General features: G+C 39.9%; 3 protein-coding genes and 1 long non-coding RNA gene across 5 annotated transcripts; 1 reads left to right on the top strand and 3 right to left on the bottom strand.

The window, feature by feature from the left end:
• Positions 1 to 3,352: 3,352 nt before the first annotated feature.
• LOC114649212 (MOB kinase activator 1A) lies at positions 3,353 to 48,404 on the bottom strand. 2 transcript variants are annotated; one of them, XM_028798698.2, is made up of 6 exons: positions 48,148 to 48,402; positions 30,446 to 30,612; positions 20,608 to 20,701; positions 16,752 to 16,885; positions 16,457 to 16,620; positions 3,353 to 6,979 (listed from the first exon to the last, which is right to left on the bottom strand). In XM_028798698.2, the coding sequence occupies exons 1-6, from the start codon at positions 48,159 to 48,161 to the stop codon at positions 6,902 to 6,904; spliced, it is 651 nt and encodes a 216-aa protein (XP_028654531.1). In that variant the 5' UTR covers positions 48,162 to 48,402; the 3' UTR covers positions 3,353 to 6,901. The 2 variants fall into 2 exon arrangements, with proteins under 2 accessions (XP_028654531.1, XP_051785539.1); XM_051929579.1 differs by lacking the exon at positions 16,457 to 16,620 and having other exon boundaries at positions 48,148 to 48,404.
• Positions 48,405 to 93,411: 45,007 nt separating this feature from the next.
• Positions 93,412 to 107,241, top strand: LOC114649205 (bifunctional methylenetetrahydrofolate dehydrogenase/cyclohydrolase, mitochondrial). Its single transcript, XM_028798683.2, is given in 9 exon segments — positions 93,412 to 93,613; positions 97,314 to 97,498; positions 99,117 to 99,239; positions 100,411 to 100,563; positions 100,705 to 100,719; positions 100,722 to 100,811; positions 101,597 to 101,689; positions 103,820 to 103,945; positions 106,316 to 107,241. Coding segments are annotated over 9 exon segments (1,011 nt in total). The 5' UTR covers positions 93,412 to 93,530; the 3' UTR covers positions 106,459 to 107,241.
• On the bottom strand, positions 107,088 to 108,215 carry LOC127528810 (uncharacterized). Its single transcript, XR_007935453.1, has 2 exons — positions 108,009 to 108,215; positions 107,088 to 107,343 (listed from the first exon to the last, which is right to left on the bottom strand). It is a non-coding gene; the product is annotated as an uncharacterized LOC127528810 (long non-coding RNA).
• A 7,084-nt stretch (positions 108,216 to 115,299) lies between these two features.
• On the bottom strand, positions 115,300 to 269,857 carry slc4a5a (solute carrier family 4 member 5a). Its single transcript, XM_051928758.1, is given in 28 exon segments — positions 115,300 to 116,628; positions 119,316 to 119,371; positions 126,175 to 126,345; positions 128,711 to 128,884; positions 130,223 to 130,291; positions 130,764 to 130,836; positions 131,071 to 131,249; positions 135,383 to 135,544; positions 139,047 to 139,160; positions 145,128 to 145,328; positions 159,304 to 159,368; positions 177,172 to 177,443; positions 177,755 to 177,888; positions 182,479 to 182,653; positions 185,833 to 185,961; positions 188,733 to 188,887; positions 188,983 to 189,070; positions 189,251 to 189,285; positions 189,287 to 189,409; positions 207,219 to 207,274; positions 212,971 to 213,066; positions 213,266 to 213,421; positions 217,647 to 217,807; positions 218,443 to 218,572; positions 242,647 to 242,853; positions 252,390 to 252,457; positions 268,505 to 268,581; positions 269,531 to 269,857. Coding segments are annotated over 26 exon segments (3,414 nt in total). The 5' UTR covers position 252,457; positions 268,505 to 268,581; positions 269,531 to 269,857; the 3' UTR covers positions 115,300 to 116,462.
• Positions 269,858 to 288,358: the final 18,501 nt, after the last annotated feature.

Raw genomic sequence — 288,358 nt, 5'->3', positions numbered from 1 at the left:
CCACAGTCATCATGCTCAACAATGACAATGTGCACTGTAAAGAGATTAATAATCTGTCTAAATGGTGTCATATCAACAACCTCTCTTTGAACATAAACAAAAATAAAAGATTCTGTTTTCCAAACTGAGGTCAGGCTGTAGCTAGTATCAAAGCTAGCACATCTCACTTCAAGAAAGGCTTTCAATCAATGGATTACAAGTGACATCAAGGGCCTTTTGAACCAGAAAAAAAGGGCTTTTAAAGACGGTGATCAGCATGAACTCAAGCGCGTGCAGAAGGAACTCCGAGTCCAGCTCAGGGCGGCGAAGGAGCAGTACAGGAGAAAGCTGGAGCAGAAGTTGCAGAACAACAGCATGAAGGAAGTGTGGGATGGGATGAAGATCATCACTGGCTGCAGCTCGAAGCGGGGTACCACCATCGAGAGAGACGTGAAGAGAGCAAACCAAATGAACATCTTCTTTAACAGGTTTGACCACCCTAACCCACTCTCACCTCGGAGTACTGCACTCTCTACACACCCTTCTGCTGATACCAACATAGGAGAGACATCCCCACCCACAATTACAGCAGCGCAAGTGAGCAGAGAGCTGAGGAAACTTCGTGCCAGCAAAGCAGCAGGTCCAGATGGAGTATCGCCACGACTGCTGAAGGTCTGTGCATCAGAGCTGGGGGGTCCTCTACAGCGCATCTTCAACCTGAGCCTGGAACAGGGGAAAGTCCCGAGGCTTTGGAAAACATCTTGCATCACCCCAGTCCCAAAGGTATCACGTCCTGGTGAGCTGAATGACTTCCGGCCTGTCGCTCTAACATCACATGTGATGAAGACCATGGAGCGGCTGCTGCTTCACCACCTGAGGCCACAGGTCCAACACACCCTCGACCCTCTGCAGTTCGCATACCAGGAGAAGGTGGGAGCGGAAGATGCCATCATCTATATGCTACATCGATCCCTCTCCCACTTGGACAGAGGCAGTGGCGCTGTAAGAATTATGTTTCTAGACTTCTCTAGCGCCTTCAACACCATCAAACCTCTGCTCCTTAGGGACAAGCTGACAGAGATGGGAGTAGATTCATACCTGGTGGCATGGATCGTGGACTATCTTACAAACAGACCTCAGTATGTGCGTCTCGGGAATTGCAGATCTGACATTGTGGTCAGCAACACAGGAGCGCCGCAGGGGACTGTACTTTCTCCGGTCCTGTTCAGCCTATATACATCGGACTTCCAATATAACTCGGAGTCCTGCCACGTGCAAAAGTTTGCTGACGACACTGCTATCGTGGGCTGCATCAGGAGTGGGCAGGAGGAGGAGTATAGAAACCTCATCAAGGACTTTGTTAAATGGTGCGACTTAAACCACCTACAACTGAACACCAGCAAAACCAAGGAACTGGTGGTGGATTTTAGGAGACCCAGGCCCCTCATGGATCCCGTAATCATCAGAGGTGACTGTGTGCAGAGGGTGCAGACCTATAAATACCTGGGAGTGCAGCTGGACGATAAATTGGACTGGACTGCCAATACTGATTTTCTGTGCAAGAAAGGACAGAGCCGCCTGTACTTCCTTAGAAGACTGGCATCCTTCAACATCTGCAGTAAGATGCTGCAGATGTTCTATCGAATGGTTGTGGCGAGTGCCCTCTTCTACGCAGTGGTATGCTGGGGAGGCAGCATTAAGAAGAAGGATGCCTCACGCCTGGACAATCTGGTGAGGAAGGCAGGCTCTATTGTTGGCATAGAGCTGGACGGTTTGACATCCGTAGCAGAGCAACGGGCACTCAGCAGGCTCCTATCAATTATGGAGAATCCACTACATCCATTAAACAGTGTCATCTCCAGACAGAGGAGCAGTTTCAGCGACAGACTGCTGTCACTGTCCTGCTCCACTGACAGACTGAGAAGATCATTCCTCCCCCAAACTATGCGACTCTTCAATTCCACCAGAGGGGGTAAACGTTGAACATTATTCAAGTTATTGTCTGTTTTTTACCTGCATTTTTTATTACTCTTTAATTTAATATTTTTTGCTGCTGGAGTATGTGAATTTCCCCTTGGGATTAATAAAGTATCTATCTATCAATCCTTTGCAGTTTACCTTCTCAATATTGTGCATCATAGTTGGAATAAGTAAATTGTTCAATAACAAACATGCAACATTCAAACAACATGGTACCAAGTAATGGAAGTGTTCTGCTCTGGGTTTGTACTGTTTTGCCACGTTGTATGTGGGTGACCTGTGCTATGTTTCATATACCTGACTGGACAGACTGAGAAAGACTTCCTATGAACTGTGTACAAAAGAAAAATGAATCTTAACACAGACATTATTTGTTTAAGTTCCATAGTCTTAACTCTTTGAGGGGTGAATATTTTCTCCATAAACTCTGTTTTCTGAAAAACACACTAAGCAATGGCTTCACACATAAACCAATGTAGAAAGTCTGTTGCTGTGTGCTGTGGCTGCTGTCGGTGCCTGTTCAGTGCCTCTGGCAGCAGCCTCTGCATGGGGACTATTCGATGGCCAGCATGAATGTATGCTGGGTTGGCTGTCTTTGTGCGGAAGGTCGGTGGCGGTGGCAGTCAATGTGACACAATCTGATTTGTCCTTCTTGTCATCATAAATTGCGGTCCTCCCAGGTGAACGTTGATGTAGACGCATCAGCTATACAAACGTGTTCAGCACCATGATCAGCTGGGGAACGATCAGCTTTTCAATCTCCACCTCCAGATCACTTGCTTCACAATCGCAGTCCGACAAGTCAGTCTGATTCAGTGATAATACGCAAAATATTGTCCAAGGTGTATCTGTCAAAATTCTGGGTCAAAGGACGGTAATCAGCTGTAAACTGTGACAAAACTCGCCATTACGCTTTATTATGGCTTACTTTGCCACTTTGAATTTTGACAAAAGTTGACATCTGCCCCGAGTTAACACTGCCCTATCTGTCCCTTGCACTAAAACTCAAAAGCAGCCACATGCTGAGCTTGCTTCAACCATTTGAGCACCTGCCTATCTCCTACTCAGGACAATGTGCTCAACTGTCTTACACACAAACCTGGCTGTAATTCGTCCCAAGTGTGATACAGCAGGTCTGTGGCTCGCGTTTTTGGGTGGGGTGTGGGTAGCATGGTGGTGCGGTTCCGGAGTCGGACGTGGGAGTAGGCAATGTCCTGATCTCCAGTGACAAGTTCAAATCTGCAGCACAAATATGTGATACACATGAAGATAAATTGAACACCCGTCACAAGTACTGTATTAAGATTCTATATTCATCTGGTTACACGATACCGTTAAAAGATTAATTATAGGGAAGGGAAAAAAAAACACACACATATGCAGACTCCTCATATGTGGGTAGAAACATGCTATATCTTTTATTTTAAAAATATGTAAAAAGACCATGAACAACTAATACAGAACAAATGTTTTCAGCATTGACAGAATTTAAGTCAATTAAAAAAATAAGAAAATCTATTTATAAATCAAACTCTTAAAGTGACTAGGAAAAAACCCAATGTAAAAATGTGTTCACCTTGTTTTAAAAACAGCAAAATTTAAAGTTCCAAAAAGATGCTACAAAAATATTTTTTATAGATCTTTTACAAAGTATTTTTAGCGTAAAACTATTTTAGGCCAGCCTAACAACAGCTCAGCTGGTAGAAGACAACTTTTCAAAATTTGCTCACACGTGCCTTTATGGAGGAATGGTGGTGCACACAAATGCACTATCAAGCTTTTTTTAATGCAAGTCTGGCAATGATCAAATTACTTAGAAAATGACTCCAGTACAAAACTTCATGTTCTGTAACTGTCCTGTTTAGATCGCCTCAGTTATAGGAACCAATCTGTAATTAATGCAGAATATTGGTCACTGTGAAAACATAATGCTGGTCAGAACCAATGAGCTCATCATCACTGTCATCATCCCAGATATTAAAGTAGACTGTCTAAGTCCAGTGGTGCAATGGAACAGGACTATCAGGTATGAATCAAGAATGTTTTGATATTTTACTCAATGTTATAATGTCACGTTACATGTTTGTTTGCAAACAGAAATGGCACCAGTCAGAAATACAGTTTGCTTTTTGTTTTTACCCTTTAAGTGTGGCAACTAGCCTCCAGTGTGAGGCTTTTAAACTTGCATGTTTCCTCACGTGCTTGACATGCTATTCATCTTTACATATAGGATTTAAAGTCACAGTCAATATGAGAAGCAATATGCTTTAGGATCATATTTAGCTTAACTAGTTTTCATAAAAAGTCTTTGTTGTGAATATTAGTCAAAAGCACATGACTGTTATATGACTACTCCATGGTAAAGAGGAAGTGGGAATGATGAGCTAATAGATCACAAAACATCCGTGAAATCATGGATCGCTCCATTTCACTTATAAAAAGTAATAATATTTTTCACCTTAATAGCTAGGGTAAATATGCAAGATATGTCTTTTATAATCACAAAGATTCTTTTATGTTGTAAAAAGTAAGAGTTGGTTGACCTGCTATGGTATTTTTTATTTTAAATACCCTAAATAAAGTACTTACATATTTTGTTAAAGTATCCCATAACCTGAGTTTAAGACAGTTAAAACATTTTTCAAAAAATATGTTTTACTAAAAATCTAATAGCATACATATTTCAAAAGGCAGACTAAACTGAACATTCAGTTGACACTTTAAAGGCATTGCTGAAAAAAATTCAAACTTATTTTAGTGACTTATCAACTAAAACTGAAAAATATTTAAAATACTGTAGAAAAACACTGCAGTTTCAGTAAACTCATTAAAAATAAGGTCCAGAGCATTCATGAAAGCCAATGCTGACATAAAAACTTAAGCATATGCATTTTAAAAACAAAAAATAAATAAAAAAGGCATTAATCATAATGTGTATAAAAATACCATTTGTGATATTTTAGAGAATTTCTACACCACTTAACAACAAAGCAAGTCTGAGAGAGAAAAACCGACAGAAAAGGTACGTTTCTAGGCACTTGCTGAACTTTGCACTGCAGACAATTTGCTCTCTTTAATTGCATGCCCCTACTATGGAATTTAGAGGACAAATACATACAAGCAGTAAAATATTTAATTTGTAATAATGTCAAAGGATGTTTTAAAAGTGTATGATTTGTTTTTTTTTTTTTTTTTTTTTTAAACACTAACTTAAAGATGAGGCAACTGAACTTACCCTAAAGATAAGTGCTTTTCGCTCTATTGTAAGAATCTGTTAAATAGATTTCTACATACCTCTTACTGGTGTGGTTGACATCTAAATAAATGCAGAAATGAAAGGGCTACTGCAACCTGTGCATGAGCCACACCAAAAACCAATCCCATGCTTTTTTTTAATAAAACAATTCCATACTCCATCTCCTATGCTTTTGGTTTAGAAAATGATCAGCTAATAATGTGCAATACTATACAGTGCAGGAGTCCTGTTGGGCTTGAACATTACAGCTGCTTTTATATTTATGCACTATATTAGTCTTGTAAGAAAGAATATAAAAGGAACTATTAGTTGCTATTTAAGGCTCAAACCAAATGAAGGGTGCAGGGGGTTTAGAGTGGGTAGGAACTTGAGTCCTTCAACAGTTTGGGCACTTCTAATCTGAAATGTATATTCTGAAGCATTTCCCAATGAACACATCCCAAAAACCATACAATCTTATTCAACAACCACTTTAAACACAAGTTATTCTATCTGTTCATCTTCAGTATATAGAACTTCCCTTTAGTAATGAATAACATGGCCCCAGTACTACAAAGGCTTCCAGTGGTTTAGTAATTGAGCACATTATAAATGCAAAGACACTTTTAATGAAATTTAAAAGAGCTACAGACTGACATAATGGTTATATTTTCCACTCAGAAACGGCAAGTATTACTGAAGATACCAGATTTAAGCTAATTGAGCAAGACATTGGAAAAGAACATCTTGAAAGGTTGAGTAGAAGATGCTTTTTCAGGGTTTTTTTTTTTTTTTTTTTTTTTTTTTAAAACACTGCTGAAAAGCTTTTGCTCTTAAAATTCTAAACCACTGTATATTAAGACATTCCGTTTACCTTGCAACTGTTACAGAACAGGGACCAAGACGTAACTACAAAACAATTAAATGGGGGGAAATTAGTTTACAGAACCAGGTTTCTGGTTATCACTATGGAACAAATCTGATCAAAACAGTTGTTTTTTTTCCCCGTCTATTAAGGCAATATTTTTAATGTGTTTCAGCTTTATCCGATTTTTTTTCCTAAAGCATATAGTCCTCAGTCTGCTGTTGAAAACTTAGTATGGTACAGAAGTAAACATTAAGGTTTGGAGTGCTTTGCTGATTAGGAGATCAGAATGCCTTTCCCTATGTATATTAAAAGTAAGCTACCAAGACTAATTCAGACAGGCATTCCCCACTTATGCTAGGGCTAGGGTTTGTTAGTGCAAGCAATGGCAGCCTTTACTACTACAACAACAACATTTTAGCCAACTTGTCAGAAGACTTACATATGGAGCCATCATACAAATTGCTCCAAAATCTGTAAAAATTCAGCACCCCAGGTATAATTGAATTTTTACATGATTTGAGCAGACTTTTACACATAGTACATACTCTTCAAATTATAAGAAGTCTATTTTAAAAAAAAAAAGGAATCTTCTATTATGAAAGATAAAAAGCATTAAAAATATCTGTAGGAAATCCAGTTACAAAAGCTTAAAGAAATATGCTGTTCCCATCCTTCCCAGTATTTGCCTATTTGATCATACTTGAACTTCTGCTATGTGCACATTCGCTAAAAGCTTTGTAATTATAAAAAAAAAAAAAAAAAGTTAAACCAAAGAAAGATCTACAACAAAGAACCATGCTGTCATGTTGAAAGTTGGTTGGGCACAGGAAAGTCACAGTCTACCGATCCTTAGAACCAAGCTTCTCAATCAAATCTTGAAGGGGTGCCAGCTCCCTACGATCAATCAAGTTGAATTCCTGTTTAAAAACAAAATGAAAAATGGAACACATAAACTGAAAGTCAGAAGCACTTATTCCCTAGTTGCTCCTTCCTACAATTAAATATGGGGTAGAGATTAACAAAAAACAACTGGGAAGCACACAGCTACCATCATTTGTGTTCAGCATCATTAACACCAGAGATACTTAGCAGGCACAGTTCAGTGATAAATATCTGAATATGGTTATAAAAGAAAAAAAAGTTTTCAACCTGCATAATCAAATTCAGGGTTATTATGAGGGCTTGAAGCCTATTACTGGCAGCATCTGGCACAAGACAGAATTCAGCACTGGACAGGATGCCATTACAAACCCCTAATTTCAGAGGGCTAATTTAGAGTCACCAAATAGGTAGGCTGGTCTTCTTTTGTCATTGGAAACATTACATACTCATATTTGAAAGGCTAGAATAATAGGTTCATAGTGCAAAGCAGTGAAGAGATGAATTCAAGTGCCTAGAGGGAAGTATTAAGACTGCAAATCTGTTTATATGGTGTAACACTGCCACAAATATCAAAACAATACTTAATTTAAAATGTCTGAAAAGCATACGTTCAGACACATGGTACTTGTGAGGAATCCATAAAGTTAGTGAAACTGGGCTGATTCATGCACCGCATGTCTACCGCATGACTGAATTTAATTTCCATTATAATAAATATGAACAAATGCTCATTATTCCTAACACCATGATGTCATTACCTCTACATTTTGTTTACACCAGACTACATTTTCTGGAATCATTATTGATAAGGAATGAGTGGTTCACGAATATCCTACTTTAAAAATAAAGATGATTTGTATTTCATACTCAACCACTTTGTCCATTCCTTTGTATTCTAACAGACTTGTGACTTCAATATAACTCAATCGTGTCCATCAGATGAGAAATCAAGAAGGAATGCCATGTCAGTTTTTTTTTTTTTTTATATAAAAATCGATAATGTACAGTTTGCTCATACTACATATAGGTACATCAAACAGTGCAAAAGAAACCTGCTGAAGATCCAAAGAGAATGGGAACAGTGTACGAGAAAATCAAAATCTACTTGCACAGAGATTTGCTTATTAAGTCCTAAAGGCATGAGAAGTGGTATGGGAGCCTTACAACTATAAATGATTGACTGAGAAAACCACTAAACCTCGAGCAAGTAAAATATGTTTTAAGAAAGAAATTTGTACAAACCCACAAGTATACACAGTGACACGTGTGTGAAATGAGTCATTAGGTCCATAAAAAATACTAACTAGTTACATTATGACCTTACTAATTAAGAAATACAGTCAACCCACAATATTCATACGTTTAACTTTCGCAACTTATGCCATTCATGCAACTGTGTTAGTAACCTTTGTGATGGGCGCCCACAGCCATTACCTGGCTGGGACACCAAGTGTATGGAAGGACCGTGGGAAGAGAGCATCAGCAAGGTAATACCTTCCCTAGGACACAAGAGGGCAGCTCTCCTGGGTGGCTGTGGCACCATGGATTCCCGCAGGGTATGCTGGGAGTTGGAGTTTAGCACAGCCCTGTTAGGTTCCAAGGGGGCCACTAGGGAGAGCTGCAGAGCCCTTCATTGGGCTCTCACCACACCTGGGAGTGATTCCAGGTCTGATTCCAGGCCTGTGAGGAGCTGCCTCACTCCATTCCGAGAGCCAGAGTCGGGAGTAAGAAGGATAAAGGAGAAGGCTGAAGAGGTGGCCTTGGAATAATTCACTGTGACAAAATGTAAATCTCTTCTAAAAATTTGGGGGAATTCACATCCTTTGAGGCACTCATTTTAAATATTAAAACAGCAGTACAACTGTAGTGCTAGCATACAGACCACCAGGGCCACATTTATTGTTCATGACTGAATTTGACAACCTTGTATCTGATTTGGATATAAATTATGATTGTGTAGTGTTGATGGGGGATTTTATTGTACACAAGGATGTGGAAATTGATGATTTAGCAAATGCTTTACTTATGTGCTAAATTTAGTAGAATTTTGTCAGATTGTCAAATGTCCAACTCAATTATAATCACACATTAGATTTAATTATAACTCGGAGTAATTTAAATATTACTCCATTAAATTAAGTTATTTCTGATTACTACTTAATTACATTTGATTTGAATCTGCCCTTACCAATACATTCATAGACTAAAACAATGACAGTACGACATCTAGATTGTAATTCTGCTTTAAAATGTAAAGATATTTTGAGTAAGTCAAGTGTAATCGTGGAAAACAATTTAGATCAGCCAACATCAAATTATAATATGACCTTGAGAGAGGCTTTGGACTCGATGCTCCCCTTAAAACAACAGTGATCAAAGCACATAGAAATTTTCCCAGGTTTAATGAGAGCTCTTAAATTAAAGTGTTGAAAACTGGGGCATAGATCAAGAACAATAAAGCTGCAGGTCTTTCAAATTGCATTGACAGAGAGTGTTAAAAATATAAAAGAGCACTCTTTAAAGCCCTCTCTGACTACAATTCTAAAATAAAAGATAAAAACAATAATAATAATCATTGTGTACTGTTTAGAACGGTGGCTAATTTCATAAATGGGAATTCAGAACTACAGTACAAAATACCAAGAGACATTAGCAGTACAGATTTTATGAACTTCTTCAATGAGAAAATTAAAAATATAAGATCCCAGATCAGATCTCAGCATCACAGTGCAAATCTCATACTAGCTTGGCAAACCCCGTCTTGCCTTGCATTTAACACTTCAGAAACTGTAATCCTGTAACAGAAAAAGATTTTTTTATATATTTTATTTTATTAAAATCAAAAAATATTCCATACATGTAAGTCAAGTTTAGCAAAACTGGTTTGAAACAAATCGACCCCCACCCATGAGAAAGAGAGCTATGTCAGCAGAGTAGCACTTTAATAATAGTAAAATTATGTAAATAAATAAATAAAGACAGACAGAATAGAAAAAGGGGAGAGAATCCACTTCCTCAATTTAAAAGCTTATTCTAAAATGTTATTTATTAGATCCTGCCAGGTTTTGAAAAAGTTTTGTACAGATCCTCTAAGTGAGAATATGATTTTTTCCAATTTAAGATAATATATAACATCAGTTATCCACCGACTTAAAACAGGTGAGTTAGAATTCTTCCAGTTGAGCAAGATAAGTCGGTATCCGTCAATAAGGGCACGCACAAAAAGGCGACCTTCAAAAGGGCGACCTCAATTGGGCGCGGCGAATAAAAGCGCACATAAATAAAAGCGATCTTCAAAAGGGCGACCTCAATTGAGCGCCGAATAAAGGCGCACATAAATAAAGGCGAGCTTCAAAAGGGCGACCTCAATTGAGCGCCGAATAACTGCGCGCATAAATAAAGGAGTGCTTCAAAAGGGTGACGTCAATTGGGCGCAGCGAATAAAGGCAAACACAACAAAATTATTACAGAAAATTTTTTAGATAAAGGCAATGATTGAACGTATAAAAAGGTGAAAGCAAGAATATTAAAACATCCAATTAATTAATGCATGAACTTCTAACGAACTATTTCTAAAGCTCTCTATATTTCGTTGTTTTCAAAATTACAGAAAATTAGATTAAGGCAATGACTGAACATATTTCGTTGTTTTCAAAATTACAGAAAATTAGATTAAGGCAATGACTGAATGTCATTTTTGGTATGACAGCGAGACGAACATTTTCCAATCCTATATTCAGTGCATTTCCAGATGTGTTTCCCGTTGATAGTTTTCTCCTTTCTGAATGTATAGCCTTCGACTACGAGTAGATCTGCACCTTTGTTGCTCTTCACATATTCCAGAGCCATTTTCAACTAAATTATCTACGAACGCCTTTATTTGCCGTGCTCAATTGAGGTCACCTTTTTGAAGCGCTCCATTATTTACGCGCATTTATTTGGCGCTCAATTGAGGTCATCCTTTTGAAGCGCTCCTTTATTTGCGCGTGCATTTATTCGGCGCTCAATTGAGGTCGCCCTTTTGAAGCTCGCCTATATTTACGGGCGCCTTTATTCGGCACTCAATTGAGGTCACCCTTTTGAAGGTCGCCTTTATTTACGTGCGCCTTCATTCGCAGCGCCCATTTGAGGTCGCCTTTTTGTGCGCGCCCTCATTGAATAGAACCAGATAAGTCTACGTGTCAATAGTAGTCCACTTGTGACACCCAGGCTGCCTGAGAGGCATTTAAAATTTTTGTCCAAAATGATGTTATTTTGGTGCAGGCCCAAAACATATATGGCCCAGTGAGGCTGGAACTTGATTGCAACTTTCGCAGGTTGGATCTTGCCCGGGAAACATTTTGGACAATTTTAAACTAGAGATATGCGCTCAATATATAAATTTTAAGTTGAATAATTGTATGCTTTGTGCATATGGAGCTCGAGTGAATTCTGTGCATTGCTACCTTCCATTCCTTTTCTGAGATGTTGAGTGAGAGATCCTTTTCCCACTGTACTCTGGGATCTTTGAAATGGAGGGACTTTAAAATGTTTTTATATATTACAGAAATGCTGTTTGTGTCCTCAAGACTGATCAAAATTTCTTCCGGTATAAAGGTAGGTGGGAGGTGTGGCAAATTGGGTAGGTTTTGTTTAATAAAGTTTCTAATTTGAAGGTAGTGAAAGAAATGTGTTGCTGGAAAGTTAAATTTGGAGTTGTCCATAGGATGCGAAGACATTGTCTATGTACAGATCTCTAAGTGATTTAATCCCGGATGTTTTCCAGACATTAAAAACTGCGTACGTTTAAGAGGGTGGAAAAAGGTGGTTATCGTGCAGAGGTGCCACAGATAAAAGTGAGTGAAGCACTATTAGGTTGTTAGTATATTGGCGATGACTTGTACTTATTGGGGTACACAGCAAGGAATATAAAGTACCGCAGGATTTTATTTCTATTGCGGATCAAGCCTGTGTCCGCTCACCTCTTTGTGTCAATGTCCATGTTTTTATAGCTTGTATATTCGCCACCCAGTAATAAAACTGAAAGTTAGGTAAAGCCATGCCACCTTCTTCCTTAGTTCTTTGTAGGGTCGCCTTTTGGATACGTGGATGTTTTGAACTTCAAATAAATTAGGTTATGATTGAATCTAATTTCTTAAAAAATGATTTATTGATGTATACTAGAATGTTTTGAAATAGAAAAAGAAGCTTAGGAAGGATATTCATCTTGAAAATGTTAATTTTTCCAACTAAAGTGAGATAAAGGGTTGACCATCTATGCAAATCTTGCTTAATTTTTTCCATGCAGACAGCAACATTTTTTTGATAAAGATCTTTATGTTTACTGGTGATGTTTATCTCTATGTATTTAAACTGATCTGCAATGATAAAATGGAAGGTGTACAATCTAATTTTGTATGCTTGAGAATTCAATGGAAAGAACACACTTTCGTTCAAATTAATTCTGAGATCAGAAATCTTTTGAAATTTTGTAAATGCTGTTTCAAATAGCAGTGGTGACAAGGGACAGCCTTGTCTAGTACCCGTTCTAGTCTGAAGTAGTATAAATTAATGTTGTTGATACAGACTGAAGCTTCTGGACAGTTATACAGGGTGGGCCAGATCTAATTATGCAATTATTGCATTGCATTAAAAGTTGCATAGTTAGATCTGGACCACCCTATACAGTATAGATATTATAAAATCTCTGGGGTGTTTGACTTTGTGGGTGAATATATCATATTAAACAGGCATCGAAGACTGGAAGCTAAATGTCTGCCTTTAATAAATTCAGTTTGGTCTTCTGAAATTACTGAAGGAAGCACTTTCTCAATCCTTCTAGCTAGGACTTTAGAAAGCATCTTTACATCGTTATTCAAAAGTGAGATTGGTCTGTATGATGCACATTGTAATAAGTCCTTATTTTGCTTAGGAAAGATGGTAATTAGAGCTTGACGAAAAGTTTGAGGTAGAATTTTATTTTTCTCTAGCTTCTGTAAATGTTGCTAATAAAAGAGGAGCTAGCTTAATTGAGAATTTTTTATAAAATTCGTCAGTGCAGCCCATCAGGAACTGCTGCTTTTCTATTCTGAAGAGAGTTTATAGCATCTAGCAATTCTGATAGTGCTAGAGGTTTATCCAATTCTTCTGCACCAAGAGTATCTAGTTGTGGTATCTGTAATGCTTCCAGAAATGCATTAGGTTGTGTCTTGTCTTCTTTAAGCGGAGTATAATATTCTACTGAGCTTAAAGAACAGGAATTCTTTAACTTCTAAAATGAAACGTACTACTTGTTCCCTAGATTCAGTGCCAACAAAACTAGTAAAAAGCTCAATAAACGTTCTGGCAGTACAATTCTTAGCATTATCAATAGCTCACTACTGCATGGCGCAGTACCAGATTCACTAAAAGTGTCAGTCATCAAACCTTTACTTAAAAAGTCAGACCCATATACTTAATAACTATAGACCGATTTCAAGCATAAACTTTCTCTCTAAAATACTTGAAAAAGTAGTCGCCAATCAGCTTCAGTCTTACACATCATGATTTATTTGAGAAATTCCTCTCTCTCTTCTGCACCGGTCATAGTACAGAAACAGCACTAACGTGTGTTGGAAACGACATTCTGATATCCTTTGATAAAGTAAATTCCATTGTAATTATGTTGATAGACTTAAGCACGGTGTTTGACACCGATACAGGGAATGTCCTTGCCCGGTTTAGTTCTTATTTATCAAACTGACTAGATCACGTATAGAAATGTGCTGACAGTATTCCATCATTATACACAGAAGTGAAATATGGGACCCCTTACCATTTTCATTTCACATGCTTTTTCTGGGGTCTATCATTTTAAAATATATAATTAATTTTCACTTATATGCAAAAAAACACCCAATTACACCTTTCTTTTAGACCACCAGGGGCTCCGCCCCCTGCTTGCTTTGCTTACCCACCCTCGGGTTTGGTTTACCGAACATACAATTTAAAGAGATTGTTATTTTCATGGGAATCGTTACATATGCATTACTTTCACTTTTACTTTAAAACTTTGTAAAAACAATACTTGTCCTTTATTTCCGGCCCCGGGCGTGGTTAAATCTCTCTCACAGGACGTATAACGCTGCTCGTGTTGTGAAGGGGGGGTCGGCTGAACGCATGCTAAGGAGATGCCGTCGGATCAGCTGCTGTCTTTCTGCTGCTGGTGTGCCGCATGCTTTGTTTGTCGTGCTACGTGTCGATCATTTAAAAGACTGTACAGCAGCTGTCCTTTGCCACTCGCATTGTGAAGGGGGGGGGTTGGAGCTGAACGCATGCTAAGGAGAAGCCGTCGGATCATCTACTGGCTTGCTGCTGCTGGCGAGCTGCGTGTTCTGCTTGTCGTTGTTTTAAGAGATGGTAGCACATGAAGTGTGTATGCCAAAAGCATTCCAACAACTGCTAGGTTAAATGTCAGTGAACTTTTTTTAAAATGTTGTCTCACTGCCTTGTCTCGCGGGACGTTCAAGTCTCTCTCGCGGGACATCAAATTGTCTTCCAAGAAGATCACGTCTCATCTCCCTCCCAAGATTTTTTTTTTAATAATAAGAGAGAAATGACGTTTCTCTATTTTGTCCTTAATTAGATGTGTTTGTGAGTTAAAGGAGTGGATTGCGGTCACTGTACACAGATAAAACAGATGTTAATTATTGCAGGAAATGATGCCGACTTCAGTAATATTTTGTCACTATTTAACTTAGCCCACAATCTAGGCATTATTTTGACACTAGCCCGTCATTTAAAGTGCACATTACAAAATTGTCCAAAATATGTTTTTCCCATTTTAAAAATGTTGGGAAACTAAGATGTTTTCTAAATATATAGGATACTGAGAAATTATTTCATGCATTTATTTCCAGTAGGACTGACTACTGTGATGTGGTGTTCACTGGCTGTTAAAATTGTTCTTTATACAGATTTCAGTTAATACAAAACCCTTCTGCAAGAATTATTACAGGAACAAGAAAATATAAACACATAACTTCAGTTCTAAAATTCTTACACTGGCTCCCAGTTAGGTTTTATGACAAATTTCAGAATCCTCATTTTACCATATAGTGTTAAATGGCCAAGGTCATGCTTACTTATCTGAACTTATCATTACTTACAAACGAGAGTGCACATTAAGATCTCAAGATGCCAGCATGCTTATGATTGAAAAGATTAATAAACCAACATTTGAATGTCAAGCTTTTAGTTACAGGGCCCTGAATGTGTGGAATGCTCTGCATGCTACTATAAGATGTGCTCCTTCAGTCTCAGCTTTTAAATTTCAGCTGGAGACTCAATACTTCAGTTTAGCATACCCTGAGTAGTGCTGCTAATCAGCTGTGCATACTGCATGTCTGTTGTTAGTCATTAGTACTAAAGCATAAGTAAATATGCCTGTCTATGGAAAAGTTATACTTGATAAAGGAGCCCTGGAATCATGGGGTAGTGCCGACCCAGCACTGACTCAACTGTGGAAGGGCCAGTAAGGGGGTAGGCAGCTTGTTGGTCGAGGACTCTAGGACTCTGAACAATACTGTTGAATGAATATGAAGGATGAATATCCTTCCTAAGCTTCTATATCCTCATATATGATATCTACTCTTGACGAAATAATACATTATTATACAGATTGGCCATCTAGCTCTGTGAAAAGGATTACTTGTGTTCTGTTTTGTGTGCTGTATTTACCCCATTTTTTGACAGCTATTGCACGACCAGCCTACCTGGAAAGGGGTTTTTCTTGTCTTCTAAATGAGTCAAGGTTGGGGGACTCAAAAAAGCAGGACCTGTTAAAGTCCATTGTGGCACTCAGTGTGTAATTTTGGGCTATACAAGAAATAAATTGTTGTTGATTGACTGTACACAATTTTAAAGTGAACAGTACTTAAACTGTAAGGGCTAAGGGGTTGTACCCGTAAACCATGACAGACTGTTCACTCTGTACTCTTAGCAAGTCACTGAACTTGCAAGTGCTATGGCTGCAGAAAAATAGAAATGTTACTTGCTCTGGGCAACAGTACAGCTATTAATGAAAACAATACACCCTTATAGCATTTCTTTACCACTGTAACTTTTGTACTGTCCTATTAGGAGCCCTTAATACTCTACCATACTGTCATAAGCCTCTTCTGGATTCTTATATGCCTACTTCACCAGCACTCCATTCTTATAGGTGCCTCTAACTGCTCTGGCTGAATATCTCAGCTATTACTGATGCTCCTTCTTACCACCACCCCATTTGTGCACAATAAAACATTGTAAGTCTTTACTAAAGAACACTGCATCAATTGGTCCAATTTAAATCTAAATGATACTACAGCAGCCTGTTCTGTGGGCATCTGAAGAATATTTGTCTTTTCAGAAGGTTCTCTTTTTTTTAATATAAGGTACCACAAGAGATGTTAGCAATCAAAGTAAAAGTAGGAGGAATTCAAGACACAGTGTGTTTCCAATTCAATCAATGTCTGGTTCTCTAACATTACAAGCTTTGTGAATATTTTTACCTGTACAAAGAAGATGAAGTGTTTGAAAGAAGTGTTCAAATGGGCCTCCTCCTGAAGTTGCATAACAGAGTCGAAATGCTGATGGTAGATGTGGGCATACACACGAAACAAACGCTTTAAAATGGTCTTTGCAACCGACATGAAGTTTTTTGGGAATGGAACACCTAATTAAAAAAAAAAAATAAACAGAAGATGTTGAAGCATGTTTCAGCATGTGGATATCCATATTCAGGAAGGAGTCCAGAGTATACAATAAGCAAATGCTGAAGCTGACCCGTTACAAATTTATACTTACCTATTTTGGATGGAAAAAGTGTTTCATCATCAAGCTGGTCCTGAACCCAGGTCATCAAGTAGTCAATATACTTTGGAGCAGAGCACTTTATAGGCTTCTTAATATTAGTGCCATCTGCCCAATGATACTCGTACCTAAAGGGAAGAAAACCATCAACAAAGAAATCAAAGTACGATCATTATTAGCTGCATTGAAGCATATATGGATAGGTAAGAGAATGAATACAGTTAAATGCCCATTGTGACCATTAACTAAAATACTACTTGCCTATTTAATACAATACTTCATTACAATTGCTCTGCTAGACTACACTAACAAAACAATATCATTCAGGAGTACTGCGAAATAGAGAGAGAATACAGGTCTGGAAAACAAGCGCTGAGTTGTGCCCATTTAAAAGAGAATGTGGCACAGAAGAAGCAAAATGTCAAAAACCAAGAGTGGCAAATTAAACATGAAAGCAGCAACCACTAGAACACAAAATGGTTTTAATTTGGAAAACTACTAAAAATGTCTGAACTGTGGTGTGCTGCTCTGAACAGGGGGCTTCTATTGAATAAGACAACTACTGTAGACCTACTGGCTGACCCTGACACTTTGGCTTAAAATTTGCTGCTCACATCAGTTCCTTCCATTCAGGAAAAGCCAAAAATAGATAATGGAGCCAGAGTGAGAGGGGAAGTGGAAAGTGGGGGAGGGGGTGTGTGTTAGTTCTCAAACAATACAGTCTGCTCCCATAAAACGACTCAATTTCCTTGTAAAATAAAATACACACGTTTTAAGAAAATGCTGTAACCAGCTGTACCATACTGTCTTGGTTATGAAGGACTCCTATGTTCAGTGTACAGACAATGTATACAATGAAAGAGGATATTTTTGTAAGCTGTAGCCCTTATGGTCACAGCTCATCCAATCTTACTAAAGAGTGCCTTTGTTTTAAACACTGTTTGCAAGACTGATAACTTCTGTGTGTCTCAAGTTGCACTTCCAAAGAAAAAAAATCAGGCTCTGTGTTTGCTTGACAATCAAAACTTTGAGGGCAGATGCATGAATCAAGCAACCATTAAATGATGCATCACAAAGTTGTAATTTTACACCACTGAAGACTGTTTTATTCAGAGCAAATCAGATTCTATTTTACAAGTACAGAATATGGTAACAGCTGTACTATTAAGGATGTTAACAAGAAAAAAAAATGAAATGATACACTTGACACACCAGGCTAAAGCTGCAACAAACAATTCATAGGATGATTACTTCTTTGGTTAATCAATTCGTTGCATTTCCTTAAAAAGCACAAAATTATTTTCAATTGTAAATGCAACAGTTTTATTCAAAACATGAAAAACACCAATGACGTCTGTCTTTTGGCCAGCCAATAAAGTTTGATTTACACTTCCTTATGCCTGAGGAAAGTCAGCACTTCATACATATACCGATATGACACTTCAGTTTATCCAGTTTTTATGGAAATGCACAGAGTTGACTGTCTTAATGAAATCAAGGCGCAGAACAAATAGATAATGGCAAATAAAAAACAAGTCAAGGAATCACTACATATATGAAATTATATTCAACTTTTTGATTCATCAAAGTAGCCACCTTTCGTTGATATAACAGCCATATTGTGGCAACCCTTTTGATTCAGAATGCCAGTCACTCTGTGCAAGTCACCAACTCTGCCTCAAACAAAAAAATCCAGACCACAAACACTTTTCTCCTCCATGTTTGACAGCTGGTTTCACACAATGAGGAACCATCTTTTCACCAACTTGACAGCGTACAAACACCCAGCATGATGAACAGAAGATTTCCAATTTTCATATTTTCATTGGCCCATAAGACTTTCTTCCAGCCTGCAGTAGTCCACAGCTGGTACTTCAACGTCCTATTTTGTCTTTTAAGGAATGGCTTTCTTACTGCCATGTGCCCTCTTAAACCAAAATCTCTTTACAGTAGAAACTGAGACTTGCTTTTTTTGATCACTGTTAAGCTGTGCTTGACCCTGTTGTGCTAGCATTAATAGCTGACCACACTATACTTTACACAACATAGTATCTAGCACAGCTCAGCCTGACTTTTAGGACTAAAAGTCAGTTTTAGCAAAATGTCAGTTGTCAATTGTTGTCATTCATTTTGCAAGACACTGAACTATTTCACACTTTTCATCGTCAGAAAGATCTTTCTTCCTCCCGACATTGTATAGAAACTGTGACTTGCTCAATAATGTGGAACAATTAATTTAAACAGCTGGCAAGCTAATTAACAAACCTCTCTGACCTTGAGACCATTTATCTAAAAAGATAAGAGAAATCAGACAAGCGAACACTTTCACTGATAAGCATTTAGTTTTTAGTTTATATTACTGAAATTCTATTCATATATCACTTGCACAATAATTAGAATCAGTATACATCACTGCAATTTGCCTTTGACTTATACCTTTTTTTTTTTTTTTTTTTTAAACAAACCAGTGATTGTGCAGTTTTCCCTACAACATCTACATTCAAGCAAAAGTCACAAAGAATTTTTGTGTTTCTATTTGTCATACCTATGCCTGGCAAATTCCTATAGCTATTACATTCAGTATTATTAACAGATGGCCGTTTTGGTGTATCTTCAATCTGACACTACTACTATCTGTGGACCCAACAAGGTGTGATTAAGTCTCATACTGCATATTTTGCCATTATAATGAGTTTATGCACCTGCTGCACTAAATCATCTTTTTTGCATTGATTAAACTGTTTAAAAGTCATTACTGAGTGATGCAGCGAAGGAAGGGAGGCATAACTCCTGGTTACAGATAGCAGTGCAAATAAAAAATACTATACTCATTTTAGAGAATATCAAATTTATGACCATTTTACTTGCAGTCTTAACACCTGTACTTCTTAAAATGATCATGATGAAATCGGAGATATTTGCTGATGACCACATAAATAATCAAATGCTTTTGTTTCACATTTCTTATTTGTAACACTAACATCAATGTGTGCCAAATACAAGACAAGAAAAACAGCTACCAAATACAACTTGTCTTGTGTTTACTTTTTGTTTAGTATAATAATCATAATTTGTGGTCCTCCTAGATGAACGCTGCTGTAAGCATATCAGCTACATGAACATGTTCAACACCATGATCAGCTGGGGACCAACAGGCTGATGCTGGTACCTCACTTTTGTTTTCAATATCCATCTCTAGAGTGAAATTCAGCGATAATTCGTAAAACATCCATTGAGTATTTTGCTCTGCACATTTGCTTTAGTCTCGCCAGATGTTGATGCCATTTCAGAGGATGTTTGCTCTTCACTACTCACACACACACAGGGTATCGAGGTCAAATCAACAAAGCTTCATAACTTTCCTTTAAGCAAAGAGAGTCGAACTAAAAAGTAAGGGCGAGTTTTGTCACAGTTTACAGCCAATTACCGTCCTCTACCCCTGATTTTCGACAAAAGTCAACATCAGCCCTGAACGAGTTAAGTAGGATCACATACGTAAAACCACATTATTAAATGTTCAGATTCTAGTATTCTAGGTATGCAAATCTTGACAAGTCTCAAAGTTAAATGAGAATTGGGAGGAGGATTTGTGGCACTGTTTATGTAAAGCACATCAGGATTATATTAAGTAGACCTGATTCACATGTACCCATAAGCAGGATTCTCACAACTGAACACTTCTGCAAAATGGCATCACTTAATAATACCTTAAGAATGTAAATCTTCAGACAGGCAAAAATGGGGAAAAAGCATGAAGAAAAAAAAAAAAAAGCTGTCTTTGCTACGTATGTGATTGTCACTATCATATTAACATAGAGTGGCTTGGTATTTTCAACGTAAATGTGCTCACCTTGGCCCTGCAGACATCACTGAGCAACTGGTCTCTGTGCAGAACTCTGTTATTGTGCCATACAACATGTTGATTTGGTTGAAGAAATCTACAGCTGAACAGAAACAGATACAAATTAAATCAGTAAAAACTCAAAAGATCTAGCAGTCAGTTCAAAACAAGGCCTTAAAATGTAATTCTCCATAAATTACCCTAAGTTCTTGTCTATAAGCCGGACTCATGTATTAGCCGGAGACCAAAAATCATACGAATTTTTAAAATAAAATCGTATCATAGATAAGCCGGACTCATGGATAAGCCGAACGTACTATAACCTATAACTAATAGAAGGGAGGGAGGTCAGTGGTCTCACTCGCGCCCATTTAATTTCTTTAAGGGGGGAGAGAGTGTGAGATATTGGCGTCTCTCTCACTCCCCGCATGGCGCGGTTGGAGCGGCCGGAGCGCGTTCTTTCTGCTCTGGGCGTCGCCGAGTCAACACGAGCGCGTAGCGGTCATTTAAATTGTGATTTTATATGTAAGCATATTTAAATATATATCGCGGATTTCTGCGGACAATGGGTCTTTTAATTTCTGGTACATGCTTCCTCAGTTGGTTTGCCCAGTTGATTTCATACAAGGGACGCTATTGGCAGATGGCTGAGAAGCTACCCGGCTTACTTTTCTGTCTCTCTTGCGCTGACTATCTGTGATCCTGACGTATGGGGATTGAGCAGGGGGGCTGTTTGCACACCTAGACGATACGGACGCTCGTCTAAAAATGCTGAAAGATTATCTTCACGTTGCTATCTTTTGTAAAGCTGATTCCTGAAAAGACATGCTGCACAGTACTTCGCATACTTAAAAGCTCGAAGGGCACGTATTGATTTTTGACTGAAAAACAAACTCTCCCTCTCTCTCTCTTTGTCTGCTCCTGACGGAGGGGGTGTGAGCTGCCGCCTTCAACAGCTTTGTGCCACGGTGCTTCGCATACTTAAAAGCCAAACAGACATATTGATTTGTTTGCTTCACTCCTTTGAAGAGGAAGATATGTTTGCATTCTTTTAATTGTGAGACGGAACTGTCATCTCTGTCTTGTCATGGAGCACAGTTTAAACTTTTGAAAAAGAGACAAATGTTTGTTTGCAGTGTTTGAATAACGTTCCTGTCTCTCTACAACCTCCTGTGTTTCTGCGCAAATCTGTGACCCAAGCATGACAATATAAAAATAACCATATAAACATATGGTTTCTACTTCGCGGATATTCTTATTTCGCGGGTGGCTCTGGAACGCAACCCCCGCGATGGATGTATAAGCCGGACTTATGTATAAGCCGATATTCTATTTTTTCATTTTCACAACTTTTTTCCTTAGATAAGCCGCGGCTTATAGACAAGAACTTAGGGTAATAGGAGAATCAAAAATCTCAAGATTCATTTCTTACAAACTGGTTAGGATTTATAGTAAACTTTTAAGCCACAAGAAAACTCTCCAATAGAAAAGAAAGTATAAATAAATCATTGGAAAATAGGCATGTTTAAATGAAATGCTGATTTCTTAAAGTTCATAATAGGTACAGTACGTCTACACCAATAACAAGTAGATACAAAAAAGCAGAGAGCTGCCTTTATGTTACAGATGAAGTAATTAGAGAGTTGTATCCAAACTACTTTTGGCAGAACTATAGTGATCTCCAGGAATATTATAATATTGTCCATATTGCGATTTTCCTATAAACAGTACTTCAGCAACTCGGGTGCAACATGAAGAAAAAATGGTTAAGAAAATTAAATGGGTGTTGTCTCAAGAGTTAAAAAAAAAAAAAAAACTTTTTTTGCTCAACTCTAGAAATAGTATAACCAAAAGGACAAATTCAACTGATTAAAATAAAAAATCATAAATCATTGTATTTCCTTGCAATGATTTTAACAAATCTGAATTTTACTAAAAAAAATAAAAATAAAAATAACACCACCCTATGCTTGGCTATACACTGGCTGTGTTCATTCTCAGTTTTTACTTTTCTTCTAATTTCATTCATCTTTTTTTAAGCAAAACACATGCCTACATTTCTGAATCGGCCTGTAATACTGTACTCCACTTTTTCCCTTCGTCAGACGGTTTAAGTAACTTTTCCTTAATGATAAAGACTGACTAAAGAGACTGGAGGCTTTTTTCTTTTATCAAGGCAGGTAAGTTTTTGCTCACTTTTAAAACCCTTATACTATCTGAATAATCAATTCCAGTGGTAGCTTTGGATTGTCTACTGTTTGCTACTTTCTCCACAATTTCAACATGCCACTATTTTGTTAGAGGTTGATCTTAGCCTGATTTGTGCATAATTCCATAAAAATCTTAAACAAGATTTGTGCATAATTCCATAAAAATCTTAAATAAGAAATTCAGAAATGAGCCAGTGATCCGTTTGCATCTTGTGGTGTGGTCTTCATAATACTGTGGCCAATGTTTCTGCAGACTATAGATTTTGACACTTTCACCTCTTGACTGTTATAATGATTTCAGTGACAAATTAAAAGCTCTATTAATTTTACTATAATCAGCTACCATTATTTGTCCTAGCCAACCTAATTTTTCCCAGCTCATCACTGAACCTCATATTAAGGATGTTACAAACTGGTAATTGCAACTACACAGTGTTGCTACTGATCCCTGAAGTACAATTCTGCAGTGTTTTAGTTATTTAAGGTTTACCAACTCCAAATGCAGGCACCAAAGGGAATTATAAATGTAAATGTGCGTAAAACTAATATGCATAAAAATACCCAAAATTCAGGATCTCTACTTCACATTAGAATAACAGCGACAAGAACAGGTCATTCAGCCCAACAAGCTCATCTCTCCTGTTCATCTAGATTCTCCAAAATTTAAATGTCCTTAAAGTATTTCATTCCATCACACAATTTGCTGATTTATTCCACGAGTCTTTGGTTCTTTGTATGAAGAAAAACTTTTCAACTTTTATAAGAAACTTGCCCTTATCAAGTTTCCCATCTTTCCTTGTATTAATTCCCTACAGAATTTTAAACTTTAAATCTCCATCTGCTTAAACTGGAAAGGTTCAACTCCTTCAGTCTCTCCTCATTACTCATACCTCTCAGTCCCAGAATCAGCCTTGTTGCTCTTTTCTGGACTCTCTCTAGCAATGCTATGTATTTTTTGTAATGTGGAGACCAAAACTGAAAACAGTACTTTATATTACAAACATTGGGCTATATAACCTAACATCCTATTAGTCTGTCTGGATGTAGATAGTAATGAGTCCACTATGGCACCAAAGTCCTTCTCATAACCTGTGCTTTCAAGTTTCAAACTTCCCATTATATTAAAATGTAACAATTCTACTTTCTAATTATGCCTTTCATTTACTTACATTAAAATTTCATCTGCCCCAAATCATCCTAAACTTATTTGCTGTCCATTTCTCTCTGCCCTTCTACCTATTTTAGTATCATCAGAAAATTTTGTTGTTTAGTATATTAAAAAGTCCAGTGGCCCCAGCACCGATTCCCACACAACACTACTTTTAACATCCTCCAATTATGAAAACATTCCCCGACATAACCCTTTGCTTCCCATGTTTAAACCAACTGTGTACCCACCTACTTACCATGCCTTTAATTCCCACTTAAAGAAGTGGGAAATCCTACTAAAGTAAGTTTGGATCTATTTGATACCCTCAGGGTTATGTGGCAGAATTTGTCCCAGAAACAAGAAGCTGACTTTGGATAGGGCATGGAGACAATTTAGAGTCCTCAATTAATCTAAAATGCATGTCTTTGGGATGTGGGAGAAAACACCTGTGCCAGCATTCGACAAACATTTGAAACCTAGAATCACGGAACTGCCTGTCCCACCCATCTTGTCATGTTAAAACTAAAATGCGTTTATGTATTAATAAATATCCCCGTTTTGATTTTCCATTCCCAAGATTTAGGGAGCACAGTATACTTGAGAAGTAGCCAAAGGGGCAATACTACAGTATTGATCATTACTTTAAGTCTTCAATAAAAGATAATCTCTCAAGGAATTACATTCAACAAAGTCTTTTGTTAGCCTTCAGTCTAGAAAGTAACTGTAAAAAAATAACCATATTTCTGTTTGTCAATTTGTTATTTTGATGTGTTCATAGTTGGAAATTGAGTGTGTTTTCAATGTTGAGGGGTCTTTTTTTAGCTGCCTCAAAAGTCATACAAGCCAAGATTGTAACCTAGTGGACCACAGGGCATATTTGGCCCACATGCAAGTTTCCTCTGGCCTAAATTTATCCTCCTCTAACATGTTTTTTTCTCAGTTACATTAAAATTAATGTATAATCTGCAAATATCAGGAATCTATAAAATTAGGCTTGTGCAGAATGCATGAAAGTAGCAAGTGCTTATTTCATGCTAACAAGACATGCATGGTGCAGGAGAGAATCTGAAAGTAATTAAATAATTCACTGCAGGTTTGCTGATTCCTTTATACAGGGCTTGAACTGCAGCATGGAATTGCCTGTATCATGCCTATTATTTAACAATCCCACACAGTTTAACTATATTTAAAGCTTAAATCATGCTATCCTATCAATACAAAAAAATGGCTTTCATTATTGGTCCATTTATCCCAGTATGAAATTCGTTCAGAAATGAAAATTCATGATTTCTACTTGCTTTGAGAATACAATGATGCAATCATAAATCTGCGAGTGGTAAACGTTTATCTTGCGTCACATTTGAATGAATGACTCAGAAATTGTAACAAAATTAATCAACTGTTAGTCCAGCACTCTATATAACCAATAATAAAGGAATGAAGGCTTTGTATTTATCCTCTAATTATAATGGATATGGCTACACATGTCTGTCCAACATCATTCCATTTACTAACAAGCTAATCTGTACCTAATACTAGCCCTAAAAAATGAGGAAAAGAGCTGCATCATGTGTTGATTCCAAAAAAATAGCTATTGTTTCAAGACATCCACATTAGCCAGAAATTCAAGTAACTTAGTTCATTGTGCTTTGAAGCATTAGGAAACTCTGATGATATGCTTCTGAATGTATTAATGGAAACACACAATTGCTGAGACAAGTAGATTAGTGGGACTATTAAAACAGCATACTCTATTGCTGAAAATGAATCCGTAAACACTACATTGTTGAAGTTTCTCTTATTCAAGCCAAATCAATGTTTATTTGTATAACAACTAAAACAACTAATGTAATGAAAGCACAAGGAACACATATTATATCCACTTGTGAGTAATTATTGTATTCTGACTTATTACCCAAGCTAAGCAATATCAAAATCTTCAAATGACAATTCTGATTTCACCAAAGTAGCGCTAAAGTTGGAACAAATGGAAAAGAAGTAGGGAAATATTAGTAATATAAAAGCATCAGGAGTTTGTGACATTTGAAATTTGAATTAAGCCGACTTGTCAGTTATATACTACCTTTTAGTAGTTGTTAATATCCAGTTAATATTTCTTACAAATACTGAATTTCTGACAAACCTGATTTGAAACATTTGTAGTTAAAAAAGCATTTTTAAAAAGTCTGTGTAAATGAAAACATTCAAATTAATTTTGGTATTCATTTATTCATATGTCACTGATATTATAATGTTTGAAATTTTATATTTAACTATTATTATTTTTGGTAACAGAAAATGTCAATGAATAAATTTAGTACGTGCACATAGTAAAATAAATAAGGTATTCAATGTCATATTGTCTTTAAATGCTATGCTGAAATTCCACCATGCCAATAAAATCCTCCTATTTGTTGTTACATTGGGGTTAAATGCCCCGTTCTGCCACAAGTGAAATTCTGCTCATGAAGTCATTGCCTAGAAACAGGGCAATTAGTAGGTCTCCAAGTAAGACTCAAAAGCAGCACCCAAAATCTACATCCTCTTCGCTTGTGACTGTTATTCCATTCTGAATTCTGCTCCATCAAAATACTGGATGACATTATAAAGACATGTTTTTTGATCTGTTCTTTATTGGAGTGGCAAATCTCAACATGTGTTTTCTTCTTAAGACACTAGGGGGCTCCGCCATGTTTGGTTTACCGGATATAGAATTTAAAGAGATTGTTATTTTCATGGGAATTGTTACATATGCATTATTTTCACTTTTACTTTAAAAACTTTTGTAAAAACAATACTTGTCCTTTATTTCCGGCCCCGTGCATGGTTACATCTCTTTCTCGCAAGACGTATAACACTGCTCGCGTTGTGATGGGGGGTCGGGGGTTTGGGGCAGCTGAACACATGCTAAGGATATGCCGTCGGATCATCTGCTGTCTTTCTGCTGCTGGCGAGCTGCCTGTTCTGCTTGTTGCATGTCGTTGTTTTTAGAACTGCGAGCACATGATGCATGTCTGCCAAAAGCAATCCAACAACTGCCAGGTTAGATGTCTGTGGACTTGTTTTAAATGATGGCTCACTGCCTCGTCTCGCGGAAAGTTGTAAAAACAATAATTGTCCTTTATTTCCGGACTTGGGCGTGGTTAAATCTTTTTCTTGCAGGACGTATAAGGGCTCATTTATACTTCACGCTCAGCGTTCATTCGATGCATCCTCTGAACAGGTCCTCAGAAATTAACGCGACGCGTATGCGAGTTGCAGTACCAGCAAAAAGTCGGGGGGCGCAGTGTGCTAAAAGTTGGAATGTGACGTCAGGGTCTCTGGTTACTATCTACATGTGACAGAAAGCCACTTTACGGATCCTATGAGATTGGTGTGCGCACTTCAATGTTTGATGAATGGTTCGAAGTGGTGAAGCAAAATGCTGACATACAGATGCATTTGTGGTGCTTTTATATTCAAGTGTTGCATATTCCAGATTGTAATGACACGATACATTTTAAAAAAGTCTCACATACCGTCTTCTGTGCCGTCTTTTTTTTTTTAGGGCTTCCTCCGGTACTGACAGCAGTGGCAAACAGCAATACAGTAGATCGCCACACTGAGCACATTAAAATGTATGATATTCCAATTCTCTGCACATTTAGAATCCTCAGATTTATACTTGATATCACTTTCATGATGAAATGCACTGAAGTATGTACTGTATGTTACATTTTACAGATAAATCGGTAATTTCGTTTAAATAATGAATACTGTTAATTACACACAAGGGGGTGACATGGTGGTGGAGCGTTAGCGCTGCTGTCTTGCAGGGAGTCACGTCGCTGATATTCCCTGCCTGGAGTTTACATGTTTTCCTGTGGGTTTCCACAGTGTGCTCCGGTTTCCTTCCAAATGACGCCAGTTACACTAGTTACGCTAAAATGACGCCAGCATGTATGTGTGTGCTTGTATTAACCTTGTGATGAGCTGATGCCTCATCCAGGGATTGTTTCAGCCTTGTGCCCAATGCTAGCTGAAATGGACAAATCCCTGGACTGACATTAAACACCCTTTTCAGACATATTGCGGTAAGGGGTCATAGGAATTTACTGGGTGTTACAGGCAATTCACAACACAGCGAAGCCGAACCTGTTCTCACTGTGATAATATCTCACACTGCCACTTGGTGGATTCCTCCAGATGTACGTAAAGTACGCACGCAATTATAAACAGTATAACACTTGCGTAGCAGGATCGTCCCCTGCAGCATGTGTCGCGTCGTGTGAAGTATCGCGTTGCCCGTCGATCATTTTAAAGCTAAAGCCTGTACAGCTGCTGTCTTTTTTGCCACTTCGTGTCTCTGCTGCTCACATTGTGATTGCTTCTCCGTTATCATAAATAATCACCTGACCGAATTGTGTTTTTTTTTTAAATTAAACTTGTCGTTGCTTTAACTGTTGAGGGACCACAGATTCTCATAGCGTATGGTCCATTATTGTGTAAATCTATGTTTTGTGCATTGAATAATGCGAAGGCGAAAATACTTTGTTTTCTGCTCTTTGCCTTTTATTTCTGACCTCACTTTGTCCTGCTATTTTTTCAATTACACCTGGTCCTGATGATCAATTTCCTTTTGTTTGCGCGAATGCGATCTTTTAGTTGTCAACGTTTCATTTATAACATATTGTCCTTTATATGCACTGAGACCCCTGGATCTGTGTGTGCTGCATGTCTTTACACTACTGATTTTTTTGCTGACCGCGCTCTGATATTGCTTGTAAGTAGGGAGTGTATTGCAAGAATCTCATGTTCTATATCCCCGCGAGACGCTCCGTGGCCATTCTCTTTCATCTCGCGGGTCTTTTATTTGTCTTCCGTGATCTTAACGTGAAGATCACGCATCGTCTCCTAGTCATTCCCTCCCACAAGATTTTTTTTTTTTATAATAGAGAGAGATATTAGAGGAGACATTTTTGCTACCTCACACATTTTAGTAACTAACTTGCAGCGTGAATTTTGAATGTTACTTCTAATAATGTATAAAAGGTATGTGGGTTAGAACCACTGGATTTCATAAGAAAAAGAATGAATTTAAAATGACTGAACATGCTCATTTGGAATCACAACACTAGAATGCATTCAGTACAACATATTGTTGATGATTCCTTATTTTTCACATAGTAGATGTAAATTTAACAGGTCTAAACAGACTTAACTTGCATGTGTGATTGGACAAGGAATATCCAGGAGTGAATGAGGGAGAATGTCTGTGAGAGAAGATGTGTGCACTTGTATGTATTCAGGGTGGGGGTTTGGGGCTGTCTTTGTTACAGCAGGGTCTGGTCACAAAAGTATTTGTTCTGTAAGAATTTGATCACTGCTTGACCCCTGGCATAGAGCACCTCAGTAATCTGACTAAAGGTTCCAGCCCTCTGACTAAGAGAGGAAGTTGTAGCTTAAAATGAATCAGAGTTCAGAGTAGTTAAAAAAAAATAAATAAATAAAATAAATAAAACAAATAATATATATATATATATATATATATATATATATATATATAAGTGTCAGATTATTTTAATACCACATCTCATTCTTTGATTACCCACAGCACTGAAATTATATCCCTCAGCAAAAAGAATTAATCCGGGTTCCATGGAAATACAGCTTTCTATTTCAGTCCTGTTACACATACAGCCAGAACTCGCCAACATTTCTTGTCATTTCAGGATTGTACACTCCTTGTCTGAACCAACTCACAGCCAAACACCTGAAGGGCTAATACTTTGTACATGCTTTTATTAAATGAATAGAGAACAAGTGAGCATTACGTGTTTTAGCTTATTGGGTAATTAAGCAAACAAGCTAACTCATATTCTTGCATGCTGAGGCAGCAGGAGAATAAAAGCAATGAAAAAGCAATGTAAGGAGAAGAAATTATTAATAATAAAATTGCACACATTTGTCCTGACACTAAAGTTAGTAACAGTTGATAAGCTAATATTTCTTACCAAAAGATACTTTTACCAGTTCTGATCAAGTGGTCATGACAAGTTTAATTTATATTATAATACGAACTCATAATACACATAATTATTTTTATTTTGGCACAAACAGGAAATTAAGGAACTGAACTGAAAAGGATAATGATAATTTTATGAAAATTGCAGCATTTTGTTTTCAATTTTATGTATCCATACTGTGTTCTTAATTTCATTTACTTGTTTAAAATTAAATTGAAACTTTTTTGGAAACTTCCAATATTTTAACATTTTCTGATATTTTAACTGAAATCATCTTTCTAGTGTACAGAATGAATCACTTATTGCAGATTGTGAAATTTGCTGTACTGTTCAAAATCATTTTTAAGGCTGTGATTATTTTTGGCAGTAGTGTCCACTTTCACCTCTCAGCCAAACATGCAGAAAAAAATGAAGCATTTAAAACTTGCAAAGTTTAAAAAGACCTTTATTCTACTATTAGGAGCAAAAGAAAGATGCCTCACTGTTCACAGCAATCCATTCATTGAGATCTTCTCCCTCGGGAAGCATCACTGCTTGACGCAAGTTTCCACTGCCGAGAGTCGCCTCTGCATGCTTTAACAGCTCATATTGGTGTGAACCCTCCGGGATGTTCTTTTTGGGTTTGAAAGTCTTTGAAGATCGATTGCCACTAGGAATAAAAGAAAACAAAGTTACCACTTCTCTCTCTTGCTCATTCCCTCCTCCCCACCAAAGCAGCTTCATAAAGAACAACAAACAGCTCCACAAGTCTTTGTTACAGGGATGTCGCTTTGTTATCCCACCTGACAAATTCTATTCCATTAACCCCTGACAGACTTAATTGTTTCGTTCAAATCAGCAAATTTATTGAGTTGTTAGTGAAATTATACTCTGAGAAACTGAAATTGCAGTCAATCTGTTGGAATATTTTTCTAAAACTGCTGTAGAGATTACTTACACATGCCACAAAAAAAAACTGATTCTTGGCTGAATTTCAACCATGTGTATCTCAATGATTTTACAAATGTCAGTTGCCACATGTGAGTAGATTTTCATTTTCTTGTACTACTTCAATAACACAGATTTCTATAAAGCTGCATGCCAATTTCATTTAACAAGCAGCCCATCTACAGAATGAATGACTCAGTTTCACACAAGTCTGTAGTATAACATATCATGGCATTTTACTAAATTAAACTTTTTTTGTATACTACACAATTAATAAAAGAGGTGGAACAAAAGACATACGGAGAAAAATCTATGAAGTACAGATCTCATATGGGAGACAATTGCATCATACAGGATATAGGTCTGTCTTTTTCAGAGTTGCATCTCATAATTTAAGGAATGAAATGGATCAGGTTCAGCAAAAGTGTGGTTAATGTTACACGAGCTGCAAAAGAAAAGCATTGTACAGCTCTTGTAAAAAAGGGAACTGGCAGAATATTCCTCCCCCATAGAATCTGCTCCATAAAATCAAACCAACAGTTTATGTGTTATAAGCACTGTGATACAATGGATAGCATTGCCTTCACATTTACAGGTATATTTAATAAATAAATGTCCTTAAAAATTCATATGCATAGCATGAGGTCTTGTGGCCTCATTTTCTGATAATTACTCCTTTAACATAAGATCTAGCTGTTCCACCCATCTAAGGCAGGTTGACATCTAAGACCTCAGCATTACTGTTTGCAGTGCACCATTTATTGGAATGTTTTTTTTGTAATGCATGTAGTACTAAAATATTGCATTTATGATTCCAACAGATGGCACATCACAAATGCAAACACATTAACAAAATGTATTACTACAAATGTTAGTGAAGCTCTATCTTTTGGAATGACAAGAAATGTAGCAATCAGACGGACACACAGACAGACGCCCAAACACACATCCTTTTATTATGGTGGATTTTTTTTTAAATTGTTCTCTGAGCTTTGTTATTGTATTTTTACAACATAGATCTACAATAGTGTTACTTAAATAAACAGATGTAACAACCTTTTCGTGTAAGAACAACTCAGAAGCAGAAAACAGACAATTTAAAATGCAATCATAATATAAGTCAAAAAATCCTGAAAATGTATATTTTTCAACAGTAACTTTAGGCTGTCAGTCATACTACAAACTTGGCTGTTGAGTTTTGGCAGTCTACTTATGACTCCCATTTTAGTAAATACCAAGTCTCTAACCATAGTTTTTATAGAAGACATCACTTTTCTGATTGGTTGATAATTATTAATTTATAGCATTGTAGATTATGATGCTAATCTTAATCTTATATGACTAATGAAGAGCTGCTTCAAAGGTCTGCATCAGCATGTTGGCAAGACAGTCAGCTCTGAGTAATGAACAAAATCCATTTCATTATAAAAGCATTAGAAATCCAAACGGTGTTATTTTTTAATATTATTTTCGAAAACCAGATACAGTGGAACTTTGGTTCACGAACGTCTCTGAACACGTACAAATCAGGTTACAACCAAAAAGTTCGCCAAACTTTTGCATCTGTTCACGACCACACACTCAGTATATGAACAAGCCAGTTTCCCTTTCGGTTTGTGCGTGCCGATGATTTCCGCAAGTGTTCAGTCTCTCCCTGTGCATTCCCTGTGCAGCGAGTGAGAGAGAGTGCACGTGAGCGAGCGAGAGAGAGAGTGAGGGATGGCCGCATTAGGACAAGAAGGCAGTTAAAGAATGCACCAGGCTTGTTTTTAAAGAGACTGATTCAAGCATTGTTTTAACCTCATTGTATTTAATGAAGACTTTTTTCCATTGGATTTTAACCTCCACTTCACTTCTGTTTACAGCGATCGGTTTGTAGCATGATTTGTTGCAATGTTAATTTAATAAACCACCAAGAAAAGTAAGGATTTTTCAAATGTTCATTTTTTCCCTGTGCTTGAAACTCATTAAAAAAAATGTTTTTAGCGAGCGGTTCGTAGCGCTATAGCGCAAACTCTTGCAATGTTAGTTTTCTCAGTGTTATTAAATGTTTTTACATTTAGTTTACTATTATGCTGTGCATTCTATGGTATAATCTATATATATAATTCACTAAGTCCATGGCAAGCAAGACGCACGCAAGACCGAGCCCCACCCACCAACAATTCACTAAGCAGCCGACCATGGCACACGCACTACAGAGCCAACAATTCGCGAGAGAGCGAAAGCATTTGCCAAGAATGTTTTCAATAATCAAGAATGAAAGTCGGAGGTTCGAAGAAGATCACATACCGTCGTAGTTCCGACCATAAACGATGCCGACTGGCGATCCGGCTGTGTTATTCCCATGACCCGCCAGGCAGCCATTACTCACACTGGCATGCCTCCGCATAAAGTCAAAATTGGTTCAGTCGTCATGCTTCTCAGAAACCTCATGCCAGCAAGAAGTCTCTGTAAAGGCACTAGACTGACTGTTCTCAGCATTCACCGCAATGTACTGGAGTGTAAAACAATCGCAGCTGCTACCTCACAAACTGTCCTTATTCTCCAGATTTCCCTGACCCCATCAGATTCAAATTTGCCTTTTACTTTTACACACAGACAATTTCCTGTTACACTGGTCTTTACAATGACAATTAATAAGGCGCAGGGACAAACTTTCAAAAAGAAATGCCTGTATCTGCCAAAACCAGTTTTCAGTCACGGACAATTGTATGTTGCTCACTCCAGAGTTCCATCTTTTCATTCACTTACAGCACACAGGCGCGTGAGTGAGAGAGAGAGAGAGAGAGACACACACACACAGGCACGTGCGAGAGAGAGACACATACATACACACACACAGAAGCGTGCGCAAGAGGGAGAGAGACACACACACAGGCACACGTGCGAGAGAGACACACACACACAGGCGAGAGACAGAGAAAGAATCCCTGACCCCATCAGATGCAAATTTGCCTTTTACGTTTACACGCAGACAATTTCCTGTTAGATTGGCCTTTGCAATGACAATTAATAAGGCACAGGGACACACTTTCAAAACGATATGCCTGTATCTGCCAAACCCAGTTTTCAGTCACTGACAATTGTATGTTGCTCTCTCCAGAGTTCCATCTTTTCATTCAATTACAGTCATATCCTCAAACCCACCCCATTTGGACAACTGTGTCTTTCAGGAAGTGTTCACCCATCAATACATAATTATGCGGCGTATGCTACGCCGCGGGTTGGCTAGTTAACTATATTTGTGCTTAAAAATCTTTAAAAAAATATTTACTTACAGTTTGTACAGTCTGGAATGGATTAATTGTATTTACATACAATCCTATGGGGGAAATTACTTCAGTTCACGACCAAATTGGGTTACGACCAGAGTTTTGGAACGAATTATGGTTGTGAACCGAGGTTCCACTGTACACATATTATGCATTTTAAAATGTACATTATGGCTGCTTGATGGTGCCATTGTCAATGTAACATTACATGTAATACTTTAAAGTAACAACGATCTACACTAATCAAAATGAAACTAAATATGAATTACACAAAGTAATTGTTTAGCTAGTTAAACTCTTCTTCTGAACTGCTGTCTTTGGAGTGAATTACGGTCGTGACCTGAGGTTCCACTGTATTAAAACACTGGAGAAAATTCATGTGCAAAGGTCTGAACTTGTCAGTATAGAACAAAAAAAAAATACAAGGAAGTCAGGAAGGGTTTCACCATTTTTTAACAGAAACTAATCAAATGCTTTTCTCTAACACAGTTGGGGTTGGAGCAGATGCTCCCTGTTATGTTAAGCAAGAAAAAAAAAAAACTGGTGCAGCTTTCTTAATATCTCACTGACACTTCTGTGGAATACTTAAGATTTGTCTTACTTGAAATCAAAATCCTCTGTTAACAGATTTCAAATTACTTTTGTTTACTTGGGGGACTGAACAGGGTATATTTGAAATGGAAACATTCAGAGTACTTGTGAGAACAAAATTAAAAATTCAGTCCCACATACAGCTCTAATATGCCTGTAACATATGTACACACTGAGTGTTATTTACATATCTTGTTAGCTCAAATTACATGACATTTCCTGCACAACTTCTGTAGCCACTTCCACCTGGCCAGGTGCAAGTGTCAACATTCTTGAAAAGGAATTAGGTTTAAACCAAATTACCGTACATTTGCAGACAATGATTTTATTATTGTGTTAGTCACTAGAAAACTAACAAAAGTCAGAGTTGCAGTTGTAGTTCTAGTCCTGCTTGTTAAAGCACTTGAATCTCAGTGTTAGAGCAGGAGTCCGGTAAGAATTTTACTACCCAGACAAAAACAGCAGACTATCATTCTGACTCTGAAGCCTTGATTACAAACACTGAGGGCAAAGCACATAAGACATTCACATATCTTGTAAAAGAATATAAAGCCTGTATTGTATTTACTGAAATTTTCCCACCGGTATAAAAAAATACACATTTACAATTAAGGGAATACTATAATATGGTATAGTACCCCAACTTCACCAAACACCACAACTTCAAAATACATAAATGAAAAACTTTGAACACCCATTAACTCTTTGTTTAATCTAAAATGAAAACAAAAAAAAACAAACAAAAAACAGGAACTCTCAGATTTTTTCATACATGACTCTGTGTGAGGCTAATAGAGGCTAATGCACTGCACAATTGAACACTGAGCACATCTATTTCAACATGAATCCCTTTTATGCTTATGCAGGGACATGCTGAACAACCCAATAATAACTATTAAATACTTGAAAAAGAAGAATGAAAAAAGTGATTTACTGTAAGTAATACTGTTTGATACACTCATTAACTTTGGACTGCCACAGTTACAATTTGGGCTTCTTTCAGCTGAGAACAGCGGAGACAATTTTACATTATTCACTTTATTTTACATAAACAAAGAGTGGCACCATTATTATATATACAAGAATTAAGTTGGGGAGAAAAGAGCAACAGGGTCTAGTACATTTGGTACAAGGCCCCTAAAACATTTTAAAAAAAAAAAGATTTTATTTTTCAACTGAACAATTACAGTTCTATTAAATACTAACTGCAGTACTACCTCTAATCTGAGGTAAGTGTCCCCCACATCTAGCCTTGTAAAAAATTCCTGTGGTTTTTTTTTTAAGAATTTTGATTATGACAAAATTGAATATGCAAGTGTCATAAAAAGGTTTTTGCGTGTTTAAAGTTCTGTAAAAATATCTTCAAATAGGTATGTGTCATGAAATAAGCTGGATGGTGTACTGCTTTCTGCAGTTTTAAGAAAGTTTCAGAAAGGCAAATCACCAAGGATAAGACAAGCACAAGATATTAATATTCGAAACTATAAAGAACATATCTTCCTTTTTACAATTAACGGTCTTTTACAAGCACTAACTAAATAGAGAATATTCAAAAAAATAGCTCAAAAACTCTCCATGGAATTAATACAAATGAAAAAAAGAAAATCTAATCAAGCACTCCATTTTTACATTTCCAACCTCTTCTGTTACAACAAAAACTTCGTTGTGCTGGACAATAAATGTTTAGTACTAAAAGTGTTCACCAATGCAAACCTATCAGCTGCCAATCTCAAGAACAATGCTGAAGGCCGTAAAAGATAAGAGGCAAACAAAAAACATGCAAGTCAAAGAAAAAAATATTATATACAATTAAGTCAAACCGCCTATTTGTTTTTTTTTTTGTTTTGTTTTTTTTAAACTTTAGTCAAACACATAAACAAGAATTCAATTTTGCCATGCTAAAAAAATGGCAGAAAAAAATTGTTCCTTAGGAATTATGACCATTCTTAAACATGATGTACCTACGGATCAATGGTGGTTACAATTGTTACACACATGAAGAAACTAAAAACATGGCATGACTACACAAGCAGGATAGCCAATATAGTCATGTACATCTCTATTCATTATTATGAATACAGAAAATATTTTGGATGGACAGATGAAGTTTCCTTCTTTCAGTGTTAAAAAAAGGGATTCTAAATACTTAATTTCTTAAACCATATGAAAAACTAAAATTTCAAATGGCAAGGGCACATGGAAAATATTATAAATTTATATTAACAAATGTACTTCAAACAATTCTTGAACACAGCTGTACATCACTTTCTTTCAAACTAAAAGTTGCACAAAAGTGCAGTCAATATGATAGATCAACAGTTCTAAAATTATTCACTATGAAAAGATTTACATAAAATAAGGAGTGAGGACACTAATAATACAGTATGTCATTGTGCACTGTCAATGTTTCATAAAAAGTACTTATCTCTGTCAGAAGAAAAACCTGTATGCAGATACATTCTCAGCTTACTGTTGCACATTAACAAGGCAAATGAGTAGAAAGTATTTAGGCATTTATTATCTCCATCTATTCATCTTTTGAATCCATTTAGTCTAATACTGGGTCATGGGGACTGAGTGGCTATTACCACAGCACTAGATGCAGAGCAGAAGACAACCCTGCGTGGGCTCCCAAGTCAACTGTTAGATACATTCACACAGCTCCAATTCACAGTCACAAATTACCTTAAACAGTACGACATTTGGGTGAGGGAGGAAACAGGAATACCTGTAGAAAATCCAGGCAGACATGTGGATAATGTGCAAATTCCATATATGTGAGGCTGCAGGTCCTATCTGGCACTAACTTTAATTTTACTCTTTCTTTTAATAAAAGAAAATTAGCCTTTAAAAAAACTAACAAAGAAGAAAAAAAACACAAAAGCATTTTGTTATATGAAAATATTCACAATTAGCAAAGGCTGCAATAGCCATTACTGCAAATCTGGAAATAAGTAAATGTAAATAACACAAATCTTCTAAATCCAATTTAGGGTTGTTGGTGGGCTGATGTCTAACCCAGCATCAATTACCTTGAAAACTTTCATCATATCTGTTATATTAGAGCATTTGCCTAACAATGTGCACATAAATAAAATGAAGAAAAAAAAAAGGTTTCTGCATTCAATATTGTAAATCCATCCATCTAATCAACGTAATGTATATTTATACATTGTCCTTTACTGCAGACAGGTTGTTATACATATTTTTAAATCAGGTCAGGTCAGGGAGCATGCACTGGTACAGCACATTCCTGCATGATAAAACAACTCAGGATCCCGGTTGGCAACCCCCCACACAGACACATGGTCCACTCCCACACTCTGGAAATGACCATCTATTTGCCACAGCCAGGTGTTACATAGGCATCTTCTTTTACTGGTCCAGCCACTTGGGTCCTCATCAATGCAGATCCAGCGAGCCAGATCACCCTCGAGGAATCACGCCACATGGACATAGTGTCGAAACTGATGCTCCCTCACAATGCAGGTAATGTGCCTACTTTGGGACTCCGTTAGCAACCGCTCGTTCCACATAAAGTTAAACCAGCGGTATCCAAGGATTTTCCTAAGAGACACAGTACCAAAGGAGTCCATTCTTTGTCTCAGGTCGCTGGATTGCATCCAAGTCTCGCAATTATATAGCAAAACAGGAAGCTCCAGGACTCTTAAAGAGTTGGACCTTCGTCATTTTGCAGAGATATCGGAAGTGCCACACATCCCTTTTCCATGCAACCTTATGACCTTCTATGCTCTCCCAATCAGTCTACGGACTTCTTAGGAAGAATCACCAGAGACATGAATGTCACTGCCAAGGTAAGTAAACCTCTCAATGGAATTGAGACTCTCTCTGCAGACAGACACACATTGCAAATGGCTGTGCCCAAGAGGTCATTAAAGGCCCACGCGGCACCACATATTTATAATTATTATGTTACAGCAGAAAACTGCTAAACCATATGCAACATTTAAATACATAAATATACCAATTACCTTAACAAAGTAAAAAAAATATATTACAGTTCATTTTGTAACTTGCTTATCAAGTTGTACAAGGCAGGGTGATGTACTTATTCTTACACTACTGAGTACAAGGTGGAAACCAACATTGGATACTGCTGGGAACATTTACACAAACATGAACACTCACCCCAAACATGGCATGTCATTATTCAAACGCTAGATTCAATACTTGAGAAGCAGCAACCGCCAACGCCTACATTACCAAAATACAAGTATTTCAAAAAAAACAACTGTTTGTAAAGGTAATCATAAAGTGCACCATGTCATGGGATGACATCATTACATGGTGACTCTAATTTAATCGGTTATGCATCATTGCTTTTAGAAAACGCTAATACAAATTATGTGCAGTGTACTGGTGAGATCATGTTTAACTGATGTTTGATTCTGTAAATATGAACTGTTCTAATTTACAAATTTGGAGTGCTCAGCATATAGTGCTATGTTTCAAACCTGGTCCTGGTCAGTCCTTATTAACAATGGTTTGGAAAAACAAATAAATGTATTAATTAGATGATGGCAATGCTACTTAACTCTTGCTTAACAGAGGCATGGTTCCAGCTGAGTAACTAAAGGTTTCACAGCAGTGTGATTCATACTAAAAAAAACTGTATCATCATTGGATATATGAAATAGGAACATGACATTTTGCTTCATCAGCTTTGCGTCTTTATTGTTTTATAGTAACTTAAGTCATGGCTGCAAGTAGCAACATATTCTTCAGAATTTCTAAGTCTGTGTCATCAGCACCTGTAGAGACTCATTGGCAATAAGAAGACTTTTAAATTAGATAAACAGAGCAATGACATTGCTTTAAATCCTAAATACAGTACTAGACTTTGTTAGATTGAAGGCTAAAAACAGGCTGAAGTATATTTTTGCATGCCAGTAATACAGAAATTCAGGAATCTGTTTCCGATTTGTTCTTTTTTATTTGACGAACGGACACCTGCCAATTCGTGGCTGTGTTGAGAAATTTAAAGAAACACAAAATCATGAGTTTTTTTAAAATGTTTATAGTGGGCTGACTGCCTTTAAACCTGAATCGGAATAGCAAGAATCAATGAAAAAATACAAACAGATTACAAAAATGTTCAAGGATAATTTGAGGATTATGAAAATCAGCTGTAGAAGACTACCACCTCTCTAACCCTTAAAAAAGGATATTTCAGCAGAAAAATTAGGACTTTCCCTAGGACACCATAATTCACTTTTACATTCTCTTATGGTCTTTTGGAAAATGGTTACTTGGAGAAGCAAATATGTTCACAAGCAAACTAACAATAGTCTTAGTTATTCTTGAACCCACTCCAATTCAAAGGAGAAGGGAGCAAGCACCTGTCCTTGCAGTACTGGGCAAAAAGCAGAAAAATAGTCTAGTAAAAGGTACCAGTCCATCACAGGGTCCACTCATGCACACACCCACAAACTCACATTCACACTGGGACCATTTAATCAAACTGGAGTAAACAAAAGAAAAACAGATAAAGGGAGAACATGAAAACTTCACACAAATAAGCAGGTGCTTATACTTGAGCCTGTTAACTATATTTTAACAAATATTTCAAAATTTTTAAATTACTGTAACAACATTCACATTTACATTCAAGAAATTTACATAAAGCTGTCGTAATGCTGCAAAAATGTACTTTGACATGAAAAACATAGAATAGATAAAAATGTATTTTCATAGCATATTTTATTATTCTCAAAATTTTCAGTATTATTCTATTGGTGCAATTTTTCCATGGCAATTTGGTCAATTATGTATGCAAATTGCTACATTCAAAATGCATGTAAAGATACAATTGCTGAAATAAATTATTTGAAAGACTGGCTGACAGGTTTATCTACTCAAAACTGTATAAATAACTGCAAACATAAGACAGAATAAGTTGTCACATTTAAAAAAAATGCTTGAAATATTAATATCAAAGTGCTTTTTAAAATGTGGGTAATTAACTTCTCCAAACACAATTTCAGCCCCTCCAGTTTGAAATCCCCTTTTTTATTAAATTTAAGGGGGACCTACCATTTCAAAAATATATGTATGTATTAGTAATTATTATACAGTATTGGAAATGCACTTAACAATTCCATGTTTGATTTAGTAAGTGACGTATTCCAGAAACAAGTTTGAAAAGCTGATGGGTTCAGCATTTTTTTTTTTCATACCTCTTGTAATGAAGTGGGAGCAAACTTGAAAGACTGTGGGTCCTGAGACTTCAGTCACATATCAATCAACATGGGCTTCACAAAAGAGATGTCATGATCAGCAAAAGGAGTACTGATTAGCAGCAGCACAACTTTTACTTCAATTTGTACTTCCTACAAAATGTCTAAAAAATATAAAGTAAGGACTTGTGTTTCAAAGTTCCACCCTGAAGACCTACATCGTCAGTTACTTCTCGATGTAAAAAAAAAAAAAAAAAATGCTTTTAGAAAATTTAGTCAAATTAGGCTCTTAACCGGATGTCTGCCTGTGTCCATATCTCATGGAGAATCCACTACATCCATTAAACAGTGTCATCTCCAGACAGAGGAGCAGTTTCAGCGACAGACTGCTGTCACTGTCCTGCTCCACTGACAGACTGAGAAGATCATTCCTCCCCCAAACTATGCGTCTCTTCAATTCCACCAGAGAGGGTAAACGTTGAACATTATTCAAGTTATTGTCTGTTTTTTACCTGCATTTTTTTTTTTTATTACTCTTTAATTTAATATTTTTTGCTGCTGGAGTATGTGAATTTCCCCTTGGGATTAATAAAGTATCTATCTATCTATCTATTAAATGCTGGAGGCTTTTTCGGAATTTTGTATCTATTTCTGGAACAGACAATTTGCATTTTTCACTGGATACCATACTTTGTCATCAAGGAAATGGACAGTCCAGTCAAAGAGAAAGAGCAGACCTTCCCTGCAATTTCTGAAATAGCAAAGTTCATATCCCTCATCTCCCCATGTCTCTGAATAGAACAGCCAATCAGAGAGGGTTTTCTGATCTCGTTCTTCCAGTTGATAGGGAGGATTGGCACTTTACATTACGTATACATTGATTATCGATGCAAACTATGGATACTCCTTGAAAACAACTAATGCAATGGAATATTTTACCCATTTTTTTCCATCTGTAACTGCCACACGTTACTTGTAGCCAAGAAAAAAAAAAATTTAATCTCATGTTTTCATGGAGACACGTTTCTGACACTACTAGCATCAATGGGGCCAACACTTAACACCAGCAAACAATATCAAAACATCCATGAAAAAAATCGCAAGTTTCTTAATTCCCATAATCGACATGTCAAATATCTAGTGGTATTCTAATGTTCCAAGTACATGTATTTTGGCTAAAATACTATTAAATAAGCAACTTCCAAAAAAATCTCCATGCACACAAAATTAGGCTTTCCAACTGAAGTCTACCTCTCCCCTTATTCATTAGTCATCAAAGCACAATGTTGTATTTCCCGGTTTTTCATCGACAGTTGTGAAATTGCACCAGTGAATTAACCTTCTGCTTGTTGATATGCACAAATACAATGCACACTTTCCATCCGAAAATGTTTTCACTTGTTTTTCTTTAGCTTTTAATCCCTAACTTTATTCCTCTCCCAGACTATACTCTGCAAAGTTAATAAGGCATGAAGCACCATGGTAGCCAATGAATGAGCCATTACTGGGTTGGGCAAATGAATGGGTGAGGTAGGTCTTCAATTGAAAGGCTCGTTCTCCTTGGAGCGTGCTCCATTTGTGTTTACAAGAAGATTTTCCAGAAGTGGTTTATTCAACAACATTTCATCAAAAATACATTGTGAGCTCGGGTCCGAACACCATCAGGCTAACACCAGCACTTTGTCCAAACACAAGTTTATTGTACATTAATTAAGTCACAACACACAGAGCCCTCAGCACCAATTACCCTCTCCATGGGTCTCTCCTCCAAATGTTCGTGGGCCACCTTTCCTCTCCTCCCGGGAGCTTTGTACTGCTCCCGCTGCCATCTCAAGCTCTCTGATTGTAGGGAGGCGGCCCCTTTTCTTCTCACCCAGATGTGCTCCAGGTGCCTGATGACACTCTTCGGGCAGCACTTCCTGGTGTGGCGGAAGTGCTGCCCTTGCACCTGGAAGCACTCCGGGTGTCCCTGGAAGGATCTTCCTCCACCTTCCCAGGTGTGGCGGAAGTGCCTGTTTCCCGGGCTCCATGAGGCTCGGGGCGCCCCCTGGCGGTGGCCACAGGCCCCAATGGGCTTGAGCCTCCTTGCTCCTTTCCCGTGGTCTCCTCAAGCTCCAGGGCAGTTTCCACCGTGTGGCCCGGGGAACGTATAAGCCTCCCGGTCCTTCCAGGCGTCCCGGCTGGGTCTGTCCCCCAGCCTCTTGTGACAATACGTACAGTGGTACCTCTGGTCACGACCGTAATTCGTTCCAAAACTGTGGACGCGACCTGATTTGGTCGCAATCTGAACGTAATTTCCCCATAAGATTGTATATAAATACAATTAATCTGTTCCAGCCCATAAGAACTGTATGTAAATATTTTTTTTTTTTTTAAGATTTTTAAGCACATAGTTAATTATGCCATAGAATGCACAGTGCAATAGCAAACTAAATGTAAAAACATTGAATAACACTGAGAAAACCTTGAACAACAGAGAAAACTAACATTGCAAGAGTTTGCGCTACACCCTTATGGATCGCTGTAAACACTTTTTTTATGAGTTTTACGCACAGGGGAAATAATTAAAGTTCAAAAAATCCTTAATTTATACAAAAACTAGCCATAAACAACCAAGAAAACTAACCTTGCATGAGTCGAGTTCTGGCGTGAAGGAAGTGAGGAGGAAGCTGAGTGGAAAGGAGGTTACATTTTTGAGGGAGAGTCTGGCTCCGCGAGGGAAGATTTTGATTTAGAAATCGAGAGATTTCTAGTAGATTTCAACTTCTTGTACTCGTGGTGAGATCGGTAACATAAACACCACGCTCATACTTTTCAATGATTTCTTTCTTTAATTGGATTTCAATTTTCTTTGAACCTTTCTTCTCACCAACACTACCACTCTTCACTTGCTTAGAGGCCATGGTTAATTGCAAAATTAATGCAAATGCACATGAAATAGAGCACAAAGAGTTCACAGCAAATGCACGCCCGTCTGAGAACGATGTACAGGGAGAGACTGAACACGTGCGGCAATTATTGGTGCGTACAAACCAGAAAGGAAACTGGCCACCAGTGTTTTTGTTCACCACCAGAGCGTGTGGTCGTGAACAGATGCAAAAGTCTGGCCAACTTTTTGATCGTAACTAGATTTGTACGTGTTCGGAAACGTTCGTGACCAGAGGTTCTACTGTATGTGGGACTTTGTAAGCCTTGTGAACTGCACAACTTGATTATGCAAACACAAATAATTTCAGATTTTTCAATGAACATTTACAATTGTTTGCTGTTGTTCAGTGTTGGGACTAATTAAAGTCATTGTATCAGGAATTTTGTTGTCTCCAATCTCCATTAAAATATGAAATTAGGGCCAAACAATTGTATATTCATTGCAATTACTATTACAGCTGGTGCAATATACTAATCACGAAAAGTGGCCATTGCTGCATTCCATTTAGCATGCTCTATCTATCAGTGATTGAGCTTTCCTAGTTACAAAGTGCTCTAAACATGAAATGAGTGGTGTAACCAATCACAAATACATTTTAAGTGCGAGTGCATTGGGAAATTAAAGGTAATCACATCATATGTCTAATTACAGGCAATCGTGCTCAATGCATTTTTGGGAGTCCAATTCCTAACAACATCTTTTAAAAAGAAGGATTTTTTTTCTGTTTGTTTCTGCAGCAACCTGATAAGTAAAAATAAGATTGAATCTAAATCATGTGACACCTTTCAGATGTTTTAATAAAAATACAGTACAATGAAAATCATCCATAATTTAGTGTTAATATGTTTTCAATAGTGATTTTGATCAAAAACAAACTATAAAACCATCTAAAAATCAGCTGCATGGTCCAGTGTGTGAATGAAAGTTAAGCAAGCAGGTCAGTGACATGGATAATAATTACCCATTTACTCAATAACACACATCCATATTAAATATGCTATCAAAACCGGTAACAGTCATCATCACGTATTATTCATCAAAAGACAATACTCCGATTAAAACTGGGCACGACAGAGGATAAAAAAAAAGATCTAACACCCAGGGTAAGAGAAACATCATATCCCCTCCCTCCCCAATTATTTTTCATAAGTTGGGCTGCCTTTACTTTACTCTAATTGTCAGACCAAAACTAAAACAAACCTGAAATAAGTGGCGCTGTATGCAACCAGATTTGAATTGTGATTAATTCATTATAGTTCATTATACCAATGAGAAGTTTACATTGAAAAGCAGATGCTTACAAACAACAGATTTTACTCAAGAACAGACAGTCACACTGTCTGTTCAGTGCTGCGCCTGTTAGCATGGAAGCTGCCAGAGTCTGGAGCATATGACCATACCATTCTCTTTTATATATAACTGAGACACTAAGTATTTGTGAGATCTAATCTATTTCATTAAAATGATCAGCGAGAGATTAAGTACTTTAGTAAGTTCTCTAGTAAGTTCTTTAAATTTCAAAAGGTCTATTCTTATATGTTCTTATCTCTGTACATAAAATAACCAAGCAGGTACTAGATAATGCAATTTAGAGAACAAAACATGAAGCTTTGTGCTGCTGTTAGTCCCAGGGCTAGGTGACAGTCTTCAGGGATAGTAGAGAAAGCTATCCCAAGACATTGCAAAGATGTTTATTTTCAAGTGCCACTAGTCAATTTTCTGCATTCATCAAGTGACAATGGCCACCATGTTCAGCTTCACCCATTCTAGGCAAAACTTGCCACTGCCCATGACAAATTTATGAACGTTTAACAAAATACTACAAAAACAGTATGTTAATGGTCTCTTTCCTTTTGTTGTCTACCTCATATGAGAATTCTACATATAGTATTTTGAATTTTTATCCCTTGTTAGAATAAACACCAGCAACAGGCTGGACAAGCAGGGTTAGCTTCTATTTGGTATAGGTGATAGATGCCTACAAAACCATGACAAGTTTAAGCAGTTTTAATAATGTATAAATAGACTGAATAGATTAAAAACATTAATATTTAAATATTTTTGCTTCATTTGATAGCCCCACCCCTCAATATAGTCCAATTAATACACTAATGAGCAATGTGCAATTTTTCATCACTTGTTTGATTAAAGGAATACTTCACCCACAAATTGTTATTAAATTATTTTTTAATACATTACTTACCCCATGTACTTTACTTTCATGAAGAATGGACAGAAAACAGTTTATGATATAACAAAAGCCAGTAGTGACCAAAGGCATACAATGTCAAATGATGCAAAAAAATATACACATCCATGGAAAAAGAAAAAAAAAATCTTGTGTTATTCATGTTGCATAATCCACGTGTCTGTTATCCAGTTGTATGCTCAAAACATGCAAAATGCATGCTTTTGCTGCTAAAAGTGTTAAATATATAGCTACCGGATAATTGTAAAATAAATTCTGGAAAATTACTTTTTGAATTGAAGATAGTCAATGAATGAGGGATGAGAGGCAGGTCTTCAATTAAAAAAAGTCATTCCCATTAGACTTTAGTTTCCAACTTATGAGGTGCATAGATTTGTTCCAAGTATTTATTTAATATTCCTCTAACAAAAAAAAGCATACATTTTGAAAGTTTTGAGCATAAAAGACTAAATAACCGATATGTGGATTATACAACAAGGGTAATACAGGATTTTATTTTATTTTATTTTTAGTTGTTGTGCAGCATCAGTCACTACTGGCTTCTAATACATCATAGACTTTTTGCTTTGGGCACAACTGTATGACATTAAAAGTCTCCTCAGTCACCATTACAAAGTACATGGGGTTAGCATTAGTAACATATAAAAAGTATTATATGTATCATTTTGGGTGGAGTAAACCTTTACGAATGCAGGCAGAGGAAAGAAAGCACATTTTTTCAATATCTTCCTGCAGAGCTTGAGCTGCAGCTCAACAAAAACAGTAATCCACTGAGGCTACAGGAGTTCCATTTTGTCAGTATTAACAATCAGACAGACTGTTTCTTTGTAGCACTAATAAACGTTCTCTGAAAATCCCTGTGCTGTTTGGGAATTCCCCTTAGTGAATCAATTCCATACATATCTGTAATGGAGAAAAGAAAAATCTTTAACTGGATAACTAACACAAATAAAGCTGAGAGAAATATGTAGTACTTGGTTCTTGTAAAGTGCCATGGAGTGGTATTTACTGTGGAGTGGTCTATGCAAAATTAAACATTGGTCCTGACCTTTAATAATTCGGTAATGGACATTTTTGCATCATAAATACAAGTGATTAGCATCTGTGTAGTCACTCATTTTCGAACCTGCTTAGTCCTGAACAGAGTCGCGGGGTCTGCTGGAGCCTACCCCAGCCAGCACAGTGCGCAAGGCAGGAACAAACCCTGGACAGGGCGAACGAACACGAACACACACACACACACACACACAAGGGTCAATTTTAGTTAGCCAATGTACCTACCCTGCTGTCTACTAACTGTTACTATTACATAATACATTTAGAATATCTTGGAATAATGTGGCTTCGGTGTGCATCTACAAAATAAATCGCTGCACGTCAATTCCACGCCCGGTCTGCCAGAGTTAGGGGTGTAAGCGTCAGGATGCACTGCCGAGGACCGGTTTCTAAACCGGATCGATTTCTTCATTCAGTTTATTACCGCCAAGACTGGCTCTAACTGCTTTGCTGAAAGGAAAAGTTAAATAAATAAAAAAAAAATGATTATTATACCGAGTGGAAACTTTTCCGCAGTGGACGGAAAAACACTCAGAAATTCGCTGTCATTGAAAGTGTGTTAAACTGCAGTGATAGATGACTGTCAGACTCGTGACCCCGGCGTTCTGTCGTTCCCTTTAAATGAAATCACTTTCCCGTAAGTATGGGTGCTACTCACTCTTTTTGCTCTTCTTTGCACTTTTTATTAATAACCTAAATCTAAATGTAAATCTGAAACCCCCGAGAGTGTCTTTGTATACTAAACGGGGAAAAACCTAGAATCTTTCTTGTTCTGCGCACGAACAGTTCCTGTTTCCTGTTTGATAAGTTCGGCGAAAGAAGAACCAGCCTAAAATGGACCCGGCCCTCTTTCCTTCCCAGTTTTTGACACGAACACCCTTTAATAACCTGCCGGCAACACTGAGCGGAAACCTCGCAAAACGTAATGTAGCCTAGAGGTAAAACGACCTCGAGCCTCATTTGAAACAGGAAGCGCGGATCGCTAGGTTTGTATACTTACAAAAGGAAACTCATCTCCAAGTCCGAGCAGAACTTGAGCTGTCACTTGTGAAGACGACAAAAACAGGCTGAAAAATAACACCCTTCGCTTGTGGTGCAAGGGACTTTTCCGCAGATGCTGCACTAGAATCACATCCGCCACATTCACTATTTATTAACATACGTTAAAAATGCTAGACTCAAAAAATAAAACCCTCTGAACTCGCAGCAGATCTTCTCTGGTCCCGAAGTAGACGAGCGAGTAAAGCAGAAGTATCGCGAGATCAGAAACAACGCAGGTAGTTACGTAGTAAGGACCCCTGCTGGCTCTATAGGGTACAACGATGCCTGTCTAAGGAAACTGAGATGGGGAAACTGGACGGATGGGAGAAAGGGATGATCCATTTAGCCAGAAATGTAGCCAGAAAATCCTTGATCATTTTGCGGTTTATAATCTAACAACAGCAATTATGTGTATAACACGTTTTCATACATGAAAAAGAAGAAACCAGAGAGAATCGTTGAGTCTGAAATCATTTCACTTCATTAAGAATTGCTCTGATTTTTAATGATACATATTAAAAAGTGCATTTTGATGACGTCAGTCGAGCAATTTATACAATTAATCTTTCAACAAGTTGGAAAATGTGTGTATGGCGGAAGATTAAAATGCATTCGTGGACTTCGTGAACTGATCTGAAAGTTGGAGCATTTAAATGTTTTTAGTTAATTTATCAAGGAGTCAGTTGTCAAAATTTTCTTTATTAAATATTTTTGGAACAATTAACCCTATTAAAAAATAACAGCGCTGGGCTCCTGTCGTTCCAGTTTCTCTAGTGTCATTTTTCTAATCCTCTTCTTTTTACTTTTATTTACAAATTTGTTCATAGAAAAAATAAGCGGTATCTCTCTTTTCTCTGCTCTGCCTGTTCATCCTCTTGACTCCCTGTCTTGCTCTTTCTTCACCTCCACTTTCCAGCCTTAATATTGTATCGTGTATATCATCTTAAATATCTTTCCCCTTAACTTTAGTTTGGCTTGGAGACCTCTCTCCTCGCTCTATTCATCATGTCTACACTCTTAGAAATGAAAGTGTCGGAGTAGTTCTTCAGTGCAAAGCCATAGGCGAACCATTTTTGGTTCCCAAAAGACCCATCCAGATGAAGGTTCTAGAAAGAACCTTTTATTTATTTAGATCTCCTTGTTTATGCTCCATTCAGTAAATAACCATGAATAGAAGGTAACAGATCTGTACAATAGCAATGACTCTTGATTTTTAAAGGACTCACTTTAAAAAACTGCTAAAAACAAATTACTTTAACATGGCTTTCTCATAACTTCATTTTAATTTAATCCTGATGCTCTGCATATTCAATTAATTATCATTACTATTCATGGTGGCTCCAAAATCCATACTAACCCCTACTCTCTCTTCTGTTCTTTTTCCAGTTTTCTGTGGTGGCGACCTGTTCCACCACCACCTAATCAAAGCACCATGATGTCCCTACATTGATGGCTTAAAAGCGAGAAGTCCATGTGACTGTCATCATCAAATCCTTCCATGTGAACCCTGAATACAATGAGGACTAATTGAGGTCATTTATGTTAGGTAGAATGCCTAGGGGGGCTGGGCGGTCTCATGGCCTGGAACCCCGGCAAATTTTATTTTTTTGTTTTTTCTGTCCTTCCTGGCCATCGGACCTTACTTTTATTCTAGGTTAATTAGTGTTCTCTTATTTTAATTCTTACTTTGTCTTTTTTCTCTTTCTTCATCATGTAAAGCACTTTGAGCTACATTATTTGTATGAAAATGTGCTATATAAATAAATGTTGTTGTTGTTGTTGTTGACTCTTGCTGCATTTGTATGTAACACAGGGTAAGTCCAGGTTTTCTTAATTTGTTATTGTTCTATAGGTATCCTACCAAACATTAAAGATTGCATTTTTTCTAGATATCAGGAGACTTTTCAAAACACAAAGAACCAACTTCATATACTGTATAAAGAACCTGTCTCAGAATGAAATGGTACCTTGTTAAGCAATAGTTCCACGAGGAACCACACAATTCACTAAAGAACCATAAAATGCCATTAAAGAACCATTATTTTGAAGAGTGTAGGTGACATTACTTCATAATGTAAAATGTTGTTTCCGAAATTCTAATTCTCTATAAACCCAATTAAAGTTTTTTCACAGACATTACTCTACTCTCCATGAGCACATTCTGATGGGTCTTGAATCTGATCCTCTTTGTCACATTTGCACATTCAGTGTCCGTGGCACTTTTCTCCACCTGTTCAGGTTCTACCACCCTGTTTTTTTTCCCTTTGATATTCCATCATTACCTGACACTGTAAGGCTTTTAGATCTGTGCTCCCTGCATCTTACCTGTTACCAGCAAAACATTGTTTGTTTGCACGAACTTGCTGCTAAGTGTTCTACTTCCTTCATAGTGGAAATCCTCTGAGTTGGTCACTAATGATAGTTTAGTATCTAAATGATATAATTTATTACATAAAGAGTTTTCTGCATCTCATAGTAACAAGGTTTCCATGAAAAGTATTGAAGACTGGTCTACTGCTGCTACTATTAATTTAATGCTTTACGACTCACAACGGGGTGAGGGGAGCTGGGTGCACATTTAGGCATCATTTCTATCATAAATATTCAGTATCATTTTTGCTTAGTTTACTGTATTGGAGATATTCATTAACTAATTGATCACACAAAAAAATAGCACTGATAATAACATACAACTACACGTGTTAGTAGGCTGTTTTTAATGGAACTTTACAACGTCATTTAGTTAAGAATGTAGTCCAGATTGGCTTGTGGTGACTCAATAGCTTCCATAGACAGGACAGACCAGCTGAAGTGATGTAAAACTGGCATTGATTGATGTGTTATTGTCAGTTGTTGTTTGTTTTGGATCTGTGGCAAATTGTGGTTCAAATATCTTAAATTTATAATTTTTCAGAGGAAGTACATTTACATTTATTTGCTTGGCAGACATTTTTATCCAAAGTGACCTACTAAAAAAGTCAACAACATCAGTCTGCGAGACTGTTTAGGAATAAATGTTACAGGACAAGCTTAAAAAAATTGACCACCAGAAGTGAAGAGCTCAGAAGAAATATACAAGTGAGTTACAATTCCTAGGTTACAAAAGCCTGATAACTAATATCACCTAGACAGAAAGTCACCGAAAAAGAGGGTCTTCATAAACTTCTTCAACACATTGAGGGAGTCAGCTTTTCAAATGGAGGTGGGTAGCTCGATTAACCAGTTAGGAGCGCCACATGAAAAGAGACTGGATTGAAATTTGATGCCACAGACTTTGTTCATCATCAGGCCCAGGTTGTGAAGGAGCATAGGACCTGAGATGTGTCTCCATATAGATAGCTGCTGACCCGTTGACTACTCTGTAGGCAAGCATCAAGCATCTGGACTTAATATGTGCAGCTAAACAGAGCCAATGTAGTATTCTGAAAAGAGGAGTGACATGTGCCCTCCTTGGCTGGTTAAACACCAGACATGTCACTGCATTTTGAACCATCTGTAGTGGCCTGGTGACACAATCCAGTACATTTTGGAGAGTTAAAATTTCTGTTGAAGTTCTGTTGTAAAGGAAATCTACTTGTATAAGCAAATTATGTAGCACAAGCTAGCTAACTATCTTTGTCTACAATTAAACAATATTTTCTATTAATGAATAATTATTTTGTTATCTAAAACAGGTTGAAAGATTTGTCTTGATAAACAGACCTGGTAAAGAAAAAACTCAGTAAATGTATTCTTTAATGATATTAAAGTTTAATTAACTTACTGTATATAAATCTCTTATAGGAAACACATTTGTAAACACGTAAGTACAACGTCATGTGCTCTGATAAAGAATGGCTTGATTTTAAAATGGAATAACTGTTTAGTTCATAAATATTATGTAATCTCAGTTTCATCACATGCCAAAAATGCAAAAGTAATAATTTAAATAATAAGGACACTACCTATAAACTTTGGTACTGTGCTCTACTTACTGGTGAAAATCTGCTGGTAGCTTGATGCTTGGGAAGCTATCATAAGCATTGGGGATTTCTACCCATTTATGCACATCAAGCATTTGAAAATGGGGAATGTATAGAAACCTTTTTTTGTAGATCAAAATGCAATCTATGAAAAAAATTTCCCTTGTTTTTAAGAAATTCTACATTTTATATATTTTCATTTTTTTTTTTCAATCCTCTTCGTCCCTTATGGGACATAAGGCTTCAATGAGCTCCCTCTATCACCTGCGGTCCTTTGCAGCATGTTGTGCTTCTCTCCATGACAGGTTCATCTTTTGAAGCTCTTGTACCACCGTTCTACGCCAGGTGTTTTTGGGTCTTCCAGTTTTTCTTTTTCCAGGTGGTGTCCATCTTAAGGCAACTCTTGGGATGCGGTTTTGCTCTATCCTTAACACATGTCCAGGCCATCATAAGCGTCTTAATGTAATGTCCTTGGTGATGCATTGACTGTTTGTTTTCTTGTATAATTGTTGGTTTGATATTTTGTTGGGCCAAAAGATCTGGCAGATTCGTCTGAGACATCTGTTGTGGAAGACCTCAAGTCTCCTCATGTCTGTACTGACCACATGCCAACACTCTGAACCATACAGGAGGACAGACTTTACGTTGCTGTTGAACAAGAGCATCTTTGTTTTTAAGCTATATTGTTTAGACCTCCAGATGGAACGGAGTTGGGAAAAGGCACCCTGAGCCTTTCCCAGCCTTGCTCTAATGTCTTTATGGACAGCGCTGTCCTTGCTGATAAGGCTGCCAAGGTAGGTAAAGTCCTCCACAAACTCGAGTGGTGCTCCGTTTACCTGGATGGGTGCTGTGGGGATGGAGTTTATGCACATCACTTGGGTTTTGGAGGTGTTGATGTTAAGTCCGGCCTGTCTGGCATATTTGTGAAGCCTGTCAGTTTTCGATTGCATGTTGGAGTGGTTTGTTGAAAGGAGAGCAACGTCGTCTGCAAAGTCCAGGTCTTCCAATTGAGAGGACAGGGTCCATTGGATGCCTCTGGATTTGTCTGCTATTGTATTGGTTGTGATCCAGTCTATTGCAAGTAGGAAGACGATGGGAGAGATGATGCCCCCTTGTCTCACTCCAGACTGTACAGGGAACCATTCAGTAAGAGTGTTGCCCATAAGGACACTACACTCAAATTTTTCATAAAAAATTTTTATGATTGTAATTATCTTATTTGGGATTCTGTAGTACTGGAGTATCTTCCAAAGAGTGTTACGATGGACACTATCAAATGCTTTCTTGAAATCAACAAAGTTGATGTACATGGGTGTGTTCCATTCTAAGCACTGCTCCAGGATGTTTCGCAGTGCAAAGATCTGGTCTATACATCCTCTTCTTTTCCTAAAGCCTGCTTGTTCTTGTCTAAGCTTGGAGGCAATGGCTGGCTCCATTATGTTAAGGAGGACTCTGCAGAACACTTTGCTTGGGATAAACAGAAGGCTGATTCCTCTCCAGTTGTCACAGTTTTTGGTGTCGCCTTTCTTTGGGATTTTGTCAATGAGGCCCTTAGACCAGTCTTCAGGGATGGTATCGCTGTTCCAGATGTTTTGGAAGGAATGTAGTTGATGTTAAAATATCGGCCTTCAGCATTTCCGCATGGATTGCATCCAGGCCACATGCCTTGCCGCTCTTTAGGGATAGAATGACAGTTTTAACCTCAGAAAGGTCAGGGGGATTGATGTTGATATCCAGGATGTAGTCTGTTGTTGTGATGTTGGCAGGTTGTTCTGGCTCAGGGTGATTGAACACTTCCTGGAAATGCTGTACCCATCTGGCTGCTTGCGCTCGCTCTGATGAGCAAATATTGCCATTCTTATCCCTAATGTGGGTACTTTGGCTTGTGTGATTTCCACAGAGACGTTTGGTGATCCTATATACAGACCCCAGATTCCCCAAGGCTGCGGCCTCCTCTGCTTCCTTTGCCAGGCTTCTGTCTCTTATCTCTCCTTGCACTCCTCTTCACTTCTTTGTCCTTGTTTTTGTAGGACAGCTTGGCTTTTTCAATGAGTTGTTGGGACTTAAGACTCAATAGCTTTGCTTTTATCTGTTTTCTCTTCTCAATTTTCTGCCATGTCTTAGCGGATATCCATTCTTTGACTCCTCTCTGTTTATAGCCTAAGACTTTTTCTGCTGTTTCAAAGTATATGTTTTTAATGATGTTCCATTTGTGATTTACAGAGGACTCTTCTGTTGCAAGGGTAGCATCTAATGTGCTAAAATGGTTCCTCAGTTCCAGCATGAATTCCTTATTTTCCTTTGGATAATAGAGCTTTACAATATCTAACACCTTCTGCCGTTGGCCTTGTGGTGTCGGCCTCTTCAGCTTGAGCTTGATGGTGGCAACAAGCAGGTAGTGATCACTGTAGGCATCTGCACCTCGATATGCTCTCATGTCTTGTAATGACCTGTGCCACTTTCCATTGATTATAATGTGGTCAATCTGGTTGGTAGTTCTTTCATCAGGTGACTTCCAAGTGAGTTTATGGGTGTTCTTGTGTGGAAAAATAGTTCCACCAATAACAAGGTTGTTGTTCAAACAGAAATCAACAAGGCATTCGCCATTGTTGTTTCTAGTGCCATGCCTAAGTTTCCCCATTGCCCTCTCATAGTTGGAATTGTCGGTTCCCACTTTGGCATTCATGTCGCCAGTTATCAAGAGTATGTCGTGTTGGGGTACCTCAGAGACTACCATTAGGAGCTGTTCATACCAGTCCTCTTTGGCCTCCTCCTCCGCCTCATTTGTTGGTGCGTAGCACTGCAAGATGGTGAATTTGCAGAACTTGGATTTGAGGCGCACTCTGATCAGCCTTTCACTTACTGGTTCCCACTCCAGTAGTGTTTTAGCTTTCTCTTTGGAGATTATGATGGCTACTCCAGGTGTGTGGGCACTCTCATGGCCTGAGTGGAGAATGACAGATCCATCTTGTAGAACTTGGCAATTGGAGCCCTTCCAGTGACTTTCACTAATCCCCAGGATGTCCAGGTGGTATCTCTTCATTTCATTGAGGACTTGTGCTGTCTTGGAGGTCTCGAACATGGTTTGGACAGTCCATGCTTCCAGGCGGATCTTGGTTTTTGGCCCAAGCAGTCCCCCCATTGCACCCCAGACTTCCTTTCAGCTTTCATCAGGGGTGGTCATACTGCCATAGTGGCGGAGAACTGTTATGGGCCTGCTGTCAATGCATTTGCTCATTGTAGTTTCTGTAACGGTAACTATTTTACAGGGTGGCGTTGTTAGCGTCCATGCACGCCCAACCCCCAACCTGGAGGGCCAGTGTGCTGTCTTTCGTCTGGCTACTCGCCTAAGACCTATCTGGTAAGGCACCTCCCAGCATAGCTCGTAGGGTCTTTGAAGCACGCAAGCCTCTCCACCACGACAAGGTTACAGCACAAGGAGAAGATTTTATAAATTAGTCCTCCCATATTACTTTTCATAAAAATAATTTTTTACCCATCATGGACTTGATCCAGCCTCAAATGGAAGGGATTCCCCCTGACGTGGCAATCCTGGTTGACAAATACGAGAGTTTTCAGCTAAACTGGGTTTAGAAGTAAAAAGCTCCTTGGGTAAAAAAAATTAGTTAGGTGGAGTGCATTTTTTTATTGGGCTCTTAAAATATATATACAACAACCACAAAACAAATCTATAAACTTAAAAAGAAAACTTGCTTATTGCTTTGATGAAAGCTTCATCCTACAATAAGCAACATGGTGCACATTACAACAACCACCTGCTCTGCCCACTTGTCTCGAAGCTCATGCATAATTGGTTAGGGGTTAGAGTGGTTTAGGGTTGGCAGACTACTTGATTGGAGTATTCTTATTCCACCCCTGCTTGTGCCCTCCTGTTAATTTTTTTTCCTTTATTACTAGTATTCTTTAATACTAAATATTCTAAAAAGATGTATAAAGTGAAGTACATAGCCATGCCAAAAGAAAAACAAAAAATTAGAAGCAAATGGCTTGAACTGAAGAGCTCAGTGACTTTAAGCATGGCACTGTCATAGAATGCCACCATTGCCACAAATGACTACGTGAAATTTCTACTCTGCTAGATTTGGCCAGGTCAGCTGAAAGTTCTATTTTTCTGAAACAGATGCACGTAGGAGCAACAGCTCAACCACGAAATGGTAGACCACGCAAACTCACAGAATGGGGCCACCAAGTTCCAAAGCACATAACATTGCAAAACTGCCTATCCTCTGTTGCATCACTCTTAGCATAAGGGTAATGTTAATGCATCAGCATGCAAAGACATTTTAGACAGCTGATTATTTATACTTCAACCCATTTTAGACGGGCACCACAGCTAGTAAAAGATAATGTGTGCACTGGTTAACTTACTAGAGTGCACGGTGAGGGAGTCCTTTGAAGAAGAAGCACATCCTTGCCTCCTCTTTAATCCATTGCATTATTTAACATAGACACTGTGAAAGTATTATTATCTTTTGAAAACATGTGGAATCAAGAACATTATAGGAAGAATGCGAAAACTCAAGGCAGAGAACAATAATGTCATATAATGAAGACGAATATCCAATGTAGAGTTTAATAATGCTTTTGTTAATGTCTTACAATATCATATTGTAAAATGCAGCACAGCTTTCTAAGTCACTCCTTACTCAGGCAGGGAACATTTACAACTTACTAAATCAGATAAGACCTTTTGTTAGGTTCTGTGCTCTGGCCATCTGTGACAGGGAGAGTTGATAAGAGTAGGCCAGGTGTGCAGGAAACCTTTAGATTCTATGAGTCTTCCTGGGCTGAAAGGGACAAGTACATTCATGACTCTGATAGAGATGCAGGTTTCTTCTTTTCTTTCTGGTTTGTCCGAAACTACATTTTGTGCATTCTTTGAAACTAGAAAAAATGATTGTCAGGACATCAACAGGCCACAACTGGACTGCAATGAGGGTTCAGTCTGCCTGACCAGGAGGTATGTCAAGGACAAAAAAACTTAAACAAAGGGCTGAGAGAAAGGCAAAATTTTCTATTTCATCCATGTAGAGGTCCACGCGCTCACTATCATTTTCCATCGCAAGGATCTTCCATTTCTGCTGCCTTGTGCAGACAATATGCTGGATCACTGGCCATGCTGAACAAAACCAGACCAGAACATAAGATGGAGAGCCACCTGGTAGCAATCATCTACTCAGGTCATATTAGAATTATAGTCAAACTTACGTTTTTTACTTTTGCTTATATCTGGGCCCAATTTGGAAATTTTAATTTTTGTATGAATAAATATATAACGTTTTCTTCTGTCTGTTCTGGCAATCCATCTTGTTGTTTCAGGTCATAGATATAAAAGGTAGTGTAACACATCAGGGCTATTGCAGGGATTTGGGGCCATTGTGTTCAGGTCATTACAATAAAGAGTATAAAGAGGTGAATAGAGTCCCCCTTGGATCATACCACAGGACTGAAATGAAGCACTATAGGATTACCATGGCAACAGCATGTGGAATGAAGTAAATAGTAATCTTCAGTATTAATTTATATTAATATTAGTACTAATTTTGAGTGTGCATGTGTATATGAGTGGGTCCTGTGATGGAGTGACACACTTGCTGGTGTGGTCACTAGATAGATAGATAGATAGATAGATAGATAGATAGATAGATAGATAGATAGATAGATAGATAGATAGATAGATAGATAGATAGATAGATAGATAGATAGGAAATGCACTATATGAGAGATAGATAGATAGATAGATAGATAGATAGATAGATAGATAGATAGATAGATAGATAGATAGATAGATAGATAGATAGATAGATAGATAGATGCCCGTTTCGCTCGCCAACACCCTGGCCAGCACTATGCTCTCGCCTCTTTGCGGTTCTGCCGTTCACGTATGGGAATGTGGATGTACAATTTAAACAGATTTTAATTTTCATTTGAAGTGTTATATTTGCATCAACGCAACGTATAACTGACCGTGATTGAATTTTGTTTCTTTCTCTGTATTAAATAAATCAACTTTATCGAATGTTTGGCTCTGAGATTAGTTAATTGTCTTTGCAAAAGCTATTCTAACGGGAAACTGTTAACGTTTTAATATGAATGGCATATCAAGATCTCCTTTGTTGTCTAATGTCAGTCAGTCAGTCAGTTAGTCATTGTCCAACCCGCTATATCCTAACACAGGGTCATGGGGGTCTGCTGGAGCCAATCCCAGCCAGCACAGGGTGCAAGGCAGGAACAAATTCCGGGCAGGGTGCCAGCCCACTGCAGTTGTCTAATGTTATCCCCTGAAGATGTACTACATTACCTTTCTTGGATACATCATTCTTTCTACAGTAATTTGTACGGTGGAAGCTACTTTGCATACTTGTGCCAAGTCCCAAAAATACCTTCTAGTGGGCACTTCCCTGAGAAAGTGCAGGTTTAGTCACTAAATAAAATTTGCCATGGAGAACAATTTCACAATGAAACATATCTGATCTTACCCAGTGGAAATGGGGAATCTGTGGAAAATTTGGCAGTTTTAGGTTAAACGGTGTGGATTTGCATACTGGAAATATACACACACACACAGATTCAGCTTTATTTGTATAATATTGCTATCTCAAATTCAAATTCTTTCTACGTGATTCAGATGTCGACCTCAGAGTTTATTGTCCCAATTCCTAGGAAAATCATTTTACTTGATAACTTCTTTATGCTCAATTGTGTGGAGAACCAGAAACTTTACAGAATGGTCATTTGAAAGACATGGCTCAGTGCCTAAGGCACCAGACTATAAGTACAGGGTTGTAGCATTCAGTTCAGACCGCTAACTACCTGTGTGTTGCTAAGTTAGTCAATGTACCTGATAAGGCTTCATATGCTGAAAACAGCACAAATTTGGATAAAAAAGTAAGCAAAATCAATACATGTACTGTATGGTATAAATAAATTTTAATTGTTGAAAATGCATTGAATGACCAAACTGCATTTTCATCATGGGTGAGGTATTCTTTTAGAACAGCATTTAAACATTCATTCTGAAGCCTGTTTAAACCAATTCATGGTCATAGGAGGACTGCAGCCTGTCCTGGCAACACCAGTCACAAGTCAGGAAATAACCCCTGGCGGGCCACCTTTCTATCGCAGAACATACTCATACACACACCCACAGTCACACACACTGGAGCCAAATTAGAGTCCCCACTTAACTTAATCTGGAAATATTTGGAAGAAACCCCACAAAGACAGTAAGACAATGTGCATCTATTATGCAAAAATGATTGAGCATAGGATGCAAATCCACAAAACATCTCCAACTACTGTGCCACCCTATCAGAGAAACAGATTTAGCAAATTATCACCCATCCATTCATTTTTTGTTTCTGCTTATCCAAACGAGGGTCACAGGGAGTCCAAACCTATCCCATCAGCTTTGGGCACAAGACAGGAACCAGCCTGTGAATGATGCCAGTCCATTGCAGGGCACACACTCAGACAGAACTAATTTTTAGTCACCTAATACATCTTTGGAATGCAGAAGGAAAATGGGGGTAATGGAAAAAAAAACAAGCAGAAACAGAAAAACTTGCAAACTTCATGCAGTCTGCCGCCAGGTTGAAATCTGAGCCCAAGACTCTAAGGCTGTGAGCAGCACTAAATATATAAAATACACTGAAAGTTAGGTGTAGACTTAGTAACTAAGTGGTAGCTAGTGCTGCCAATTAGAAAGTCAGTCAAATTTATAGACTAAAAATAACTTGAGACCACTAGAGGGAGCATTTCATTAGTACAGTTAAAGGCCTACTGTTCACTTTCTAAATATCTTTACTACATTTATCCATATATCTGTTTTCTGATTCATAATATTTTCTGATTTTTAAGATGTGATGTCAAGAAATGTCATCATGTACAGATAATCAGTTTGTATTTGATAAGGACTGTGTTTCTGATATGGATGTGAGCAGCACTGGAGCAGTTCTGTCACCTTTTCTCTTCACCCTGTACATTATAAATATAACACCAGGCCATGTAACTTTCAAAAATTCTCAGATGATTCTACGCTTATGGGGTGTATTGATAAAGGGGATTGAGATGGAGTACAGTAGAGGAGTCAGGTGGAGAACTTTGTTTCTTGGTGCAAAGAGAATTCTCTGCATCTTAACATTAGCAAAACCAAGGAATTGTTTCTTGACTTTTGCCCCACCAAAGAGCCTCTATGTCCAGTCACTATTCAGGTAGGGGATGTAGATGTGGTTTACTCCTACAAGTACTTGGTGGTCCACATCAATGACAGGTTGGACTGGTCTTGGAACACAGAAGAACTGCGTTTGAAAGAGCAGAACTGCTCTTCTTCCTTTGGAGACTGCGTTCCTTTAATGGGGGAAGTGACAGCCATCCCATCTTCTACTGTACAACTCTTTGATGGCCAGTGCAGTTTTATATACTGTGGTGTGCAAGGCTGGTAACATCATTTCAAGAGAGGCCCACTGAATCAAGTAACTAATTTAAAGGGCAGGCTCAGTTATGGGGCACGCTCTGGACCCCCAAACAAAACGATTACTGCGCCAACAAATTAAGTAGCATGAAAACAAAAAAAACAGTGCATGACCCAAATCAAAGCGAAAAAAAACAGGGGAACCTAGACGTTCGTCATGTTTCAATCACAACTTTTCAACAAGTGGTGTGGTGGAATAAGAACGCTGAAAAGTAGAATCATTCTTTTATATTTTTTTAGGTATATTTATAAACTTTGGCAGACAAGATGACATTTGCTTAATGTACCATTAGTGTTTTCTGATTTGCTTTTGCATTTCCAGCTTGCTATTGCATTTCCTGCATTCCATTTGTTTTTGCATTTCCAATATTGTTTCCATTTTCTAATTTGTTTTTGTGTTTTGTGTTTTCTGATTTGCTTTTGAATATTTGCACAGCACTACAGGGCCACCATATCTTAATCATGTATAGTACGGTATATATCCATCCATTATCCAACCCGCTATATCCTAACTACATGGTCACGGGGGTCTGCTGGAGCCAATCCCAGCCAACACAGGGCAGAAGGCAGGAAACAAAACCCGGGCAGGGCAGCAGCCCACCTCAGGGCACACACACACACCAAGCACACACTAGGGACAATTTAGGATCACCAATGCACCTAACCTGCATGTCTTTGGACTGTGGGAGGAAACCCACACAGACACGGGGAGAACATGCAAACTCCACGCAGGGAGGACCCGGGAAGTGAACCCAGGTCTCCTAACTGCGAGGCAACAGCGCCACTGTGCTGCCCCAAGTACTGTGTATATAAATAATAATTTTACATTGTACTTCAGGGTTCTGGATTAAAATAAGTTTACTTATCCTTTCTGAATGTCTAATGTACAAAACCGAATGGCAATCTATGATACCAGATAATCAATTCTAGTGGCTTCCTTAATGTTTGACCCACAATAGGCACTTTATGGAGGGAAAAAAAGTTTTGATTTGATGTGTTATGTTGTGGACTCTTGCTGTTAAGATCTGTTTGGCATTTTATATAACTAGATGCAAATTCTTTAAATCATCTTGTTGCTACTATTACAAAAAAGTAAATATGTAGCAGGAAAATGTACTGTCCTTACTGATAATATAATCAGCAATCACAGGCAAACATGCCCCTAAAGTTACGTCCAAATTTCACATGAATTTAACAAATGCAGAACTAAAAATGGGCTCTAATTTGTGTCTAGGAGTGAAATGTAACAAAGTCTGTCCCCTAAATTGCCCGTTCCTCCATGAGCCACTACCCAACAAAAGTGTGCTTATGCTATCACTATATAATTTAAAGTATTCTTTTTCTAAAATAAACTGTTTTGAAACCTGCCTAATACAAATCAGGAACACAGGAAATTGAAGATTTGCCAGTCCATTTGAATGCCTACTCATGCCTACCCACCCACACGGGGCTAATGTGATAACTGCACACAGGTTTAAACCCAGGATGCAGGATCCATGAAGCGGCAGCACTAACAGCTGTCCCACCCTGCCATCCCACCCTGCCATCTCACTATCTCTCTGTCATGTATAACACTGCCCTTCATTGTTTATTCATTAATATGCTTTTCATATGCACAGGGGTAGAGATTTCAAAGGAGATAAGAAGAGGTTCGACCCTACAAAGCTTCATTGTCTTGATCTCTGAGGTAATTTAATAAGAAAATGTTCACTGTATAGACAAGAATAGAAAATGAAAGGCATGCATTAAAGACCTAGTGCAGTGATAACAATGGGAATACAGCCAGTGCACACAAGAAGGCCAAATAAACACTGCAAGTTAACATGTAATAATTAGTTAATAATAGAAAAGGGATGTATAAAATTTAGAAAGTTCTCAATGAGTTCATTCTTTCAATCCTTTCATTTGTTACCACAACTTGATAAGTGTTCACAGGAGGTCAAGACTGGTAGTATTAAAAGTGAAGTTTACATATAGAAACAAATGAACAAAAAACTAATAAATCACACTCTTATTTAGAACATATGCTGTGTAGTAGATCATTGACAGTGTACTGGATGGCATACATGAACTAGCATCCTGGCTGGGACTGAATATATGGATCCTTACCTGTCTGGGAGGCCAGTGCAATGGAATGTGATTCCCTTACAGGGCATGCTGGGATCTGTATTCGTGTGGAGCAGTTCTGTTGGGTTCCATGGGGACCGCCAGGGGGAGCTGCTGGGATTCATAGTCTCTTCCATTTAAACCGGAAGTGCTTCCAACAGGCCGTGCCCTAGCACCAGAAGTCCTCCCGGGTCATAGATAAAAGAAGTTGCTTGACCTCATCCAGGTGAGTCAGAGTCGTGTGAAAAAGGACAAAGCTTGCCCGGAGGAATGGAAGGAGAAGAAAACAAATGTGATTTGTAAAGCCCCAATAAGGTATCTGGTATAAATAACCCTTTTATTAAACTGGGATTTCTCACATGGCAGTTACATTCATAGTGAGGCATGTATTGTTTTTGGCTTATTTAAGGTATTGAAACTAATTTTTATGTTGTTCGCATAACCATTTTGTTTTCTATTTAAATGATGCCATTTTGTGAACCCATTCTCTAGGGCATGGGTCCCAATCAGGTGCATGATGTGATCACATATTTTACAACATCTGAAGTCAGTAGTGTGACAGCTTAAAACGTTGCAACTGACGTTCAGTTCCTATCTGAGTTTGCAGATATTCCATTCAAAGATTATAAAGTGAGATTTTGTTTGTTTTCTCATTGATTCTCTATAATTTTGCTACAGATTTTTGGACTAAGATCTTAAAATTTGGAGTTGGGTTTGGTAATAGTGCTGTCTGAACTCTGGCTACATACCTTATTCTACTGATCCTTCTCACTTAAATAGTCTCTCTTTTATTGAGTCAGAATGAAGGTTTTATTTTAGACATCAAGTCATTGATGAAATTAGAAAATGTTAGTTAAAAGAATAGACAGGACAGGAAAGTGAAAGAATAATATAAAGACATGTGGAGGGCTAGGACTGACAGAGCTATACGGTTGTTAGTACAGCTTTACAGATCCAGCATCCCGATTTTGAAACCCATGCCTGGTTATGGGTGTGCATGCACTCCTCATGTGTATGTTTGCTTTCCTGTACATCAACAAATATGTGCATTTCAGATTAAATGGCGATTATAAATTGGTCCAGGCACAAGTCTGTGCAAGTGTGCATTATGATGGACTGGAATCCTGCCTAGTGTTATTTCCTGCCTTGCTCCCTTGTACTGTGATTATGAATTTGATTATGTATGGTATTTTAAAAAGTGAAGGACTCACAGTTTGCACTGTAAGAATTGGCAAAATAATACGGAGAGTCTGCAAAGGCTTTTTAACCAAAGAGGATGAGCTCCTCGGGTTCCCATGGCTGCTGTCAGTCATATAATTATATATAAATTACTCACCAAGATTTAATTAGCTTTGAACTGTGGTAAAAATTAAACTTTGAAAATATTTTAAAGAAAGAAATTTATCCTCAACTATGACCACTTTGAGTCAGGAACCAGGCAAGAGGAAACTTGTTCAACGAGTCTTTAATTTCTCTTTATGAAGAGGGAGCACCGCATCACAGCTGTCTGCCAAAGGATGGGCATGAGCAGAGGTTGCCATAGAATGGTCACAGAGCAAAGATAGAGAGAGACACATTTACTGACAATTGAATTTGAATAGCAGATCTGAATCAATGCTTACACGACATCTGACATTTACTCTGATTGGCCCAATAACTTACACATCCAAATATGTTCCCAAAATAAAATTCTCATTTCACTACATTCTTGTCTTTCCCAATACTTTCCGAATACTTTTGAATTCAACTCTTATTTCTGTGTACGTGACACTGCCAAATCTTACTGGGTACATGACAGTCAGACACTTTTTAAACCATCACCCAGAACCGTCTAGTTTCTTGTTATTCACTTGATCTTTATCTGTTTTTTCTCATATGCTTGAATAAGTTTCTGATATTTATTAACCCATTATGCTACTTCTATAAAATACTTTCTGACTTTAATTACCGTATATATTCGCGGATAAGTCGGGACTTGATTTTACAGTATCATTTCTGGTATTTTATAATGTTGGTCGTATAAGTCGAATGCGGAAAACTCATGCTATTAGTAAAAGGGATGATGACATGCTAACGCCCACCTGAAGAGTAAACACGGAGCACACTACCTTTTTTTTCTATGTGGGTGCGGCAACGTGGTGTATCAGCTCGTGCTCCTAACCTCTCTGTTTCTCTCTATTGTGCCCGAATACCCAAATGATTTTGAAGTGGCGTTTGCACTGATTTGTGTTTTTTGAATCTCACACCATCATACAGCTTTATCGTAACAGCATCCCTTGTATATGATGGAGTATTCGATCAGAAGAAAATATGAAACTGGTTTTAAATTAAACGTCGTTGGTTTAATTTAGAAGTTCGTAACTACACTGCTGCAACAAAATTCAATGCATTTGAGAAACTGATGTGAGATTGAAGGAGGCAAGAAGATGTAAAAACAAAACAAATTAAGTGATGCATTTTTGAACGGGCGTATAAGTTGGGGTCTGATTTTATGATCGATTTTTCAGGTTCCAAGACCTGACTTATACGTGAGTATATACGGTACTTGCATCAATGGTTTTAAATAGAGGGTCTCAATTTGGGTATTCATTGTTGGTTCAGAAACCAGGGAAGGCAACCTGAAAGAGTGAATAAGGACCTGGAGTGTTACTTATGCTTTCATGGATATGTTTGTCAAGAATAATTTGTGTAACTTTCTTCATTTAATGAAATATTCTAGCAACCCTCTGAAGTCCACTTCAGAAGAAACATCTGTGCGGAGATAAGCTTGTTTATAAAGTGCTTTTTTTTGTTTCTGTTCCTATTGCAAATAGTTCTGGGTATATATCTGTTGATAAGTGATTTGAAAAAAGTTCAATGAAAAAGTTTACAGAGAGCTGAAGAGAGTCTTACAGTGACACAATAAATGCGCCTAACTTACCTTAAAGATTTCAAGGTAATTTTCCTTAATTTTACTGAGCATTATGTTAATTTTAACATATATCACCATGCATGCATTTTATTAAACAAATATTAGCGGGTCACTTTATTACGTATGCCTGCTAGTTAATGCCATCCCAGTGTTAATGAGTGTGGGTAGACTGGCACCACATACAGGCTTTTTTTCCTGGCTCCTTCTTAATCCTAAAGTTTTCACGCATGGTTTCAGAAAATGGATGGAGAGATACTGTATATGCCCTGAGGCACTTCAATGCTCACAAACTCTAAGTGCCATTTCTAAAATGTGATTTGAATTAGCTGCTCATGAAGCATATAACAGTGTGGAATATAGTGTTTTATGCAGTCCTGTGCCTTACCCAGAAGGCCACATTTGCTGAAAATGCTTAATAATTGTAGTTTCAGCAAAAACATGAAGTCAATACATATGTCTTTTTAACTTTAACATTAAAAAGTATAAGAGAGAAGTTTCACTCTAGCATTTTGAACTATTTTGAAATGAAATCAAGCTCTAGGTGTCATTCTCACTGTTTTTCTTTTTTGCCTTCATGCAGTCCCTTACCTTTGACTAGTTTTCATTTTATTTGTTATTTTTTCATTTGTCCAGGCCTCGTTTAGGATTAGGACTCTCACATGCTGTGGTCATTAGGGCTGCAGTTGCTCGAGAGGACTATTCAAGGCCTTCACTTGCCTCACAACATTGCTGTGGCATTATCTGGCTATGGCTGCTGTGTTCTTGACTTGTTTTCTGCTCTCACTGTTTTCAGATCTTTTTGAGACAACAGTTTTGGCTTGCTTTGAAGAATTTTTTTAATTGTTTGGATATTTAATTGTCTGTTAAGTTTTTGTTTTTGGATTGCCCTTTGGTTTTGTTTTCTACTTTTAATTATTTGTTTCATTTTGTATTATTCTCAGTGAATATATTATTTTTATTTTTTGGTTATTTACTTTTTTATTTCTATCATTGTGTTTTTTTTTAATTCTTTAGTCTTCTTTTATTCTTTTTAGTTGAGTTAGTTTACTTTCTAATTTGTCATTTAATTTTTCTTTGGTATGTTGTATTCATTGATTTTGCCATCTGTTTGGGGGAATAATCATACCACCGGGAGACTTGAGATATACAAGATGGCAAAGTTCTGCTTGTAGTCATGTGAATAGTCCAAAATTAGCAATAGCACACCATACAGCAGGGGTGGCAAGCTCCGATCCTGGAAGGCTGCAAAGGCTGCCAGATTTCATGCTAACCTTTTCTTAATTAGTGGCCAGTTTTTTTCTGCTAAGTAACTTCTTTTTCCTCAGTTTAATTGACATGCTATGTGGTGGGTGCTGCAACGTGCCATCAGCACATGCAATTAATTACTGCTGTGTTTTCTAAATTAGCAGCCAGACAATAATGAGATACAAAACGAATGAATATATGACCAGCTAATCTGTGTCCATTACACAAAATCGGAAGATAAAAAAGGTGGCAGCCTCAGTAATGTTGATCTGCTCAGGTGCAGAAAATATTTTGATGGAGATCTTAGGAAAAAGAAAATCAACAGTTTTGGAAATGTCTGCTGTGGCAGAATGAGAGAGTCAACAATCCAAGGAATTTAAAAATGGGTTTAATTAACAACAAGAATCATCTCCTAATTAGGAAACTGGTTGGAGTTTGAGGACCTGACTTAGCTGGTGAACCGTTGACTTCACATCTCATTTTTGTTTGGCTGCCATTTAAGTAAAAATGAAACAATTCAGAGGACTCAGTCTTAAAAAAACACGACAATTAAAATGAGGTCAAATAACATCGTAAATTGATCACTGATTAAGAAAGTGGGAGGAAAGAAAACCTGCAGCCATTGCAGCAGCCCCTTCTATACACTGTCTGGCATATGTAGTGTTACAAGTTATCCAAAAACGAACTTAGCATTGGGGACCAACAGGTAAGTAACACATAGAGCACCCACCAGTTGTTTAGGGCCATCCAACTTCTTTAAAAAAATACATTTTAGGGGGCTTGCGCATGAACGTATTGATTATTTATGCCCAAATTTACTGAAGCCGTTAAAGTCACAGTGATTAAGATTTGTAACATCATGCCTTCCTAGTACATCCTGTGAAGGGTCAAGCTTTCAGAGTGATATGTGGACGTGTGCTATAGATAAAAACTGGCGTTACTGATAGCCCCCAAGCAGCTGCTTCTTAGCTCCCAATTTCTAAAAATACCCCTGATTCTAAATGCTTCTAACATTTGGTGATGAAGGACAGTCAAAGTTTCAGAAACATTTACTTTTCAGGGTTTTTTTTTTTCTTTTTAGATAATCTTAAATCAATAATAATCTGTTTGTCTTCCAATTGCCAGATTTGTCTAGCTGCTCACCAGTATATTATATGTCATCTTTTAAATCAGCACTGAATTAGTGTGGTAAAAAATGTCTAGAGCTGCTGCTGATATTTTCTTAATTCAATTCAGGGTCCCAGGGAACTGAACCTTAACCTGGCAACAGTATAATCAAGCCAGAAAGCAGCAATGAACAGGATGCCATTGCCTCATATCTCGTAGTACTCTCTTATGTGGTTTTTATTTTATTAAACTGTTGGAATTGTTAATGTTTTATCATTAGTAAATCATTTCCATTTTTTTTCTTCTCAGCAGAGGCATCTCTGCCTCAGGGTGTGATAGTGCTACTAGGCAAAAAAAGTAATGAGCTTCCCTCAATAATTTAAAATTTTATGCAACTCACCTTTGCCTTTTTAATAATTGTTTTTCAAATTTCATTATATGCTCAAAGCAATTTTGTATTTAGAAATATATTGCTTTTTGCAGTAGGCAAAATGATCTTTGTGCCTAGTGCTGCTAGCCTTTTTTGGGGTGGGACTGGCTCAGTTGGCCCTGCAGTGTTCTAGGCATACCCTTACTTGTGTGTGCATGTGCAGTCTAAACAAACAGTTTACCAGGGAAGTCTGGAGGCTATAGCCATTATCTACCTTATTGTTGGTTGGAAAATGAGCACCTCCAGTGAGATGTGAGCAGGCTATTCATCCCAATAAAGTTCTCCAGACCTATCTGCTTAATTCCTCTAAAATAACATTAAATCGAGTTTTGAAAGTTCCTAAAGTACTGCTGTCTGCCATACTACTTGGTAGCTTATTCCAAGTGTTTATGATTCTCTGTGTGAAGAAAAACTTCCTAATGTTTGTGTGAAATTTACCCTTAATAAGTTTCCAACTATGTCCCCGTGTTCTTGATGAACTCATTTTAACATAAAAGTCTTGATGCATCTCAATCCTCTGTACTCATTCCCTTCATAATTTTAAACACTTCAATCATGTCAACTCTTAATCTTCCTTGGCTTAAACTGAAAAGGCTCAGCTCTTTTAATATTTCCTCATAATTCAACCCCTGTAGCCCTGGAATCAGCCTAGTTGCTCTTCTCTGGACTTTTTCTAGCTCTGCTATGTCCTTTTTGTAATCTGGAGACCAAAACTACACACAGTACTCCAGACGAGGCCTCACCAGTGTGTTATAAAGCTTGAGCAGATCCTCCTTGGACTTGTACTCCACACATCAAGGCACTATACAACCTGACATTCTGTTAGCCTTCTTAATGGTTTCTGAACTCTGTCTGGTAGTTGATAGTGTCGAGTCCACTATGACTCCTAAATCCTTCTCCTATGGTGTACTTTCGATTTTCAGACCTCCCATTGTGTATTCAAATCTAACATTTTTACTTCCTACATGTAATACTTTACATTTACTGACATTAAATTTCATCTACTATAAATCTTCCCAAGCCTGTATGCTGTCCAAGTCCCTCTGAAATGATTTAACAGATTTGAGATTATCTGACAATCCACCTAGCTTGGTGTCATTTGCAAATTCAACCAGCTTCTTGTTTATATTACTATTCAAATCATTTAGATATAATGAAAATATCAGTGGCCCCTATGGGACACCACTCTTAACATCAGCCAGTTCTATGAGCTTTGATGAGCTATGAAAAGTCCATTACTACCTTGTCCATTAAGAGGTGCCACAATAATTTGGAAAAAAAAAATCAGATCTAGTACCAGCATAAGACATTACACAAATCACAATGTGGCTGGGGGGCGTCTTTTACTTTTCCCCAACCATCAAGCCTCTGACCCAAATGAATATAGCCTTAAATTAAATAAAATAAAAAATACAAAGAATTTCAAAAGACAAAACAATAAATCATGGCATAGAAAAGATCACGTTGCCCAGGGCGCAATATATAAATGAAGAAAAAAAAAAAAAAAAAAAAGTAGGCAGTAGATTCAGAAAGCATTCTGACTGCCTCACTTTCTGCCCACTATGTGGTGTTGTAGATTTAATTTTAAATGGATACATTTACCATTTTTGTTTATCAATATACACTCAATAACCCATTATGACAAAAGTGAAAACATGCTTTCAGAAACATTTGCACATTTATTAATGATTAAAAACTGAAATCTCTCATTCATATAAGTATTCAGACCCTTAATGCAATACTTTGCAGAAACCCCTTTGTCAGTAATTACAGATTTGAGTTTTCTTAGTTAAGTCCATATAAACTTTGCATGCCTGAATTTGGCCAATTTATTCCGTTAACCCAGGCAATTCCTGACAAACTCCATTGGGTTGGATTGGAAGAGTCTGTAAACTGCCATCAGTTCCACAGATGGACTATGGAAGTTACTGTAAGTCTGGGCTTTGGCTAGGCCACTCAATGATATTCCAAGACTTGTCCCAAAGTCACTTCAGCATTGTCTTGTGTAAGAGACAGCTGGCAGCTCAACCCGGCCGGGACGCCTCTGATATGGAAGGATGGGGAAAGCAGCTTTTTTAGAATACTGCCTCCCCCAAGATGCTAGATGGCAGCTCCCCTGGAGAGTAGTGGTGCCCTGGATTCTCACAGGACATCCTGGGACTTGGAGTTCGGTATCTTAGCCCTGTTGGGTGCTGTGGGTGCTGCCAGGGGGTGGAAGGACCTGGAGAGTCATATTGCTCTCATAGCCTGGAAGTTCTAGTGAGTCATGAGGATAGAAATCCAGAAGTACTTCCAGGCTGAAGAAAACTTGATTTCTCTATCTGACCTGGAAGTACAAAAAAGTGACGTGGATGGAAGAGCAGAAGCACTTCCGGGTCGAATCATATATAAAGGACTGCTGTGAACCCAGCAAGCAAGCCACAGTTGGGTGGAGGTGGACAACGCTTGCTGGGAGGTGTGGAGGAGAAAATAGAAAGAGAGTGTTATTGTGGCTGTGGTGCTTGGAGGGCACTGTTAAAAGAAGAAAAAGAAATAAAAAATCTTCATAGTGCTTATACCCTGTGTCCTGCGTGTCTGTCTGTTGGGTTTAAGGGGCAACAGTGACCCTTAGCGTCCACACTTGGCTGAATGTTTCTGGTCATCGTTACACTAAAAGGTGAACTGTCACCACAGTCTGAGATCATGTGTACTCTACTCAAACTAATGTTTGACTGAAAGATTTCATTAAAGTTTAAAACAAAATGATTATGCTTTTTGTTCATGAGAATCTGAAAACCAGGGTCACTTTGTAACTTAAACAAGTGAATGAAGCTAACTGGGGAGGTTGTCATGCATGCACCTGTAAAGAAAACACACTTTCTTTAAAACATAAATCAAAAAGATGTGGGATCCACTGCATGTCAACTGCATTAACACGGAACTCTCCTATCTTCTTCTGTATATATAAAAGTCAATGTGTGTGTGTGTGTGTGTGTGTATGTATGAATGTTCCAGCATCACTTCCAAATGGCTGGAGCAATTTTTATGAAACTTCGTACACATATTTCTCATTGGTCAACTAAAAATACTGTAGGGCGACATCAACCCTAACCCACCCCCTTCTGGGTAGGGTGGGGGGTGATTTTATGGTCTTTTATGCATGTTATCATCCAGTTGACACTCGGAACGACCACCAGAGGGAGAACTGGAGGTGACTGCCAGCACTCTTAATGTTTGTGCAGCACTGCGTGCCTGTTGCTTTTGAAATTAAATAGATTTGGCCGGTTCCAAGTGTCATCTGGATGATAACATACATACAAGACCACAAGACAAGCACATTACTGTAGTGAGTCTTCATTGTTTATTAATTTATTTTTATTTTTAAAGTTGTTTTTTTAAAATTATATTTTTCTCAAACAATTAAAAAAACAATGGTTTATTTTCTTCCTGGGCAACGCCAGGTATTTCAGCTAGTATGATAATAAAAGTCTTTATAAGTACTTGTTTCTGTAATGCAAGTAGTCTTTCCCTGGCTGGAGTGCTTCTGAATTTCAGGTCCCTGTGAAACACAGCCTTCCTGAGTCCTCCAGGGGAGCAGCTCTAAAGAAGATGCATTTGAATTTTATTAAAGAAAAAAAGGACAAAAACTGAGATGAGTTTTATTGAGGATTATTTAACTTTTTTTATTGTTGACTCTAAACCTGCTCCTGCAACTACAAGAATAAAGTGTCCATAAGAAAAAATGTATAAAAATGCTTACTAATTTCATTGGTGCAACTCAGAAGCCAGAAAGTCACAATGTATGTAGTATAAACTACCTGGCCACAATATTAGGTACATCTGTTCAACTGCTTATTAATACAAACATCTAATCGACCAATCAGATGGCATGTAGACTTTATAAAGACAACCTGCTGAAGTTCAAACCAAGCATCAGAATGGGGAAGAAAGGTGATTTCATTGACTTTGAACGTGGCATGGTTGTTGGTGCCAGACGGGCTGGTCTGAGTATTTCAGAAACTGATGATCTACTGGGATTTTTAAACACAACCATCTCTAGTGTTCAGAGAGAATTTTCCAAAAAAGGGAAAACATCCAGTGAGTCCTCTGGGCAAAAATGCCTTGTTGTGTGCCAGAGGTCAGAGGAGAATGGCCAGACTGGTTTGAGCTGATAGAAAGGCAACAGTAACTCAAATAAGCACTCATAACTATTGAGGTATGCAGAAGACTATCTCTGAACGCACATGTCGAACCTTGAAGCAGATGGCAACCTCTTCTGCTTGTACACAAAGAGTTAATGCTGATGCCCTGCCCCTGCAGCTGCATGTGACAGGAATTAGGAAGAGTAAGGGCTCGTTTATACTTCACGCTCAGAACACGTATGCGCCCGCATCATGGCTGCCACGCGTTCCCAGCGTTCATTTGATGGGCCTCAGTGTGCTAAAAGTTGGAATGTGACGTCAGAGTCTCTGGTTACTATCTACATGTGACAGAAAGCCGCTTTGCGGATCCTACGAGATCAGTGTGCGCGCTTCGATGTTTGATGAATGGTTCAATGTGGTGAAGCAAAATGCCGACATACAAATGTATTCGTGGTGCTTTTATATTCAAGCGTCGCATATTCCCGATTGTAATGACACGATACATTTTAAAAGTCTCACATACTGTCTTCTGTGCTGTCTTTTTTTCTAGTGCTTCCTCCGGTCCTGACAGCAGCGGATCGCCAGCAATAGATCGCCACACTGAGCACATTAAATGTATGATATTCCAACTCACTGCACATTTACAATCCTTAGATTTATACTTGATATCACTTTCATGATGAAATGCATTAAAGTATGTATGTTCCATTTTACAGATGAATCGGTAATTTCATTTAAATAATGAATACTGATAATAATTACACACAAGGGAGTGACACGGTGGCGGAGCCTTAGCGCTGCTGTCTTGCAGGGAGTCACGTTGCTGATATTCCCTGCCTGGAGTTTACATGTTTTCCTGCTGGGTTTCCTTTCAAAGATATGCAGATTTGGTTACACTAAAATGACACCAGAGTGTATGTGTGTGCTTGTATTCACCTTGCGATGAGCTGATGCCTCATCCAGGGATTGTTTCAGCCTTGTGCCCAATGCTAGCTGAAATGGACAAAGCCCTGGACTGATGGATTCAATCATTAAACATCCTTTTCAGAGATATTACGGTAAGGTGTCATCGGAGTTTAATGGGTGTTCCAGGCAATTTACAACACAGCGAAGCTGAACCTGTTCTCACCGTGATAATATCTTGCACTGCCACCTGGTGGATTCCTCCAGATTTATGTAAAGTACGCACACATGTATATACAGTACAACGCTTGCATAGCAGGAGCGTCCTCTGCAGCACGCGTCGTGTCACGTGAAGTATAACCCCGGCCTATAAGTAGGGAGTGCAGCAGCTAGCAGCATGGTGTGTTTATTCTCTCGGACTATCCTTCAGCATCCTTTTTTAGTAAGCCCTTGTGAAGGCACTCCCTGTAAGTTATTATATTTTCTTGTTAAATATCTTTGATTTGAGTAACTTTGAGTCAGGGAAATGTTAAAGCCAATTTTATATTTTCTCTTAGGGCAGGGATATGCCTATGCCTACGGACGCTGCTGCTACACAAATAGTACTCTAACTATTCTTGTGTGTGTACTTTATGTAAATCTGGAGGATTCCACCAGGATGTAGTGCAAGAAATCATCGTGATGACAAAACAACGTCTGGTTTCACTGTGTTGTGAGTTGAGGGAAGAAAGATTTTAAAGATAAATATTCTTTGCATTCTAATGTTGTTGTGAAGGTGCAAAAAAAATAAATAGCAGCAGAGACACAGAAGATGGTATGTGAGATATTGATGATGAAAAGCCACATGAATACTTTCAAATGTTAGCATTTTTGATTTTGATGATTTGATTCTCTGCTTTGAACCATTCATCAAGCATCGAAGCACATACATTTCTCCTGTTGGAGCTGCAATGCAGATTTTTGTCACATGTTGACAGTAAGCAACAATGCTGGCATCACAAACCAGAACTTGCACACACACAGCACCCAAATTTCAACTCAATGATGATGCGCTCAGACAATGCATCAAAACAATGCTGGGAATGCATGGCATCCGTGATTCATGCTTGAAGTGTTGTGAGCGTGAAGTATAACCCAGTCCTTAGTCATGGAAGTTATGATTTTGCACCGACCACAGCAGGCAATTTTTTGTGAAATAACGCAGTGATTTTTTTTTTATTCACACGTGACATGCTTACATGCTTATCGACACCTGTATGTAATCCTGGGATTTCCCAGGATGCTGCCTGCTCCATAGTGAGTCCAGAATTGAATCCCTTTGTTGCGGAGAAGGGTAACTCTGATAATGTGTGATTATGACACTAATAGCGCCTGCTCTTCAGTACTGTGATCACTAGTATTAAAAGCACTAAAGAATCACCTCACAACCTACAAAATGGAAAAGATATCAGTCATATTTTCCTTGCAAAATGCTGGAAAAATGTTTGAAAACAAACGTCATAGAAGCCAAACTGGAAATGGAACACTCACCTCACAACATGACAACACCTCAGAAGCTACAAAATGGAAAAGATGTCAGTCATATTTTCCTTGCAAAACGCTGGAAGGTTATTTGAAAAGCACTGGAAAAAAAGCTGAAAAGTGTCTGAAAAACACTTAGAACACATTAAAAAGCTTGAAAAACTGAATCTTTACAACACTCAAATGTGAACAGGCCTTTAAAGGTACAGTGGAAGATCACTGGGGGGAACCAAATTGTATTGAGGAGTCTGATACTATCACATAACCTGACACATTTGGCTCTGATGCTTTTGTATCTTTTTCCAGATAGCTAAAGAATGAAGAATCCATGAGATGGGGGGGAAAGGTCCTGCACAATGCAGCAGGCTTGCCATCACAGCATTGGAGAAGGTGCCTTCCAGAGAAGAGAGATATACCCTAATGTTTCACTCTGCTGATCTCACAATCCTCTGTAATCTCTTCCAAGTCATCCATGTTGCAATTGCCATTCCAGAATGTAATGTAGCTGTTCAGAACACTATCGATGGTGCCTCTGTAAAGTGTGGCGAGAATGGGAGGAGGCGGCTCGCTTGGTTTGGTCGCTTCAAAAACTGCACTCTCTGCTGGGCCTTTTTTAGTTAAAGAAGTGGTATCGTTAGTCCATGTGAGGTCTTTAGTTATGGGCACATCGAGAAACAAAGCATTCTTTACAATCTCCATGGTGGAGCCACTGATGCAGACCAGGATGTGGTCATGGTGACTTTTTTATCCTTCAAGTCCACAATTGACTCTTTACTCTTGCCAGTGCTGAAGGGTAGATTGTTGTCTCTGCAGCACAATTGACTCTTTACTCTTGCCAGTGCTGAAGGGTAGATTGTTGTCTCTGCACCAAATCACCAAGCTGGTTCACCACCTCTTTATATGCTGACTCGTCATCCCTACTTGTAAAACCCAGCACAGTTGTGTCATTGGCAAACTTGATGATGTAATTTGAGCTCTGTGTGTGGCTGTGCAGTCATGAGTCACCAGAGTAGAGTTGGAACTGAGGGAGGAGTGGGCCTCATGTTTAAGACCTCTGCATGGACTTCAGATGCTCTAGTTGCCAATTAATCTAACAAGCCTTTGGGGACCTGGTGATAGACTGACACCCTGGACATGGCTGTTTCCTGCCTTGTATTTTATTTTGTTCATCTACCCTTCCTATTTGCCTGATTGCCAGTGACAGCATCTTATGTACAACCTATTATTTAAATCATGTGTCCATATACCAGCAGATCATGTTTGCGTGTGTGTAGTTCAGCGGGAGAATAAGCAAATCTAAAACACTAATATGGTTTGAGAGTAGCATGGTGATGGGCACCAGGAGTTCCAAATCGGGAAGGAACAGTAGCTTTCCTGGGCTTCTCATGTACAATAGTGTCATAAGTGTATCAAGATGACTGATGAAAAGGGCCGACTGGCAGTATGTGGATGAACAGATGTTGTGCAGTCAAGTAACTAAAAGCTGAGAACAACCACCGTATGGGAAGCGGCTAATCTGAGCACAGGACTGTATGTTATCACAGATGGATTATGTCAGCCAATAAACCAACCAGCTCCAATCCTGTCAGTGATAAAACAAGAAGCTACAGTTGAAATGGGCCAAATAACACAAACACTGGAAATCAGTGAGGGGTGGAAAATGTCATGTCCTCTGAAGAATCCCAGCATCTATGTATTCTTGTTGATGGGAAGACCAGAATGTAATGAAGCCTCCATTTGTTCATTATTTCATCCTGACGAATGTCTACAAGGGTGAAGGCAATTGTGTAATTGTATTTAGTGTGTTTTAATGGCTCAGGATGGATCAAATAATGTGAGGAAAGAAACACCCGAATGTCACACAATATCTGAATATCACTAAACATCAGGTACAGTCTTTAATGGCAAAGTGTACCAATCTGTGAATAAGTCATGCCATAAGGGTAGGAGAGTCCTTAAACAAGAGACATGACAGTGAATTCAGCTGATTGTAGTCACCAGATCTGTGTGATAAGATTGTTGTTGAAGGAGGCATCTGCCACCTGCTAACCTGCTATAACTATGAGACACATTGGAGCAGGCAGCAGTCAGCATCCTATTGCTATCCTGTTCAATATCTTGTTGAGTCCATCATTTGACTTTTTCCAACTAATATAGAAGAAATGAGTTTCAGTATTTGTTTTATTAAGAGAGACAGAGATCTTTACTAAACTGACAATGAACAAAACAAAACTATTTGGCGGAAAGGAGTGAATATTTCCAGGAAGTGAATATTAAATTCAGTCCTGGTTGTAACTCTATCAATTGTTTTTACAGCCATTGAATATATTAAATCTATAAATTGAATAGTTACGATCTGAAGGCTTGCAAAACTCAGTAGCAGTCTTCAAAACGCAAAAAAGCAGGCCTGCACTCCAAATAAAATCGGGTAGGCTTGGTGGGCTAAGGAGGCTTGGTCCAGAAAATTGAAGAAACAGGCTCTATGGCCTGCACAGCTGAAAAAGCAGGCTCAAAAAGGGAGTGGAAAACCATAAAGCTCTGGACCTATTAAATAAAAACAATGATTCTTAACAATTAAAGAGTTTGATAAAGATAAAAGAGAAATAAAAAAACAAAGCAAGAGCAAAGAAAGTAACAAAAGGTTGTCTAAAAAGCAATTAAAATAGAACAAAGCCAAATTTGTAGTGAAAAATGTGAAAACGACAAACTCAACTAGAATAACCAAAAGAAGGCCATTTACAAAACCAGGAAATCTAAAAATGAGCTGAACAAAAATATGAGAAACGTAATGGTGCTGAGACATTTCTGGTAGAGAGCTAGTGAGAACTTTTTGAAAAGTAACCAGAAGAAAAGATGTAATCAAAAGCCAAAAAGAGTCAAAAACCAGGATGTTGGATGCACTGTTATCAAAGCCATATTGGAAGACAAAACAAACTCAATGATACTAGCATGAGTCAAGACTAGAAAAATCTCTCAGGAAAAAGATTTGTTTTGACAAAAGAACGATTGACAAAATGGGTTTTGGAATCCACCAAATGATCTTTTAAAACTGTCGCATCAATTACAAGGGTTACGACCTTCAAGGGGCGGCACGGTGGCACAGTGGGCAGCACTGCTGCCTCGCAGTAAGGAGACCTGGGTTTGTTTCCCGGGTCCTCCCTGCGTGTTCTCCCCGTGTCTGTGTGGGTTTCCTCCGGGTACTCCAGTTTCCTGCCTTGCGCCCTGTGTTGGCTGGGATTGGCTCCAGCAGACCCCCGTGACCCTGTAGTTAGGATATAGCGGGTTGGATAATGGATGGATGGATGGACAACCTTCAAGGATACACCCCTAAAAACACTGGAACATTCCAAATAACATGAGCACCAATGACAATGATCATGAAACAACAAAAATGAGAATGAAAACATCCCAAATACACTTATAGAATTGAAACTAAGCCACTAATTTACAAACTAATGGTAATATCTGATTCTAGGGTATATTTATATGTATATACTCACTGGATACTTTATTAGGTATACCTTGCTAGTACTGGGTCGGACAGCCTATTCCCTTCAGAAGTGCCATTTGTGGCATAGATTCAACAAGGTGCTAGAAACATTCTTCAATGATTTTGGTCCATATTGACATTATATCATCACACATTGGCTGCAGATTTGTCAGCTGCACAACCATGATGCGAATCTCCCATTCCACCACATCTCAAAGGTGCTCTATTGAATTGAGATCTGGTGACTGTGGAGGCCATTTGAGTACAGTAAACTCACTGTCATGTTTATAAAACCAGTTTGAGATGATCTTGTGATGTGGCGTGCTATCTTGCTGGAAGTGGACATCAGAAGATGGGTACACTGTGGTCATAAAAGGATGGAAATGGTCAGCAGCAATACTCAGGTAAACTGTGGCATTTAAACGATGCTCAATTGGCACTAAGGGGTCCAAAGTGTGCAAAGAAAATATCCCCCACACCATTATAGCACCACCACCAGCCTGAGCCTCTGATACAAGGCAGGATGGATCTATACTTGTTGTTGATGCCAAATTCTGACCCTACTATCCACATTTCGTAGCAGAAATCAAGACTCATCAGACCAGGCAACATTTGTTCAATGTTTTATTGATCAATTTTGGTGAGCCTGTGTGAATTGTAGCCTCAACTGCCTGCTCTTAGCTGACAAGTGTGGTCTCCTGCTGTTGTAGCACATTTGTTTCAAGGTTTGATGTGTTGTGCTTTTAAAGATGCTCTTCTGCATACCTTAGTGGTAACGAGTGCTTATTTGAGTTGCTGTTGTCTTTCTATCTGCTCAAACCAGTCTGGCCATTCTTCTCTGACCTCTGACATTAACAAGGCATTTTCACCCAGAGAACTGTGGCTCACTGGATATTTTCCCTTTTTCAGTCCATTTACTGTAAACCCTACAGATGGTTGTGTGTGAAAATCCAAGTAGATCAGCAAGTTCTGAACTACTCAGACCGGCCTGTCTGGCATTAACATCCATGCCACTTTCAAAGACACTTAAATTATCTTTCTTCCCCATTCTGATGCTTGGTTTGAACTTCAGCAGGTTGTCTTGATAATGTATACATCCTGAAATGCCTTGAGTTGCTGCTACGTGATTGTCTGATTAGATATTTGTGTTAACATGCAGTTGAACAGGTCTATCTAATAAAGTGGCTGTTGAGTGTGTGTGTGCATATGTGAGATTTTTGACAACCTGACAACCCCACAACTGCGTTGTGCGCTGACGCTTGGTTAACTCAGGCAGGGACTAGCTGTCCTCTGCCGGTTCAACTGCAAGTTTCCAGGCTTCCTGTGTAACGTGTCTGTCGCCTGCTGGTTGATGCGGGGAACATTTAAAACCGGACGCTGACCTGGCTGTGAACTCACTTTCTGTCTCCTCGCTTGTGCATGAAGGCTATCTGTTCTTTAGATCTGAGAAGGGAGCGGATGCAGGATGATGTCATTGTCCCTGTTTGCATGCTGCGCGTGTTTGAGTGACAACTCCCATTTGGATAAATGCTTTGATAACGTTCCTGTCTTGACAACAATAAAGCTGCTTTTTTTGGAAACCTGGACTTGCTGCTTCCTCTCTTGAGCAAGTCTGTGACCCACACATCTCAAGTTGTACAAGTAGTGGGGTCCTGCACAGATATATTTCTAAAAGGTGCAAAATGTTTCTCTTCCACTGGAGCCTGATGAGGCCCCTGATGGCACTCCTGCCCTTGTTCAGCCCAGAGATATGCTCGTAAAGATGGCTCCTGCAGATGACCTGGAGTGTTTCCTATTCTGTTTTGAATGCATGGCCATGCTGATGCACTGGGACAGGAGAGGCTGGGTGGCTATCTGGCTCCTTTTATGCCTGGGGAGGCCCTGCAAGTCATGTGAAATCTTCCTCTCAGGACAATTGATGATTATGATTTCCTGAAATGGCAAATCCTCCTCCTTATGGCTCTGAGCCCCTTGGTGAACAGGTGTAATTTTTGGCTATGGCAAATCGATCCGGACCGCCCTATAAGGGAACAGGTGAAGGACTTAGTTAACCTTATTCAAAGCTGCTTCCTTGGAGACACCTTTGGGGGCATTGTGGAAAAGTCTTGTTTGGGATATGTGTTGACCTCTGTGATGAAATGCTCCAAAGTGACATCCACTCGCTTCTCTATTTGACCCTCGGATTGGTAGGGGACCAAGCCACGAGGAGGCAGAGGGCCTACCCTAGTCTGGCTCCTACTCCTGTACAACTGGTGCATCTCCTCACTGCTGTTGAGGACCCTCCAACCAATGCCTCACACTGAAGACGCCATTGGGTAATTGCCACAGCCGGGACCAACCGCAGATACTTTCACTGCGACCAGTCTGGACATCTTGCTAGGGAGTGTTGTCTCCCACCTGCTCAGTCCCTGGAGAGGAGCTTGGCCGAAGCCTGCTGTTCTAAAGCCAAATTCTTGGAAAAGGGTAACTTTAAAGTCTCAGTTGGCTTAGCTGGGCATGAGGTCCTGGCTATTTTGGACTCTTTTAGTGATCCCGGCATCATCTGATGCATTATGCTCCAGCAGATACCCTGAACAACCATAGAGTGGGTAAACATTCACCTTTTTAATGGAGATGTTAAAGAGTATGAGACTATACTACTCCCACTGAAATATAAGGGAAGGAGCTTTAACGTTTGGACTCTTCACTCTTGTTTTCTTAGTTGGGGTGAGGAATGCCATATTTCTGTTGGTCTTGGCCCCCTGTAAAGTGCCTCTTTCTTTAGTAGAAAGAGAGGGGCTTGCTGCTGACAAAGTTGCCCAGGAAGCCAGCTTGGAGATTGAACCTGATTTTGCCAGTAAGGAGGGGGATGATCCCTCACCTGAGTTTCTGGAACAGTTGGAAGGCACTGCACAGCAGGTGCTTACACCTTCAGCCTCCCCAGACGGTACCTATTGTTTCGGGCTCTGGAGACCCATTGGCTAGGGAGGCAGGGGCTGAAACCCAGACAGGGTCAAGGGCTGTCCCCAGAGCCTGACACCCAGTTCAAGTTTGCGGACTTGAAACGAGCTGACTGCAGCTTAGATTTTGCAATTGAACAAGCACATGTTGCAGATCCTTGTTACTATGAGGAACAGAAATGCCCTAGTTTCAAAACTCTGCACTTCTGAATTAAGAGTGGCTTCTTGTATAGGGCAATGTCCGATCACATTGGGGGAGGACAGATTGAGCAGCTGGTGGTCCTGAGTGTTCACATAGAGACAGTGTTGAAAACTGCACACACTCATGTCTTTGGGGGATCTACCAGGTTAAATCCATTTGAACTGTTATTTGGCAGGAGGTGATGAGGGGTGTTACACATTTTTCAAGAAGAATGGATGGGGGTTTGCCCTGACACTCATAGGGTGATATTTGTCGATGAGGTCGCTCCCCCTTCATGGACATATTTCTAAATTGTCCTCTATCGCTGTGGAGCATCAGCAACATGATCAGGAGGCTCAGAAACATAATCAAGGTAGAAGAAGAAAACTTTGTGAATTCAAATGGGTTGATCAGGTTTTGCTTTGATCCCGTCCGATCCACATAAGTTTCTGGCAAAATGGCTGGGCTCTGCGGTAGTGGAAGAATGCATGAGTCCTGTGAACTATAAAGTTAGGATTCCCAACTGGCGCAATCCAGTGCAAATCCTACATGTTTATCTTTTGAAGGAGATGCACAACCCTAATGAGGTGTTGGCCACAACTGCAGCAGTCTCTTAGACTGAGGTTGCTATTGGTGATGATTTGACAGACACTCAGAAGACTGAGTTACTGTCCCTGATTTTAAGGAACTCTGATGTCTTTTCTTCAATACCTGGCCAGACTGAAATTGCTTAACACAAAATTGTGACTGAACCTGGTGTTAAGGTACAGCTGCTCATATTCCAGAAGCAACGAAGGCTGTGATACTTGAGGAGGTGAAGCACATGCTTGATTTGGGTGTGATTTGTGAGAGTAAAAGCTACTGACACATTCCAATCATTCTGGTCCCAAAACTGAACAACACCATTCAGGTTTGTATGTTTTGATACTTGAATAAGATTTCCAAATTTGATGTGTATCTGGTGCATATTGATGATTTACTGGAGAGGCTTGTGCAACCTTCGTATATTTCCACCCTAGATCTTACAAAGGGGTACTGGCAGGTACCGCTGGAGGAATCCAGCTGTGAGAAGAATGCGTTCGCCACCACTGATGGGTTGTTCAAATTCACCAGACACATATTTGATCAATTTGGTGCACCACTGAGTTTTCAGTGGATGATGGATCAGATACTTTGACCCCATTCTGCATATGCTGGAGCATATCTCGATGATGTAATCACTTTTAGTAATGATTGACGTCAGTTCTCAACAGCCTATAGGCAGTGCTTGACAGTTTGAGGCTGACTGGATTGACAGCTAACCGTAAGAAGTGTAAACTGGGGATGTTGGAAATGCATTACTTGGGGAACTTTGTGTGTAACAGTTTGAATAAACCTCAGTTGGTCAAGGTGGATGAGGTGCTTGCTATCCACGTCTAGAAACACAGAGACAGTTTATATAACAATATATAAAGCACAAGTCCAAGAACTCACAAAATGGTGATGCATTTCATACAAAAAAAAATAATGGAGACTACAAATTACAACAGAGGCATCTCGGGCTTTATGCAGGCTGACAGCAGTTCCTCAGCAGCAGCATCAGGGGGCCCTACCCATTTGGACTCATGATAAAGAAGACAATAATAGAACAAACACAAAGTAAATTAATATGCTAAAAAATCATTACAAAATCCCAAAAAATACAACACGAATAACAAAATATCAAATTACAGAACGCAACAAGAACATAGAGAAATAACAAGACATCTGTAAAAACAAACGGAAAACAAAATAAACAGGCAAGGAGTACAGAGACCAGAACTGAAGCCTTGGAACACCAGACCCTTTACTTATTGAAACTCATAATACAGATTTGTTTACACTTGGAAATACAGTAAGCACTGCCTGGAAATGTGGTTATAACAAGCAGAAGTAACTAGAGGGGGAAACATAAAGATTATAAGGAATGTTTATATGAAGAGCTCTCATCTCTTCTAGGCTCTAAATCCTTACTCCCCTATTTCTTGGCATAACACCAAGCAAACCAGAAACAATCAGACTTTATAAAACACTTAACAGAGGTCATATCAAAAGGACAAAGCACCACTGCAACTATATTAAGATAAAACGTCAACTCTGGATAAGATATAGTGTCTTGTATAATGGCAATTATTAACAAAACAAAGTATTTCAACTTCCAAGCTTCATAAGATGACTATTTCCAACCTCCAACTCACTGGGTGACCCTGAATAAGGTGTTTAAGCTGCCTATGCTTTACGGGCTGTAACAAAGGTGCTATACTCGCGCCTGACCCGGCACAAAGAGACAGAGAGGCACGTATGAACCACAAAGACTTTTTATTATTCTTCACCCGTGGGTGCACGTCTTCCCTGTGACCCACAGGCAATACACAGTCCCAAAGCACTTCTACAACACAACACTCTTTTCTCCTTTACCACCACTCCTCCTCCTCCTCAGGCTTAGTCCTCCTCCTCCCGACTTGCTCTCAAGTGGTGGTGGCTGGCCCTTTTTATATCCCACCCGGAAGTGTTCCAGGTGCTTGACCACCTGGTCCTAATTGCCCATCCGGGTGGGGCTGAAGATACATCCAGCTGGGCTGCTGACTCCATGCAGCTCCCCCTAGCGGCCAACCGAGCCCCCAACCAGGCTGTGGAGGACTCCATCTCCCATGGAGCCATGTGGCAGGTTGGGGGATCACTGTCCGCCAGGGAGGCTGCCACCAAGCGTCCCGGGGGAGGTATTGAGCTGCCCATGGTTGCTCCCCCGGAACAGATGCAGAAGGGGCATCCCTGCCGGGCATGGGACCCGGCTGTCTGCCACAGGGCATTTCTGCTATATGAAGGCAGATATATAAAAATAACGTTGTGTGTTATCTATTGAATATACTGGGAACATTATTCTAGAATTCAGTGTTCAGGAGAACATCCTGCATACATGACTGTAAACAGTTAAAGATGATATGAAATATAAGAGGGTCAATTTCAGATTTTAAGTATAGGGAGATACAATATGGAAAACACAAAGAAACCAAAGTCTGCCAGGTGACAGCCTACACGGGACAAAGACAATATCAGACAGAAAGAAGAGGTCATTGACAATGCAAAGTAAAATGAAGACAAGCAGGTGCCTACTGTATAGGTGAATTGAAAGTGTAATTGCTTTCTTAAAGTCCTGCCACTTTAAAGTTAACAGCATTTCTAACCTGAATGCTAAGCAATCAATGGACCTGTGTTTAATTTAAAATTGCTAATCAACCTAACAATGCTTCTTTAAACTGAAGGAGAAAACCAATATGAACAGATGGGAACTTTTAAACTCTATATGGGAGACACCCAGGTAGGAATTGAGCCACGATCCAAATGTTACTCCTGTCATTATTAAACAAGTACCCATAAAGAAGGTGCCCAAGTTCCCGTTGCCTCCATTACCAAAAAGAATTTTCCCTCAGGTGTTAAAATACTGAGCTGACCACATCTCGGGTAGATCTGACGTTCATCTCTTAAAAGCCAATAGTTTCCCTGTTTATTTTCCTCTCCTCTTACTTCATGTGGGACAGCTGTAACACCTTTGAGACTATTTGCTCATTCATATCAGTTAAGTAAAAGAAAGAAAAAAGAAAAACCTTTTCACTGGAGTATCAAATTTCCAGGAAGAGACTTTCCTAAGTGAGCACAGACATGCAACATTTTCTGCTGTTTTGCTTATTCATGGTGATAATATACACGGGAAAGCACAGTCATTGATGACAAACTTAGGAAACAATTTTTATTAATAATTCAACCATTATCAAGCTTTCTTAATGCAAATTATGAGGTTATGGGGGGTGGAGCTTATGATCAGCAGCGTCAAACACAAGGCAGGGAGCAGACCTGGATGGAGCACCAGCCCGTCATAGCACACACTTACGTACACACCCATACTAACTCTCACAGTGACAGTATAGTGTCAACTGTCAACATCACCTGAGCATCTCTGGTCTATGGAAGAAGAATCTGAATAGATAGTGCCCTCCATGATGTTTATGACAAAGACACATTTGTCTCTGATGTCCCCATCTTTTCCACTATTCAAAATTACAAATCAAACAATTCAGATGTGATTAAAGTGCACACTGCAGACTTTAAGGGTGTTTTCTTACATTTCAGTCACATCATGTAGAAATGACAACAGTTTTTACACATGGGCCTCCATTTCAGGACACCATAATCAGTCAGTTTGTTATTTTCTAACCCCCTTAGTCCTGAAGAGGCTCATGGCATTCTGGAGCCTATCATAGGGCACAAGGCAGGATCAAACCCTGGACAGGGCACTGGGCACCATAATGTTTGGGACAATTGGCATCGCAGGTGTCTGCGATTACTCAGATGTGTTTCATTGCTTCATAAGTGCAGGCATAAGTCACCTTGGCTTGCTTCTACCCTTAGGAGTCTGTAATGGACACTTGTTCAAAACGAGGACAACAGCTCTGCCAATGAAAGTCAAACAAGCCATTAGGAGGCTGAAAAACAAGAATAAATCCAATAAAGACATTGGTAATATTTTAGGATTACCAACATCAACTGTCAGCAGAACCTGGGAGCTGCTTGGTTCAAGATTGTAAAAAATTGCAGAAGTGGTGAAGGCAGCACAGAATATTACTGGCACCCAGCTGCCTGCCATTCATATACAGCATTTTTAACATTTGCTACCTTAGAAACGAGAAGAAGATATTCAAAGATGTCAACCATCTTGCACTGTCCGTTCTTTCACTACTGCCTTCTGGCAGAATGCACCGAGCCATTGGCACTCGCAGCCGTAGATTTAATGACAGTCTCTAAGGTTTAGATTACTGAACAGCTAATCATAAAAATAATACTGTAACAAATATAGTAACATGACAAACTTTGTATACTGTATGTAAATATCGTATGTCTGTGCATGTGTGTATGTGAGTGTGTGTACACAGTGGATTCCGAAAATATTCAGACCTCTTTACTTTCTGCAAACTTTTTGTGTTCTAGATTTAATTTTAAATGGATAAATTTGTCTTTTTTGTCCATCAGTTTACACTCAATAACCCATAATGACAGTTTGAAAATATGTTTTTGGAAAGGTTCGCAAATTTATTAAAAATCAAAAACTGAAATATCTTCTTATATATAAACGCCTACGTGTGGAAGTGTGTGTGTCTGTCCGGCCCAGACGTGAGAGGTGGAGTCGGGGTAAGGGCTCCAACTCCGAGGGAACAGAAAACTCACTCAGCCGCTAATAACATAAGTGAGGCCAGCACGTCAGCAAAACGAAACCTCAGAAGAAAGACAAAGTCGCTTAGCTGCTAACATTGACAAAACACTATCCCTTTTACTTTTCCTCCCGCTGATAATGCACACGCGATGCAAGCACATTGGCAAAACAAAACCTCCTAGGAGAGGGATGTCCAGAGTAGTTCCTTTCAATTACCTGACATCTCTACATTTCAATTATTTTTCTGACAATTTCAATAGTTTCTAGGACCCTGGGCTTTTTACAGCGTGGGCTTACATGGCTAGTGTTTTTATAAACATTCAACCCCTTTGTTGTGGCACTCGAAACGATGGTTGGGTGCATCCTGTTTACTTTAATTTTCCTTAAGATGTGTCTAGAACTTGGAGTCCACCTGTGGCAAACCGAACTGTAGACCTCCTCGAGCAAATTGTGATGAGGCATAATTCAGGGCAAGGGTATAAAACCATTTCTAAAGCTATGAGTGTTCCCAGGAGCACAGTGGCCTTAGTAATTGTGAAACATAGGAAGTTTGGAAAGTTTCTAAAGTTGGCCGTTTGGCTAAACTGAGTAACTGGACAAGGGAGGTGACCAAGAACTCAATGATCACTCTAACAGAGACTCAGAAGTCTTCTGTGGAGATGGGAGAACCTGTCAGAAAAACAACCATATCAGCAGCACTTCATCAATTTGGTGTTTATAGTAGAGCTGGCTAGGCAGAAGCCACTCTTGAGTAAAAGGCATATGACAACATTTAAAGGACTATCAATAGAAAGATTCCCTTATCTGATGAGACAAACATTGAACTGTTTGAGCAGAACTTCGAGCACTGTGTCTGACTAAGACCAGGCACTGCTCATCACCTGCTTAATACCATCCCTATGGTGAAGTATAGTGGTGGCAGCATCATGCTAGGGGGGTTCAGGCACAGAGAGACTGGTTAGAATTGAGGGAAGGATGTATGCATCCAATACAGAGAGGTCCATGAAGAAAGCCTGTTCCAGAGTGCTTGTGACCTCAAACTGGAGGGACAGTTCACCTCTCACCACAACAGTGGTCAGAAGAATACGATCAAGTCAATGTTGGAGTGGTTTCAGGACAAGTCTCTAACTGTCATTGAGTGACCAAGCCAGAGAATAGACTTAAACCCCATAGAACATCTGTGGAGAGACCTGACGATGGCAGTTTACAGACACTTCTCATCAAATCTAATGGTGCTTGAGAGGATCTGACAGGAAGAATGGGATAAACTGCCCAAATCCAGGTGTACAAAACTTGTAGAGACTAGAAGACTCAAAGTTGTGAGTACTGCCAAATGGACTTCTAGAAAGTACTGAATTAAGGGTCTGAGTACTTATATGAATGAGAGGTTTCGGTTTTCAATAAATTTGCAAACCTTCCTGGACACGTTTTCACTTTGTCATTATAGGTTATTGAGCGTATATTGATGGGCAAAAAAGGCAAATTTGTTCATTTAAAATTGAATTTACAACACAATAAAGAATGCAGAAAGTGAAGGGGTCTGAATACTTTCTGAATCCACTGCATGCATGATATATGTCTGTTGCATGCTACATGTACTTTTGTTGTATCTGTTGGTATTGTATTATTTTCAACTGTTCTAAGGTGAAATGAAAGGAAGACGTGTACACATGACAAAAAAACTTCAACTAATGGATAAAGTGAAGTCAGTAAACATATTGAAAATAACAACATCAGTAATAACAGTTAATAACAATCTCTTTGGTGGTGTAGTGTTTAGCAGTTCTGCTTCAAAGCTACATGTTAATGGACCCAAACTGCAACCTTGTAACTGACTTTGTGGAGTTCATACATTCCCTTTATGTCCACATGTGTTTCCTCTGGGTGCTTCATTTTGTTTTTGAAGATGTGCAGGTTAGGTTGATTGGTGATTCCAGATTGTCCTTGCATTAGTGAGTATGTGTGTGAGAGGTGAGATCTGCAGTAGACTTTAATCCCAATCGAGACTGGTTCCTTCCTTGGACATTTTTCTACTGGAAAGGGTCAAATGATCTGCCGCTCTGTTTTGAAATAAGTGTGTCTAAAAACAAACAGTTGAATCTATCCATCCATTATGCAACCCACTATATCCTAACTACAGGGTCACGGGGGTCTGCTAGAGCCAATCCCAGCCAACACTTAAGTGCCTTCAGCATGGGAAAGACGCTATATAAATAAAATGTATTATTATTAACACAGGGCGCAAGGCAGGAAACAAACCCTGGGCAGGGTGCCAGCCCACCACAGGGCACACACACACACACACACCAAGCACACACTAGGGACAATTTTTACAATTGCCAATGCACCTAACCTGCATGTCTTTGGACTGTGGGAGGAAACCCATGCAGACACAGGGAGAACATGCAAACTCCACACAGGGAGGACCCGGGTCTCCTAACTGCGAGGCAGCAGCGCTACCCACTGCGCCACCGTGCCTTCCAACAGTTGAATCAAATAATAATAATAATAATAATAATAATAATAATGTCTTGTATCTTACAGGGGTCCACATGCTCCACCCAGTGTTGATTCATTCATTATTTCTAATGGTGCTGGATTAAGCTACAGGGGGCCTCATGTACCAAGATTCCATACTAAAATTTAGCTTATGTTAAAAATACAAAAACACTGGACGCACACACAAAAAACCCTACTTACACTAGGTCCCACGCCACGTTCCTTTATAAATCTCAAATGAATTTACAACTGTGCGTTCCTGTACGCCCTTTTAGCCACTCCTCGTCACCACCAGCAAGCAGTAACCATGTATGGCCTAACAAACGCCTTTTTTAAATATTCATGACATAATCAGCATATAAATTTGGCCCTGTTCCGGAGTGACATCTTTACTTTCAAACCATGGAAGAACACAGGAGATTAAATGTGATTGTGAACTCAAGGTATTACTGACATTTGCTGGAGCTTAAGGAGTGGGCAGGGGGTCTTCTCCAGTCCCACTGTTGTATTTATTAATCAGGCAGCCATGGGGGCGACCTACGCAGCAGGGCTGCTAGTGGTCACTGGTGAGGTGCACAAAAAGAGGTCCAGCCGACTCAGGATTTGAAGTGTTATTCTGTGTAGCGCTTGTTGTTCCAATACAGTTGGAAATTTTTCTGATAGGCCATTGGAACGTTATACTCACCAAATGCACTATGTTACTAAAATAAGTCTCAAAGGTAGTTTTTCAATTTTGAAAGCCACAGTTAATGTAAATACATTAAGCAACAGGTACACTATAGCGCAGTGGTACGCTGTTACCTTGAAGTAAAAAGTCTGTGAGTCGCGTAGCAGGTGCTCCCTGCACCTGCTACGAGTTTGCATGTTTGCATGCAAGTTTGCATGGGTTTGCCTCCACAGTCCAAAGACATGCAGGTTAGATAAATTGGCGATGATAAATCGACCTCGATGCCGGTGTGTGTGTTCTCCCTGCAATGGTCAGGCGCCCTGTCCAGATATTCTTTCTGCCTGTGCTCGTTGAGTTTCAGAGATAGGCTCCAGGTGCCCCCTGCCCAGGATACGCAGGTTTTGAAGATGGAAGGATCAACGAATACTATCATCGGTCCTGCCCAAAGCAACTTTTACTGGTATGTTGATAAACGACTTGAGAAATACTGTTCAATTACAGGAGAGTTCGCTGTCTTTAATTTAGTTTGATATGAGGATGTTTCAGCATGAATATGTTGTATTCAGAACTTTCCTCTTCTAGTCTCTCGAAACACATTCCTGTCGGCAAAAAGGTTGTCAGTAGTTGGTACAAGTGATTCAAAGGACAGTGCGTGTGGCTGCAGCTTATGTCTGGTCCATGCAAACATCTGCATCACATCACACATACCCCTGTGGTGAAACTAAATTGTTACATCTGTCTCATTGATGAAGGAAACAAATGGCAGAAAACGCACAACTTTCACATCAGTTAACTATGTGAGAAAGTTGCACCCGAATGTTGCGCTATGCGTGCATTTCTTAACCTTGTTGAATTAAGAAAGTGCTTGCTTTACCAGAATTAAAATACGCAGACAAACAAACTTCAAAACCGAACGCTTTCTTTTATTTAAATATCCGTAATGGCATCTTTATCTTTCTCCGTGATGATGTCTGACTTAGAAGATGATTAGACGTCCTAGGGCCAGCTTTGTGGAGTTTTGCGCTGAATTGGCACTTACATTATAGACACCATCACGTAAAAATCATGCAATCCCTGTTCAGTTACAGATCTGAAAAGTGAATGGATGGATGGACAGGCGTCAAAATGTGACTAACGCGTCATTGAAATGTGAAATTAAACAAGATTTCCTGCCCACTTCATTGTCATAGAGCCAGGAAATCGATAAAATGCCAACACCAAAATCGTCATCGTAGGAGTTACAGATGGTCAAAACTTTTCGTAACTTCACGGCAGTTCCACGACATGTTCATGTTTTATAAATCCCGACTTTTGTGTAAGAAGTGGCTTGCAAGAGTAAACAGGTTTTCTGCACGATAGCCCTGGTGCCTCATTTATAAAGCTTGCTTACGCACAAAAAGGCTGAAATTTGTGAGTGTGCAACTTCTTACGCAAACGGGAACATGCGTATGGTTTATTTACGGCAATTCTGACCCATGCCTACGCAACAGTTCAGAACAACAGGGAAAGGACAACACCATTGATCGAGTAGGGAAATGCAGCCAAACCAACTAAATGACTAGTTCCATGCATAATAATTCATATCGCCAAGCAGTTATTATAATGTGTGTTGACGTGACAAACATATTCAAAAATGATGAATACAATACACAAAAAGAAGGCCAGTACTGTACTACATATTTGCACTGAAGAACGTTTTTGGTAATTCATCAGTTTATATAAGCTATTTGTTGTCACTTCTCAGGGAACTAGCCACAGGTCAGGAATATCTCAGTTAAACTTCCCTTTGACATGCACACTGTGCCGGAAGTCATTATATGACCAGCAAAGCACTACATCATAACATGTTTTTGCCAACACAAAAAAATGATTTGCAGCAGTGTCCGGTTCTCCTAACATAATCAGAGCAATTTACTGCACTCATGTTGCAATAAGGGCATCTAGCAGGATTGAATTGGCTTTTGTTAACAGTAAACAGTGACATTCCACAAACATCCTAGCTCCTAGCTGAGTGATCTGAGTCAACCCGTGATTCTCTTATTTTTAGGCAAAGTAGCTTTGACAGATATGATGGTGCTGCATGTGGTGAATGGCTAGTTGGTAAGATTGCTGGCTGAACCCTTAGTGTTTCATATGGCCTGTACTATTCATTGTAACAGCAATCACGTCACTACATGTGCCAGGTGACAGTGACTACCTGTTCAGATTCTGGCACCTTGTGCCTTTCCCTGGATCGCAGAACACAGAGGAGAGGCACTGCCACATTTGATCTCTCTCTATAGGTTGTGGAGCACAGTCCACTCTTGAATGCAGGTGGCAATGTCTCGATGTGTCAGGTGGGAGGCTGCTCTACCAGCCAATGAGGTCCTGCAGCATTGTGAATGCATATGTATGAGGCTGATTAGCATGCTTCAATATGGATGTTTCCAGGCGTCATCGTTCGAGATGCGATCATGTATGCACATTGATAAGGTGTTTGTGATTTTTAAAGGGTAAATTGTGTAGAAATGTGTACAGCAGGTTTTATAAACCTAACTTGAGGTTTCCTCAATTATGTTGACCTCTTTTGTAAGCCAATTTGGATAAGAATGCTTGCCAAACAAAAATATGTAAATGTAATGCTGTTTTATTGTTGGTCTCCTTTATTATAATATGAAGTTTTAAAAAAAAAGACAGTTAACGTTCTCTTTTTGTTTCATTTCTTGCCCAATAGCAATTTAACACTGTCATCCATTTGTTCACTGAGCCACTGCAATCCATACTCTTCTTTATATTGGAACTATTCTTTTTCTGGTACTTTATTCTGAATGGGTAGCACATAGGGTTGGTAGCCAGTGATGCTGCAATAGAGCAGGTTTCCATCATGGTATTCTACTCAGGGCCGTTGTATTTCTATCTCTTTGTGCTTACATGACCCATGACCCATAACTAGATTAAATATGAAAATGGATGGATGAATAGGTGGAGAAGAAATTTGCTATAAAACAACAATCTAAAATAATTTTGCAATATGCTTTCATTTGATATTACCTTGTTCATTGTATTGCTTTTTTTTGGTAGTTGATTATTACATTTGTTTTCTATTGATCATGAGTATTTATTTTGACATTTACCCTGCGTTGACTGTGCTTTCTGTAAAATCAATTAACTTCAGATATATATTTCCACTGCTAGACCAGCTTTCTGACACAGAAAATAACAAGGTCAAATTCTTCAGACAATGAGCAGCAGCCTAACAGATGACCTGCACTCACAACCTTCACCACCGATTAAGCCCCGCGGAGCCTCCAGAGCACATTGTATGGGCGGGGCGTTTACGCCAACAAATGGAAAGCACAGTAGGCGGTATTTGATGACGCAGGAGGTGTGTCTCCACCGGCGATCTGGTTTCATTGACGTCACTGACGGGTAAAATCTCTCTGCGCCGAGCCTTTTCCTCTCCGATCGGCGTAAGTGAGGTGCGGTGTACTGCTGGCTTCTGGTGCCTAACGCTGTTCAGCTACAAGAACTCGCGCACATAATAGTAAAAAAATATTAGCGCAATGGCAGCAACTTTTCGTCACATCAGATCACTTTGTCAGCTCAGCCACCTGCAGGTGTGCAGCCTGCACCTCTCCGCTGCCAGGTAAGTGTGCCTCTCGGGAGAAGGGATCAGCCACTGGTCATGTCTGGGGGATTGTGTGCGTGAGAGTGGTTGGAATTATCTGGAACATGTGCTATAAAAGAGCATCCCGATCAATCGCTGATTTCTTCGGAACAACTAAAGGTTCCAGTGGTTTTATAAACGAGAGGGCACAGAGAACGTGGCCATACAAATGTAATAATCGGGCGACTTGAGGCGTGTCATTTGTTTCTCTGGAAATGAATAGATGCTGGCCATCTAATCGCCACTGCTGGTTAACAGACCACGCACCTGTGGATCAAGAACAGCCTTGATGTTCTGCCGCCTTCATAATGTGTCTTAAAAAGGTTGTGTTACAAATTGAGTCGTTCTTCCTGTTTTAACACCTCGTGTGCCCGCGTTCCAAATACCTCGTATTATTATCTACAGAAAGTGACCCGTTTTTGGCAACAGATGGTCGTGTCCAATATTTATAATCATTTCATTTTTTATTCCAAATGCAGTGAAGTATTTGTTGTAGTGTAAATTTTATACATTGGGGACCTGTTTAAACAACAGTGTGAATGCGCCCCTAGTGGCCCGCTTGTGGAACTGCACACTGGATGATGAAATCTTAGAGGTGGTTTGCGTCGGCAACTCGAGCTTCTCGTTTCGTGGCGAATGGCCACCTCGTAAATCAAACAGCCTTTGGAGGGGTGGTAACTTGCACTGTAAACCCATACCCAACTCCTCTCCCATAATGTCAATAATCTGCAAATCAATATATTGATGATGCATTGTTTTCATTCCCATTTTTTTTTGCTTTCCAGTATTTCTGTGCGATTATCGATTTAAAACGGCATTTCTAAGGGTTTTAAATGCTTTTCTTTTTAAAGAGGTTTTGATTTTTTTTCATTTAACTTTTTGTGATCATACTATTTAATATGAAAAATGCATTGAATATTGATAAACACTATCTGTAGCTACATACACATGCATAACTCGTGGGTGTGGTGTAAGTTATTAATAGTTAAACAAGTACTTAATTTTAATACTATGTCAGGATCAAATGCACAATATATACCTTTTGGGTATTAGCTGGAGCTTTTATTTTCAATAATAATGTTGAATTTTAATTATATATCGCTTTTCCCATGATCGAAGCACTTCATAGAAATTCACAATAAAAAGCCTTGCATATACAACATTGGGAACAAATAATATCCACATAAAACACTAAATAATGGTAAATGCAGGGAACACAAAGCTTTGAATTGGAAACAGGCAATAAACCAGAATAAAAATACCAAATACTACTAGGAATGTTTAATATCTCACTCTTTTGGTAGTTTACATCTTATTAATAATTATATTTTCTTTAGAAAATTCTCCTTATTTTCTTGTAGGTTTTCTAGTTTTCCTTCCACTGCCAAAATACATACGGGTTAAGTTATTTGGTGTATGAAAACTGACCCAATCTCCAGGCTTGGTTCTTTCCTTGTGGCTTAATGGAACATTTCCAATAACCACTATGCTGTCATACCACTTGTGTTAATTTCTAGTGTATTTATATGTTTAGACAAAAAACAAAGCATTCTTGTGTACTTGTGATAGGAAATGCACTTCTTGTTTTTTTTTTTTTTGTTTTAAATATGTACTTCCCTCTTCCTTTCTGTAATTGCTCTTCCTTGTGTGTGTTTTGTTTTTCCTTCTTGTACATTTTAGTTTGACATGAAAACCTCGCAACATTTTGGAATTCTGTTACAGTGAGAAAACAATGGTTGCCAATTGTGGCCGTCTAGAATGTCCCGAAGTCTCTTTAAAATGCTGTAATTTCCAGATCTTTCCTCTGAATTGTTTTTGCATGGGTTGGTGTGTAAGCAGCAGTTCAGGGAGAATAACACACATAGTCATTTGGACAAATGCCTTCTGCATGGCACCCTGTTGCTCTGACTTTGCTGTCTTCACCTGATTGCCTCACGGTGTGAACTGGGGAGCATTCGAGGGATTTCGCCTTTCAGTGTAGTGTGAACAGGGTTGGGTTGGGAAGCTTAAATGGAACGGTGCTGCTCCTTATCTAACAGCATTATATGAAGAAACTGCTAAACGTGCCCAGTGTTTAAATCTGAGAAATCTCGTTTTCTTTCTAGCACTATGTTGGTTAGGTAGACGACACAATTAGTGAGTGTGCCTGATAATGGACTGCTTTTTCATTTATGTCATAAGTTGCATTTCCTTCTTTGATGATGGATTTGGTTCCTTTCAACACTTAATTGGAACTAGTTGGTTTAGTAAACTTGTGAATTTCCCCTTGGGATATAAAAAGTATCTATCTATCTATCTATCTATCTATCTATCTATCTATCTATCTATCTATCTATCTATCTATCTATCTATCTATCTATCTATCTATCTATCTATCTATCTATCTATCTATCTATCTATCTATCAATCAAAAATGATGGGTGGAAGTATGCTGTTGTGCAGATGAGATTGCTGAATAACATGATACATTAATCTGTGTTTTATATCACACCATTAATGCTACACCTAATTTCAAAAAATAAAAAAAAATAGATTGCCATCCAAGCTACATAAGCGATTTGGGAGGTGAACATGAAAAATGACCATTAACCCAGTTGTTAGAAGTATGCATGGTGAGTGGCTGAAGAGCAGGACTTGCCCTGGAAACCATAACTCTAGCAGTGTGTCAGCTCTTCACACGCCTCTGTGCTTCTCCTTATGTAACTTTATAAAAACAGTGGTGGAAGACATTTTGGGTTGGCAGTTGCAACAGGAAAAGCTTTATAGTGTGTAAAGCACTTATTAAATGTCTCCCCCAGTTTATGAACTCATTCAAGTGATAATCTGGGATCTCAGTGTTTGAATTTTTTCTACCACTTGAAGGTTTAAGCTACATATCTGTAAAGTAGAGGCTTTAGATGAGTGTGTCTGGTAGAGCCTTTGGTAGCTGTCTCTTACAGTGAGTGTCGTTCCTGTCTGACTGTCGCGTACAGGGCACTGACTGCTTCTACACCTGAATGTTTTGATTGCTGTGACCAAGCTGGTATTGCTCTGCACTAGGGACTGACATTAACCCTCATTTGGGAACAAACAGGTTAAATGCAGGAATGTCCGCCATCAATGTTTGGATTCCTTTTTCGTGCTTGGCAGGGTTTCCAGTTACAGTGTGGGACCACCCCCTTTCCACGAAAAGCTAAGTGAGAGGTGGCAGTCATCCAGTTTCAAAGTTTACAAGTCTGGTTGGTTGCTGGGGACTTAAATAACTATGGCATCGCTGGGACAGTTGGTGGCTGTCTAATTAAGTATGGTAAAGCATTTTTGTCACAACGTCTTACACCATATGTTTATTACATTATAATTGACCTGCTGCTGCTTTTAGCCATATGCAGAGTGGAAGTTTACCAGTACAGATCATCCTCATAGTTTATGGGGGATTTTTTCGTGTCCCTGAAGCACTGGGAGTGTTGACGGTTTGATATCTCGTTTCAGCAAAAGTCGCCCATAAGCACTTTTGACCATGAATGTTCAACGTGGAATGGAATGACTATAAAGAATTTAAATGATTTAATTACACAAGAACGAGGCCATGGTTTGTGATAGCAAATCATTTAATGTAGTAGAATATGTTGGGATGTGCTGTCACTGTCACAGAATGTTAAACAGAGATTACCTCAATATATACGTTGTGTTTATTTTCCAGACATGAAGCTGTTGTCATCTCGGGAAGAAAACTGGCACGTCAGATCCGACAGGAAGCCAAGAGTGAGGTGGAGCAGTGGGTTAGTTCTGGCAACCGGCGTCCACACCTAAGTGTCATCCTCGTAGGGGACAATCCGGCAAGTCACTCCTACGTGCTGAACAAAACCAAAGCAGCCGCCGATGTAGGTAAGTCTGTGCTATGGCATTTGTTATGGTAAATCAAGGACTAGTAAAGAACATTCGTGTGCTGCCTGCCAGATGTGCCCATTATGTAACCCGCTGATCCCAGTTATAAATGCAGGTTGAACGGTACTTTCAAAAAGAACAGACTGTCTGAAAATATAAAGACTGACATAGCCGAGGAGTGGCAAGTAAACACCATGCATCTTGTTTTTTATGATGCATTAGTTTGGGAGTATATTTTCTAACAATTCAGAATGTAACTTAGAATGGAGGCAAGTACAAGCCCTCCAGATGACATTAAGTGTCTGTCTTTGGTGGAGAAGTGAGCCTGCATTGGGGTATTGAGACTGGAGCAGTCAAACCAGCTAAGTGGTCCTGAGTGGAGCAGCTTACCAAGCTTTCTTGTATGAAGAACATTTTGGAGAGAAGTGCAGTTTGACCAGTGAGAAAAGAAGTGGCAGAGATGGGAAGACACATTTGAGGGACAGCCTGAAGAAAGTCAATGGCTGCTGTTGTCTTAAATATCCATTTATCTTGTTAATTACTCATTGATTGATCATTAATTTTACAGAGCTGTCCTTACACTGTGACCTGCACATAAAGGAAAGTCGCAGTTGCTCTTGCATATCGTGAATGACAACTAACGGAAGGGCATCCAGCTGTAAAAAAATGTATGGTCCAAAACCCTATTTGAGGGCGGAAACCTGAGTGAACTCAGAAAATGGTCATTAAGCCAGTAGAGAGAATAATAAATCCAGCTAGTGATATTGATCCCATTAGAAAGAGGTGTCTGTATTGCTTGTCTGCTAGCATTAAGGGAGAGCTCCTGTGGTGGCAGGTCCTGATCTTGGGTTTTGTATACATCAGTACAATGTGATTTAAAAAAAAAACAAAACAAAAAAAAAAACAACAGTTTATACCGTCTTGTTCTTATAAAGCTGTCTAGGATTATGAGTCTAGATGTGACCAGAAGGTAGATTCTTATTTTCTACTGCACTGTTTGCTAGATATGGGATCAGTGTAAGCCACTCCTGTTTGTTTTGGCCATTGCCAGGACACGGATACGTATTCACTAATCACACTCTTTGAAATCTTACCTGGATCTTCTGGAATTGTACTGACAGCAGTGTGGAGTGGTGTTTAAGGATGCTGGCTTTAAACCGCCATTTCTCCCTGTAGTTCTGAGCAGTTCTGTAGTTCTTGTGGGTCACAAAATATCTAATTATAATTATGTAATCTGTCTCAAGGGTAGAACTGTTTAGGCGTTCTCTTGGTGCCCTTCATTATTATGTATTTGTTTTTCCTGTCACTTGATTATAGTATTTCCAAGTAGTTGTTAAAAGCCTAATACATAATAATAATAAAACAATGCCAACAAAAGCCAGTGCACATAAGCTAGGAGCTGTGAGCCTGGCATCAGCTTGGAGGAGCTGCTCAGCCCAGTGTGCTCTCTGCTGATAACAGTTGGCTGTCAGTCTGCCGGTATGTGAACACCCTGAGCAAACATCATGTTGTAGTGTTTATCAGTTGGGAGCACTGGTGGAATTGTGGGAAGGGCGGTGACTGGTTTGTATATATTTATTTATTTTATTTATTTCTCTGCTTCCTTTCTTTATGGCAGGAATTAGTAGCGAAACCATTCTGAAACCTTCCACCTGCTGTGAGGAAGAACTTATGGAGCTCATCCACAAGCTAAACAATGACTGTAACGTAGACGGCCTGTTGGTGCAGCTCCCTCTTCCAGGTATGCCTGGCTCACTTTCATGGACACGTTACATTTTACATTTCAATAAAGTTGTGAGTAGGAATTAATAGAAGTATACAAAGTCTTCCTGCTGTTTGATGCCTTTCTGCCACCATGGTAGACATCTGAGGACCCCTGTTATGGTTGAACTCACATCTTGCTGAAGCATTTTCACAGGTGATTACTACAGGCTGAATTGACATTGCCCACGTTCTTCTCTTTTTAAAGAGCCATCATCTATCATTAGGTGCGTTATTCACAGAAACTTGGTTTCAAAAATTCTATGCACTGCATACCCTTTTTTCAGAGAAACTGGGATACTGGTCTTTGAGAAGCCGGGTTAACACTGATAATGCGAGCATGTAACCCTTGACCAGGTTACGTGGTCTGCGCATCAAGCAGTCACAGTAGCAGTAAAGTTACAGTAATGTGCGTTTCAATATTAAAATGAAATGCTCAAATATGCTCATTAATTTTGGACAGTGGTGGAGGTATCCAGCAGAATAAAATTTCCTGAGGCCAATGATTGGGCGATCATATTAATCTTTCTCCTGGTTGAAATAATCTGTATCAATATTTCACAAATTACTAAATTTATGTAGATGAGCTGAACGTACAATGCAGTGCTCAGCAGCACAATCTCTGGAGACACAGGCTCCATGCTTGTTTTCGGCCTAACGGCAGCTGTTGATGTTTAATCTTTTTTTACCACATGTTTGTGATATCGGAGTGTTTTGCCAAATGAGCCCTCCATTAAGTGGACACGCGCAAGATCCAGTTTACTTGCCTCATCCCAGTATGGTGTGTGCGTATAAACACACCTCATGTTAGTGCTTATGCTGGAGTCTCCACATGCATGAATACGAGTCCCTGGGGATTTTCATTTTGTCATGAAGTTTAATCACTTCACATTGTTAAAATAACACATCCTTTTCAGACATGTTTTCAGAATTCACTGTGAACACATAATTGAGACCAAGTGATGTCACTTTTCATTCAATTGCAAGATAAATGGGACTACTAGATACAATAATGTGCATTTCAGTATTAACAGTACGAGCAGGTGCTGTTAACCTATTTCTCTTGTGCAGTTAAGCCAGGCTGCTGCTGTTACTTAAAAAGGAGGACCACACTGACTAATACACCTTTGTCCTGATTTTTGTGTTTTCAGAGCACATTGATGAGCGCAAAGTATGCAATGCTGTTACACCAGGGAAGGATGTGGATGGCTTTCATGTAGTCAACGTTGGAAAAATGTGCCTCGATCAGACCACCATGTTGCCTGCCACGCCGTGGGGGGTATGGGAGATCATCAAACGCACAGGTAGGCTTACTCTGCTTGTGTGCTGGGGTTATAAGAGGAGCAGTGAAAAGACTGCTGACCATTCTCCACATTGGAAACGCTTGTTTACAATCTTAAGTAGACATGAAACTATAAAAAAGACTGTGTTTTTCTTGGACACAGGGATCCCAACTTTAGGAAGAATGTGGTTGTTGCTGGTCGCTCTAAGAACGTCGGTATGCCAATCGCCATGTTGCTTCACACTGATGGACGTCATGAAAGACCAGGAGGTACGTTTCTCTTTATTTGTTTGCATTCAATATGACAGTTTTTCCTTAATCCCAATTCACTCTGATGGACAATTTTCATCATTATTTTTTTATACATCTTAAGAATCCAACAAATTCACATATATCTAAAGTGTTTTTGACAGTGATAGAATGATATATATTTAACAAAATATTTGAGATATTGAGGAAGTTAATAATTTGTCAGGCTGAGATGCAAGTTGGTCCAGCATTGCATATGACTTGCAGTGAGGCCTACCATGGAAGTTGGTTAGTCACATACACTATCATGGCTTTAAAAAATTACAAGTATTCTAGCTTTGAGGGTTGAACATGTAGAATGAAGCATGAAGTAGGAACAATCCCCAGGCAGGATGAGTACACAGACACAAACATGGGCCACTTTATTAGCATCACCAGTCCACCTAATCTCCATTGCTCTTTGGATTGTGGGAGGAAATCCATGCAGACAAATCCGAGAACATGCAAACTCCACGCAAGAAAGACCTGGGATATGAATCCTTACATCACAGAATACCTCAGTATTTACATATTGCAAATTATGGGGAGAAAAACCTCTTTTTGATCATTGCCTCTTGGTTTGATACCCATATTACACCACTAGCACAGTTTTACCCATTGTAGGGTATGTCCAGACCCAGTATTGGGTGTGTTTTTTGAGTGCCAAAACCAAGCCCCATTTGAAGTAAATGTTTAGTGTTCCTGAGAGAAATATTTTGTGAATTCAGAGACTTGAATCATTCTAACATTTCTTCTGTTTCTTTTAGGGGATGCTACAGTAACAATTTCCCACCGGTACACTCCAAAGGAACAGCTGAGACAGCACACAAAAATTGCAGACATCGTTGTGGCAGCAGCAGGTAATAATAATAATAATAATAATAATTCTTTGCATTTATGTAGCACTTTTCTCACTACTCACAGCGCTCAGCAATTGCAGGTTAAGGGTCTTGCTCAAGGGACCAACAGAGCAGAGTCTCTTTTGGAATTTACGGGAATCGAGCTGGCAACTTTCTAATTGCCAGTGCAGATCCCCTAGCCTCAGAGCCACCCCTCCGCATTAAAATAGTTCCTGCCCCCCCCCCCCCCCAAAGAACAGCCTTTATTTTATATGTTGCTTTTCTTTATTGAGCATAACCCCAAGGAGTATTAAAATAACTGTTTCCTTCTACTTTTATGTAATTGAAACAAGACAGGAAAAGTGGTTTGTGCAGAGTGTAGGTGAGCCAGAAGGATTAAATCGGCAGCCTTGTGTTTTAAGCCCAGTGCCTTAGCCATTTGTTCTTGCTGCCTACACTGCAGTAATCTCCCAAAGTGAGATCTAGTGGATGGTAATATATAATAGTTTCTGGTTCTACTAAGCTGTACAATTCAATCTGAGAGTAGAGCAGGGCCAGTCACTGTAATGAACATTGCATCAGAAGCACCACAATTAAAGGGCTTCTAGCATGCATATTGAACGTGATCACAGAAGGGGTCAGGGCCCCATCAGTACGCAGTCATAACTGCACTCAAGTAGACATAAGCATTTACTTCATTAATGTCTGGCCTTTTTTTTTTTTTTTTTTTGTTGTTAAAGTTGTACTGAACAGAACATCTTTTGTGCACAGAACATTTCCTTAGTTGAGACCAGAATGGAAAGCCATTGTAGTGTCCTGGCTTTATTATGTGCCTCAGTGTTTAAGGACCTATGGTAAAATACACTTGACAATCCCAAGGAAGTAAAATTTAAGATGATAACCTTAAAATCGTAAAAAAGATGTACAAAATATTGATACTTGTATGATAAATTCACATATATGAAATTTGACAAAACAAGAGAACACCACCCCTGTCTCTGCAAATGGTTAAAAGCAGATTCTTTTATTAGTTGGTTTTATATTACCGCATATACTCGCGGATAAATTGGGACTTGATTTTACAATATATATTCTGGTATTTTATAATGTCGGTCTTACAAGTCAAATGCGGAAAACTCATGTTATTGGTACAAGGGATTATGATATGCTACCTGAGAGGGTAACCACGGAGCACACAGCCTTTGTTTTCTATGTGAGAGCGGTAATGTGCTGTATCAGCACGTGCTCCTAACCTCTCTCTCTCGCTCGCGCTGTCTCTCTCTATTGTGCCTACTTGACCGCACGGTAATACCCAAACTATTCCGAAGCAACGCTTGCACTGTTTTGTGTTTTTTTTGTATCTCACACCCTCATACACCTTTATCGTAAGAGCATCCCTTATCGACGATGGAGCGTTTGATCAGAAGGAAATGTGAAGCTGATTTTAAATTAAATGATGTTGAAATAGCGAAAGAAATTGGTAACTGCACTGCTGTAACAAAATTCGATGCGTCTGAGAAGCTGATGCGAGATTGCAGGAGGCAAGAAGATGTAAAAAAAAAAAAAATAAATAAAAAATAAGTGTCTCATTTTTGAATGGGCGTATAAGTCGGGGTCTGATTTCATGATCGATTTTTCACGAACATATATGGTAGTTGACATTCAGGATTTTAATGTTCTAGTCCAGAACTAAAATATATGTTTATAGTAAACAAAATACTCATTCTAGATGATTGAATATATTTTTACATTTAGTATAACATTCATGTCTTTTCAAATGTGGGAATATGTGGTTAGCACTACTGGTTTACATCACAAGGAGAGTGGGTTAAAAATTTAGCTTGGTTGTTCTCAGGGTGTGCAGTCATCCCTGTGTCAATGTGGGCTCTTCTCCAGTTTTTCTGGTTTTACTCCCACTAGCCAAAGCCATGTAGCTAAGGCAGTTTGGTGACTCTAGAACGGCCCACACCGTAAAGGACTAGTCACAATGCTTGGAGTTTCACTTACAGCTGATACTGCTGGTGTAGGCTCCAGCCCATTGCAACCCTGATTTGTTTAAGTGGGATCAGAAAATGAATGGATTCTTTATCAAAAAGCATGACTGTTGTAAAATGTAATAATTTAATTATTTTTTTATATTTCTTCTTCCAGGAATCCCAAACCTGATCACTGCAGATATGATTAAAGAGGGTGCAGCTGTGATTGATGTTGGGATTAACAGGGTACAGGACCCAGTCACTGGGAAGCCTAAACTCGTAGGGGATGTTGACTTTGAAGGTAAGTTTATTTTCCTTTTGGACAGTATATTAAACAATAATGTAAGATGTGTCACAATTGTTATAATTTGTTTCCTATGTTAAATGTACTTGTAATGTAGTGAAGTGATTTGTGCAGCACTTCACACATAGAAAAAAAATCTGCTAGTTTAATACCTGGAAAGAAAGCAGTAGGACTTGACATTGAAATCTTAATATTAAACAGTAATGGTCTTGTCTAGCTGAACAGATGTAACAAATCCATTTAATAAAAATAATTCATGTACACTTACCTTTGAAAGAGCACATTTTTCTGGAGTTAAACCCTCCTGCATGTTTCAGATTGTTCTGAAAAGCTGTTGCAGCATTGCTTGTCATATATACAGGAGTATTTTGGTGAGGCTAGCATGACATTCAAGTTTAGCTCATAATTTATCAGAGCTGCAGGCAGCTGAATCAGACTCAAAGTTGACATCCTACATGTTGGACCACTAAACACAATGATAGGCACTGATATACAAGGGCAGCTCCAAAGATATCCAACAGCAGCTCCAAAGATATCCAACAGCAGTCACTGTCTGCTTGCTGAGCAGCCAAATACTTTGCTACAAACATCAAAGAAGGGAACTAAAATATACAAGTAGGGACTTTCAGGTTTTCGGTGTACTTTTGTGAGTTCACTTCATAAATTTTCAAAACTATTTATTGATGAGGCATTTTTCTGTACTGTCCGGGATAGGCACGTACACATTAAGTACTGTTGTGTCAGGTTTTTAATTTAACCACTATGTGTAGCAGGTAAGAACTGCTCTGTGATGTGCTACAGTGCCTAGAGAAACTCATCGAATCCTTACCTTTTGTCACTTTAAACCCTAGAAATGAAAATAAATGAAATGTAACTACTTTCAACTGTATTTATACATCATTTATATTTCAAAGTGAAAATTAGTATTTTTTAAAAAAACTTCCAACAATTATTAAAATTTTAATTGGTGAAATACCTAGTTTGGATAAGTGATCAGCCCCTTTGAGTAGCCACTTGCACAGATACAACCAATGTCTCTCCAGATCGCACACAGCAGGCTACTAAAGTCCATGGCAATGCAAAGAATTTATCATGGATAGAAAAATTGGTTATAAAAGGGCTCTAGGATAAAGTTGTGGAAAGGCACAAGTCAGGAGAATTATACAAAAAAGATTTCTAAGATTTTAATTCTCTCTGAGTTCCGTTCAGAGCAAGTGGACAGTGAATGACACAACCAACACCTTGCTCAGGTTGGGCTGTCCATTCAAACTGGATGAGAAAGCCAGGAGGATATTGACCAGGGAAGGTCCCAAGAGGTCTGCACCAACTTTGAAGGACTTAAAAGTGTTCATGGTGGAAATTGGTTGGTCTGTGCATGAGACAAAGATCTCGCAAGCTTTACACAAAGCTGGCCTTACATGACGTTGTGGCAAGAAAGAAGCCTCTTCTGAAGAAGTGCCACACTGAGTCTTGTTTATGCTTGGAAGATTGTGGTGGTATGCAGCAGACGGACTGACAAAGATTGAACATTTCGGACTAAATTCTAAGTGAAATAATTCGTGAAAGTCAAACACAGCACGTTATCCAAAATGCACCAGCATAGTGGTGGCAACAATGTTTTTTGGGGTGGGTGTTTTTCTTCAGTGGGGACTGGGCAGTTAGTCAGTGTTGGTGGGAAAATGGATGTTGCCTGTTATACCCAAATTCTTAAGATAAACCTGCAACCGTTTGATAGACTGCTGAAGATGGGCAGATGGTTCATCTTCCAGCACAACAACGACTCTAAACACACCACCAAAAAACACAACACAGTGGCTTAAAGATTGGAAGGTGAATGCACTTTAGTGGCCAACCCAAACCTTTGACTGAAATCTGAAGGAAAATTTGTGGAAAGACTTGGAGAGCAGTCCATTGTTGCTCACCAGAAAATCTGTCTGATCTTGAACAGTTCTGCAAGGAGGAATGGGCAAGCATCATTCAATCTGGGTGAACAGAGCTGATCGAGATACATCCATACAGACTGGTGTCTGTCATTAAAGCAAAAAATGCAGGGGACGGATCACTTTTCCAACCTTGTTGTTCTAGTTTTTTATTGCTTGAAGGTTAAAGCTGGAAAAAGATATTTTTATGGGTTTTGAGATCAAGCTGTAAGATGAAAGTGACTATTTCAAAGGTGTAGGATTTTCTATGGGCTCTATATGTACAGTAGGAAATGGTAAAATCAAGGAGAATGAAATCTGCTTTAGGACAGGGCCAGAGCTTGGCCCTTCATAATTGACAAAAGTGGTAGAGAGCTCTTCAAGGTTTAATTCAGTTGTTGACACGCTCAGAGTATTTATAATGCCATGACCCTTCCTTCTTTTTCAGGTGTGAAGCAGAAGGCAAGTTACATCACACCAGTCCCTGGAGGAGTGGGGCCCATGACTGTGGCCATGCTGATGAAGAACACCATCATTGCTGCTAAAAAACTGCTCCCAAAATCGGCAGCCCTCCATCCTGTCACATCTTAACAAGACTTTGCTTGATACAAAAGCCTGAACATTCCAAAATAAATCACTCCTCCAGAGAAATGCCAAAGGCCGATATTTGCAATAACTTATTTAAATATTTTAATTTTTTTTTTTTACTTTAATTTTTTTTGGCAAGATCATATTTATATTTGGAGGTTTAGAGGCTACATTAGCATTTGTAGTCCTGAGTTACTGGACTGGCATGGTGCTCAGCACCACCTTGTCCTGCTGCTCCATAATGTGGCCTTTCTGCGAGATAATAATTTGCGCAGAAGGCAAGAGGTGCTACATACTCGACAGACCGAACGGAGGTAGCTGTATGTATGTTGGGAGGAGGGGGCTTAAATGATTCAGCATTTTCTGCCACTGCTTCTCTCTGCCCTGTCATCTTGCTTAGGGGTACATGAGTTCTTAGAGAATGTCTGCCTGGGTTTGCTTTCAGCTTAATGCCCTTTGCAAAAAAAAAAAAAATCTTCACACTAATATTTATTTGCTGTTACAGTGGCAGCTAAATTTTTCCACTCATGAAAAGAATTAATTCCCACATGATGGTAATGTTTGGAAAAAGAAGTGAGTCTAGTCGGGAAATGAGTGCTGCAGATTCAGAGGGAAAAAAAATCACATTTGTGTTGCTGTGAATGTGAAGACAGCAGTATGGGAGACACTAGAAAATGGCAGGTCTCAGGAATAACTTGAATGGTGCATTTGAGTATTACATGGATCAGAGTTTTATACTTTGTAAGAGAGCCTGTCCTTCAATAAATTTGAATGGAACAAGAACAAGACGGTCTGATAATTGTGTTTTGTGCTTTCTGCTTGTGGTACTTTATGCTGAACAGTGAGATTTTAATACTTTAGAAATGTCAAAATTCTTCTTCATAAACACTTGGAATTAGATAGAATACAGTAGATACTTTATTAATCCCAAGGGGAAATTCACATACTCCAGCAGCAGCATACTGATAAAGAAAATATTAAATTAAAGAGTGATAACAATGCAAGTGTACAGACAGACAATAACTTTGAATAATGTTAACGTTTACCCCCCCGGGTGGAATTGAAGAGTCGCATAGTGTGGGGGGAGGAACGATCTCCTCAGTCTGTCAGTGGAGCAGGACATTGACAGCAGTCTGTCGCTTAAGCTGCTCCTCTGTCTAGAGATGACACTGTTTAGTGGATGCAGTGGATTCTCCATGATTGACAGAAGCCTGCTCAGTGCCCGTCACTCCGCTACAGATGTCAAACTGCCCAGCTCCATGCCTACAATATAGCCTGCTTTCCTCACCAGTTTGTCCAGGCGTGAGGCGTCCCTCTTCTTTATGCAGCCTCCCCAGCACACCACTGCGTAGAAGAGGGCGCTCGCCACAACCGTCTGATAGAAGAACATCTGCAGCATCTTATTGCAGATGTTGAAGGATGCCAGCCTTCTAAGGAAGTACAGCCCGCTCTGTCCTTTCTTACACAGAGCATCAGTATTGGCAGCCCAGTCCAATTTATCATCCAGCTGCACTCCCAGGTATTTATAGTTCTGTACCCTCTTTACACATTACACATTACAATTACACATACAGACACCTCTAAAATGTATCTAAAGCCCATGTCCCATTAAACGACTTCACCAGCAGTTTTCCGTCATAGCCTTCATTTACCTGATCGTGGGGAATCGGAGGAAGTCACTGGCAGTACACTCCTGTCAAGAGCATTTGTCTAGTCTGACATACCCAGCAACTCCCAACTAGTCTACGACTTGCTCTGACTAACTCTTTAGGCGTAGGGGTCAGCTGTATGTGCCTGACAGCTGACGGCCAATGAATGCTCATCCAGCGAAGGTTAGCGACAAGGAATAAGGTGAAATAAGACAAGCTAGTCTGTCTGATGCCTTTTGTTTTACATACCTTGACAGAATCGGGGAAAGAAAAAAGGGATTGCAGGTGAAGTTGATGTAGCTGTTAACTCTTCATATAGTGCCAGTTCCATCAGACACCACATTTGTTAACCCTTCATATAGGGCCAGTTCCATCAGACAGCACATTATTGGCTGTCACAAATACAGGTGGGCACGATGGTACTGGAAGGGTGTACAACAGTCACTAAATGTGACATGGGTAGTGACTTTCGATCTTGTAATTTGGTGAAGAGCTCTCCAACTGCAGTTGGCAAGTCTGACATGCCCAGTGACTACAAGTCACATAATGTGGCATTGGCTTTAATGATTTGTGGAGCAAATTCAATTACTAATTGTCAGTCCTTCACTTGATTTCTCTTCCAAGAGAGTTTTAATAAGTGGCTCCCATGCAGTAGTTAATGTAACAAAGGGAGCTTTCCTTTACCTCCATTAACTGAAAGGCTGTTCTGCAATCCAGAGGTCCCAAATTCAAGTCTGGCTGCTACTGTTTCAGGAAGGATGAGTGTCTGAGAGTAAGGTGGTGTCCTGAATGAATTCCTGAGCAGAGATAAATGGTGTCATGCCATTAATTTGCTTGGTTGTGTTTGGTAGCAACAGGATTTAATGGGAATATTGAATGTAGCAAGGCTCAGAGAAAGACCGCCTGCTATGTATGTCACACCCTTGTAGTTTGAAGCCTGAAAGGTCAACGGGGCACAAAGGTATTTTCCCTTGGCTGAAGTCCTACTGCTGACATCTCATGCAGAGAAGGGACAAATGTCATCTTATTTAATCAAGTTACATTATCAAATCCTATTAATCCATATCAGAGCCATGGGGTCCAGAACCGATTCTGGCAGCATCAGCCATTGCAAGGCCTACACAGCCACACTTGAAAGAACAGGCACCTGCTAATAATCCTGATGTGCGAGTCTTTGGAGGTGTGAGCAAACCCATAAGAGTCATGGGAAGAACATGCAGCCTACACACAGACAATAACCGGGTGCTAGATTTAAACACAGGGTGCAGGTCACTGTGCCACATCACTGCACAGACAGAATTGTATGTGGTAATATCTTTATTGAACCATATTGCTTAGTTATAGTTTTTAAAGATGGAAACAGTATGCAAACCTGTAAGGCAGAAGAGAATGGGAGTCTGGTGTAACAAACACATTGAAGTAACACTCAGGTGTGGATTTGAGATGCCCAGTATTACCAAAAAAATACATATTGCCCAATTCTTGTTTTCAGGGGCCTTATTTATAAAGCTTGTGAACACACAAAATGAACTTGAAATATGTGTACGCAACTTCTCACACAAACATCAGGATTTAGAAAAGAAAACTTGACGGAAGGAATGTGCATATTCATGACAAATCTGACACATGCATACACAACATTTTGGAGAAACTGGGAAATGATGCCACCCTTGATCAAGTAGGGAAATGCAGGCAAACCAGCTAAATGATGACTCATATGTATTATTATCATATTATAATAACAGCTGAATTATCCATCCATCCATCCATCCATTTTCCAACCCGCTGAATCCGAACACAGGGACACGGGGGTCTGCCGGAGCCAATCCCAGCCAACACAGGGCACAAGGCAGGGAACCAATCCCGGGCAGGGTGCCAACCCACCGCAGGACACACACAAACACACCCACACACCAAGCACACACTAGGGCCAATTTAGAATCACCAATCCACCTAACCTGCATGTCTTTGACTGTGGGAGGAAACCGGAGCGCCCGGAGGAAACCCACGCAGACACGGGGAGAACATGCAAACTCCACGCAGGGTGGACCCGGGAAGCGAACCCGGGTCTCCTAACTGCGAGGCAGCAGCGTTACCACTGCGCCACCGTGCCGCCCCAGCTGAATTATAATAATTATAATTCATATCACCGACTCATTATTATAATGCGTGTTAATGTGACAAACATATTAAACCTCAAACGTGTTGAATATGATGCATTTCAGTTTTCGTTTAAGAAGGCTAATTCTGTGTATTTGCACTAAAGAATTTTTTACGTTTTTGTTAGTTTATTTCGGCTACCAGTCACTCTATGGGAACTGGCCAACAGGTTTGGAATATCTCAGCCAAGCTTCACTCCATCATTCAAGCTGTACTGGAAGCCATCAGCTAACTGTAGAGGTGCTACATTCAGTTTTTATATGGGATGGGTGTACATTAAAAACAAATTTTGCCAACATCAAAAGGCAATTTGCAACAGTGTCCGGTTCCCCAAACGTAATCAGAGTACTTTAATGTATTGATATTGAAAAAAGGGCATATAGCAAGAACGAAGCTGCTGTTGTTAACTGTAATTTGTTATATTCTATTAATGCAGAATTCATATGTGATGCCAAGTTGAGGCTGACAAAGATCACATCTCCGTACCCTCGGTCAACTACTGATTAATTTATTAAGAGGCAAACTAGTGTAACAGCTGCCACCAATGTAACTGATCTGTGTGTTGGTTTGCATGTTAGTCGTTAATAAAGTAACAAAGCAGAGCAGACTGGTATGAAGAGTACTCTGTGTTTATTGCCACTTAGTATAACACATACTAGTGATATGCAATGATTGAACAAACTAGTTCTTTCGGACTTGTCTTACTCTCTGAACAAATGTAAAATGACAATGACAGCAGTATAATGACATGAAAGAATGAATCTTATCGAGGTATGCACAGTGCGTGCTACGTTTTATGCTGCATTCCGTGACAGTCAGGAGCTATCATCTTAATTTTATTTTGATGGCTGCTGTCTTCGGGAAATAGCCTATCAGTAAACTGTTTCAGCAAAACAGTCATGATGACAACTAGCCAATGACTGACATGGTAGATGACACCAAGCACCTCCTATTTATTGGTCACTCTGACTGAATGACTATGACCGTTGTACTACACATACTGACTGACTGAATGAACCAGTATGCCCCCTACTGGAGAACCACTGCAAGTTCATTCACAAACTGTAGACAAGACAAGAGACTTGCAGTACTGTACTCTGTACAAGTTCACCGAAAGAATCAGTTTGTGTACTGAACTGAAGAATGAACTGCAGACAAGAGACTCACAGTACACTGAATCTCAGTTCAGTTCACTGATGATATATGTATGGGAGATTGCATCAGAAAGTTTTATGGTGATGTGCGCACTATTCTAAGGTTCTAATTGTACAATTGTTTTTTTCTATTTATTGATGAAAGTTTATTTTACTTAATTCAACAAAGAGGATTATTATTATTATGGGATTGTACAATGTTTTCCTATTGTTGAAATTTTATTTATTGTCAGAATTCAATAAAGAGGATTTACTATTATTATTACTATCATGTGCAAATTACTTATTTTATTGCTTGCCTTTTATATTGTTTGGTTGTTAAAGTTGTTACACTGTTATAAACAACATTCTACATTTTAAACTAGAATATAGCTTTCATAAAGTGAACGAATAAGAGTTTTAAAGATTCAAACCATTTTGGTGAACTGAAGGAAATGAATCCAATCATTAAAATAAACCATTTTGCACACAACTAACGCATACATTAAAACACATTTAAAATGCGTACACTGTTCCAGGGTTGTGGTGGGCTGGCGCCCTGCCCAGGGTTTGTTTCCTACCTTGTGCCCTGTGTTGGCTGGGATTGGCTCTAGCAGATCCCCGTGACCTTGTAGTTAGGATACAGTGGGTTGGATAATGGATAGGTGAATGGATGGATGTTCCAGGGTGGTGCTGTGATGTCTTCCGTTGCACGGCTGCACTAGGGTCCCAATCCGGGTGGTCTGTCATGTGGTGTGTGCGGCAACGCTGATGCTGCCAACCTAACACATACAAACTCTGTTGGAGTTGTGCGCGCCCCTGGAACAAACAGATCTCGCCCCATTTTCTATGGAGTCCCCGAAGAGACAAAGTAGTCATAGTCGGCAGCTTCATAAGGTAAACCCTTGCCTGAAAAAGGGGCCTGAGTTGCCTCGAAAGCTTGCATATTGTAATCTTTTTAGTTAGCCAATAAAAGGTGTCATTTTGCTTGGCTTTTCTCTACATTCATAATGGCTAACACGGTACAACACCCTAGTAATAAAGGTAAACCCATTAATGAAAAGTACACTGCTTGCGGCTCTGTTAGACTAGCTCTGGCAGACCTCAGTTTTTCATATGTTCCATACTATTCGTTGTAATAGCAATCGTGTCATTACATGTGACAGGTATTACCGGTTACCCGCTCAGACGCTGGCGCCTTTCCCAGAAACTCGAGAGCGCCAAGGATTGGCGCTATAAAGCCACGCGTCATCTTGCGCGCTCAAGTGTGTACTGCAGGCGGATGCTCGTGAACGCCGGTGGCGCGGTCTCAAAGCGCGTCATGATGAAGGCTGCTGTGCCAGCCAATGAACGTCTGCAGCATAGTGAGATTCATTAGCATCGAGGCGTGTCCACGAACGCACATTTACAAGGTGATTGTGATTTATAAAGGATAAATTGTGTAGAAATGTTTGTAAAAATCTGTTTTTTTTTGGAGTACGCATTTTCCTGATTTTGGCATGCTCATATTTTCACACTCCAACCAACGCCACGTTTTATAAATGAGTCCCCGCTCTTTAAACGAATCGTCCACCGAAAAGTTGTATTCTTTTTATGTGCTACTTTTTAGCGATGGCCTTGAAACATATTTAATGTCGTGTCATGTGTGGTGGACCAACGCTGGACAGTAGCAAGCAATATCCAAATGTTCGTAAACAAATCTCGTGTTGTATAGTCCACGTCAATTCATACTGAAAACGTGCAGGATACAGTTTGTGAATATGTTGTTGTATCGATTCCTCCAGTAAAACGGGTTGTAGCCCTCAACCCAGAAGCCCTCTGAGACAGGGTCTCACTTTTAAATTAACGAAAGGGCTCTTGGCCATTGTATTGGGGTGAATGACAATCGCACAAAATGCATATGAAATATTTTTTTAGGAACAGCAGGAACCAACTTTATTTCTTTTCCTAAATTCTATTCTCACTACTGTCATGTCTCTTAATTTCTGTCCGCTTTTTCAGTCTCTCTGTATAGCCGGTTATCAATTTTCCCTGATAACTCCTGTTGTGTAACTCACAGTATCGCTCACGTGGTCTCACAAGATGATACACAACATAACCATAACCTCTTTTGACTTGTAAGCACCTCAGCACACCATTTCAGCTTGTTACCAGAATTTTCGGCTTTCTAAATGTTGGTCAAGATTTGCACTTTTGGTGGATTTCTGGCTGCTAGTTATTGTTGCACTAGAATTTTTGTCGTCCAGAGATTAAGATTGTAGCTTTTGGTTCTCTGAAATGAAAAGTAGGGCTAAACCCCAACCTGCCATCTGTGCCTGTCCACACTGCCTCGGGGGTTGAATTTGTGAGGACCCCCGACACACACAATATTTCACCCTGCACCCATTCCCGGTAAAATAACACACAGTTTCAAGTTGGAGACCATTTGCAAATCTTTAGTAGTGATATACTTTGATCTCAAGCCTTGTAAAATCTAATAAACAATATATATATATTTATATATAATTTACAGTTACACATGTCTAACATTTCCAGTTTCTTATCAATAGTGAAAGAGTATACAAAACAACTCGTGTTCAAGTTTTGACAGAAAAAAAAATACAAAAATAAAGACACTTAATGCTAACATGCATGTTTTTGTATTACAGCCTGTTTAGTCTGAGTGGGGCTTGTTGGGGATCTAATGGTGGAGGTGAATGAATGGTGGATCTAGAAGAAGGCAGTTGCAATACACTTACAGTCAGTCAGCCTAGAGCACTATGGGAAGAATGGCGTTTATACTGTATGTCTTTTTGTGTAGAATTAAGGGATTAAAGATAGAGGGGTCCTTGAGTTCAGTCCTGGAGAGCCACTGTGGCTGCAGGTTTTGTTTATCGACCAGTCTCTTCATTCTTTGCTTATAATAGAACTTGCTATATTGTTTTATGGCTTGTTAGTACTTCCACTCTGCTACATCTTTTATGAAAATATCACCTAAGGGCCATGCCACATTTGGTGACTTTTGCAGCGATTTTCAGTCATTGCTTTGACTTACATAATCTTAGAACAAAGTATTTTTATGAATCTTAAGATCTGTCAAGAGCGATTGTCTCCTACACAAACTGAAAATGTTGAGGGTCTTGTGGCAACCGAAGAATATAAGACAACCTAGAGACTGAGCCTGATTTAAATAGCGAAAAGGAAGTGAATTCTTCTCCAGGAAACTAAAGCAACTATTTATCAATCATTGAGGGCACACCAGACCTTTAGCTTCTTTTGACAATTCTTGTGGTCAAAGCACACATCATTCCATTAAACCTGCACTTGTTCAATTACAGAAGGAAGACACAAGTCTAGGATTTGTTTTTATACAGGCCTGACACACGTGATATCAAATTGCATCACAGCTGACTACTTAGAAGTGTTGGTTGGTCTATATTCCTGCAGGGAGACTGTCTAACACCTCTAACACCTACTCACATATCTTAAGGCAATTCCACATTATGCGACTTTTCCAGTGATTTTCAGTCATTGCCTTTATTTATGTAAGCTTAGTGAGTCGAAGACAGTCCATGGCACAATCCTGTGAAATTGTTAGTCATTGTTAGCAGTCTAGTTGTCAAGTCTGACATACCGGAGGCAATCAGTGGCATGGTCCAGTGGAAATCTGTTGTTTAGTCTGACAAACCCAGCAACTCACTTCAACTAGTTGGTGGTTATCCCCGACAAAATCAGACAGGTTTGATTTTGTTTTTAGAAGTATTGGCGTGCTCTGCATGCATGAGAGCTGACAACCGATGAATGCTTACTTTGGAAGTACAATGCACAGAATAAAGTTATGAGGAATAACGAACGTGGGTGTTTCGTACCTCAAAAACAAAAGAGAAGCTTATCTGTCTGTTGTTTCGTGTTTTACGTACCACAATGCATGGTATTGGCTGTCTGAAAAAGGGGCAAGCACGACTGTGCTGGAAAGTTGTCACACAATTGCTAAATGTGCCAGGCTATCACTTGTGTAATTAACACGGTCCAGTGACAAGATCAGGAATAGTAGTTGGCAGATCTGACATACCCAACTACTAGAAGTCACGTAATGTGGCATCGGTTTAAATGATTTGTGGGAAAGAGTGGGTTACTACTTCTCAGTCCTTCACTTTTTCACTTCCATTTCTTTTCAAATATGCTTTTATCACACATACTTCCTGACGAACATAGACAGGTGTAAACGAGATGATGCTGGCTGCCCTGTCATTTGTGTCTCCTTGTTAATTCACTGCTGGTTTAGAAACAACTAAAAAGAGAATGCATCTGTTAAATACTAAAAGAGGCAACTAAGGGTTGTTAATCACTAAAATGAAGCAGAAAAATGTTGTTGGAGCCGTAATTGGTTTCTAAATAAGAAATTGGGTTGAAACAAAAAACTGCAGCCACCCTGGCCGTGCATAACCAAACCATAGTTTAAGAAACATGAAGTAAATTCTTTTTTGTCACTCCAGTTCTTCATTTTGTTAAACATTATGACAACCTACTCTCCCTCCACAGAGGACCTTGTTTAACATATCAAAGTAAGGCACACAGTGAGTCCTAATATGTATCCCTCACTCTGTGCCTATCTGACATAAGGAAAAGTGGAAAAGGGGTTGAGCCAAACAGGAAGCTTAAAGTGGTGAGGGGGACAATGTTTGACTTATTATACCCACTGCAAAATTGTTGAATGCTAAAGCATTTTATCAATATATCAGCAAAGTGTATAAAGGAAAACTGTGAAGTAGTATAAAAACAGTGGAAACAAATGAACTGTTCTTTAGGTTAAACTGACGTTTACCCACAAATGGGTTTCTAGATAATGAAAGAGTTCATCAAAACCAGTTTGGTGCATGTTTAGTCCATGTCTTGCTTCCTCTCATACCAGGACATACAGCACCGGAAATCCATGAAAGCATCTTTTCCGTCTCTTTAGAGGTGCTTGCCCCACTGCCATTCTGATCCAATTTCCTTTTAAAGAGAACACAGTTTCTTTTTTATCAGTTAATCATTACTTCTAGAGGGTTAGTGGGTGTAGTAGAGTTTGACTAAACTTCTCCAGCTATAAGGTGGTCTCGCTGCCCATGTCTCGAGGGTGTCTGTCAGTATCGCTGTCATTGTAATCCGATTCCATTTCGATCTTCACTTGTGGCACGGTGCACATGGAGTTCCTAGAGAAGTTGACTGCAGGCGATGATGGGCAGGAAATCTTGAGGTGAAGGGTTATGCTACGATGCAGAACAACTTCATTAGTGAAGGAACGCCTTCTGTGGGTTTGGTGCATTGTCTTTAAAAAATATTATTTCATTTGTCAAATTCTTTTTTTTGTCTTTGGTTTATTAGACAAGATGAGTAGGTAGTAGCAGGCAGCCATGGAGTGAGCTAAGTCAAGAGGTGTGGGTGTCAAACTCTGGTCCAAGATATTGGCAATTCCAGTTCCAACCATTCCCTACAAAAAGAGTTTTTATATTTAAATATTCACATACAGCCTGACAGTAAATCCTGCCTGTATCTAGGGCTGGGAAAGGTGATGAAAACGGGCATCATGTGTTACTCTTCATGTGAATTAGGACCTGGTTGGAACGACTAGAACGGCCCACCAAAAGACCTGAGATTGAAACCTTATACAGCAAAAAGGCAGCATCCCAGAATGTACAGCCAAACGTCAACAAAGTGTGTGAAACACAATTCACTGGTAAGAGGGGCATTATTACAGAAATATCTGAGTAAATTTATGTTACTCAGAAAAGACAACCATTATGCTTAGTATCCCAAAGAATTGCATTGAAAAGGCACAAATTGCACATACTATATTCAATTATTCTAAAATTAAGATAGGTTGAAATCTAAATAATCCATTTAGACCTCAGCGTTAATGTTTGCAGTGCACCATACAATGCACATGTTTCTGTTAAAGACCATTTCGTATGGGATTTGTAAAAGCAGGGTTAATGTTTTTCTCAATTGGTGGAGCACAGTATCTGAAACATAGTTCACATTCTCAAAACAGGTAACTCATTTCTCAGAATCTGATTGTATGATACAAAGCAGTAAATTCATTTTGATTCCTTTCCCACAAAAATCAGAAGTGAAAAGTTTGCCAAACTATAAATACACATCTTTACATTTAAACACAAAATTCAGCCATTCGAGTCTCAATAAGCAAAAAACAAAAAATGATTCTCAATAGAAAGAGATCATCCCTAAAATTTGTCACCTAACTGTAAACGATTACAGCTAATTTGTTCACCAACCCTTCGGACCTACATCAGATATAAGAATGGACACCAGTTACTCAGTTTAAGTGAACATAGAACAAGAAAGTGTGAGAAGAAGTCAAGCTATAGGTGTCCGTAGAGGTTTGCATTTATTTTGAATGAGATCCCTGCAACATTGGTGGACCATGTGATAAACTACGGCCACACAATGAGAGAGGCAGGCCAAAGGGTACAACCCAACCTCAGTAGATCTTCTGTTGTGTCAGTCATAAGGACTTGCAGGAATCAATTTTTCTTTAGCAATCACTCAGTTTAGTCCATCATGAAAGCAGTTGGTCTATAGCTTAACTGTTGTCTATGCATTCATCAATAGAGTGCAACAAAGACCTCCACTGGGTGGCAGAGGAGATGTCTTTACTGAAGAACAGGATATTGTTGAGTTGGTGATTGCAAACAAACTATATGTTTACAGGAAATGCAGTCACACATCTTTGAAGACAATGGCAAATTTACCACCATAAAGAGCGTGAGAATTTCTACAATTGATTGTGTTCTGCGTAAGCATCAACTCAGAATGAAACAGCTGTACAAGGTACCATTTGAAAGAAACACTGAGTGAGTGAAGGAACTGAGGTACCCATATGTACAGGGGGGGTATTCTTCTCAATACTTGTACTGTAATTGTGTTTCTACTTGATGGTGCTTTGCATGATTTGGTCTGTTGTCATCTTTGTTTCTTTTAGAGAATAATGGGAGTTGAAGGCAGTAACACACCACAGTTATTTGTTTATGTTGATGAAGCTGGATTCAGCTTGTACTATTTTGTAAACTTAAATGGTGTTGTGTGATTTGTGTTAACTGTTTTGGGAATATGAACTTTGTTCCAAGAATTGTACTAAATCGATTGATAAAAACTGTAATGTTTGTGATGCACCATCTGTTAGAATGACAGTGACATAGCAACTGGATGGACACATAAAGAGATACATAGACACTTATCCTTTTATTAAGGTGGATAACATGCAACTCTCTTGCGTAATGGTGCAAAATATACTTCAGTGCAAAAGAGACTTTGTGAGTTGGGTAAATGCAAGTTAATGAACATTCCCATAATTAGCATATTTATTTGAAGAATCTAAAAATACAAGCTTATACTTCCTTCCCAGTGAAATATGAATCACAACACCTAGAAGTGCCCAGTCACGTGGGAGCTCGCTGCATTGGACATTTTGCATACTCTTAACAGTTACTGTAAAAGATAGAGTACCAGCAGGACAAGTCATCCTTAGCTGAACAACAAGTTATTGACAAATATGAATGATTAACTTTATGATTTAAAATTTGGAGAAAATATGAAAAAGATATATATACTGATTATATATTTTACTGCTTCCTTTTACAAAATTGTGTAATCAGTATATACACTATAAAAATTACCCAGACTGCTTTGTAAATTTAGATAAAGCCCAATCAACAAGCTTAAACTGTCCAGTTTCTATTTGGGTTCATAAACATTTATTAAGGTTACAAAATCTTTATTCAAGCTAAAATAATCATAAAAAGGTGGGGACTTTCTAAAGGCTGGGATTTAAGGAGTAAGTTCTCTATTTCTTGTCTTGCACTTTAGGCTATGGCAGACTACTGTTACCACTGGAGATTGGCTACAATCTTTGTAAAGGAAAATGAAGAGTGAATACCTGCGGTCCAGATCTGAACTGCTTGGGGAGAAGTTAGGATGCATCTGTGTCTTGCCCTGGTGAAAAAATATGAACACATTAGTGACTATTTCAATGACAGTACCAAGAAGGGCCTTAGTGTCTACGACATTGGCATTATAATGGACCAAACACAGAGGACAGCAGTTTGGGCTATAAGAGGGAGACAAATCCTGACATAAACAGAAGAGCAACAAAATAGGATATGCATTGTTCACTAATAAATTGATTTGAGTACAAGCAGGCTGATCCATGGATTGACACAGATTGATAAGTTTGAATGTTGCAAAGCATAAGCAGTATATGTAATATAATAAAAATCTGAAAATTACCTGGTAATTCGAACATAACAACAATCAGTGTATCAGTCAGGATTTGAAGAATCTCAAAGTGCTTTTTTTCAACCATAATTCTCAGTGTGATGCATTGTTTTGTAACATTTGTTCAAATGTTAACCACCAAATATCCATACCTGTGTCTGTGTTTTTTACTGAAAACGCTAAAGGTATCAATCTCTCAAGGCTGCATGTAAGCAGGAAACATTTGAATGTTTTCTCAATCTGTCATTGGCAGGGAGAATTAAAAAGTTTGAAGATGACTTCCAAAACTAAACAGACAGGACTAGATCTACCATTTAGGAGAACTAGACAGCTGCTTAGGGGGGCAAAATCTGGAGGGTGCCTTTGTTTTTTTTTTTTTAAACAGTATAGGCACTAACTTGTAAACACTTGGAATTAATACTACTGTCCTTAAGATTCTTATAATTCTAGCAATCCTCTCAGTAGACACGAACATTAGATTCAAAAGAAACCGTTTCTAAATTTCAAAGATGAAGTCAAGAGAAAAGTAATATTGAATTTCAAGGGTTTGTATTTTTACAATTGTAAAGAACTTGAATTAAAATATTATTATTACTATTTACTTTTTAAAACTGGTATTTTACTTGTGAAGTGAAACTACTTTTAAGCAAATAACCTGTTTATTATTATGTTATACTGTTGCATTTATATATTAATATATTTGTAAATTAATTACACTCAGCTCTAAAATGCTAAGCCATATATATAGTCATTTGCTTAATATCTATAGCTAATATGAAATTTCAAAACCTCAATATCAAATTTTAAAAGCGTGACATCAAATTTTATAAGCATGATATCAAAATGACAAAATATGATGTGAGAGTTTAAAATGCACACATTTAAGCGTTCATATGAAATTTCAAAAGTGCAATATCAAATTTTAAAATGTGATATCAAATTTCAGAAGCTCATCATCCAAGTTTAAAAGCCTGATATCAAATTTAAAATGGACAATATCAGCATTGTAACTGCTGATATCAAGGAAAATGGATTAAAAGTTAAAAAAGGCCATAACTTTCATAACATGATGAGTATGTCATGTTATGTTTTGCATTTTTGCCTGAATGACAGCCATCCTACACGCCCAATGTGAAAGCATGAATCCATTAGTATGTTTTCTGATGCATGTGAAGGTGAATTTGTTTTAAGAGATGCCAGGTGGAATGAGTGTGGGATGAACAATCTGACTTGGCACTACATCCATAAATATTACGATAGCAATAAAGAATTGACTTCAATGTGAAGAATGGTGAGTTTACTAAAATAAATTCAAAACTTTTAGAAATGCAGATGTAAAAAAGCTACTTCATGTTAAAATCATTATGTTTTAATAATAATTAAAATAGTAATAATAGTAATTATTTACATTTATTTTAATATTAAATTATGTTATTTTAAATTAAAGTTAAGTCATCACATTTAAATACAGTGCATCCGGAAAGTATTTACAGTGCATCACTTTTTCCACATTTTGTTATGTTACAGCCTTATTCCAAAATGGATTAAATTCATTTTTTTCCTCAGAATGCTACACACAACACCCCATAATGACAACGTGAAAAAAGTTTACTTGAGGTTTTTGCAAATTTATTAAAAATAAAAAAACTGAGAAATCACATGTACATAAGTATTCACAGCCTTTGCTCAATACTTTGTCGATGCACCTTTGGCAGCAATTACAGCATCAAGTCTTTTTGAATAAGATGCCACAAGCTTGACACACCTATCCTTGGCCAGTTTCGCCCATTCCTCTTTGCAGCACCTCTCAAGCTGAATCAGGTTGGATGGGAAGCGTCGGTGCACAGCCATTGTAAGATCTCTCCAGAAATGTTCAATCGGATTCAAGTCTGGGTTCTGGCTGGGCCACTCAAGGACATTCACAGAGTTGGCCTGAAGCCACTCCTTTGATATCTTCGCTGTGTGCTTAGGGTCGTTGTCCTGCTGAAAGATGAACCGTCGCCCCAGTCTGAGGTCAAGAGCGCTCTGGAGCAGGTCTTCATCCAGGATGTCTCTGTACATTGCTGCAGTCATCTTTCCCTTTATCCTGACTAGTCTCTCAGTCCCTGCCGCTGAAAAACATCCTCACAGCATGATGCTGCCACCACCATGCTTCACTGTAGGGATAGTATTGGCCTGGTGATGAGCAGTGCCTGGTTTCCTCCAAACGTGACGCCTGGCATTCACACCAAAGAGTTCAATCTTTGTCTCATCAGACCAGAGAATTTTCTTTCTCATGGTCTGAGAGTCCTTCAGGTGCCTTTTGGCAAACTCCAGGCGGGCTGCCATGTGCCTTTTACTAAGGAGTGGCTTCCGTCTGGCCACTCTACCATACAGGTCTGATTGGTGGATTGCTGCAGAGATGGTTGTCCTTCTGGAAGGTTTTCCTCTCTCCACAGAGGACCTCTGGAGCTCTGACAGAGTGACCATCGGGTTCTTGGTCACCTCCCTGACTAAGGCCCTTCTCCCCATATCGCTCAGTTTAGATGGCCGGCCAGCTCTAGGAAGAGTCCTGGTGGTTTTGAACTTCTTCCACTTACGGATGATGGAGGCCACTGTGCTCATTGGGACCTTCAAAGCAGCAGAAATGTTTCTGTAACCTTTCCCAGATTTGTGCCTCGAGACAATTCTGTCTCGGAGGTCTACAGACAATTCCTTTGACTTCATGCTTGGTTTGTGCTCTGACATGAACTGTCAACTGTGGGACCTTATATAGACAGGTGTGTGCCTTTCCAAATCATGTCCAATCAACTGAATTTACCACAGGTGGACTCCAATTAAGCTGCAGAAACATCTCAATGATGATCAGGGGAAACAGGATGCACCTGAGCTCAATTTTGAGCTTCATGGCAAAGGCTGTGAATACTTACAGTATGTCCATGTGCTTTCACAATTTTTTTATTTTTAATAAATTTGCAAAAATCTCAAGTAAACTTTTTTCACATTGTCATTATGGGGTGTTGTGTGTAGAATTCTTAGGAAAAAAATGAATTTAATCCATTTTGGAATAAGGCTGTAACATAACAAAATGTGGAAAAAAGTGATGCGCTGTGAATACGTTCCGGATGCACTGTAGATCTAGCGATCTTTTTAAAGCTGGCTGAAGTAAATGCAGGCTTACTATGAATGTGATTAGAATCCTTAAAGTTCGGTAATGAAATTTAACAAACATAATATAAAATCTTCCATTACTATAAAATATGGAAATACTCTTCTAAATGTTCTTAATTTGCAAATCCAGATGGAAATGTGCTTGAGATCCATAACCCTCATGATGAAGATAATAAAAAAATATGTAATATAATCAAATGAGAGTGACCTTTCAAACGCCGACTAGGTTGTGAGGTTTTATCAGCTGTAATCATACTACATTTCTTCTCTTTTTCATTCACACATTTCCAACAGAATTTTAGATTTAGTTATTAAACTCTTTAAAACAGTGCAATCTGTTTAATAAAAAGAAACGACAATCTCAGTACAATGAACCGGGGGTACTTACTATCAGGAATGGGGTGAGTGAGAGGGTCAGACAAAATGACTTCCATGGATATCCTTACAGGTGAGGGATCTGGGGGTTTAAACTGGGAGAAACAGCATTGAAAGACTTGGGGCAGGGTAGACAGGATAGTGTAAGGAGAGACAGGACAATCACTGTGAGAGCATCACTGACAGATGAAACAGTGCAATAACAACAGGAAACTAAAAATATATGTGTCATAAATACATTTACTTATATACTATATATATATTCTACACACATACAGTATATATATCTTGTAAATTTGCTTATGACGAGGCCTCTGTTTGTTGAACCGTCGGCAGAATTCACGTTGCACTTGAACAATGGACTTAATCTTCACAAATTGCAGCATGAAAAATGATTTCTCTTGTGGTATTGTCGCCATTTTACTATAAACGAGGAACAGCGCTCGGTGGCATTCACTGGTACATTTAGGCGGGCTTTTAAAATTCTAACTTTCCTCTATCCAATGATGTGCAGTATGTGTTTCTGTCTTATACAGTTTGTTTGAAATACATTATCCACAAGTTTATCCAGCCATTATCAAACCTCCTTCATCCAGTTTAGTGTTATTGCAACTGCTATCCATCTTGGCAGAGCTGGACACAAGGTGGTAAACTGCCGTAGTTGGGTGCCAGTCTCAAGCAGGCCACACTCACACACAAACACTCACAGCCACTCATATTGTTACAAGTTTATATTTCTCAAAGGTCCTTTTGATATGGAAGAAAATCGAAGAACATGGTGAAAAATTCACACAGACATGACCCTTTTGTGCTATGATTTAAACTCAGGACTCTGGAATTTCTGAGTGCTAACCCAGTTGGGTAAAGGTGTCTGACAAATGTAAAACTTTTCCTGGACACACTTAATTCAGACAGACCCCAACCCTGTGGATGACTCCGGATGGGGCAGCAGTCCACTGCAGGGCTCTCACTCCCTCACTCACTTGTACAGGCCAGTTATCCTAAGAATGAAATCTTTATGGATGTGGGAGGAAAACACTTGTAGACCCAAGCAGAATGTGCAAAGCCCATTCACCCGCTCGCTACTGTGCCATTGTCCTGTCCCAAAAATAAAAAAAAGTCTGACTTAGTGTAAGCTGCCCTAATTCAGGATGTTCAGAAGAAATGTAATGATTTACTTCATGAGGTAGAGGCACATAATAAACAAGAATAGTTGAGTTAAAATATTCAAAATATTAAAATGTGGGCTTCAATTTAAAAGTCTAAGTATTCTCGATTGGAATATACAGTAAATTTGTCATTTTTCACCTTCTGACAGACATCCACAGAGGGCTAGATCCCCGGTAAAGGATTAAAAATCAAATTGTTGTAATTTATTTCTACTCCACCCCTGAGAGGTGTGTAGGATGAGCAAAACATTCAATTTACATTTCACATTCAAGTTTGCAATCCAAAACTCAATAAAAATATGCATTTTTTAGGTGGGGGTGTTACATAGAAGAGATTTCAGATTTATTTATTTTTTGCTTTTAATCAAAATGTTGTGTTTTATTGTCCTAAAACTAACCCTTTTACATAATTTGATTTATTTGTTTGTTGTTTTGAGGATGTACTGTACCACAATATATAATTAGGACAAAATGTTTCCTCTCATGCCTAGTAAGGATATATTGGGTGTAATAGACAACATGCATTGGGCTGATCTCCTGCCGATACAGTTTCTAGTCCTTGCCTGGCTGGGTGGCCTGGGGAAGGAAAAAGCAGGAAGAATGGAAGGATATTTCCTGCCTGACAACTACTTATGCTACCTGCCAGGACAGGTTCAGGTTCCTTACCTGCCTCGGAGGCCAAAATAATAGTATGGGGGAGTTAACCTGCTCAAACCTTTTGCTCTAACCATACGTCAGATGGCAGTTAGGATTCTTACATGGACACCCACAGGGCATGCTGGGACTTGTAGTCCCATGGGGTAGCTTTGTGGGATTCTGTGCGGGCCGCCAGGGAGCGCTGCAGGGATTTGTTATCCATGGACTTCTGTTTGACCTGAAAGTGCTTCCAGCTGGCTGTGCCGTAGCACCGGAGATGCTTCAGGGGGTCATAGATAAAACAAGCATCTCAACCTCATCCAGGGGAGTTGAAATCGGGTTTGGTCGAGGACAGACAAAGTTTGCCTGGGCAGAGAGAGAGAGAGAGAGAGAGAACGAGAATTGTGTTGTGCTTGTGTCATTATTACAAGGAAGCCTTTGTAAGGTATTATAATTATAATAATCCTTGCATTTGCACCTGGGCTTGGTGTCTTTGTGGTTTTGTCTGGGGTGCTGTTACGCCTCATATTGGTCACATGGGGAAAGTTTGAAGGGAGTGAGTAGAAAAATGTGCTTTGCTTAAGATGGTATTATTTAACACACCGCTCTACTTAGCAGCTCCTAGTCTCCCTTACGGAAGTCCATGGCGTGTGTCACGAAAAGTGGCTGCTCTGGATGATGCCTGTAAGAAGTATGAGGTGGCATGGCATTTGCATGCAGATAATGTATTCATGTATAATGCGACTTGTCTATTTAAGACACACAATATTTTCCACACTAGCAAAGTAAGATTTCAGCAAACAATGGAGCACTAACAGGACCCCCAATTACCATGGGTTGTTACACATACTGTCTCACTGTGTTATAAAGATAACATTTTACCCATGAACTGCTATTAGATAAATTAATAATATTATTAATCAAATTAGTCTTTATATTCAAGGTAACTAAGAAGAAACCTGTTAATTTTACTTTCAGAATAAAGGAATTTCTGTATACAGACACCATCAGCGTCTGTTTTGCATTAGGCCATCATTATCATGATGGTTCATCACATTATACAAATTCTGTCCCAATGTTCTAATGTTCTCTCCCAATTCTGTCCCCTTTTAAAGCTCCTCCTCATACCATATTCGATCTTCATGACATTGTCAACCTTTTAATGACATCAGTAAACCTCTTCAGTCTAACCTCATCGTCACTGTCCTCTCTCCCGCCACCTGATCTAGATTTCTTTTTCTTCTTTTTGTCATCTTCTTTCTTCTTTTTCTCTTTCTCTGGGAGAATGTCATCCAGCCAGGCTAGATCATGCTGCGAGAATACCCAGTCTAACATCTTTCGTACAAGTATGAGGGCTAAAATCTAGAAGAAAGAACAGGGAAAAAACAGACAAAGAATATCCTTAAAATGTTAATGATAATTTGACACCAATCAAGTCTGCTACACTTTTGCTAAGAAAACGTTCACTGAAATGTTACTGTGTAAGAGAAATCCTACTCTTTTACTGCGCACAAACCAGTATCTACTTCCGGGTACCAGAACACGGGGAACATGGTGGCTGCTGGTGTTTGTTTTCCTTATCCAAGGTGGTTTGACTTTAAATTGTTACGTAATGACATGCATTTTTACAACCAGGTAAAACGGTTAGTGTTGCTGCCCCGTGGCTCCAAAGTTCTGGATTCAAACCCCGATCAAGTCAGTGTCTGTCTGCATGTTCTCTTCAAGTCTGCAAGTATCGAGGTCTCCACAAAAGATTTTAAGCATAATGAAGTGGGTTAACAGGCATAATGGATTGATACATGCTCACCTAAAGGGATATGATGTCAAATTTAAAGTCTATGTCGCATTAGTTGTAGGGTATGTCAGACTTGCTGGTCACGGTTACTGATTAAGTCACCAGAGTATGTCAATTTAAACAAGTGAAAATTGCTGACTATGTCAAATTATGTGACTGCATGACGGCTTTCAGCACAGTTGTGCTTGCCCCTTTTTCAGCCAATAGCATGCTGCCTGATAGAGCTGGTTCTGTGTAAAGGGTTATTAACAGCTATTGCAAGTTCAGCCACAATCTCTGTCCTTTTTTTATTTTAATTTTGTCATGGTATATAAAACATCACAAGCTTCTGTTTTGTTTGTGGGGTCCAAAGCACTCACACTCCTTTTTCTGCATCTCACTATTATATGCTTTGTACTTCCAGATGAGCATTCATAGGTTGTCAGCTTTCGTGCGCACATAGGGCCCACTTCTACGAATAAAGACAAAATCAAACAGGTGTGATTTTGTCGGGGTGAGTCATGGACTAGTTGGAGTGAGTCACTGGGACTGTCAGACTTCAGGATAGCGAGCTGCCGACTGCATCAGACTTACAAAGATTATGTAAGATTATGTAATGAAGACTACAACTGGAAATCAATTAAGGAAAAGTCATCTAAAGTGACATGATGTTTAATGGGACATCGGCTTAATGTGACTTGGCTAGAACTTTGGACAAATAAAAATGTAATAATAAATTGCAATATATTGCCAAAGTCAAATATTTTAAAACATAAAAATAATCACAATGTTATGGTATTCCAACTGATCTATTAGGATAACATCGTAGTGTGAGGGGGTCCCTCCTCTAAATATGCTTTATTTTGTGAGGAAGGATCTGCTCTGAACTTGGGCCTCAAGTTGTTTCACTCTGTCCCAGGCAAAAGCTGGCTGTAACATGTAATGGCACATTTAGCATTGGTATTAGCAGGTTTTGCTGCTGTGCCAGTGGGACTGGGCTACCTCTGTAAGACTGTGTTATGGAACATACTTGTGTACGAGAACTCTTGAAGTAGTAAGATACTGGAAGGATATTGAAGGATGCTGATTTTTCAGGTAGGTGTCAGCAGGGAAGCCCTACATGTTATGTGTGAACCCTTGCTACTTGCTCTAATGGGCATTCAAACTAGGCTTTGCCTGCTTGTGCCTTCAGTAGAGTTCAGGATTGTAGGGATGAGAATCAGAAGAAAGGCCCAAGGAATTCCCATGATCATTAATGACGTCCAACTCCTGATTTAAAAGCCCTCCAGGGCAGTCTGTGGTTGATCTTAGAGGGGTAATGGCTCAAATGGTGAGAGGAAGAGAGCCTGAAAGTGGTATTAAAGAGGTACAGGGTGCAAGGCAGAGGGATGTTTGTGTGTGTTTGAGTGTTGATCTCTCACAAAAGATAGAATCACATTTAAAAGATACTCAGTTTTAGTCTAAGGTTCAAACAAACCCCATAAGCACCTTGAGCATGGTAAAGGCGCTATATAAATAAAATGTATTATTATCCAACCCACTATATCCTAACTACAGGATCACAGGAGCCAATCCCAGCCAACATTGGGAACAAGGCAAGGAACAAATCCCAGGCAGGGCGCCAGCCCACCACAGGACACACACACATTAGGGACAATTTAGGATCGCCAGTGCACCCAACCTGCATGTCTTTGGACTGTGGGAGGAAACCGGAGCTCCTGGAGGAAACCCACGCAGATACAGAGAGAACATGCAAACTCCATGCAGGGAGGACCCGGGAAGCGAACCCAGGTCTCCTAACTGCGAGGCAGCAGCACTACCCACTGCGCCACCGTGCTGCCCTAATGTATTATTAATCTTCTTATTATTATAAGCAGAATCATTTTTCAGATTTATGTTAATATTATTTTAATCTTTGATAGTAGAAGCTGTCTGTGTTTTAAAAGGTCTTACCATAACTGGAAATATAATGGCTGCCACAGTGGATTTAAGAACCCACAGTACGGTGAGACACACAATCTGCACCACAGTAAAAAGATGCACTCGGCGCAGAGGAACATGGCGTAGGTAGATGTAGTCTGGCTGGTGTTTTGCAGGCATGAAAAAGAGTTTGCATCGGTCCCAGAACTGCAGAAAGCAAAGAGAGAAAAATCCTTAATAAAAATCTGAGAATAGGTCACATATTTAATCTTTTTTTGGTACCCAAAATGGTCTGCTCCTTGGGTTAAATCTTTACTGTTGCATTCCTCTGGAGAGAAGAACTACAATGTAAATTGGATTAAGGAATTTTTCCACCTGGATGAGTGTAGTGGACCAAAGCACTGTGTGCATCTCCATTCTGTGTTTGCTAAATAGAACACTATTTATGGACCCCTCTTGATTGGCTTGCCATTACTTGATCTTGGATTAACTTGACCTAATTTTGTAAAAAAACTAACATTGCCAAGTTGAATTAGTCAATAAATTGAAATTCAATTTATGTTGATAGAATATTCTCATCCTCTAGGCCATGGAAGGCCTTTAAAGCTGTCTGCCTCATCATTATTCAAAACCAGTTACGTAACAGTAGGTTCTGAAGGTACTGAGATCCCTGAACAATCTGCACATTTTATTGTGTTATGGATTTTAAAAAGATCAATATACACTCAATAACCCACAATGATGAAGTGAAAACATGCTTTCAGAAAGGTTTGCAAATTTATTAAACATCAAAAACTGAAATCTCCTATTCATCTATGTATTCAGGCCCTTTGTTGTGGCCCTCCAAATTGTGGTCAGGTGCATCCTGTTGGCTTTATTCTCCTTGAGATGTTGCTAGAACTTGATGGGTATCCATCTGTGGTAAACTGAGTTGATTAGACATTTTTTTGAAAGGCACTTGTATACCTGTGTATGTAATGTGCCATAATTCACACTACAAAAACCAAGCCATCAAGTCCAAGGAACTCTGTGTAGACCTCCGTAGTCAAACTGTGGTGAGGCATAGATCAGAAGAAGGGAATAAAGTCATTTCTAAAGCATTGAGTGTCCCCAGGACTACAGTGACCCCGATAATTGTGAAATGGAAGAAGTTTGGAACCACTGGCACTCTTCCTGAAGTTGATTGTCTGGCCAAACTGAGTAATTGGGCAAGAAGGGCCTTGGTCAAGGAGGTGAGCCAGAACCCAATGGTCATTCTAAAAGAGCTTTCTTTTGAAGTCCTTCACTGAGATGGGAGAACCTGTCAGGAGGTCAACTGTCTTAGCAGCACTCTAGCAATCAGGCCATTATGGTAGAGTGGCTAACTCCCACTTGGAGTTTAATGAGTGGTATTTAAAGGACACTGAGAGCCTAAGGAAAAAGATTGTCTGGTCTGATGAGACAAAAACTAGATTCTTTGGGGAAAGCTCCAAGCACTATACTGTATTTGGTAAAGATTTAAATATATATATTTAATTTAGTCCCTACCTGCAACCAGAGTCATACCTGAATTCCTTTGAGTGAGGCCACACCCATGTAGAGAAAAACTCCATAAAGCACCGCCATTGGTATGAACTGCAAATCATAAAATGAGAAGAGTATTAATGGCCGATGTCCATAAAACAAATGCAGGTAAGCTTCACTAGTCAAGCGCTGGAATCATTAAATTGTAAATCATTCATTCTCAGATCTGCTTTTATGTGGGGGCCATAGCCTATCCTGGCATGGGGCACAAGGCAGAAAACAGCCCTGGCCAGGACATCAGTCCATCTCAGCCCACTCACACTCATAGTGGGACTAATTTGGAATCACTAATCAAGCTAACCAATATGTCTTTGGGTATATGGCAAGAAAGCCCATGCAGACAACGTACAAGCCTCATACAGACAAACATATGTGCACATCACTTGAACCCAGGATGGTGATGCAGCAGAGCTAACTACTGTGCCGCCATGCCACCCCAGATTGTAAGTAAGTGCTACACATCTCAACTGTAATGTTCAAATCACTAGCATGATAAAAAGAATCAGCAAAATGAAAGCCTTGCCTTAAGAATGGGAGCCAGAAAAACAGAGATACCCGTGAGAATAAAAACCATTATCCCTGTCAGTCTCTGCTCTCTAAAGGAAAACAGTGAAGACAACAAGTACAGTTACTTAATTTAAAATTGTGCCTAGGAGGCATTTAAAAGATTCATAAAATTGCAGAGCATCTTAGAAAAGAAAAAAATTTTTCATTACAGATAGATCATTCTTTTACATGTCGAAAATTAGACATTCAGTTGGCTAGGTTCTTTAGATATTCATTGTTAATTTAAAGTACACATTTAACCAGCCACATGGGTGGGTTCTCACCTAACCCCCAAGAACTGGGGCTGCTCTCCAGGTGCGCTGGATTCGGTCTCCATCTTTAAGCTGTCAATGTGTGCAATAGAAATGACCGTGGCAGCCACATACCAGGGCAAGCACATGAAGGAGCACACTGCCATTAGAATGCCCACCCAGAAGAGATCCAGGTGATAGCCTGCTCCTTTCTGCAAAAAAAGAACAAGCAAAAGACTCAGTCATAAAATCAATGTTCATTTCATGTAGGACCCCTGTGTCCATCTGAGGGGCTTCATGAGTACTGAACTTTGGTGCAATAGCTTTATTTTTTTTTATGATGGAAGCAATGGCAGGTGAAGGGACATGGCTTGATCCATGCTGGGGATGGAAAGATCCTCAAAAATCCAAAGTGACATACAGCAGGTTGAAAAAATTGAAGAGAAAACATGAAGACACAAGGAAGGGTGGCAGGTGTTAGAAATAATAACAGAAAATCCAGTGTTTTGGCCACTCTATACTACCTACAAGATAAAGAACAGGGGTCTCAAACTCAGATCCTGGAGGACCACAGTTATTGCAGGTTTTCATTTCAGCTACTTTCTTAATAAGTAATGAATGGCTGCTGCAAATGGAACACACCTCATTTATCTTGACTTTAGCAGGCATGCGTTTTTGGGAAATATGAGGGATCTTGTGGGATCTAGGACCTCTTTATTAACCCTTTTGACTGCCTGAATACCTGAACATCAAAATTTGTTTGGGGCAGTGGACTATGCAAATAAGTTGTGATGTTATAAATCACTTATGGCAGATTACTGAGTTTGTGAGAAAATATTGCAGCAGCCGGAGACAGCTCTTCACAGGGCAGGTAGGAAGGCACTTTAGCTGTCTTTGTTTTCCTAAGGGGGTGGGGTCACCTAATGATGCAGCTGGGGAAGCTAGGGGTGGAGTGGTGGCTCTGAGGCTAAGGGTCCGTGCTGGTATCCCGAAGGTTGCCGGTTCGAATCCCGTTCACTGCCAAAAGAGATCCTACTCTGCTGGGCCCTTGAGCAAGACCCTTAACCCGTAATTGCGCCAGGGGCACTGTACAATGGCTGACCCTGTGCTCTTACTCCAAGCGAAAACTAACAAATTCCTAATACAAGAAATCATATAAGGCAAAATAAAGAACAAACATGGCAGCTTTGGCACTGAGGTTTGATTCTTGCCTTTATGAATTGTGTGTTCTTTCTGATTATGGATTTCCTAGTTTTCGCCCTCTGTCCTGATGTAAGACACAGTTTCTGGTTTTTGATTCTTATTTTTTTTTGTTCGCTACGACAAACTTATTTTTGCTCCCTTTCTATTTCTGCCATTGTTTTTTGAGCATTCCCTTTTACATGTTTTAATCTATAACAAATATTAAAAGAACACTGTTTTGATTTTGAGTCAGAATTTTTAATGTTTTCCTCTTTTCCTTATAGGGATGCTTTTAAAATTTGAGACTTAATATACCTTGCTCCATTTTTCAGCCTGTCCAGGATTGTAAACCTGCAATTTTAGCTTGGCCCAGGCTGAGGTGGTGAGGTGTACTGGTTTGGAAGAGCTCAGGTCTGACTTCTGTTTTTTGAGGTCTGCCTACATTGTGAGTTTAGAAACAGGAAGGAGCATCACAACACAAACCATTTTTTGCTTAATTAGAAACCAGTTCTCGCTTTTAATTATTCTCATTATTTAATTTTATGGCTTGTTGCTGTTGAAACAGTGTTGTGTAATGCTGAAACACCTCACATTACTGTCCTGTCTCCCTTCTTGTTTACCATCTACACAAAAGACTTCCAGTACGATATCAACGTTTGCACCTAGATATTTTCAGAAGACTCCTCCATCATAGGCTGCATTAATAATGGAGATGAGTATAAGAGTACAGGAAAGTCATGTAGGACTTTGCCTTGTAGTGTAGGGGCAATAACCTGCAACTCAACATCCAAAACAAGACAAAAGAGTTGGTGGTGGACTTCCAGAGTGCCAAGAAACCTCTGAGACCAGTCACCATTCAGATGGGGGTTGTGGAAGTGGTACAGAGCTAAAAGTACCTGGGGGTCCATATAAACAACAAACTGGAATGGTCTGATAACACAGTGATACTGTACAAGAAGGGCCAGAATAGACTGGGCTTTTTTAAGGTGACTCCGGTCTTTTGATGTGTGCAGCAAGCTGCTGGAAATGTTCTGCCAGTCCATAGTACCCAGTGTGGTACACTATGCTGCAGTCTCTTGGGGATGCAACTTGAGTTGAAAAGAAGCACATTGCCTGAACAAACTCATCAGGATAGGCTGCTCCATCACAGAGTGAACCCTGGACACAATGGAAGCTGTTGTGGAAAACAGGATGGTGGCAAAATTAGATGCCATCATGAAAAATCCCCTACATCCTCCCCAAATTTCCCTGTCTTGGAACTCCTTTAGTCACAGGCTCATTCACCCATGGTGTCCTAAGAAGATCCTCTGAGGGTCTTTTCTGCCCGCTTTTATCAAGAAATTTGTGAGAAAATAATTTAGAGGTAAAAACAGTTAAGTGATTTGGTTTGCAGTACACATTTAAATATATAAGTATTTGCTGTAGGTTCGCTGCCACTGTACTAGGAGGAAGGTGATGTAATACATAAAATATACCAGAAGATGATTAAGAGATCAGCAGATGTTCTGTAAACAACAAGACTGGACAGTTGTCACATACACAGAGATTTCAAGGGTAACAGCTGAACCCAAAGGATATTAGAAGAACAAGAGTGTAATAGAATAGACTTTTATTTTAATGAGTCATTGGAGTATAAACCAACTATGTATACATTAATCAGCACTGTTATGTAAATTCACCTGTTTATACAATGGACCTTTGGTCTTACTTTTTTGACCTGTAACAGTCTGTTATGATGAATGCTCCCTCTTCAGCATTTCCTGTAGATTAATTAAAGACACAATAGACAAGCTTCCTCCTGCCCGATTACTGACTCAAAGAGGTTTTGTCAAACTTGTCCTTTTCGAGGGTAAGTTTCTTTGTTTAATCAATATGTTGAATTTCTTTTACAAATTCAAAGCTTTCTTCCAATTCATTCATTAAGTTCATTTTGAAATACAGTATCTGCACAATATACATCTAAAAGACTCACAACACGTGCACAGGAACATCACAATGCTGTCAGAAGGAAAGACCCACGGTCTCTGATTTACACACATACAAGTTCCACCAGACACATGTTTTACTTGGGACTCTGTAAAAGTAAAATTCAGGGCCAGTACTAAGAGTGCCAGAGAGCTGGCTGAATCGTGACTCTCTAATGAAAATGCCATCAACTGACACTTGGGCTTGAACCCAGCATATGCAGGCTTAAAAAGAAGAACATCTAAATAATAAAAAAAGACTTTAAAGACTTTATGACCAACACCTTCTGAACTCCACCTTACTAATCCACCCCTTTACAACCACCCACCTCCATCCCCACCCTTCACCAGCTGTATATTGCCTTTGATCCCGGTATGTCTAACCATTTTCCTCTGATGATGACACCTGGCAGGTTGTTGAAAGCTTAGGAATAAAAAACTATTTTAAGATACGAGACTCATTTACTCCCTTTGTGGACCTCTAACTACAAATATGCAAACCGTATTATAGACCTTCACTTCCATATATATATATTTTTTATCTGGCACCTAATGAAATAAATCAGGGTGTACTTGTCAACTTGACTTGTGGGTTTGAGACTTCCCATAGCAGCACAATGATGAAGAACTATAGCTTGGGTAGACTCTGGTCCTGGTGCCATGTCCACACTTAGGTATCTCTAGGGGTTAAGCTTTACACTCCTCCTGCGTCACACTGTGTGAAATTGATAGATTTGTTTCCTTTTCTAGGATCTCAGTCAGATGATTTGTGGCCTGAAGTGAATGAGTAATTCTCAGTCCTTCGCTTTTTTTTTCTCTTCAGTTTACTTCCCAAAATTTTGTTAAATCAAATTAAGTCAGTGAGTCAACCACAGGTTTAAATGTAAACAAATTATATGAAGAAATGTTGGTTCCTTTGTCATTTGCATATTATTGCTAATAAGGAGACATTAAAATGGTGAATTCAGCAGTATAAGACTAAAATAAGTAATTAAGTATTCAAAATCTTAACAAGCGATAATGAAGCATAAAAATGTTGCTTGAGCAATAAATACTTCAACAGCAGTAATAGACTTCTCATTAAGAAACTGGATTTTAACAAAAACCTGAGGCCCTCTGAGGTTGAAACCCATGATCAAGGCCATTGTGTCCCAACAGATGAATGGTGCATCACATTGCCCTGCTTCTAAAAATCTTACCTTCAGTTTGTTTTCCTTCCGGTTGACAATAACCGCGGTGATCTGTTGGTCCATGAAAATGAGGATGGTCACAAGCATAGCTGGAAGGATACTGGCCAGGTACACCCACCATGGATTTTTCCCAAAAAGTGGGACAAACCATCCTCGGTCAGAACGAGTTGGCTGGTGAGTGAAGAGTAGAAAAAAGTGAAACAATTTAATGAAAATTAGAAAACTTCTACCATTACTAAAAACTATCATGGACAAGTAGTACAAAGCACTTTCTCTTTAAGGACGGAAAGCGGGACACGTGCAGGAGTATAAGAGCAGGCAAGACGAGACCATTACCTTGAAATCTGTGGGCACAGTCAATTTTGCAGTACCGAGTCCCACCAGCATGTCCAAGCCGACAAACACCATTATGGACATGAAGATTGAGAAATCACTGATTAGCTTGCGCATCTGGAGATTTGGATAAATCCAGAGAAAGAGGAAAAGGAAAAAATACAGAGAAGCAGAAAGATAATTAAAGGGGGAGATACTGAAACAAAGGCGAGCAGGCAAAAAGTGATAGAAAATAAATGTGCTTTAGGAGTAATAGATGAGGAACCGGGGGGGGTGGGGGGTGGGGGGGGGGGGGGGGTCTCTGAATTAGGGCCATAAAAGAAAAATATAGATGACAATGAAAGGAGATGGTAGCAGACAAAAAGAAACCAGGTGGAAAACCTCAAAAATCCAAAGTAACAATAGATTGAATACAGTGAAGAGAAAACATGAAGACACAAGGAAGGGTGGCAGGTGATAGAAATAATAACAGAAGCAGAGGGCGGAGAAAGTTAAAAAGTAAAATCCATTAGGTACCATGGAAAATAAGAGCAAAGTGAAAAGGGGATTTACAACAAAACAGAGCAAGAAACAATGAGAACTTGAGAATCAAAACAGGCGTATATAATGGCGGCAGCACTTGAACATAATTCATGTGTTGCAGAACTTGGCCTCTAGAGGTCCTCAGTTGTCAGCACTTATATAACTGTCCCCGAGTGATTCAGAGCCAGGATGGCAGTGCACAGAAACTCTACACAAAGGTCATGCTGCTGAGTTATTTTAAGCATGAAATCTCAATGAATGATAACACACAACAAGATAAAGCCCTTACAGTTTAGATTAGAAAACAAAGCATCAGGATTAACATGGAAGTGTATTCCTGAGAGCAGAAGAATCAGGTTTCTTATGGAACCTGCAAACGAAGCTGAGAAAATGAAAAAGGCTCTGGTGTGATAATTGGCTAAACAAGTAATTGAACAAAATGATAGCAGTTTGTGTAACAAAAAACTTTTTATTCAAAACAGATTCTAAGAATGGTTGTGGAGGTCAAGTCTAAATGGGTTTATGTGATTAATCTGTAAAGTAAAACTGAATGAGATGAAAGTTTAAACCTGCGGTAACCTGAGATTGTAAAGCAGAGGGACTGCCACACGTCAAAAGCAGGACCTCAGGGGACCCTGATAATAAGAATTGGGTACACTCTGTGACCTGTAGGGGGCATTGAAACACCCCAAAACTCAGCCACAACTCTAGACTCAAATTAATATCCAATGCCTTACAAAAGGCTTCTCAACACCATTTGCACAGCCACAATTCTCTCTTTCTTTCTTCTCCTCCTTCACTCCTCCCAGGTGAGCTAGGTCTGTCCTCTACACCTGATTCCAACTCACCTGGATCAGATTGAGAGGCTTCTATTATCTTAAACCTGGGAGTACTTCCAGTGCTAGAGGATAGCCTGTTGGAAGAACTTATGGGTCAAGCAGAAGTCCCTGAAAGTAGGGATCATATATCTCCAGAGAACCCACTGGTGACACCCCTCAAACATAACAGGGCTGTCCCATGGGACTAAAGTTCCCAGCATGCCTTGTGGATGTCCATACTGGTAGTGTCACCTAGGGATGCTGCCATCTATTGTATTGCAGTGCCAGGTTGACTCCCTCTGCCTTTCTAACACACTGGCCTCCCTGTGAGGAATTGTTCTTTGGTCCAGTCCTGCTAAGACACCAGCATGCCCACTTCTACTACCCTCCTGACTAAGGCAGGGAAAACCCTGCCACTCTGACACTGAGCAGTTAACTTTTCTGGTCTTCTTGTCCTGGATCAATGATTCTGTATTCAGACTGACCACTTGCTTTGTCCCACCATCTCATTGTTTCTTGGTCTTCATTAGTGAAACAGCTCCTGCCTTTGGCTTGACACCAAGCTGAAGTTGCAAGCTGTGTTTATCACGACTTAAAGGTATGTAGGGCATCTGACTGGCCTGTGTAACAGGCCTCATTGTCAGCAGATGTCACTGATGTTCATTTCCTGTGAGTCGTAGCGCATGCCCACATAGGTATGTTGTTCCTGTCAGGCTTTGCATGTTACTGTGCCTGAAAAGGCTCTGAAGTGTGCTTACATGGCTGAGGTAGCCTGCACGTCCAGTTCATGGGTTGTGTTATGCGTACTGCAGCATAAGCTCTCAATTAAGACCAAGATCAAGGTTCAAGGCCTAGTGGTTTGTGAGTTTTTGCATGACAGACTGCTCTTAGCATTTTATATATAAAGACTAGCTGTGCAACCCAGACAAGTTGAAATCTATGTAATCAACGTAGACCTCAGCATTAACATCTGCAGTGCACCATCTATTGGAATGTATTTTGTCATGTATGAAGTAATAAAATGCATTGCACTTGTCATTCGAACAGATGGTGCATCAAAACATTTGTAATAATAAAATGCATTACTGTAAATGTATGTGCTACACCCTTTGTTGGAATGACAAATACAATGCATATGTCACTGTTGTATGCTGTTTGGTATGGGATTTGTAAAATCAGTGTTAATGTTTGTGATGCACCAACTGTTGGAATGACAGAGACATAGCAACTGGATGGACATACAGATATACAGACACACAGACACTTATCCTTTTATTAAGGTGGATTATTTATTACTCCTGGTGTTTGCCCTCAATTTTGTTATTTTTAAGAAGTCATTTCTTTGCATATATTTGTCCTCCTTGTACTTATTTTGTATTCAAGGACAGACTGAGAACAACCTGTGTCTTCTACAAAGTATCCAGAATAACATTAGAAATATGTTAAACAGATCTGAGGTCAGCAGTTACTATTAAAAATGTAGGATATAAAACAGAACAGGAGCTAGTTAGAACTAAAAGTCAGACAAATGCTAGAAAACTCTTCCATATATGAGGCCAGATCCCAAGCTGCATTGTTAATTGTAAAACCTTGGAATGTGGTAAATCTCAACTGAGGTGAATGTGAATTAATAAGTTGTTATGGGTGGAATGGACTGTTCTCATGGGTGAAAATATTTTCTTATTTTGTAGTTAGGAAAAGAAAATATTAATTTGGAAAAGCAGACCTGATGCTATCTTTAATAAAACAAGAGAATGATGGTGGAAATGAAATGTTGGTGAGTTATAGACATGTGGCTTGTTATGTTTTACAGTTAAGGATTTATTACACTAATTAGATGAAGCTGACCCATTTCAAAAATATTAAAGCCTGAAATGACAAACCTCCTCAATGGTCAGAGCAGTCAAACTCCCTATCTGCCGGACACTGGCGCAAGACCCCCTTTAGCTAGGAAGAAAATAAAAAAAAAAAACGAAACAGAAGGGAAAGTGCCAACAAACCTTGATCTGTGTAGGGACATGCAGTTTGGGAGTTTCCAGATCCACGATTGCATCCAGGCCACAGAACAACAGGATGGAAAGGATAATGGCAAAGTCACTGACCAGGGAGCGGAACTGGGAAAGACAAAGAAGGTGAGGGTTTTGGGGGAGATACAGAGGGCACTTTGTAATAAGGCAGGTTTGGAGGAGAAGAGAAAGTATGTGGAGTAGAGGTGACAAACATGAGGAACTTACAGGGCCAATAAAACTAATAAAATGGCAATGAAGAAATGAGTAAAGGACAGGAAATCAGAGCCTGTAAAAAGTATTTACCATCATGGAAGCTTTCACATTATTTTATTGTACAACACTGAGCCATAGTGGATTTAAATGGGCCTTTCACGCTGATCTTGCCTCCAGCAGACATTAGGCACAAGGCAGAAACAACCACCAGACAGGGCGGCAGTCCATCGCTATTGAACACACACACCCACACACGCATGCACACACACACACACACACACACACACACACACTAGAGACAGTTTAGCAATGCCAACCCACCTAACCGTCATGTCTTTGGAGTGTGGGAAGAAAACGGAACACTCAAAGGTAACCCACGCAGAATTAGGAAGAACATGCAACCTCTACACAGAGGCCACCTGGGGCAAAAACCACCATACTGCCCAACATTGATCCTCATATTTGTAATTAATTTAGCTCACTTTGCAGAGATTTGTTTTCCCTTTAACATTAAAGAATAAGTTTGGTATTTTTCAAGTCAAAGTTTTTTTTCACAAACGTGGTATACTGTACAGAATATTCATTTGCCATGCAAAATTATATTCTAAAGTTTCTGTAAATTAAAAAAATATCTTACCTGTACTGGTGCTTTACATTGTAGACTATGGGGCATGACAGAAAAGCTTAAAAACTTACCAAATGCAGCCATTTTTCAAGCCAAGACAGTTGTTGAATATTGATATGCATCTTGTAATTGTGTATGCATTGTATAATAGCTTAAAATGTAAATATTGTGAGATTCAGGCATTTTAAAAGAAGACCAGCCATTTGTGATAGGTCAGCACTTAAGCCTGGTTTATACTTACCACGAGAAGCCGGTGCACACACCGTACCACAAAACACTGTGGCCTGCAGGGGGCGCTAAGCTCCCCAACACCAGACGCAAACAGACGCGGACACAAGTTCCACAAGTACCACACAGGCTTTATTCAGTGGGAAACACTTTCCCACAGCACAGTCACAGGGCAAAGCACAAGAATAACACAGCACACAATACTTTGTCTTCTTATCTTTGTCTTTCTCTCTTGCTCTCCTTCTCTCCGCCTTCTCTCCTCTTCCAGCAAGCTTCGTCCTCTACCTCCCAACTTTGGCCCCAGCAAAGAAGGCAGCGGGCTTCTTTTATGATGCATCTGGGGCACTTCCAGTGGCCCGTTAGCATGAGGTGGAAGCCCAATGAGATATGGCTCCACAGTCCCCACAGCACCCCCTGGTGGCATCCACGGAACCCAACAGTGCTGTACTGAACTCCATCTCCCATGAAGCCCTGTAGGAATCTGAGGCACCGCTGTAACCCGGGGGGAGGGCTGCCTTCTAGTGCTCCAGGGGATATAATGCACTGAGCATGTTCTCTCCCCTGGTCCTTCCGGCCAGGCAAAGGCCCTGGCTTTCTGCCACAACATATTTCTACTTGTTGCTGTCCATTTGATTGGCACATTGATATTCTCCTAGAGCAGGGGTGGGCAGATTCAGTCCTGGAGGGCCGCAGTGGCTGCAGGTTTTTGTTCCAACCCAATTGCTTAATAAGAAGCACTTCTGCATCACTTTAGTTGTCTCGCTCGTTAACATTTTGAACCCTTATTACTTACTTTAGTATTAAACAGCTGTATTCTTGGTTTTTAATTGCTCCTTATTAGCAATAAGATGCAAATGACAAAAGAAACCAGCATTTCTCCATTTAGCTTGTTTCCATTTACACCTGTGTGTATTTATCATGCACTATTTGGTTTAATTAAATACTTGGAAGGAAAGTGAAGAGAAAAAAGTGAAGCACTGAGAATAAGTCGTCTGTTTTAGACTTCAAATCATTTGGATGATATCCTTAGAAAGGAAACAAAAATCTAGGATATGAGAATGACTTGACATGGCAGAGTTAAAGCACTAGCAAGCCATGTGATTAAATAATTGACAAGGATTTTAATTAAGCAACTGGGTTGGAACAAAAACCTGCAACCACTGCAGCCCTCCAGAACTGACTTTGCCCACCCATGCCCTAAACTTTGATCCATGTCACATAAATAACAATGTCAAGGTAGAGGATGTGAGGCTTTGCAGATGTAAGAGGACAGTGAGGACAAGGTGGAGTGTTAGGCCTATTGACCAAAAGTGGTGAAGGAAGGCTGAGTGTAATACTCTCACGAGCAGACAACCTACATGATGAGCAGATGCATGTTTCCAAATCTGATGTCATTTTCGTTTATTGCAGATTGGTCAAGTATAAAATAGGATTTAATCTTCCAATAACACTGCACAACAACTGTTGGGTGTTTCTTATAGATTTTTGGGTGCTGATGATGAATTTCACATCAAAATTTACCCATCACGTATTGTTTCAGAGAAATATTCAGTTTTGTCATGATTTTTTCTTATATTTGTATCCAAACATTTTCGCTCCCGTAAGTGACTTACCAACAACGGTTTGTGCAGCCTTGGCATGTCCAGGAATAGAATCAGGCCAGGTTGGAAGCTGTTCTGTAGAAGTTGACATCCTGGCCATGCCTGGGCAGGTCTGAACGAGCTTGACGCTGTCTCAGCATGCTATAAAGGTGGCTAGCATACACCGTTCCTGCTCATTTGGTAAATATAGATAGTCAGTGTGTATGTATAGTATCAGTATAGTAAAGTATAGTATCTGTAGCAATTTAACAGTAAGTAAGCTTGATGCTATAGAGGTTTTGGTGTTGGGCGATATGTCTCGTCAATGTCGTAGCAGCCGCGATACATTCTGCTATATCTATGGCGAATATACACTTGGGACGTTAGATGACTGCTCTTATGAAGAAAGCTTATCATCTGTATTTCGGCTGCAAAATTGGTGATCAAGACAAGGAATGTGCGCCTCACATTTGCTGTGTGACATGTGCTGTCAGTCTGAGAGCCTGGCTCAGAGGCACTCGAAAGACGATGCCGCTTGCTGTTCCGATGATACGTCGAGAACAGAAAGACCATGTGATGGACTGTTACTTCTGTTTGACTAATGTGTCTGGTTTCTCTGCCAAAAACAAGAAGTCAAATGAATATCCTAATCTGCCTTCAGCAATGAGACCCATGCTACATGACGACAGTCTTCCAATACCGAAACCACCAGAGGATTGGACCTTAGACGAACCAGATGAAGAATCTGCAATGCAGGGTGCTGACAGTGACATTGACCTGGATTTTGAACTGTGCTCATCTGGCGATCCACATCTGATAACACAGTCCGAATTGAACGATTTGCTCAGAGATTTGGGTCTGTCAAAAGCAAAAGCCGAGCTGCTGGGTTTGAGACTGTAGGAATGGTGTTTGCTGTCACCAGGTATGGAAATTTCTGTGTTTCGAGGCCGACATCATGATATAACCACATTTTTTGCACAAATCGACAGTCTCTGTTTCTGTTGTGACACTGAAGGATTGTTCTCGGCCTTGGGTTGTGATCACAACCCGGAAGAGTGGCGTCTCTTCATTGATTCGTCAATGTTAAGCCGGAAAGCTGTTCTGCTACACAATGGCAACATTTATCCTTCAGTACCTGTTGGCTATGCAGCACACATGAAAGAAACGTATGAGAATATGGTACTGTTGCTGTAGCAGGTCCAGTATAGCAGGTACAACTGGAATATCTGTGGAGATCTTAAAGTCGGTGCTCGGCTTTACAAAGTACTGTTGTTTCATCTGTGAATGGGACAACCATGCCAAAGAGTCGCACTATTCTCGACAGAACTGGCCACTCCATAAAAAGTTAGTTCCAGGAGAGAAAAATGTGGCACATGAATCGCTTGTCGACCTGGCAAAGATATTTTTGCCTCCTCTTCACATAAAACTGAGACTCATGAAGAATTTTGTGAAAGCATTGAACAAGGACGGTGAAGGTTTTCGTTGTTTAAGACAGATGTTTCCAAGAATAACTGACGTCAAGATCAAAGAGGGCATTTTTGTTGGCCCCCAAATCAGACATGTTATGAGTGACAAATGGTTTGAAGATCTGTTAGTTGGGCCGGAAAAAAATTGCCTGGAAAGCAATTGCCTGTTGACAATTTTCTGGGCAATTACAGAGCCCCAAACTCCATTCAGCTGGTGGTAGACAAACTTCTCAAAGCATACAAGACAATGAAGTGCAACATGTCACTCGAGATTCATTTCCTCCACTCACACTTGGACTTCTTCCCTGCAAATCTCAGTGCTGTCAGTGACGAACAGTGAAAGGTTTCACCAGGACATTGCTACGATGGAGAAACGATACCAGGGCAACTGGAATCCGTCAATGCTTGCTGACTACTGTTGGACACTGCAACGTGATGCACCAGACATTGAATACAAAAGAAAATCAGGAGCAAAACACTTTTAATTCTGTTGAATTTAATAGCTTATGCGAAACATAAACGTGACTAAATACGTTATTGTCAGTAAACATATAAATGTCTATTTCTCAGAGTTCCTACGTGATGCAGTAAAACCAAAACTATATTTGTGCATACCCAGTAGGTACCTGTCACAATCAGCAAAAGGAAGCAAGACTTTTGAAAAAAATGTGCAGTGTAACCTTTCGCCCCCTGGTGTTATTTTCTTTTCAAAAGACCAAATCACTGTGCCACGTGGTTAGTTCTGTTTGGATGTTCTTCAGTATTTATGTGAGAACTCACACAAGCACCATCAGAACTAGTGTGGTGCTGAGGTGTCACCCATTGCATGGATGCACTCAGGTCCTAATCTGGGATCCTGAGTTGGTTTGTCATGTGGTGGGTGCAGCAATGCGCTGTATTAGCGTGTGCTCCTAACCTCTCTCTCTCTCACACAAGCAAATAGAAGATGTACCCTCACCATGAGAAAAACGGTACCTAAAATATGCAATCAAATGATTACTTCCAGATCCCTTTTCTTGTTACAAACATGTCAGATACATGGAAAGCGCAGATCAATGCTTGAGAACTGTCTTTGCCTGAGAAATGGACGCCCTTGGTACGTTTGTAAGCTTTTCCTCTGTGCTCCATACCCTCATACCCTCCATTGGAAAGCACCAGTGCATTTTTTTTTAGTTTATAGAAAGTGCTTAACTTTAGAACATAATTTCACATGGCAAATGCATATACACAACATTTGTCAAGAAATAACTTTGACTTGTAAAATATCAAGCTTATTTAAAGAATCTTTTTCTGTTGTCAATAAAAATCCAAATTAAACCCACTGTGATAAAAAGCTGTACAATAAAATGTGAAAACTTCCAATGGGGAGAAGATTTGCTATAGGTGGAAAACAGAAAGTGAGCAGGAGATGTGGTAGTGAATGAAGAAAGATGTGTAAGAGATATGAAATTTGATAAAAGAGTAGTTTAGAAAAGAGGCAAAGGAAATGGGAGATTAACAAATGAATAGAAAGTGACTGAACTGAACAGTTAAGTCAATGCAATAGGTGATACTAACATTACTAAACAGGAGCAGAGGTAAAGACTAAAAAGACAGAATATATGTTGAAGACATTAGGTAGATGATAAGTCAGCAAAGGGCAATTACAGGGACATGCAATGAATAAAAAAGGAGCACAATGTGCTTCTCTGGACAAGCCTGACACGACAGATCAGGCAGTGTGATAAGGAAGCTCAGATTCTCACTCTGAAAAACATCAAGAACGAGGCCCACCATGCAAGCAAAAAGCTGCACAAGATGGCAGCAGGAGCACCACAAAGCTGTTCTCCCCACCCAAGATACCTAGTTGATGCCTAGTTGATTAGAACAGAACTGATTCCCTTTGTTCTGAGAATGAATCAAGAGCATTGAATTGTCACAAACAGAAGGAGCATCAGGCCATGTTTGAAACACCACTTACCTTGGTTGGGAAGTAGCGACTGAACTTAAACTTCTTGAGGGTGATGGTCATGGTGTATGTCCCAAAGAAGAGGATGAAAGACATAAGTGCCAAGTCAGGAACGTATTTGCAGGACTTGCCCACGAGGCTGCCACCATATTTCAGGCACTCCTTCTTGCTGAGTTGGCTCCAATCTAGAGCTGTGACATTGACAGGAGCATACTGACAGAGACAGAGACAGAAGAGGGCCAACTCTGTGATTCACTTTATACTAATATTCTAATGCTTTTAGTCTTTTATTATCAAATTTAATCTTCTTTAAATGTAATGAGGTGCAGGTTGAGAAATGACACTTAAATTGCATCAAGCAGAAAAAGACAAAACACGGGCACATGGAGCACATCCAGATACTTGTAGCCAACGCTTATGTACAGCACATTATTAAACAATCCATCCATTTTCCAAACTGCTGAATCTGAACACAGGGGTCTGCTGGAGCCAATCCCAGCCAACACAGGGCACCAATCCCGGGCAGGGTGCCAACCCACCGCAGGACACACACTAGGGCCAATTTAGAATCGCCAATCCACCTAACCTGCATGTCTTTGGACTGTGGGAGGAAACCCACGTAGACACGGGGAGAACATGCAAACTCCACGCAGGGAGGACCCGGGTCTCCTAACTGTGAGGCAGCAGTGCTACCACTGTGCCACCGTGCCACCTTTATTAAACAATGCTGTTGGAAAACTGAACTTTTACAGTATGCTAAATAGGACTCATAATATTTAATCTGTGTGCTTTATTTCAGTCTGTTTTTATTTTACAATTATTTAGATAATTACTCTTAAGTTGTAGGCTTAGTGCTTATGTGGGAAATGTTCTGTAACTGAAAGAGTAAGCAGGTAAAATGACCTCATCATCTCATTAATATTCATGAGGCAGTTCCACAAGACTGTCAAATTTTGGAAGTAGATAAAATTCTGGGGTGTATGTAAAACAGACATAGACAGGAATTCTGGTAAAATAAGCATACATTGTTAAAGAGTGTCATAGTTTATTAGAATGTTTAAGCTTAGATAAAGTGACCAGAGTGTTTATTCTTGTAGGAATATGTGAAATGGAGGCTTGGGACTTTAAGGTGAACATGTTTCATGTCCAGCCAAAAGTATCTTAATTAACAATCAACCAGACCACGGGAGCTTATCAGTTGTCCCACACTTTCACTGATGCAATATCTTATATAAGGGAGGGTTTTGTTGTGAAAAGGGGCAGTTAGCAAGACCCTATAAATTCAAAGGATTTTAAAAAGGCACAGCCAGAGAGACATCATAACTGCCAAGACTAGGAGGAGTGAGAGAAACAACTGCCAAAGAGAAGACCACTCGGTGTGACTTTACCATCTACAGACTGCCTCTTCGCTCCCAATCATCACAACTTGTTTAAGAAACCGAAGACTGCAACAACCAAAGCCATAGCCACCTGAAATGAAGCTTGCTGTTTTGAATCGCTCAGGTTGTAAGTTTTCATATCTAATATTTACACCTGGTTTCTCCTTCAGATAAACATAATGACTGAAATAGTTTGAGCATCGCTTTGCTAAAGTTGTCATATTGCTTACAGGCATTTAATAATGACTGATGATTATAAATGAAATAAACTGTGTCCATTTAGCTATTGTACTGTCAGGAATAGTGATCAGCTCTTGGGTTCTCCTAGACTGTGTGAACAGTCCAACAGGAGTAGCCATTCCTGGCTTTTGCTGGGACATTCTGAAGTGTAGCCCTTTCAGGGGTAGCAATCTGAAGACCGATTGACATGTAAGTGAATCCTGGCAGGGACACCTCGTGAGTGGAATGGCTTCTAGCCCCTGGTAAGGTATCGAAGTAGATACTCTTGCTTTGTATTCGAGTTTATCTGTGCCAAGTGAATGTTGAATTATGCAGGGCGCATGTGTGAATCAAGGTTAACAGTTTAGGCATTTCCAGTATTGACTTGTCCACCAATACAAAAAGAACCCTTAGAGATTAAAGTGTCTTTCCTGGACACTTTTACACCACAAAACACACACATATCCCAATCAGTTTTCTGCTCACAATAAATGTCTCCAACATGCCAGCTGGCTAGAAAAGAAACATTCCACTCCACACCACTGACTGCTACTTCATCCTTCAGCTTAAGAGATCTGGAATGCAGCCCAGCAGCATATGGCACCCGTTCACTCCACACTCCCATTCGTATTCACACAAAGATGGCCATTTAGAACAGCCAATTAACGTCATAAATGGAAGAAAACTAGGCTAACCCAGAAAAAAATAGAAACAGTATATGGGGAAAACAGGCAAACTCCTCAGGCACTCCAAATGGGATTTGAACCCAGACTTGTGGAGCTAGGAGGCAGAAGAACTAGGAGATGCTCCATCATACAGTATATATCAAGAGACATCTGTGTTCTTTTCTTTATTTCAGAGCAGAGTTAAGATAAATGAAATGTTACTAGCAAACATTGGGATTAAGGTGAGTGTGTGCCGTGAATCAATTTGCTCCGATGCCATCTGACCCAGCACTGCAGCTCTAATTGTTTAAGAGCACAGAAGGCACTTGTTATAATTTGTTAGTTGGTAGTCATTTTGTTTTTGGGCTGATTACATTTTTTCAGACTCTTACTTAACCTTTTCCAAGGTTTTGAACATCTCATGGGATTTTTGTTTGTATGTTATGTTTTCATTTAAAGAGTTTTAATTTTATTTAATGTCGTGATTTGAATTTCTCTGTGTTTTTTGTGGGGAATGCCATTATGTGGGCACCTGTTACTATGACATGATAATATCTCCCTGGGGGGAAATGTCTCAGAAGTTGCATTGAATGACATCTTGGCGCAATGTGTTATAAGTCACCAGAACAAGCTCTACAATGTCCAAGACTGTGGATTTCATTTACAAACTTTTCTAGTCTGATTGTGTTGTGACAAATGACCGGGGTCCTTGCCTGGTCGGGACACACTTCTGAGAAGAGGACCGGGGGAGAGGACATGTCAACAGCCATACCTCCCCCAGGACATGAGAGGGCAGCCCCCCTGGTTTGTATCGTGGCCACCGACAGGGAGTGCCTGGACACCTCTGGAGCCTTGGTATGCATCACTTCTGCTACACCCGGAAGTGCTGCCAGAAGATGATCAGGGAGCACATGGAGCACTTCTGGGTGCAGTATAACAGAGGCCACCTCACTCCATTCGTGGAAGCCAGAGTCGGGAGGCAAACGAGCTTGCAAGGAGAGGAGTAGAGGCAGCGATAAAGAGAGAAGAAGAGAAAGGACTGAGCATTGTGGGTTTGTGCATTGTGTTGTGCTAAAGATTGGGAAGAAAATAAACATGTGTGATTTTTGGACATTTGGTGTCTGTCTGTGTTGGGGCTGATCATTCACAGCATGTATTTCACATATCTTGTTTGATATCCTGCTTATGCTGAATTTGTTCACTGTGGGTGTCAGACTCCATCAAAGCTGTGTCTTGTCACCACTCCTGTTTGTGGTTTTCATGAATAGGATATAATGGCACAGCCATGGATGTGAGCGTGTCCCATTGGGAGGCTAAGGAATAGCATCATTGCTTTATGCAGGTAATCTTGTCCTGTTTGCCTCATCTGACTGTGGCCTTCGCCATGTACTCGAGCACTCACTGAAGAGTGTGAAGCAGTTATGGTAAGGATCAGCATATTCATGTCTGAGGTCGTGGTTCTCTCTCGCTCACAGAGTTGTGAAACAGGAGCTGAATCTAAAGACAAACTTCTTAGTTTCCCAGTCTATCTACATCCCTGTCCTTACCTCTGGTCATGAGCTGCGGGTAATGACAGAAAGAATGAGATTGCAAGTACAAGTGGCAGAAAGGAGGTTTCTTCTTAGGGTGGCTGGGCTGACACTCTCAGATAGGGCGAGTGTTTTGGGAGAGCCTCAGAGTAGAGTTTCTGCTCCTCTGGATCAAGAAGAGTCAATTGAGGTGGTGTGGGAATGTTGTAAGGATGCCCCCTGGGCAACTTCTGCTCCAGATATATCCACTGGGTGGAGACCCTGTGGTAGACCCAGGACATAGTGGTGTAACTACATCTCTCAGCTGACTTTGGAAAGAGCCATGCTACATGTTACAGACAGGTGATAGTATAATTAAAGAAAATGTACTATCTCTTGCCCTACGTGTGCCTTCAGCGCCTTTCTCCTGTATTTGCGTGTGTGTGAACTCCTCTTCACCGGCGTCGCCACTTTTTGAGTGTGGTCCACTAAGGCCTTCATCTCAGACTCTGTCCTTATTTTCTCGCCTCCTATCTGGTTTTATACTTGCTGTCTTTGGACACGACTCCCTCAGATTGCCTCATAACTCCTTTACTTGTCTTTGTGCGCCTCACATTCACACTTCCTCTTTCATTGCATCACCAAAGCCAAAGTGACCAATCACACCAAAGCTAAACTAACCAATCAGATTATTCAGACAGACTGGGCACACGGACCTTAGCATTGCATTATATAGTAGATAATGTATTGTTAAAATTTACTTTCAGGGAGCCCCACAATTTTTTGTTTTGATGCTTTCAAGTTGTTAAATATGGGTTGCACATTCCTTGGGACCACCCTATTTTGTTCCTTCTTCACTGGCTACATACCCACTTTTCTTTAAGTCAAACGTATCCCTAAAATGTGTGCCCTTTTCTTTTTGTGATCTGCCCACCTACTAGATTTGCAAACAGCTCCAAGAATTGACCTTCCTAATGATTAATCTGTAACATATCCGAGTTACATTTTTGGCTGTTGTTTCATGCACATTTCCCCTCGGGACAAATAAAAATCTTATGCCTGCACTAATGAAGCAAAGAAACACCTCTGAGTAATCACAGACACATATGATGCCAATTGTCCCAAAAATTACACTGCCCAGTGTCCTGTCTAGGCTTTGTTCCTGTCTTGTGCCCTAAGCTAGCTGGGATAGGCTCAAGCAGACCCCCGTGACAGACTGACTGATTACGCTGCCCTGAAATGAGGGACCATGTATAAAAAAGTGTTGTCATTTTTACATGGTGTGACTGAAGTGTATGAAAGCATCCTTCAAGTCTACAATGTGCACTTTAATCACATCTGAACTGTCTGAGTTGTAATTTAAAACTGTGAAGCAGAGCGGGACATCAGACACAAATATGTCTTTGTTATAAACATTATGGAGGTCACTCTATCTATCTATCTATCTATCTATCTATCTATCTATCTATCTATCTATCTATCTATCTATCTATCTATCTATCTATCTATCTATCTATCTATCTATCTATCTATCCATCTATCTATCTATCTATCTATCTATCTATCTATCTATCTATCTATCTATCTATCTATCTATCTATCTATCTATCTATCTATGCTAATTGTATACTCTATAACAGCAGAGTAAAGATTTCACTGTTCAGCCAACAATGGTGCATAGTAAGAGTATACTGGGGTAGATCATTGCAGGGCAAAAACAAAAAAGTGGCTTACATTTACACAAGGGCAGTCTATGAGTGGCAAAGAGCGCGCCAGCTTGTATTTAGCTCATAAAAACAAATGGGTATCTTATACAGAAATCCACTGAAGTCTGAATCAAACACAACACAGATAGCTCCTCAATCTGGAAATGCTGAAAGCATGTTGGTATACAAGAAGTAATAGCATCTTTGAAGCCCTACTACTGTCATTAATACAATCAAGACATTATTTTGTCCTGTTCTAATAACATGTAAGGCTGGCAAGTGATCTGAGTTGAGTCAATGAAACTCATTTAGCTGAACTACAAGAAATTCCTCAGGGTGTAGTACAACGAAATGACCAGCAGAGGGCACAGTGAAGCCATGTCTAGGACAGATTTTTGAAATAATTTAATTTTCATTATCTTTCTAACATAATTAAATCTGCTTAATCCAATCCAGGGTCATGGGTGTCATTAATTTTCTTATTTCAGTGAAAGATCCCAGATGCACTTGGCACAAGGATGGAAGAAATTCTTGGAGGGACAAACAGTCCCTTGCAAGACACCCTAACTATAACGTCACTAAATAGCTCAGCTTGTCCACCTGAAAGGTGACAGAAACAGAATACTGTTATGATTCACCTTATTTTCAAAATTTATTTCTGTAATTTTTGCTCAGACTTTTATAGATGGACATGGGTTTTTTAACTATGGAGACTACAGTTCTAATGTCAAAATCTCTCCTTGTTGAATATTTCAGACCGTTTAAAATTATATACAGTAATCCCTCCTCCATCGCGGGGGTTGCGTTCCAGAGCCACCCGCGAAATAAGAAAATCCGCGAAGTAGAAACCATATGTTTAAATGGTTATTTTTATATTGTCATGCTTGGGTTACAGATTTGCGCAGAAACACAGGAGGTTGTAGAGAGACAGGAACGTTATTCAAACACTGCAAACAAACATTTGTCTCTTTTTCAAAAGTTTAAACTGTGCTCAATGACAAGACAGAGATGACAGTTCAGTCTCACAATTAAAAGAATGCAAACATATCTTCCTCTTCAAAGGAGCAAACAAATCAATAGGGCTGTTTGGCTTGTAAGTATGCGAAGCACCGCGGCACACAGCTGTTGAAGGCGGCAGCTCACACCCCCTCCGTCAGGAGCAGACAGAGAGAGAGAGACAGATAAAAAAATCAATATGTGCCCTTTGAGCTTTTAAGTATGCGAAGCACCATGCAGCATAGTTAAAAGCTGCACACAGAAGGTAGCAACGTGAAGATAATCTTTCAGCATTTTCAGACAAGCGTCCGTATCGTCTAGGTGTGCGAACAGCCCCCCTGCTCAATCCTCTTACGTCAGGATCACAGATAGCGCAAGAGAGAGAGAGAGAAAGAAAAGTAAGTTGGGTAGCTTCTCAGCCATCTGCCAATAGCGTCCCTTGTATGAAATCAACTGGGCAAACCAACTGAGGAAGCATGTACCAGAAATTAAAAGACCCATTGTCCTCAGAAACCCGCGAAGCAGCGAAAAATCCGCGATATATATTTAAATATGCTTACATATAAAATCCGCGATGGAGTGAAGCCGCGAAAGGCGAAGCGCGATATAGCGAGGGATTACTGTATACTTTATTTTGGCATGATCTCGTTTTGGTACGGGTACTGCTATATTATATTTCTGTTGTTATGGTAGTTGCTAGGGGCGTGGCTTGTTGAGTCGCATCACTAGCATGACATTATAAAAACCAACGTGAAAATACTAGCAACATTCTAGATTGTTTGAATTCATGCAAAGACTTTGTCTCTGAATTTTGCTATCGATTTCTTGTTTTATGATCTCTTGCCCCTGTTTTTCATCATCGTACTTGACTAAAGTTTTGGTTTTGGATGTCTCTATAATGGTTTTCCATGTTTTGCTCTGTTTTGTGTCCAGCTTGAAACTATCTATCATAATCACCAAAACTTTTCAGGAAGCAAAACTTTTGAAAAAAATTGTTGTCCAGTATGTTCATTCATTCATGCTCTAACGTGCTTCACCCAGTTTATGGTCGCAGCAGGCTGGAGTCCACATCAGTAGTGCCAAATACAAAGCAAGAAACACCCCAGGGCAGGTTGCCAGTTCTTCAGAGAGCCCCCTAACACACAGGTAAACACTGAGGTAAACTTACAGTCTCCAGAGCACCTCTTTGGGGTGTAGGAGGAAACTCGCAGTACGTCACAAACACACAGGGACATCTAGACAATGACTAGGCATGGGAATCAAACCCAAGATGCTGGAGTCGTGAAGCAGCAGCACTAAACACTGCGCCACTCTGTCTGTTTGACAAAGTTAACAAAGTAAAAAAAACATTGGAGAGAGAAAGACATCTCATTAATGAAGCTTTATTACACTGTGGAGCTGTAAGAAACGCTTATGAAAGCCCAAAGCACATCTGAGGAATCTTATCAAAGTCATGCTCATAATCACAGTTGGCACTTGTCTGAAAGATCTCAGCAAAAAGAAAAAATAAATAAATTACGATAAGAAAACGTTCAATTAACATTTAAAGAGCTTTCCTGAGATGTGCAAATTAAAAAAAAAAACATTCAAGAATTACTAAAAGAGATAATGAGACAATTAGAATTCATAAGCATTCTGAAATATGTCCTGCGCGCTTTTAGACATTTCATCAGTATCAAAGGGTATCAGAGGGGCAAAATCCAACAGAAGAAGAATTGAAATAAGTGGCCCAAATTTAGCTCATCATTTTAATATGGCCGACAGCACTGGCAACTGCACACCCGAAGAAGTAATGTAACAAGTCCGGCGGCTGCTTTTTTGTGTGAGATAATTAGAAAATGCCTCCTAAATGTGGTGCAAGTCAAACAAAAGGACACTGAAAAGATGTCAGCTGGGCATATTCATTAACGCGTTCTCTCCTTGTGAGCCAGTTTAGAGTCGCCAGTCAGTACAGCATACACATCTTCAGGCTATGTGAGGAGACCAAATGTGAACACAGGGGGCTACTATGCAAATACTGTACAGCCATTGGCCAAACTGGGAAAACAAGCAAATACTGCACAGCCATTGGTCAAACAGGGAAAATAAGCAAACACTGCTGAGCCATTGGCCAGGCAGCAATTCAAACCCAGGTTCCTAAGTGGTGTGGCAGCAGCCCCAGCCTGCCACCACGTAATCCTGTTTATGCATCAAGACTTAGGACTTTTGAAATACATTATGACCACCTTTACAATATTGTCAAGTCATGTCATATCAGGGTCGTGAGATGGCTGGATCCTATCCCAGCTAGCACAGGGGGCAAGGAAGGAACAAACTCTGGGCAGGGTGTAAGGGCCATCGTAGGACAAACAGACACACACAAGCAGACATCAGGGTCAATTTTGTGTCTAACCTGCATGTGTTTAGACAGTGGGGGGAAACCCACTCAGACATGAGGAGAACATGCGGACTCCATGCAGGGATGACCCAGACGACAAACCTTGCTCACCTTACTGTGAGGCAGCAGCATTACCACTGTGCCACTATGCCATCCACATTTACAATTCTGAATGATTGTTATTCAGAAACACATTCAATATTTGTCTTTCCAGCAAGCCTTCTTAGCAGGGACAGGGTGCTCTTTGGGGGAAAGTGCGAAGCTGCTTCATACCCTGAAAAATGACGTGCATTTATTGCAACCAAGGATCAGACTGAAAGGTATGGCTTAGGTCCGGACTTGACCATTTTAGAGAGAGACCCTCACACAGAATCAAAATTGGAAGTGGCCTAGAATCTTCATAAAAGTCAGGTCTTGGCAATAGCTTGATACAGAAGTCAGTAACCTCCACAAAATGTTTAATTAGCTTTGGCCATGACTGCAGTACCTCCCTGGAAAGGTGGAGCAGATCTGAGCCATCTGAGGATCTGAGCTTTTCTGTTTGAAAATCTGAAGCTTCTTGGCCTCCATTTCCTAAACATTATTAATCACCCTTTATAAAAATTCCATACGCATGGACAAACATCAGGTCTTTCATGCAACTCATTGTAACTCTGTCATCACTAGGACTGCCCTCAGGTGGCCCAAGTCCTTACCTCTTGGGCAGACCCTACTATGTGTCTTGGTGATGAGAGATGTGAAGAATGCACCAAACAAGCACGGGGGGTACCCCAAGGATCATTGCTGCTCTTTTCTCTATGTACCTCCTCACTAGGCCCCTATCATCCAGTCGGACAGTTTCTCTTATCAGTGCCTTGCCGATGATATGCAGCTGTACCTGTCGTTCTCTACAGAAGATCACGTGGCATCAGCTGGAATCTCTGCATGTCTCACTGATATCTGGATGAACGAGTTGCAAAACCAGCTCACCTTGGCAAAGATGGACCTGATTGTTATCCCATCTTGTTCATCAGTTACTACTAACACCTGCCAACTCACTGCACCTTACGGTAGTGATCCTTCACTGACCATGTTGCAACGGTCTCTCTGTCTTGCAGATTCACTCTGTACAGCATTCCTATCTGATGGAATATTCAATACAACTCCTAGTCAAGGCTTTGGTCTTGTCAACACACTGCTACCTGCATGTGCTGCACAAGCCTCTGCAGATGATCCAAAATGCAGCGGTACATCTGGTATTTAACCTGCCGAGGCAGGCACACGTCACTTCTCTTTTCAGATCACTACATTAGCTCCCTGTAACAGCACACATTAAGCTAAACACCTTGATGTTTGTCTACAGAGTAGTCAACAGGTCCACACCTACATAAATGGAGACACTTGTGAGGTCCTGTACTTCTTCTATATGGAGTAACTTGTAATAATTTAAGTCAAATTTACATTTCACACGTGTCAATTATGGAGCTGGAGCCTAACCAGCCACCATAGGGCGCCAGTCCATCGCAGGGCAAACACACATACACACACACACAAAATTTAGTACCGCCAAAGCACTTAACCTGCATGTCATTGGACTGCAGACCACAGACACGGGGAGAACTTGCCTACACCTATATTTAATGTAGTTATGTATTTATTGTCATATTTCACAGTTTTTGATTTATTTTGCTAATTTATTTTTGTCCTAAATATTCCTGCATTATGACAGCGTAACATTCTCCACACTCAGTCGTTAATCTAACTCGGTGCCTCCACAGCAAAATCGCGAACGTTTAAAAAAAATAAAACACTTAAAAGCAGTGTCATCATGAGGGGGCTGCTTCAGAAGTTTATATTGTGCAAAGCCCCTGATCTTTACATCTGTTTTGTAGTTTTGTATATATTCATGTCCTCCTTAGGGGTTTGCTTGGTCATAATTCCATGCCTCCCACCCCAACCCCAAATCTATGACCAAGAATGCTGAAATCCGAAGGTTGGGAGTTTTCCTTAACATTTCACTCTCCTATACACGTATAACAAACATCTGGACATTCGGCTAAGATGTTATATAAAGTTTAATCCTCTGTAGATGATTGTCGGGAAATCGCTTCAAACCGCTTCCGGCCTGAATGCAGCCAAGATGGCGTATGTATCCTGCCAATGCTGGGTGATGCGTATTCAATACGTACCAAGGATCATATTGAAAGCACTGGTCATGCCATCTAGCAGTTGTAGTGGAAACTACATTTGCCTGATGGAAGCGAAGTGTTGGCGTGGCTGTGCACGTGGATTTTGGCTGCTAATTTCGAGAAGTTGTCCAAATTTGAAGTTAAGTTGTGCTAAGATACAAATACGTACCAGCTTACTATTTGCTTGTGTGCTATATAACAATCTCCACTTAATTTGGCATCTGTTTGACAGCAAAAACACAAATAAATTTATTTTTTTATATGATTGTAAAAACAATTTAGGCAACAAGGGGTTAAAACGCACCAACATTAATTTGTTAATTTCATGCTCTCGCTTTTTATTTTTAATTACATGTTGTCATAGTTTAATTAATTTCATTGTGTCTGTTTTATTTTGTTTTTTGTGTTTTGTCCTTTTGAGCCACTGTAAGGGGGCTAAGTATGGAGTACAATCGCTGTCACAAATAACTCCATCTTTCCACCTTTGTGGCACATGCGTAGTAACAAAAATCGATTGTTTCTTTTTCGATAGCGAATGCCTTGTGCGTCCAGTGACGTATTTTTGATAGTTTGTTCACGCTTGAGAATTGTACTTGTAATTTTCAGAAGCAAGCATAATTTTCAGAAGTGCAAGTGTAATTGAGACGTGTGAAATGTAAATTTGACTTAAATTATTAAGAGTTATTTTTGACAGCGATCTTACTCCGTACTTCTGACTCTTTCAGGTCTGCTGATGAAAGGCGTCTAATGATACCACCTCTGTGTGGCATCAAATCACAATCCAGACTATTTTCATGTACTAGTCCTGATTGGTGGAAAGAGCTGCCCACCTGCATTCAAACTTCAGATTCCCTCGATGTGTTTGCATTTTGCTTTGATCTCTTCACTGGTGATAATCAATTTTATATCCTTGATCTAATGAAACGTCAAGCAAAATGACACCTTTTATTGGGCAACTAAAAAGATTACAATATGCAAGCTTTTGAGGCAACTTAGGCCCCTTCTTCAGGCAAGATGTAATACAGAAACTGAAGTTCCCTGTGATTATATAGACACTAGGACAAATAACAACATTGGAAAACCTTTAAGTGAGACACCTTACATCTAAGTGTGTATGGTTGGATTCCTTATCAAGGTATCTTTTGGGATAAGATTTTCCTTTTTGCATTTTGTTAAGAAGAAGATGTCGCTATCCATGTGTGCCAGTTTCTTCCACTGGGTCTTCAATTCCATGTAGGAGTGGTGCATTTCGGTGTCTTATATGTCTGTAGTACTATTATTTTTTTTTTTGTTCTTTATTTCGTCTTATACAATTTCTTGTATTAGGAATTTGTTAGTTTTCGCATACCCCTGGGGTCAGAGCGCAGGGTCAGCCATTGTACAGCGCCCCTGGAGCAATTGCAGGTTAAGGGCCTTGCTCAAGGGCCCAGCAGAGTAGGATCTCTTTTGGCAGTGATGGGGATTCGAACCTGCAACCTTCTGGATACCAGCGCAGATCCTTAGCCACAGAGGCTCATTATGGATGTAGTGAGAAGTCAAGTAAAATGACACCTTTTATTGGCTAATGAAAAAGATTACAATAGGCAAGCTTTCGAGGCAACTCAGTCCCCTTCTTCAGGTAAGATGTAATACTGTAATCTTATAATCTTTTTAGTTACCCAATAAAAGGTGTCATTTTGCTTGACTTCTCACTACATCCATAATGGCTAACACAGTACAACACCCTAGTACTTATCCTTGATCTATAACTGTGGTTCCCAGACACTCCCCCAGACTGATGTCTACTCAGTTATGTTAGCCTCTTTTGTATGCTTTGGATGAAAACGTCTGCCTAGTAAATAAATCCAGCCAAGGCCTTTTTATGATGTACAAATCATCTCCGTTCAGCAATGTCTTCTAATATTTTTCTTTAGTAGGAATTAATACCATATAAATGGCCATAATCTTGCATAACAAACTTATAATGTTGGTGTTTCTCTCATCACCTAAGGGTGTGCATTCACTGAAGGAGCTCACACACCAATATTATTGCAGTCCATTGGCGTCTGCCCATTAGTGACTGGGGATAACAAACTGGTCACATTTCATCTACTAAACAATATTTGAAAAGATGAGCCACAAATGGCGAGTGTTATGTTATAATTCTCCATAAAGTCTATGCAATGCATGTTAGAACTACACATACTTCTACTTAAATGGAATTACTCCCAGCAGTCCTTCTGTTGACTTGTATTGATATGTTAATGTTTTCTCAGTTTGATTGTTCCATTCTGGTTGTCCTTTCAACACTTGATGTTAGCTGAACCTCATGCATTCTCATAAGAACATTTTCCCGTGAAGTTCAGGCTTATGCATTCAGAATTTTACGTCTGATCAAATCTGTGTTAATCAATGAGGTCCCTGGTGTAAATGCTCCTGTGACGGGATTACTGAGGCTACATTCGAAGGTGGTTAGAAATGGGCAGCCATCATATTTAACAAAAGTGTAAATGCAAATGTGGATTAAATCTAAATACAAGGACAACTTTAGCTGCAAAAAAAAGGTTGGGAGCATGCTCTGACACAACGTGTCGCTGAACCTGCCATGTGACAAACCACCTCAGGATCCCAGATGAGGACACGAGCAACAGGTGGACACCTCAGCTCAGCACCACACTTGTTCAAAAGGAGTAAAACAGTTTGAGGTTTTTGTTACAGTGGCTGGAGTGCCAGTCCTGCCACCAGGCCCCGAGTTTTCCTTGTAAGTTGGAGGACCTGCTTGCAGGTTAATGTCATACCCAGGATGGAGCAATTGCAGGTAAAGGGTTTTGCTTAGGGGCCCAGTGGGGTGGAATCATTCGAACTGGCAAACTTCTAATGGCCGGTGCAGATCCCTAGCCTCACAGCCTCCACTCCGCCTATTAGCTCAAGGTGATTCTTAATTTTGCCCAGGGAAGTTGACCTCTGTTCTTTATTTGGGTACAATGTGGATATGGGTTATGCATTTTAATGTTAGGTCTATAGGAGACCATAGATTGTCCTTCTCAAAGTCAAAAGCATTAAGAAACAGTTTTGCATTTTTGTGAGAACTCACAATGTTCTTTTATCTTTGAAGCATTCAACTAAAGAGAACACATTTCTGGGATGCTTGTAGTGCCTAATTTATTATAAAATAAAAATAAGCAACTTACCATAGAGCTGTTAGTGCTGTTTGGAGCCAGAGGCACTGAAGCGTTGAAGATTGCCACAGTATCCACTGTTGAGACCAATAAGACCAAAAAAATAAGAAAAAGACAAAAATAATTCAGCTGGAAAATTGCCTGGAACATTCACACAAGTGCGTTTGTCTTCCTTTGCACAGTCTCTGAGCAACAATCGTAGGCTGGGCTCACAGGCAGACAGTGACGGTGCAACAGCTATAAAGATCACGCAGCCTTTTGTTACAGTAACTGTACTTTGAAGAAGGAGCTGACCCTGCTCAGGGCCAAGAAACGATCAGCCCTTCAAGTAAAAGTGCAATGACATTGTCTTGGCTTTTTGAATTTCTCCTTAAATCTAGATTTGAATACATTAACTAATGCAAGTGCATGTGTGTGTACATGGACTGGTATGAATCTGGAGTGCTAGACTTAGATAGATAGCCTCAAAAAGGTTGGGGAACATCTCTGCTTAGTGTCACACTTGTTAAATTAAGAACTACTATTTCTGTTTTCTGTATACATATTTTGCAGAATATATTTGAATATATTGTAAGAGCCAGACTGGATGGAATGGCATCCTGACTGCAGTTGGGAATGATTACCTGCCTGGCCGGGAATCTGTAATGTATGGAGCACAAGAATGGAGACACAACCTGGCCAGGATGGTCTTCTGTTTCTGCCCCACTTGGAACGATCAGATAATGGATGGACCAGGGATGAGTGAGTGGACATTTTGAACAATTAGTCCACCAGCAAGAAAGGTGGCAGTGTTCCCATGGCAGGAGTCCAGTATTGCCAGGGAATTGTACTATAGAAGGGCTGAAGAATGGACTTGGGGAGCTTCTGTATGACTCAGAAGTGTTTCTGCCATGCAATGCCATGACGCTGGAAGTGCTCCTGGGACCAACTTAAAAGGAATTGCTCTCATGCAGCAAAGTCGGAGTCAGGATGCACAGGGCAAAAGCTCACATGGAGCTGTGGAAACAGACGGAGGAAAAGAAGTAGCTTTATTAACAATAAACACATTGCAGAAATGTAAAAAAGCCTGTGAAAGTGTCTGTTGAGTAATAAATACCTTTTACTTTATCCCTAAATTGTGTTTGGTTGAGTCGTGTCTGGTGTTTGGGGCTTAGTTGCAGCCCCCTTATGGTCACTCTCTCTCTCTCTCTCTCTCTCTCTCTTTCTCTATATATATACATGGAAGAGAAGGTCTGTGATACGGTTTGCATATTTGCAGTTGGAGATCCACAAAGGGAGAAAAAACGAATCACGTATCATAAAATAGTTTTATTCCTGAGCTTTCAACCCCTATCAGGGGTCTTCATCAGAAGATAATGCTTAGACTTACAAGAATCAAAGGCAATATATAGCAACACATTCAGTATTGGGGGGGGGGGGTCTTTGGCGGTGACTAAGTCAGTATGATTGGGGGGGGGGGGGGGTGTATCGTTTAATTAAAGTGCATATGTCCTTCTTAAGTTGGCATATACTGGGTTTATGTCCAAGTGTCTGTTGATGGCATTTTCATCTGATAGCCAAGACTCGGCCAACTCTCTGGCGCTTTTTGTACTGGCCTTAAATTTTACTTTCACGTTGTCACAGTTGAATGTGTGTCCTGTCAATTTAGTATGTGCATATATCAAAGATAGTGCGTCCTTTCTTCTGACAGCGTTGCGATGTTCCTGTACACGTGTTGAAATTCTTTTTGACGTTTGTCCTATGTATACAGCTGAGCAAGAATTGCATGGAATACTATAAACTGCGTTTCGTGTTTCGGCTGTCGATTTCTTGTTTTTAGCATTAAACAGGACCATGCGCAGATTGTTGGTGGGTTTATGTGCTATTTTAATGCCCCACTTGGTCAGGGTGCGTGCCGTGCCTTCTGACACATTATGGTGATACGGGAGTGAATGCCAGGTGGGGTGGGGGTTCTGATTTACGTCGATTGTACGCTGATTCCTTTGGCGTCTGCTGTGTAGACTCCGATTAATGAATGATTTTGAGTATCCGTTCGAGGTGAAAAGTTGAAACAGATAGCGTCTCTCATTAATTTTTGTTTCCTTGGTATTACAATGCGTGTGGACTCGTTTAAATAGGGTTTTCACGCAGCTCCGTTTATGAGATACCGGGTGATTGCTGGCGAAGTGTAGAATCTTGTCTGCGTAGCATTGTTTGCGGTAAACACTTGTGGTCAGGGTGGCGTCACTATTTCTTTTGATGTAAATGTCCAGGAAATTGATGTGTCGATTATTTTCTTTTTCCATTGTGAACTGGATTGCAGGGAATATTGTGTTAATATGATTGAAGAACTCATTCAGCTGGTTCTTTCTTAATATGACGAATGTGTCGTCTACATAGCGTATCCAAATTTTGGGTGTAATCTGGGATAAAGCTATGTTTTCAAATCATTGCATTACCAGTTCAGCTAGGAGTCCAGATAACGGTGATCCCATCGGCATGCCTTTTTTCTGTGTGTAATACTTGCGGTTGAAATGAAAGTGCGTTTTTTGGCAAAGTGATATTAGGTGCATTATGTCTTTGATGGACAGTTTGGTTCTTGTCTCTATGGTAGGGTCACTATCCAGTTTCATTAATAATGTTTCTGTGGCCAGTTGGATCGGGATCATGGTGTATAGCGATATAACATCAAACGAGACCATGATCTCGTCCTCGGCGATGGATACGTCATTCAGGCGCTGTAATGCCGACTCCGCGCTGTTGACGGAATAATCTGAGTCGTCCGTTAAATGTTTAAGTAGTTGGAAAAGTCTTTTTGACAAGTTGTATGATGGTCCGCCTATTAGGCTAACCACTGGTCTGTATTTTAGTGGTGTTTTGTGTATTTTTGGGAGTCCATAAAATTCCGGGCAGTTAGCATCATTGGATTTAATTTTGTGAAAGTTCTGTACATCCAGGTGGTTACCATTTCGGAGTTTGGTCAGAGTATAGTTTATTTTATTCTGTGTGGTTTTTGTTGGGTCGTTATTTAGCTGTTGATAAGTATTAGTGTCCGAAAGCATTTCTTCCATAGCTGTGGAGTATTGTTCTCTGTCTAGGATAACAGTTGCGCCTCCTTTGTCAGCTGGTGTAATAATAATGCTGTTGTCATTCCGTAAAGATCTTAGAGCTTTCTGTTAACTTGCCAGAATACGTGTGGTTGGTTGCCTTGTGTGTAGCTGGCTGGCGACGTTGCATCTTATTTCTTGTGCCTGTTCTGTTGGTATTTTTTCAGTTGCTAAGATATGTTCTAACGAACCGAGGAAGTTCATGTTAGATGCGTCCTTATAATTGAATTTTAATCCTCTGGAGAGAATATTGTGTTCTGTGGTGGAGAGCCGTCTTTTGGATAGGTTGTGTACTCCGGATTGGGGGTTGTTCATATATTGATTTCCAGTGAGTTTACCCCATTTTTTGTTGAGTGTATTTCGTTTAGAAATACGGTTTTTGGAAGCGGTGTCCTGGATCCTTTTAGTCCATTCCTCCGTAACCGTTTGTCCACATGTTGTGATTAGTTTAGCGTGTTGCTCCATAATTACAGATCGGTAAAAGTTTCGTTGGCGGTGTGTTTCCGTGATAAGTTCATACAAAACTCGTTTAGTAAACTGTTGTATGATGGTTGACATTTTCGGGGTGTTCGTTGGTGGCTTCAATCGTAGGCATCTCGGAGTTACATTGTGCCTGATGCAACTGTGGAGGAAGAAGAGTTTTTCATAGCTGTGCGCTTCACGGATTGCCGAAGTTTCCCATCGTCTAATGCATTGGAGGGCTTCATGCCCGAAGGTTGTACGAATGGAAGAGAAGGTCTGTGATACGGTCGGCATTACAGCGCTTGAATGACGTATCCATCGCCGAGGACGAGATCATGGTCTCGTTTGATGTTATATCGCTATACACCAAGATCCCGATCCAACTGGCCACAGAAACATTATTAATGAAACTGGATAGTGACCCCACCATAGAGACAAGAACCAAACTGTCCATCAAAGACATAATGCACCTAATATCACTTTGCCAAAAAACGCACTTTCATTTCAACGGCAAGTATTACACACAGAAAGAAGGCATGCCGATGGGATCACCGTTATCTGGACTCCTAGCTGAACTGGTAATGCAACGATTTGAAAACATAGCTTTATCCCAGATTACACCCAAAATTTGGATACGCTATGTAGACGACACATTCGTCATATTAAGAAAGAACCAGCTGAATGAGTTCTTCAATCATATTAACACAATATTCCCTGCAATCCAGTTCACAATGGAAAAAAAAAAAATAATCGACACATCAATTTCCTGGACATTTACATCAAAAGAAATAGTGACGCCACCCTGACCACAAGTGTTTACTGCAAACAATGCTACGCAGACAAGATTCTACACTTCGCCAGCAATCACCCGGTATCTCATAAACGGAGCTGCGTGAAAACCCTATTTAAACGAGTCCACACGCATTGTAATACCAAGGAAACAAAAATTAATGAGAGACGCTATCTGTTTCAACTTTTCACCTTGAACGGATACTCAAAATCATTCATTAATCGGAGTCTACACAGCAGACGCCAAAGGAATCATCATACAATCGACGTAAATCAGAACCCCCACCCCACCTGGCATTCACTCCCATATCACCATAATGTGTCAGAAGGCACGGCACGCACCCTGACCAAGTGGGGCATCAAAATAGCACATAAACCCACCAACAATCTGCGCACGGTCCTGTTTAATGCTAAAAACAAGAAATCGACAGCCGAAACACGAAACGCAGTTTATAGTATTTCATGCAATTCTTGCTCAGCTGTATACATAGGACAAACGTCAAAAAAAATCTCAACACGTGTACAGGAACATCGCAACGTCGTCAGAAGAAAGGACGCACTATCTTTGATATATGCACATACTAAATCGACAGGACACACATTCAACTGGGACAACGTAAAAGTAAAATTTAAGGCCAGTACAAAAAGCGCCAGAGAGTTGGCCGAGTCTTGGCTATCAGATGAAAACACCATCAACAGACACTTGGACATAAACCCAGCATATGCCAACTTAAGAAGGACATATGCACTTTAATTAAACGATACACCCCCCCCCCTTGATCATACTGACTTAGTCACCGCCAGTCACCCCCCAAATACTGAATGTGTTGCTATATATTGCCTTTGATTCTTGTAAGTCTAAGCATTATCCTCTGATGAAGACCCCTGATTGGGGTTGAAAGCTCAGGAATAAAACTATTTTATGATACGTGATTCGTTTTTTTTCTCCCTAAGTGGATCTCCAACTGCAAATATATATATATATATATATATATATATATATATATATATATATATATATATATATATATATATATATATATATATTGTGATATATGGCTGGCAGTTTATCCCGGCCAATAACCCCAAGCCGCCAGATGGAGCCCTTCCTGCAACATGGAAGGGCCCCGAATTCCAGCAGGGCATCATGGACCTTGGAGTTTTAATTCACAGCCCTGCTGGATACCATGGGGGCCGCCAGGGGCCGCTGCAGGGAGGCTCAGGGACTTATATATTCCATATAACCTGGAAGTACTTCCCAGTCATGGGGACAGAGGAAATGACGTACTTCCAGGATGAAGAATAGGAGTTTTCATCTGACCCGGAAGTGCTGGGAAATCATGTGGACTGAGAGAAAGAAGCACTTCTGGGTCAGGGAATATAAAGGACTCTGGGAAAACCCAGCAAGTTGAGCCAAGTTGGGAGGAAGGGTGACTGAGATTCTGGGAGTGGAGGATTGTGTATTGTAATTAGTATTGTAGTTATTATTAGAGTATTGTGGAGTGGAGGGTGCTTTGTGTACATTATTATTATAATAAATAACATTATTGGACTTTAACCTGGTGTCTGACGAGTGGTCTGAAGGTTCAAGGGAACGACAGTGCCCCCCCCTATCTGTCACAATATATATATGTACACAATACCTTCCCCGGACCATGAGAGGGCAGCCACCCTGGTTCACCCCTGGGCCACGGGAGTAGAGCTTGGAAGCTCAACCCTGTTGGAGCCCGTGGCCACCACCAGGGGGTGTCCAGAAGGTGGCTACAGAGCCTTGGATTGCAGCACTTCCGCCACAAGAGGAAGTGATGCCAGAATAGAAACTAAGTACGCCACACAAGGAAGTGCTGCCGGAAGATCGTCATGGAGCACCTGAAGCACATCCGGGGCATTATATAAAGGGACACCTCACTCCAATGCAGGAGCCGGGGTTGGGAGGAAGAAGACAGCTTGTAAGAGGAGGAGAAGGGTCTGAGCATTGTGAGGTGTTGTACAGTGAAGAAAAGTATTAAACGAGTGTGCTTTTGGACATTCTGTGCCTCTCTGTCTATATAAGGGGGCTGTACTTCCACAATACAAACAGACAGACAGACAGACAGACAGACAGACAGACAGACAGACAGACAGACAGATAGATAGATAGATAGATAGATAGATAGATAGATAGATAGATAGATAGATAGATAGATAGATAGATAGATAGATAGATAGATCTGTTGTATGTACATATAAGGGGCAGTCAGAAAGTTCCCAGAATTGTGATATAGTGGGAGAGTGTGTGATCAGAATACGCACACATCATTGTGAAGGGGAGCGCAGCACGTCTGTAGACCAGTTACAACAGGTCTAGACTGGTTTGGCGTGTAGTATTGTTTTAATTACCACTTCAGATACGCAGATAAGCAAGGGCTGCAGTGCCACTAGCATACAAGCCCCCAATTGGCACATGAATTTGATGTTAGCACATTGTTCAAACTACGACATTACGCCCAATGACTATACACACGTCTAACTCAAATAGTAATTAACACAATACTACACACTGAAACCAATCCAGTGTGTGCGTAATCTGATCTCTCACTCTCCCGCTATATCGCAGTTCTGGGAACATTTTGACTGCCCCTCGTATTTTTCTGCCTGTTTATGTGTCTTTGTTGCAGTTGTATTGTTGTTAACTGCTAAGAGAAGACATGCAATTAACAAGTTCATTATACTCATGTCAATAAGCTTGAAAGTGAACTTAAGAAGTTATTGCAGACAGTAAAACATTTGTGTCCTTGTTGCCAAGAAGATAAAGAGTTATACTGCAAAGCAGGGGGATGTGAAAGGTATAAGTGAAGGTATAAGAATGAATATGATAAGCAATTGAGGGACTCTGATGGGGCTTGCTAATATTTATATACAGTGCATTCAGAAAGTATTCGCACCCCTTTACTTTCTGCACACTTTATTGTGTTGTAGATTTAATTTTAAATGGACATCAATCAGAAACATTTGCATAACTATTAGAAATTAAACCCCTAAATCTCTCTTCTCTGTATGTATTCAGACCCTTTGGTATTGCACTCCAAATTGTGGTCCAGTGCATCCTGTTTCTTTAATTCATCCTGAGATGTCTCTGGAGGGCACCTGTGGCAAACTAAATTGACTGGACATCATTTAGAAAGGCACGCATGTGTGCATAGAAGGTCCCACAATTCAAACTGCATTTGAACACAAAAACCAAGCCATGAAGTCCAAGGAACTGTCTGTAGACCTCCACAATCAACATGTGGTGAGGCAAAGATCAGGGCAAGGCTTTTAAACCATCTCTAAAGGTTTTGAATGTTCCCAGTGTCATAGTGGTCTGAACTGTGAAATGTAAGAAGTTTAGAACCACCGGGACTCTTCCTAGAGTTGACTGTCTGGCTAAACTGAGTAACTGGGCAAGAAAGGCCTTGGACAGGGAAGTGACACAGAACTCAGGAGTTGGTCTAACAGAACTGCAGAAGGCCTCTGCTGAGATGGAAGAACACGTTGGCAGCACTCCTTCAACCAGGTGTTATGGTATGGTGTCTAGACAGAAACCGCTCTTGAGTAAAAGGTATGTGATACTGTCAATGACTGCGAGTGCAGGAGGATCAAGATTCTCTGCTCTGATGAGGCAAAAATGTAACTCTTTTGGGCCAAACTCTAAGCACGATGTATGGCAAAGATCATGGTGGTGGAAACATCACGTCATGGGGGTGCAGGGAGAGGGAGACTGGTTATAACTGAAGGATAGATGAAGGCATCCAAACACAGAAGTGAGATCCTTAAAGAAAACTTAGTTCTATAATGCATGCAAAGGTTCACCTTTCAGCATGACAGACCCAAAGCATACAGCCAAGACAACACCAAGTGCCCTCGAGACAAGTCTCTGACTACACTTGAGAGGCCCGGCCAAAGCCTCTGAACGTCTGTGAAGAGTCCTGAAGATGGCAACTTCAGATGCGTCCCATCCAATCTAAAGGAGCTTGAACATTTCTGCCAGGAAAAGAGGGATTAACTCCCCAAATCGAGTGTGCAAAGCTTGTAGAGACTTACCTAAGAAGGCTTGAAGTTGTAATTAGTGCAAAGGGGCTTCTATAAAGTCTGAATATTTAAATGAATGAGAGATTTCAATTTTTGATGTTTAAACCTTTCTGAAAACATGTTTTTACTTTGACAATATGGATTATTCTGTGCAGTTTGATGGGCTGACATAGCAAATGTATCCATTTAAACATAAATCTACAGCACAATAAAGAAAGTGAAGGAGTGTAAATATTTTTTGGTGGAGGAGGCTTTATGTAGAAGACTGTTTGTTTCTAAGTATAGTCTCTTTTTGTGGACTATATTTGTTCCCAAATCACCTAAAGGACTAAACTTCATGAGACTTCAAATTAGCCGGCTAATCTGTAATATATAAGTGCGCCAAGCTTGCTGTCAAACCTCCAAAACCCCTGCACTTCACTCCTTGACCCTCTAACTAACATTATATGATTACATAATGTCTGCAAATCAGTAGTTTGTATCATTCTGGGTGTGGGGTGTAGGTTGATATGGTATGCAAGTAAGAATTTCACTGGACTCTGCACACTTGACAATAAACCTGAATTTGAAATGCATGATAAAAAGAAAAGTGTAACATCTGTCCATCTGGAACAACACCATTGTAGGGTCACTGGGACCTAAGGGTCTACTGTAGCAGCAGGAAACACAATGCTGAGACCAGCCAAGGGAAGAACACACTCACACAGAAATGTTTGTTGGCTATTGACTTGGGTCTTAAAAGCTTGGGATGTTGGGTAAACCCCACAAAGTCAAAGCGAGAACTTTCACAGTCCACTTAGACAATGAACAAGCCCACAATCAAACCCAGTGACCTGGAGGTACCACCCAGACCAAAATTCAGGCAACAAAGTCGCACTTCTGCAATGCAATACATTTTAGACAAACTCATTATGAGAGAAATGCCATTAATAATGACAAAAAATAAAACCAAGAGAAAAACGCCAGACGAGAGAGAAGGAGGTGGTGGTAGAGGATTGAAAAGTCAAAGGTGCAAATGAAGCTGAAGGGTAATGGAAAAAGCTAAATAAAAGGAAACCTAAAAGTGGGAAGGAAAAGAAGAAAAGCTGAATGGTAATGAAAAGATAAAGGAGAGATGACAACGGCATCAGGGGCAGGCACAAACACAACCGCATTCCTAGTAACACCACCAGCACAGGAGCTGAATGAAAACGAAGCCGTGCAGCGTGGAAGCAGGGCCAGAATTACTCACATTCAAATACAGTCCAGATGTCCTACTAATGAAACACATGTGCCTCATTTTGGATGATTTGCATCTCTATTGTTTAGCAGATGTTCCTGCCAGACTCAATTTTGACACATTAAGTAAACATTTTATAGGTAATGGAACAACAGCAGCACAGCAGGACTGATTATTACAGATTCTAACTCGAACAACATGAAACTAAAATGCAGTCATTAGAAGCCGGGCTTCGCGAAAGTAACATCTTTTAGTACAAAGACTGTCATGCTGACTCTCTCATTGCAAGTGATCTCTGACTCCCTGAGAAGCTTGTTATACAGAAGGCGTATGCTTGACATGTTCAGTTTCTTGTCTTTGTTTTGTCCTCTGTCTACCCAGCCATTATTGACACGAGTCTCTGTGTTGCAGCTTCCCTGGAGCCTTTTAATTATATTGTATTACAGCTGTATTTATTTTCTGTTTTATTGTGTTTTTTGTTACTTTTGAATTATTTTTTTTACTAGTTATGGTACCTGTTGCAGACAGGTAATAGAAAAATTAAAAAATATTTGCTATCTCTTGTTCCACGTGTACCTTCAGCGCCTTTCCTCTGTATTTATGTGTGTGTGAGCGTCTGTTCACTGGCTCCGTAAAGCCTGCTTCTAGTACACTGTCATTATTTTGGAGGCACCTTTCTCGCCTCTATCTGGTTTGATACTTACTGTCTTTGAAGGCGACTCTATCAGGATGCATCTTACTCCATTGCTCACGTCTCTTCACTGGAGCTTCCTCTCTATAGCGCATTCCTATTAAGCCTGCTTCTCAGGCCCTATCATTATTTTTGAGGCACCTTTTTCACCTACTGTCTGGTTTTATACTTGCAACAATATCAGCGTGCCTCCTATGCCTTCACTCCTCCTTCTGTGTCTCACACTCACACTTCCTCTTTCGATTGCGTCACCAAAGCAAAACTGACCAGGGACTGTTTCATTATATAGTAAATATGTTTATGTAGTTCCTATTATGTTGGGTTATTATTTAATTTTCTTGTAATGTGTCTTTAAAGGGTAGAGCCCTTAGGAGGCGGAGCCACCAGGCTGTCACTGCTGCTGGTCCCGCCTCCTGTTTTTATATTCAGTCAGAGAGTAGAACTCAGCAGTTGATCATTGGGTCTGTGTAGGATTTTCAGACTACTACCTTTCTTGTTATTTTTCTTCTGTTTTTTTGGATTTGCTTCTTTTGTTTTGGGATTCCGATTTACTGGATTACATATTAGGTTGACAATGGATTGCCTTCATTTTTGCCTCCTTTTTTGTCAGTGTGTCATTTCTCATTAAATATTTTTGTGTGTTTTGAACTTTTAATGCCAGCTCTCCATTTTTAGGCCTATGCATGCCACAGCCTGCAGGTAGCATTTGTGGGTTGGCTGACTTGGAGTGAGCCTTTTCTGGACAGGCTAATGAAGTCCCTGGCCTGCTTTGGGAGTTTTTATGATTATATAAATTGAAATGTTCTAATGGTGACATCACCACAACTGCTTTTTGAATGCCTATAATCACAGCTATTTTGTAATATTTTTACATGGCTGTGATGGTTCTCATGCCAGATGCCATTCATGTGACATGCTTTGCCATAATGCTCCACCTATATAAGATGGCGTCATATAGTATTCAGTATCAAGTTAGTGTCAGGAGTTTTTGTTTTTTCATCTATTTGTTTTTGAATATATGCTTACTTTGCAGTTCTGCTTTTGTCACTTGTTTTTTTTGTCTTTTTCTATTGTTTTTGCTTGTCACCTGAGTATATTTTGCCTCTCCCTCAATGGTGCTTTTCCATTCCCAGGGACAATTCCTAAAATTTAAAATTCCATTCTCCTTTGATCTCTTGGCATGTTTTGTCTCTTTCAATTCAATAAATCTTCTACCCTTGTAGTCCTCAAGCGAGTTGTAATTGTTTATTGTTTATAACATTTTTTCTTTTACTGCCTAGTCATCTTGTATTGATTCCATTTAACTTGGTTGACAACATGTCCCAGGTTTCTTTTCTGTATCAAAATGCTTATTTGTCTCCAGTTGTTCAATAGTAATATTACTTAGCGGACGATTGGGATAAATGATTAGTATTAATTTTGTGATAAAGTTTTTGGTTAACTGTTAATTTTGTTTTATGACTATTTTGAGGAACTTTTTTTTTCCAAGAAAGCAATTTTGTGGTAGATAACATTTTCCCATTTTTGCCATGTGATGTCGAGAGGTTGCATGTCATGACACCCTGACCTGGTAGTATTTAAAGCAGCATAACACTAATCTTGGTGTCCAAGATTGTGGATTCTCTAAAAAACAAATTTGTGGCCTGAAGAGTTTGTTTTCTTTAAGACTGTGGAACCCCTGCAGATTTTATATTTTTTCTTGAGCCTACCTGCCGTTTTTGTTTTTTACTGTCCTCCCAGCCATCTGACTTTATCTTTTGCCTTTGTCTCTTATTCTTTAATATTATTGCCTAATCTTGTGTTTTTCATTTTATATAACTTTCATTTTTTTCATCTTGTAAAACACTTTGAGCCACGTTGGCTGTATGTAAATGTGCTCTATAAATAAATGTCGTTGTTGTTTGTTGACTTTGATTTTTCTGTATGACTTTCTAGTGTGACATTTTGGTTTCGTTTGACTTCCCTACATTTCTGACTTTTGCTTTATTCTTTGACCATGAATTTTGAACCATTATGATTGATGGCAATTGTGAAAGTGAAGATGTGAGTCCATGGGCATGATGACATATACTATAAATAAATCATTGAATCTGAACATAACTTTGCACAATTAATTGCATTATAAAATGCAAGTGGTCTGAGGTTTTAAGCAGAACTGCTCCTGGAAATTTTCCTCTTCAAAGGAACTTATTACAAATTCCCAGGAGTTTCCTCTGCCTTTTCCTGACCTCATAAGTGACATGTGGGCTTCACCCAAAAGCAGTTCCAGGCAGAGACTCAAAAAGTCCACCTGACCATACAGAAGGAGAGTGGACAAGCGTTGAGCTGCCAGGAGGAAGAGAGTCTTAAGAAAGTAGGAGGCTGAAAGGAGTAGATGGGGAAAAGGACATGAGAGGTTTATCCTTATTTATTCTCTTGTTTTTGTACCTTTACCGCCAAGGTCCTGTGCCTTCCTTGATCATTATCTTGTTGTTACGAATCCCTTTTGTTTCTTTATTCTATTGCATAATTGGGGGAGTTTGGGGTCTGTGACAGCACCCCCTTCTGGCAACAGCTTTTTTTGAATTACTGTACTTGCTGAACATCTATCTTCTTATATAATACGCTACCGAGGCTGTCTGTTTGTCTGTCCAGGATTTTAAATCACCGGTAGCTCGCAAACCTTTTCACCTATTGACCTGAAATTTGGTGCACATATACTACTTGATGTCTACTATCTGCTTTCGGGGTGATGATTGACCTCCAAGGTTATTCCACTTTTTATTTTTAATTTTACTTTATTTTAGAATCAACTCTCAGCAGCGGCCAGCAGGGCGGTCATGCGGCTCATGCGTATGGGCGGCGTTCTCATCCCTACCACCTTCACCGTCACTTCCCCTACCTCTTCATATCTTAAATCATTCTTGAGGCAGATTGAAGACTTAAGTGCCAGCTTAAGTGAAAAATTAAGGAAAATGTACTAAGTAATTGCAACATAAATACTAACTTAATCAGTTTTAATGCTAAAAGATGCCAACGAAAGAAGAGAAGAAGTGGGCCGCTAGGTAGGAGAAAAGAAGAGCTGCTCAGGAAGCAGCAAGCGCATCAACGTCTGAGAAAATAATGCTAAACGTACATGAGAAAGAGGATGAAAACTAGGAATGCTCAAGTCAAGTGTATTCACTGCACGCTATTGTGCAGTGCGCCATTACTGGTTATATAATAATGTGTGGGGTCCCTCTGAGCAATCTAGTTGGTCAGTTTGGCTTTCGTGTGATTGGTCAGGTGGGCTTTGGTGACGTGATGAATGAGGAGAAATGGCATGGGAGGCATGTGGAGACAGTCGACTTCAAAGATGGTAAGCATAGAAATGGAAAGGATGTCAGAAAGTGGCCACCAAAATAATGACAGAGTGTGAGAAGCAGGTTTTATGGGAATAAACTTGAGAGACGCTGATGGAATACAAAGGAATGTTACACGTAGGGCAAGAGATAGCACACATTCTTAAATTATTAGTATTGAGTAATTCACAATGCAACATGTAACAGTTAATTAACTCAAAATAAAAGTTAAAATCAACCGAGAGACCCTTATTTCCCAACCAATGTTTTGCAATTGTTGCTGAAGTGTATTAAATGTGTTTGTGTCCTGTTGTGTTGTACTGTATATGCCTTTTCAATTTAGAAGAACCTCCTTTCCTCATCAATGTACAGTCATGTAACAAAATTCATTTGTATTTCTCTTTTATTCACATTTTTTAAAGAAAAAAACTTGTTTTTAAGGAGACTCATCCCAAGGCTGGTATAACACATCATTAGAGTCAGGAAAGGAGCAGCAGTGGCAGAATCTCTAGCAGCAATAAACTAAGAACACGTCAGTGAAGAGCGGGAGAAATCTGAAATAAAAGAGAATACTCACTAGTATTTAGTGTTTGAAAATAGAAAGACTCAGGAGCCCATCTGGACTTGCTACTCTCCAAAACAAGAGTGTGGACCAATGTGATTACAATTTAAGAGTTGTCTCAAGGTTGCACATAAACTGCAAATGTGTCTTGAAGACTGTGTAAATTTTTTACTGGAAAATGTGGAAGAGGATGTCCAGAGATGGGCTCCCGGACTGTTTCTATGACTTTGGGGTTCTGAGGAGATAAATCCTTTCAGTCGCAGCAAAGAGGTGAGAGGACTGAAGTGTTTTAAATCAATGGCGCAGGTAGGATGGATGCTGACTATTACTTTAGTAATGTGTTAGAAGCACAAGAGCAACATTTGTACAAATGTTAGAAAATAAATCTTTTCACAAAAAAGAGACTATCAAATCGTGTGGTAAAGAAGAGAACTTTAGATACCTTCAAATTTTAACTTGATGACAATTTGCTGAAACTAGAATACAAAATGAGAACCTATGAGGATGAGAATGTTGACTAACCTGTTGTTGACAAAACATTTGTCATTTTCTAACAGCTCTTTCCTGATGGGGTGCTGTCTTTGTGGAGTGTGCGTGTTCCTCTCAGAGGTGAGTGGTCTCTGGAGTGCACAGATGTGTGGTTAGTTAGGTTGGCACTGTGCGATTGGATCAATGTGAGCTGTCATGGTTATGTTTGTGAATGTACTCTGAGACAGGCCAGGATAGACTGGTGTCCCATACAAGGATATTTATTAGTTCAATTTCCTGCGATGCTGCAGTGGATAAAGTGGTCTTATAAACTGCATACAGTAGATGAAGTTGACAGAAGAACAAAAATCTATTTGTTACAGTGTTCATGAGAATTACTTCTTTGAAATCACCTCAGATTTTTTGTCCAGCGTCTTCTGACTAAACAGTACAAGAAAACCCCAAATATATCATTTGATGCATCTTGATGTCTAGTTATGCAAGATGTCAAGCTTTTTAGGGTTGTCCCCCATTTTTGTCTACTTAGACCTGAAACCATTCATTTATAGGGCATTTTTGAATCATACTGTGGGTAGGAAATCCCACCCAATAGGTGTCTTCAGCAAAAATAGTCAGAGGTACTTGGGGTTGTGCAGGCCACATCAACTGACTCCACTAATGGGATACAAAGAGACAAAATGACTCCTTTTCACAAAAGTGTGAAAAAAATGGACATGCGGAGTGTTGTTTCATGCTGTTTCAAAGTTGTTGATCACAAATATTTGATATTTGATTCTTCACTGGTGGTCTTAGACCTCTAAAAGTCACCCCCAGATGGTTATAAATGATAAATTTCAAACATAAGCATGTTATATAAATAACAAATATACAGGCAGTCCCCAGGTTAAGAACGAGATCCATTTTTTGTCTGCTCTTAAGTTGAATTTGTATGTAAGTTGGAACACGTATATCTTATTAAATGTCACTTAGTCAAATGTTTGCCTCAGTCTAGTATTTATTTTACCTTACTGTGCATATAAAACACTTAATAAACACTTCAAAATAAAAAAAAACTTAAAACATAACATACCGAACTGAACATAATACCGTAGTAATAATAATAAAAGTAACTATGTTCATACAGTACTGAACAGTACTGTAAAAAAATTTAAGAAACAGTTCTTAAAACAGTTTAGATAGAAGAAAAAGTATAATGATTAAAGGTTAACACTCATTTGTGAGTTAACATTATGATAACTTATTAACTGTAATTGTTTTTCTTTTCTTTCACGCATCGCCAATACTTGTATCATATTTATGCTTTGGTGGCATCGTTCAAGGGTACTGTAATAGAAAAACGGGACTGTGATCAGACTTAATGTCACCGGTGCATTCATAGTCTATCATTCTTAAGTGCTTGAATACACGATAGTTCATGTTAGAAACGAAAGAGCAGTAAACGAGTTTTCAGATGATTCGTCAATAACGCCTGTAATCTGACGTGAAGGCTAAAACTAAATAAGCTTAACTTCATAATTTTCATAAAATGTTCTCTTGTAATTGATTGAATTTTTATCCACTACCTTTCATTATTTCTTATAAAAACAAACAAAAAGCAATGAAAATACTGCTCTGAATCAGCTGAACTCAAATTTTAATTACCTTTACTCATAAGACTGAGCTATCCTGACCAATCAGACCACGTTATCTACTCCCTCAAAGCAGAAGTAGCTGCTGTCAAAGACCCGATCCGCTTCCCTCACGCGGAAAATGACAGCATTTGTTTATAAGGCAGGATTTATCACAGTTTGTCAAGTTAGAATTGATTATAAGATGATTTATGGAATTGTGGCAATCCGTTCGTAACCACAGGTTGTTTGTATGTTGGAAATCCTCAGCCCGGGGGACGCCTGTATAATGTAAATTTTTAAAGCCTAAATATTCTCAATTGTAATAGAAATTTGTCATTTTTGTACCCTCTAATTGCGGTCCATGGGGGGCTTGAACACTAGTAAAAGGTTGAAAATCAAAAATAACATAATTTTCTTAATCACTGACATAAAACATACCTATATTACCGTTCCCAATTTTCTGAAGCTTTACAGTATGAAAAAGAGTAACTTTGACTCCTGTGACAGTGCGGGTCCAGCTCCATGCTCCCTCTTCCACTGCCCCAATGTCTCATTCTCGTTCTGCAAGCCTCTCTTTCTCTCTCTTTCATTTTTTCCCATATTTATACACTCCATGGGCACAGAGCCTCAATCACACACCACAGGAAGCTGATGAAGCAATTGAGAATGGTAGCACCTTCACATGTAGATACGTCTCGCCCCAATTACCTCATCGACTCCCCGCAGCTGTGTAGAAAAACTGGCCTTTCGTTTGGAGATGCAGACATGCTATATAATAACCCCTTGTATCCCATTAAGGGCTGAACCTCAGGGGTGGGCCGATGTGGCAGGCACAACTTCAAGATCTTGTAATCATTTTTGGTGTAGGCACCTATTGCTTTATTCTATCATAAAGCTGTAATTTCCTGTAAAAATATGATCCAAAAATGGCCTAAAATGAGGAATTTGTGGGTCAAAAATAGGTGGGAAACCCAAAAAGCTCGACATTTTGCATAACTAGACATCAAGATGCATTGAACTGTTTATTATATGTTGAGGTTTTCTTGTCAGGAGCCAGGAGATGCTGGATAAAAATACTGAAGTGATTTCAGAGCAAAATTCTTAGGACCACAAAATAGTAAGGTCCAAAATAACGTGGGCCAATGAGCATAGTGGGGGGGGGGGGGGGGGCAATACCGATACCACAACTGCTACAGAGTGGTCTTGTGCATATGGCCATCAAGGGTGTATTTTTTCCAGGAAATATTTTCTTAATATCTTATCAGAACATTCCAGAGTGAAAGCAGAATCTATGGAGACTTGGCAGCTTGAATTTACTGTATATTGGTTCACAACTTGATGATGATGAAATGATTGATGATATCTCTCCCTATATTCATACAATGCTTTTATGGTCTCTTACTGAGAACTAGTCACAAGAGTAGGAATTAAAAGGAAAAACATAGTATCAGAATGTAACTGTTATTTCTTTCCATCATTTTAAAGTAAAAAGAAGAAATTACAGAAACAGCTGTCCCCAATGATGGCTCCTATACCATATGATACCATACTCAAACATTCGGCCTCAAACGTGCGCTCAGCCTGGGCTGTAAACAGTCTCACCTGGGTCAGGGGCCAGACATTCACACTTGTACACTGTGATGTAGTCGGGTTTGAAGTCAGAGTTAATGGGGTAATAAATAAAGGCCCCGATCATCTTCTTGATGGAGTCATAAATGAAAATGAAGGAGATGAGTGTGGAGAAGCCTTCCTCTGTGAAGCGGGTGATGTATTTGATGATGAAGCTGGCATCTGTTGCCACCAGTATAAGACATTGCAAGCAAGAATGCAGGCCAATCCATAGCCGAAACTCCATGTAGTCAATTCCATTTCCCCTGGGGAGCACAACGGATACAAATATTGGAAGAGCACATCAGGTCAATGCTGGAGACTAAACCTTCCTTTAAAGGACATACAGTACAGTGTATTTCTGTGCACCACATTACGTCTTTAAAATAGCTTTACATGTACAACTTACTTTAAGCAGAATTAAATATGAAGATCCTCATATTTCAGCAATGTTTTTTTTTTTTTGTTGTGGTTGTTATGAAAGACACCAGATAACATAAAGACTTTTTGACTAATATGGACTGAGAAGGTCATGCTAGTTGAGTGACTTGAGCTATGATTGGTCGGTGACACTCACTTGCTGAAGTCAAACAAAAGCTTCTCAAAGATGAGTATGGGTCCAGTGCTGCTCAGAATGATGAGGGGCTGGCCAGCAAAAAGGCAAAAAATGGATCCAGCCATTGCCGTCCCCAGAAAGCTTTCCATTACCCCCTGGTAAGGTGGGAGAAAAAGAAAACAAGAAAGTTGCAAGCTGCTAGATAAAACATACATACTGTAGGTTATTAAAAATTCAAAACATGTCTAAAGATTATAAATGCAGAATATTCAGTGGAACTACATGTTACAGGTATCTTTAAGCTTACAATACCATTAATAGATATTTAAAAATGTTTCATTAACTGATAAATAGTAATGGGAGAACCCAACTTTTGCGTCACCTGGAGTTTGGTAAGAATATAGAAATGTTTGGGAATGTCAGCAAATTCAACACAATTAATTGAAGTCAGTAAGGAAGGAGAAACTGAAGTAGTTTGGAGTTGATTGTGAGGGTACCTGAGGTCTAGGACAGTGGTTCTCAATCTGTGGGGCGGGTCCCCCTAGGGAGGCGTGAAGTAACAATAAGGGAGTCGCGAAGATGTGAAAAAAAGAAAACAAGAATTGAAAATATGAAAAATACATCTATTGAAACCAAAACAAATTAACTTAAACTACATTCTGATACTAGAAAAATAAATATAGAGTTAGACAAATGTCGATAAAAGTTAAGTAGGTATAATAACATATGCATCTATGATATATCATTAATTAAAAAAGAACAAATTGGTATTAGTGGGCTCCTTTTAAAAAAACATTAGGGAGGGCGCGATTAAAACTGTTATGAAAACTCGGGTCACAAATACTTAAAGGTTGAGAAACGCTGATGCAGGAAAATATCTACTGACTATGCTGGACCGACTATTGTTGCCAAAAATGTGACCTGAGCTGTAAGGCAGCAGAGCTAACCTCTGTGTGGCTGTGAGGTAACATTATACTCCAAGTCCTTTAGCACTTATTGTGTCTCCTGAGCTCCTAGCACTACGACTAACAAAGAGTCAGTGAAACAAGAAATGAGCATTAAAGACTCTGTGGGGGGTTCCCTCTGTCGCTACCCAATCTGTGCTACATAGCGAGCAGCTGAATGTACTTAAACCAGTAGTGAAGACACAAGGTCTGGTCAACACTCCTGATTATTAAAACTGTTTTATTAATGGGTTATTCTTCTTATTTGACATTTGGCTGGTAACTTAAAGATCAGGATATGTCACCAATACTTAGACAGATACGTTTTATGTTACTGTACCGTAAGGTTAAGTGACTTGCTTAAGACGGAAATTGAATTGACAGCCTTGGGTTTTAAAGTCCAGTGTCTTAGGAGTTGGACTTGAACCATTCAGTAGCTTACACACTAAAGATATAACAGATATGCATATTTTGAAACAAAATATTTCTATCTTCTTTCTCCTTCTTAACTACATGTGTTTTTATCAGAAACCTATAATTGTGTGTCGATGGCAGGTACTACATTTTATTTCGAATTTAATGGTGATGAATGAAAAAGGTAAATACAGTTTCATGAAAATGACACAAACAATTGTTTTACTGGTAATTTTAGAATTATGAAATGCCAAAGTCACTAAATTGAAAGTTTTCTTTTTGTTTGGAAAAACAAGTTTCACAAAACTGACGGTAAAATTTGATTTATAGACAAAACTTTAAACTTACACCAATAAAGACAATTCTGTTTATGCCTCTTGCTCACAGTACTGCAGATGAGGGCAGTGCATTTTTTTTTAAATGTGACGTTTTGCATATTTTCCGCACAAAGACACCTTAAAATGGGCCATTGTGTACAATACTGGGTATTTTCCACAGGAAAACTACATACACTGAAAGGCGTTGCTCCTTTTCCCAGTTCCTTGGCTTACCCTAGCTGAGGACATGCACACTTAGTTATTTTCTTTTTTCACTAGAGATCTTTGTTTAAATGCATACAGAATGAAGGAATCCATACAGGAACTAAACACATTTCATCTTGTGTGAGTGGCACAAATTTTGCTGGAAGTGAAACGCCATTTATTTTGGGAATGAGTTACACTGCAAATTCAGTTTTGTGGGAATCGCTTCACTGATAACTGGAAGTTAATTAATGAATTGATTGACTCAGTAACTTAGGGCAAAAGATCCTTGAGGTATGACATACAAAGTACTTCAGACTGATGTGTCCACTTGTAGAGCCCCTCGGCAACCCACTGTGGTTTGATGGGATACTGCATTGTCAATTTTGCTTTCATTGTAAATCACTTGGTGACACTGAAACTTGTTATTGTAGTTGTACTGAGCAAAGTTTGATTTCTAGCCTGGGATAAGTTAGGCTGAAAACAAAATACACATGGAGGGCAAGTTCAGTTACTTTGAAATTGAAATAATATTTAGCAAGGTTACTATGGTATGGCCTACTCTATTTTGACAGCTGGAAATTTCAGTTGGATTAGGAAGATTGTGGTTTTGTAGCTATGGTTGGTCGAGCAATGACAACAACTTCCAACATGCCACTGAATAAATGTTGGGGAGTCCCCATTTACTTCAAAATCTTTTTATGGCCACAAAAAGTGTGCTTGATGGCAAAACAAACAGTATTAACAACATAGCCTCTCTGGGGCCTGCAAAGACAAGGTGTCTCTCGTTCTCAGAGCTTGTTTCAAGAGCACTGTCTGACAGGTCGCTTGGTTAGCTAAATGACACTTCCTTCTGGCTGGCCAGCTCGGTATTTGTTGGTGGAGACCAGAAAGGGACGGGGTCAGTTGCCCTCACTGTGTGTCTTCGCAGTACTGGGAAGGGGAAAAGACACAATTAGTGGCCAGCACCCCCTCTCATCCCTGAGGGTTAGTACATACCCCAGATGAGGCTTGAAGAGGATCCTCTGAAGTGCATGCGCGATATAGCATACGTTTAACAAGCTCTTAGTGTGCAGGGTGTTCCCCTCAGCAACTTTGAAAGAATTCGTTCAGTGTATTCTACTGGCGTCAATTATGTCAACGTTTTTGTGATGACAGACTCAAATGGCCCAAGAGGAAATCACTGTTGTCACAATGATATGAGCAAGAAGATGCCAGTTTGGCCATTTGTCCAAATGTAAGCTTTCTCATTGTGTAATAAAATTGGCATATTCACAGCTGGTACAAGTGTACGTGTTATTAAAAAACATTTATTTGCCAAAACATGTAGAGACCATTATAATCTACTAGAAACTACATCTCTTTAAATAAATTTCATAAGGTAAGATACAGAGATCAGCTCAACTATGACTGTATAATGATGAACTGAGTGAATTAAGAGGATTTAGATTTAAGGAGTCATCTCTGCAGTGCATGGGATTTCAACCACTTCTAATGATAAAAACGGGTGGGATGTTTCAGTAGGCCTCATTATTTTGCAGCAGTGTTCATGCTACATTTCAGGCAACAAATTAAACAAGTGAGCAAGACTAAACAGCTAATGGAGTGTCACCTTTCCCATCATTACACACACATGTGGCAAGTGGCTGGGGGTGGTACCCTGCCGGGACTCCCAGGAGGACCAGAGGAGGGCTTACGCCCCCTCCAGACCATGAGGGGGCGACCACTCTGGTGGCTTTGGGGACCACGGGAACAGAGCTTAGAAGCTCAACTCTATAGAGGCCCGTGGTCACCGCCAGGGAGCGCCCCAATGCCTGGGGAACCCTTGCCCTCAGCACTTCTGCCACACCTGGAAGTGCTGGGGGGAAGAAGACCAGGGACACCCGGAGTGCTTCCACCACCAGGGAGCAGTTGCTCATCGGGAGGCACCTGGAGCACATCTGGGTGAGCTTAAAAGGGGCCACCTCCCTCCATTCGATGGCTGGAGTCAGGAGCGTAGCTGGACAGAGCTCGGAGGAGAGGAGTGGAGGTGGACCTGAAGGAGAGGCGTTAGAAAGAGGCCTGGACTTTGGGGTGAAGTGGGTTGTGTGTGTGTGCACTTTGTAATACAGTTATTATAAATAAACGTCTGTTGGGTGATAAAACGATGTCTGCCTGTCTGTGTACGGGCTGTTCGCCACACACGATAGACCCGATCCTTTCATTGTGGCCATCACATGTGTCACATGTATGCACAGACGTTTATGTGTGCAAGTGATTACCCATGTTTAAAAAATGCAATGTTACTATAGGTCTACAACTATAAATACACTGCCTAATTAAAAATCAAAGACATGGAACTATGTGCATCAGGAGGAAATCATGAGTACATGTGGAAATACTCTCAGTCAGATGCTTTGCACAATAAGAGATTATTCAGGGCCTTTATTCTGACTAATGCGACTGCAAGCAGCAGAGCTCTTCTGAGAAGATCTTTTATCAGTCAGAAGTACTTTGCTGTCAAAAACAGTTCAATTGCCATTGTGTTTCACACAGAGTGAGAATTGAATAAGTTAGTGTTACGCACCCACTAAATCACTCGATCAGATGAAAAGTCTGCTGATGAGATGATGATGCCGTCCAGCAAGTTTCAGACTCCTCCACAGGTTTTATTTCAGTGGTTAGCTTATGTATTTACTCAGACGGTGGAGGAGGACATGAAAAATCTAGCTAATCAGCCATTGTTTAACAAGAGGCCAGGTGAGAAACTACAACTTAACTTAGCTGAATGCATAGACTTTGTCATGTAGCCAGGGGAGCTACACTTACTCTTCTAGTTACTCCTTTATGTTATTATTGTTTTGGCATTAATAGCAATGTTCATCACCTGGTAATTATCTGTGGCATCTCCCAGTAGTCCTCCGAATGTGATGGCATTAGTGATGCAGCCCAGGTAGATGAAAAGAATGGCAGAGATGGACTGAATATGGAAGGCTTCATAGAAATCACTAAGAATCCAAGGCAGCTTCCTCTTCATATCGAGATAGAGCCCCCCACAGAACCTGGAAATAAATTTATTTTTACCTCCTTTAATCCTGTCTGAAAGATTGATAGAAAATATGAATTCTTTATTTACTCTGGCATCTTATTAGGTTCTAAAAGCTAGTAAGTAACTTTCAATTTCAGTGCCCCCTTTATATTAAGAGATAGATAGATAGATAGATAGATAGATAGATAGATAGATAGATAGATAGATAGATAGATAGATAGATAGATAGATAGATAGATAGATAGATAGATAGGAAAGGTATTCAAGCCCCTTAAAAGTCATCATTATTTTCTTCATAACAAAATATTATATTTATCCATTCAGTATTTTAATGTGAACTCTTATGCTGTAACAATACATTTCCAAAGTCATTTTCTGTAGATATTTACTGTGACATAAAACAAAAAAAACCTCCAAAGTTAGTATTTCTCATAAGGCATTTAAACCTCTGTACTTTGGAACTCCAGGTTTACACAAACGACAAATTAATCACAAATGACATAAAGTGACTGTCATTTGACTCTAACTAAACATAATAAGGTACTACTTGGGAGTCCTTTATATGTCACTGGATATAAAAAGCCCCCTTTCTAAGGGCCAAAGTCTTTGTTGGACAATCACTGTAAAAATGAAGAAAAAGAGCATTCTACTGATGTGAGGATGGATACAATGGATACAAAAGTATCAAAGAGTTTGAATGTCCTGTTAAGCACTGCTGGATCCATCCTCAGGAAATGGAAGGTTCATCACACCCCCAGACTCTTACTAGAACAGGCTGTCCCTCAAAATTAGACATCAGAGCAAGACTCAGTAAAAATGATTACATCCTTGTCTGCACAGGTCAAAAATCTTGGTGTTATTCTTGATCCTACACTTTCCTTTGATCCTCATATTACCAAGGTAATATTATATATATTATATTATTAAAGGTAAATTACCTTTTTCCACCTCCAATTTCAAGGCTGCGTCCATTGCTCTCTGATACTGCAACTGAGATGCTTATTCATGCTTTTGTCACCTCATGACTTGACTATTGCAATGCAGTGTTGCTTGGTATCCCTGCGTCAAGTCTTCACTTAAAGCCCTGGGAGCATATCACTCCTACACTTCTAACGTTGCATTGGCTGCCTGTTCCCTTCCGTTTTCAATATAAACTTCTCCTTTTAGTTTTTAAGGCTCTTCATGGTCTAGGCTCACCTTACTTGTCTTCTTTAATTTGTCCCTATACTCCGTCACGTTCACTTTGTTCTTCTGACTCTTTGCTATTTACCATTCTATTATGCAGACTGCGCACTATGGGTGACAAGGCTTTTAGTGTATCAGGACCACAGCTATGCAGTGCCCTGCCTTTGGACCTCTGTGCATGTACCTTGTTTTCTGTTTTTAAATCTAGGCTTAAATATTTACTTTTTGCTGTTCTTAATTTAATTTGTACATTGTATGGTTTAATTTTATGTGTATTGTTGTACAGTGGCCTTGGGTACCATTAAAGACACTTTTAAATAAAATGTATTATTATTATTAAGATGTTGATTGGTGAGAGAGAGACGACTAAACATGTAACCGTCACTCTCAGAAGTGTGCAGTGCTCTTTGGCTGAAACTGGAGTGAAGGTGCAGGGGTCCACAATTCTAAGAGCTCTCCATAATACAGGCCTCCATGGAAGGGAAGCAAAAAAGAAGCTGTAATATAAGAAGGTCCACATAAAAGCACATATGGCATTTGCTACAAAGCATGAGAATGACTCAGTTAAGATGTGGGAGAAACTTTTATGGTCTGATGAGACCAAAATAGGACTTTTTGACCAGACTTCAAAGAGGTATGTGTGGTGTTTAACTAACACTGCTCATGCCTCATGGGACACCATACCTACTATGAAATATGGTGGTGACAGTATCATGCTATCATGCTATGGGGATGCTTTTCTTGTGTTGGGCCTTGGAATCTTATCACAGTTGAAGGGACAAAGGATGGACACGAATACTTCACAATACTGCTTGGGAACTTGTTTCATTTTGCTATAAAGCTACAGATTGGGAGAAGATTCATCTTTCAACATGTCAATGACCCTAAGCATAAGGCAATCTAAAACACTCTAAAAACGTATATTAGACATGTATTCTTTGAAAATATTCTTTGAGCTGTAAGATGGGGTCCTTTTTAATGCAGAAATCAGAAACAAACTGAAAAGCTACTGTTGGTGTGCCATGAACCCAACATATAGTGAATATGTTGCTCTGCCATATCTTTTATATCATCTGGAGAACAACACTGCATACAGTACTCTACTAGTGCATTATATAGCAGTACATAAGTACTCCACCCTTTAGGCTAGACATATAACTTCACATCCTAGAATCCATTGTGACACCACTGTTCTAATTAGGAGAATGTTCCCTTCACCAAAAACCATAGTTACTGGCATTCAGGCCAATTTTGCACTCATCTACATACTGTACCTTGAATTCCAACTTCTTTTAGTTTGACCACCAGTGTCTCACCTTGGACCTTGTCAGAACCCTTCTCAAAATCAAGATAAATCATATCATGAGCATCTCTCCTATCATAGGATTTTGCTGATTCCTTGTAAAATTCAGCATGTTGGCGAAACTCAATCTTCCACATTTAAACCCTTGTGGATTGTTCAGTAATACAGCCGCACTTGACACGCACTGCTTGGTCTCTCCTTTAGTAATTCAAGGTCTTTTTTATAATCAGTTACTTGTTATAGAATGCGAGAAACAGAACTAAAATTGACAACGAAATCCTACATCTTGAAAATCCAGATGGATCTTGGATTAGAGCAGTGTGTATCCATTTCAGTTGACCTGAACATTTCCAGAAGATGCATCCAGTGGAAATGCCCAGATACTGGGAATGGCTCCTTATAAGGAGAGCAGTGGACAGACCCAGGAAACACTGCAGTATTCTACTTTTTAGAGTGCCCAAGGTTTCTTCATAGAGAACTGTGCAGGTTTGGTCAGCTTGTTACTACTGTGACCCTCATCTGGTCAAGTACATCAAAAATATGAGATCCAGTGAGACCTAATTAATTAAGTAGATGTTAAGTTAATTTTTCAATTCCCCATGGAACAACGGTCACATAAGCTTAATTGTTTTAGATTCAACATCTGCCCTAGCAATTTTCAAAACTGGAGCTTCGTAGTTAATGCTTAGCTGGATTTAACATACTTGCCAGTCCAGATGAGTTCTTCTCCCAGCTCATGGGGGGCAGGCATTTCCTCATCTTCACTGCCCACACCTCCTCCTCCAGCTGAGCCATTCATCTGCCCAGGTTCATTAAGGGAGAAGACAGACTTCCTAGACAAAGAAAAGAGAAAGAACGAACATGGAGCCAACATATCCAAAGCTGTACTGTGAATACAAGATTTCAGTTGCAACAGTGAAATGTTACAGTCACATCTCAGCTTCTGCTGATGGCTTCATTCGGCAAAGCACTGAGGTTTCCTCAGGACTGTCCTCTGATCTAAGTTGTACTGAGTTTAAAAACCAACTCTGATGGAGGGCCTGCTTTGCACTTCCTACCTGCTTTGCTAATTCAAGGCCAATGAAGCCTGGTCTGGTAGCAAGAAACATAAATTAGGATTGTAGGAAGAAGATTCACCCTGATTATTATTACAGAATTATAAGAGAAAATAAAAATGATTTCTGCATTTTGTTTAAGACATTGTTTTAACCTATAACAGTGGTTTATAATTCCTTGTAAGTTCTAGCAGCTTAATGGATTACTGCAACGGCACAACTAGGTCAAATGAGATTTAGCAGTCAACTTCCATTTGTGCTTGTTACTGAATTTACTCATCCAGTTCTAACTAGCTTATCCAGTTCAGAGGTACGGGATCAAAACATTAAACCCTGCAAAAATCTTTGTAGGTCAGCAGAGAATCTGTTAGCGCTGCCACCTCTCAGCTCCAGAGCACCAGGTTTAAATGGGAAAATGACTACTGTCAGTTTGCACAGTGGTGGGCAGCTTAGAGGAAATGTGCATATGAATACTGAGCCGGAGTGGACCCCAACATGGACTGGCATACCACCCAGGACTGGAGCCTGCCTTAGACCCAGTGCTGCATGGAGAAGTGTATTTGTGAAAAGGTCAATGGTCCATGATCCATTTTCATAGATTTGTCTTAAAATATGGTCGGATCTTCCTCTGAGTTACAGTAATGAGCAAACACAATCTGTTTTAACCAATAATGCATGAATTAGTGTATTGTTCTTGTACATTGAAAACATCATTCAAACATTTGCAGGTGTAGCTTGGAAAAATCATTTGAACCTCTAGGCCATTGGTATCAAACTCCAGGCCTGGAGTGCCGCAGTGGCTGCAGGTTTTCATTCTAACCCTTTTCCTAACCAGTGACTAGTTTTCACTGCTAATTAACTTATTTTCCCTTCATTTTCATAGCCCTGTTTTTAAAGATTCAGTCCTCTGAATTGATTCTTTTTTTCATTAAATTACAGCCAAATAGAAATGACACCCTTAAAGATAGGGTGAGAAGCTCAGTCATCCGGGAGGGGCTCAGAGTAGAGCCACTGCTCCTCCGCATCGAGAGGAGTCAGATGAGGTGGCTCGGGCATCTGATCAGGATGCCTCCTGGACGCCTCCCTGGTGAGGTGTTCGGGGCACGTCTAACTGGGAGGAGGCCCCGGGGAAGACCCAGGACACGCTGGAGGGACTATGTCTCTCGACTGGCCTGGGAACGCCTTGGGATTCTCCCGGAAGAGCTAGAAGAAGTGGCCGGGGAGAGGGAAGTCTGGGCATCTCTGCTCAAGCTGCTGCCCCCGCGACCCGACCTCTGATAAGCGGGAGACAATGGATGGATGGATAGAAATGACACATGAAAATTTGGTCTTCAAACTCCAGCCAATTTCACTCCAACCAGTTTCTAATGAGAAGCCAATTCCTTCTGTTAATTAAACCCGTTTTTTAATTCCATGGCATGTTGCTGCTCTTATTCTGCCACAGCAGACATTTCCAAAAACTGTTGATTTTCTGTTTTTATAAGAACATTGTCAAAATGTTTTGGTGACCTGAGAGATCAGCCTTACTGAGACCTTCACCATTCTTTATTTTCAGATATTGTGTGGTGGGCAGAGGTGAGGTGGTCATGTGGCAGCTTGTTTTGTGTCTCATTATTGTTTGGCTGCTAATAAGGAAATAGAAACAAATAAGGGGCCTGAGTCAAGTTAATTAAAACTAAGGCAAAAGAAGTTAATTAGCAGCAAAAATTAATGAAATGAAGATGGTTAGAATGAAAACCTGCAACCCCTGCAGCCATCCAGAACCGGAGTTTGACACTCCTGCCCTAGGCTGATGACTTCAACAAAAGCCAGGAGCTTTCAAACCAGGAGTCCAGCCAATGAAACGGAACTGGGGGTGGGGTTTAAAGATTGAAAAACATTTTCAGTTTGCTATTCACAAGAATATCTTCTGATGTCCACTTCCAGCAGGACAATGTGCCATGTCACAAAGCTCAGATAATCTCAAGCTGGTTTCTTGAACATGACAATGAGTTCACTGTACTCAAATGGTCTCTATATTCACCAGATCCCAGTTCAGTAGAGCACTTCTGGGATGTGGAGGGAATGGGAGATCCACATCATGGATGTGGAGCCAAAAAATCTGCAGTAACTGCATGATGCTATCATGTCAGTATGGACCAAAATCCCTGAGGAATGTTTCCAGCACCTTGTTGAATCTATGCCATAAACAATTAAACAGTTCTGAAAGCAAAAGGGAGTCCAACCCGGTAGTAGCAAGGTGTACCTAATAAAGTGGCTGGTGAGTACATATTTTAAGGAGAGGTGTTTCCCCAAAAGCCTTTCCACAGTAAAACAATGAGTTCCCTCAAACTGCACTACATTTCTGCGGTATAAGTATATGTGGCCAGGCTGGAGCAGACCCTTGTCAAATGCTGGTTTACCACCTAGGATTTGGTTCTCTGTTGCCCTGGACTGACCTGAGTGTGTTTAGAAAATGAACATAATACAGTAATTAGAAACCTAACTTTTCACAGGTAAACATACCATACATTATAACTTTATGTGTGTCATGTTTATATTTCACTCACCTCTTTTCTGCTGAAGGAACCTTCTTAGGAGGCTCTATGCGGATGGTGGGATCCCACTCTCCTGGGGGAAGCACAATGACCTCATCTAAGAACTCATCAATCCCAGCAATTAGATCGTCTCTGTCTCGAGCTTTATAGGCAACATCACTGAACAACTGCAAATATCCAAAGAGATACAAAAACACAATGGCACGTTAACACTTTTAATTTCTCTTCCCTTAATCCCTGAAAACATCTTTCTTGGGCTTACATCATCCACCATGAGGGTTGCAATAGCTCTTCCAATTTCATTATAAGACTTGGCTTTTCCTTGGGGTCCCAACAGAACAAAGAGGAATCTGGAAAAGGTAATCATAACGAATGTGCTAAGTGAGGTTTGGTTTATCATCATTTCTGCTGTATTTTAAAAACATACTGCCAGTTAGTGAAAGCAGAAGGTGGTGGCACACAAGTAGTTTTAACTGGACCAACATAAGCTCAGAAAGCTACAAGATGTTTCCTTGCTCATTGAAGCTCACCTGGTAGGAACAGGAACTTCTGTAAGTCCCCCCAAGGGTTGTTGACTGTGCCAGTCTTACAAAAGCAACGAAGGGCTTGTCAAGGAAATCAACCTCCCCAATCAGAACATTGGAAGCTTCAGCATCCCGAGGAATCTTCTTAATGAATTTGTTCTTCAACTGTAAAAAGTAGACACAATGAGACACATATTCAATGTAAAGTTTCTAGTTAGCCCTATTAAAATGGGCATTGCACAGATATTTGATGGATCATAGTAATGTGTCAATTCAGTCTACTATGCTGACTTGGAACAGGCATATGACCATGTACCATGTAGTATCTTGTGGAATGTGCTCATAAATGTGGGGTTCTGGGACCTCATTTGCATGCCTCCTGGTTCCAGTATACAGTATGTGGAGCAAAACTCAAGTCACAACTGTAGCTAAAAGTTGGAGAATAGTTTAGGAATCTAAGGGTTGCATCTCTGCTCTTTGCAGATGATGTTGTTCTTTTGGCCTCATCAAACGGTTATATGTCCACTGCTCACTGGAGCAGTTCACAGCTGAGTGTGAGGCCACTAGGATAGGAATAAGCACCTCCATATCATAGGCCAAATCAGTGGATTGTTGTCTTCAGATGAAAAATGAGCAGTTGATCCAAGTGGAGAAGTTTAAGAGTGAACTAGAGGAGAGCGTGAGATTAACCGATGAGTGGCAGAATGTTTGTGCATGTTGTACTGGACCATTATAGTGAAGAGGAAAGTAAGTCCTTGGTCAAGAAATTTGATGTAATGGTTAATCTACATGCACATCATCACCAATGTCACCACATTGTAGTGACCAAAAAATTAGAGATAACAAGTACAAGTGTCCAAAATGAGTTTTTTTGCACAGAACTGCTGTTCTCAATCTCAGTGACAGGGTGAGGAACTCGGAGTACAACCACCCGATCACGAGGAGCCAGCTGAGGTGGTTTGAGCTTGAAGTTAGCATGTGCTGAGACATGGCACACTAGAATAAGACCCAGGAACAGACCTTAGATATTATGGAGGGATTATATGTCTCAAATTGCAGAGGAGAATCTTGGAATTCTCCAGAAAGTGTTGTAAGAAGTTGATGAGGATAGGTTTTTCTGGTCTATCCAGCTTAGCATGTTGCCACCCTGACCCAAATCAGGATACGTGGAATGAATTTGAATAAATTAATGAATGAATTAGAAAAGGTTTGTCAGTTTACAAAAAGTTTTCTGACTTATTTCTTTAATTTAATTCTATAATTACATAAATTCAAAAGCTATCAACATAAAACTTAACCTTCATCTATCTGGGAGCTCCTGTACACTACGTTAGCTTGTGGCCATCTATATAAAACCGGAAAACACTTTCTCTTGATCAGCATTAAAATACCGACTTGGTGCATGTTAAGTGCAAACGACAAAGGAAACATGCAGTCACAAACAGGTACAAAATCAGATCTTAAATATACCGTGCCCGGTTTGTGCCCATGCTTACTTACTTCACAATGTCCAGCTCTTTAGCCCTTCATTGTGCAGAGTGGAAAATTACCAACTTAGCCTGGTTGCTAAAGAAAGTTTCCCTTAGCCTGGATAATTATAACCTCTCATCTTTAGAATGTAGTTAAGTCTCAACACTACTAGAGTATCATTTTACCCACATTGAAAGAAATCCCACTACTAACACCATGGGTTTAGCAGTTTGCACCTCACCTGCAACAGAAGATTCCCGTCCAGGAACAGAAACTACGAGCTTGCAAAAACAACATAGGCAAAGAAGCAATGTATCCTGATAGAATAAAACACAATCTCCTTAGTTTGGGATGGTATAATCACAATTCTTCAGCGGGTAGTGGCATCAAAACTATTAAAATGTTAGAACAATTGTAATGAGAACAGGCCATTCAGCCCTACAAGTTCATCCATCCTATTCACCTTGATATGCTATGATAACATCAAGTTGAGATCTGAAGGTCTCTAAAGTCCTACTTCTCCAGTCTGTGGTTCTTTGTGTAAAGAAAAAAATATCAACCATTTGTGAAAAATCTGCCATTAAACAAATATTCAGGCATGTTTATTTTAAAGTAACAGCTGTAATATACCCTTATAATTTTGAACAATTTGATTATGCGCCTTGTGGGAGACAACTGGGGACCTTGCCCCACCAGGATGCCTGGAGAAGGAAAGGACTGGGAGAGGGGCAATATCTTCCCCAGGGTGCAAGAGGGCAGCACCCCCTGAATTACATCAGGGCCACGGATTGGGAACTTGGAAGCTCTGTTGGGGTCCATGGCCACTGCCAGGGGGCGTCTGGATGGCAGCACTTCCGCCACACCTGGAAGTGCTGCCGGAAGAGGAACCAAATGCACCTGGAGTGCTTCTGGGTGCAACATACAAGGGGCCGCCTCACTCCATTCGGGAAGCCGGAGACGGGAGGAAGAAGATGGAGCTTGCGAGTGGAGGAGTCAGGGCGGCAGAGGAAAAGGAAAAGAGAAGAAAAGAAGGAATTATGAGCTAATTATACAGTAACTGTTTATAGCATTGTGTGATGCTGTAGGAGAAGAAGAAAATAAACGTGTGTATGTTTTGGACTTCTGGCTGTCTCAGTGTCTGTCTGTGTCTGGGCTTCTGTAACAGCCTCTTAATTGCTGTTTGTTCACACTAAAAAGGATGAAGTCTATCTTCACAGCTCATACCTCTCCGTTCCAGAATCAGCCTAGTTGCTCTTCTCTGTAGTTTCTCTAGCACTGCAATGAATTTTTTCAATATGGAGACCAAAACTGAACACAGTAGTCCAGGTGAGGCCTCATTAGAGTGCCATATGCCGTAAGTCAAACACAACAGCCCTTGACTTGTACTCCACACATCATGCTATGCAACTTATTAACCTTCTTGATCACTTCTGTGCAATGCCTGGATGTAGATGGTGACTCCTTGGTCCTTCTTATAAGGGGTACTTCTAAGTTTCAGACCTCCCATAGTGTATTCAAATCTAACATGTATACCTCCTACATGTAACACCATACATTAACTTACAATAAATTTCATCTGCCATAAAGCTGCCCAACCATGTATTCTGTCTAAGCCTGTTGATTTAGCTGTTGTTTCTATCAAAATTTGTTTTTCTGAAACATACAAGACCTTTTGAATTTTTCATTGCTTGTCACATTTTGTGAGTTACTGTTCAGGTTTTGGAAGCATCTGGTCTTCTCTCTAAAATGTATTATCTTTGAATGGCTATAGTGATGAACTTACATCCCAGCCAGAATGGACACTGGTTCCTCACCTGGCCAGGAGGCCTTGATAACGGAAGGCCAGCGAGGGACTGATAATATCTCCTTTTCATGAGAGGACCTGTAGGTAGAAGGATGTTACAGTGGCTACATCAGGAGTGGCATCCTAACAGGCACTGAGCAACACCTAGGATGAGTTTGGGAACTGGGAAAATCAGCACCGTGGCTAACTGCCTGCTATGGACATGCTGTACACTGGGAGACAGCATCCCATCTGGCAAACCCCAGTATAGATGTCTGCAGGGCAACATGGGAATTGTGGTCCCATGAGCCTACCCTGCTGGGTTCTATGGGGGGCACCAAGAAGAGCTCATAATGATGAAACAAGGACTATGGTGGTCCTGTCTGACTCACAACAGTAGCCTGGGGAGAATTGATTAACTCTTTTCCAAAAAATGCAGTTTTCTGAAAAGTACCCAAAGCAATGGTCTCACACATAAATCAACATAAAATATCAGTTGCTGGGTGTTGTAGCTACCAGTTCACAGTCCCTTGTGGCACGAATCACTCACGGGCGGCATGATGGCTGGCAGGAATGTGTAGCAGGCTGGCAGCCAGGCTGTCTTTGTGTAATGAGGGGCAAGGACGGCAGCAGCAGTTGCTGTCGCAGTGCATTGCAATCTGGTTTGTACCTCATGTCATTATGAGTGGTGGTCTTCATCTACACAAATGTGTTTGGCACCATGATTAGTTGGAGATCGATCACCCGATGCCGATACCTCACTTTGTTTTTTAGATATCCATCTCCAGATCACTTGCATCAGACTTGGAGTCCGACAAGTCAGAGTCCAATTCAGCGATAATATACAAAACATCGTCCAAGGAGTATCTTGCTTTGTGCAATTCGATCTCTCACCAGATGTCGATGCCATTTTTGTCGTTATTTGCTCTTCACTACTCCTGCAAGCGTAGGGAATCTCGGCCAAACCAACGAAGCTACCTTTCCTTCTAGCAAAGAGAGTCAAACTAAAACATAACTGTGAGTTTTGTCACCGTTTGCAGTAGCTTACTGCTCTCAACCCCTCCTGTTGACAAAAGTCGACATCCGCCCTGAAAGAGTTAAACACCAGAAGTACTCCTGGGTCCGGAGTTGAAAGAGAGCCCTCCACTTGACTTGGGGAAGTTGGAGTTGGGTGTGGGAGAAGAACAAATCTGGCTTGAAAGAGTGGAGATGGAAAAAAAGAAAAGGAAGAAAGAGAAAGAGTTGTGCTGTATTTTGAACAACAGAAGCCTGTATGAAAGTATTGTTTAAATTAAACACACTTTAATTGAACCGGGATTGGGATTGTGCAATTGTGTCTGGGGGTCTGAGGCTCAGCGTTGCCCCTAAACAAGCCACAGTATCTAAGCCAGTCATTCTTCCAACTGCCTTTACCCCAGAGCAGCAGGTTTTCCCTTTATATGGAAATGCAACTGGCAACACTGACAACAGTTTTCCACTTGGAATCTATCAAAGCTGCTTTGAGTAGTAAACTGTGCATTTCTTTCATTATTAATGAACAATAATTTATTGTTCCTTATCTAAGCTCTTGCAAAACTGGTCAAGGTCATTTATGAAGCTCTTTTCTTTCATGCCATTCATGATAATGAATTCCAGAATTTATCCGACAAAATCTGAAAGGAATGTTTCTTCTATTGCTGACCTGGGAAAATAAAGCACATCATATGATGGAGGCACACTTTTGCCAATGGTGGTTTTTTTATGTTTCTCATCTGCTCCCTGCATAATCTGGCCAAGAAAATTTAACTGCCACATTAATTTTATTGAACTGCATTAATCTCTTTTACATAATATAACACATGCTGTAGATATTTATGAAGTCAGAGCATGAAGTGAAAGTCTTTTACTATGAAGATGTATGAGCCTGTTTATGCATTAGAAGATGTAGCCTTGTTTGTCAGCACATTTTGATCCGAGTATAAAATGGCAGTTTTATACTGCAGCCATTAATGCTTTGTTCTGTTTGCTTTTATACACAGGTGTCAAACTCCAGTCCTCGAGGGCCGCAGTGGCTGCATGTTTCCATTTTAACCATCTTCTTCATTAGTGAGCCGTTTTTACTGCTAATTAACTTCTTTTGCTTTAGTTTTAATTAACTTGACTCAGGCCCCTTAATTGTCTGTTTTTCCTTAATTAGTAGCTAAACAATAATGAAACATCAAACAAGCCACCATATGACAGAAAAAACAGAAAAATCAACAGATTTGGAAATGTCTGCTGTGGCAGAATGAGAGCAGCAACAAGCCATTGAATTAAATAACGGGCTTAATTAACAGCAAGAATCAGCTTCTCATTAAGAGACTGGTTGGAGTGAAATTGGTTGGAGGTTGATGTTCCAGTTTAGCTGGTCATCTGTTGGCTCGTTTCATGTCTCATTTCTGTTTGGCTGCCATTTAATGAAGAAATGAATCAATTCAGAGGCCGGAATCCTTAAAAACAGGGCTAATTAGCAGTGAAAACTGGTCACTGATTAAGAAAAGGGTTAGAATGAAAACCTGTAGCCACTGCGGACCTCCAGGCCCGGAGTTTGACACTCCTGCTTTTATACTACTAAAACACAACTCCACTGCAGTTGTTGTGTGACTGCCCATCAATGACAACTCTGTAAATTGCAGTCGGCTGTGAGTTAAGCGGTAATAGACTGTTGTCCCTCAGCTGTGTGCACCTTACTCACTTGTCCAAACGCCATGCACCATAGCGCCATTGATGTGGCTTTGCTCCAAATGTTTTCACCTGTTTCTTCAGTGTTCACCACCCAAATACAAAAAGGTGGTAGTCAGTTACTATACTATAATGGTATGACAGAAATCGTCAGGATGTTTTCAGAAATATTAGACCTTCAATATGAAATGTCATCTCAGTGACGGGCTTGGATGTCTCAGATTGGTTATTTAGTAGATCAGACTTATTTAGCCATGTTTATTGATAAGCTATGATCACTCATCTGCTCTGGAGCCAACCTTACTCACAAACCCCCAGAAGATTACCACACAGATAGAGTTTACAACCATGCATAAGAGCCTGGCATAAATATGACTTTCAGTTACACAGAAGAAAATTATGATTGTAATGGACTACATCTGAAATCCCTTTCATTAGGATGCAAGCACTGGAGGGAATGATGAGACCATCAAGAATGAATTTTGTTTGGTCTCAAAAAAGGTTTTCGGAAAAATTGGATGACTTAGTAAGTGCAGGTAGTATGTTCCCTAGTCTGTCCTCTACTGGGCTGGAGAAACACTGGGGATTCCATGCATCATCAAGTATATCAAAAAATCTTGTGAGTTCTCTGAGGAACAGGTCTAAATTCTTTTAGGATATTTAATTACATCTAGAGTAGATGTCTAATCAATTGGGTACAATGTATGCCAGCTTTATCATCTGCATATGTTGTTGTTGTTTAACGATTTAGTCAAATCTGACTTTTCATGAGCCTTTCTACCTGAAACTGCTTCTCTAACTTCATTGAAGGTCATAAGAATGGGCAGTAATGCTCTCTATCCATCTTAGTCTCTGTCATCCTCTTCTTCTCTTGCCTTCAAATTTCCCTGACATGAGATTCTTCTTCAAAGAATCCTGTCTTTTCATTAGGTGACCAAATTGTTTGAACTTTTCTTTAACAGTAAAGACTTCAAATATCAATCATTGCTTTGTTGGATATTCTTGCTGTCCAAAGAACTCTTAACAGCTTTCTCCAGCACCAAAGTTCAAAAGTGACAATTCTTTTGCTTTTGGTTTTAGTGATAGTCTAACTGTCACAGCCATACCTGACTACTGCAAACACCATAGCTTTAACTATACAGAACATTGTTAAAAATGTGATGTCTCTGCTCTTTAATGTCTTGTCTAAATTTATCATAGCAGACTTTCCCCAAAACAAGTGTCCAGCTACAGAAACCTTGAAGCCAATGAAAATAAAACAATTTACTGTTTGTTCTTCCTCTTCATCTATTAGCAAAGAATTGACTGTGGATGTGACGAGGATGGACAGGATTAGAAATGAGTACATTAGAGGGTCAGCTCAGGTTGGAAGGTTGGGAGAAACAGTCAGAGAGGCGAGATTGCGTTGGTTTGGACATGTGCAGAAAAGCGATGCTGAGTATATTGGGAGAAGGATGCTAAGGATGGAGCTGCCAGGCAAAGAGAAAAAGAGGAAGGTCTAAGAGAAAGTGTATGGATGTGGTGAGAAAAGACAGGAAGATATGGAATAAGATGATCTGCTGTGGTGACCCCTAACAGGGGCAGCCAAATGAAGAAGAATAAGAAGGAGACATAATCATGTTGTGCAGAAGCCAGCTTTTCGCACTCTCTTCTTTCACTTTCACCAAAAGCTTCTTCAAATTCTTCTCTCTTTCAGCCATTAGAGTAGTTTGCTAAATGTTTATATACACTGGTTGACAAAGTATTGGCAATCACATTTGATTCTTCTAATGTTCTGATGCTCTGGTGATTGTGCAGGATCCATTCAGGTTTGATGATCACGCTCGATTCACTGAGGGGAAGGGTGGGTCACGCTAAATTCATGATCCAAAATGCAAGCAAAGATTTGTAACCATTCAAATGAACACTGTCATCAAATAAGAAAACAAACCTCTAACTTGCTGTTGAAATTCATAACACAAAAGTTGTTTTACCAGGAACACTAAACTCGTTGATCTGTTGTCTGTTACTGTAACTCAGATGATGAGGAATTGTTTAGTTGTGAGCGATATATCACCTTCCTTAGAAAAACCTGTAGTTAGCATTCCTCAAAATGATGAAGCCTAAGAAAATAAAAGTGCCATCAAAACCTCCTGAATATTTGAACTAACTCAAATAAACTTCTAATATGAAAACCGGTAAGAATACCGAAGTATACATTTTGTAAAACCTAATATGAACCTAAAAAAGTTCACGAAAACAGCACAGGAGAACAGAAAGAAATTGACATATTAGCATATTAGAACAGACTGAGCTACTGAAATCTCTGCTTCGTTTTTCAACCTCGTCTTTGTGATTTTGTCATGATATCTGTGCCTTTTGACTACCCGTTAACAAATCTCACTAACTTTTGCAAGATGTTTATCTCCTGGGGCCTCACGTATAAAATGTGTGTACACTCTGTCACATACATGCAATTGGGAGACAGCTGAAGGGTCCAAATGATAGTAATTCCATGCCAGACCAGGGGGCGGCGGGGTGCGCTGGCTGTCTCTCTCAATCTTTTGCATATTATTCATGGGAAATCCTACAGGGTTCCATCACCACCGATGACCCCACTTCCATTCCCGGCGCCAATGATGCCGCACTTCCAGTCCCTATGACGCCGCTTCCTGTCCTGGGAACGTCACTTCCGGTTCCGGCCCCCGATTACATCATTTCCTTTACCGGCCTTTAAAGCCATAGACATAGAATTACTAGAATACCTCATGACCAGCAGCATCGTACGTCAGCGTCGTCGCCATATTGTGAGTGGCACTGCTGTGGAGTGAAGTAATGGATAAAGATGCCTCATGCATGTGCTGCTTGGGATTGTACAAACCGCTGTACGCTCCAAACCAGATCCCGGGGGATTACATTTCATAGGTAAAAATGAACAATTGTTTTGGTTATATTTGGCCATTAGAAAATCCCGTTTTATAATCTTAACTTTAGCTACGCCAGGCTAAGCTAGCAAAGCTATGCATTTATGTGCTCAAGTGAGCCTCCAAACAATGTTTTGGCTAAACGTATTTAGTCACTAACTATGTAGATTGTTGTTAGCTGTTAACATTTCTCAAACTTTGAAAGTTTCCCAAAGAAATCCACCACAGGAAGCAGTAGGAGGTAGCCCTTAGACGGGATTTTAGAAAGCTGCCCTGTGATGTGTGCCTGTCCTGTGATGTGTGCCGTGCTAGTTTGGTAACAGATGCTGTACCGGCATCATATGATCAAAGCTACCACTTGCTCAAATTAAAAAACAAAGGAGGTTTGATGATTCCTTCTGAGGGTACAGTCAAGGTGGTCAAAGTAGCTGAGCGTGTTATCCGACAGTCGACATTAGGACAAGCTGTCAGTGTATCTTTGATCAATCAGTTTGTTCGGGCTGAGATTGGTTCAGATGATGTGTTTTTTCTCAAGGAGCACATTGAGGAAACACAGTTTGAAATTGACAACCATCACTTTATGCTCATGTCTTTAGTTGTATCTCTCTTCAACAAACTAAGGCTGCACCATATTGCCAGACTGAATACTTTCAAATCACAGAGTGGCAACATATGGAAAAAGCTATGTAAGACAGTTCTGTTTCATGGATTTTAGATCCTATTCTGTATATATTTAAGTAACCACATTGTGTGTGTGTGCACGTGTGTGTGTGTGTGTGAGAGAGAAAGAGATTGAGAGAGGAATGAGTGAAATGTTTTAAGAAATTATTAAGCCAATTTGTATACGATAAAATTGTTTATTTTTGTCATTGAGTGTATCATTTCACTGTTAAAGAAAGACAAATAAAGATAACTGGCAGTAAAAGTGCAAAATTCACAATTGGTATGCCAGTTTGAAAAGATAAGTTTTGAGGGTAGTTTTAAAATGTGTCATTGAATTGAGCTGACGTATATGAGAGGGAAGAGAATTCCAGAGTTGAGGAGCATTATGAGAGACGCTCGAGCTCCCATAGAACTGAGTTTGATGTGCGGTACAGAAAGTAGAGCTGCAGATGAGGATCTGAGTGAGCGAGAGGAGTGTAAGTGTGAAGGAGATCAGTGAGGTAGGGGGGAGCTTTAAATGTTAAGAGCAGTATTTTGTATTGTATTCTGTAGTTAACAGGGGAGCCAGGTGAAGTTGAGAGAGAATAGGTGTAATATGTTCAGTGGATTTACAACAGCAGGTTATTATCCTGGCAGCAGAATTTTGAAGAAGTTGTAAGCGATGGATACGTTTTTGTGGGATGCCAGCTAGAATTACAGTAATCTATACATGAGGTGACTAGGGCATTAACCAATACTTCAGTACTGTGTTGCATAAGAACAGGACAAAGTCTAGAAACATTTCAGAGATGGAAGAAGGCAGTTCAAGAAATGTTACTTATATGAGAGGAATTATTTAATAATAATAATGATAATTATTTAATAATTGTCATTAGGGCGGCACGGTGGCGCAGTGGTAGCGCTGCTGCCTCGCGGTTAGTAGACCCGGGTTTGCTTCCCAGGTCCTCCCTGTGTGGAGTTTGCATGTTCTCCCCGTGTCTGCGTGGGTTTCCTCCGGGCGCTCCGGTTTCCTCCCACAGTCCAAAGACATGCAGGTTAGGTGGATTGGTGATTCTAAATTGGCCCTAGTGTGTGCTTGGTGTGTGTCCTGCGGTGGGTTGGCACCCTGCACGGGATTGGCTCCTGCCTTGTGCCCTGTGTTGGCTGCAGACCCCCGTGACCCTGTGTTCCGATTCAGCGGGTTGGAAAATGGATGGATGGATAATTGTCATTATTAGTGTATAAATGGATATAAATAAATTCATTTAAATGATTCGCCAAAATCTGTTGTATGTAAACAATACTGTTTTAAACGTTATTGTTTTTTCATCAGAAAACCCGGTTTCCATGTTTACCTGTATTAGTTTAAATTGCACTTTTGCCACTCGCAATATGGCGTACACGCTGACGTATCGTGTCAACTGGGCAACACAGTGAATGCGGCGTCTATCTATATATGTCTATGTTTAAAGCCGCCATCTTACCTCCATACTATCAGTGCTATTGGACTCAAATCTGTGAACATCTCTGTTCAATATTACTTCAATTTTGCAGCCTGGAAACAATATACGGGTGGCTGCCCCAAACCTTCATAATGTCTGTGACTCATCTTTATGACAACTCGGAAACATGTTGGGATTTATAAAAGTTAAACATGGCGTGAAAACTGGCTTAACTCTATGGCAAATTTTGAACATCTATCAGTCTCACGCAGACTTTCTTGGTGTTGTCGTTTTAGTGACTCGACACAAGAAGACAATGAATTGAGAGAAAAATCTCGTTTTATTGCATATTTCAATGACACATCAGTCATATTCTGATGTTCTTGAACTATTGCATCCGGCGCCGCCGTGAGTGGCAGCCTTTTCAGCAGCTCCGTGTATGACTGTATATGTATGTGTACTTTTCTACTTTTATTTTTCTATTTTTATTTATTGATCACTCCTACCACTTTATTTTATGTTGATTCGTTCCCTGGACACACTTACTTTTACAACGTGGGCATGGATTTTAACACGCCGATTCTCGCCTATTCAAGTACTCAACTTCGGGCGCTGAGAACAAATGCCAGTGCCGGTGTGGTTCCATATTTACCCGACGAGGTAAGAAGGCGGTATCGTGGCAGCAGAGCCGGCACTAAGCTGAAAATGAAGCGGCTTGCGAGAAAGTGGCGTTTCAAGCCTTCGGTGCCTTCTGTGATTCTGGGGAATGTAAACTCAATCTCAAATAAGATCGACGAACTGGCTGCGCTGGTGAAAAATGTAAGGACCTACAGAGAATGCAGTTTGTTGTGTTTCTGCGAAACGTGGCTAAATAACACCATTCCAGATGCCAACGTGGAGCTATCCGGGTTTAGCACAGTTAGAGCGGACAGAGATGCAAGTGCCTGTGGTAAGCACAAAGGAGGAGGACTCGCTCTCTATGTTAATACACGGTGGTGTCACTCTGGACATGTTAACATCAAAATCTCCACTTGCTGCAGGGATATCGAACTGTTGGCCGTAAGTTTACGTCCCTACTATTTGCCCAGAGAGTTTGGACATGTCATTGTTGTCATCGTGTATATTCCTCCTCGGGCAGACGTGGAGTCAGCGAGTGACATCATCCATTCCGCTGTTGCTAAGTTACAAACGCAGCACCCTGAGGCGCTTGTGCTAATCGCTGGAGACTTTAACCATGTGACGCTGGACAAAACATTGCCTGCATTTTCCCAGTATGTGGACTGTAACACCCGGGGAAATAAGACTATTGATTTACTGTATGCAAACGTTAAAGACGCATACAGTGCCACCCCGCTGCCTGCGCTTGGGAAAGGAGATCATAACCTGGTTCAGCTTCAGCCTCACTATAAACCAAAAGTTAGAGTCCTACCTACAACCACACGATCATTCAGGAAGTGGACCCCGGAGGCTGAGAATACTCTGAGAGAACTTTTTGGAACTACAGACTGGGATATCCTGCAGGGATCTCATAATGAGAACATTGAGGAAGTTGTTGACTGCACTACTGACTACATCAACTTCTGTATGGACACTTTAGTTCCAGTAAGAACTGTACGCTGCTATGCTAACAACAAGCCATGGATTACAAGTGACATCAAGGGCCTTTTGAATCAGAAGAAAAGGGCTTTTAAAGACGGTGATCAGCATGAGCTCAAGCGCGTGCAGAAGGAACTCCCGAGTCCAACTCAGGGCGGCGAAGGAGCAGTACAGGAGAAAGCTGGAGCAGAAGTTGCAGAATAACAGCATGAAGGAAGTGTGGGATGGGATGAAGATCATCACTGGCTGCAGCTCGAAGCGGGGTACCACCATTGAGAGAGACGTGAAGAGAGCAAACCAAATGAACAACTTTTTTAACAGGTTTGACCACCCTAACCCACTCTCACTCTCACCTCGGAGTACTGCACCCTCCACACATCCTTCTGCTGATACCAGCATAGGAAAAACATCCCCACCCATAATAACAACAGCGCAAGTGAGCAGAGAGCTGAGGAGACTTCGTGCCAGCAAAGCAGCAGGTCCAGATGGAGTATCGCCACGACTGCTGAAGGTCTGTGCATCGGAGCTGGGGGGTCCTCTACAGCGCATCTTCAACCTGAGCCTGGAACAGGGGAGAGTCCCGAGGCTTTGGAAAACATCTTGTATCACCCCAGTCCCAAAGGTATCACGTCCTAGTGAGCTGAATGACTTTCGGCCTGTTGCTCTGACATCACATGTGATGAAGACCATGGAGAGGCTGCTGCTTCACCACCTGAGGCCACAGGTTCAACACGCCCTTGACCCTCTGCAGTTTGCATATCAGGAGAAGGTGGGAGCGGAAGATGCCATCATCTATATGCTACACCGATCCCTCTCCCATTTGGACAGAGGCAGTGGTGCTGTAAGAATTATGTTTCTAGACTTCTCTAGCGCCTTCAACACAATCCAACCTCTGCTCCTTAGGGACAAGCTGACAGAGATGGGATTAGATTCATACCTAGTGGCATGGATCGTGGACTATCTTAAAGACAGACCTCAGTATGTGCGTCTTGGGAACTGCACGTCTGACATTGTGGTCAGCAACACAGGAGCGCCACAAGGGACTGTACTTTCTCCGGTCCTGTTCAGCCTATATACATCGGACTTCCAATACAACTCGGAGTCCTGCCATGTGCAAAAGTTCGCTGATGACACTGCTATCGTGGGCTGTATCAGGAATGGGCTGGAGGAGGAGTATAGGGACCTAATCAATGACTTTGTTAAATGGTCCGACTCAAATCACCTACACCTGAACACCAGCAAAACCAAGGAGCTGGTGGTGGATTTTAGGAGGCCCAGACCCCTCATAGACCCAGTGATCATCAAAGGTGACTGTGTGCAGATGGTGCAGACCTATAAATATCTGGGAGTGCAGCTGGATGATAAATTAGACTGGACTGCCAATACTGATGCGCTGTGCAAGAAAGCACAAAGCCGGTTATACTTCCTTAGAAGGCTGGCTTCCTTCAACATCTGCAATAAGATGCTGCAGATGTTCTATCAAACAGTTGTGGCGAGCGCCCTCTTCTACGCAGTGGTGTGCTGGGGAGGGCAGCATTAAGAGGAAAGACGCCTCACGCCTGGACAAACTGGTGAGGAAGGCAGGCTCTATTGTTGGCATGGAGCTGGACAGTTTAACATCTGTGGCAGAGCGAAGGGCGCTCAGCAGGCTCCTATCAATTATGGAGAATCCACTGCATCCACTAAATAATGTCATCTCCAGACAGAAGAGCAGCTTCAGCGACAGACTGCTGTCACTGTCCTGCTCCACTGACAGACTGAGGAGATCGTTCCTCCCCCAAACTATGCGACTCTTTAATTCCACCAGGGGGGGGTAAACGTTAACATTTAACATTATACAAAGTTATTGTCTGTTTTTTTTCACCTGTATTATTATCATTCTTTAATTTAATATTATTTATTGTATCAGTATGCTGCTGCTGAAGAATGTGAATTTCCCATTGGGATTAATAAAGTATCTATCTATCTATCTATCTATCTAATTACATCACAATTAACAGACATGTTCATTCCGCTGTCCTCAGTGATGGTAATGATGCCTAAACCATATTTTAATTGCCTCAGTGTGTAGCCTGTCAATTTGTCTAGAAAGGGTGTGCTGTGTGCTGTATAATGTAACTGGCAATGGCAGTGTTAGCTCTTTTGGAGGATATCATCAATGGCAGGCTTATAAACCCATTTAGACTTCCTGTAACTGTCCTCTTGGAGTTTGGTGTTGAATTGGAACCTACTGTACATTACAGAGACCAAAACACAGAAATGATACAATCCCTGTTTCGTTACAGGTTTTAATAACCATAGGGAATTTGGCGACTGGCTCATTTTGCTGTGAACTGGACAACCAATTAGGATTCTCGCAGTCATACCTGAGTCGCATCATGCCATCTGTATGGTATGGCATATTTTAGATCCTACCCAAAATCATTACAATCTCTTTACAGTCAGGGTGAGCAAGCAGATTGTCCTAATATAATTAAAACAATTGACTAACACGTTGCGATAAAGGCACCATCACAGAACAAATTTGTTTTGCAAACAGCAAGCACTTTCATTAAATTAATATACAATTAATATTTGATACTGAAATGTATCTGATTAATGTTGCGAGGTGGCCCGTGATTCCTTTATTTTATGAAATAGTAAGCAGAATAGGAAGCAGACTTCAGGGTTTAGCTTGTGTGTGATGATTGCCTTCTTGGTAAATAAGTCTAATTACTAGGATTTCAAATACGTTTAGTATGTTACAGACAATGTGTATAATCTTTATTTCAGGTGACAGTGGTTCCACCACAAGAGAGGAGATTTACTGAAAGGCACTCCCGCATTCGAATGGTGATAGAACAAACTATTGGTTCATTAAATGGTAGATGATGGCTGCATCTTTTCTAGGTTCTCAAAATTGAGCGGCTGCTGAGTTGGCAAGGTAGGATCCAGCATGAGTCAAACATGTAACAAAAGAAATCTCTCAGTGCAATAACGTTCATTTTAAAATGGTTTAGTGAAAATTTTAAAAGCAACAAATTACAAAAATTCAGAAAAAAGTTACTACACACGCAGAATAAAAGGCAACAAGGGAAAAAAAGGTTCCTTCTCTGTTCTATTATAAGCTTAGTTTTCTCCTGTTAAACTTCAGTTACTTTCTGTATTTAAAAGTTGTTACTTTTTATAGCAAACTTACACAGGCTTCACTTTAGTATGTCAGTACGTTCAGAATGCTCAGTATGTTCAATACTTTCAGTGCGGTTTGAAACTGTTTGCCCTCCATGCCTTACCAACTGCTAGGCAGATCATAAACTGAACTAGTCTGTAGTGTCACACACGTGCGCATGGGAGGCAGCTAAAGGGCCTGAGTAAGGGCAGTTCCGAGACATACCAGGACATGGCAGAGTGCACTGACTCTTTTTCTGCCTTGCCTGCAGGCCATTCACGGGAGATCCCACCTGGTCCTCTTGACGTCACTTTCCGGGACCGAGCCAATGGAAGGAGACCTTGCCGGCTCCGGCCCCTGTGATGTCACGTCCGGTCTCGCACCAATGACAGAAGACCTTCAAGAGCCCGACCCCTTTGACTTCACTTCCTGTCTTCCCCCTTAAAAGTCTCCACCTTTTCCCTGTTCCCTCAGTTCTGTTTTGGACTCGGTTTTGTGCACATCAGTGCTGAATTCATTTGCTCGACTTTGCAGCCAGGAAATTTGCCACGGGTGGCTGCCCCAAACCTTTTCACGACTCTTATGTCTGGTTTTTGTGACAGTAGTCAGAATGATAACAAATAATTAGAATATGCCATTTACAATTTAGAGTGTAGGGGTTATTAATTGAATCTCCCATTGACTAGGCACTAATATATAGGCAAACATTTTAACATAACTAAGGAAATACTTCTATCATCTTAACATCACCTCACTAACTAACAAATGGTAACAAATGGCTCTTACATCGGTGTTTGGACTTGTCGAGGGGCACACTGCTCCACAGCCTCACAAAGGCTAACCACATTGTGATGGCTTGTGCCGTACTGCACAACATAGCGCACAAACACGGACTGCCTCTGCCTCCTGATGTAGGACAAGATGAACAAGTGGATGACTGAGACACTGTCCCTCAGGACATCAACCGAATGGCAATTCAAAGATGTTCAGATGCTGTACTTCGAATAGAAAAGGGGCTATTTTACAAGTTCAATAGGAATGTTCTTAATGTTTCATAGTTCTGCACATACAGCTTGTGTCAATTCATGTACTCTACTACTGGTGGTCTGCGCACTGCCTGATGGCAGATTCCTATTGCGGTCTTCACTCAGCTGCTGTCACTTGTGACTCCTGCAGAGAGGCCAGCATAAAGAATGCTTGTGCAGTTCTCCACTTCAGTCAGTAATACCTCAAGTTCACATTCACAGAAGTTTTGTTTTCTGCATTCTCCTGTGGTTTGCAGTAAAGACATGACTCAGAAAGATGGCCAGTTTTATATAGTAATTAGGTCATGAATATTAAAAAAAAGTCCATACGTGGTTACTGGCAGGAGGTGGCGGAGATCGACTAAAAGCGCTTGCCCAGGCACTAGCCTATAATTGATTTGAGATTTACAAAGGAACTTGGTGTGGCGCATGGCATATGTATTTTTTTTATAAATGCAAACACTGTTTTTGCTTTTATAGTGTAAGGTATTACTGTAATTAGCCTGAGTGGTCTGTGGTATACCACTGCCATGGCGGGACAGTCCATAGCAATTCTCAGCCTATCATTTACATTTATTATAAAGAATTTTTGTGTTACACTTTAAACAATGAAATACATGACATTTTTGTGCATTACATGTTTAATGAGATACATAATGGCAAAACATTAAACTACCTATATCGATATTGATGATAAGGAATTTCTCATTTATTAAGATTTATTGCAAATATACTGATTAACAATGACAGAAGGCCAATGCTGAACTCTGACTTGATGGTACGCTTATGCATAGCCTTAATAACCTCACTCATAGAAGAATATACAATATATACCAAATAATGCCTATGAATGAAAAGACATTCCATACTATTCAAATCTTCTAACAAATAGCATGTAAGTTTACAAGCAATGAGTGGGACACCAGGTAATAAGCTTGTCCCCCTCGGAATACTTAATAATTAAAATACACTTTTGATTCTTGGTCTGCCGTTCAGCATGTTGTATGGCTGCCTATTATTCATTTATTACACTTAAAACTGCCCAGAAGTCACACTAAGTAAATGTGATATGCACTTGACTGTACAATCCACACTGAACAGTGGGAAAGGGACATCAGAAAACTGTGTGAATGCGACATTGCACACATAAGAGCTGAATTTCTGCTGCATTATTGTCATCTAGAAAGTTAATTTTGTTTCATATGACACTTCTTTATTCACTACATGAAAAATAAAATGGGAAAATTGTGATGAACTGGTCTTACCTGGTCTGTACTGGGGGCATCTGAGATATCATTCATACTTCGGCTATGCGTGCCACCTAAATGAGAGGATGTACAAAATTTATAAAGATCTGATCTTTAACAGTGACTGAGAGAGACAAAGAGTGAAAGGAAGAAAATGGACAGAATAAGGAGAGAGATCTGCAGAGCAGGAGAAAGAAAATGAGTCAACATAAACAATGTGACAATAACAACGTGACACTGGGAGACAAAAGGAGGGAACATGGAAAATAAAATGAGATAATGTGAATTTCTGATTAAGTGTGAGCAAAATGCTGGGAATGGCAGAGAGAGAATGTATCAGATATTGTGAGTACATGTGGGCCATATGAGGTGAAACAGGGGGACACACATGAAAGAGCTTTTAAAATGTTTTATTTTACATCTTCAGGGGCCGATCTACAATGAAACCAATGAAGTTTATGCTTCAGTGTCCATCAGAAGCAACTTTATTTTTCATCCTCCCATAACTTTCATACCCCCATTACTCGAAAACTATAAGGCGCAGGAAATTTGTATTCACACCAGTGACTTTGACATGTGAGCTAATCCAGTACAGCAATTTTAATCAAAATCTGAGATGTAGTGGTTACACTTTTAAAAGAAAATGGTGGTGAATGGCTGAAGAAGATAACAGTGGTTACCAAAACCTTGTTGCTAGATGCAAAGGGGCCTCCGTAATAGTTCAAGCTTCAGGGCCCCATAAATGTACATCCATCACTGAACATGGCAGGCATTAGAGCAGGGGTCAGAGTCTCAAGAACATCCATCCATCCATTTTCCAACCCGCTGAATCCGAACACAGGGTCACAGGGGTCTGCTGGAGCCAATCCCAGCCAACACAGGGCGCAAGGCAGGAAACAATCCTGGGCAGGGCGCCAACCCACCGCAGGACACACACACACACCCACACACCAAGCACACACTAGGGGCAATTTCAGAATCGCCAATCCACCTAACCTGCATGTCTTTGGACTGTGGGAGGAATCCAGAGCACCCGGAGGAAACCCACGCAGGCACGGGGAGAACATGCAAACTCCACGCAGGGAGGACCCGGGAAGCGAACCCAGGTCTCCTTACTGCGAGGCAGCAGCGCTACCACTGCGCCACCGTGCTGCCCGTCTCAAGAACAGTCAATTAAAATAAAGAAAAACAGTTAATTAGCAGCAAAATCTGGTCACTAATTAAGAAAAGGGTTAGAATGAAAACCTGCAGCCACAGTAGTTCTCCAGGATTGGAGTTGGAGACCCCTGCATTAGAGTTACATATACCTGTACAAAGTATATGAGACCCTCAGAACATCTGGAATGAATACATCTCATCATTTATAACACACTGGTGAGGCCTCATCTGGATTCCTGGGTGTAGTTTTGGTCTCCAGGGTACAAAAAGGACATAGCAGCACTAGAAAAGATCCAGAGAAGAGCGACTAGGCTGATGCCAGGGCTACAGGGGATGAGTTATGAGGAAATATTAAAGCAGATAAGCCTATACAGTTTAAGCAAAAGAAGATTAAAAGGTGACATGACTGAAGTGTTTAAAATTATGAAGGGAATTTAGTCCAGTGGATCGAGACTGTTATTTTAAAATGAGTTCATTAAGAACACGGGGACACAGTTGGAGACTTCTTAACGGTAAATTTCGCACAAACATTAGGAAGTTTTTCTTTACACAAAGAATGATAGACAGTTGGAATGTGGTAGACAGTAAGACTTTAGGACTTTCAAAACTCGACTTGATGTTTTTTTGGAAGAAGTAAGTGGATAGGACTGGCGAGCTTTGTTGGGCTTAATGGCCTGTTCTCGTCTAGAGTGTTCTAATGTGCTAATGTTCTAATGTTAAAAGTAGGGTCAAAGTCCAGGAAGAGGCATGAAGTCTGAGGAAGAAGAGCCATGAAGGTACAAACATGGCTGGTCCAAAGAATAAGGATTCACCTGTGGTGCCTGTTATACCACAAGACACGCTTTGTTATTTTAAATTGTTTTTCTTTTTCTGATTATGTGGGAGGACTATAACTCCTAATTAGAGATGAGCAAAACGATTCACACATAATTGAATTTGAAGCAAAATTCAGTTTTTCGCTTTGCCAAAAAATTAAAGCAATAAATTGTATTTCATTCACTCCTAACAAACAATTTGCATCAACCAAGAAGAAAGGTGTGTAGCTCCTGTCTGGAAATGCTTTCATACATCAGTTCCAGAAGAGTGCATACATATACCTACGATTATAGGGTTCCAAGGTAAAAGAGAGGATGAGGTGTTTGGCAGCAGCGACTTTCTGTGTACTGATTTATTCTGTAAAGAGAAGACAGTACTGTGCACAATGGTGTGTTCTGATGTACCTTCATATGAAATATATACCCCATGTCACAAAAAAATCCACAGCACTCCTCCATTGTGAAATGAATGAGAGACATAAACAGAATTGATTTTTCTGCTGTGCTATGAAGTACCTGCATTAGGCAGCTACGAAAAAGAACACAAGTAAACGCAGAAGTGTGAACGATGCTTCAGGGAGCAGTAGTCCTTGTTTTCCACTGCAAAAAAAAAAGAAACATTTCTACCCCCCAAAAACTCTTGATGAGTTTTGCACCTTGCAATTAAGAAATCATCTGGAAGTGAATTTTAGTGTCTGTTTTGCTCATCACTATTCCTTGTATTTAAGAGCGACAAGCCGGAGTCATGTCAGTGTGGTGTGGATAACCCTAATCTGAAGTAGACAACAGCAAGTAAAATGAAAAGTTTGGTACCTCTGTCCCATGTTTGCAATGATACAGAGACTGGCATGGTACTTGTATGCCATACGTATACAGTCCGATTAATATACAGTTACTGCATAATGTTCTGTGTTTATCCGTACACTAACTGTATTGAATGTTTAAGGTGCAGGGACAACCAGTGCCATTGCTAGGTTATTTTGTGCCCTAGGCCAAGCTTATTAGTGTGCCAACTGACTGTTCAGTAGCTAACCCGTGAGGCTGGGTTTTCCCCCCCTTCTGATCTGTGCTCTAGATCAGGGGTCCCCAACTCCTGGGCCACAACAGCATACTGCAGATCTGCCAGCACGGCACCTCCTGGAGATGCAGTGTGTGAAGGGCTACAGCAAAATGGCTGCCTCCTTCACTAAGAACACTTTTCGTTTCGCACAGAATGCTAAGCAGGCGGGGCTATGCAGCAGCGCTGTGAGAGAGACAGAGAGGACAGCTAGAGAGAGGTCGAGCATTTTTTGCAATTTGATACTGGCTATTGGGCTATTCATACTATTGGGCACTCCACCTTTACCCATCCTTGCCTTACCCACTCTACAGAGCATCTAGCCGGTCTGAGCGCTGGAGGAGCCCCGGAGGACAAGCACAGGCTAGTGTGGAACAGGCAGCGCCGCAACGCCACGTGGAAATTTTGAGGTGGCAGCATTAGCTCCTGCGGATGCAGTGGGGCAGACAGTACCAGGAGGTATGGAGAGGGGGCACCTGGTCGGCAATGACAGCATGAGGGGCAGCGGTTAGCAGCACATTTGCAGCTGCACCCACCATCTAGGAGCCAGCAGCCAGCATGTGTGGAGCTGTGAAGGGGAGAAGCAGTGAGGGCTTAAAGCCACAGGAGCAGAGTTTTGGCAGCAGCAATTTTAAACACACTTTTAGAGATGGGACTGGAAGATAGGGAAACAAGCTCAGGGCTCCCACTGATTCTGCATTATGGTGAGTTGTATAATTATATATTATGAAATTGCAATGTAATAATAATAAAAATGTAATGTATAAAACCCTATAAAAATGTCCTACCACACCCTCACCCTCCCCAGTCCCTGTAAAAACTGGTTTCTATGAAACCGGTCCTTGGTGCCAAAATGGTTGGGGACCACTGCCCTAGATGAATGCCTAACTCACCTTAATGGTGGCACGAGCCCAGGGGACAACAACCTGCAACTCACCAAGAGCAAGATAAAAGAGCTAGTGGTGGCCAAGAAGCCTCTGAGACTGGTCACCATTCAAGGGTAGGATGTTAAATTGGTGCAGAGCTACAAGTACCTGGGGTTTCACATGAACAACAAACCAGACTGGTGTGGCAACACAAAGGCACTGTACAAGAAGGGCCAGAGAAGACAGTACTTGCTAAGGAGACTCAGGTCTTTAGATGCAATCTAGGCCGCAGTCTCCTGGGGAAGCAACTTAAGCTCAAAAGAAGCACAATGCCAAACAAACTTATCAGGAAATCCTGTTCCATCACAGAGCAATCCCTGGACACGCTGGAATCTGTTGTGGAAAAGAGGATGGTGGCAAAATTGGAAGCCATCATGAAAAATCCCATCCATCTCCTCCAGTTGGCCCTCTTTCGGAGCACATTTAGCCAAAGGCTCATTCCACCCAGATGTGCTAAGAAGCGCCTCTGGGGGTCTTTTCTGCATACTGCTACCAGGCAATTTAATATACATTATTTATTTATTCACCGGTTGCTGATTGATTGGATGTATTATCTGTCTGGTGAGTCTGTATGCTTGTTTTTTATGTTTCTGCTGCTGTATGCATCTGATTTTCCCCATGGGATTAATGAAGTTTATCTAATTTAATCTAAAATAAAGGTGTACAGAACTCTTAGCATTTCTTTATATATAATACGCCACCGTGGCTGCTCGTTTGTCTGTCTATGATTTTAAATCACCTGTAACTCACAAACCGTTTGACCTATTGGCCTGAAATTTGGTGCCCATATACTATGTGATGTCTACTATCTGCTTTCGGTGTGATGATTGACCTCCAAGGTTATTCCTCTTTTTATTTTTATTTTATTTTATTGTAGAATCAACTCTTTGCAGTGGGCGGCAAGGCAACCATGTGGCGTATGTGTACGGGCGCCGATCTCATCCCTACCACCTTTGCCATCACTTCCCCTACCTCTTCATATCTTCATTCTTGAGGCAGATTCAACACTTAAGTGCCAACGTAAGTGAAAAATTAAAGAAAACATACTAAGTAATTGCAACACAAACACTGACTTAATCAGTTTTATCGTGAAAAGATGCCAACGAAAGAAGAGAAGAAGCGGGCTGCTAGGATGGAGAAAAGAAGAGCTGCTCAGGAAGCATCAGCCTCTGAGCAAACGAATGATAAACGTACAGAGAAAGAGGATGAAAACTAGGAATGCTCAAGTCAAGTGTTTTCATTACACATTATCATGCAGTGCGCCGTTACTGGTATTGAATAAAGGAAGGTGAAGTACTATGGAGCAACAAGCAGACACAGTGGTAGTCACTGCAGCTTCATAAGTCAATAGACTTGATTGTTTTCATGTTCTCCTTGGGTTAACATGTTTTGTTTCCATATTCCTCTTATATTCCAAAGCAATGTGAATCAAGTTAGCTGAAATCTAAAGTGGCCTAATTGTTTTCCTATAACATACTAATGTATATAGCAGATTCATTCATGTGAGGCACACGAATGGAGTAGGAAGATGAATGGACCAAAAAGCTGAAAAATCCATAGCCAAGACATGAGGGTTCAATCATACCGAACTGTCTATTGTAGTTGGCCATTTAAATTGATGAGAGGGCAGGTCATACACATCCTTAAGCAGTTCCGAACAAATTCTCTTAATATATTGCAAAATAGTTTGACTTGATGATGTACCACCCACAGTCACTAACTTAGCTGGTTAACATGTAGGTAATTCTCTAGGAGACACTCATACATGAGGACAGGTGGGAGTATTGCCAAGGCTACACGTGGTGAAGACTTACGCAGGCGTCCATAGTTTGCATTATATCTCATTCGCAGATCCTCAGTGGAACGATGAAAGGCAGCCATAGTACTAGGACTCCTACTAGGACTGCGGCCTTCCAGTATCAAGAGAAGAGAGGGAAGGAGTGACAGAAAGAGAGAATCAGAGAGATTAGGACAGAGAAGATAAGGTGTTAAAAGTACAACCACTCAGTGATTCTGAGGGTTGTGAGGCAGTACCCAGTAAACCCTCCGAGGAGGCTGCTGCTACAATTGGTGCTGGAGAAAGATGACCAGGAGCACGTGGGCCCTTACTGGAGGTGGACGACACCGCCTTGCCAATATCAGCCAGGGAGCGATGAATGGGTTTCTTGGTCTGGTGACGATGTTTCCGCAGAAGTACAAAGCTGATCTTTTCCCTCAGCTCTTCCTTAACCATTCCATCCTGAATTTGTCTCTCAATGATATCATCTGTGAAAAGAAAACTGTTGTCAGTAATACAAGGACACAAAGAATTTGGTGGCAGGCATGAAGCAATTCAAAGGGATGAGTTCTTATCATGAGAACATAACCATTTCTCTTTGAATGGCAGGGGCATGAAAGTGTTTGCAGCTTACTCCTGTTGTAGTTAGAGAAAAATGAACAGAATTTTCCTGTTTTGGCCAAAATCAAATCTGAAACTGAAGGTGGTTATGAAATTAGTTTCTGACCCTCTAGTTTTATTTTTTGTCATTTGTTTTATCATATTGACTATATGTGATTCCATTATGTGCTATATTGTTTGAAGTTTCCCTTATGGATGACTCCATTTTTAAGTTTGTTTTTTTTGCCATCTGTGCTGGTGGCTCAGTCATATAGTCAAGCATTCTCATTAAGTATGACGTTAATGCCTTCACACATGGCTGTGTACTAAGATGGTGATGAGCAGTTACCAGCTTTTGTATTTTCCATAGAAAATGTTAGAGCATTAGGACAATCTGGATGAGAAGAGACCATTCAGCTCAACAAAGTTCTATGTTCCTATCCACTTCATTTTTCCAGAATAACATCAAGTCAAGTTTTGAAATTCTCTAAAGTCTTCCTGTCCACCGCACTACTTGGCAGCTTATTCCATGTGTCTATATGGTTCTGTAGGTAAAGAAAAACTTCCTAATGTTTGTGTGAAATTTACCCTTAACAAGTCCAACTGTGTCCCGGTGTTCTTGTTGAACTCATTTTAAAATAACAGTCTCAATCCACTGCACTAATTACCTTCATAATTTTAAACACTTCAATCATGTCTCCTCTTAATCTTCTTTTGCTTAAACTGAAAAGGCTGGCTTTAATGTACTGAGCAATAAGTCTTGTGTGCAACATTTTCCTTATTTCAGTTGCTATATTATTATATATTTTACTTATTTTAAGACTGAACAAAGGGACTGCTGTCTAGTGGGTGAGCCTCATTACTGGGCTTTGCAATATTTTTTTTGTTCTGACCAAATGACCCAGGACCACCATTGCCTTCTTCAAAGGTGGAGACACAATTCAGTAGTGCACCCTACGCTTGCCTCTCTCGCCAAAACCTGCCTCTGTCTCTTCCTGCTACTTTTATGTAAGTGGAAGTTTTCATCCGTTAGAGACATTAAAACAGCACAAATATGACAGTAGCAACCAGATTATATAGTTAGATGTTTCTCAACAAGTGCATGATTATATTCTTAGTACGTACCTTACCTTGATACTAATGTTATGACACTATGTTATTAAAATTGGAGAAAAGGCAGCCACTGAGGAGGCAACATAAACAACTCAAGAAAACACAGACAAGTTTCAGAACTGGGTGAGCACCTGAAAAATGCAGTTTAATGTAGAAAAGTGCAAAGTGCTCCACTGACAGACTGAGAAGATCATTCCTCCCCCAAACTATGCGACTCTTCAATTCCACCAGAGGGGGTAAACGTTGAACATTATTCAAGTTATTGTCTGTTTTTTTTTACCTGCATTTTTTATTACTCTTTAATTTAATATTTTTTGCTGCTGGAATATGTGAATTTCCCCCTGGGATTAATAAAGTATCTATCTATCTATCTATCTATCTATCTATCTATCTATCTATCTATCTATCTATCTATCTATCTATCTATCTATCTATCTATCTATCTATCTATCTATCTATCTATCTATCTATCTATCTATCTATCTATCTATCTATCTATCTATCTATCTATCTATCTATCTATCTATCTATCTATCTATCTATCTATCTATCTAAGTGCTACATGTGGGCTAAAGGAAGAAACCTCTGAAAAGGATTTAGAGGTTTCATGTTGATACAGCATTTTCATCATCTAAGCAATGTGCAGAAGCAATTAAAAACTAATAAGATGTTAGGTTATATCGTAAAAATTGTAGAATGTAAATGAAGGTATATTAAGCTTGGACTATATATATATATATATATAGTGTATGAGTGAGACTGCATCTGGAGCATTGGGTGCAGTTCTGATCACCACACTACAAAAAGGCATAGCACCTCTGGACGCTTTACAGAGGAGAGCAACCAGGTGTATTCCAGGACTGAAGGACATATTATACTCTGACAGAATCGAAGAATTAAACCTGTTTAGTGTCGAGCAGAGGACACTGTGTGGGGACCTAATCTACTCCTTCAACATTCTCAAAGGCATTGATAAAGCAAATCTGACAGAATTCTTTCAGCTTAAGGATAAATCACATACTCGATGACACCAGTGAATGTTAACGGGAAGTGCATTTAGGACTGAAGCCAGAAAGCACTTCTTTATGCAAAGAGTTGTGGAAATCTATAACTAACTATAAAGACATGTAGTTGAAGTAAAAATCCTTGACAATCTTTAAAAATTATCTGTATGAGATACCGAGACAGCATAACTATAAGCTAAATAAACAAACTTGATGGACTGAATGGTCTTCTTTTATATGTAAAGTTGTTACGATCACTTAGACCAATTCAAGGCCATGGGAGGCCAGAGCCTATACTGGTACCATTGGGTGGCGTCCAGAAAACAGTCTGGACACGGCAAGACCACTGCAGACATGTCCATATCTTAGTGTTTCTCAAAAATCGCATGTCCATACTAATGTTAGACAAAGCCTTAAACAATATGCAAAAACTTCTAAAATCCTGTTTTCATGTTGTCATTCTGGGGCATTGAGTGTTGTCTGATGACAGAAAATATGAATTTAAATGATTTTAGTACAAAGCAACATAACAAAATGTGAAAAAAGTGAAGGGGTCTGAATAGTTTTTGAAGGCACTGTATTTTTTGATCCTTAACATTACCGCAATGTCATTTTTGTTTTTGGTTCCTGACTACTGTCATCAACACCTAACCCCTGGTTGATTAGGGGCTCGGGTTTGGATGTTGCAGCTTCTGAAGTCATTGATGTGGCACTTTAAATTCTGTCACAACTGATCTCTCTTTATCTGCTGTTGTGGATATCATAAAACCTTTAATTAATTCTGGTCTGAAATCTTTTAATATTCCCTTTTGACTTCCGTTCAGGTTAGCATTTTGGCTTTGGCAACAATATTATTGACTTCCTGGTTTTCAATTCTTTTCTGCATTCTGACTTTCATTTATCTCCTAGTCCAACTCCATAACTTCTGATGAAATTACTGTGCTTGTCGCAGGCAGTACAAAGAGGAGAGGAAAGAAGCACCCGTGTGTTTTCAATAATTCTTTACTTTAATATTAAAAATTCATGTTTCCCAAACCAGTGATGGATAAAATTTTATTTTTAATTTTAAGGTGTGATCTCGACTCTGTGGCTGGTCCACATGTGCTAAAGATATTTATCTATTTAGTTATTATTTTTCACCTCATCTCATCTTCTTCTAGTACTGACTGCCAAGTTTTATTTTGCTTTTATTCACATTTATTGCTATGATATTTTGTGATACACTTAGATTTTCTGTACACTTTTACTTTTGTATAATCTTTTTTGGTTTTTATCATCAGGACAATATTAAGCTGTTAACTGTATTGTATGATTCAAATCTAATAGGAATCAGAGCATCTTGTTACACCACTAAGTTCCATCCATCCATCCATTTTCCAACCCGCTGAATCCAAACACAGGGTCACGGGGGTCTGCTGGAGCCAATCCCAGCCAACACAGGGCACAAGGCAGGAACCAATCCTGGGCAGGGTGCCAACCCACCGCAGAACACACACACACAAACACACCCACACACCAAGCACACACTAGGGCCAATTTAGAATCGCCAATCCACCTAACCTGCATGTCTTTGGACTGTGGGAGGAAACCGGAGCGCCCGGAGGAAACCCACGCAGACACGGGGAGAACATGCAAACTCCACGCAGGGAGGAACCGGGAAGCAAACCCAGGTCTCCTTACTGCGAGGCAGCAGCGCTACCACTGCGCCACCCACCACTAACACCAATATATTTAAACATGAATGTCATAGACATCAAATATTACAAGAATTATCTAATTCTGAAACTTAAATTTTCAAAATAGAATTTCGTAAAGTGAACATTTAAATTGGATAATCTGTTTTATATATCCTTGTTTTTTTTGGTCGGAGTTGTGTGTAGTAAGAACCAAACAGCAATGGATGCAAGGCAGAAACGAGACATTGCTGAGATGCTAGTCCATCATAAGGCACACCCACACCAAAGTCAATCCCATTTCATACAGGGCACCTTTATACCTATAATCTGAGGAAGAGAATATCCATCAAGATCCAGAAGCACTGTGCCAGTCTGGAGGCATGTGCGGAGCTCAAAAAGGCTATGTAGTGATAGCGTGGACACATGAGGTTTACTCCAGCGCTCTCCTCCTTCTTCCACTTTCTCTTCAAACTTCACCCACCTGTCCACATAAAGAAATAAAAAAAGTAATAATAAAACATCAAATGAATTAAATTGTGAACTGAATTAGATTCTTTTGAGAGTAAGTTTCAAATAAAAGCCTTTCATGCCAGTACAGAAGAGTAGAAGACCACCTCTGAACAAAGGATTTATCATTATGAGACATTAAAAACACCCCCGAAGAGAGGTTTACATGTTAGGCGGCTCTCAGTCAGGAGGGATTTGGTGCACAAAAGTGCCGTTGTATTGGTACTGTCCCAAGCTTTGGTGTTGAAAGAAACAAATTAGATCTGCATGTTTCAACTCGTTCGCTCCCTTGTTTAATTACTGGAGTAGCGTCACAGGAATCCTTAAAAGTCATAGGCAGTTAGCATGCTTTGATCCTTTTATGAAATGGAAAAGGTTGAGAGAATTTAATTTGGATTGACAGAGCTATCCAGGTCTGCTCTAAACCTATTCTGACCATGTGATGGGTAGTAGGCCACACTACACTTAGTCGACATCTGTTCATTTGTCTCATACTGGCTCACCTTATCTCGAATCACTCTTTATCAAGACCCTCCTTCTATCCATTTCTATCCATTTTTTATTTTTATTTCTTTCCATTTTCCTTGCCACCCTGCCCCAGTTGATCACCTGGCAGATTCTTTCCACTCCAGTTCATCACCATCATGCTGCAGGGTGTCCATCTCAGTAAACAAGGTGGGAGTTGGCAAGTCATCCTCTTCCCCAAGGATGTAGCGCAGCCTCTCTGCCGCTGGGGACACTGGACATGGGAAAGAATGGAACACAGACACTCAGCATCCAATGAGATTATTTCTGCATTCAATGCCCCTCCCCATCTTTCTCCTCCCCTTTCGCCTTAAATTGAAATCACCACCTTGCCAAATTGCAGCGGGTAGCCCTTTGGATTTTAACAGAGAAGCATTTTGCAGTTTCTCTGATGCAGCAAAAGCCTCTGAAGAGTGCCACAGCATCGCAATCTATGGATGTCGCAGGACTTCGCTAACAACTGCGTCTGCATTTTCCTGAGCAACGTCAATGTGTGAAATATCTAGCAGGGTAGACAAAGACAAGAAGCAACTGAACTTCCACTACAGGCTACCTGCAGAGGAAACAAGACTTTTAAAGCACACTGTTAATTGAACTTTAGTACTCCATCAATAAATCCAAGCCCTTTATGGTCTGCATTAAAGAGAAACTGGACCAGCACATCAGTCTGTGGCCTTATCATCACAGAATCCAGAACCTTTCATTATGTTCTGTCTGGTATCCCTACTACTTCATAGGACTTCCTCTTTATGTCATGTTGAGCAAAGATAAACCTTCTCAAAATCACTTTGAACCTTCTGGTACATTTACAACAGTGTGACAAAAGAGAAACAGAAAACAATCATCATGCGTTCTAATCTTATAGTTCTTTCCCAGCAACTGTATTTAAGGGGACCTGACCTTTTTTTTCAGCCCATCATCTTAGGATTTAGATCCACCTATCCATTTTGTGATACCCCTTTATCAATTATAACATAGCCTTCATAAAACCAACCACGGCCTATCCTTGATGTCTCTAGCACCTCCATAACCGTCTCTCCATGACAAATGTTGGTTTTGGCAGCTGCCACAAAACCACAGAGGACTCTCTGATTATTCTAAATACATTTCTACTTCTCAGAACCCTCTTTAGTCCTTCAGGATTCTGATCTCAACTTATTCTTGAGTTCCTAATGGTTCCTAAAAGCTGAGTAGCCTGACAGGCGCGTGCTGGCTTTTCTGCTTGCTTTCCGTCAGTAATCCTATTAACTAAATTCCAAGGCGTGTTTAGCTTATGTTATTGCGTACCTAGCAAGTAAAAAAAAAATACCAATCAGCTTGCATGGTAATAAGTAAGAGAGCTGCCTGCACTGGAATTCATCGACATTTGATGAAATTATAACTGAGTGTTGCTAGCTGGACGGAATGTTGGTCATTCGGAGTGCCATTCACCAGTGTATAAGCAGTAGCAGGATTGGGGGCCTGCTAGGCAAGGGGTACAGGGTGGGTTTTAAGAGATCAGAATTCTCTAAGGAAGTGATGAGAATACCACTTTTCAGCAGATCACTGGAAGCTACCAAGTTTTTCTACTACATAAAGTCATTGAAGAATCTTGTGTTTTCAGGAACAGCTGCTATTATTAAAACACATTTTTTTCCCTAATCAGATTAAATCACAGCACTAGAACTATGAAAATAACTATAACTATACAGATATAATCCTCTCTTTAGCGTAACCTTGACACAATACGCCTCACTGCACGATGGCTGTGGGTATTTAGAGCACTTAAATCCAGGTCAAGTTTCAGTTCTGACACTAGCCGGCTTTGCAGATTCTATCCTTCAATGAAAGCCAGGAGTTAACAGAGCGAAGAAAAGTGCTTTTCAACAAAATGTGACCTAGGAATAGCTATGTGTATTTGTGAGTGAAGGTTTGCAGGTATTAGTTGGGACAAGCCCCTCTGAAATCCTCGTTCGGGTACCGAACATGCCTTCCTGACTCCCAGATTATTTTTACGGTGCTGCTGTTTCGAAGTGATGCATAAAGATATGCTCCACTTACTTTTTCTCAATAAAATTTCATTTTCAACAATGCAGAACCTCTTAGGATCATGTCTTCATTTGAAAAATATATAGCAGTTAGTGGCCAGAGACAAGAAGTATGAAGGCTGACAATAACATACTGCTGTAGAAATGCTGATTCGTTCAATATGGCAGAATTCTTAGATTATACGACAGACTCAGGTGAACACACATAAGCAATTCACGGATTCATGTACACAAATCTTATTTCACTTCTTCCTAATGTGGGCAGTGGCATGTGCTCAATCTGTTTGTTCACACAAGAAGACTTGAATAATAATAATAATAATAATATGCAGACTAAATCATGCAGTTAGCTTCTCGATATACACACACAAAACTTACAGAAAAAAGTAAAAGTACAAAACTAAACTACTGGATCTTACATTAACAGAAGCACAATCCTGGATACACACCTCCTCCTACAATATAAAAAGTGACAGTCACATACATAATGGCATCCAGCACAGTGTGTGAATATATTTAAGTACAGTATATACAAGTGGAAACCCAAAAACTCACGGAATTGGTTAATAGCAATGGAGTAGAGTGTCGTTATTGGCTGTGCCGCTTGGTACCATGTGCCTAAAGTCTGGTTAATCAATCCACCAACTGGCACTGTGCTGAGGTGTTCAAGATATCTATTTCTGACATTTATTCTGGAATTGTGGACTTGACTTTGATTATGTTTTTTTTCTCCAAGCTGAAGGAAGCACCTCGACTCATATCAAACATCAAGACAATGATGATCGTATCTGTCAATGCTGAAAGACTTATTAAGTAAGAGTTTTCCCATAAGCAGACTATTAATACAGTATGTGACATGACATTGAACTGCTAAATCATTGTGGGAAAGCATCACTCAGAGCAACATTTTCTCCCTTGACATCACACCCGCACACACCACTGCACCGTAACAGCAAACCTGCACACACCATCAAAAAATGGAGATTTTCACCAAAATAAAATGGAGTTGTTGCTTTGTACCCCCCTGAATTTGTCAGATCTCGCTTTCTGTGACTTTGTTTTGTTTGTTTTGTTCCTGAAATTAAAACTGAGACAATGAATAAAAAAAATAAATATAAAATTGAGATGAATCGCTATGGTGGAAGAACTCAATCAAAAAAAGTGGCCGGAGGCTCTCCACACATTAACTAAAGAGGAGAACAGGAATTGTTTCCAGGGATGGAAGAAGTGCTGGGACAAGTGCATTGTATCTCAATGGGAGTATTTCAACCGTGACTAAAATGGAATTGCTGTAATTTGTATAATAAAACTTTTTATCCATTCTGGAATTTCTGGATCCAATTGAGCTGTGCTTTTCAATTTTTAACACTGATTTGCTTATAGACAAAAGACACCATTGGACAGATAGCAGTCTGCCAATGTGGGATCAGGTGCAGGCATGCGCAAGTCTCATATCTTATGGTAACAGACACCTTTAAAGCCAATTCAATCGACATGCTTTCCATTTACTTCCTTTTTACAGATGATATGTGACACCACTGGTCCTGCCTCTCTACAACTTGATAGCATTCAGGAAGGCAACTCTGAATTCTTTCAATTCCAAGAAACCCTTGACTGGAGTCAGGCAACTGAAGTGGATGTCATGTTTGCTGTGTGCTTAATAAAAGCTCCAACAGCGTTTTGGAAATTTCAAGAATAAAATGTGGTTAAAAGGACTTTTCTGCCTGGTGCTTGTGCCACCATAAACCTCAAATGCACCTACAGTGCATCCGGAAAGTATTCACAGCGCATCACTTTTTCCACATTTTGTTATGTTACAGCCTTATTCCAAAATGGATTAAATTCATTTTTTTCTTTAGAATTCTACACACAACACCCCATAATGACAACGTGAAAAAAGTTTACTTGAGATTTTTACAAATTTATTAAAAATAAAAAAATTGAGAAAGCACATGTACATAAGTATTCACAGCCTTTGCCATGAAGCTCAAAATTGAGCTCAGATGTCTCCTGTTTCCCCTGATCATCCTTGAGATGTTTCTGCAGCTTAATTGGAGTCCACCTGTGGTAAATTCAGTTGATTGGACATGATTTGGAAAGGCGCACACCTGTCTATATAAGATCCCACAGTTGACAGTTCATGTCAGAGCACAAACCAAGCATGAAGTCAAAGGAATTGTCTGTAGACCTCCAAGACAGGATTGTCTCGAGGCACAAATCTGGGGAAGGTTACAGAAAAATTTCTGGTGCTTTGAAGGTCCCAATGAGCACAGTGGCCTCCATCACCCGTAAGTGGAAGAAGTTTGAAACCACCAGGACTCTTCCTAGAGCTGGCCATCCATCTAAACTGAGCGATCGGGGGAGAAGGGCCTTAGTCAGGGAGGTGACCAAGAACCCAGATGTCCTCTGTGGAGAGAGGAGAACCTTCCAGAAGGACAACCATCTCTGCAGCAATCCACCAATCAGGCCTGTATGGTAGAGTGGCCAGACGGAAGTGACTCCTTAGTAAAAAGCACATAGCAGCCCACCTGGAGTTTGCCAAAAGGCACCTGAAGGACTCTCAGACCATGAGAAAGAAAATTCGCTGGTCTGATGAGACAAAGATTGAACTCTTTGATGTGAATGCCAGGCGTCATGTTTGGAGGAAACCAGGCACCGCTCATCACCAGGCCAATACCATCCCTACAGTGAAGCATGGTGGTGGCAACATCATGCTGTGGGGATGTTTTTCAGCAGCAGGGACTGGGAGACTAGTCAGGATAAAGGGAAAGATGACTGCAGCAATGTACAGAAACATCCTGGATGAAAACCTGCTCCAGAGCGCTCTTGACCTCAGACTGGGGCGACGGTTCATCTTTCAGCAGGACAACGACCCTAAGCACACAGCCAAGATATCAAAGGAGTGGCTTCAGGACAACTCTGTGAATGTCCTTGAGTGGCCCAGCCAGAGCCCAGACTTGAATCCGATTGAACATCTGTGGAGAGATCTTAAAATGGCTGGACTGTTGGATGAACAAAGGCAACAGGAAGCACAAAGAAAGTGGGATGTAAGGCCTATCAGGTCCGATGAATGGAGGTATGTAAATGCGCAACGTGATCAAAGCCGAAAGGACTGCTGCTCGCATTGCAACCACTTATCCCTTTGCTTACAATGTTCCCAACGATGAATCTATTGTTATCAGCGAAATTTATGGACCATTCAATAGCATTAGTGTCTCTTGTGTCGTGAGGCATTTTGCTGCTGAAAGAACACACGATGAGGGATTTACTCGGTATTGTTAAAAGTGAAAAGTATTTCTACATTCCATTTGAACAGACAGTTTCATCAATGACTGGACTCCATATATATTGACACTTCAAATATCAAGGGCACTATCTAATAATAATAATAATACATTTTGCTCTGTGAAACATTTCTGCCTTTAATAGAAACGGTATAAGTCTTCAGTACTCTATCATGAGATAAGATACAGATTCACTTTTCCTATTTTTTACTTCCATTCTCTTCCTATTCTAGTACTGTAGCATTGTACCCATTTTACTAAATGGCCATTGTGCCTATTTTAATAAATGCACTTTTCTCTAGTATATGATATATTTAGTAAAAACAGTAATAAGAGCCTCCTCCTTTAGGGAGGAGACAAAAGGCTACAAAAATGGCACCTTTATTAAATAAAAAGGTAACTGCAAGAATGAATGAACAAAATGCAAATAAACAGGTAAAAAAACAACAACCCGCCAAGCCCTTCTATGCCTGCCTAAACTCCCACTGTCTGCTAAGTGTGGTAGCTCACCCACTTGCCCACCACAGTACCATACAAAAGCACCCCCATCCTCACCTACTGTTTTCTTTCTCTTCCTCCCTCCCTACTCTACACTCAAATGGTCCCTGGTGTGGAAATAATGTTAAATCTCCAAAATCACTTTAGGGGTCTGATGGGACTTTCATGTTGCTCCACAACTCCCTGTAGCAACTCTTGGTGCCCCTGCCTCCCAAAGCCCTCAGTCGGCAGTTGAAGGCCAGGTCTTCTAAGAAGCACCCCAGGGGCCTGCACTGTGTGCCCTCCGGTGATCAGGAAGTGTTGCCAAATAAAGTGTGTCCTCCTTGGCTTCACTCTGAGGAGAGCAGGTCTGTTGTCCCTATGACAGGCTGGGTTGAGGGGGGGCATTACATGTTTTCCTTTTCTACTTTCTCTCTCTCTGTCTTATGTTGGTGTTCTTATGTATTGCCATGGGTGGAGTTTGACTTTTAGGATAGGAGGACATTTATTAGAGAGACAACTGCAGTGCTATATGTTTACTTCTCAACTCAGTCAATTAGCTCCCATTGCTCGCAAGCACATAATGAAGCAAATCTCACATTAATATAATTAAAACATTGAAATTATTAAAAAGAACACAAGTATTTTAACAAAACTTTTTTTTAGTTTCTTGGTCTACTTATTGTAATTGTAATAACTTATTGTATTGTAATTCCTTTTATTTGGGATTTATTTTAGCACCACAGGGCACTGCCCCTTCCTACTACCTTTCCATGGTATTCATCTCACATACAGCACTGGGTGTACCACCCTAGTGGCCTCTGTGTTTCTACGTGGCATGTGCTGAGGCTCTCCTGCTTGGATGTTTGCTTTCTCTTGTCTGTAGAACTTCACCCTGGCCTGTGCTAGTTTTATAGTACCCTTGGGCCCTGGTAACTTCTTGCCAGTTAGACTCTCCCTCACGACATGACGTTCTTGCAGTTTAAATAAAAGTCCCAACACAGGAAGCAGACAGTTCATTCATTCACTAATCATCCCAAGCCATTAACACATCCACAATCACTTATACAAAGGTAATTTAGCATCATCCCGTAAACCTATGCATCTTTGAGGTATAGGAGGAAACTTCTCATAAACACAGGATGAACATGGAAACTCCACATAGACAATCTGCAGGTGAAAAAATGATCAGCACTGCACAACCTTGTTGTTCCTATTAATGCATTCGATTTTATTTTATTTTATTCACTGTAACATTTTACTTTCGGCAACTTATGTGTTTAATTTATCAGCTGACTCAACATTGATACTTTGTATGCTGATATGCTAGCATGTAAATTCAATAAAACACACATACAGTACACAAACACAGCAACAGAAAATGTGTACTGTACAGTACATGAGCAATGATAGACAGTTGTACTGTATTCCTACATAAAACTACATGACTAAAGCCCCTGTCACATGACAAGGGCCTTCCAGCTATATTCAGTCTTAACCTTCCTTCACATAATTATAGTGAGTTATGGACTGTCACAACACACCCCATCATGTAGTGTGACATCCCCAGTGACTTAGTCAGCAGCACTCTGAAGTCAAACAGATTTGATTTTGTCACAAGTCATAGAGGAGAGGCTCCTGTGTTTGTGTGTGTGAGAATTATCAACTAATGAGCACTCGTGTGGAAATAAAACATAACCAATGCCTAAACAGAACAAGGAGAGCCTTGCAAATAAAAAAGAGGAGGGTAATGATGGCCTAAAGAAAAAGCGAGGTTGTTATATAAATGTCTGTTTGATATCTTGTCGTTGTGCCACAACAGAGTAGAGATAGAGAGAAGTTGCACCACGTTGATAGGCTGTGAGTGAAGGAGTGTATTCCTCATCCCCTATCATTTCTACTTGTGATCTGACATCCTCAAGGCAATGAGATCAAGCAACTACAGTCTATAAGTGTGACATGTAGAAGTGACTCCAAACACAAGCAAGTGGAAAGCCTTACATTTCCATCACTAACCACTAAGAGCATCTTCATGGTTGTGAATACTTTGAGGGACAGTACCACACCTGCAAAAACGAGGATGGCCAATGAGATGGTTGAAACAAAATAAACGTTGTGGACTGTGCACTTTGCGTGATGTGTAGAGATTAGCAGCAAACACCACTGTGATAAAATCTAGAAGGGTTACACACACCAAGGAGTAAGCCAATGTCTCCACTACGGTACCATAGCAGCATCAACATACAGACGTAAAGACCCCTCAACAGTTCAGACTGCGTCAAACAACTGGGGTAGTTCAGTTTCACAGTATTACACTTGTTACACTTTGTCTGTTATGCTCTGCACAAGGAGGACTGGGAGAGGAAATGTTAGCCGAAGCCAAACTTGAGGACAGAGAGCAGCTCTTTTGTTCGCCACTACCAAAAACCTAGTCAAAGAATCATGGTAAGAAGACAAAAGCAACTTCAGGACACAGGAAGCAGGGAATCTACAGCAGAAGAACTCAATACACACACATAAAAGTATGTTTTTTGAGGTTATCCACAAACTCTAACAACAACGTGTCTGATGTGTCACTTTTTATATTATATTGTCGCGTTGATTATGCTAATTGTGGTATTTCTGGGGATGCACTCTGTTGTAACTGACACTGCGTCACAAGTATTATATTGATATACATATAACTAGCTGTGTAAGCCCGTGCTGTAAAAAACCCGGGTTTCCTAGAAACTATTGAAAACGTCAGAAATAAAATTGACATGTAGAGATGTCAGGTAATTGAAAGGAACTTCTCTAGGCATCTCTCTCCTAGGAGGACTCGATTTGCCAATGTGCTTGCATTGCTTCTGTATTAGCAGCAGGAGGAAAAGTAAAAGGGATACAGTTTTGCCGATGTTAGTGGATAAGCGAGTGTCTCTTTCTTCTGAGGTTTCATTTTGCTGACGTGCTGGCCTCGCTTGTGTTATTAGTGGCTAAGTGAGTTTTCTGTTTCCTTACCCCGACTCCACCTCTCACTTCCGGACCTGACAGACATACACACTTCCACACGTAGATGTTTATATATAAGATACCTATATATTAGTGCTGGGAGGTATACCAGTTCATACCGAAAACCATTTTTTATTTTTGTTATGCTAATGGATATTTCTTATACCACAATACCGGTTTAAATAGCCTAAACAATGTTCGGAACATGGCACAGTGGGAAACTGTTTAAGGGGGGACCTTTTTCACCACTACACCGCTAAGCAGGCATGTAATGGAGTACATGTGTTAGTGGAGGTATTGAGTGGTGAAAATGGACAGAGAACATTCCGGAACTGAAGCTGTAGCCGACTATAAAGTTGAACATGATGACACAGAAGAACTTTTGTCGAAAAAAGGAGCCATGTCTGTTGTCTGGAGATTTTGGTTTTAAAAGGTCGGGTGTGGACCAAACAACTATTTACTGCAAATGCCGTGGAGCTAAAGTTGTCGGCGTAGGCAGCAACACGAACAATTTGCTGCACCACCTTAGCCGCAAACATGCTTTGGAGTACCATGAATGAATAGAACTAAGATTGGCACCCTCCACGTCGTCCGGTAAAACTGAAAAAGCTAGAGGACACTCGAGTCAGACGTCACTTGTAGACACGTTTGCTAGAGGTACTGCTTACGACAAAAAAAGCAAGCGGTGGATCGAGATAACCAACGCCATTACAATCCATATAGCTAACGTGTCAGTGGATAGAGATTGTTAACATTAACAGAAAGTGTAGTTGGTTTACAAAAAATTATTTATCTTTATTCCTTTTCTAAGACATGTTCAGTGCAATACAACTCTGAATATTTTACTGTCTAAATGCTTCTTTGGATGGATGAAATTTATGTTGTCAAAATTATAGCTTAAGTTGTTTGCAAAATTTGTTCAATAAAAAGGTTCTTCCCTTCATTAGTGCCACCCCCTTGAAAACTATCATTTTATGGGGCCATGCAAACCTGTATTAATACTTGTGTGCACATTAAAAATTTTTTTGTACAATGTACAATTTTCATGACAGTGGAATAAGTTATTCTTTATCCTGTCTACTGCAGTAATTGCAATGGAAAATGTGGTTAACATCCACTTATGCAAAGGGGAAAAAAATACCGTGAAACTGGTATAATTTTGAAAAATAGCGTGATACAGAATTTTGGTCATACCGCCCAGCCCTTCTATATATACTGTGAGTATTACACTTACACTTTGTCTGTTATGACTTGCACAAGGCTGATTGAGAGATGGGGATGAGCGGAAGAGGAAGCTTTGACACCAGGGATTTGTTCTATAGTTTGTTGTTATCAAACTCTAATCAAAGAACAGTACTAAGAAGAAAAAAGCAAAAATACAACAACCAAGGAACCCGAAGCACAAGAACTAAGCTCACACACATAAAAGATTGATTTTTGAGGTTATCCGCAAACTCGGATAATGACGTGTCTAGTGTGTCGCTTTTTATAGTGTTGTGTCGATTACATTAATTATGGTATTTCCAGAGGTGCATACTGTAGCAACTGACACTGCATCATAAGTATTACACTTGTTACACTTTGACTGTTATGCACAAGGTGAATTGAGAAATGGTGATGGCCAGGAGAGGAAGCGTTGACCGAAACCTAAGTTGAAACGAGAGGTCTGACTTTTCATTCACTGCTACCAAAACACTAATTGAAGAATCGTAGTAAGTAGACAGAAGCAAAAAGACAGGAACCAGGGCATCTAAAGCACAAGAACTAAACACACACACCCACACACACACACAAAAGATTGATTTTTGAGGTTATCTGCAAACTTGGATAACAACGTGTCTAATGCATCACATTTACAGTATATTGTTGCGTTGATTACATTAATGGTGGTATTTCCAGACATGTGTTCTCTGACACTTCATCTTGTGTATAACACTAGTATATAAGCATTACACTTTGTCTGTTATGCACAAGGCGAATTGAGAAATGGTGTTGAACAGGACAGGAAATGTTAACCAAATCCAAAGTTGAAACCAGAGATCTGTCCTTTCATTCGTCGCTACAAAAATGCTAATTGAAGAATCATAGTAAGTAGACAAAGTAAAAAGACAGGGGCCAGGGAATCTAAAGCACAAGAAATAAACACACAGGCATAAAAGATTGATTTTTGAGGTTATCCACAGACATGGATATCGACGTGTATGTCGGTCATTTTTTATACTGTCACGTCGATTATTTTAATTACGGGATTTCCAGAGATGTGCTCTATAATAACCGATACTGCGTCACAATGATGGCAACTTAACATGGCAGTGCCAATAAAAAGTAAAATGTGACAGGAAAGATAATTATTTCATTAGTAACTGAAAATACTATTAATAATATAAACTGAGAACAAACTGTGATGCAGCACTAAGAGCAAGAAGTTAAAACGAGTGCTCAGGAATTTTTTAAAACACACAGAATCATAACAGTGTCTGCATCTGTCTATATTGCTTTTAGTTTTATTGCCTTAAATTGTGCTTCATTGTGTGATACATCATATGGCTGCAGTTTCTCTTCATATTTATTTACTTTAGCTAAATGTTATATTTTATTACTATTTGAAAATAAATGAGTAGTACAGTAAAAATGTCTCGGTTAGATGATTCCAGATTCTATAAACTCTGTAACAGGCACCATGTTTGACTCAGACTCAGGTAAAGATATAAAAATGCAGGGAAACACCACTTTCATGCAAAGAATCCAGTAATAGACGCTTATATTATATAACGTAACCTAACATTCTGAAGCCCCTAAATCCAATTCAGGGTCTTGGGGAGCATGACATAGCAGGTCACAGTCCTGGAGACAGGGTACCAGGGCATGTCTGCAATGCCAATTTAAACTCATTCAATGACACATTCAATTTCATCTGTCCGTGCTCATCTAATTCAGGCTTGCAAGTCAGACATGATGTATAATAACCTGCTAGAACACCACACTACTTTACAAACTAAGCAACACACCAGCATTCTGTATTGACTTTACAAAATCCTTGACAAACACAGGTAGCCATATTGTACAAGAAACACTCCTGTGTAAAATCTTTGATGCACCCAGGTTCTCATCGGGTTCACCTGTACAGTATGGTTTATGGACGTCAGTCGCTAACCACTTAACTGATTTGCACCTTTACAACTTAAGTCGGCACACAAACCCACTGACACACGGCACATGCCATATCCCTGCTTTGCAAGCACATTCACATGTTAAACTCTGCTGTACGTAAAGAAGGGGAGATCCACAGGCTCATACACCAGACTACACCTAGACGTCTTTTTTCCAATACATCTCTGAGTAAAGACAGCATGACGTCTGTGAGCAAGGATGAGCTCAATAGGGATATTTAAAATATATGGACTTGTACATTCAATGCAGATCTTTTGCATGCAAGACTTCCAGCCTCCTTAACGGTTCCTGAACTTTTTAAGATACCAAAACCTACCTTTCAATTTTTGGTGTATTCAGATTAAATTGGATATTTCTGAAGACTCCAAAGTATGCTGAGCTCTTCTACACAGACTTCAAATTATATCAAGCTAGAGTATCAATACTATGCTAATTCAGACTTGCTAGTTTATCCTAATGTGTGTCCCACTGAGTCCGCAGGTTGTTCAGCCTCGCCTGCCTGCCAGCCACTCCAGATACCAGCAGGCTCCTTACCTGAAGTGCTATGGGTTATCATTCCTCCCCTCTCTCTCTCTCTCTCTCTTTGTCACAGTCAAGCCTTCTGAGGTGTCTTAGATGTGGTCTCCTCGCTCCTGCTTTGCCTCTCCACTCTTATCCTCTTGCAGCTTGTTAAAAAGAGCCCCCAGACTAATGAAGGAGATTACACTGAAAGGCAGGCAGTTTCTCCAAATGCAGCACACGGAGAGGGGCCGCAGCCCTTTTCGTTGCTGTAGGCAGGAGATTAGTGACCATACAGGTATAATGAAGCATTTGGTGTGGATGGGGGCACAAGCTGGGGATATGTAAACGGGGGCTCTAATACTCTAAAAGCACAACTGTCGGCTGGCATCTGTAACCACTCCAGCAAGGCTTCCCCTCTCAGTAAGAAGCTGAGCTACTAAAGCCACACTGCATTCTTGTACACTTTTTAAAATGCATAAAGCAGTTATAAGATTGTTCTTCTCTGACAAATAAATAGGTTAATGTGAGCCAACAATAGAAATCAGCTAAAAACTAGCAAGCAAGTGTAACTGGGACCACGTAGTTTAATTGTGCTTGAAGAATTAACAAAGGTTAATATGTTTAATATGTATAAAAACACAGAATGATATTTATAGAACAGCACAATTTATACATACAATTGAATTCCATCAAAGTCATTTAGCGGTCAAGTGGTTTGGGGCAAATACCTAACTGATGAAGAATAACAAAGCCACATTTCAGACGCGGAAGTAAGAACTTCACTCTGCTCTGTACACCTAACAATACATTTCAACTTGAACACGCCTCAGTGGCGTTGAGGACAAAGAGAGCTGTCGTAATCTGGAGCAAACTATCAAGTCATACAGCTGAAGGAGAAGCCTTGACAACTGTTTAAAACGCATCCAGATGAGGTCCTGAGACAGCTTGGCTATGAGCTAACCAAACAACCTTGACGGGACTGGATGGCATTCTTCTAGTTTGTCAAATGTAGGACAGGACTCCACTTCACAAAGGACACCTAGCCAAGAAACAATTTAATGGTACTGTTTGTGATCTTACTACCTGTTCATCATATAAATACAATGCATCCGGAAAGTATTCACAGCGCATCACTTTTAGCACATTTTGTTATGTTACAGCCTTATTCCAAAATGGATTAAATTCATTTTTTTCCTCAGAATTCTACACACAACACCCCATAATGACAACGTGAAAAAAATTTACTTGAGGTTTTTGCAAATTTATTAAAAATAAAAAAACTGAGAAAGCACATGTACATAAATATTCATAGCCTTTGACATGAAGCTCAAAATTGAGCTCAGGTGCATCCTGTTTCCCCTGATCATCCTTGAGATGTTTCTGCAGCTTAATTGGAGTCCACCTGTGGTAAATTCAGTTGATTGGACATGATTTGGAAAGGCACACACCTGTCTATATAAAGTCCCACAGTTGACAGTTCATGTCAGAGCACAAACCAAGCATGAAGTCAAAGGAATTGTCTGTAGACCTCCGAGACAGGATTGTCTTGAGGCACAAATCTGGGGAAGGTTACAGAAAAATTTCTGCTGCTTTGAAGGTCCCAATGAGCACAGTGGCTTCCATCATCCGTAAGTGGAAGAAGTTTGAAACCACCAGGACTCTTCCTAGAGCTGGCCAGCCATCTAAACTGAGCGATCGGGGGAGAAGGGCCTTAGTCAGGGAGGTGACCAAGAACCCGATGGTCACTCTGTCAGAGCTCCAGAGGTCCTCTGTGGAGAGAGGAGAACCTTCCAGAAGGACAACCATCTCTGCAGCAATCCACCAATCAGGCCTGTATGGTAGAGTGGCCAGACGGAAGCCACTCCTGAGTAAAAGGCACATGGCAGCCCGCCTGGAGTTTGCCAAAAGGCACCTGAAAATTCTCTGGTCTGATGAAACAAAGATTGAACTCTTTGGTGTGAATGCCAGGCGTCACGTGTGGAGGAAACCAGGCACTGCTCATCACCAGGCCAATACCATCCCTACAGTGAAGCATGGTGGTGGCAGCATCATGCTGTGGGGATGTTTTTCAGCGGCAGGAACTGGGAGACTAGTCAGGATAAAGGGAAAGATGACTGTAGCAATGTACAGAGACATCCTGGATGAAAACCTGCTCCAGAGCGCTCTTGACCTCAGACTGGGGCGACGGTTCATCTTTCAGCAGGACAACGACCCTAAGCACACAGCCAAGATATCAAAGGAGTGGCTTCAGGACAACTCTGAATGTCCTTGAGTGGCCCAGCCGGAGCCCAGACTTGAATCCGATTGAACATCTCTGGAGAGATCTTAAAATGGCTGTGCACCGACGCTTCCCATCCAATCTGATGGAGCTTGAGAGGTGCTGCAAAGAGGAATGGGCGAAACTGGCCAAGGATAGGTGTGCCAAGCTTGTGGCATCATATTCAAAAAGACTTGAGGCTGTAATTGCTGCCAAAGGTGCCTCAACAAAGTATTGAGCAAAGGCTGTGAATACTTATGCACATGTGATTTCTCAGTTTTTTTATTTTTAATAAATTTGCAAAAACCTTAAGTAAACTTTTTTCACATTGTCATTATGGGGTGTTGTGTGTAGAATTCTGAGGAAAAAAATGAATTTAATCCATTTTGGAATAAGGCTGTAACATAACAAAATGTGGAAAAAGTGATGCGCTATGAATACTTTCCGGATGCACTGTAAATATTGCAACGACCCAAGGGGTGCGAGAGACAGAAGAACTGATTTAGCCACCTTATGCCAGTCCATTGGTGTGGCTCTAATGAAGACCGTTGCCTTTTTCAGTGATGCTTCCACCATGCTGCCCAGGTCTTCTGTGGTGTGCTCCCAGCTGCCTCATTCCCCTGGCATGCCAGCCAGCTACACCTCATTGCACTCACCTAAAGTAAATCACTGCAACTGTCACAATATCCTCTGTTTATTTGAGCCAACCTAAGACCAGGATCTACATCCAGTGCTCATCAATAATCCTCAGCAGCACAAAGACACGGAATAAAGTGCTTACTCACAGTGCCATGTCTGAACCTCCTCTCATGCTGTTCAAGGGGCAGCTTATATAGCAGAATTCTCTTGGTTTCCCGGCCCCTCATACAGACCGATAGTCTTCAGAAGCAGGAACATGCACAATAAATTGCTTAACCAGTCCTGAGTCTGAACTCCCTCTCAAACTATTCAAGGGGCTGTTTATATAGTTGGCTTCACTGGGTATCCCCACCCTTTGTGATAGTCTACAACATCCTGAAGCGTGTGTCCCTCTCATGTCAGGACCCAGGGTCTTTACACTGCATTGCTCTCAGGACTGTCGCCCTCAAAGTTAACACAAAGTTCCTTTTCTTACGGGATGTGAGGCAGCCTGGTTCAGCAAGTATGAAACAAGCCATTGTAACAGTGGCCTGTATTTGGGTTATTAGCCAGTTCTATCCCACTTTTAACACCAATGACCCAACCCAGTGGAATATGAGAGATGGAGGAACAGATTCTGCCATCTTATGCCAGAAATCTGAAGTCACCCTAAAAAGGACCTTTGGCTTCTTCAGCAATGCCTCCACCACACTACCCAGGTCCCTTGCATCACCACATGCTACCAGTTGCCTTGTCTTTTTGGCCTGCACACACATTCCAGTCAGGTCCATCCCACTCTGCTCAACCTGGATCAGAAGCAACCTGACTGTTACACTATCTCCTGGTTCCATGAGCCGAGCTAAGGCCCGGTTCCATGTCCATTGCTATGTACACAGGCTGATAGTTCTCAGCAGCAGAAAGACATGAAATTAGATGCTTACTCACAGTATCCCCTCACACACTGTATACGGAGCCACTTATATAGCCAGCTTCTCTAGGTATTCTTGACCCCTACGATAATCTGCAGACCCCTGAAGACCGTGTCTCTCTTTGGTCCAGACCCATGGGTGCTACAGTATTTACCTCTAAAAACGCTGCAGATGATAATGTTCTAATAAATAAAAGTAACAAGAGTACCAGCTTTCTAGTGATCACACAGCAATGGAAACTAAACCTGCTGTATGGCAGTTTAAACTCAAATTCACCTGCCAATGGCAGATCAACACTGCTCTCAAAACAGCCATAACCTGAATATACTGATTATGTATTGTCAAGCCCCCATAATTATGTTCAGAATCACAGGGGGCGGGAGCCTGACATAGTGATATGAGATACAAGGACAGTATGAGAATCCACTGCACTTACACTCAATCATAATCAGTGCTAGTTGCCACCTAGCTTTACAAGCTTATCTGAGGAATATAGTTATAAAATCAAAACCCACTGACAAAGAAACACAGAAACAGGGAGAAGGTGCCATCTCCACATCCACCTTAATTAAAGGATGTGTCTGTGTGTCTGTTGGTGTCCTATGTCCTGTCATTCCAACAGATGGTGCAGCATATACATTAACACTGCCTTTATGAATCCCATACCCAATGGCATTTAGCAATGACACATGCATTGTATGGTGCACTGCAAGCATTAATGCTGAGGTCTTCATTGATTACATAGATTTCAACCTGTCTTAGATGGTGTCACACATGTGCATTTGCGAGACAGTCAATGAGCTTAACTATAGATAGATAGATAGATAGATAGATAGATAGATAGATAGATAGATAGATAGATAGATAGATAGATAGATAGATAGATAGATAGATACTTTATTAATCCCAAGGGGAAATTCACATACTCCAGCAACAGCATACTGATAAAAAACAATATTAAATTAAAGAGTGATAAAAATGCAGGTAAAACAGACAATATGCTAGACCAAGGGTTGACGATGCACTCTGACACCTTTTCTGCTTCCTCTGTTGACCTCACTCCTGACTCCACCTCTCTGACCTCACTCCTGACTCCACCCATCAAAACACTCCCCCTCCTGATTACCCTATATAAAACCACCATGTTTTACGTCTTAACAGTTCAGTTGTGGTTGACTCAGTCTATTAAGACTACTCTGTTGCTCAAAGATGAGAATCCTTTTATTTAAGTATACAGGGTAGCTACCACAAACCTTTTTCTGGGTCTTTGTCTCTTTTTTTACAACAAGTAGCACAGCCTGCAGACAATAACTGGACTGTGAAGACAGAAATTAGAGGCTGTGATAGCAACTCTAACCACTATAACATCATACCACCCCCCAAAACTAACTGAACTTAAAATTGTTTGGCTATTCTATGAACTCAATATGTACGGCTATCTTAAATATTTTTATTTTATTAATTTTCATTGTAATCATTCCATACAAACAGATCAATTTATAACCCAACAAATTTGAAAACAAATCAAACCCCACCCCTGAGAAGGAGAGCTTAGCTAAAGGAAAATTTCTTTAAGCTTTTTAATAAGGCAACATTAGACAAAAGAAGGGGAGAAGTAAATATCTATATAAATAAGAGATGGAGAAGGGAGTTAAATGCCATAATAGTTATTTCTCTTATTCTAAAATAATATTGATTAAATCCTGCCATGTTTTGAAAAAATTTTGTACAGATCCTCTAACTGAAAATTTGATTTTTTCCAATTTCAAATAATATAAAACATCGGTTTCCCACTGACTTATAAGAGGAGAATTAGGATTCTTCCAATTTAACAAAATAAGTCTGCGTGCCAAAAGTGTAGTGAATGCAATCACCGTTTGTTTGTCCTTCTCCAATTCCAGTCCATCTGGAAGGACACCAAACACAGCTGTTAGTGGGTTAGGAGGGATTGTGATACTAAGGCTGTCTGAGAGGCACTTAAAAATTTTTGTCCAAAATGATGTTAGTTTGGTGCAGGCCCAGAACATGTGACCCAGTGAGGCAGGAGCTTGGTTGCAGCGCTCGCAGGTTGGATCCTGGCCTGGAAACATTTTGGACAGTTTTAAGCGAGACAGATGAGCTCGATATATAATTTTTAGTTGAATAATTCTATGCTTTGCGCATATAGAACTCAAGTGAATTCTCTGCTTTGCTACCTTCCACTCCTTTTCTGATATATTGATTAAGAGATCTTCTTCCCAATGTCCTCTTGGGTCTTTGAAAGGTAGGGACTCTAATAAGATTTTATATATTGCGGAAATAGTGTTTGTTTCCTCGGAATTGAGCAGTATTTTTTCCAGCATTGTGGAGGGTGCAAGGTGGGGGAAGTCGGGCAATTTCTGTTTAACAAAATTTCTAATTTGAAGATAGTAAAAGAAATGTGTAGCTGGGAGGTTAAATTTTGAACGTAATTGTTCAAAAGATGTAAATATGTTGTCTATATAAAGATCTCTGAGCATTTTAATCCCAAAACTTTTCCAGGTATTAAAGACTGGATATACTTGTGAAGGTTGAAAGAGGTGGTTCTCTTGCAGAGGTGCCACTGATAAAAGATTTTCCATCTTAAAATGCTTCCTAATTTGGTTCCATATTCTGAGTGAGTAAAGCACAATTGGGTTATTAGTATATTTGCGATAACTTTCATTTATTGGAGAGCAGAGCAGGGAATATAAAGAAGTACTACAGAATTTTACTTCTATTGCAGACCAAGCCTGGGTATGTGCATTTATTTGTGTCCAGGTTTTTATGGCTTGTATGTTTGCTGCCCAGTAATAAAACTGAAAATTAGGTAAAGCCATGCCACCTTCTGCCTGAGGTCTTTGTAGGGTCGCTCTTCGGATACGTGGGTGTTTTGAGTTCCAAATGAATGAGGTTATTATTGAATCTAACTGTTTAAAAAACGATTTATTGATATATATTGAAATGTTTTGAAATAAAAAGAGAAGTTTAGGAAGGATATTCATCTTAACAATGTTAATTCTTCCGGCTAGAGTGAGATGAAGGGTTGACCATCTATGCAAGTCTTGCTTAATTTTTTCCATACAGACGCCAAAATTTTGTTGATAAAGAGCTTTATGTTTACTTGTGATATTTACCCCTAGGTATTTAAACTGATCTGCTATGGTAAAAGGTAGGGTGTCTAATCTAATATTATATGCTTGTGAGTTCACTGGAAAGAGTATACTTTTATTCAGATTAATTCTAAGACCAGATATCTTTTGAAATTCTGTTAGTGCTGTTAAAACAGCAGGGACAGTGTTTTCTGGGTCCGATATATATAAGACCATATCATCTGCATATAGAGAAATTTTCTGTTCCAGTCCTTCTCTGACAATCCCCTTTATCTGATAAGAATTTCGGCAGCGAACCGCCAGTGGTTCAATAGCGATTGCAAACAACAGTGGCGACAAGGGACATCCTTGTCTGGTACCACGTTCTAGTTTAAAGTAGTCTGAGCAAATTTTATTAATACAAACTGAAGCTTCTGGACTGGTATACAGTAGTTTGATCCAAGCACAAATATTCGGGCCAAACCCAAATTTCTCCAGTGCAGTGAAAAGGTAATTCCATTCGATCATATCAAATGCCTTTTCTGCATCTAATGATAGTAATATCTCTGGGGTGTTTGATTTTGCTGGTGAATATATAACATTAAACAAGCGTCGGAGATTTGAAGATAGATGTCGGCCTTTAATAAATCCAGTTTGATCTTGTGATATTACCGAGGGCAGCACTTTCTCCATCCTTCTAGCTAGGATTTTTGAGAGTATCTTAACATCATTATTCAGGAGTGAAATTGGTCTATATGATGCACATTGTAACAAGTCCTTATTTTGTTTAGGAAAGACGGTGATTAATGCTTGACGAAATGTTTGAGGTAGTATTTGGTGGTCTTTAGCTTCTGTAAATGTTACCAATAAGAGTGGAGCTAGCTGAGTGGAGAATTTCTTATAAAACTCTACGGGGTAACCATCAGGGCCTGATGATTTCCCGCTTTGTAGTGACTTTATAGCGTAGTAATTCTGTTAGCGTTAGAGGTTTATCCAGTTCCTCAGCACTTAAAGCATCTATTTGTAGTATTTGTAAATTATCCAGAAATGCATTAGATTGCGTGTTGTCTTCTTTGGGCTCAGTGGAATATAAAGACTTATAGTAATCTCTAAATGTGTGCATTATTTTATTATGGTCGATGATTTCTTCTCCATTCTTGTTGGTGATTACTGGTATTGCATTGTGAACTTCTTGTTTATGAATTTGTTGAGCTAAAAGCTTATTAGCTGTTTCTCTGTGTTCATAGTAATGCTGTCTAGACTTATAAATAAGTTGTTCAGTTTCTTTAGTTGTTAAGATGTTAAGTTCTGTATGCAGGGCCTGCCTTTTCCTGTGAAGAGCTTCACTTGGACGCCTGGCTTGTTCTTCATCTATTCTAGTAATTTAATTTCTTAGCTCTGACACTTTCTTGGTTTCTAATTTATTTCTATGGGAAAGATATGAAATAATCTGGCCTCTTAAGAAGGCCTTTAGAGTTTCCCAGAGTGTTCCTGCAGAAACCTCTGTGGACGTGTTTGTCTCTAGGAAGAAGCTGATTTGTTTGGATATAAATTCTGTGCAGTTCTCGTCTGCCAATAAAAGAGGGTTAAGACGCCATCTGCGAGGTGAGTATGAGGGGCTTATTGATTTTAGCTCCAAGACTAGAGGGGCATGGTCAGAGATAACAATTGTGTCATATTTGCATGATTTAATTGTAGGCAGGAAATTATTATCTATAAAAAAATAATCAATTCTTGAGTAGCTATAATGCACTGGTGAGTAGAACGAATATGTTCTTGAGTTTGGGTTAAGAAACCTCCAGGGGTCTGATAAGTTGTGATCATTTAAAAACTGTGTAATTATCTTTGCAGTATTAGATGTCGTCCCCCCTGTCACAGGAGTCCTATCTAAGAGTGGATTTAAAACACAATTAAAGTCCCCAGCCATTATAATTTTATGAGTGTTCACATTGGGAATGGATGCAAATAGATTTTGCATGAATTCCTTATCATCAACATTGGGTGCATAAACATTTATCAAAATCATTTTACTGTTATATAAGTTGCCCATGACCATCACATATCTCCCTTCAGGGTCCGACACTACCTCTGATGCTACAAATGCAACTGTTCTATGTATGAGAATTCCCACCCCTCTAGTTTTCTTTATAAAGCTAGAATGGAACATTTGGCCAGTCCAGTCTTTTTGTAATCTGAACTGATCCTTGGTTAGTAAGTGGGTCTCCTGTAGAAATACTATTTTAGCGTTTAAGCCTGTTAGGTGAGAGCATACTTGTACGGCTAACTTAATTCTCTTCATGCCATAACTGGGCTTTAATCAACCTGAGGGGCTTAGCAGGGGCAACATCTAGAGTATACTCTGCTGACGGTAATATACAGAAGGGAGAAATGTTAAAACTCTTCAAACAACATACTCCTATGTGAAGAAAAATTAACTTGCATCTGTGAAATGTAACTCATTAAAAATATAAATTTTGGAGAAATTCTTTAAAAAAATCTTCTGCCCGCAAAGTAAAGTCCACTTTTTTTTATCTCAGATAAAAGATGGAAATCTAATTGCTGGCTCAGTTCAGGTTGGAAGAAAAGGGCACTTGTGTTTAATAAACAAACTTCCACAAGTCTCAACCTCTTAGTCACAGATGAAGAGGCAGCAAAAGAGATTGATGACTGATGGCACAGAGGGTATGCACACATAATTTAGGAGGAAGTGCTTCAAGGGAGTCGACAACGTGGATTTGTAGGTCATTAAAGTGCCACACATGTGAAGGTGGCACAGAATATTACTGGCACCTAGCCGCCTTCTCTTCAGGACATGCACAACCCTCACTGTCATAAAAAGGGCACGCAGGATAATATAAAGAATCCATTGATCCTGCACAGCCGCTTTTCTCACTCCTTTCATTTGGCAAATGACAACACAGTCACTGGAACTCACACCATAAGATTCAGGGACAGGTTCAATTCACAGGTTATAAGGTCATTGAACAGTCAACAACTGATGTAACATAACAAACAGTGCAAATCCTTTTATATATATATATATATATATATAGAGAGAGAGAGAGAGAGAGAGAGAGAGAGAGAGAGAGAGAGAGAGAGAGAGACCTTATATAAATACATATATAAATGGCCTTTTAACACATCTTCTTAAGTTGCAGCCTTATAATAAAATCATATAGCTAATACATTCTTTTTTTCCTTAATCAAGTAACACTCCAGAATGACAAAGCAAAAACAGGATTTTAAATATTTTTTCAAATATATTACAAATGTAAAAAATAAGAAACCTGAAATATCACATTGACACAAGTATTTAGACCATTCTCTCAGTAGTTAGTTGAAGCCCCTTTGGCAGCAAATCCAGCTTGAAGTCTTTTTAGGTTTGACCCAACAAGTTTTACACACCTGGTTTTGGAGATTTTCTGCCATTCTTCTCTGCACATCCTTTCAAGTTCTGTCAGGTTGGAAAGAGACCATTGATGGATAGTTATTTTAAGGTCTCTCTAGAGATGTTTGACTGGGTTCAAATCTGGGCTCTGCCTGGACAACTAAAGTACATTCCCAGAGTTGATCCTACGCCATTCCTGTGTTGTCTTTCCTTTGAGCTTAGGGCCATTGTCTTATTGGAAGGTGACTCTTCAGCTCAGCTCAGAGTACTCTGGAGCACATTTTCATTAAGGATTTTTTTGTATATTGTCCAATCCAGACTAGCCTACCGGCCTTCCTCCAGCATGATGGTGCCACCCAGGGCTAGTTTTGGAACACTTAGGCTGGTGGGGCCTATGTAAATAGCATGACTGAAGAGCAGAGGGGAGTCCTTCTTGACATTTCCAAGAACACATTTGACTAGGTGGTGGTGGGGTCCATCTTCACATTTCCCATGGGGTCCATCTTCACATTTCCCACAGCACAATCACGACTTTGAAATGTGATTGAGGGGGAGAAGGCACAAGAAATAATGCCCCCGGAGCACCTGCTGGATCCGGCCTTGCTACTACCTCCATGCTTCACCGTTGGCATGGTGTTGCATGAGTGATGAGCGGTGCTTCGTTCACTGCAGACATGATCCTCTGAATTGAGACCAGATAGTTCAACCTTGGGGTTATCGGACTACAGAATCTTATTTCTCATAGTCTGAGAGTCCTTTAGGAGACTCTTTGCAAACTCCAAACATGCTTTCATGTATTGTGTAGCCACTCTGCCACAAAGTCAAGATTAGTGGAGTGCTGAAGTAGTGGTTTCTCTTCTTGAAGTTTTTTTCATCTCCACATTGGTTTTCTGTAGCTCAGCCAGAGTGACAATTGGGTTCTTGGTCACCTTTCTAATCGAGGCCCTTCTCCACTGATTGCTCAGTTTGCTTGGGTGGCCATAATTAGCCATGGTTATTCCAAACTTCTTTCATTTATGAATTATGGAGGCCACTATGCTCTTTATAACCTTAAATGCTACAGAACATTGTGCATCCTTCCTCAGATCTTTGTTTTGACACAATGATGTCTCTAAGCTCTTCAGGCAGTTCCTTCAACCTCACGGTTTGGTTTTTGCTCTGATACATAGTGTCACCTGTGGACCTTCTGTAGACAAATGTGTGTGCCTTTTCTAATCAAATCCAAGTAGTTGAATTGACCATAGGTGGTCTCTAAACAATTTGTAGAAACATCTCGATGATGATCAAGAGAATGGGATGCACCTGAGCCAGATTTCAAGTGTTATAGCAAAGGGTCTGAATACTTGTGTCAATGTGACATTTCAGTTTTTAACTTTTAATAAATTTGTAAATATTTCTAAAATTCTGTTTTCATTTTATCATTCTGGGATATTGGATGTTGTTTGATAAGGCACAAAATGAATTTAAATGACATAACAAAATGTTGTACTATGTACACATGACAATAACCTTGAATTGAGTTGACATATTTATAATTTAAATTTTCACTGTCCACTTACTGGTACAGTAAGCAATATCTGCAGTGGAAAGCTCCTGGGGGTTCTCCAGACCACCTTCATCCGTATCAGAGCGATTGTGCCTTTCTCTCTCATAGTGTCTGTCCTGGTCCACTTCACTGATATCACGACTTGATGTTGACCTCCTTCTCCTCCGCTTTCTCCGATAGCCCCGCGGAACTGGGACACCAATGTAAATGGAGTGGTGATCTGAAACCAAAACGAGACCACTACAATGAAGTAAGTGAGACGTGTTTCCAGGACTGTGTCATGCATTTATTATTTCAACTTAAAAATGTTTAGGTGTGCTCTCCATTTGCCAGAGAGCTGGAGATATTGCAGCTGGTCCAGCTTAACAGTACTGATTTGGGCAGACTGAAGAGCTCTGGAAATAGAAAATGGTTAACCAATCAATGGTAAGCAGAGCGGACTGCTCCAAGCTGGGAATTATAATCAAAAATCACAACAGAGACATCTACATGGTAATCACATCACTTACTCTTATGGGAAACAGACAGATTTGCCAATCACATTGAACAACGTCTCGTCGGTAGGGATGTCAAACTTGACAACTGCAGTTGCTGATGTTGATGCTTGAGGATGTTAGATTACATAACTAAATATCACAGGAGGGGACAAGTCAGATTAATATGTGGTGACTTTTCAGCACAATTTCATATTTCCAAAATATTGCAAGTTTGCCGCTTTTTCTGAGAACCAATAATGTGCTAAACAGATGGAGCCCTAGGCAGGGATGGGAGATGGCACCACTCCGTGCCTATAGTGGGTAGTCAGTAATAGACTTTGACGACTTTAGTGTCTGGAGCGTATGGCAATTCATTTTCATAATTGCATAATTGGTGCCACTCTGTGTTTTAACTGCTAAATTTATGGAGCACATGCCCATTACCTTTCATATACAGCACCCATCAGATGACAGGGCACAGACAGTGCTACTAGACGTCGACAACTGGGGAGGTCCCCTTCACTCTCCAGAGAGAACGCCCCTTCGGTTACATAACAGAGCAAACAACCCTTAACTTTCTTAAACGGTGCCCTTAATAGACTGAATGGCTCAATCTGTACTCACCATTCCATATTTGTTTGGTGTACAGACCCTGTACCGCACTGGGGGGACTGCCCATGTTTCCCATACCTAAATCTACCCCTGACTGATGCTGGTTTAAGGGGTGATATACTAAAGCTCTTTACTGCAATGCAGTGTGGTCTAGGAATTCCTTAACTCCCCAGACCTCCAGGAACAGTGGGGTGGTTAGTTTACCACACACTGGAGTTTTATTTGACATCACTAATCAACAATGAACTGAAAAGACTAGCTTACACTTGACATAACAACTGTACAACTCTGTTATTAACATTTAAGGCCATCCATAACCTCGCCCCTCCATATCTGTCTGACCTTCTTCATGTTGCCATTCCATTCCGTATCCTTAGATCGTCTTCCTCCACCCATCTGACCGTCCCTCCCACCAGTCTAACCACCACGGGGAGCAGAGCTTTCAGCCGTTCTGCTCCCAAGCTCTGGAATTCATTACCTGCGGATCTCCGAAATATCAAATCATATTCACCCTTCAAATGTAAACTTAAAACACATCTGTTTAAAATGGCTTTTTCTTTTTCCTCCTGATTATAGTGGTTTTGTTTGGTTTTAATTTTTAGATTTTCTGATGTTTTAAGTTGTTTATAATTGTGTCTTTTATTTATTTATTTATTGTTTGTTCGGTGTCCTTAAGTTCTCTGAAAGGCGCCTTGTATAAATAAAATGTATTATTATTACAAACTCGTCAAGAGTGGAATTTACATTTCATGCCATTCAGAACAAGTACGCAGCCCGTAGAGCAGACTGGCCTACAATTTGAACAAGACTTATACTAGGAGCATTTTAAAAATAATTTTTGTTTTATTTTGTTCACTTTTCATTTAAATTTTTATTTTTGCATTTTTTATGTATCATTATTTCTTGTACATTTGATTGTTAATGGGCACAGTCATTTTTTTGTGTTTGGTTTTGATGATGCCATGTGGTTGCTAGTCATGTAATACACATATCATGTGACCCATTACATCACAATGGCCACTTGCATTAAGCAAGCATATCAACCTAAGGGAAGACTCACAAAAGACCAGCACTCCAGCAATTATATATCAGCTTGATTATTATTCTTGGTACTTTTGAGTTATCATGCTAAACGTTTTTATGATAACACCATTGGTTTCATGTGTAATTCAATAATTATGTTCAGCATCATAAAAATTGTGAATGGAGCCTGGGGATGTCCTCACTCTGGCTATACAAGTGAACTGAGAAGGCTCAGGAGTGGGAGATCATTCATTAAGTATGGAGTTTGTAAATATCATTATGCAATGTTGGTGGATTTTCTGGATTTCTGATGATTCTTGCTCTGTCTTAATGGAATAATCCACAGAAAAATGATATTGTATTTAAATGTTACTTATCCCATGTGCTTTATAGTAATGGCTGAGAATTTTTTTTAATTTCCTGTTTTCATGCAGAATGAAAGAAAAAAGTTTCTTATATAATGGTACCCATTGCTCACCAATTCTGGACAACAGCAAATGACATGAAAAATGTCCATAGGAAATAAACAAAATTAGATAGATAGATAGATAGATAGATAGATAGATAGATAGATAGATAGATAGATAGATAGATAGATAGATAGATAGATAGATACTTTATTAATCCCAAGGGGAAATTCACAAATTAGGTTACTTGTGTTGCATAAGGACGGCATGGTGGCGCAGTGGTAACGCTGCTGCCTCGCAGTTAGGAGACCCGGGTTCGCTTCCCGGGTCCACCCTGCGTGGAGTTTGCATGTTCTCCCCGTGTCTGCGTGGGTTTCCTCCCACAGTCCAAAGACATGCAGGTTAGGTGGATTGGTGATTCTAAATTGGCCCTAGTGTGTGCTTGGTGTGTGGGTGTGTTTGTGTGTGTCCTGCGGTGGGTTGGCACCCTACCCGGGATTGGTTCCCTGCCTTGTGCCCTGTGTTGGCTGGGATTGGCTCCAGCAGACCCCCGTGACCCTGTGTTCGGATTCAGCGGGTTGGAAAATGGATGGATGGATGTGTTGCATAATCAATATAATTGTTATGCAGTCGAATGCTTTAAACATGCAAAAATTATATGCATTTTGTTTACTAAAATAATTGTTAAAATTTACTTCCATAAGTACAATGTATTCCCACAATTCTGTGGTTCTGAACTGAAGACAGGACTTTTGACCAAAGAATGAGGGGCTCTTCAATTCAGACGCTCAATTGTGTGTGTGTGTGTGTGTGTGTGCACGTTTCTTTACAACTCACAAGACCTTTATCCAGAAGGGGTTTGCTTAAAAATATTTTAGTAAAAATACATGTTTGGGGAGTAGAGAGCAAACAAATGGATGACTTTGCATGTGGATTATGCAAAATGACTAACATGAGATTTTTTTTTCCATGGACATTTTGATATCGTTTGCTGTTATTCTGCGTTGGTCACCTACCGTGACCATTGAATCATGAACTTTCTACCCTTTTCCTGAATAAATGAATTTAACCGTTAAGAAAATGGGGTAACTAACATTTAAACAAAATATCATTTTTGGGTGGGTATTCTTTAAGGATTCCTTTTGAGTCAATCCCCGTTCCTCTTTTTGTTCTGCTAAGCCTTTGTTGTATTTGTATATTTTCACAAAAAAAATGATTGATTTTTAAAGATTCTCGGTTTTCCCTTTTAATACAAGACAAAGGCTGGTGATGATCTCTCTTCTTTTAGTTCTTTTGTTGTATTTGTGTATATTTCTAGTTGTTTTTCCAAGTCCCTATTTTTGGGCCTGCTCCACTTAAAGTCAGCAGGTAGTATTAGGGGCCTGGCTAAGCGCAGGTGAGCCTCTGATGGTGAATGTGAGGTTAGGCATGCAGGTTTGAGAAAATAAGAGATGAAGCTTAAAAATGTTCTAAGGATCAATCAATTCTGTATTAAAAATACAAGAACTGTCTAGTTTGATGCATTCGAAATGTAGCTGATATTGATCAAACTACTTTGGACAAACTTCAGAGTAGTTTTGTAAATGATGGTCTCCTGTCATTGCCCAATTGCTAGGGGCCGAGTAAAAATGTCACCCATCCATCCATCCATTTTAAATGCTGCTTATTGTGAGCATGGCCACAAGGAAGCTGGAGTTTATCTTAGCAAACATAGGGAACAAGGCAGGAAGAAACAATGGATTGGGCACCAGTACATTGCAGAGTGAGCACATGCACAAACAAACACACATACAGGACTATTTAGCATCACCAGTCCACCTAATTTTCATGTCTTTGGACCATGGGAGGAAGCTGGAGACCAGGAAGGAACCCACAAAGGCATGAAGAGTGCATGTAAACTCCATGCAGGGAGCAGCCAGGATACAAACCCTAGTATCCTTACTGTGAGGCAGCAGTGCCACCACTGCACCATTATGTTGCATGGTAAAAATCTCTTTATAACTAAATTGTTAATAATGGAAAATATCAGGTTTGACTGAAGAAGATGACTCATTTCATTTTACATGCACGTGTCAGGCAAGCGGATGGGCTGGGCACACATTAAATGTCCTCTCAGGGGCATTCCCAAGTCTGTGCTTTCAATCATCGGGTCAGGTTTTGATTTTCTTGGTTGGATGGGGTGAGGACCATGTGATGGAAGAGGTCATTTCTGATTAACAATTCAAATTGATCTGTTGTGGAAAAATTTGATAACCCGTGTTTCCAACTAGGGCTGCCAGGCCCTGCGGCAGTCAAATCAGAGCTGTGCGTCCTCATCTAATTCTTCTGCCTAGCTGGGTGCACTGGCTGCAGTGAACACACTTTCAGTTGGTACGAGCTGAAGAAATGGCATCCTGTTTCTTTTGGTTGTGGAACAAACAGCTTCCACTCAAATGAGAAACAAAATACCAGGAGGAATCTGTTTGAGTGAACTTCAATGAAGACTCAGTGGCTACTGTTGACTTCAGTATGATTGCTCTTTCCCAGCAATAACAGAGTTCAACATTGGGTGGGTGTAGTGGAGGGCTTGGTTTGGAATTCTTAGAAATAGCAGTTTGAGAGTATTATGTGACTTTTTAATACTTTTTATCATATTATTATATTACCCTCAATTTTTTAATTTTTGAGACAACATTTTGTGATGGTCTTTTCTGCAGCTTTGGCCAAGCTAAAGTGCCACCAGTCAGTATTCTGACCCTTTCCCTTTTTACACATTTTGTAATGTTGTGGCCTTATGCTAAAATCATTTCATTTATCTTTTGCTCTCAACAAAAAACTCAATACCCCAGAATGACAACATAAAAACAGGATTTTAGAAATTATTAAAAATAACTGAAATATCCCATTGGCACCAGGATTCAGACCCTTCACTCAGTACTTAGCTAAAGCCCCTTTGGCAGCCTGGTGTCATGTGTATGATGTGACAAGCTTCACATGCCAGGATTTGGGGATTTCCTAGCATTCTTCTCTGCACGTTCTCTCAAGCTCTTGTCAGGTTGGTTGCAGACAGTCAGTGGACTGCTGTTTTCATTTCTCTCCAAGGATGGTTGATCGAGTTCAAATACAGGTTTTGGCTGGGCAACCCAAGGATATTTACAGTATTGACCCTAATCCACTCCTCTGCTGTCTTTGTGTTGAGTTTAGAATCATTGAACCTTCGGCCAGTCTAAGGTCCAGAGTATTCTGGAGCAGGTTTTTCTTGAGGATATCTCTGTACTTTCTTCCATTCAGCTTTCCCTCGGCCCTGACTAGTTTCCAGCCCATTACCAGCATGATGCTGCCACCACCATGCTTCACTATTGGAACAGTGTTGTACAGGGGTGCCTTAGAATTGAGGACAAAGAGTATAATCTTGGTTTCATTAGACCAAAGAAGCTTGGGAGTCCTTTTTCAAACTCCAGCCAGGCTTTGATGTATCATCTGATGATCCTGCCATAGAGCCCAGAGTTATGGAGATTTGCAGTGATGATGTTCTTCTGAAACTTTCTCCCATCTCAACACATGTCCTCTGGAGCTTGATCACCCCTCAAACCAAAGTCCTTATCCCTCAATTGCTCAGTTTGACCATGCAGGAAGAGTCTTAATTGTTCCAAACATTTTCCATTTAAGAATCACGGAGGCCATTGTGCTATTGGTAACCTTCAATGGTGCAGAACATTTTTTATAGCCTTCCCCAGATCTCTGCCTTGACACAATCCTGTCTCTAAGCTCTGCAGGCAATTCTTTCGGCCCCATGGCTTGGTGTTTATGTATCTGTGGGTCCTTCTACAGACAGGTGTGTTTCTTTCCTAGTCATGCCCAATCAATTCAATTGACCCCAGGTGGACTACAGGCAAGGTGAAGAAACATCTGAATGATGTACAATACAATGGGATGCACCTCAGCCAAATTTCAAGTGTGGTAGAAAAGGGTCTGCATACTTATAGTATGTCAATGAGATATTTCTAATAAATTTGCAAAAATTCCCATACTGATGTTTTTACTTTGTGATTCTCAGATTTGAGTGTTGCTTGATGATGGGAAAAAAAATTATATGATTTTAGTACAAGGCTGCAACAAAACAAAATTAGAAAAACGTTAAGAGGTCTAAATACTTTCTGAAGACACTTTACTTACAGTTCTTGTGTCTAACACCATTGTGCAAAACCTATTTAAGATGCACCCCTGCATGGTCTGCTTTCTAAGCTATTGGATGAAGCAAATATGAAATGATATTCTCTAAAACGTTTACTGTGGTTAGGAAAAGAAATCTTTTGTCACAGTTTGGACCTTCAAGCTTAGTTATTTTTTGACCTTGTTTTATGTTTTGCTTTTGTTGCTGTCTGTTCTGGTCTCAGACCACTTGTTGTTAATGTGCCATTCCTAAAGGATACTTCGTCTCCTGGTTGATCCAGTTATTAATTTATTTTGCCATAAGAATGTGATGTGACACTCAGTGTTATAACCTGGAGTTTATTAGCTTCTCTTTGGCCTCTAAAGATAATTGGAATCTTTGGTTTGAGAGTTTTAGAGGTCAAGGAATAGTGTTTTGTATCTGATACATTTTGAATGGTGTTAAAAAGTAAAGTTCTTGTATCGTTATAAGCATCACAGTCTTGAGCACCTGTCATTAGGGGTGCATTCACTAGTTGCTGGCTGACGTCTTCTGAAATTCATGCCAAGTGACATTATCAACAAGATGACTCATAAATCAGCAACACAGAGTGTGCATCAACCAAATTTGTGGATACAAGCAAATACCTGCTATGTAATGGACTGTATTTATGTGTATTTTATGTTTAATTGAATTATTATTATTAATTATTATTAGTATGTTTCATATTTTTATGTATTTTGTTATGTTCACGTTGTGAATTTCCCCTTGGGATTAATAAAGTATCTATCTATCTATCTATCTATCTATCTATCTATCTATCTATCTATCTATCTATCTATCTATCTATCTATCTATCTATCTATCTATCTATCTACGTTCATGATAGTGTATTGTCCCTTTAACTCCATCTCCATTTCTTGTGTTTTGTGGGTGGAGCCCAGGAGGCGGAGCCACATTTGACATCACTCCTCCTGAGCGCTCTCTCTGATTATTTAAGAGTAGAGTTTAATCAGCTCATATCAGAAAGTCATTGCGTTTGTTAGGACTTTTGTAAGTTACTGCTGTTTTTTCTTTTGATTTTTCTGCTGATTTTTTTTTTTACTGGATTTGACTTTCTTTTGCCGTCTTAAGGATTCTATTTACCTGAATGTGATTTGGGACTTTTTGCTTTAGGATTGCCTTTTTGGTTACTAATTTTTTGCATTTTGAGCATTTCCTTAAATTTTTCTATTTTTTTGTTAACGCTTTATTTTTTTAAACATTGATGAGCATTATCGAACCTGGAGAGCCACAGTGGCTGCAAGTTTTTGTTACAACCCAGTTGCTTAATTAGAAAAGAATCCTTGTCGATAGCAGATCGTATTTAATTTTATGGCTTGTTAGTGTATTAACACTGCCATGTTAGGTCATTTTTATATTGTACATTTTTTTTCCTTTCCTTTTGAAGACTAAGATGGGTGAGTAATTCTCCATCCTTCACTTTTTTCTCTTCAGTTTTCCACCAAATATTTTATTAAACCAGATGGTTCACAATGAATCCACACAGGCGTAAATGGAAACAAGTTAGAAGGAGAACTGCTGGCTCCTTTGTTATATGCATCTTATTCTATTAAAACATTGAATGAAGCTGTTTAAGGCTAAAATGAGCAATTCAGAGTGGGTAATCTTTATAAGCTAAAATGAAGCCCCTGTTCAGCTTTGGAGCCCTCGCACTCTTTATTGTATGTTTGAGACACCATCAGATAACAATACTTAGCGTTTTCTTGTTTGAGCATTTCAAAGAATCTGTAGTTGTTTTACGGCTAACACTTTGGCTTTGGCTCTGTTCCTCGTTTTGGGTTCCTTACATTCTCGCTGTAATTCTCAACTTGAAATTTTTGAGTCACTCCTAGTAGGGCAGGCTTAAGGGTACAATGTGCTCCTCAGCAGACACGATTGCAAGCCCCCCAAAAGAAACATCCAAATTGGAGTCCCTCTATTAGGTCTGAAGTATACTTAACTAGCATGGAGGGGTGTCCCCCTTAGAGATCGTCACCCTCACAATCCCACATGAAATTGACAAAGGGAGTCACCTGACAATCACATTTGATATCAATGAGTGAAGGGGCGGTTGTCCCCCTTGGTGATTTGTTGCATATGAAATCGACCTCCCCCCCTTGCAGATCAGCAACTTCCCTCGTTGTCACATCTGATATTGATGAGGAGGGAGGGTCCCCTTGGATATCAGCATTCTCGTGATCGAATATGAAAAAACCTTTTGGTGCTCCCACCCCTAGGCCAATACTCTACGCCAATGCCTACTCGGCCTACACCTGGAGCTGGCCCTACTCCTAGGCTGTGCTACGAATTCTAGACTTGACGATTTTGACTTTGGCTAGTTATTATTTTATTATCCATCTCCTAATTCCATCTGTATTCAAAATGACTGCTGCTCTGCGCAGTCAGTACACTGAGGGAATGTGGGATGAGAACATTAAGCATCATGTCATATTCTACTTCATATTTTATAACTTGTTTAAAATGAATGAATTACAGCTACACCACCTCTTGACACAATTATAGTTCTACAAAAAACACCTTAATTGGTTTTTAAAAATGTAATGATAGTAACTTCATACAATGAAGTATTAAATTAAGACTAATATATTAAAAGAACATAATAACCAACAATAATTTTGAGTTGTTTAGAGGATTACGGTTGGACACTTTTTCCACAGTGAAATTTTTTCATTTGAAGAACAGGACAGATTACACGTTTACAAACAAACTTGTTTTATTGATGAAGCCATCCTTCTTAGCTGAAAATCAAGAGGGGATCATATATTAAATTAATTGTATTACCACAAACCTGTTTTAGAAGAAAGGGATCCAGAAATGAAAGTCGCTTCAGAACTTGAACTTAATTAAACTAAAATTAAACTGAATGCTTACACATAATAGAGAATTTCCAACAGTATCACCAACAGAGTGTATTATGCAGAATTTTTAAGACACCGTTGACTATGTGTCTTTTTCAGTGCTGTGTGCCGTATAAAGAGTCAGCTGACATTCCACAAAGACAACAGAACACGAATGTTATTGAGCAGACAGGAGGCTGACTTACCCTCATCTTCTTCATACCTCCTTCTGGCAGTTCCCATTCCCCGGTCCACTAGTCCATCATGATCCATCCTGCAGACAAATGGATAAAAAGGTTCAAATGAATGACTGTCCTTAGTTCATACTACATTTCATCTGTTTTTTTCATTTACACTTTCAAAAGAACATTTTACTGTTTTTCTTTTCACTGACTCATTTGAGTGAACACATGGTTTAGTGTTGACCTGCGGTTTGTAATTCCCTTTTATTTGAATGGATTCGTGTTTTCTGTTCATATTTTTAAGTTTTGAGCTTTGGAATTATCTGAATTACTGTTTGCTAATATCTATTGATGTTTCTGTATGTAGTTGTGGGCACTCAGCATACAGCAGAAACCAACGGTAGTAGGGATGCTGGCCATTGCAGAGAACGCCGACATAGACACCCTGGGGACAAATGATTAGGAACACCTGAACATCTGCTTCTCCCTGCAATCATCTAATCAGCAATGCAATGCATAAAATCAGGCAGCTGCAGGTCAGGAGCTCCAGTTAATGTTCACATCAAATACCAGAATCGGGGAAAAATGTGATCTCAGTGATTCTGACCAAGGCATGATTGGTGCTGCCATTATCTCCTTGGCTTTTCACAAGTAACACTTTCTTAGAGTTTACTCAGAATGGTGTGAAAAACAAAAAACATCCAGTGAGTGACAGTAGTGCGAACAGAAACACCTAGTTGATGAGAGGGGTCAGAAGAGAATGGCCAGACTGGTTTGAGGCAGACAGAAACGCAGTGGTAACTCATAACCACTTGGTCCAACTATGGTGAGAAGGAAAGCATATGAACAAAAGAATGTGAGAAATTTGAGAAATGAGAGTTGACCAGTCAGTCCATTTGTCACTTGTTTGTTTAGCTAACAGTTTAGCTGTCCTAATATCTCATTTGGATTCTTCTTAAAGGCCATCAAGGTTTCTGCTTCATCTCCATGTCTTTGTAGTTTATTAGAGACTTCCACAACTCTTTGTCCAAGGAAGTGCTTCCTGGCTTAATTCTAAAGGCACTTCTCCTTAATTTCCACTGATGTCCTTGAGTATGTGATTCACCCTTAACCTCCTGGATCTACTTTATAGGCGCCTTTGAGAATTTTGAACACCTGGATGAGGTCCCCACGCAGTCTTTTCTGTCTGAGACTAAACAGGTTTAATTCTTTAAATCTGTCAGAGTAGGACATGTCCTTAAGTCCTGGATGCACTTCATTGTTCTCCTCTGCACAGCTTCAAGTGCTGCTTTGTCTAATGAGATAATGCACTATTTCTCATATGTATTTTATTTTAAAACTTATTATAATTTAAATTATCTTGTTTTCTTAACTTAAATTCTCATGCAACTTAAACAATGATCTATTGTAAACATGGATATTTGTGGGTCACAAGCATGAAATGCTTATTTCAGGTTCTGCCAGAACATCTCAGAGGTACCACGATGAAATTTCTTTCCTCGTGCCTAGCTTGAGGGTGGAGTGGCGGCTCTGAGGCTAAGGATCTGCACTGATATCTGGAAGATCGCCGGTTTGAATCCCATTACTACCAGAAAGGATTCCACTCCGCTGGGCCCTTGAGCAAGACCCTTAACCTGCAATTAATCCTGGGGTGCTGTGCAATACCTAACCCTTCACTCTGACCCCAAGAGGTATGTAATAACTACATTTCATTGTAAATGTAAGATGACAATAAAGTTGAATTGTCATTCATATTTCAGATGATTCCTTTGCTGCAGGACCAAGCCTAGCATTAGCTTCACCTCTCAAATGGGTGACCTCACATTTTCCTGAAGAAATGTAGCCATACTGATGCACCTTTCATTGATGTCTAGTCATCCATGCCGTCATGTAGTAAAGAACCCCGAAACCCTAACACTAACACTACAATGTTGAGCCAATGAGTAAGGTGTTTATTGTGGAATGTTTTTTGACCAAAATAACAGGCCTCATGTTGGACAACAGTTTCCACTTTCAATTGACCTGTCATAGAAGGCTGCCCCCAAACATTTGTGAATTATTCAAACACATTTTAGCAAACGTTAGCTACATGTTCTCATTCAACTACAGTGGTGTCTCCCACTTGTTACTGTGCCTTGGGACTCACTCTTATGAAGTCTTCCTTCCATAAACACTGACCTTAGCCCAGGAGGCTGAGGTCTAAAATGCACCTTGTTTATTTTCTTTGTGACTTCTTTGAGAATTGTTCACCGTAGAGAGATTTTGGACTCTCCTAGAATAATTTAGTAGTGTGTTAAAAGTTCTCCATTTGTCTAATTTAACTCTAACTTACGTAGGTTACATTGAGCAACACGCACTGGGAACTGGCTTTTAAATCCTTTCTAGAATGACAAGCACAAACAAAGAAACTCACACTATTTTATTTATTTTAGTGAGATTTGCTTCTATAAATTGTGTGGTCACATCACAGTAATGCTAAGTTACATTTATTTGGCTAGTGCTGGCCTAAGTTATGTTTGATTACCGACCAAAATATTTATCCTGATTAACCCATCTGTGCAGGCCGGGTGCTGTGCTAGTGACGGCTCTGAGCTTTTAAACATCGACAGAAAAAATGTACCTCTCAAAGGTTGAACTTTGATGATGCATGAGACTTAAAGGAAAATTGGATTTATGTTTCCTTTAAGAATCAACTTTGTCACAAATGTTTCTCCTAAAATAGCTCTAGACAAAAAGGTGTCAAAATTGAGAAGCTGGTTTGAAAAGCATGCTATACTTTGTGAGATCATTGTTCTAATCTTGTTTTAAGACTTTGGACTGATGCCTTTATCCAAGATGACTTACACCATCTGAGATACTCTGGTTGCATTTCTTTTGTTTTTCCAATTGCAGCACAGACAGATGAAGTGGCTTACTCAGGGTCATACAGGTGTCAGTAGTGGGATATGAATGCACAAACTCCAAAGCCTTAACCACTACACCACACTGGCTGACCTTTCTTCCAGAATGAGTATGATCTAATTGGAGCACAGCAATTTAAATTTGAGCAACTAATAATATTATTCAGAAGCAAGGTGTTTTATTAACACAAACAACTGTCCATACATTCCCGATATATTACTGAACGCACAACGCAAATACTTCCAATTTGCGAGAAAAAATAAAAAATGTCAAGACATTACTTGGAAAATCTGAGCCTATTGTGTGGCTTGCTGAGATCTCTGCTAAAACTGAAGAAAACCTGGCAAAAAAATCTCAGAAGCATGAGATTAAAGGACATGACTCCATTTTCTTTCTTTCTGGTCTCATTGTTGTCTAGGAGAAACCAAATGAAGGTGATCTCTCTTTTCATTTTTTATTCCTATGGGCAGGCTTGTTGGTTCAGCTGCTACCTCAAGCTCACTGTATGTTCCTAAACCTACCAGTGTTTTAATTGTAAATCATGAAGCTAAACAATCAGACTCAATTCTGATCTTGTAAATCATTTGGATAAATGCGTTAGATACATATAGAGCAATAATTATTCCGTTACCCAGACTACGATCTTTCAGAACGCAATATAATTTTCACATCTGAAAACTGCATGTTGAACTATGTTACACAAATAACAAATGAAAGATACAATGAAAGTAGGGGTCCTCTTTATTTCAGATGTTATTTATAAAGTACACAGTTACAACTGATAAGAAGATCTGAGCAGACTGACTGTGAAAAATGCTTACACAAATCGATGGAAAATATCTTTTCACAGCACTGGGTGTCCTGCTGTTCTGATTTTGCAGGCATACTTGGGACTGCATTGTTCAAGTGTGTTGTAATGGTTAAGGCTCTGGACCTAGGACTTCAAACCCTGAGATTGTAGGTTCAAATTCTGCTACTGACACAGTGTGACTATAACCAAGTTACTTCACTTGAATGTGTGCCAAGTGGAAAAACAAAAGAAATGTAACCGATTGTATCTTAAATGTTATGTCGTCTTTGACAAAGACATAAGTCAAATAATAAGTAATACTGTTATTGGTCAACTTCCTCTTGTATACAGTGTGTGCATATGAAATCAGAATATAAGTTTAATGTCACTGTGCTCTGTACAAAAAATTATTTTATAAATCCACTCACATGTACAGGCCAGGCCAAAGTTCGCACAAAGTAGGGGCTCTCAGCATTTAGAACTGCTAGGCAAGCATTTGAAGAGAGAAGGGGACAACTACAAAAATGGACATTGTACTATTTCTGTATGTTAGAGATTTAAATCTCTAACCCTCTCCTTGCCTTGTTTGGAACCTAAGTAAGGGCCTGCACATGGAGGAAACAGTATAAAAGACTTGGACAGCAGACAAACACCTCGGAGCCGATGGATGGATGGAAGATGTCATCTTGAATTTCCCATTGGGATTAATAAAGTATCTATCTATCTATCTATCTATCTATCTATCTATCTATCTATCTATCTATCTATCTATCTATCTATCTATCTATCTATCTATCTATCTATCTATCTATCTATCTATCTATCTTGCCCTGAAAACCCCTTTCAGTGCAGTGACAAAAATGGCAGACTGTATACTTTGAGATCCCACTTCGATAATAGTCTTGCTATGGCTTCCTTCATTTGTAATGCTGTGTAAATCATCATTAAAGAAAGCTAAGTTATTTTCTCTTATGTGATTTTATACCGCTGTATCACTATGGGAGGGATATCGCCTTTTAATATTATGTCTATTGTGAGAATAGACGCTATATAGTGCCCGACATGGCACAGACAAAAACACAAGAAGACTTTTATTTTCTTCACCTGTGGGGCGCGTCTTCCCCGTGAACCCCACAGGCACAACACACTCCAAAAACCATTTAAATCACACAACAGTCCCTTCTCGAACCACAACTCCTCCCTGGCAACCTCATCCTTTTCCTCCTGATTCTGGCTTCTGAGTGGTGGTTGCTGGCCCTTTTTATAGCCCACCCGGAAGTGCTCCAGGTGCTTGATCACCTGCTTCTGTTTCCACTTCCGGGCGTGGCTGTAGAGTTGTCCAGGCCGGCTCAGGGACCCATGCAGCACCCCCTGGCGGCCACCCCAGATCCCAACAGGGCTGTGGAGAACTCCATCTCCCATGGAGCCCTGCGGCAAACTGAGGCACCATATTCAGCCAGGGAGGCTGCCACCAAGTGTCCCAAAGTAGATACTGAGACGCCCATGATTGCTCCCCCGGAACAAATGTAGAAGGGGCGTCCCGTCACACTATTTAGATTCAGGTTACTTAAAACGGCATAATTTAAAAGAACTTATTCCAACTAGGGAGCTAGCGACCCCTATTGGAAACAGCATATATATATACTAGTCATTTAGCCATTACAATAACGGGCGCTAGAACAGTAGTGCATAAACATTAGTAGGAACAGTCTATATTAAATGGCAAGGGACTTTGACCTCATTCTTTTTGTTGGTCGTATTTTTCTTTCTTTCAGCCTTTCTTTTGTTGTTTACTTGTTGAGCTGACCGTTCTTCGTGGGCTGCTGCCGTGTATTGTGTGTCTTTAATTTTCTGTGACAGTAATACTTGTACGGCTCTATTCAATAAGGGCGCGCACAAAAAGGTGAGCTTCAAAAGGGCGACCTCAAGCCTTTAATCTCCTCTGACAGTAATACTGGCTTGTATGTGGCTGTAATATGTGTCACTGTATTGTGTACCTTTAATTTCCTCTCGCAGTAATACTGGTTTGTATTTCCGTAAAACGTCTCTAACTTTCTCTGACAGTAATATTGCACATCGCACCGTGCCCCGCGCATGCGCACTTCACCAGAAGACACCCACACATGGACACCTGGACGCACATAGGGATTTTATATATATAGATACACTGTATATACAGTACAGTATATATTGTCACACTCATGGGCTTAGGGGACAGCTTAAAGGCTCTAGTAATGGTAATTCCCCACTGCTCCAGGGGTTGTTGCTGTGTGCTAATGCCTTTTTTCTTCTTCCTTCTTTAGAATGAGAGATTGATGGCTATACCAGCACTGATGTCACTTCCGGTATCCGTCCACCCGGACCCACCTCTTCCTACTGGAAGAAGTTAAAATTGGAAGATCTGCCATCTTGATTGTTTGTTGTTTCGTCATCAGTTATAAGGGGTTCACCATTTAGTGTGCCAAATCTTTATGATCTCTTTTGTCTTTTTCTTACTATATACTGTACATATATGTATATGTAGAGTCAGACATGTAAACTTGGGACATGTTACATGGTTTTGGGTTTTGATTCTGTCCAAAAAGGTTATGAGGAATGCGTTTCATGTGACACATTAGATAATGCCATTTCTTTTCTTCCTAGCAATGGGGGTCTTGCCACAGGACCACTGATGTCACTTCCTGCCTCTCGTCTCCAAATTCTCCCCTTCTGCCTTACTCTGTTTCAAATACTGATTTTGTTAGAAGAACTGCATGCATTTGTCAACCCAACAGATGGTGCATCACAATCATTATCACTGCTTTTACAAATCTCATACCAAATGGCATATAACAGGGATATATGCATTGCATTTGTCTTTCCAAGAGATTGCACATTTGTAGTAAAGCATTTTATTTGTTTGTGATGAATGACAAATGTAATGCATTTTATTACTACATGTTTTATAAAATACATTGCAATAGATGGTACACTGCAAACATTAATACTGCATGTCTACGCTAATTATGTAGGATTCAAACTATCTTAAATGGGTAGCACAGCTAGTGTAATAATAAACCCTTTCTTTTCCTTACATTTTGGTGTCCTTATCATTTTTTGGGTTTAGGATCTGCAAGAATGTCCCCTTCTGGCTACATTACATGTATATGTTTACATCTTTGTGGTTTCTCCATAACTGTAGAGAATGATTTATAATCTTATTTTAGCTGTTCATATTACTATATTTACTATAGTGCCATGGTAGCAATGTTGGTATGATGTTCTTGGTCCTGTAATGGAGAAGGGAGTTCCACAGAATAAATAGATGGATGGCTATTAGTTACTAGCTTTGTTGTTAACCAAGTATTCAGATATTACACCAGCAGGTCACTGTTTATGAGAATCGATGCAGATTCCTGCCTTTTTCTACTTTCATTCCAGAATGTGTGAACTTTCTTTCAAAGAAAGGAGGAGGAGGGGAACAGGGGTAGCTGGCATTCTTCAGCAAGTTCGAGGACCCGTTGATTCTAATTCCAACAGACCCCCTGATGGATTAGGGCTTACTTTTCCTTGTCTAATTAAATAGCAGCAGTCTGCCTCAAGTAATAGATGCAGTCAACCTTCAAATCCACCCCCCCAAATCTCACTCTTGTTGATTCTTTAATCGTGAGGATAGCATCGTCCATGATCCTCAAGGGAGCAATTACAGTTAACTGTCTTTTTTTTTAATTTGCTTTTGATTTTAATTGACAAAACGTTCTCTCTCTCTACAATTCACAAATGCCATAAAGTACATTGTACCTTGTCAGGGAAATTGCCTCCCCATTAAAAAATCTGCAAAAAAGGAAATTATGTCAATTCAGTGCAATCGAAAACATAAGATCTGATTCCACAGCCCTTGAATCATCTCTCTGTCTAATTAGAAGCCAAGTGCCGGAGTAACTGACAACTCAATGCAGTCTGTGGAGAGAGCGAATCAGCAGGCGGGCGGCCGATCAAGGGGCTAAATCAGGCTCCATTCATAACCTTGTCTTTGAAATGAAAGGCACCACAGAAAAGGCAACAATATTAATGCTATTAAGGAAGATTTACTTGAAAAAAAGTGGCATAAGAAACAGTTTCTTTATCCCTTAAAAAATCAACTTACAAAAAGTAATGGTTGCAGAAGGCAAACTCAATGGGTGCGTGGCTTATCAATTAAATTTAATTATGGAGTCATGTCCTTCACGGTCAGCAGATGCGCATACTGGCTCTGACAGCTCAATCGATGGCAATGAAGAGGATTTAAAATTAGGGGCACAATGGGGTGAGCTTGCAGTTTGTAATGTGATATACCGTCTCTAGCGACATACACTTTCTGTCATACCTGGTCCATTAAGCGAGTAGATGGGTTTAGATCCCGGCCTTTCACAATATTCATGTGTTTCCATACCTTTTTTTTTCTGGCTGACCATTACACTTCCCAAAGACATGCATGTCAATCCTCATATTAATAATAATAATACATTTTATTTATATAGTGCCTTTCCCATGCTCAAGGCATATTATGTTGAGCAAAAGTGATACCTTTATGGTATGTGTGAAAAAGACCTACACTTAAAGTCAAAAACGGGCAGACATCACAGCAAAATGCTTAGGTCCTGGAACCATTTTTATTACATTAGGAGCTGAAAGTCCACTCCCTTTGACAGTTGCCGTGTTCCATTGTTTCCATCTGTTGGAGGGCAGGTTATGACAGACTCATCCTCTGAATTCACTTCACCTAAGAAACATTGAAATATCTGCATCTTCAAGTATATTGTCTTCTGCCTCTGAAACCTTCTCCTCTACTTCACTGTCACATTTCCAAATCAGTCTTATGACATCAGTCATTTTTATTATGTCTGTGTCATCCGAGAAACTTCTTCAGTTCTAAAGTCAGACTGTTAGTACACTGGCATGCAAACTCATGGGTGATTTCTCTGCTGTGGATCATCCGGTCTAAGCCATTGATAGCTAGTCGTTCATGGCTGTCTGGTTCACATGAAAAGAAGTGTGAATTGTTTTTGATGAGTAGGGTATTGTTGTGTTGTATGTATTATATATCGGCAAAATGTGGTGACTTAGTGGTGTGAGAGAACAAACAGGGTCAAACCAGTTGGTGCACAAGGCAAGAAGGATCAGTGCCAAGCTATCTCCTCTTCTCCCTATACACCTCCTCACAAGGCCCTACCATCCAGTCCCATGGTTTCTTTTATCAGTACTACTCTTATGAAATGCAGTCATTCCCTCCAAAGGACCGCAAAGCATAATCTAGAATCGGTACATGTCTCACTGATATTGCAACCTGAATGAAGGAACTCCATCTCCAGCAAAATCAGACCTTCTTGATATTCCAGCTCAGCTGTTTGCCCAGCACCCCATCTCTGCTCAGCTTTGTTCATTATTACTAACACCTGCCAAGTCAGTACACAAACTTGTGGTTGGTGATTCATGACCAGCTGTCCTTCAAGGAGCCATGTTGCTACAGTCTCTTGGTCTTGCAGATTCACTCTATACAATATCATAGCGTTTCTAACAGGGAATGCAGGGCAACTCCTGGTTCAGGCTTTGGTCTTGTCACATCTGGGCTACTGCAACTCTCTGCTGGCACGAGTACCAAAATGTGACACCAAGCCACTGCAGATGATTCAAAATGCAGCAGAATGTCTGGTGTTCAAGCCAGAGGAGGAAGGCACATGACAGTCCTCTTTTGAGAGTACTACATTCAGTTCCTGTAGCGGAGCGTATTCATTTCAAATTTCTGATGCTTGCCTATAGAGTAGTCCATGAATCTCCACCATAAATATCTATTGAGACAATTGTGAGGTCCTATGGTCCTTCTCTACCACTCAGGTCTGCTGATGTCACCTCTGTGTGGTAATAAATCTCAATCCAGACTCATTTCTTGGTGTAGCTCTAAGTTGGTGGAAGGAGTTGCCCACCACCATTCGAACTTCTGATTCCCTCAGTGTGTTTAAGAAGCATCTGAAGACTCATGTTTGTTGAATTTCTATCTAACTGATATTAGCTGTTTGGTTTCTGTATTTTTGTTCTGTTAGCTTCAGTTGTGATGGTCAATTTTGTAATTGTGTCCTGTAACATCTGCACCCAAACAGTCCCCCAGCCTCATGTTACTCGATTATGTTGACCTCCTTTGTAAGTCTCTTTGGATAAAAGCATCTGCTAAGTCAATAAATGTAAATGCAAAAGTAAAATACACATCTCTAAACCTAAGGAGTGGATCATCTAATCAGCCATTCTCCTACTCATCAAAAACAAACGACCACACACCACATTCAGCAACCTTCAATGATCCAAGCAGACAATGTTTCTGCTTTGGATCTGGGCACCTTTCTCTGTCCTGGTCAAAATGACCTGCAACATCATCTTTGAATAAAACTGTACAGACGTTCTCCAGTGCATTAAGGTGACCATGCTTCTCATGTAAGATCCTGATCCTAAATGGCTAACAAAGTCAAACAATTTCAGAGACAAAAACAGACAGAACCCCATAATTTAGACAACTCCAAAATGGAAACAGATCTGATTTACCCAAAATATAATACAAGGGTGAAAGGCAATGGGTGACTCTGTACAGAGGACACCCTGGACGGGATCAATGACTGCTTCAAGGACAGCCCCCTAAAGCCCTGTGTGGAAAGAGCTACTGGTGGACATGCTTGAATGACAGAAATACACTTTTGATGTGAATGGAAATCACTTGGTGGTGGTGATCATTTACATCTTCTTCTTCTTTCGGCTTCTCCCGTTAGGGGTTGCCACAGCGGATCATCTTCTTCCATATCTTTCTTTTCTCTGCATCATGTTCTGTTACACTCATCACCTGCATGTCCTCTCTCACCACATCCATAAACCTTTGCTTAGGCCTTCCTCTTTTCCTCTTCCCTAGCAGCTCTGTCCTTAGCATCCTTCTCCCAATATACCCAGCATCTCTCTTCTGCACATGTCCAAACCAACGCAATCTCACCTCTCTGACTTTGTCTCCAAACCGTCCATCCTGAGCTGACCCTCTAATGTATTAATTTTAATCCTGTCCATCCTCATCACACCCAGTGCAAATCCAACCATCTTTAACTCAATGACTTAAATTAAATTTGAGATAAACAGGATAAGATACTTTGGACACTGAAGTAAAATAATTGGATGACAAAGCATCTTTTTAAAGGATTTATTAATATAATCATATGCATTATGTAACATGTTAAATATTATTTAGCAAATTCAAAATGTTCACATTATTGAACATTACAGGTTCACAATTACGCAATCTCCGTTTAATTTTATTTTTTTAATTGAGCGCAAAGGCTTCCAACATTATAAACATTTTTTCAAATCAGGCACAGCAGGTAATTAGTCTGTAACTTTGTGTTGTTAAATAACAAAATGTCCCAAAGTAATGAAGTCCATGACTGAAGACGTGTTTTGGGACTTGTAACCCTTAACGTCACTCATTGTCACTTCTGGACAGTTGATATCTGCAGCGACGATTGTGTATGGCTGCTGGTTGATAGCACAGTTCCGATGTCTAAGTAAGCTTGATGGTGTCCTGTCACCGTGTTGTTGTATTGAAGTCAGAATGGGGCAACCTGGAGGTCTTTTCCAGCCTGGGGCTGGGCACCTTTCAGTTTTCTGTATGTCCAGGAAGGCAACATGGCTGGCGGCAGACAATGATATCCTCAATGGGTTTCAGGGCAATGCAGGAGATGCTTTCTGAGTTAAGAACAAAGTTAGGCCAGTTAAGGTGGACTATTCGGTGTTGGCATCACACGTGGAAAGGCTCAAGTCCTTGTATGTTGGAGGCCAGTACGGTCTGGGTCTTCAAGTCATAGAACAGGATTGGCAGAACTCAGGCTTGATATATTCTGGTCTTGGTGTTGATCTTAATGTTCTGATAACACCAGAGTCTTTGTAGCGGGCCTTCTGGCAGAAGCAGCGACACTGTACACTTCACAGGTATGCGAATTCTAAAACCTGCTCCTCCTTCTGACCCTTACAGATGATGTCACCCGTGTTGTTCCCAAGCCCCCTTAATCAGGGCACAAATTTAATCTAAAGGTATTCATAGATTGCTTACACCCATTAAGACGTAAACATTTCATTCTTATACATGGAGAATACACAATAAAGCTTTAGTAACAATTGAGACAGTCTTCACTTGACTTATAAAGGACACCTGGCCGATATATAATGAGCACTAAATTAAAAACAAGTTCTAGTGCGGCAATAAGCACACTCAGTGGGACACCAGTCATTCATGGGTTTAAGATTCACAAATCCACCTATTTGCATGTTTATCATCAATAATTAAATAGAAATGATTTTGTGAGCTTTGCAGAAGTGACGTATGACTACAAAATGTAAAGAAAACTCAAAAAAGTGTAGTAAGTCATAAATGTATAAAATATATGTAATTTTAATCATTTTCATTGTTTCCTACTACATACAAATTTATTATAATAGGTTACATTTTTGTTAAACGTTACAGTTCACTAAAGAAATGCAAAAATACGCGCTTTGTCCGGAGAATGCCACACATCTTTGTTTCAGTAGCCAGGCTCACAGACATGAATTACGTGTGCAGTGATCATTCTATCTCGTGATTCTCACAACTTTGTAAATCTTATTTAGTGCTTCCAGTGGCTCTAAAATTGTTCCCAAGAGCACTTTACTGTCTTCTAAATACAGACCTGTGTAATATTGTAATCGTGCTGTCTGTCTCTGTGTGTGTTAGCATATGTTATTGAATATATTTGTGGATTTTCACATTTCTGGTGGTCCTGTGCCTCAACCCCCCTGAATCACAAGGGCCAACTGCATATCAATTAAATTACAAGTAGGTACGTAAGATCACCGAGCATAAGGAGTGTTGTACACTCTGGTTTAATAATGAAAAACCTCAAAATCCCAATGGAGCATATAAAGCTCATACTAAAGGCTGTATTCACTCGATATTCTGCAACACCAACTCAAAAAAAAGTTGAGAACTTATGGAAAATGCAAATAAAGTGGTGATTTCAAAATTTGCTTTAAGTTGTAATCCATCACAAATAGAATAAAGACAAGATATATCGTATCTATAGTCTGGTCAACTTCATTTTTTTGTAAATGTACAACCATTCTTGCCATTGAGGACCTGCAACACATTCCTAAAAAGTTGGTGTGGGGCAATATTGGGCAATAAAAGAATTAAAAAAGAAAACAAAAATGTGAATAGAAACAGATGATGTTCAATGGGTGATTGCAATCATACTGTGGTATAAACGTCAAATCCAGGAAAGGCCTTGTCTGTTAGGAGCAAAGATGGGCTGAGGGTCAACGATTTTCCCTGAAATGCATGAGAAAGTCATTGAAAAGTTTAGAAGCAATACTTCTCAATGAAAGATCAGAAGGGTTTGAGTAATTTACCCTCAACAGTGCATACTCTAATTAAAATATTCAAGAAATCTGGCAAAATTTCAGTGTGTAAAGGGCAAGGGCATGAGCCTAAGATAACTGCTAGTGATCTCCAATCCCTCACGTGGCACTGCATCAAGCAAGGTCATTCATCAAGCCACTGCATATAAGCACATGGGCTCAGAAAAACATAATTCAATATCTAGTTACTTCCACTGTTACAGCTGGACTGTTCAAAAAGGAAGTCAAATGTTAACCGTTTCCAGAAGTGCTGTTGACTTCTTGGGGCTTGGAGGCATCTAGGATTGGACCATCACACAGTGGAAACATGCATTGTGGTTGGATGAATCAATATTTTAGATCATTTTTGGAAGAAATGCACATCATGTCCTCCAGACCAAAAAACAAAAGGACCATTCAGACTGTTACCAGCTGCACAGACTAGCGTCTGTGATGGTATGCGGGTGTGTCAGTACCCTGGGCAAGGGTAACTTGCTCTTCTGTGAAGGCACCAAAAAGTACATACACAGCAGCATATGCTGCCTTCAAGATGACATCTCTTCCATGGACACCCATGAATATTTCAGCAAGACAATGCAAAACCACATTCTATGTGTATTACAAAGGCATTGCTGCATAGGAAGAGGATTTGAATGCTTGACTGGCCTGCCTGCTGTCCTGACTGATCCCCAGTCGAGAATTTGTGGTGCATTTTGAAACACATAAGGCAACAAAGAAGGCCTCATACGTTTACACATCATTTGCAAAAAGAATGAGCCAAAATTACACTTAAAGCACTCAAAAAAATTGGTATCTTCAGTTCCTAAATGTTTATTAAGCAAAAGGAGATTACTTATTGTAATTGAAGTGCTAGGAATTAATCCAGTGGATTGAGACTGTTATTTTAAAATGAGTTCATCAAGACCATGGGGACACAGTTGGAAACTTGTTAAAGGTAAATTTCACACAAACATTAGGAAGTTTTTCTTCACACAGAGAACCATTTGGAATAAGCTACCAAGTAGTGTGGCAGACAGGAGGACTTTAGGGACTTTCAAAACTCAACTTGTTTTGGAGAAACTAAGCGCATAGGACTGGTGAGCTTTGTTGGGCTGAATGGCCTGCTCCCATCTAAATATTTATGATATTCTAATGTGCTAATGAAATGTTACAAAGTGGTAAATTCTTTAGTGTCCAGACTTTTTTTGGAATATGTTGCAAGTATCAAAATCAAAATAAGTGTTTATTTAAGAAAAAACAAACACAAATCTTTAGTTGTACCATATATGATATTGTTTTCAGGTCAAAGATCATTTACCGTCATTTACTAATTGCTGCTTTCTGTTTGTATTTGCATTTTGCATATCATCTCAACTCTTTGGGACTGTAACTTTAATGGTGATGGAGACTTTAGGTCTCAGTTTGTTTGTCCCCCTAATGAAGGCTCTGTTGAGAGTTGAACCATCTAATACACATTGCTTTAGTAGATTTGGAAGGTGGCCTTCAACTCAGTAGACCATGAAGCCCTCTGAAAAGCTCTATGAGAAATTGGTGTTCTGATACTCCTCCTCAACCTCATCACAGACCACCATGAAGAAATCACTGCCAAGGTGAGGATTAATGCCTGTCTCTCCCAGAGTTTTATGATCTCCTCTGTACACAGACAGGGCTCAGGCACTCCTGGCTCCTACACTCTTTTGCAGAGCCATGACCTGGATACTTAAGCGCATTGTGCAGATCAATGCAGCCCCTACTTTACCAACCTTAATTATGTATACGACATTACCCTACTGGACACTTCGTCCACAAACCTACAGACCTGACCTGAGCAATCTGAATCAGAGACATCCCATCTAGGTCTGTGTATGTCCTGGCAGAAAATGAAACTGAAGAGTTTAGGGGTTGGAAACAACTCAGATGACATGATCATCAAGGGTCAGAAAGTGGAGCAGGACTTACTTCACATGCTAAAGTTTTGATGGCAGGTGCTTTCCAGACAGAGTTGGCCATGCTGCTTCTTGTATGAGGTTTTCAGAAGCAGAACATTAAGATCAACACCAAGACCAGAATAAATCAAACCTGGGTTCTACCAATCCTGCTCTATGGTCTGCAGACCTAGACCACAGTGCCCTCTGACATGCAAAGGCTTGAGTCCCTCCACCTGCTATGCCAATGCCAGATCCTCCTGTTTTATTACTATGACTTTGCGAAGAACACCAAAGTCATCTCCCGCACCATCCTGAAACCCATCAAGGATATCATCTCCTGTCGTCAGCTTTGACTTTTCACCTTCACCCATGTCAAACACCTCGACACAGTCATTCCAGTCTGTGGTGCCACTGCAATTGTTGTCACCTAGGAAACTGAAAGGCACCCACCTCCTGGCTGAAGAAGACCTCCTGAATGCCCCCACCAGACTTGGATACCATAAATTGGTATTGGCACCCCATTCAGCTTACTTTGGCACTGAAACTCTGCCATACGTGATCGGCACTATGGACTTCTGTTGGCCAGAAGTGACAATGAATGATATAAAGGGGTACAAGTCCCCAGATGCATTGGCCTTGGTGAACAACAGGTTACTATTCATGGATATAAGCTCCAGTCATGGGTACTGTGGCTTCGTTGATTACGGACATTTTGTTATTTAACCCCACAAAGTTAAGGACTAATTTCCTGATTTGCTTATCTTTGAAAAAATTTCTTAGAATGTTGGAAGCCTTTGTGTTCAAATAAAATAATGGAAGAAGACTTTGGTTGGGTATTTGTTAACTTGTAAAGTTTAATAATGTGAACATAGACTTCTGAGAAACAGCCTTGCTTTTCTTCATTTTGAATCTGTATATAATTGAGTCTGGTTTGGTACAGTTTGTTGATTGATTAAATATTTATGACATTTATTTCTATGTATTTATTATTTATGCCAAACAAAAAGCAAAAAAATCATAAAATGAACATGACACGCATAATAATTTCAAAGAATAATGGCAACTAGCTGTGCTGATGGATGTGATAAGAAAAAAAGTCAACTGACCTGAGAATGGATACTGAGGGGAAGCCGAGGAAGAAGATCACTCGAAACGATGAAGCTTAGACATCCAACCTTTGTCACTGTTAAGGACAAATAAGCGAGTTTGAGTGGGCAGACTTTACAGATTAAGAAATCAAAGATGGAACATAAATCTACTGGTTATGATTAGTAAAAATAAAAAGGAAATCTACAGCATTACCAGTAAGAAGTCATTACTCTTTATGTCTCTAAGACCTTGAACTTGATCGTCCGTTAAATTCGAGAAGCACTTTGCTACTTATTCGGCTGATGTCTTTATCCAAGCCGACTTACAGTGTTTGAGATGTGACTTGCTCGTGGTCACACAGCGTCAGCAGCAGGATTTGAAGCCCACAGCCCTAACCAGTATGCCACATTTAAAACAATAAGTAAACTTTATTTGGGAGTTTCATAAGAATTATCTGTAAAACAATATTAAAAATAGTCTATAATGAACTGCTTAATACGAATGACAAATTATACTAATAGAAATGTCTGGGCAAGTGATTATTAATTAAAGCGGATTGTTAAACATAAGAAACGGCAAAACAAGTTATAGGAAATATGTGTGAGTGAAGTTAATTTTAAAATGCATGTAACAGTTTAAGTCAGCAAGAGCTACTTGTGTAAAACGATTTGCTTTGTAAGTCGTGCCAAATCTCCTAATAGAGGTACAGTGGGCTTTTGCGTCAAGGACAGCCTTTGAAATATCTATTCATGGCTGTTTAAGGTGTTGAGAAGCTGAACAATCTTTCAGACGTGCCTTTCGGAAGTAAATTAAAGTCTCCTCTGTAGGAAAACTGACCACCAAATCTCAAATCGGGACCCTGGATTAAGGCTTCTAAAAATAAGCTACATTTGAAACAAAGAGAAAAGTTCGTGTCCAAGGTGTAAACCTTTCATCAACTTGTAGCTCACTACAACTATTTTCATTAAATGGCTTTCTTTATCCTATATTGCTATTCTTTTATGTTTTTAAGATGTTAAAATACAGAATAAATGGAAACCCACCTGCAAAATAGGCAGTCGTCCTGCGGATTTCGCCAGCACTCTGCAGAGTGAAAGGCAGCGGATGTCTGCCCTCTGGACTTGGGCCGCTCAATAAACCAGCCTCTGCACAAGATTGAAGCTCCCGGTTAATAACCACAATGCTGAAACAGGCAGCCGCTCAGAAAGCCGTGATGACCATGGTTCAGAAGCACGTGTGAGCATGGTTCATGAGCTGTATGTTAACAGGGAGGCACTCCAGAAGAATGGGTTCCCTGGATAAAATCGACAGCCCCCCTCACAACAGGAATTCAGAATTCACAAAGGCAAACAGCACCATAGTTTTGAATGGAGGGAGACATCTAGAGGCTTTATTTAAGCAAAACGAATCAAAAGGGCATCCTGTGGAATGGGTGATTACCCGAACACTGCAGACGCATGGCATGCTTGGCCCAATGGATGTCAGCAGAAGAATTGCTTCTTTTCAGAAAGGTCACAAGTGCCAGTTTTATGGTGGCCACACTGCAGGGATAAAGCAGAGGTGCTGTCCTTTCCTCAGTTTCATTGAAATAAAATGCAACCGGAAAACAGGACGAGGGTGCAATCCTTTATTTTTTTGTCCATTGTTCATTTAAAGAGCATTCCAAGTTCATTCTAACCTACACAAATATCTAACCACAATTACTATTAGAGAGTTTACTAGTAGTGAGAAAAAGCGCTATATAAATGTAAAGAATTATTATTATTATTATTATTAGCAGCAAATAATTTTAAGGCCAAACTTTTACAAATGGTAGTTCCTCCCAGAGACAAATAGCAATGAGTCACTTTTCAAACTAGTCATGCATCTCAGACATTTTTGTAATATATTCTGCTCTGGTCCTTTTGTGTGCCAGGTTGACTTCAGTCTGTTCTGGTATTTTATTCACTGTTGAGGCAGCAACTCTTAATTATTTCCATATCAAGTCTGACTTCTCTTTCTCCTGATGTTTGCTTAGCTCTTGAGATGGACATCTTTTTTGGCAGCAGAAAACATCTCGTCAATTCCAATCCTTTTCTTTGGAGCCATAGCTTTGCCAAAAAAAAATGAACAACTAATGAGTCATACACATCAGAGGCAGGGCCGTCTTAATGCATGGGCACGTTGGGCAGTTGTTCCGGGGGCCCCATGCTAATCTATGTATATTGTATGCTAAATGGTTGTGTAAGTAGGGGCCCCAGTGCACTGCTTTACCCTGATGGCCAAAGATGGCCCTGATCAGATGGTGACCTTCTGGGCTCAGTAGAGGTATGTAATGCCACTCCAAAATGAGAGGGGACGCTGCCACTAACAGTTTCACCTGTTTCTACCCCCACAACTCCAAGAAGTCACCCAGTGAGAACTCTGCCCCTTCTGGGCCGGGTCTTACAAAGCTGTGCATCCCCATTTGATTCGAGCCAGAATGGAGGAAATACTCCACAAGAACAAGACCTGCTCGATCGAGCAGCATTGCTGAATTAAGAGAAGGCCATAACCTATATTTCTCTTATTTAGTACCATCATGCATTTGCTTTTGATTTACTTTATTTGAAGAATTAAACAGGACGTCCCATTTGGTGTCCCAACTTTTCTTTTGGACCCAGTTCTCACTGCTGTTCAACATCAACTGATAAAATTCAAAAAGAAATGTTATGTGTGATAAATCACTTTGCTCAAATACAGCACAGTGCCTTTTCCTGGACTTCTGAGGCCAAAATCTGTATAAAGACACTATCCTTAAAAGTAACCATAGTAAAAAGGAACCCTGCTCCCCTCTCCAAAAAAAAGATTTGACCAAGGGAATGGAATTGTATAAAGAATAAACACACACACACACACACGCACACACACACAGACATGATGTTAGATTTCATACAGAGTTCCTCCCCTCCCTTGGGTCAATTCCTTACTTTATGTCCTTTCTTTTAATTTTTCTGTCATTTATTTATGCTAATGTTACTTTTGTTAATTTTCTGCCTTGTTTTCTGTGCCTTGTGTCTTGTGGGTGGTTCCCCAAGAGGCGGGGCCACCTGCCCATCACCACCTGGGACTGCCCTCAGCCCTATAAGCGTGAGGTTTCCCACAGTTCCTGGCAGTTTATCACAATGTACTTGGGAGTTTATGGTGAGTTACTGTGATTTCTCATGCCTTGCAGTAATTGTGATTTTGATGATTTTTGACCATTTTGCTCTGCTTATGGCAGGGGTGTTCAACTCCGGTACTAGTGGGCTGTAGTGGCTGCTTTTCTTTCTAACCATCTTCTTAATTAGTGAGCCGTTTCTGATGCTGACTAACTTGTTTTGCCTTAGTTTTAATTGACGTGACTCAGATCCCTTAGTTGTTTTGTTTCCCTTAATGAGCAGCCAAACAATAATGAGACACAAAACAAGCTGTCACATGACCACCTAACCTGAAAATAAAGAAAAGTGAAGGTCTCAGTCATGTTGGTCTGCTCAGGTCACCAAAACATCTTGACGGTGGTCTTAGAAAAAACAGAAACTCAACAGTCTGCTGTGGCAGAATGAGAGCAGCAACAACTCATGATATTCAATAACGGCTTTAATTAACAGCAAGAATTGGCTTCTCATCAAGAAACTGGTTGGAGTGAAATTGGCTGTGGAGTTTGACATTCCAATTTAGTTGGTCATCTGTTGACTCGTTTCACATCTCATTTCTGTTTGGCTGCCATTTAATGAAGAAACGAATACAATACAATACAATACAGTTTATTTTTGTATAGCCCAAAATCACACAGGAAGTGCCGCAATGGGCTTTAACAGGCCCTGCCTCTTGACAGCCCCCCAGCCTTGACTCTCTAAGAAGACAAGGAAAAACTCCCAAAAAAACCTAGTAGGGAAAAATGGAAGAAACCTTGGGAAAGGCAGTTCAGAGAGAGACCCCTTTCCAGGTAGATTGGGCGTGCAGTGGGTGTCAAAAGAAGGGGGTCAATACAATACAGTACAGTACACAGAACAATTTCTCAATATAGTAAGAAATAAAAAAAAATATATATATATAAATTTTAGAAGTACAGAGCAGAATTTAACAGTAGATGATATATCCCATAATAAGATTTGGATTTGTGTAGAGTCCTGGAGACCTCATCCTTCAAGCTGCCTCCCCCATTTGGCCATTCCACGGCTGAAACAGTGCTGGGCCAGCCAATCCGATGAAAGGACCCCTCTCTCCCACGATTCCTGCGATCCTCCATCTGGGATGACTTTTCCTTAGGCAGGCAAAACAACTTGGCAGGTGGGCCGTGGCACCAAGTGCCACATTTGAGTACCGAGAAGAAAAACAGAATAAGTGAGGGTTAGTATCCAATTATAACTGTCATGTTACTTATGTTTAAGTGCTAATGACTAACAACAGAGATGCAGTCTGTACAGTTAATCAGCAGCTCTAGTCAGGATATGCTAAACTGAAGTAGTGAGTCTTCAGCCGGGATTTAAAAGCTGAGACCGAAGGGGCATCTCTTATAGTAGCAGGCAGACCATTCCACAGTTTAGGGGCCCTGTAACTAAAAGCTCGACCCCCCACTGTTATTTTATTAATCCTTGGAATCATAAGCAGACCGGCATCTTGAGATCTTAATGTGCGCTCTGGTTTGTAAGTCATGATAAGTTCAGACAAGTAAGCCGGACCTCGACCATTTAATGATTTATATGTTAAAAGAAGGATTTTGAAATCTGCCCTGAACTTAACCGGGAGCCAGTGTAAGGATTTAAGAACTGGAGTTATGTGTTCGTATTTTCTTGTTCTTGTAATAATTCTCGCAGCCGCATTTTGGATTAACTGGAGGCTGTATAAAGAACAGTTTGAACATCCAGTGAACACCGCATTGCAGTAGTCAATCCTACTAGAGATAAATGCATGAATTAGTTTCTCAGAATCCTGTTTATTTAAAAAGCGCCTTAATTTCCTAACATTTTTAAGATGGAAGAAACATGTTTTGGACAACTTTGTGATATGCGCTTTAAATGACATGCTAGAGTCAAAGATAACTCCTAGATTGCGGGCTGATTCAGTAAAATTGACTGGGATTCCAACTGAGTTAAATGATGACAAAATATTATTGTGATCAGCATCATTCCCTCCAACAATTAACATCTCTGTTTTATCTGTATTTAAAGACAAGTAGTTCTTATTCATCCACTCCTTTAATTCACTAACACAACTAATTAAAGACCACATTGGAGAAACTTCATTTGATTTAAATGAAAGGTATAACTGGGTGTCATCTGCATACGAGTGAAAATTAACATTATGTTTCCTAATGAGAGATCGCAGTGGAAGCATGTACAGTGAAAACAGTAAAGGTCCCAGTACTGAGCCCTGCGGGACACCATATTGAACTTCTGTGTATAATGATGGAGTACTGTCAGCACATTTCTGTACATTTTGGAATCGATTTGATAAGTAAGAACTAAACCAAGCGAGCACGGTGCCTGTAAGCCCAACATCATTTTCTAGCCTGTGCAGTAAAATAGAATGGTCGATGGTGTCAAATGCTGCACTTAAGTCCAACAACATAATTACAGATGAGTTTCCTTCATCAGAGGATATCAGAATGTCGTTTACAACCCGTGTTAGTGCCGTTTCTGTACTATGACCAGTGCGAAAACCAGACTGGAATTTCTCAAATAAATTGTAATGCATAAGGTGTGTCTGAAGCTGACTGGCGACTACTTTTTCTAGTATTTTAGAGAGAAACGGTAAATTTGAAATAGGCCTATAATTATTTAGTATATGTGGGTCAAGGTCTGACTTTTTAAGTAATGGTTTAATGACTGACACTTTTAGTGTATCAGGTACTGTGCCATGCAATAATGAACTATTGATAATGTTTAGGATAGGCACTGCAAGAACATCCATTGCACTTTTTACTAGTTTTGTTGGCACTGGATCTAGGGAACAAGTAGTGGGCTTCATTTTAGAAATTAAACTTAAGACTTCCTGCTCAGTTACAGGATTAAAATTACTAAAGTGCTGAGTGCAATGTGAGACAGGGTCTGCTAAGCTAGTATTTGGTTTGTACTGTGATGCAGAGATCTGGGATCTTATATTTTTAATTTTCTCATTGAAGAAGTTAATAAAGTCTGTACTGCTATGTCTGTTGGTATTTTGCACTGTTGATCTGAATTTCCATTTGTTAATTTAGCCACTGTTCTAAACAGTGCCCGAGGATTTTTATTATTGCTATCTATTAATGTAGAATAATTCAGAGGACTGAATTCTTAAAATGAGAGCTATTAAAATGAAGGGAAAAGGAGTTAAGTAGCAGTGAAAACTGCTCACTAATTAGGAAAAGGGTTAGAATGAAAATCTACAGTCACTGCGGCCCACCAAGACCAGAGTTGGACTCCAGGGCAGTCTTAACACATGGGCATGCTGGACAGTTATCCGGGGGCCCCACGAGCATAGGGGCCCCATGCTAATCTATGTATATTGTGACTTGCTGAGTGGTTGTGTAGGTAGGGGCCACAGTGTACTGCTTTGTCCGGGGGTCTAAAATGCTGTTAAGATGGCCCTATTGGACACTCCTAGTTTATGATCTTCGCTGTGGATTTCATATTTGGACTTGGTTGCTTTTGGAATTGCCTTTTGCAGGCATTGCAATTCCTTTTGCACTCTTTGGTGCTTCACAGTGTAACAGAGCCTTCTTGTGAAATAGATCTCTGTGTTTTCCTTTATACCTAGCTGAGATTGGTAAATCACTCTAGCGTGCATTTTTGGAAGTGTTTTTGAAATTCTTTTGTGTTTTGTGACTCTCATTTCATGACACTTACATACACACACTTTATATATTAGATTACAACAGATACCATCACAGGATGGTTTACAAGCTAAACATGAGTGCAACTGAGAATAGAGAGTCAAGTCAAGTCAAGGGGCTTTATCGTTCTACCATCCATATGGCGTATTGCAGCATACAGTGGCACTAAAGAACATTCTCCAGGACCGCAGAGCAAAATATACATAAACACAGGACAAGTGCAAGACAGGGAAAGAACCATACCATAATATAATAGATAAATAAATAATTAAAAATAAAAAATGGGTAAATGAATAGATAGTAAGAATTTGAAATATATACTTATAAATAAAAAATTCATAAATAATATCAGTAAAACTACTAATAAAAAGCAACAGCAGTGACAAGTGTAACAAATGTAATGCATATAAATTTGCTACTAGGGGCAGATCTGAGGACAGGGTTGTGTCCTGCAGGGGGCGCTCGCTACCTGGGAATGAATTTGTTTGTGATTGCGGCATGTTACTTAACCTGAATCTATACTGATATAACATAAAGAACAATACTTCTCCCTAGTAATATGGCAGTAAGAAATCACATAGGAAAAATAACTTAGCTTTGTTTAATGTCAGCTTACACTGCAAACCATAACTTGGATGAAGCTCTTGACAATGCCCGGTCTTGGAGAGGAAGCCCAAGGAAAGGTGGCCATCATCACATCCTGCAGTGTGGAAGGCATTCTGAGCAACAGGCCGAGGCAATGTCGTCCAGCTGTCTGGGTCAAGCTTCGAAGGACCAGGCTTTGTCAGAGCTTTTTGTACAGTTTCTGTAGGTGAAAAGGCAACTTTATCACAACCAAACATAGATACGTTCTGTTTTAAGCAGAGAACAGCTGACATAAGACATCAAAAGACAAACATGCATTATCCAACTATGTGCACTGTGAATAAGATTTAGCACCCAGTTGCTGCAAGACATATATGGTAGTGACTGATTTAGGTCACACCTGCTCTTCCTATAATAGCCTGCTTAGGAATACCTACTTGTCCTTTTTTTTGTGAAGTTGTTTTAGGATAGGCTCAAGTTCTCTATGACAGCTGCATGAGCCAGCACAGTGACATTTTTTTTAACCCTTTGTTACCTGCTGTCACCTTTGAGTCTGTGGGGGCAGCACAGAGTTCTGAGTCCAGACAGCCGAGGCATAGAAGCTTTCGCAGAACCTGGCAGAACTGGCTTAGATGCTACAGTACCTTCTGAAATATGGAGTGGGACAAAGAAACTGTGGGAGGGCTGGGAGTGGTCCTTCACAATGCCTGAGAATTTGCGGGTGCAATAATTTATTAAGATATCTTTAATGGAGGGCAGAGAAGTTCTTATGATCTTTTCTGTTATAGAGCCTTGTGGTCAGAGACACTTCAATTCCCAAACCAGACAGTGATGCAGCTGGCCAGAATGCTTCCAGTGATACCCTGGTAGACCGTGGTGAGAAAGGGGGGAAGATAGTGTTGGGTTTCTCAGTCGCCAAAGGAAGAGGAGACGCTGCTGCACCATCTTGGCTATGGAGGTGGTGTTAGTTGACCAAGTTAGGTCAGCTGCCAGGTGCACACCAAGGAAGTTGGTGCTTTTGAGTAATTCCACCACTGAGCCCTCGATGTGTGGTGCAGTGTGGACAGCTTGGGCCTTCCTGAAGTCAACAATCATCTCTTTCATCTTGTCCACATTAAGAAACAGATTGTTGCATTTGCACCAGTCCACCAATCGTCGTATCTCCATTCTGCAAGTTGACTCATTTAGTTAGAATAAAAATTAATTAATATTAATGTTAAATCATAGGGCGATAGTGAGACTCTAAACAAGGCCAGCAAGCATACGATGTCTTAGACTATATTTATTCATTCATCAATATTGTAATGTGTCCTTTAAAATCTAATCCCAAAATGTGTTACAAAAGGTTTACCGAAAATATTATACAACTGTAATTTATTTTACATTTGTTAATCATCCTGCCTTGGGTTAAAAAAAAACATCCATTAAGAGGGCAAGCTAATCCATGTGATCAATGTCCTTTCAGCCCAGGAGCAGAGCAACATGTGTGGCCTGTACCCAGAGGCCAACAATTGGCAGCTCGAGCCGCTAATTCTGACATGCCGTCAATACTCCCAGTCACCACCGTCTGCCCGGAGAGTGTTCTGGGTGACTACATGCTTTAACCTTGCTGTGTCAGAGAAGCATTTGAATCAAAGTGTACAATAACTGAACAAGTTTGAATATGAAATTCAGATCAAGGGGTTCAATAGATGTATTTTGCTCTTATTAAGTGGACTCCTAGAGCTCTTGTCAGGACCATTCAGTTCACAAATGTAGAATACCCACCACCATAGAAGCCATTTAACTATAGTCTAAGGGTACTGTGATCACAGATCATCTGAGGCCACTGGAGATTCCAATAGTGCTGTGCTCTACTCTAACACATCATTGTATGTCAGACTGCTCATTAACTATCAATCAAGCACAGTTTGTTTCAAACGCCCTTCAACATTTTTGTGGTGGAACAGCTAGTGGACAAGTGAGCATCTAATAGGAAGGATCTTCGAGAAAATTTAGTAGTAATCCAAAATGAAATTTCATTAAACATTAAGGAAAAACAGACAAAAATCTTTGAATGATGTCTAGAATCGTCTAAGTGATTCTCACACCCACAACACAAAGATATACAGTGGTGTAAAAAACTATTTGCCCCCTTCCTGATTTCTTATTCTTTTGCATGTTTGTCACACAAAATGTTTCTGATCATCAAACACATTTAACCATTAGTCAAATATAACACAAGTAAACACAAAATGCAGTTTTTAAATGATGGTGTTTATTATTTAGGGAGAAAAAAAATCCAAACCTACATGGCCCTGTGTGAAAAAGTAATTGCCCCCTTGTTAAAAAATAACCTAACTGTGGTGTATCACACCTGAGTTCAATTTCCGTAGCCACCCCCAGGCCTGATTACTGCCACACCTGTTTCAATCAAGAAATCACTTAAATAGGAGCTGCCTGACACAGAGAAGTAGACCAAAAGCACCTCAAAAGCTAGACATCATGCCAAGATCCAAAGAAATTCAGGAACAAATGAGAACAGAAGTAATTGAGATCTATCAGTCTGGTAAAGGTTATAAAGCCATTTCTAAAGCTTTGGGACTCCAGCGAACCACAGTGAGAGCCATTATCCACAAATGGCAAAAACATGGAACAGTGGTGAACCTTCCCAGGAGTGGCCGGCCGACCAAAATTACGCCAAGAGCGCAGAGACGACTCATCCGAGAGGTCACAAAAGACCCCAGGACAACGTCTAAAGAACTGCAGGCCTCACTTGCCTCAATTAAGGTCAGTGTTCACGACTCCACCATAAGAAAGAGACTGGGCAAAAACGGCCTGCATGGCAGATTTCCAAGACGCAAACCACTGTTAAGCAAAAAGAACATTAGGGCTCGTCTCAATTTTGCTAAGAAACATCTCAATGATTGCCAAGACTTTTGGGAAAATACCTTGTGGACTGATGAGTCAAAAGTTGAACTTTTTGGAAGGCAAATGTCCCATTACATCTGGCGTAAAAGGAACACAGCATTTCAGAAAAAGAACATCATACCAACAGTAAAATATGGTGGTGGTAGTGTGATGGTCTGGGGTTGTTTTGCTGCTTCAGGACCTGGAAGGCTTGCTGTGATAGATGGAACCATGAATTCTACTGTCTACCAAAAAATCCTGAAGGAGAATGTCCGGCCATCTGTTCGTCAACTCAAGCTGAAGCGATCTTGGGTGCTGCAACAGGACAATGACCCAAAACACACCAGCAAATCCAGCTCTGAATGGCTGAAGAAAAACAAAATGAAGACTTTGGAGTGGCCTAGTCAAAGTCCTGACCTGAATCCAATTGAGATGCTATGGCATGACCTTAAAAAGGCGGTTCATGCTAGAAAACCCTCAAATAAAGCTGAATTACAACAATTTTGCAAAGATGAGTGGGCCAAAATTCCTCCAGAGCGCTGTATAAGACTCATTGCAAGTTATCGCAAACGCTTGATTGCAGTTATTGCTGCTAAGGGTGGCCCAACCAGTTATTAGGTTCAGGGGGCAATTACTTTTTCACACAGGGCCATGTAGGTTTGGATTTTTTTTTCTCCCTAAATAATAAAAACCACCATTTACAAACTGCATTTTGTGTTTACTTGTGTTATATTTGACTAATGGTTAAATGTGTTTGATTATCAGAAACATTTTGTGTGACAAACATGCAAAAGAATAAGAAATCAGGAAGGGGGCAAATAGTTTTTCACACCACTGTAAGTGTAGCATTGGAACACCAAACATCTTCGTTATTCTACAAGATAACGTCAGAATAATATTTGCATAGTGGGTGCCCCTGAAAATTCAGCAGGTGACAACCCCATAAAATTTTAGAGAAGTTTTATTTGGCTATTTTCCCTTCTGTGCACGAATTCACCCTGCCAGTAGAATGATGCCACGGAATTTCCACTACTCATGATTATTCTTCTCAACCAAAGCCAATGTGCCTAAGATTTCTTAATTATGTTGATCAACTGAACGTTCTTTGAGAAGCAAGTTGTACCATTAATTTGATATTTGAAGGCCGTCCTGTGTGTCTTTTTCCAGATTTTATTCCTACCACAGTGCACAGTGGCACCAAGTTTGAAAAGGGCTAAAGAGGTGGGGGTTCCATCCTTTTTTGGTGTACCCAGCTTTTCTTAAGCTGTCTGAAGGCTTTGGTAGTGATCTTTGGTGACCTCAAACAAAATTTGGAGGTGATCAACAACTCTTAATCCATGATAGTCCTCCCATTCTAATGTGTGGTACTCAGCTATATTCTCCCAAAAGTCATTGCAAGTTTATGCTTCCTGTGTTCTATCATGCAGCTTGGCCCTTTTGTGGCATACATGTTATACATGAGAATCTCAGTTTATTTAATAATTTGACATTCAATCCATTTGCTCATTTTGGGAGTTTTTCTTTTACTGACAATGGGGACTGGAACCAAACCACAAGGGATGCACAAACCAGTATGTTTCTTCGTGCTGGTCCCAAGCCCAGATAATTGGGGAGGGTTACGTCAGGATGAGCATCCGGTGTAAAATTTTTCCAAATCAATATGCGGACAACAATACAAAATTCCATACCGGATCAGTCGAGCCCCGGGTTAACAACGACCACCACCAGTACTGTTAGCCAACAGGATGTTGGCGGAAATTGAGCTACTGTTGGCCGAAGAAGAAGGAGAAGAAGAAGAAGATGGGGGAGACGTGTCCGGAGGCAGGAGGAGAGAAGGAAAGTAAAGAGAGTGGAACTGAGGGTAGGAACTTTGAATGTTGGCAATATGACTGGAAAGGGGAGAGAGTTAGCAGATATGATGAAGAGAAGGAAGGTTGATATATTGTGTGTGCAAGAGACTAAATGGAAGGGGAGTAATGCCAGGTGGATCATAGGTGGATTCAAACTTGTTCTATCATTGTGTGGATAGGAGTAGAAATGGAGTAGGAATTATTCTGTAGGAACGGTATGTCAAGAGTGTTTTGGAGGTGAAAAGAGTGTCAGACAGAGTAATGATTATGAGCTGGAAATTGGAGGTGTGATGATGAATGTTGTTAGTGCATATGCACCGCAAGTTGGGCGTGCAATGGGTGAGAAAGAAGATTTTTGGAGTGAGTTGGATGAAGTGATGAACAGTGTACCCAAGGGACAGAAAGTGGTGATTGGAGCGGATTTTAATAGACATGTTGGTGAAGGGAACAGTGGAGACGAGGAGGTGATGGGTAGGTATGGTGTCAAGGAGAGGAATGAAGAAGGTCAGAGGATAGTGGATTTTGCCAAAAGGATGGACATGGCTGTGGTGAATATATATTTTAAGAAGAGGGAGGAACACAGGGTGACGTACGAGTGGAGGAAGATACACACGGATAGATTACATCCTATTCAGGAGAGTTGATTTGAAGGAGATTTAAGACTGCAAAGTGGTGGCAGGGGAAATTGTAGTTAAGCAGCATAGGATGGTGGTCTGTAGGATGGCGTTGGAGATCAAGAAGAGGAAGAGAGTGAGGGCAGAGCCAAGTATCAAATGGTGGAAGTTGAAAAAGGAAGACTGCAAGGTTGAGTTTAGGGAGGAGGTGAGACAGGCACTGGGTGGCAGTGAAGAGTTACCAGACAGCTGGGAAACTACAGCAGATGTAATAAGGGTGACAGCAAGAAGGGTGCTTGACGTGACATCTGGAAAGAGGAAGGAGGAAAAGGAAATCTGGTGGTGGAATGGGGAAATATAGGAGAGTATACAGAGGAAGTGGATGGCAAAGAAGAAGTGGGATAGTCAGAGAGATGCAGAAAGTAGACAAGAGTACAAGGAGATAAGGCGCAAGGTGAAGAGAGAGGTGGCGAAGGCTAAAGAAAATGTGTATGATGAGTTTTATGAGAGGTATTGTGGCGCCTGCTTATTTCCTTCACACTAAAAAGCTTTCTGTTATTTTGCAATTAAATGGGGTGGCCTGGCTGGCATCCAAACTATTCTTGGGACTCTGCAAGTCGCTCTGTTCCACTGTGGTAACAGACAGAAGACACTGTAATGCATGCAAAGATACTGAATACTATGAGATGTTCCGTAAATATAAAATCACATGCTAAAAAATGTTATTACTACTGCATTGTATATGTTTAAGCTTGGATTAACTAACCATTATGTATATGCTTGTAAGAGGATATAAAATAGGTGCTTGGGATCTTGTCTTCAACATGTTATCATGTTTAGATAAAAGCAGCTTAACTGACAAGTAACCAGACCGCTGGAAATGATCAGTTCTCCCATTTTGAATGCAACAATTGCTGTTGCTACCAAGGCATTCAATGAAAAAAAGGAATTTGAAAACTATTGTCAGAGATGTCACAACTGGCAAAGAGAGAAACATCACAAGAGGAGAAGAAAGAAGAAGCATAAGGTCTCACCTTTGAAGACAAAGACTGTAGCAACTAGACCACCTGACATGACACTTGCATCTGATTTAAGTTATTCAGGTTGTATGCTTTCCTCCATTATTTTATGTAACAATGGGGTGTATACCTGGTTTCTTTCCAAATAAACATAATCTTAGGTTGAAAGAAAGTTTGGGAATTATCTCATTGAAACTGCCTTGTTGTTTGCTGACACTGACATTCTGACCCAGGTCATAAGTGTTAAGACGTTCAGCAACATAACAAGCTGTGCTCGTTCAGGACAAATCCTACGGAGGAAGTAGACTTGGAGCAGACTGCGGCCTGTGCTCCGGCAGGTGCAGCCTCACTGGCCTTTGTTAGGTATTTAATGTAAAACCCATACCTGCTAGGAACAGTTCATCTCTTACAGTGGGGGAAACTGAGAGCAGCCATCATCAAGGTGTTCAGAAGTTTAGTGCTGAATCCTTCAAAAAGGCAGTGGGACTTTATCAGGAATTCTAATGGTAAGAATTGTGGACTATAAAACAAGTTTATTAATTTTAGCATTAGCAGGAGAACAAAGAACCTTTGAATGCTGAAGTGCCTTTCATGGACACTTTCAAGATGTCTCGACTAATTTAAGGGTTCTTGACTCAATCATCAGAAAGACTGTGGGCAGTAGTGGGAGCCATGGCAGAGTAGAAAAGCAGAAATGACTGTTCAAAGAAGAAGAATGTGCTCAAACTTTCATAAAACATAACATGTTGATTTTTGAAAATTCACGAACAATATATTATTGCAGAGGAGTGAAAAGGTTAGCTTTTCTACTTATGTCTGGAAAAATGTTAATGCATTCAACATTTTGAACCGTAAACCAATTGGTCTAACATGGCAGTTTTGAGATGTTTTCCTGCATTGAAACAGTTGCCATAATTGACAATGAATTTTGCTCCTTATATGATGAGCCCCCCGAAATGTTAGGTCATTTATTTGTGCACTAAATCTGAAGTGTTGCCAGTCAGACAGCAAGACCAGAATGCCCAAGTAAATTTTAATAAAAATAAAAATGGTTGAAGAAATATTGGAAACTGCAGAGTTTGGACAGGCCTTGACATATCAAGATCAAAACACCACCAAGATGTTTTCACAGACCCTCAAATGCACAGCTCTTGTCTAAAACGTGTTCTCAATAGGTCCAGAAGCCAACCAAGAGCTACAGAAAATGGATACACGGTGGCACATCCACATCATCTGTGTGTGTGTGCATCAATTATGTTGTCTGTTTTTTTTTTTCAGAATTTACTGTCTTAATCTTCTTTATTTATTTATCTGGTTTCTACAATGCTATATACTGTATATTCTGCCGTTCTTTATTATATTCTGTAAGTGCCTTGAGCATGGGAAAGGCGCTATATAAATAAAATGTATTATTATTATTTATTATTATCAGTACATTCCATGTGCAGTGAAAAACCAGAGTGCACCAGGAGAGTGTAAGGGGCATTGCCTCTGTGGCTGATGTCATTTTCACCACGTTGATGTGTTCATTCAAGAAAGAGAAAGAGATAAAGAGAGACACTAGTATAAAAATGTACAGTGTATTTTACTATTATTTAATGTTGATAATGACTTATGGTGTGTAATTTATCAATTAAACTTGATCATAGGTATGTATGCAAAAGAAAAACAATATATATATTGTCACACATGTGTGAGTAGGGGGACGTTGTGTGGACCAAGCAAAGGTAATTCCACACCAGGCCAGGGGGTGGCGGGGTGCACTAAACCTTCTCCTGTTATCTCTACAGACCAGCCGCGGGAAAACATACCTGAGTCAGTGATGATGATGCCGGTTCCGGCACCCAGAAGAAGGTCACTTCTGAGTGCACAGGCTGGTGTCAGAAGGACATGACTTCCAGTTCCCCTACATCACTTCTGGTCTGATCCCTTAAAGCCACCATCTTTTACAACTCTAGTCAGTTCTATCTTGGACCCAATATTGTCAACTGCTCTGTACTGTTTAAAAAACCATTTGCAGCCAGTAATATTATACGGGTGGCTGCCCCAAAGCTTTTTTACGTGTGTCGAGTCTGTTCCTTTTTACAATATATATATATATAAGGTTCACAACCATCTTGGTTTTGGGCACCTATGGTAGGATTTGGAACGTTTTACCCACAGATACGGTCTGGGGGTGGACTACTGTAAATATTAACCTAACACTGAGTTTTTGCTTATATCTTTGTAAACATTCACTTTGAAAAATATACAATAAAACATAAAAGGAATTGGGAGAAAATACTTAACAGTGTGCTATGTCAAGATCATATCAGTGCCTTGCCCATCTTTAACTTTACTGTATGCTTTTTATCCAGGACAAAATGCACACACACACACACACATCCATTATCATTATCTTGTTCAGGTTTTATTTTGTGTTTTTTATTTTCTTCCCATCTGTTACCTTCAATTGTGTTCAGAGTCTGCAGAGACGGGGCCTTGTAACTGGATAAAGCCTCTCAGATGCTGTGGTCATTATGATCACAGTTACCTGAGAAAACTGTACAGACTACTAGGGTCATCATTGTCACTTGTACAGAGAAGAGTGAAAATCATACTTGTATGAGCTAATCAACTTGAAACATGTCAATAACACTTTTGCCTGCCACTATGTTACTGTGCTCCTGGCCCTCTTTGCTTCTCCATTGCATTAGAGATGCTCATTTTCTTTGAGATTCTTAGTTTTATATTAGAAGATCTAGTGCTTGTCTCTCTCGAGACTTTTGTTTTATAATAAATCGCACTTTTCTTAGAGCTAATTTAGGACAGTAGTTTTTGTTTGCTCTGTTAATAGAAAACAAACATCAGGACAAGGTGACTATAAAAGTGGTACGTCATACACTTACTTAAAGGATAAGTTTGAAATTTTTCAAGATGAAGTTATTTTTTCACAAACGTGGTATACATGCCATGTGTTCTAAAGATCAGTACTTTCTATAAATTAAAAAAATTTGAAGTGGCACAATTTTATTCAAAAATGCACTAAAAGGTAAAAAGTATATTTTTTCTTGCACTAAGATTTTGTTGGTCATATGTGGGGCACCCATAAAAGAATTAATTTAGTCAGTCAGTCATTTTCCAACCTGCTATATCCTAACACAGGGTCACGGGGGTCTGCTGGAGCCAATCCCAGCCAATGCCAGACACAAAGCAGGAAACAAACCCTGGGCAGGGCGCCAGCCCACCACAGGGCACACATACTCCCACACACCAAGCACACACTAGGGATAATTTAGGATCGCCAATGCACCTAATTTATATGATATGTCATTTTCTTTCCATGGTTAAGCTGGTTAGAAATTTCACTTGAACAAATCTATGCACTTTAATTGAGTTAAATTAGTCCTTGGACGGCACGGTGGCGTAGTGGTAGTGCCACTGCTTTGCAGTAAGAAAATTGTGGGTTCACTTCCTGGGTCCTTCCTTTGTGGAGAGCGCTTTGAGTAGTGAGAAAAGTGCTATATAAATGTAAAGAATTATTATTATTATTAACCTGCATGTCTTTGGACTGTGGGAGGAAACCCACGCAGACACGGGGAGAACATGCAAACTCCACAAAGGGAGGACCCAGGAAGCGAACCCAGGACTCCTTAATGTGAGGCAGCAGCGCTACCACTGCGCCACCGTGCCGTCCAAGAATTAATTTAACTCAATTAAAGTGCATAGATTTGTTAAAGTGAAATTTCTAACCAGCTTAACTATGGAAAGAAAATGACATGTCATATAAAAGTTGATTAAAGTATGTAGGATAATGGTTATAACTGGAGAAATTTTCATATTGTAAGAGTTATTTTTTTAAATTATTTAAGGAATCTAATAATAATAAAAATATCGCTGTGGCGCTTTACAGTGGAGAGTCTGAGACACTAAGGAAAAAATTAAAAACAGTCCAAATGCATCTATTTTTCAGTTGTCGAGTACTGATCTGCATCTTGTGTTTACACACCCATTGACTTTAGTATCAGTACTCAGTCCAAAACTCTGCCAGAGTACCACTGCTCTAGTATTATCTTTATGGGTTTTTGTGACCATCTCCCAGCACTTGCTTATTGCCCATCTCTCTCATGGCCACCTTTAAATTCAAGTCATGTCGATTTCTTTATGTATGGCGCTCTTCACTCCATCCACCCAAATGCTCATTCCAACCTTGCTAGTCATATGGGCACATGGCACATGAGATGCCTCTAGAAACTCCGGGGGTCTCTTTGCTCTTGATGCCTGTGTAGCACATACCCGATAATCTTAAAAAGGGCCCGTGTGATGCCACCACACGTTCTGCTTCGGCTTCCTGCCAGGTGTCCTCGGCTCAGCCTTAAGTGGGAAAATGGAGTGATGAATATAAGACATATGAACCACATACACAGTGAAGTGGGTGGCAATGCACTTTGATTTAAAACATGGTTTACACCTTATTTATTTGTGTTATTGTTCTTTCAATAGAGACAATTAATGTGATTTGAAAAAGCATGCTTTTCCCATCAGACACACTAGTAACCTGTTTAAAATCAGAAGGCTGTTTCTATAATCTGATTATAGACACAAATCTTTGAAGGTCACTACAAATCAGGAGAATTCCTAAGGATTGTCATCTAAATCCCACCATGCTGTTTTGTAAAGAAGGCAAGTTATCCTACCTTGTATTTGATTTTGAGGACAAGATCCACTAGAAAACCACCAGCTGAGCTAACCAAGGGCCCTGCAGCTTAAAATCACATGAAGCTTTAACAAAATACATTTACAAATAACAAATAAATGTAATAATGTGAAAACAGTTACAGGAAAAATGTATATACTTCCAAAAAAATGAATATATGGACAGTGCTGCCACCTCAGGTACCCAACGTGGGTTTTGTTTTAATTGGTTTCTTTATTTAATTTTTGAAGTGCTTCCTAAAAAGTGCATCGGGTGGGGGTTGAATTCCATTTTGTTCAGTTTAACTTGATTGTAATGTTATCTTCTTTACTATATAAGTTTGACTTGAACGTGAGGAATGTTATTTTCTTCAAATAAAATAAAAAAAAAATGTTTGGGTCACTTCACACATTGTTTACGGAGTTTTAGTACTAAAGGAATCCATTTTTGACATTTATTTTGGACTCCGTCTTCCAGAGAAATGAACTTGTTTTTACCATCATGCTGCGTCCCTATTTTGTCACCTTATTCTGACAAAGGCATTCATGGTTGCCATGGAAACATGTTCCAGAATTCTCTAGGGTTGTGCTACGTATGATGTCATAGCACAGATGTACACATATACATTTTTGTGCCTCCTTTGTGTTGTTTCCAATATTGGATACATCTTGCTAAAACAATCATTTCTTTAGTGCTCTTCTGAACTCTCGACTACAATTCTTGCTTTACCCTTGTTCTGTTAAAGATCTGCTAGTTTCCTCTTTTTGTCCTTTTGCATTTGTGATTTATGGCTTTTTCTCTGTTCTTTACGTCTTTGTCGATTTGAAACATATTTGAGTCTCACATCCATATGTTGTTCTATCCATTTCTGTGTAGGTTTTCCTCAGACATTCTCGAAGATGGGCAGGTCAGTTTGATTGGTGATTTCAAAATGGCACCTGTGTGGGTGCGTGTGACTGAGCCCTTTGTTGAACTGCTGGCCTGTCCAGTACAGCCAGGATAAGCTCTGACATCTGATATTTCACATGAAGAAGTTCATAAACTCCCAGCAGCTACAGGGACTATCAAGGAGGTACTCAGTGGTTCAGAAAGTGTAGAGAGAGAAGTGCTGCTAAGATTAAAAAGGCTGAAATTAAATTAATCACTAGGACCAGATAACATGTATCCTCTAGCGCTTAAGGCATATAGTTATAGATATGCATATATAAACCTTTTATGTGTGTTGCTCAACACGTGGCATTACACACGTGGCAAATTTTTAAAGATCAAAAGCTAGCAAATATTATTCCACTATATGAAAAGTATGATCGGGTTGATCCAAATAATTACAGGCCAGTAAGTCACAGGTAAATTAATGGAAGAAATTAGTAAGTAAAACATTGAACATTTCATGACAAGAACAGGTGTATTAGCCAGTACTCAACA

The sequence above is a fragment of the Erpetoichthys calabaricus genome, chromosome 1 (genome assembly GCF_900747795.2).
Source record: "Erpetoichthys calabaricus chromosome 1, fErpCal1.3, whole genome shotgun sequence".
Lineage (NCBI taxonomy): Eukaryota > Metazoa > Chordata > Cladistia > Polypteriformes > Polypteridae > Erpetoichthys > Erpetoichthys calabaricus.
This window is presented reverse-complemented; position numbering and strand designations above follow the sequence as displayed.

Excerpts from the sequence above, each read along its gene's own strand:
- LOC114649212 (XM_028798698.2), bottom strand. Across the intron at positions 20,702-30,445 it reads TGAATGGATTGCTGTGAACA|CTGTAGATTTCTTCAACCAA; the intron begins GTGAGGCATCTT and ends GTTTCTGTTCAG. Across the intron at positions 6,980-16,456 it reads ACTTCATCTTCTTTGTACAG|GAATTCAACTTGATTGATCG; the intron begins GTAAAAATATTC and ends GTTTTTAAACAG.